This window comes from Hemitrygon akajei, chromosome 14, assembly GCF_048418815.1.
Source record: "Hemitrygon akajei chromosome 14, sHemAka1.3, whole genome shotgun sequence".
NCBI classification, from domain to species: Eukaryota; Metazoa; Chordata; class Chondrichthyes; order Myliobatiformes; family Dasyatidae; genus Hemitrygon; species Hemitrygon akajei.
The window spans coordinates 106,496,928-106,718,400 of record NC_133137.1 but is presented as its reverse complement, the minus strand read 5'-3'; the positions used below and the strand labels follow the sequence as shown (position 1 = coordinate 106,718,400).

Sequence of the window (221,473 nt, the reverse complement as noted above, 5' to 3'; positions counted from 1 at the left end):
ATGTTCTGTCTCCAATTTCATGAACCAATACTCTCCAGACATAACTTCTATTGTAAGAATGGGAATTGGTTCTAGGGATAGATCTGTAAATTCTATAAATCCTAATGGATCCATCATGCATTAGCACTTGCATAATGAATTATGCCTATTCGTGGTACCAAATATTAATCAGTTAATTACCAGTTCCAAATATTTTCTCTCTGAGAAGTCCATTCCAATTTTGAGTTCATTGCATAAAGCATAACTTGAGCTTCACTTGAAGAAAAATGGTGAAACAATAGGCTCAACGTGAATTTCATTTGGACACACTTCATTGTGGCCAGTTCACTTCTTTAAACCTTCTACTGTCCATTTGGTACCTTCTGGGAGGTTCCATTCTTATCCATTTTCACATGATAACTGATTCACCAATTCCAGAGACGATCTGTCAGCCTCTTCTGGAGTCTGGAGCCAGCAGTGCCTGCTCATGGTAATGTTTCAGGGAACTATTTACAAAGTTTAATGACATAGTAGTTAACTTAAGGAAGTGGATGTATCATGAAGGAGAATGCCAGTGCCAATTCAGCTCGACACTGAATACAGTTTTTCACTAATGAACAGGAGTGAAGAGGCAGCTGATGAACTTAAACAGGAAGATGTGCACCAGCAAAATGCTCAGCTAAAGTTTCAGAGTTGCTGATGTAAGATTCAGGATTGTTTATTCAGTACACAAATGTAAAAGAGAAAATAATTGCTGCTCTGGATCTGATGCTATTTTAAAACACAGTAAGCATAAAGAGCACAATAAAGAGAAATCCTGTCAAACACAATGCACAAGTAACTGTTGACTGTGGTTGTAAAGGCACAGGATGAGCTGAACCAGGTGCATGTGTATGTGTGTATATATGGTTGTATTTATGTATTTATTGACATACTGTGTGCAACAGGCCCGTCGGGCCCTTCGAGCCACGACACCCAGTGACCCCATGACTAATCACGGGGCAATTTACAATGACCAGTATGTCTTTGGAGTATGTTCCGCCATTGTAACCATGTAATTCTCTAAATTTATCTGACTACATGTGATTATCGCAACTGAAGTTGTAATAATTTGTTTATTGTTGAATAAGTATAAAACATCATGTTAGGAGAGTGAGATTCTCCTAGACACTTTCCCCCCCACCCCCGGAGGTTGACTGGGTGAATAAAGACTTATACTTCCCACTTGCAGTGTTTGTGTGTCTCTGTTTTAACCACGCACAAATATCCTACTTTTATGACTGCTTATTTTGGTTTTCTCACAAGAGTGAATATCTCTGTTACTCAATCAAACATTAGCACAGGTGGTTCCCACCCTTCTTTCTGCCATGGACCAATACCATTCAGCAAGAGGGATCCCCTGCCCTGGCATAATCTTAAACTTATCCATAATCAGAAACCCTTCCTTTCCTACTTTCTAACAACTAATTCTAGCATTGTGGAATAATATAATTTAAAATCAATTGCAAAGGATTAAAGTCAGATTTATTAGCCTACATCCACAACAGCTAAAATCAGTTCATTTAGTATCAACTCTCAATAAATAACAGCAATCTTCTATCATACCTGCTGATTAGAAATGGAACATACAACAATTAAACTACGTTTGTACATTAAACAAGATGAATCCAATTAAATTTATTTCTACTTTAATACTTTACATAAGCAAAGGGATTAGACAATACAGAACAGTCCTGATTTTTAAAAAACACACAATAACAAGGTTCATGTGTGAATTATTTGCAATTCTTGATTATTTCTTACTGTCCAATGTGATTAAAAAGTAACTTTTTAAGAAGTGAGCTTCCAATGAAAGCAAGGCTCACTAGGTGATCTAGTCTTTAGAAATTTAGTAAGAATTACAGAAATACTCTGTTCTTGTCCCATTTAGTTTATTAAATCAAACATTTTCATTTAATGTCCAGTGCATGACGTTGGATGAAATGAGCCAGTAGCATGGAAGTAGGAGGTCACTATTTTTGTAGAATTGGACCGAGCACTCAAAGGTGTTGTCATTTTAACAAAAGGAATAAATGTGGAAAACATCCTGTATTGTCCCGGTACCGAAGAAACCACAACCAAAGGAGTTGAATGACTTCAGACCTGTTGCCTTGATGTCGCACGTGATGAAGACCATGGAGCAGCTGATAATACAGAATCTGAGGCCACAAACCAGGCACGCCCAGGATCCTCTTCAGTTTGCGTATAAGGAGAAGGTGGGAGTGGAGGATGCTATCACGTATTTGCTGCACAAATCACTCTCTCATCTAGAGGGGGTCAGTTGTGCTGTGAGGATTACATTCCTTGACTTCTCCAGTGCCTTTAACACCATCCAGCCCAAGATCTTAAGGCACAAACTAACGGAGATGGGAGTAGACTCTCACATGGTGGATTGGATAGTGGACTACTTGACAGATAGACCTCAGTATGTGCGGTTGGGAGACTGTAGGTCTGACACGGTGGTCAGCAGCACAGGGGCGCCGCAGGGAACCGTACTCTCTCCGGTCCTGTTCACCCTGTACACATCAGACTTCCAATATAACTCAGAGTCCTGCCATGTGCAGAAGTTCGCTGATGACACGGCCATAGTGGGGTGTGTCAGGAATGGACAGGAGGAGGAGTATAGGAAACTGATACAGGACTTTGTGATATGGTGCAACTCAAACTACCTGCGTCTCAATATCACCAAGACCAAGGAGTTGGTGGTGGACTTTAGGAGATCTAGCCAGTGATCATTAATGGAGAATGTGTGGAGCAGGTTAAGACCTACAAGTATCTGGGAGTACAGTTAGACGAGAAGCTAGACTGGACTGCCAACACAGATGCCTTGTGCAGGAAGGCACAGAGTCGACTGTACTTCCTAAGAAGGTTGGCGTCATTCAATGTCCGTAGTGAGATGCTGAAGATGTTCTATAGGTCAGTTGTGGAGAGCGCCCTCTTCTTTGTGGTGGCGTGTTGGGGAGGAAGCATTAAGAAGAGGGACGCCTCACGTCTTAATAAGCTGGTAAGGAAGGCGGGCTCTGTTGTGGGCAAAGTACTGGAGAGTTTAACATCAGTAGCTGAGCGAAGGGCGCTGAGTAGGCTACGGTCAATTATGGATAACTCTGAACATCCTCTACATAGCACCATCCAGAGACAGAGAAGCAGTTTCAGCGACAGGTTACTATCGATGCAATGCTCCTCAGACAGGATGAAGAGGTCAATACTCCCCAATGCCATTAGGCTTTACAATTCTACCGCCAGGACTTAAGAACTTTTTAAAAGCTATTATTAATGCTTTTTGAGATGGTGATTTAGATGCATATCATATTTTTTTTTTTACTGAGTTAAGTATTGTATGTAATTAGTTCTGCTACAACAAGTGTATGGGACATTGGAAAAAAAGTTGAATTTCCCCATGGGGATGAATAAAGTATCTATCTATCTAAATGGAGATGATCAGCTCACCACCACAACAATTGCTGAACTTTCTACTCAATGTAACCCCACACCACACCATGCTTTCGGTGAAATTGAATAGTGGAACTGAAAGGATTCACCAATAAATGTTTAATGCAACATTTAAAAATGACCCACATGACTGTCAGAACAAAAGAAGTGATGATGAACAATATTTTGTGGTACTTGCAGTATTTACACCAACAATAAAACAGCAGCTTTGACAATTCATCAGTGTTGCCTTCATCACCTCCCTGCTAGCAACTGTACATTTTTAAAATGGGCATCGTGCTTTATTTTGCTGTAAATTGTGCATTTTAGCATGTTCTGTCCATTCCCTCTTTCATCCCTCACCATCCCCCTCCCTACCTCACTCCCTCTTTCAGCCCTCACCATTCCCACTCTCCCTGCTTCACTCCCTCACTCCCTCTTTCAGCCCTCACCATTCTCCCTCTCCCTGTCTCACTCCCTCTTTCAGCCCTCATCATCCTCCCCCCTCATCAGAAAAGACTTCAATTGTGGTTCTGAACAAGGGTGAACTTCCCTTTACAAAAATGCGGAGTATGTAAGTTACAAGGGAGTTGCTCATTAAGTTGGAGAGCAAACCACCCCCCCATTTGGCCCATCTCAGTCATGCTGACCCTTAAGCTGATTGATGCTAGTGCCAATTGCCTGTATTAGGTCCGTATTCCTCAACTCCTTTCCTATCCATTGTAGAGCAGCCGAGTATTTTGTGTTTTTTTTATATTGTACACAAAGGTTTATTAATTGAACATAAATCTGAACATAATGCAAACAATTCTTAGCAGTCTGATTCCACAGAGCAGTAACTCAGCCAATCACTGGAAGGAGTGAAGAGATTTTTATTTATTTTATTTAGAGATACAGTGTGGAACTGGCCTTTCCAGCCCCTTGAGTCACACTGCTCAGCAACTCACCTATAAACTCTAGCCTTATCACTGGACAATTTACATGACTAACCTAGTTTTTGGACTGTGGGAGGAAACCAAAGGACCTGGAGGAAACCCACCCATTGCACAGGGAGAATGTACCAACTCCTTACAGAGGATGCAAGGAATTGAACTTTGAACTCCGAAGCCCTGAGCTGTAATAGCATCGTGATAACTGCTCTGCCACCGCGCCAAGTTTCTGATGCAGATGGTGAAAAGATACTTCTGTTACAAGTTGGGTTATGTCATTGTAGAAATAGATACTGGTCTAAAACACAATAAGGTCAGGCATCTTACGGGATTAACTGATGTGATTAATGTCACACAGGCGGTGATGAAAGTCCTGAATTCTTAAACAGAGTTTTAATTTATTCAGGAAGGCAAGGATTGCTCACAGTGTAATTTTACAGCTTCATTGTTTATTCAATATAATGATTGACTTTGCAAATACGAGGCTGTGAGAGATTTAGTTGTCAGTACAGCTTTAGCATAATTCAGAAAATGAATGCAAAGGAATAATGTAAAATATATAAAATTATATTGAATTCTTTCTTTCAAAAATGCACAAAATAACCAGTGTAAGCTTGTTTCTGTTACTCATATGATGACTTCACTAACTGTAGGAAAGATGAACAGGAGACTACAATTCTATTTTTGTGTGCCATGGTAGTATAGCAGTTGGCTGGAGTGACACTATTACAGCTCAGAGTTGGAGTTCAGGATTCAATCCCGACGTCCTCCCCACAGAATGTGTGGGTTTCCTCCGGGTGCTCCAGTTTCCTCCCACAGCCCAAAGGTGTACCCACTAGGTTAACTGGACATTGTAAATTAGTTTAGGGTTGTTAGGAGTTGCTGGGTAGTGTGGCTAAAGGGCCTGAAGTCCCTATTCCACCCAGTATCTCTAGATAAATATAAAAAATAAATTCTCACTGATTATCTCCTTGCAGTATGAGAAGAATAAAAACTGGGATTAATGCAGGATTCATGTGAATGAGTTGTCAGTGGCTGGTGCATACTTGATGGCTGAAGGTCCTGTTTCTGTGCCACATCTCCAGGTGGAGCAGAGGTTAAACACAGTGTAACTGCTTCAACACCACCCCAACAACCCCAACAACTATTCCGAGGAGTACAGTACGATTCAAATAATGCAAATTCCCTCAACACCACCCCAACAACTATTCCCAGGATGAGTACAGCACAATTGAAATACAATGTAAAGCACAAAGTGACAGACATAATAGATTCCCATGTAATGTTACTCCTTCTTCAAAGCAACCTCAGTCTATGCAATCCTGCTTCACCTATGGCTGTAACTATCCTTATCCAGTCACCACACCAGGGTGGTGAGGAGTAGACATACTGCAAGATATTGGGGTGAGATGTGGCATCATCAATCGCCTGACTCGCTGCTTGCAAACCCAGAATTCAGAGCTGGAGAGGTAATCCCAACTCACTTGAACTACTTGGAAAGGCTTTAAACCCTATACATTCTGATACAGAGGTCCAACTGCTCCCACTAATCCAAAGGCTCACACATTGACAAGGATGTTAGCTTAAAGAAATTTAAAACAAAAATGCCATTGTCATTCCTTATCTATTTCCTTTTGTGAATGGCTTCTACTTGAAGAAGGCATCTGTCCCACTTCACTGCATTACCATTACTCATAACCACCCACCTTGCCTTTTCCTCCACCCTGTAGTCTAACGAAGCGCCAGATATTCCTGTTCTATGTGGCATCAACTGGAAAGGTTTGTAGAATTCAGACGGAGATTTTGTTTTCATTTTCTCTTTGCATGTGAAGATATCTTCACCAAAGTTGTTGTTCTCACTACACCTTTATTGAAGAGATAATGCGAATGTTTCTCCCTGATAATCATTTTCAGCTTTTGCGACAACGCCGTAAATTCTGCTGTGTTCTCTTCTCCACTCTGAAACAATGAAGCAAAGTTAAGAAAGTTTGCCATTTTATTTAATAAACTGTGGTTCACATTGATGGGCACCTCATAATGGAGCATAGTTTCTCACTATGATGCACCAAGCGAAAGGCCAAAGAGCAAAACAGCAAGGTGAAAGGTCAAGGACCACTTGTGAAGGACAGCAGGTATGAATTCAAGCAACACACACAAAACGCTGGTGGAATACAGCAGGCCAGGCAGCATCTACAGGGAGAAGCTCTGTCGACGTTTCAGGCCAAGACCCTTCGTCAGGACTAACTGAAAGGAAAGATAGCAAGAGATCTTTGCATTTTCCCCTCCTACTCCTACTTTCAAATCTCTTGCTATCTTTCCTTTCAGTTAGTCCTGACGAAGGGTCTCGGCCTGAAACGTCAACAGTGCTTCTCCCTATAGATGCTGCCTGGCCTGCTGCATTCCACCAGCATTTTGTGTGTGTTGTTTGAATTTCCAGCATCTGCAGATTTCCTCGTGTTTGCTTTTTAAAGGTATGAATTCAAATGGATTTGGAACTGGGGAGGAAATAGAGCACCAAGAGGAAACCCACATGGTTATGGGGAGAACATACAAACTCCTTACAGATGGTGGTGGGAACTGAACTTGGATCACCAGCACCGTAAAGCATTCCACTAACCAAATGCATAGAAAGGCAAGAGATAAACCAAATATGCTTCTAATTCACTGGTGCAACCCTGGTTCTCTTCTTGGTTATAAGACATAACTTGGTTAATGGCACCTCTGATTACAGGAAAACAAAGCAATCACTTTTATCCCCACAACGATCCCACATACAATGACAGAATAATTGCTTTGGTCCTTTTGGGAGAGGGCAAAATGTTTATCTGGAGATCACAGACTCACAGAACACTACAGCACAGAAACAAGACCTTCAGCCCATCTAGTCCATGCCAAACCATTAATCTGCCTAGTCCCATCGACCTGCACCTGGACCATAGCCCTCCAAACCCCTCCAATCCATGTACCTACCCAAATTTCTCTTAAAAGTTGGAATCAAACCAGCACCCATCAATTCCACAATTTAAACTCTCTAGCTAAAGAAATTCCTCATCTCCATTATAAAAGGGCACCCCTCTATTATGAGGCTGTGTCCTCTGATCTTAGACTCTCCGATCATAGGAAACACCCTCTTAGCACCCACTCTATCAAGGCCTTTCACTATTTGATAGGTTTCAATAAGGTCACCCTCTTCTTCTGAGTTCTAGTGAATACAGGCCAGAACCATCAAAAGCTCTTCCTATGATAAGCCAATCAATCCTAGAATCACTGTCGTGACAACACACACAAAATGCTGGTGGAACACAGCAGGCCAGGCAGCATCTATAAGGAGAAGCACCGTCAACGTTTCGGGCCGAGACCCTTCGTCAGGACTAACCGAAAGGAAAGATAGTTAGAGATTTGAAAGCAGTGAGGGGAGGGGGAAATGCGAAATGATAGGAGACCGGAGGGGGTGGGATGAAGCTAAGAGCTGGAAAGGTGATTGGCGAAAGTGATACCGAGCTGGAGAAGGGAAAGGATCATGGGATGGGAGGCCTCGGGAGAAAGAAAGGAGGGGGGGGAAAGCACCAGAGGGAGATGGAGAACAGGCAAACAACTAAATATGTCAGGGATGGGGTAAGAAGGGGAGGAGGGGCATTAACATAAGTTAGAGAAGTCTATGTTCATGCCATCAGGTTGGAGGCTACCCAACCGGTATATAAAGTGTTGTTCCTCCAACCTTTCATGAACCTCCTTTAAACCCTCTCAGGTTTCAGCACATCTTTTCTAAGATAAGGGGACAAATCTCCTCACAATACTCCAAGTGAGGCCTCACCAGTGCTTTATAAAATCTTAACATTACAAGCTTGCTTTTATATTTTAGACCTCTTGAAATGAATGCTGACATTGCATTGGCCTTCCTCACCACAGACTCAACCTGGAGGTTAATCCATAGGGAATCCTGCCCAAGGACTCCCAAGGCCCTGTGAGCCTCAGATTTTTGTATTTTCTCTCCATTTAGAAAATAGTCAAACTTTTCCTTTCTTCTACCAAATTACATTACTGTACACTTTCCAACACTGTATTCCATCTGCCATTTCTTTGCCCATTCTCCTAAGCTGTCTAAGTCCTTCTGTAGCCTCTCTACTTCGTCAAAACTACCTGCCCCTCCACCTATCTCCATATTGTCTGTAAACTTTGCAACGAAACCATCAATTCCATCATCCAAATCATTAACATTTAATATAGAGTAATCTGTTACAACACAGACCCTCTGTGGAACATAACTAGGCATTGGAAAACAGCCAGAAAAGGCTCCCTTTATTCCACTCCTTGCCTCCTGCCAATCAGCCACTGCTTTATCCATGCTAGAATCTTTCTTATAGTACCATGGTCTCGTAGCTTGTTAAGCAACCTCAAGTGCGGCACCTTGTCAAAAGCCTTCTGAAGATCAAAGTACACAACCTCAACCTATTCTCCATTGTCTATCCTGCTTGTTATTTCTCCATAGAATTCCAACAGATTTATCAGGCAAGATTTTCCCTTGAGAAAACCATGCTGACTGTGGCCTATTTTATCATGTGCCTCCAAGTACCTTGAGATCTCGTCCTGAACAATCCAACATCATCCCAACTACTGAGGTCAGACCAACTGGCCTACAATTCCCTTTCTTCTGCCTCTCTTGAAGAGTGGAGTGACATTTACAATTTTCCAGTTTTCTGGAACCATTGCAGAATCTAGTGATTCTTCAAAGATCATTACTAATGCCTCCACGATCTCTTCAGCCACCTCTTTTAGAACCCTGGGGTGACAACATCTGGTCCAGGTGATTCAGACCTTTCAGTTTCCCAAGAACATTCTCTCTAGATATGGTAACTTCACACACTTCATGCCTCCTGACACCGGGAACTTCCACCATACTGCTAGTGTCTTCCACAGTGAAGTCTGTTGCAAAATACATATTCAGTTTGTCTGCCATGTTATTATCCCCCATTATCCACTCTCACCTCTCTTTTATACTTCATATATCTGAAGAAACTTTTGGTGTCCTCTTTAATATTATTGGCTAGCTTACTTTCATATTCCATCTTTACCTTCTTAATGACTAACTTAGTTGTGTTCTGTTAGTATTTAAAAGCTTCCCAATCCTCTAACTTCCCACTAATTTTTGCTCTATTATCTGCCTTCGCTTTGGCTTTTATGTTGACCTTGACTTGTCTTGTTAGCCACAATTGTGTCATCTTTCCTTTAGAACACTCCTTCCTCTTTGGGATGTGTATATCCTGTGCCTTCCTAATTGCTTCCAGAAATTCCAGCCATTGCTGTTCTGCCATCATCCCTGCCAGTGTCCTTTTCCAATCAATTCTGGCCAACTCCTCTCTCATGCCTCTGTAATTCCCTTTACTCCACTGTAATATTGATACATCAGACGTCAGCTCCTTCTCAAATTTCAGGATGAATTTAATCATACTATGATCGCTTTATGGGTTCTTTTAGCTTAAGCTCTCTAATTAATTCTGGTTATTGCACAACACCCAACCCAGAATAGCTGACCCTCCAGTGGCTTCAACCACAAACGCCCTAAAAAACCATCTCGTAGGCACTCTATAAATTGCCTGACCTATAATCCAGCACCAACCTGACTTTCCCAATCTACCTGCATATTGAAGTACCCGACCACTATTGTAACATTGTCCTTTGGCATGCATTTTCTGTCTCCCATTGTAATTTGTAGGCCACATCCTTACTTTTTGGGAGTCTGTGTACAACTCCCATCAGGGTCTTTTCACTTGGCAGTTTCTTGGCTCTACCACAATGATTCAACATTTTCTGACCCTATGTCATGCTCTGTGCACATGAACAGGACACCCGGATGGCATGTTGCCTCCCAGGTGCCAAGGTCAGGGACATCTTGGATCATGTCCACAACATTCTGGAGAGGGAGGGGGAGCAGCCAGATGTCTTGGTACATTTTGGTACCAATGACATAGGAAGGGAAAGCAATGAGATACTGAAAAGAAATTTAGAGAGTGAAGTAGAGAGCTGAGAAGCAGGGCCTCCCGGGTAGTAATGCCTGGATTTCTGCCAGTACCATGTGCCAGTGAGGGTAGAAACCAGGATGATTCAGCAAACTAATGCATGACTGAGAAGCTGGTGCAGGCGGCAGAGCGTCAGGTTCTTGGATCAATGGGATCTCTTCTGGGGGAGGTATGTGCTGTTCAAAAGTAACAGGTTGCACCTAAACCCCAGAGGGACCAATATTCTCACGGGCAGGGTTGTTAGAGCTTTGGGTGAGGGTTTAAACTAATTTGGTGGGGGGGATGGGAATTGGAGTGAAGGGACTCAGGATAGGATGGATGCTAAAAATTAAAGATAGCATGCAGTCAGATTCTCAAGAAGGGCAGGTAGATGATAGGACGTAATTGCAGGCAGCAAGGTATCGGTGCATTAGGAATGCAGAATCAAAAAGGGTAGCAAATATAATACCCGAAGTGTTATATCTCAATGCATGGAGTATAAGAAATAAGGTGGATGATCATGTTATACTTTTATTGATTGTTGGGTATGATGTGGCCATCACTGAATTGTAGCTGAAGGATGGTTGTAGTTGGGAGCTGAATGTCCAAGGTTACACATTGTATCGGAGGGATAGGAAGGTAGGCTGAGGGGGTGGTGTCGCTCTACTGGTAAAGGATGGCAGCAAATCAGTAGAAAGATGTGACAGAGGATCGAAGATGTCGAATCCATGCGGGTTGAGTTGAGAAATTGCAAGGGTAAAATGACATTGATGGCAGTAATATACAGGCATCCAAACAGTGGCTGGGATGTGGACCACAGATTACAACAGGAAATAGAAAAGGTGTGTCAAAAGGACAATGTTATGGTAGTCATGGAAGATTTCAACATGCTGGTTGATTGGAAAAATCAGGTTGGAAATTGATCTCAAGAGAGTGAGTTTGTTCAATGCCTAAGAGATGGCTTTTTAGAGCAGTTTGTCATTGAGCCTACTAGGGAATCAGGTATATGGATTGGGTGTTATTTAATGAACCAGGGGTGATTATGGAGCTTAAGGTAGAAGAACCCTTAGGAGGCAGTGATCACCATATGATTGAGTTCAACTTGAAAATTGATAGAGAAAAAGTAAAGTCTGACATAGCTGTATTTCAGTTGAGTAGAGGAAATTACAGTGGTATGAGAGAGGAGTGGGCCAAATAAGTTGGAAGGAGATGCTGGCAGGGATGACAGCAGAGCAGCAATGGAGTGAGTTTCTGGGGAAAATGAGGAAGGTGCAGGATCGATGTATTCCAAAAATGAAGAAATACACAAATGGCAAAGTGATACAACTGTGGCTGACAGGGGGAGTCAACACTAATGTAAAAGCATAAGAGAGGGCAACAACAAAGCAAAACTTAGTGGGAAGACAGAAAATTGCAAAGCTTTTAAACCCCGACAAAGAGTAACTAAAAGAATCATTAGAAGGGAAAAGATGAAATATGAAAGGAAGCTAGCAAACAATATCAATGTGGATAGTAAAAGTTTTATCAAGTACGTAAAAAAAATAAGAGAGATGAGAGTGGACATGGGACCGCTAGAAAATGAGGCCAGAGAAATAATAACAGGGGACAAGGAGATGGCAGATGAACTAAATGAGTATTTTGCATCAGTCTTCACTGTGGAAGACACTAGCAATGTGCCAGATTTGAAGGGTGTGAGGGAAGAGAAGTGAGTATAGTTACTATTACAAGGAAGAAGGTGCTCAAAAAGCTGAAAGACCTAAGGGTACATAAGCCACCTGGACCAGATGGACTGCACCCTAGGTTTCTCAAAGAGGTAGCGATAGAGTTTGTGGAGGCATTAGTAATGATCTTTCAAAAATCATTGGACTCTAGCCTAGTGCCTTAGGACTGGAAAATTGCAAATTTCTCTCCACTCTTTAAGAAAGGAGGGAGACAGCAGAAAGGAAATTATAGCCCAGTCAGCCTGACCTCAGTGAACAGAAGATGTTGGAGCCAATTGTTAAGGATCAGATTATGGAATACTTGGTGACACAGATCAAGATAGTACAAAGACAACGTGGCTTCCTTGAGGGAAAATCCTGCCTGACAAAACTGTTGGAATTCTTTGAGGAGATTACAAGTAGGATAGATAAAGGGGATGTAGTGGATGGTGTATATTTGGACTTTCAGAAGGCCTTTGACAAGGTGCCACACATGGGGCTGCTTACCAAGTTAAGAGCCCATGGTATTACAGGAAAGTTACTAACATGGTTAGAGCATTGGCTGATTGGTAGGAGGCAGCATGTGGGAATTAAAGAATCTTCTTTTAATTCCGTTGACTGGTGGTGTTCCGCAGGGGTCGGTGTTGCGACCATTTCTTTAATGCTGTATATCAATGATGGAGGAATTGATGGCTTTGTTGTCAAGTTTGCAGATGATACAATGATTGGTGGAGGGGCAGGTAGTGTTGAGGAAACAGGTAGGGTGCAGAAGGACTTGGAAAGATTAGGAGAATTTGCAAGAGAGAGGCAAATGAAATACAATGTTGGAAAATGCATAGTCATGCATTTTGGTAGAAGCACTAAATGTACAGAATGTTTTCTAAGTGTGGAGAAAATCCAAAAATCTGAGATGCAAAGGGGCTTGGGAGTTCTTGTGCAGAGCATCCTGAAGGTTAATTTGCAGGTAGAGTCAGTGGTGAGGAAGGCAAATGCAATGTTAGCATTCATTTCAAGAGATCGAGAATACAAGAGAAGGGATGTGATGCTGTGGCTTTATAAGGAACTGGTGAGGCCTCACCTTGAGTATTGTGAACAGTTTTGGGCCCTTCATCTTGGAAAAGATGTGCTGACATTGAAGCCGGTTCAGAGGAGGTAAACAAAGATGATTCCAGGAATGAAAGGGTTATCATAAAAGAAACGTTAGATGGCTCTGGGTCTGTTCTCGCTGTTTTTTAGAACGATGAGGGGGATCTCATTGAAACCTTTCGAATGTTGAAAGGCCTAGACAGAATAGATATGGAAAGAATGTTTCCCATAGTGGGGGAATCTAGGGCAAGACAGTACAGCCTCAGGATAGAGGGGCATCCATTTAAAACAGGCATCCATTTAAAACAGGCATCCATTTAAAACAGTGACGCAAGAAATTTCTTTTGCCAGAGCATTGTGAACTTGTGGAATTTGTTATCACAGGCAACAGTGGAGGCCAGGTTGTTGGGGTATTTTTGTCAGAGCTTGATAGGTTCTTGATTAGACACGGTATCAAAGGTTACAGGGAAAAGGACGGGGAGTGGGGCTGAAGAGGGAAAAAAGGATCAGCCATGATTGAGTGACGGAACAGACTCAATGAATGGGCCAATGGTCTAATTCTGCTCCTATGTCTGATGGTCTTGTGCGTCGACTGCCCCGTTTGCTTCTTTTAAACTCTCTTCCTCTTATGCAATCCAATGTCTCCTCAGGACTGTTGTGTGAAAAATATCAGGTAAGATTCTGCACCTCTTCTGTGAAATATAATTACTGGCTATTTAACACAGACGTGAGTGGGCCGGTTAAATCTTCTTCTGAAAGACTGCCCAGCCATGCAGAACAACACCGAAATGAGGCGACCTAATCTGTGGGCTGAAGCTTTTGAATTTGCATTTGAAACTGTGATCCACTGAGCAAAAGATTGCACCCACAGTGAATTAAATTTCAGACCTTTGACAGTCGTCATTGTAAGAGCAAGCAGGCTTTCAATGAGTGGAAACTTGTGTCATTTCCCGTTACCTAAATGGAAATGAAAGACTGCAGAACTGAAACAGGAAGCCTATCCCACTGAGCTCCTGCTCCTTATCTGGCTTGTGATGGGGGTTAAAAGTTCCTACCTGAGTCAGTGCTTGGATCAACCTGCGGATTATGGGATCTTCCAATGCAGAGGGCAATCCAGTAAACTTACTGATGCAATCCAAGATGCAGTTTATTGTTTCTTCCTGGCACTGAGAGATGAAAGAGTTGGGAAAAAGCATGGATCAGTCTGTGATGCAGAACCAATAAGCACTCATATTTCCAGATCTAGGCACAAGAAATGGACCAAAAAAAAGCACGGCAGCAAAATCCCTGACAATTCCAACGTGTTATCGGTTTGTCTTCAAGCCGCTCCCCATGGCCTCACAATGGGTGCAACCTCACCTTCCCCCTGACCTGCCTTTGTGGAGGTGGTCCAATTGGGGGCAAAGACCCCAAGAAGAGACCCAACATCACTTGGACCATAAAGCAGAGTAAGACTAGAAGGTACCAAACAAAAAGTATACTGGACTTTAATTTCTATTCACAGTGCATGGTCCATGGGAGAGCAGGGTCTGCAGAACCCCTGGAGAACAAATTGTTTCATTAACTCAATCATACAACTTAAGCATGTGTAAAGGAATATCCAAATTCATTCATCATCTCTGATTGCTCTGAGAGAAGTACTGGTGGTGAGCAACCTTCTTGAACCTCTGCAGAATAGTAATTTATCAGGCGAGTTTTTAGGATTCCTGATGTTTCCACAATGGATCTGAGATTGTAAAACTTCATGGTTTATGCTGAGGGTTTGCAGGGCCACTCACATTATGGTATTTATGATGTCTCACTATCTCTGTTGGAAAAGACATTGCTGAGGATACCAGACACTGGATGAAGTTTACAAGTAACCCATACTTTGTCTGACCACCATGATTATTCAGGATTTATTCAATGTGCTAAATTCAGATTGATTAGTTGCCATGGTTAAATCTTAATCTGTATGCCTAATCTTAGTGCAGGTCTTTGTCTTACTAGTATAGAAACATAAATACACTTTGTACTTCACAACCATAATTTCCTTCATGGAATCTGCTATTAGAGGGAATCAATTCACACATACACACTCACACACAGTAACACACACACATGCACTCAAACTGTGGTGGGAAAACTGTTGGAAAAAGATTCTTAGAGATAGGATCTATGGGCATTTAGAGAATCATGGTCTGATCAGAGACAGTCAGCATGGCTTTGTGAAGGGCAGATTGTGCCTAACAAGCCTGATAGAGTTCTTTGAGGAGGTGACTAGGCATATAGATGAGGATAGTGCAGTGGTGTGATCTACATGGATTTTAGTAAGGCATTTGACAAGGTTCCACACGGTAGGCTTATTCGGAAAGTCAGATGGCATGGTATCCAGGGACGTTTGGCCAGGTGGATTCATAATTGGCTTGCCTGCAGAAGGCAGAGGGTCGTGGTGGAGGGAGTACATTCAGATTGGAGGGTTGTGACTAGTGGTGTCCCACAAGGATCTGTTCTGGGACCTCTACTTTTTGTGATTTTTATTAACAACCTGGATGTGGGGGTAGAAGGACGGGTTGGCAAGTTTGCAGACGACACAAAGGTTGGTGGTGTTGTAGTTAGTGTAGAGAATTGTCGAAGATTACAGAGGGACATTGATAGGATGCAGAAGTGGGTTGAGAAGTGGCAGATGGAGTTCAACCCGGAGAAGTGTGAGGTGGTACACTTTGGAAGGACAAACTCCAAGGCAGAGTATAAAGTAAATGGCAGGATACTTGGTAGTGTGGAGGAGCAAAGGGATCTGGGGGTACATGTCCACAGATCCCTGAAAGTTGCCTCACAGGTAGATAGGGTAGTTAAGCAAGCTTATGGGATGTTAACTTTCATAAGTCGAGGGATAGAGCTTAAGCGACGTGATGTAATGATGCAGCTCTATAAAACTCTAGTTAGGCCACACTTGGAGTGCTGTGTCCAATTCTGGTCGCCTCACCATAGGAAGGATGTGGAAGCATTGGAAAGGGTACAGAGGAGATTTACCAGGATGTTGCCTGGTTTAGAGAGTATGGATTATGATCAGAGATTAAGGGAGCTAGGGCTTTACTCTTTGGAGAGAAGGAGGATGAGAGGAGACATGATAGAGGTGTACAAGATATTAAGAGGAATAGACAGAGTGGACAGCCAGCGCCTCTTCCCCAGGGCACCACTGCTCAGTACAAGAGGACATGGCTTTAAGGTAAGGGGAGGGAAGTTCAAGGGGGATATTAGAGGAAGGTTTTTCACTCAGAGAGTGGTTGGTGCGTGGAATGCACTGCCTGAGTCAATGGTGGAGGCAGATACACTAGTGAAGTTTAAGAGACTACTAGACAGGTATATGGAGGAATTTAAGGTGGGGGGTTATATGGGAGGCAGGGTTTGAGGGTCGGCACAACATTGTGGGCCGAAGGGCCTGTAATGTGCTGTACTATGCTATGATCTATGTTCAAACTGTGAGATCAATCCTGAGGTTTAAATAATCTCAGACATTTGCACAAAATCAGGGTCACAATGTGCAGCAACCCAACTTTAAGAAGCACCCACCTTTTCCAAACCCCACAGATTACGCTTGTCTGTTGGTTTTGACAACAGTGCCACCACATCGTCTGATCTCAGCACTGGCTCCTGTGAGGGGAATGAAGGTTTGTCAGCAGCAAGTCAAGAGGCCAGTCCAATCCCATTCATTCTCTCACCCTCTCTCCATCTCCCATCCCTTCTCCCCAATTTCCTTTCCTCTTTCCCAATGAAGCAGGCTCCTCCTGTGGATACAATCCTTGCTCTGTACTGCTTCACCCTGTCCGTGTGTGTGAATTGACCTGCACAGACTCCCAACTTGGATGGACCAACGAAACAGGCAGATTCCACCAAGCATGGGCAGTAGGGGGATTTATTTGTTGTGTTACAGGGTGGGAAGTATAGAATCATGAACCAGTAAACAGGAGCTCACATCCCATTAGTACACTTTGACAGCTTGAGTTTAATTAGTTTATTGAGATTCTGTGCAGAGTAGGCCATTCCAGCCCTTTGAGCCACGTCGCTCAGCAACCCCGGATTTAATCCCAACCTAACCATGGGACAATTTACAATGACCAATTAACCAACCAACCGGTACGTCTTAGGGCTGTGGGAGGAAACCGGAGCACCAGGAGGAAACCAGGCGGAACATACAAAAACAGCAGTGGTGATGGAACCCAGGTTGCTGGTACTAGGAAGTGTTGCACTAATCACTACGCTACTGTGCTGCTCTCTGATTTTCAAAAAGCAGGAAATAAAAAAGTAGGGATACGTTACCGGTAAATTTGGGAATTCCTTCTGAACCATGAAGGGTAAAATTTAGGGCGAATGCAGAAATGTTGGTGTGGCAGACTGTAAGGAAGAACCAGAGCAAATCTGCAGCAATTCTAGGCTGTCTTTTACTTCAGCACATTACTGACCCTGAGATGTTCCAGCCAGCACCACATCAGTGCACTGAGAATCCTGGGGTCTTCCTCTGCACCCAGTTGGCCCCAAGCCCCTTCGTTCTCATTCAGCTCCACCTTGAAGAGAAGCAGACAGAACAGAGGCATTACAGTATGGAATGCACTGCCTCGGAAGGCAGTGGAGGCCAATTCTCTGGATGCTTTCAAGAAGGACCTAGATAGGTATCTTATGGATAGGGGAATCAAGGGATATGGGGACAAGGCAGGAACTGGGTATTGATAGTAGATGATCAGCCATGATCTCAAAATGGCAGTGCAGGCTCGAAGGGCCAAATGGTCTACTTCGGCACCTATTGTCTATAAATCTAACACAGGTTAGAACTGGATGACTGAGGGGACGGAGAGAGAGGCAAAGGAGAAGTCTGACACTGAGATAATGAAACAGAGAGAGATGGGGCGAAAAGGAGAGTGCAAATAGAAAGAGGGGCAGGAAGACTGGCAGAATGAGCTTCCCACTCCTGACAAAGGGCTTATGACTGGAAATATTAATCCTGTTTCACACTCCCCAGATACAGCCTGGCCTGCTCTGTGTTCCAGCTATTTTTATTGCCATTGACAGAATGAGAGGCAGAAAGGAAGAGGGAGAGAGGTGGTGAGGGGAGGGGGGCAGAGGGGGGGTAGGAGGTTGAGGAGGAGGGTGGAAAGAGCATGGAGGGGGTGGGGAAAGAACGGAGAGGGGGAAGTGTGTGGTAGAGGCGCACGGGAGGGGGGAATGCATATTCCCTCAGTAATGTGAATTCAATTATATGGGTGGTGTTACTTAATTCCAGGCATTCTATCAGAGTTTAGAATACTTCAGAGAGCATGCTTCGAAAGGGTAACGTGCATTATCGAAAGATGTGAGAGACAGGATTAACTGTAGATCTTTTGCTTCCTGTAGAACAACCTGAGCTGTAGAGTGCTGTTACCAGGGTGGTTTACAGGTTAGAACATATATGTCAAACTCAAGGCCCGCGGGCCAAATCCGGCCCGCGGTGGAATTATCTTTGGCCAGCGAGATAATATCTAATTACTATTAAAGCTGGCCCCAGTAATCGAAGCGCCTATGGTGTATGATATGGCTAATGCTGAGTTTATTCAGGTACCAGGTTTTCAGGGTTTTTAGTGTTTATTCGGCAGTCTTGCTCGGCAGTCTTCTTCATAAGAAACGGAATTTGTAAAGTGAAACACTTTGTAGTTATAGCAGAGACTGAGACACATGAGACCAGGCTGAAAAAACGGAGGCAACGAAAGCTGCGTTCGCACGCGTCCGACTGATCCGGCCCGCATGAAGCTGCATTTTGCTCAATCCGGTCCGTGACCTAAAATGAGTTTGACACCCCTGGGTTAGAACAAGGTATGAAATCTGGGAGCTATGTTGACTAAGCACAACCTATCCACACCACCTATTCCCGACATTACTTTCTTCTGCTTCGTTGAGCCCTTATGGGACAAATTAAAATCCCCACATTGCTGTCAGCTGATATTGAACATTTGCACAAACACAAGGAAATCTGCAGATGCCGGAAAATTCAAGCAAGGGTCTCAGCCCAAAACGTCGAATGTACTTCTCCCTATAGATGCTGCTTGGCCTGCTGTGTTCCACCAGCATTTTGTGTGTGTTGAACATTTGCAGCTGGCTTATTGCGATCTCTGGCGAGGCCAACAGAGGGAGCTATGCCCCGGGAGAAGCATGGATTTCAAGTGGAAAGTAGGAAGCGTTCTTCAAACAGGTGTGGAACACGTTCCTTTCAAACATTAGGCAGTTCAACCGGCTGTCAATCTGGTCCAACTCGAATCTGTCCTTGCCTATTGTTCCACAGATATACAGGGCATCAGCATCCGATGCATTGTTGGTTGGATTGCATTAATTAGTATTTAGTGCTGAGATTCCAGGGTCCTCTTCATCTTCATCCTTAGCTTTAATCTCCATGAATACAAGAGCAACCATGCTTCCTTTCTCGTGCATAATGCTTTACACATCTCTGACTATAAACAATACTGTAGGTGTACTGTATATCAGTCTACAGCAGACCCAGGCAGGCAGAAAAGCTCCAGTGACTGGGAGATTTAGAGCCAAAGTTACTTGATATTACTGAGCCGCGAAATTTAGAACACTTTATGCCCAAAATAACATTATTTTTCCTTTTAAAAAAATCAAGCGGAGTGTAAGTTAAGAGGGATTTCAAGCAGATCTGAAAGTAATTCGGCAAGAGGCAGACGTGCAGGGTGAGGCCCCAGGAGGGCTTTGCACAGTTCACCCCGGTGAATAGAAATGTTCTCGAGAGACGGTAACACGTGCATTAAAAACCGCATCACTACTAGCAAAGGGAAGATTTATAATTATACAGAACCATTTACACCCCACTTCCCACTGCTCTTTCAGGACAGCCCAAAAAGTATTTTTTAGTCAATGAAGTGCACTTGAACTACAATCATGCTTGAACTGTAGGAAATGTGCCAGCCAGTATGGGCACAGGAAATGTCCATAATGTTTTCATGGCCAGAGAAACTATTATAGCTACGATACCTGCTAGAATAAAGTATCGAATCTGTACTCGTCAGCACCCACCAAAAAGGGGAGCTCAAAGAGACGTGGAAGGAATACGGCAAACTGGAGCTGGAAGCGTCAGGCTGCATGAAGCTAATGCAGACTGTGTGGGCGAACTAGGAGCCAGAATAGTCAGAGCTAAGATGCGACTAATGTGCAACTGCAAATGGTCGCAGGGTGATGCGTGGAGAACAGTGATTCAAAGTAGTTCACCAAATGTAGAGAAGGAAGCTGGCACAACAAGATTAGGCAGAACAATGGTGAGACATGGGAGTAGACGGTGAAGGGCTGGCATAGATGTAATGGGCTGATGGGCCTTTCCTGTGCTGTATGACTCTAAAATTCTTTAACAATTCTAGAAAGGGTGAAGCAGCATAGAGTCTAATAGGAGCTAAAACTAATACGGCAGGTTGTATTTCAACTGGATCTGAAAGGGTATAGAGGGAATATAGATCAAGTGGATTTGAAAGGGTATAGAGGGTATATAGATCAAGTGGATTTGAAAGGGTATAGAGGGAATATAGATCAAGCAGGTCTGAGAGGGTATATAGATCAAGTGGATCTGAAAGGGTATAGAGGGAATATAGATCAAGTGGATCTGAGAGGGTATATAGATCAAGCGGATCTGAAAGGGTATACAGATCAAGCAGACCTGAAAGGGTATGGAGGGTATATCGATCAAGCAGACCTGAAAGGGTATGGAGGGTATATAGATCAAGCAGACCTGAAAGGGTATGGAGGGTATATCGATCAAGCAGACCTGAATGGAATACAGCAAGCTGTGGTCAAACGGACCTGAAAATGTGAAGGGAGCAATGACTTCAAGCAGAGATTGATTCTGTACATCATCTGATAATTCTTCACATTATGACTAGAAATCCTTCATCAGCCTGCCATTTTACCACGGTCATTATAACCATCCTTTTACGAGAAAAGGAAAGACTTGCATTTATATGATGCCTTTAACAGCTCCTTCAGGGCAGCCAAAATGAATTACAGCCAATTAAATGCTTTTGAAATACAGTCACTGTTGAAATGTAGGAAATATGCCAGGCAATTTGCACATCAGAATCTTCCAAAATGTGGTCAACACACACAAAATGCTGGAGGAACTCAGCGGGCCAGGCGGTACCAATGGAAAATTTTCCATCAATGCTGCCTGGCCTGCTGAATTCCTCCAGCATTTTGTGTGTGTTGCTCAGATTTCCAGCATCTGCAGATTTTCTCTTGTTCACCATGTGGTAATGGCCAGATAAGCCATTTTAGAATTAATAGCCTTAACACATGGCCGAACTCCTCTGCTGTTCAAAATAGTGCCTGGGAGTCTTTATGAGAGACAGCAAGCAGTCAGAGAGAGAGAGGGCATTTTGATATTTCTCTGTCTGACAAAAAGAGTTCAACACATCCTTTGAACATTGACTGCATCAGCCAGCATCCTCTCCTCATCCACTCTATCAAGGCCTTACAGCATTCGATGGATTTCAATGAGGTCACCCGTCTTTCTTCTGAATTCCAGTGAATACAGGCCCAGAGCCATCAAACACTCTTCATGTGACAAGCCGTTCAATCCTGGAATCACTTCAATGAACCTCCTTTGAACCCTCTCTAGTTTCAGCACATAGGACCCGGAACTGCTCACAGTAGGTTAAGTGAGGCCTCACCAGTGCTTTATAGAGTCTCAACATTACATCATTGATTTTATATTCTAGTCTTCTTGAAATGAATGCTAACATTGCATTTGCCTTCCTCACCACAAAATTAAACTTTAGGAAATCCTGAACAAGGACTCCCAAGTCCCTTTGCACCTCAATTTTTTGTATTTTCTCTCCGTTAGTCAACCCTTTCATTTCTTCTACCAAAGTGCATGACCGTACATTTCCCAACATTGTATTTATCTGCCATTTCTTTGCCCATTCTCCTAATCTGTGCAAGTCCTTCTGTAGCCTCTCTCCTTCCACAGAACTACCTGCCCCTTCACCTATCTTCATATCATCTGCAAACTTTGCTACAAAGCCATTAAACCCATCATCCAAATCATTGACATATAATGTAAAATGAATTGGTCCCAACACAGACCCCTGTGGAACACCACTAGTGACTGGAAGTCAACCAGAAAAGGCTCCCTTTATTCCCACTCTTTGACTCCTGCCAATCAGCCACTGCTTTATCCATGCTAGAATCTTTCTTGTAATACTATAGGCTCATAGCTTGTTAAGCAGCCTCATGTGTGGCACCTTGTCAAAGTCCTTCTGAAAATCCAAGTACACACCATCAATTGATTCTCCTTTATCTATCCTGCTTGTTATTTCTTCAAAGAATTCCATCAGATTTGTTAAGCAAATTTTCCCTGGAGGAAACCATGCTGACTATGGCCTATTTTATCATGTACCTCCAAGTAACCTGAGACCTCATCCTTTATAATCAACTGCAATACCTTCCCAACCACTGAGGTCAGACTAACTGGCCTACAATTTCCTTTCTTCTGCCTCGCTCCCTTCTTGAAGAGTTGATTAATTTTTGCAATTTTCCAGTCTTCTGGAACCATTGCAGAAATCAGTGATTCTTGAAAGATCATTTACTAATGTCTCCATGATTTCTTCAACCACATCTTTCAGAACTCTGGGGTGTAAACCATCTGGTCCAGGTAACCTACCTACCTTCAGACCTTTCAGATTCCCAAGAACCTTCTCTCTAGTTATGGCAACTTCACACACTTCATGCCCCCTGACACCTGGAACTTCCACCTTACTGCTAGTGTCTTCCATAGTGAAAACTGATGCAAAATACTTCTTCAGTTTGTCCACCATTCTGTTGTTCCCCATCACTACCACTCCAGCATCATTTTCCAGTGGTTCAACATCCACTCTCACCTCTCTTTTACACTTCACATATCTGAAGAAACTTTTGTTACCCTCTTTAATATTATTGGCTAGCTTACTTTTGTTTTCCATCTTTACCTTTTTAATGTTTTTTTTAAGTTAACCTGCTGGCTTTTAAAAGCTTCCCAGTCCTCTAACTTCCCACTAATTTTTGCTCTATTATATGCCCCCACTTTGGTTTTTATGTTGGCTTTGACTTCTCTTGTTAGCCATGAATTAAAATATCAGAATGAGAATGGGAAGTGGAATTAAAATGGGTGGCCACCAGGTGATCCTGTTTCTTGTGGCAGACAAAGTGAAGGTTCTCAGTGAAGTGGTCTCCCGATCTGCACCGGGTCTCACCGATGTACAGGAGGCCACACCTGGAGTACCAGATATAGTAGACGACCCCAATAGACTTGCAGGTGGTGTTGTTCCACCTGGAAAGATTGTTTGGGGTCCCAGTCACCACCCATTTCAATTCTACGTCCCATCCCATGGCTTCCTCGACAGCACAATGAGGCCGGACTCAGGGTGGAGGAGCGACACCTTACATTCCAAATGGGTAGCATCCAACCTGATGGCATGAACATCTATTTATTGAACTTACTGTAATTGTGCCCTCTCTCTCGTTTCACCATTCCCCTCTCCTCTTTCCCTCCCTCACCTTATCTCCTTACCCGCCCATCACCTCCCTCTGGTGCCCTTCCCTTTCTTCCATGGTCCTCTATCTTCTCCTGTCAGATTCCTCCTTCTCCAGCCCTTTATCTCTTTCACCAATAAACTTCCCAGCTCTTCACTTCACCCGCCCCCCACTCCTGTATTCACCTGCCACCTTGTACGTCTTCCTCCCCTCCCCCCACCTTTTTACTCTGACTTCTCTCCTTCCTTTCCAGTCCTGACAAAAGGCCTCGGCTCAAAACATCGACTGTTCATTCTTTTCCAGAGATGCTGCATGGCCTGCTGAGCTCCCCCAGGAATACAACAGGTTGCTGCTCGAGCGGACTGGAGGGATTTCCGGCAAACTGGGAAAAGTAATGCCCCAGTGGATCGTGTGTGTGGAATTCAGTGTACAAGGTAGGGGGAAGGATGAGCAGGCTGAGAAAGCACAGCAAAACGACAACCAACTGCAAGGGCGCTGAGGCAGCAGCACAGAGCAAGCAGGATGATCTGAAATGTGTAGAGGCAGGAGCACAGGGGATGAGGCAGATACAAGGCTGATAAATAGGATTAATGTACATAGTGCAAAGACAGCATGGGCGAAAGGCCTGTTTCCACGTTTCAATATGTTGATGAGAAGAGATCATCCAGTGTTCACTACCTGCCAGAGATGGACTTTAGTCGACAAGTCATTGTCTAGTTCTGGTCCCTCAGACATTGCTCTGGCAACCACTTCCAGGAAAGAGCCATAGCCATCTGTTTTTCTGATACGTTCTTTCACTGAGAGGCTCCCATGGACTTTCCCCTAAAGAGTAAAGACAGAACAATAGACATTAAGTGTTGTGAGTGGTTTGTGAACAGACTTTTAGGCCACGCCTCACATCTGTCACAAAAACTCAGCTAGGAACTCATGGACTGGTACTCCCTTATGCCTTCACCCAGTCAGCTCTCAATGTGACACACTGCCACAACTTTTCATAGATAGCTGGAGCATAAATTGAGACAAATATGTGCTCCATTCAAACCTTGAGCCTTAATAGAACCATAGAACGTCACAGCACAGAAACAGGCCTTGTGGCCCTTCTTGGCTGTGCCAAACCATTTTTCTGCCTAGTCCCACTGACCTGCACCTGGACCATATCCCTCCATACACCTCTCATCCATGTACCTGTCCAAATTTTTCTTAAATGTTAAAATTGAGCCCGCATTTACCACTTCAACTGACAGCTCATTCCATACTCCCACCACTCTCTATGTGAAGAAACTCTCCCTAATGTCCCCTTTAAACTTTTCCCTTTTCACCCTTAACCCATGTTCTCTGGGTTGTTTTCTCCCCTAGCCTCAGTGGAAAAAAGCCTGCTTGCATTCACTCTATCTATACCCATCATAATTTTATACACCTCGATCAAATCTCCCCTCATTCTTCTACACTCCAGGGAATAAAGTCCTAACCTATTCAACCTTTCTCTGTAACTCAGTTTCTCAAGTCCCGGCAACATCCTTGTAAATTGTCTCTGCACTCTTTCAACCTTATTAATATCCTTCCTGTAATTTGGTGACCAAAACTGCCCACAATACTCCTAATTCGGCTTCACCAATGTCTTATACAACCTCACCATAACATTCCAACTCTTATACTCAATACTTTGATTTATAAAGGCCAATGTACCAAAAGCTCTCTTTACGACCCTATCTACCTGTGACGCCACTTTTAGGGGAATTTTGTATCTCTATTCCCAGATGCCTCTGTTCTGCTACACTCCTCAGTGTCCTACCATTTACCTTGTATGTTCTACCTTGATTTATCCTTCCAAAGTCAGCCCATTCCTCCAGCTGGTCCAAATCCCTCTGCAAGCTTTGAAAACCTTCCTCACTGATCACTACAGCTCCAATCTTTGTATCATCAGCAAATTTGCTGATCCAATTTACCACATTATCATCCAGATCATTGATATAGATGACAAATGACAATGGACCCAGCACTGATCCCTGTGGCACACCACTAGTCACAGACCTCCACTCAGAGAAGCAATCCTCCACTACCACTAATGAAAGGAAATAGCCCAAAATACCATTGCAAGGAAGTAGGTGAGCTCTTTGGACACATCTTTTGGAAAATACCAGCAAGGGGTTCAGAAATTTATTTGTATATATGGGTAGGAAAACAAGGCATAGCACTGGATTGTCACTCCTTGACAGAGCAGATGTGACTCAGAGCAAGTCTTTCATCTTGAAGTTAGGTGACTGATTCAAATGCCATTGGAGAATTGCATATACACAATCTAGACTACATTCCTGATCAGGCCTGTCTCCCCTCAGGTGAATATAAACTATCCCTTGCATTAATTTGAAGAAGAGCAGTATATTCTCCCCATCTTTCTGCCAAAATTTACCCGTATCCAACATTCCTAAAACAGTTAAAATCATTTATTTTATTAATGTTTATGAGATCAGGCTGTGAGCAATTAATGGTTTCTTTGCAATGTTTCACTGTAATCCACTGGCTGATTGAGGGGAATTCCAAATTTTTATTAAAGGTAAGTCCTTTCCTTCTCATCAGATATTTCTCTCTTGTGCTGCCATTGCGAGTAAGTTCTTCACTGCATCTGAACTTGGACATTGACAATAAACTTGACTTTAACACTTAGTCGGAGATAAATGAAGAGTTTAACCACACTACATTTAACATAAGCATCTGCTGATTGTCTAGGGAATGAGTTGATCTCTGCTCTGTGCTATGTTAGTTGAAAATGAGTGGTGAAGGTACAAGGGGAACTGGAATTCCTGGTGGGGAAGGGAGATATTATCCACTGACCCCTGCTACAAGGACACACCTTATACAGCCATAATGCAAAGACAGGATTCCACTTGCAATCATTTTGTGTGCCTTTCACAACCCCTGGTTATCCCAGTATATGCTCGATGTACTTTCTTACCAGCACCCCAACAATAGCAATTTGAGAAAAGAACAGATAATTTATATGTAATTATATTAGTTGGGGCAACAGTGTTGAAGAGGACATTTTTAAAAATAAGTCCATGGAGCCTTTCCCATTCACCTGAGAGAGCTTAGCAGCCTCTGGCAGAAGGTTAGTCACCCTAAATGAGTAACTAACCTCAGCTAGATCTTCAACTTTCAAGACATTGAATCAACTAGCAAGCATTCAATCTTTCAAAAAGGCATTTGAAGAGGGTTACAGGATTCGGGAGAAAAGAAGGCAGGGTGGGAGTGATTGTACCTTGCTGCCAGTCCATATCTTTTGAGTCGTGGGCATGACGCTGCCGGTGCTCAGTTGGGAGTTGGTTCGTCCAGGGAGGATGAGTTGAGATGCTTGGTCAGTTTGTGCCTGGAGCCCATCTCCTGCAAATTTGCTCCTCCCCTCACAGCTGAAGGAGTACCTCAGTGGATTGTTTGGCCCACCAAAGGCACATTCCAAAGCTTTGGTTTGATTTTGACCCACTGACATAGGCCATTGACCGATGATATCCTGAAAGCAGAATTTATACCACATTGGTCTTTCAACATGATGGAGTGGGTGGTGCTGGGAGCATTAACTAATCTGCACTCTTCACCTCACCACCGCTCTGTACCAGTGTCAAACAGATCACCACTCTTCCATCTGTTGGAGCTGACTATTGCAAACCATGACCAAACTTATTCAGAAAATCTCTGGACAATGCTTGTCACCACACTAGAGGAAGAATATAATGGGTCTAGAACATGGTTTCCCAACCTGGGGTCCATGGACTCCTCACTTAATAGTATTAGTCCATGCATTAAAACTCACTTGGTTACCTTGTATGCCCTTTCTTTGGCTTTTATGCAGTTCTTAGCTTCCTTTGTCAGCCATGGTTGGCTACCCCTGCCACTTGAGAACTTCTTCCTCCATGGCACATATCTAACCTGCCCTTGTGAACTATTACTCTGAGAAAGAGGGAAGTGTTGCACTTTGGAATGTCAAATGAAAGGAGAAAGTATACAGTTAATAGTAGACTCACTAACAGCATTGACGTAGAGACCCAACTCCATAGTTCACTGAAAGTGGCTGCTGTTACGAACCAGCAGCAATAGATCACTCATTAAGTCACGCTTTGATGTTAAAACCACTATCTTTATTAGTATCTACTCATACTATAGAAAATTAAACAAAATAAACAGAAGTTAACAGTCAACGAGGAAATCTGCTGGAAATTCAAGCAACACACACAAAATGCTGGTGGAACACAGCAGGCCAGGCAGCATCTATAGGAAGAAGTACTGTCAACGTTTTGGGCCAAGACCCTTCGTCAGAAGTTAACAGTGTGTGTGCGTGCGTGCACGTGTGCATGTGCGCGTGGCTCCCAAACAGTCAAGCTTAGGAACAGTTCTTAAAGTCTTACGATGGCAAACTAGAAAAGGTCCAGTAATCCATGGAATAAATGAAGGGAGAGATTTATAAATCCACGTTATTGTGTACAGAGGAAATTCACAAAGAATTCCACAGGTTCCACACTGGGAAAATGAAGTAACAGTTGCCAAAGACATTATCCATCGAGTCATTCTGAAATCCACGTAGAAATCCCAAAGGTGACAGTCACGGAATATCCCTTCGCACAAGTGGTTACCACATAGCACACCTGAATCCAGGTAAGAGTTAACAAAAGTGGTGGCCAGGGCATACTCCAACAAAATCCATGTATGGATCATACAAAGTAACAGTCACACATCAAATGTGCACTGTGCCATTAATCAACCTAATCTTGGGCATCGGAAACTATCAGACTTCACCCATATCGTAGCGAGCTGTTCCCGCCCGCAGTCCAAAGCTTCCTCTCTCTCTCTCTCTTCCCCCCCACCCCCCACTACTGAAAGTCCCAGTGGTCTGTCGCAGCTTGTTATACTGACGCCATAGTCCCGCCTCATCCAAGATCCTTCTTCAGGAGGTTAGTCAATGGGAGAGCAACACTAGCAAAGTTCTTACAGAACTTGCAATAATATCTGACCATTCCCAGGATCCTTCTAAGAGTTTATTTACCAGTTAGAATGGGAACCTCAGAAATTGCCTGAATGTTTGTCTGAACAGGAGCCAACCAGACCTGACCTACAACATAACCAAGACAGGTCACAGTGGCATGGCCAAATTCACTAAGTTAACTGTAAGGTTGGCCTTTGAAAGCCTGTCAAATAACTTTTCCACTGCAGAGATATGGGCTTCCCAGGTGTCATTTCACCCCAAGGCATTCTTCAATTATGTGAAGAACAAAAGGATGACAGGAGTGAAGGTAGGACCGATTAGAGATAAAGGTGGGAAGATGTGCCTGGAGGCTGTGGAAGTGAGCAGGTCCTCAATGAATACTTCTCTTCAGTATTCACCAATGAGAGGGAACTTGATGATGGTGAGGACAATATGAGTGAGGTTGATGTTCTGGAGCATGTTGATATTAAGGGAGAGGAGGTGTTGGAGTTGTTAAAATACAATAGGACGGATAAGTCCCCAGGGCCTGATAGAATATTCCCCAGGCTGCTCCACGAGGTGAGGGAAGAGATTGCTGAGCCTCTGGCTAGGATCTTTATGTTCTTGTTGTCCATGGGAATGGTACCGGAGGATTGGAGGGATGCAAATGTTGTCCCCTTGTTCAAAAAGGGTAGCAGGGATAGTCCGGGTAATTATAGACCAGTGAGCCTTACGTCTGTGGTGGGAAAGCTGTTGGAAAAGATTCTTAGAGATAGGATCTATGGGCATTTAGAGAATCATGGTCTGAGCAGGAACAGTCAGCATGGCTTTGTGAAGGGCAGATCGTGTCTAACAAGCCTGACAGAGTTCTTTGAGGAGGTGACCAGGCATATAGATGAGGGTAGTGCAGTGGATGTGATCTACGTGGACTTTAGTAAGGCATTTGACAAGGTTCCACATGGTAGGCTTATTCAGAAAGTCAGAAGGCATGGGATCCAGGGAAGTTTGGCCAGGTGGATTCAGAATTGGCTTGCCTGCAGAAGGCAGAGGGTCGTGGTGGAGGGAGTACATTCAGATTGGAGGGTTGTGACTAGTGGTATCCCACAAGGATCTGTTCTGGGACCTCTACTTTTCGGGATTTTTATTAACGACCTGGATGTGGGGGTAGAAGGTTGAGTTGGCAAGTTTGCAGACAACATGACGGTTGGTGGTGGTGTAGATAGTGTAGAGAATTGTCGAAGATTACAGAGGGACATTGATAGGATGCAGAAGTGGGCTGAGAAGTGGCAGATGGAGAAGTGTGAGGTGGTACACTTTGGAAGGACAAACTCCAAGGCAGAGTATAAAGTAAATGGCAGGATACTTGGTAGTGTGGAGGAGCAAAGGGATCTGGGGGTACATGTCCATAGATCCCTGAAAGGTGCCTCACAGGTAGATAGGGTAGTTAAGAAAGCTTATGGGGTGTTAGCTTTCATAAGTCGAGGGATAGATTTTAAGAGTTGCGATGTAATGATACAGCTCTATATAACTCTGGTTAGGCCACACTTGGAGTGCTGTGTCCAGTTCTGGTCACCTCACTAAAGGAAAGATGTGGAAGCATTGGAAAGGGTACAGAGGAGATTTACCAGGATGCTGCCTGGTTTAGAGAGTATGGATTATGATCAGAGATTAAGGGAGCTAGGGCTTTACTCTTTGGAGAGAAGGAGGATGAGAGGAGACATGATAGAGGTGTACAAGATATTAAGAGGAATAGACAGAGTGGACAGCCAGTGCCTCTTCCCCAGGGCACCAGTGCTCAGTACAAGAGGACATGGCTTTAAGGTAAGGGGAGGGAAGTTCAAGGGGGATATTAGAGGAAGGTTTTTCACTCAGAGAGTGGTTGGTGTGTGGAATGCACTGCCTGGGTCAGTGGTGGAGGCAGATACACTAGTGAAGTTTAAGAGACTACTAGACAGGTATATGGAGGAATTTAAGGTGGAGGGGGTTATATGGGAGGCAGAGTTTGAGGGTTGGCACAACATTGTGGGCTGAAGGGCCTGTAATGTGCTGTACTATTCTATGTTTTATGTTCTATGTTCTATTTCCTGTGACCAAATCATCAGTATAGGCATCTGTGTGTTCTAACCCTTGAACTACAGAATTAATCATTCTGTGGAATGTTCCCAGAGCATTTTTCATTCCAAATGGCAAAACATTGTATTCATTCAACCCAGAAGGTGTTACAAATGCAGAAATTTCTCTACCCCTATCCATCAATGGAACACACCAATACCCTTTTAACAGATCGATCTTTGTAAGAAACTTAGCTTTTCCAACCTTGTCTACACAATCATCCACTATAGGGATGGGATAAGCATCTGTTTTTGATATTACATTCACTCCTCTGTAATCAGTGCAAAACCTGATACCTGGTTTAGGTACTATAACACAGGGTGAGCTCCAATCTGAAGAAGAATGCTTAATGATACCATTTTCCAACATATACTCAATTTCTTGTTCTATCTATCTATCTATCTATCTATCATGTGAGGCTACTGTGGTTCGGAACATCAGGGAACAAATCCTTAAATTTCATGATCAACTGCTTCATCTGTTGCCACTGCTCTGGTTGTAAATGAGCCAATTCTCATCAAGATTTTCTAAAACAGTTGAATTTGTCAATCTGGCTGAAATAATGTTGGATTTAAAATAGGCCTCAGATGGATCAGCTGGTAAATTCCCATAGAGTTCAGATTTGTTGTTATTGACAACAACAGTCACAGCTGCTGTTTGTTTCTCATGATACAACTTAAGCATGTTTACGTGACAAAGCTGCATTGGCCTTTGTCTACCTGGTATTTTGATGACATAATCCACATCATTAACTTCAGACACAACTTCATAAGGACGATGAAATTTTGCTTGCAAAGGGTTTGTTTTCATGGGAAACAAAACAAGGACTTTATCTCCCAGCTTGAATGACCTCATTCTGGCTTTATCATACCAAATTTTCATTCCTTCCTGGCTGATTTTAAATTTTCCCTTGCTAAGTTACAAGCCCTTTGCAATCTGTCCTTGAATTTTAAAACATAATCTAGCAAATTAATATGCAGGTCATTGTTAATCCACTGCTCTTTTAATAATGCCAAAGGTCCTTGGATCTGGAGTCCAAACACAAGTTCATAGGGGCTAAAGCCTAGGGACTCTTGCACTGACTCCCTTACTTCAAATAAAAGCAAGTGAACTCCCTCATCTCAATCCTTCTCATTTTCAATGCAGAACATCCTAATCATGGTTTTGAGGGTAGAATGAAATCCCCTTGGGGTTCTGGATGGTATGCAGATGACGTAATTTGTTTGGCTCACAGTTTGTAAACTATCTGCTGGAAAAATCCTGACATAAAATTACTTCCTTGATCGGACTGGATTTCTTTAGGCAAACCAAATAGGGTGAAAACTTTTATGAGAGCCTTTGACACAGTTTTAGCCTTTATATTCCTGAGAGGTATGGCTTCTGGAAATCTAGTTGCTGTACACATGATGGTTAACAAATACTGATGGCCAGCTTTAGTCTTAGGCAATGGGCCAACACAATCCACAATAACTTTAGAAAAGGGTTCAGCGAATGCAGGAATAGGCTGCAGTGGGGCCACTAGAGTGACCTGATTAGGTTTACCCACAACCTGACAAGTGTGACAAGTTCGGCAAAATGTTGCAACATCTTTCCTCAAACCAGGCCAGAAGAATTGTTTAAAATTCTTGTCCACACTTTTATTCTCACCTAGATGGCCACCCAAGGGCATACTATAAGCCAAAGTTAAAATCTCATTCCTATAGACTTTAGGAACCACAACCTGGTGAACAATTGCCCATTCCTCACTTGCAGGGATCTCAGATGGTCTCCACTTCCTCATTAACACTCCATCCTTAATATAATATCCTACTGGCACTTTCTCGATCTCCTCACCTGAGAGAGTACTTTCTCTCAAGGCTGCAATCTCAGTGTCTCTGCTCTGTTCTGCTATAAACTCCTTCCTGAACAAAGACAAGTCTTTATTGACAGTCCGAACACAAGAATCCTGTTCCAATTTTGAAGGCAGGAAAGTTGCTGACAGGTCATCAAAACCTAAATCCTGATTTGGGCTATCATGGGCAGCAGAATTATGCTGCACAGAACCATCTGTATTGGCAAGCTTCTTTGCCAGAGCTCGAGTTACTACACAGGATGGATACATGTTAGAATCCATCTTTTGATCATCAGTGAGTGGCTTAGTCGTCAGCTACATTACAGGAACAACTTTGCCAGCTGCTAGGTCATTCCCTAACAACAAAGAAACACCCGGCACCGGTAAACTGGGTCGTAGTCCTATCTTTACAGGTCCTGAAACTAACTCTGACTTCAAAATTATCTTGTGCAGAGGCACAGAAACAATGTTGCCCCCAATGCCTTGGGTAAGATTTACCTCACCAGTGGCAGTCTCATCACTAAACTTTAGAACATTGTCTAACAAGAGTGACTGAGAAGCCCCAGTATCTCGAAGAATTTTCACTGGTACCGGGGGTGACCCCTCATTCACTGAAACAAATCACTCTGACACAAAAAGAATGAATTCTTTTCTAACTAAGTCAGACGTCTCAACCTTTGATAGAGCTTCATCAGAAAGGTGGGTTCACAGGTGTTTCAAAGCACTGAATACAGGCATCTGGAACTGCCTCCTTTAAGAGGAAACAGTTAGCCATAACATGACCAGGTTTTCTACAATAATGACAAGTAGGACCAGAAGGTTTCTCCTTTAACTGCTTCCCTTCATCCTTACCTTTATCACTAGTCCCAGACTTAATTTCTGGTTTACCCTGACTATCCATGCTACCCTTTTGGAAGGTCTTACTCGGGGTAAACTTAACCTCGTGGGTTAGAGCAAACTCATCTGCTAATTTAGCAGATTCTTGCAAAGAGGCAGCATCCTTCTCATCTAAATATGTCTTCACGTCATTATGGACGCACCTTTTAAACTTTTCAATTAAAACCAACTCTTTCAGTTTGTCAAAATCACCATCCAACGTTTTTAGATGCACACCACTGTTCAAAAAACAGATTTTGCATAAGCAAATTCCACAAGTCTGGTTCATAGATTTCTTCAAATTCCTAAACTTTTGCCTATAGGCTTCTGGAACCTGCTCATAAGCTTTAAGCACAGCCTGTTTTACTGTACCATAATCAGCTGTATCGTCAACTGACAGGGCAGAATAAGCCTGCTGAGCCTTACTCTTATTTACACTCTGTGACAAAAGTGGCCACCCAACTTTTGGCCACCATAGGCTCTGAGCAACTTTTTCAAAATGCTGAAAGGATTTATCAACTTCAGCTTCATCAAATGGAGGAACCAATTTAACTTCCCGACTGGCAACAAACTTATCACCAGAGTCAGCAGGTTGCCTTTCGAGCTTTACCTTGTCTAGCTCAAACTGCCTCCGTTTTTCTACCTTGGCAGCCTTTAGTGATCTTTGATGTTGTTCAGCCTCAAACTGCCTCCGTTTTTCTACCTCGGCAGCCTCTAGTAATCTTTGTTGTTGTTCAGCCTCGAACTGTCTTTTTTTGTCAGCTTCCACAGCTTCAAACTGCCTTGGTCTTTCATTTTCTCATTCCGCAGCCTCTCGCTGTCCTCGTTGTTTTTCAATCTCTAATCTAAGTCTCTCTAACTTTATTTGTTCCAGCTTCAGCTGGATCTCAGGGTTAACTGGTTTACTTTCAAGAAACCTTTCAAACACCTCCTCTTCAAACTCCTTCTTAGATACATAGTGCTCAGCTATTCTCTGAATCACTGCCTTTGTCATAGACGATTTTACCGTAACAAATCCCAGCTTTTTAGCAATGGCCAACAACTCATCCTTTCTGGCGTCCCCTAATGCCTCAGGGGTTGGAGATGTCAGAAATGCATAAATATCCATTGCTGCTGGTTTCCACACACAAGTCAATCAAAAGGGAGGTAACCAAACAGACTGATAATCGATTGATAAGCTCCCGGACAAGCCCACAATTTATGTTACATACCAGCAGCAATAGATCAGACATTGAGTCAGGTTTTGATGTTAAAACGTGTGTGTCCGTCCCCCAAACAGGCAAGCTTAGGAACAGTTCTTAAAGTCTTAAGATGGCAAACTAGAAAAGGTCCAGTAATCCATGGAATAAATGAAGGGAGAGATTTATAAATCCACGTTATTGTGTACAGAGGAGGATCACAAAGAATTCCACAGGTTCCACACTGGGAAAATGAAGTAACAGTTGCCGAAGAACTTATCCATCGAGTCATTCCGAAATCCACGTAGAAATCCCAAAGGTGACAGTCACGGAATGTCCCTTCGCATAAGTGGTTACCACATAGCACACCCAAATCCAGGTAAAGGTTAACAGAAGTGGTGGCCAGGGCATACCCCAACAAAATCCACGTATGGATCATACGAAGTAACAGTCACACATCAAATGTGCACCGTGCCGTTAACCAACCCAATCTTGGGCATGGGAAAATATCAGACTTCACCCATATCGTAGCAAGCTGTTTCCGCCCGCAGTCCAAAGCTACCCCCCCTCTCCACCCCCCCACTATTGAAAGTCCCAGTGTTATACTGACTTCATAGCAGCTTGTTATACTGACGTCATAGTTCCGCCTCATTCAAGTGTTTTAAAGTGACACCCACAGTATGAAACAGTGGTCACGTAACACTGCACAAGTGGATATGTTGGTAAAGAAGGTGCTTGTTTTCATCACTGAGTATAAAAGTAAATCAGGTGTGCTGCAGTTATACAAGACTTCAGTCAAACTGCACTGTGGAGATTGTGCAGAACAGGTTCAGCAGGATACTGCCTGGTCTCTAGCATATCAGCTACAAGGAAAGGTTGGACAAATACCGTTTCTTCTCCCTAGATTGTTGGAGACTGAAGGGAGACCCAATGCAGGATTTTAAAATCATAAGAGACATGGATTGGATAGCGAGTCAAATCAATCCATTTATTTATTTACAGATATGGTGCAGAATAGGCCCTTTGAGTCACATCCCCCCGCTGCCACAATTTAACCCTAACCTAATCACAGGGCGATTTACAATAACCAATTAACCCACCTGCTCTGACTTTGGACTGTGGGAAGAAACTGGAGGATCCGAGGAAAACCCACACATTCCACTGGGAAGATGTACAGACTCTGTAAAGAGGATGCCGGGACTGAACTCTGACACCATGAGCTGTAACAGTGCCACGCTAAGTACACAGTGTAGGAATGTCTAACACCAGAGGACCTGCATTTAATGTCAGAGGGGAAAATTTAAAGGTGGCATGAAGAGCAAATTTATTTAGGTAGAGAGTGGTAGGCGCCGGGCACCGGCTAGCCGGGGCGACAGCGGCGCCGGGCACCGGCTAGCCGGGGCGACAGTGAAAGTGGGTTGTTTGTTGCTGTTAATGAGGATTTCAGGTAGACAGTGGAATACAGAGTGATATGGACAATAAACAGGAGGTGGATATTTAGTGTAAATTGGCATCAAGATCAGTACAACATCACCATCTGAATGGCCTCTCCTGTGTTGTACCGCTCTATATTCTATGTTTAAGAAAAACAAAAAGCAAAAGATGCTGGAAATAAAAATCAAAGCAGAAAATACTGAAAATACTCAGCAGGTCAGACAGCATCTGTTGTGAGAGAAGGTCTCTTGAAAAAAATTGTTGACCCGAAGTGTTAACTCTGGTCCCCTGTCCACAGACATTGTCTCATCTGTTGAGTAGTTTGACGATTTTCTGACTTTAATCCAGAACTCCAGTGTCCTTTCAGACTTTACCCAGAACTGTATCCTCCTGTTGATCTGTTTGCACAGACTGCATACATGTAACCTGATCACACAAGCATTATACTTTCATTCAAAGCTCATATACACACACACAGTTTCAATCCAATACTCATTTAATCAATCTCCTATTTTCCCTTAGGTACCATAACTGGACTATACTCAGTGATCCCTTCAAGCAGATCCCAGCTTGGACTTGTTCCCAATATGAACGAACTCAGGAACATGGTACAGCACAATGCAGGACCTTCAGCCCATCAAGTTGTGCTGACCCTTTAACCTTCTCCAAGATCAATCTGAGTCTTCCCTCCCATGTTGACCTACAGTTTACTTTCATCCATGTGCTTATCTAAGAGTCTCTTAAATGTCCCTAATGTATCTACCTTTACCACCATCTGTGCAGTACATTCTACACACCTACCACACTCTTTGTAAAAATCCTCCCTCCAACTCCCACTATACTTTCTTCCCAATCTGCCCCCTTTTATTAGCCATGCATGAAATGAATGCCCTCTATTAAATGTTCGCATGCATCTGAACCCATGAAGCAAGTCTCAGTTTGTAAAATACCATCTTGCTTGCTCCTCGATATTTTCTTTGCCACTCAGCACAGGTCCTGGCTCCTAACACTGATCCACCTCTGACATGTCCGTTACCTGTGCTTGATATTTGCATGTGGATCTGCAGAGACTGGAGTCACTGAGGGATCGTGATAACCTGGCAAATCTGCCTGAATAGACCCCTGTGCATCCATCTGAGGAAATGCCCAGTTTAAGGAAGCCGTTCGTGTCGATGGGAGGTCTCAGCACATTGTCTGGGTCCACGGGATCCTTGTTTGTCTGGCAAGACTCTAACAAGGGAATGAAGGAAGCGATGGTCTCCCTGATGCGCAAGGTCATGACACGGTCATTCATCTCCTTTTGCTTCTCCACCTGCACTGCGACACTGTCCGTTCTATCGAATGCCAGCTGCAGAAGCCTCTTGCAGGCATAGTCCACCATTTTGGGCACATACTTGAGGCGCCGCGCTTCATAGCCATGCAGGAGATATTGCTGGCGATAAAGGTGTTGCTGTAGGGTGACGGGGTTGGCATGCGGGTTGGCACTGGTGAACACCGTTCTCTGAGAGTCCACAAACTGGGCAAAATCAAAGACCAGGTCAATCTGAGTGCGTGTCTGGATGGAGAAGGGACGCTTGATCCGGACATACTGGACGGCTTCACAGGGGCTGAGGCGGGTGGCATAGACCAGATAACAGGCAATCAGCACGCCTGCCAGAGAACAAGGAAATGCACAGTGAGCTTCTCTTGTTGTGGGAAAGTATCAACTACAGTGTTCACAACTTCCCATGTTTAGTGCTGCTAGAACTTAAATCAGAATCAGGTTTAATTTCACTGGCATATAGCATGAAATTTGTTGTTTTATGGCAGCAGAACATTGCAAGACATAATAATAAAACATTTATAAATCACAGTAAGAAACATACAACTAAACTGAGTATGTAGTGCAAAAAGAGAGCAAAAATAGTGAGATAGTGTCCCTTTGAATCCTCTTTGTCTACAGAGGAAGTGACAGAGGACTGGAGAATGGCAAATGTAGTTCCCTTGTTTAAAAAAGGTAACAGGGAGAAACCTGGGAACTATAGACTGGTGAGTCTTATGTCGGTGGTCTGCAAACTACTGGAAAGGATCCTTAAGGATAGGATCTATGAGCATTTGGAGAAGTACAGTCTACTCATGGATAGTCAACATGGCTTTGTGAAGGGAAGATAGTGCCTCACGAGCCTGATTGAGTTTTTTGAAGAGGTAACAAAAGAAATTGATGAGGGTAGGGCAATGGATGTGGTCTACATGGACTTTAGCAAAGCATTTGACAGGGTCCCTCATGAGAGACTCATCCAGAAAATCATGAGGCATGGGATAAGTGGAACCTTGGCTGTTTGGATAAAAAATTGGCTTAAAGGAAGAAAGCAGAAGGTAGTTGTGGAAGGAAAGTATTCTGCCTGGAGGTCAGTGAATAGTGGAGTGCTGCAGGGATCTGTCCTGGGACCCCTGCTATTTGTGATTTTTATAAATGATCTGGATCTAGAGGCGGAAGGATGGGTGAGTAAGTTTGCAGATGACACGAAGATTGGAGGAGTTGTGGATGGAGCTGTAGGTGGTCGAAGGTTACAAGAGGATATAGACAGGCTGCAGAGTTGGGCAGAAAAATGGCAGGTGGAGTTCAATCCGGATAAGTATGAGGTGATGCATTTTGGAAGGACAAACCAGATGACTGAGTACAGGATTAATGATCAGTTAAGAGTTACAAAGGGACCTTGGGGTTCAAATCCATACGTCCCTCAAGGTCGCTGCACAGGTTGATAGGGTAATTAAGAAGGCCTATGGGTTGCTAGGCTTCATTAACAGGGAAATTGAGTTCAAGAGTAGAGAGATCATGTTGCAATTCTACAAATCTCTGGTGAGACCACACTTAGAGTATTGTGTTCAATTTTGGTCACCTCATTATAGGAAGGATGTGGAAGGTATGGAGAGGGTGCAGAGGAGATTTACCAGGATGTTGCCTGGATTGGAGAACAAGTCATATGAAGCAAGGTTAGCAGCGCTGGGACTTCTCTCTTTGGAGCGTAGAAGAATGAGAGGGGACTTGATAGAGGTCTACAAGATTATGAGAGGCATAGGTAGGGTGGATAGTCAGTATCTGTTTCCCAGGGCACCAATAGCAAGCACCAGAGGGCATATGTACAAAATTAAGGGAGGGAAGTTTAGGGGAGATATCAGGGGTAAGTTTTTTACACAGAGGGTTGTGAGTGCCTGGAATGACTTGCCAGGGATGGTGGTGGAGGCTAACATTAGGGGTATTTAAGAGCCTCTTGGACAGGCACATGGATGACAAAAAATGAAGGGTTATGGGGTAGTGTGGGTTTAGTACTTTCTTTAAGGATTATATGAGTCAGCACAACATGGAGGGCTGAAGGGCCTGTACTGTGCTGTAGTGTTCTATGGTTCTATGGGTTCATCTGATGGCGGGAAAGGAAGAAGAAGTTCCTGAAATATTGAGTGTGTCTCTTCAGGCTCCTGTACCTGTTCCCTGATTGTAGCATTGAGATGAGGAAATGTCCTGGATGGAGAGGTCTTTCATGAGGCATGTCACCTTCTTGAGACATTATCTTTTAAATAAGTCCGGGCCTGGATGCTGTGGAGGCCAGAGCCTCTGATGGAGCTGACTGAGTTCCATTTGTCTACAGCCTTTTATTGAACAAAATGATCACACAATTTCAAAGGAGATTTATTCAAGGAATATCAAGACCAAGCCACCTAAAAAGAAGGTTGGTCTAAGGTTTAAGATGGGATAAGTAAAAGAGAGGAGTTAGTTTTAGAGAAGAAATCCTCCAAAGGCTATGCCTTTAATTTCTATGTCTTGGCAACCTGTAATGGTGAAATAATATTTAGGCATGAAGAGTGGAACCTGGGGGATAGATGTTCTTCACAACTGGTAAAATACCACAAAACATTCCTGTAAATTGCCTCCACATACTTATTTTTATTTTAATTTAGAGATTCAGCACGGTAACGGGCCATTCCATGCCAATAGGCCCAGTTACACCCGTGTGATCAATTAACCTACTAAATGGTACGTCTGGGATGTGAGAGGAATCCCGTACAGTCATAGAGAGAATGTACAAACTCCCTACAGTGAGAGCACTGAACCTGGTTTGCTGGTGCTGTAATAACATTACACTAACCACTAAGCTACTGTGTCGGCTCCAAATAATGGAAACATGTAATCTGCAGGACTCATACCCGTGTGGAAAACCCAATGGATTTTGTGTCCATTGCCTTAACCACTCTCCACCAGTGCTGGGTTAAAAGCTGTCTTTGTGCATGGGAAGAGTTTGGTGTCAGTTATTGTTTGGGTGTAAACTGATCTGAAAGTCATCTGATATTTATCTAGTTGCTCATATTTCAAAAGACATAAACACAAACTTGTATTTTACAAACCTGTTTGGCTGTCCTCAGTAATGTTACTCTGAATTCTGATTGAATGCTGAATCAATATTAAACCTTGGGGGAAATCGGAGTAGGACGGAGCAGAGTGTAGTTTTGGTGTCAGGACCATAGGGGAGAAGATCAACATTAAACCTTGTGGGGCGGGGGTGGAAATCGAAGTAGGAAGGAGCGGAGTGTGGTTTTGATGCTTGGACCATAGGAGAGACGATTCACATTAAACCTCGGGGGAAATCGGAGTAGGAAGGAGCGGAGTGTGGTTTTGGTGTCAGGACCATAGGAGAGATGATTAACATTAAACCTCGGTGGGGGGGGGGGGGGAAATCGAAGTAGGAAGGAGCGGAGTGGAGGTTTGGTGCTTGGACCATAGGAGAGACGATTCACATTAAACCTCGGGGGAAATCGGAGTAGGACAGAGCAGAGTGTAGTTTTGGTGCCTGGACCATAAGAGGGATGTTAAGGAAAAGGTGAGCATGCTGACACCCAGAACCTCAGAATCAGAATCATGTTTACCATCACCGGCATAGATTAACAAATTTCACGACACATGCCAGTTAACAAATTTCTTGACACGGCAGGAAGAGCAAAAGAAATGGTTTAAAGAATTGGAGGTGTTTCTGTTAAGATGACCATGTTGGGGGGGGGGGGGGGGGAAGCAATTTGAGGTAAAATTATTCAAATGAAGCGACGTAACAGAGTCACAGAGATTTCCTGTGATTGAATGTTGTAGAAAAAATGAAGAAGAATAGGATATTAATTGCAGGATGAAAATCAGAATAATTGTTTTCATTTTAAACAGAGATTTGTGAGGCTGTGAAGTTACTAACTGCAAAGTCCTGGCAGTGTACTCCGGGGTACTGATCATTTCCATCTGAGTTCAAGGCCTTCTATGCTCGCTTTAACCACTTGAACAGGGAGGAACCATTGCATACCCCCAGATCTCTTGATGATCTTTTGGTCTCAGTATCTGAAGATGCCTTCAACAGAGTGAATCCAAGGAAATCAGCTGGTCCAGACAGAGTACCTGGCTGAGTACCGAAGACCTGTGCTGACCAACCAGCTGGTGTACTCACAGCTATCTTCAATCTCTCACTCCGGCAGTGTGTGGTACCCACCTGCTTCAAGCAGGCTTCAATCATACCAATGCCTAAGAAGAGGATGGTAACCTGTCTAAGTGACAATCACCCAGTGGCACTTACATCCATAGTGATGAAGTGTTTTGAGAGGTTGGTGTTGAAGCATCTGCCTAAACGGTGACTTAGATCTGCTCTAATTCCCCTACTGAAGCAACAGGTCCACAGCAGATGCAATCTCATTGGCCCTTCACACAACCCTAGAACATCTGGACAGCAAAGGTGCATACATCAAGATGCTCTTTATCGATCATAGCTCAGCATTTAATACCCTCACCCACTCAAAACTAATCAGTAAACTCCAAGACCTGAGCTTCAAGATCTCCCCCTTTCCTCCCTCACCCCCAGTAGCAATTGGATCCTGGATTTCCTTACTTGTAGACCCCAGTTAGTTCAGATTGGCAAAAACATCTCCACAATCTCCATCCCCACAGGAGCCCTGCAGGTCTGTGTACTTAGCCCCCTGCTCGACTCACTTTACACCTGTGATTGTGTGGCGAAGTACAGCTCAAACACTATATACCAGTTTGCAGATGACACCACTGTTATGGGTTGTATCAAAGGAGGTGATGAATCAGCATAGAGGAGGAAGATTGAAAACTTGGCTGAGTGGTGTAATAACTACAACCTCTCACTGTTTGTCAATAATTTCAGGAGAGGGAAACCAGAGGTCCCTGAGCCAGTAATCATCAGAGGATTAAAGGTGGAGAGTGTTGGTAACTTTAAATTCCTGGATGTCACTATCTCAAAAGGACCTCTGCTGGACCCATCATATAAATGTAACTGTGAAGAAAACACAACAACACCTCTACTTCCTCAGGAATTTGCAGATATTCAGCATGTCATCAAAACCCTTGGCAAACTTCAATAGATGTGTGGTGGAAAGTGTCCCGACTGGCTGCATTATGGCAATGGTATGAAAAATCCTACAAAATGTAATTGATTCAGTCCAATACATTTTTTCAGTCTTTTGTTACTTCATGCCCGTTATTTATTTATTATTTGCATTTGTATGGTTTGTTTACGCTTACAGAACCTGTTTGCAGTTACTGTTCTATAGATTGACCAAGTATACCCACAGAAAAAGAATTTGATAATGTACTGTGATAATAAATTTTACTTTGAACTTTGATCTCTGAGCTGGTGCTGGAGTGGGATGCGGTGTGTGGAATCGAGAAGTCTGACACAAGCAGATGTGCTTGTTAACACATTACAGCAGCAGGTAGAGCAGGGAGCTTGCATCACCAACTGCAGTGCTGACTTGCAGCAAAATATTTGATCAACTTGCATTTTCAGTAACCATATAGGTAACATGAGTAACCCTGCTGTCTCTGTCATGTGAAGCTGTAACGTTTGCTAACAGCACCAGTCAGAACTTGTCGGCTTGATTAGGTGTGAACATTTCTGCTTGACTGTTACACCCTGAGTGTCCCAAAGCAGCAACTCTTTTGAGGTTTAAAAAACACAAAATGCTGGCAGAACTCAGTAGGCCAGACAGCATCTTTTGAGGTTTGCCAGTTTGAGTACAACACGGTTGCACAGATGATATCCGTATCAGCCATGCGTGTAATGTTAAAGAACAAACACTGACTGTGACTTTCTGGATAATTCTTGGACAGGTACCCAGCACTGGGGACAATAGGCCTGAGTTCAATATCTCTTCCACCTCCAACAGTTTAGCACTCCCATGTACTGCAGAGCAGCAGCATCCTAGATTCAATGGTGTCAGTGGAAGTACTTTTAACTCTCGCATGAGAACGTTAACTACCAAACTAGGATTGATGCTGGTCACAGATACACAGGAGACAACCATTCAGCCTTTGAATCAATTATCAATTCCCCAGTTGTATCACAAATCATTCCAGCCACCTTTGCTGCACATCTCACTATAGTCCTACTCTGTAGGAACCTATTTGCTCAATTAGCCATTACCCACGTCCCTCATCCAACATATACAGCATTTTGAAATGGAAAGTTTAAGGAGCTGATTAAACAGCTCTGTGTCTCTCATGGTCTTGCTTAATTACCTCAGCTCATTGCCACTACTGGGGCACTGGCTGCCAACAGAGGCTCCTTTAGAGTCCTCTGACCAAGGTCTGCCTTTCCCCTCCCAGGGATGAGATCTGGGTTTTTTATAGGGAAGGGTTGTTAGCCCTATGCCCAACCTACTTCTTTTCACAAAATAGAATGATTTTTCTGCTGAAAGAAAAATTTCACCATCGAGGCCAAACCATCTTCTCCAGCTACCAGAGCACTTGCCATCTTCTCACGGCTACCATAGAGCAGGAGATGCAGAAGCCTGAAGTCCCACACACCAGGTTCAAAACAGTGACTTCAGTTTTTGAATTACCTGGCACATCCCCATTCAGCACCTCAGTTTAGCAACATTTTGCACTAAACTGGCTACTGTTTCACTTCATTGTAAATTTGTTTTTTCTAGTAAAAGTTGTGTATATTTAATTGATGTTTTTCATGTGAATGCTGCTAATCTGATGCTCCATGTCTGTGATACTGCTGCAAGGAAGTTGTCATTGTACCTGCGCAGATGACAAAACAGCAGACATTAACTTTGACAAACCTGTCCTTCCGAGTCCTGCGTGGCAGTGCACAGCCACCTTTCCCTCCTGTACAGCAAAGGATGTCACCTTCACTGCATCCAGTATACGCACCAGCGAGGAGACTCCAAAATCTGTCATTCCAAAGTTAAAAAAGTAAACTGCAAAGGAGAAAAAGAGGAGAGAAATTAGACACTCTAATCAGAAGTTAAGATCCAGACAGAGTGTAAACTCTCACATCTCAGACTGAACTGGACAGAGTGTAAACTCTCACATCTCAGACTGAACCGGACAGAGTGTAAACTCTCACATCTCAGACTGAACTGGACAGAGTGTAAACTCTCACATCTCAGACTGAACCGGACAGAGTGTAAACTCTCACATCTCAGACTGAACCGGACAGAGTGTAAACTCTCACATCTCAGACTGAACCGGACAGACTGTAAACTCTCACATCTCAGACTGAACCGGACAGACTGTAAACTCTCACATCTCAGACTGAACCGGACAGACTGTAAACTCTCACATCTCAGACTGAACCGGACAGAGTGTAAACTCTCACATCTCAGACTGAACCGGACAGAGTATAAACTCTCACATCTCAGACTGAACCGGACAGACTGTAAACTCTCACATCTCAGACTGAACCGGACAGACTGTAAACTCTCACATCTCAGACTGAACCGGACAGACTGTAAACTCTCACATCTCAGTCTGAACTGGACAGAGTGTAAACTCTCACATCTCAGACTGAACCGGACAGACTGTAAACTCTCACATCTCAGACTGAACCGGACAGACTGTAAACTCTCACATCTCAGACTGAACCGGACAGACTGTAAACTCTCACATCTCAGACTGAACCGGACAGACTGTAAACTCTCACATCTCAGTCTGAACTGGACAGAGTGTAAACTCTCACATCTCAGACTGAACCGGACAGACTGTAAACTCTCACATCTCAGACTGAACCGGACAGACTGTAAACTCTCACATCTCAGACTGAACCGGACAGACTGTAAACTCTCACATCTCAGACTGAACCGGACAGACTGTAAACTCTCACATCTCAGACTGAACCGGACAGACTGTAAACTCTCACATCTCAGACTGAACCGGACAGAGTGTAAACTCTCACATCTCAGTCTGAACTGGACAGAGTGTAAACTCTCACATCTCAGACTGAACCGGACAGAGTGTAAACTCTCACATCTCAGACTGAACCGGACAGACTGTAAACTCTCACATCTCAGACTGAACCGGACAGAGTGTAAACACTCACATCTCAGACTGAACTGGACAGAGTGTAAACACTCACATCTCAGACTGAACCGGACAGAGTGTAAACTCACACATCTCAGACTGAACTGGACAGACTGTAAACTCTCACATCTCAGACTGAACCGGACAAACTGTAAACTCTCACATCTCAGACTGAACCGGACAGACTGTAAACTCTCACATCTCAGACTGAACCGGACAGACTGTAAACTCTCACATCTCAGACTGAACCGGACAGACTGTAAACTCTCACATCTCAGACTGAACCGGACAGACTGTAAACTCTCACATCTCAGACTGAACCGGACAGACTGTAAACTCTCACATCTCAGACTGAACCGGACAGACTGTAAACTCTCACATCTCAGACTGAACCGGACAGACTGTAAACTCTCACATCTCAGACTGAACTGGACAGAGTGTAAACTCTCACATCTCAGACTGAACTGGACAGACTGGAAACTGTAGAGCAGCAATAAAGTAGCAAATTCAGAGTAATTTAATCTGGGAGGCCACCTCTGTTAAATTTCTTGTCTGTCATATTTTATACAGGCCTCAAAATAATCATTTATAAAGCACGTGTTTTACAGTTCTCATAATTAGTGTCAGCAAGAGTCCCCAGACACTAGTCTCACCTCAGTCTCCAAATCCCAGACATGTGGTGAAGTGATTGCCAGCTTTGTGTATTGAAACCCTCCAACAGAGAACCATTCTGCTAAGACCAGTGTAAATAGAAACGGGGATTTTTAATTACAGGCAGGGTGACTGCACAGTGTCAGCCATTCCCTGTAGCCAGCGGAACCTGTTTACATGAGAAGATGTGCATGGAGAGGCTACACTCAGCAAGTTAAACACTTCCCATTCCAGGCATCCAGCTCCCAATGTGACCAGCCCTACATGGGTGAGACCAAACATAAACTGGGGGCTCACTTGGTTGAGCACCTCCACTCCAACTGCCAAAACCATAGTTTCCTGGTGGTTAACCATTGCAATTCCTATCCCCATTCCCATTCCAACATGTTGATCCATGGTCTCCTTTTTTGCCAAGATGAGCCCACTGTCGTGGTGGAGGAGCAACATCTCATATTCCATCTAAGTAGCCTCCGAGCTGACAGCAGGAACATTGATTTCTCCTTCCTTTTAATTTTTTCCCTCCCCTTCCCTCTTCTTCTATTTCCCACTCGGGCCTCCTACCTCTTCTCCTCAACTGCCTATCACATCCCCTTGTTGCCCCTCTTTCTATATTCCACTGTCCTCTCCCAGCAGATTCTTTCCTCTCCAAGCCTTGACCTTTCCCAGCCACCTGGCTTCACCTATCACCTTCTAGCTTGTTCCCCTCCCCTCCCCTTCCCTCCCTCACCTTTTATTCTGGTGTCTTCCCCCTTCCTTTCCAGTTCTGAGAAGGGTCTCAGCCCGACTGTTTATTCATTCCTATAGATACTGACTGACCTGCTGAGTTCCTCCAGCATTTTGTGTGTTTCACCTAGGACAGTTGCTGCATAGGTTGGTAACGATGGTCTGGAAATTCAACAAAATTGTCCCCGTTTTACTGGGACCCCAATATGACTTTGAGATGGGAGTGTGATGTTGCCATTTTAGATTTGTCATCAAAGAGGTGTCCATGGTCCATACCCAAACCACGTATTAAATGCTGTTCCTTGTAAATACAGAGCCCAAGGCCAGTTTGATTTTCCCTTTAACACAATAGGTTCCCTCAAGGCAACCAATGCAAGGCCTGGAACATTCCAGAAATCCCGCCAATGCATGGACTATATGAGGAGCAGGCTTGAAGTGACCCTACCAACTGGACAATGTCAGAGACTGATATCTGTGTACAATATGTGCTTTGTACAAATTTCCAGGCCATTTAACAATACTCCTCTCTTCATGCAAAACTGAACCAGTTTAATAGATAAAAATCAAAAGGTTAATCTGAAATAAAAACAGAAAAGGTTGCTAGTAGCTCAGCCAGCCAGGAAGTATCAAGGATTCTGTGTCGATATATTATGTCTCTGTTAGTGTTCAACAACTAAACTGCAGGACACTAATAATTTAGCACTGATAATAATTAACAGTATATGGTGGCTTCTACCTCCTCAGGGCACTGACTCAGAGCCAATTACTGGTGCCCGCAGTCACTGTTATAATTTGGAAATTATTGTAACCAATTGGTGCCAAAGTCTGAGTTGGATGACCATTCATTTTGTTGCAGTTACACCTGCTGAAGGCTCACACTGACCTGAACCTAAGGCAGAGGTTTGACTTCTGCCAAAGGTTCATAGAAACATAGAAAACCGACAGCACAATACAGGCCCTTCAGTCCACAAAGTTGTGCCGAACATGTCCCTGCCTTAGAAATTACTAGGCTTACCCCCATAGCCCTCTATTTTACTAAGCTCGACGTACCTATCCAAAAGTCTCTTCAAAGGCCCTATTGTATCCGCCTCCACCACCATTGCCGTCAGACCATTCCACGCACTCACCACTCTCTGAGTGAAAAACTTATCCCTGACATCTCCTCTGTACCTACTCCCCAGCACCTTAAACCTGTGTCCTCTTGTGGCAACCATTTTAGCCCTGGGAAAAAGCCTCTGACTATCCACACGATCAATGCCTCTCATCATCTTGTACACCTCTATCAGGTCACCTCTCATCCTCTGTCGCTCCAAGGAGAAAAGGCTGAGATCACTCAACCTATTCTCATAAGGCATGCTCCCCAATCCAGGCAACATCCTTGTAAATCTCCTCTGCACCCTTTCTATGGCTTCCACATCTTTCCTGTAGTGAGGCGACCAGAACTGAGCACAGTACTCCAAGTGGGGTCTGACCAGGGTCCTATATAGCTGCAACATTACCTCTCGGCTCCTAAACTCAATCCCATGATTGATGAAGGCCAATACACCCTACGCTTTCTTAACCACAGAGTCAACCTGCGCAGCTGCTTTGAGCGTCCTATGGACTCGGACCCCAAGATCCTTCTGATCCTCCACACTGCCAAGAGTCTTACTATTAATACTATATTCTGCCATCATATTTGACCTACCAAAATGAAACTCTTCACACTTATCTGGGTTGAACTCCATCTTCACTTCTCAGCTCAGTTTTACATCCTATCAATGTCCCACTGTAACCTCTGACAGCCCTCCATACTATCCACAACACCTCCAACCTTTGTGTCATTAGCAAACTTACTAACCCATCCCTCCACTTCTTCATTCAGGTCATTTATAACAATCACAAAGAGTAGGGGTCCCAGAACAGACCCCTGAGGCACTTTACTGGTGACCGACCTCCATGCAGAATATGACCCGTCTACAACCACTCTTTACCTTCTGTGGGCAAGCCAGTTCTGGATCCACAAAGCAATGTTGCCTTGGATCTCATGCCTCCTTACTTTCTCAATAAGCCTTGCATGGGGTACCTTGTCAAATGCCTTGCTTCATAAAGGCAGAAGTTTGACTGATATGGTAGGTAATAATCTATAGTCTCCATTGCTATACTTGTCCCAATCTGCAAGGTAGAAACATTTTCCAGGTTCAATGTACTGAGAACTATCTGATAAAGTTGTGAGACTAGCCACCACCAAGGTCTCATCACCAAGGCAGCAAGCTGTTTACTGTTTACCTGCGCTGTGCACATTTATTTTGAATTATATTTTACTATGTTATTTATGGTGATATTTTGGTTTATGTGCTGTGTGTGATATTTATTGTGTGGGTGCACCATGGTCCAGAAGAATGTTGTTTCATTTGGTTGTACATATGTACAGTCAGATGGTAACAAACCTGAACTTCGGGAACATTTATTACTCTTCAGCCATCAGGCTCTTGAACCAGAGGGAATAATTTCACTCAAATTCACTCACCCCATCACTGAACAGTTCCCACAAACTGTGGACTCACATTCAAGGACTCGTCATCTCATGTTCTCAATATTTATTGCTTATATTGATATCTATTATCAATAATTATTTTTGTAGTTGCACACTGGTTGTCCGTTTTACTGTGTGATGGGCTTTCATTGATTCTATGATGTCTCTTTGTATTTACTGTGAATGCCGGCAAGAAAATTAATCTCAGGGTTGTATATGTACTTTGATAATAAATTTACTTTGAACTTGAAAACTTACTATCATTCTCCATGAAGATTTCGGGTAGATAGGAGAAGCCACTCTTTAGCTCCAGTGGGTCTCCACAATGCCCATGCTCACCAGGAACCTGTAGATTTATCACAGACCTAATATTCAACCTGTGGGAAGAAAGGAAAAAACAGAAGTTAACCAGAATCAGATCTCTGTGACCACCATTCACCCCAGAAACTTTCAAATAGGAAGAAGGTAATCCAGTAATCTCAATACTCACTGGAATTTAGAAGATTGTGGGGGGGATCTTATTGAAAGATATAAAATTCTAAAGGGATTGGACAGGCTAGATGCAGGAAGATTGTTTGCAATGTTGGGGAAGTCTAGAACGAGGGGTCACAGTTTAAGGATAAAGGGAAAGCCTTTTAGGACCGAGATGAGGAAAAACTTCTTCACACAGAGAGTGGTGAATCTGTGGAATTCTCTGCCACAGGAAACAGTTGAGGCCGGTTCATTGGCTATATTTAAGAGGAAGTTAGATATGGCCCTTGTGACTAAAGGGATCAGGGGGTATGGAGAGAAAGCAGGTACAGGGTTCTGAGTTGGATGATCAGCCATGATCATACTGAATGGCCGAATGGCCTACTCCTGCACCTATTTTCTATGTTTCTATGTTTTTATGTACCAGCAACAAGAACTAGAAGAGTTATTCACAGTAAGGACTGGAATACCATATTATGTTATGAAGAATGTCAACAATGGGAGCCAATTAAAGAGAAGGTATTATCAGAATTTTGAGGAGGATAATTCGATGGGTAAACTGAAGAGGAGCTGGAAACTGGGGAAGGAATAACTATCAGAGGCTGAGGAGAATTAACAGGCACTCTGGTGACAAGATGCCATCTCCCCCTACCTATCAACACCTACCCTTTGAACTGTTTGATGATGCTGAACTTCTTAATGAGTTGCGTGGATGGTCTTGCCATGGCCAGGATGTTGTCAGTGACCCTGGAGAGTGAGAGCGACACATATCAAGTTAGGCTAGAAGATCGGGGTTCAGTTCCCGCCATTGTCTTTAAGGAGTTTATACATTCTTCTGTGACTTCGTGGGTTTCCTTGACACACTCCAGTTTCCTCTCTCATTCCAAAAGACGTACAGGTTAGGTTTTGTAAGTTGTGGGCATGCTACGTTGGTGCTGAAATTATGGCAACACTTGAGCCCCTAGCTGCTCCCTGGTCTGTGTTGTTGACGCAAATGAGGGATTTCATGTACGTTTGAATGCTTTGATGTACAGATGACAAACCAAGCTAATCTTTCTTTTATTATCATCCATTCTCAAAATGTGACTGACGAGAAAAGCATTAATTGCCATTGAGAAAGTGATAATGAGCCACCTAGACCCACTGTCCTATTCAAATTGGGTGTTCCAGGATTTGAGTTCTTTGTAGTGAACAATATGTCCACGTCAGGGTGGTGTGCAACTTAAATCTGCTCTATTTGTTATTGTCCTTCTGGGTGGTCGTGCTGTTGGATGTGGTAGCTGCTACTGATGAAGCCTTGGAGACTTCCAGCATTTTATCATACCAACTCCTGCAAAACAAACTAGAAAAAGAATAAGTGTTCTCTTTACTCTACAAACAAATTAAGAACTTATAAAAGTGAAAGGTTGAAAGACCTTTATACAACATGGTTTAGGCTCTCGCTGAGTAACTGTGGTTAAGTTGGGACCTTTGAATTAAATGATGATGACAAGGTATTGATATTGAATTGAATGAGTGTGGGGGAGATTCACAGGAACGGTTCGATAGATGGAGACAAATTACGAGGGGTGATTGATAAGTTTGTGACCTAAGGTAGAAGGAGTCAATTTTAAAAAACCTAGCACATTTATTTTTCAACATAGTCTCCTCCTACATTTACACACTTAGTCCAGCGGTCATGGAGCATACGGATCTTGGACCTTCAGAAAGTGTCCACAGTAGGGGTGATTGATAAGTTTGTGGCCTAAGGTAGAAGGAGATGAGTGATACAGCTCTCGTTACATGCACATGAGGTCAACTCTGAGTGATTATGCAGAAAGTTTGAAGTTAATAACCGATCTTCTACCTTTCACCCTTAACCCATGACCTCTAGCTGTGGTCTCTCCTAACCTCCGTGGAAAAAGCCTGCTTGCATTTACCCTATCTATACCCCTCACAGTTTTGTATATATCTATAAATTTTATAATCTCCCCTAAATCTTCTACATTCTAGGGAATGAAGTCCTGCCCTATTCAACTATACCATATAACTCAGGTCCTCAAGTCCCAGCAATGTCCTTGTAAATTTTCTCTGTGCTTTTTCCAATCTTATTTGCATTTTTCCTGTAGGTAGACAACCATACTCCAAATTAGGCCTCAGCAATGTTTTATACAATCTCAACGTAACATCCCAACTCCTGTAGTTAGCACATTGATCTATGAAGGCCAATGTGCTGAAAGCTTTCTTTAGGATCCTATCTACCTATGACACCACTTTCAAGGAATTATGGATGTGTATTCCCAGATCCCTTTGTTTTACTGCACTCCTCAGAACCCTACCATTCACCTCGTATGACCTACCCTGGTTGGTCCTCCCAAAGTGCAACTTTCCTTTGTTTCTCCTTCCTCCGCTCCCATACACGGATTATACTCAGCACTTACCATTCCGTCACATTCTAAAAGGTCAGTTTCAATACATATTTATGCTCGGAATCTTTCTCCGGGAAGTTAATGCCAAACAGGGATGCCTCTGGCCACTTCCTACTTCCAGCTGCCTTGCAAACCAACTAATGCTTGCAGGGTTGAACCTACCATGCTGAGAACACGCCCCGGATGGCTTGCTGCTGCAGGGTCCAATCATCAGGTCCCTCGTAGCGACACTGCCTCCCTCCACACACCAGAGAGCAGATCAGGTGGGGTGGTACTGCCTTGATGAGGTTCTCTCGAGCCGTGGAGTAAGTGGGACGTGGCATGGGGATCTGCAGGGTCATCCCAGGCTGAGAGTGACAAGTTCTGAACAATCCCCAACTAGAATGAGCAGAAGAAGGAAAACATTCAGAATAAGAGATGCATAGGAGGACGATGGGATACCAGTGATGTCTGGCAACAGCTTGAAACCCAAAAAGTGTAAGTACTGTAGACAAGATTTACTTACAACAACCCAAGTCTAAACATGGAGAAGACCAAGGAAATGATTGTGGACTTCAGGAAGGTGAGATGAGCAATTTCCCTCTGTGCAATTGTGGTTCCACCATAGAGACAGTTAGGTGCACCAGGTTGCTGGGAGTTCACATCATGGATGACCTCACCTGGTCCTTGAATATCTCCTCCCTGAATAAGAAGCCACAGCATCTTCCACTTCTACTTCCTGAGGAGACTGAGGCATGAGGCTCCCCACATCTCTCCATTTTAACTGAATTTTATAGGAGCATGCTTGGGAGCATCCTGACAAGCTGCATCTCCATCTGATATGGGAGCAGCAGAGCATTGGAATAGAAGTTCCAACAGAGTACTGTGAGAACAGCTGAGAGGATCATAGGGGCCTCCTTACCATCCATCAGGGACATTTATCAGGAGCGCTGCGTAAACAGGGCCCTTAGTATTATCAAGGATCCCACCCATCCATGCAGCATCCTCCTTAACTTTCTACTATCAGGCAGGAGACTCCGATCCAGAGAGACGGGGAACGGTCAGGATGGGAAACAATCTCTACCCTCAGGTCTTTTGGCTCCAGAACTCCCCATCGCATCACATTCAAAGTGTCACCAAATATTGTACTGTACTCTCAGTATTTAATTTAGGCACTTTATTCATCTATGTGAAATCCATTTGCAGATTTAATTCTTACTTTGCTAAGTTATTGTGTTTCTGGGTACTGCTGTGCTTTACACCCTGTTCTGGAGAAACGTTGTTTCATTTGACAGTATACATATGTATAGTTAAATTACAATAAACTTGACTTGATTTAGGTGTACAAGACGATAAGAGGCATAGATTGAGTGGACAGCCAAAAACATTTTTCCTCAGGGCCGAAATGGCTAATACCAGGCAACATAATTTTTAGGTGATTGGAGGAAAGCATGGAATCATGTCAGAGGTAAGGTTTTTAAAAAGAGAGTGGTAGGTGCCCACCACTCCAGCCAGGCGGTAGTGATTGAGGCCGATACATTAGGGACATTTAAAAAGCTCTTAGACAGGCACATGGATGAAAGAAAAATGAAAGGCTATGTAGAAAGAAAAGGTTAAATTGATCTTAGAGTAGGTTTGTAAGGTTGGCACAATATTGTGGGTCAAAGGGCCTGGAATGAGCTGTAATATTCTAAGAGATACACTCGCTGAGTCTGCAATCTAACATTAACCATGGGAAAAGAGAGGAGATGATAAGCTACAAGGAAGGGTAGAAGAAATAGGGGAGGAAAGGCAGAGAGAAACACAAAAGTAGAATGAGTTAAGATTCATATTTTACACTATCTTTGATAGTGTACAAAATATCTGCTTGATTACTGTCAAATAATAGAAGAAGCTGATCATTCAGGTGGAGCACTGATTGTGGTGAAAAGCCCATCAGTCAGGATTAGTTGGTTGCAATAATCCATAAAACCATAGATATAGGAGCAGAAGTAGGCCATTCAGCCCATCGAGTCTGCTCCGCCATTCAATCATGGGCTGATCCAATTCTTCCAGTCATCGCCACTCCCCTGCCTTCTCCCCATACCCTTTGATGCTCTGGCTAATCAAGAACAAATCTATCTCTGCCTTAAATGCAACCAAAGACTTGGCCTCCACAGCCATTCATGGCAACAAATTCCATACCACCCTCTGACTTTTACACTACACACTGCATCAGCAAAGGAAACAGCATTATGAAGGACCCCATACACCCCTCATACAATCTCTTCTCCCTCCTGCCGTCTGGGAAAAGGCTCCGAAGCATTCGGGCTCTCACGACCAGACTATGTAACAGTTTCTTCCCCAAAGCTATCAGACTCCTCAATACCTGAAGCCTGGATTGACTCTTTGCCCTATTGTCCTGTTTATTATTTATTGTAATGCCTGCACTGTTTTTGTGCACTTTATGCAGTCCTGTGTAGGTCTGTAGTCTAGTGTAGCTTTCTCTGTGTTGTTTTTTTTTACATTGTTCAGTCTAGTTTTTGTACTGTGTCATGTAACACCATGGTCCTGAAAAACGTTGTCTCATTTTTACTATGTACTGTACTAGCAGTTATGGTCGAAATGACAATAAAAGTGACTTGACTTGACTAAAGTAATTTCTCTGCATCTCTGTTCTAAATGGACACCCTTCAATCCTGAAGTCATGCCCTCTTGTTCTAGAATCCCCTATCATGGGAAATAACTTTTCCATATCTAGTCTGTTCAGGCCTTTTAACATTTGGAATGTTTCTATGAGATCCCTCCTCATTCTCCTGAGCTCCAGGGAATACAGTCCATGAGCTGCCAGACATTCCTCATATGGCAACCCTTTCATTCCTGGAATCATTCTCGTGAATCTTCTCTGAAACCTCTCCAGTGTCAGTATATCCTTTCTAAAATAAAGAGCCCAAAACTGCACACAATACTCCTCAAGTGTGGTCTCACGAATGCCTTATAGAGGCTCAACATCACATCCCTGCTCTTATATTCTATACCTCTAGAAATGAATGCCAACATTGCATTCACCCTCTTCACAACCAACTCAACCTGGAGGTTAACCTTTAGGGTATCCTGCACAAGGATTCCCAAGTCCCTTTGCATCACTGCATTTTGAATTCTCTTCCCATCTAAATAATTGTCTGTTTATTTCTTCCACCAAAGTGCATGATTATACACTTTCCAACATTGTATTTCATTTGCTACTTCTTTGCCAATTCCCCTAAACTACCCAAATCTCTCTGCAGGCTCTGTTTCCTCAACTATCCGCTCCTCCACCTACGTTTGTATCATCGGAAAATTTAGCCACAAATCCATTAATCCCATAGTCCAAATCATTGACATACATCGTAAAAAGCAGCGATCCCAACACCGACCCCGTGGAACTCCACTGGTAACAGGCAGCCAGCCAGAACAGGATCCCTTTATTCCCACTCTCTGTTTTCTGCCAAACAGCTAATGCTCTCCCCATTCTAGTAACTCCCCTGTAATTCCATGGGCTCCAACTTGTTAAGCAGCCTCATGTGCAGCACCTTGTCAAAGGCCTTCTGAAAATCCAAGTACACCACGTCTACTACATCTCCTTTGTCTACCCTGCTTGTAATTTCCTCAAAAAATTGCAATAGGTTAGTCAGGCAGGAAACCATGCTACCTTTGGGCCTGTCTTGTCATGTACCTTCAGGTACTCTGTAATCTCATCGCTAACAATCGATTCCAACAACTTCCCAACCACTGATGTCAAGCTAAGAGGTCTATAGTTTCCTTTCTGCTGCCTCCCACCTCTCTTAAATAGCGGAGTGTGGCGACCCAATTACTAGCACACTCGAACCAGCTGACAATTAGCCAGAGTGCAGGCACAAAGGAAGAAAGCCTGAGGGGGTTTCAGTACGTGCCTCTCGAGGTATCCGGTGGGGGAGACAGGCTTTAAAGCAAGACTGTGAAGTTGAAATAAACTTAGTCTTTGACTGCAGTTTACCGACTCCGTGTCGTTATTTTAGCGCTGCGTGTAGCACACCGCTACAATTGGTGACCCCGACGGTCCAAACGTTTTTGGACTGGAGGTGACCGACGCCGCATCTGTTAATGCGGTTTCCTTGAAGCTGCCAAGCTTCTGGACGCTACAACCTCACCTATGGTTTCAGCAAGCAGAAGCTCAATTCCACGTTCGGCAGATAACCTCAGAGGACACCCGTTACTACTACGTGGTGAGCTCCCTTGACCAGGACACAGCGGCCCAGGTCGTGGCCCAACTACTAGCACACTCGAACCGGCTGACAATTAGCCAGAGTGCAGGCACAAAGGAAGAAAGCCTGAGGGGGTTTCAGTTCGTGCCTCTCGAGGTATCCAGTGGGGGAGACAGGCTTTAAAGCAAGACTGTGAAGTTGAAATAAACTTAGTCTTTGACTGCAGTTTACCGACTCCGTGTCGTTATTTTAGCGCTGCGTGTAGCACACCGCTACAGGAGTAACATTTGCAATTTTCCAGTCATCTGGTAGGTACAATGCCAGAATCTATCGATTCCTGAAAGGTCATTGTTAATGCCTCAGCAATCTCTCCAGTTACTTCCTTCAGAACCCAAGGGTGTATTCCATCAGGTCCAGGATATTTTTCCATCCTCAGACCATTAAGCTTCATGAGCACCTTCTCAGTCGTAAATTTCACTGCACCTATTTCACTTCCCCAACACTCCTGAACATCCAGTATACCTCAGATGTCTTCCACTGTGAAGACTGATGTAAAATATGCATTCAGTTCCTGTGTCATCTTTGCATCTCTCATTACAATACCTCCAGTGTCATTTTCTATTGGTTCTATATTTACCCTTTATGTAGTTAAAAAAGCTTTAGTATCTTCTTTGATATTAGTTGCCAGCTTCATTTCATAATTCATCTTTTCCTTCCTAATGACCTTCTTAGTTTCCTTCTGCAAGTTTTTAAAAGTTTCCCAATCTTCTATCTTCCCACTAGTTTTGGCTTCCTTGTATGTTCTCTCTTTAGCTTTTACTTTGGCTCTGACTTCATTTGTCAGCCACGGTAGTGTCCTTCTTCCATTCGAAAATTTCTTCTTATTTGGAATAAATCTGTTTGCACTTCCCTCATTTTTCACAGAAACTTCAGCCATTGATGCTCTGCTGTCTTTCCTGCTAGTGTCCCTTTCCAGACAACCTTGGCCAGTTCCCCTCTCATGCCATTGTAATTTCTTTTATTCCACTGAAATACTGACACATTGGAGTTTAGTTTCTCCTTCTCAAATTTCAAAGTGAACTCGATCATATTTTGATCCTTCAAGAAATTCAGTATTCAAGTGATACTTAACAAAAATCTTGCCCAAATACTAATTCGAATTGATGCTGAAAGATGCTGGTTCAATGCCATACATACACCTTGACAATAAGTACTCCTGTTTGAGTACTGTTGGGGGGGAAAGCCTACCTGGCGGAAGCAACAGTGGCCGTGCCTCCAGCACAGAGTTCGGCCCTGTAGCTCAGAAGGGTAGGGAAAGGAAGAGGAAGGCAGTAGTAATAGGGGACTCGATAGGGTGTCAGATAGGCGATTCTGTGGACGCGATCAGGAGACCCGGGATGGTAGTTTGCCTCCCTGGTGCCAGGATCCGGGATGTTTCTGATCATGTCCAAGATATCCTGAAGTGGGAGGGTGAGGAGCCAGAGGTCGTGGTACCAATGACATAGGTAGGAAAAGGGAAGAGGTCCTGAAAGGAGAATATAGAGAGTTAGGAAGGCAGTTGAGAAGAAGGACCGCAAAGGTAGTAATCTCGGGATTACTGCCTGTGCCAAGTGACAGTGAGAGTAGGAATGGAATGAGGTGGAGGATAAATGTGTGGCTGAGGGATTGGAGCAGGGGGCAGGGAGTCAAGTTTCTGGATCATTGGGACCTCTTTTGGGGCAGGTGTGACCTATACAAAAAGGACGGGTTACACTTGAATCCTAGTGGGACCAATATCCTGGTGGGAAGGTTTAATAGGGCTGTTAGGGAGGGTTTAAACTAATTTGGCAGGGGGATGGGAACCGGAATGATGGAGCGGAGGAGAGGGAAAACAGAAATAGATCTAAAGTAGTGAGCAGTAAGGATGTCAGGAAGGACAGGCAGGTGATGGAGCAAATTTGCAGCCATTGGGATGAGTTGCACTGCAATAAAGTAACAGTGCAATCAATGCAAAAAGTACCAAGTACTGGACTTAAGGTGTTATACTTAAGTTATACTTAAATACACGCAGCATAAGGAATAAGGTGGATGATCTTGTTGTACAGTTACAGATTGGCAGGTATGATATTGTGGCTATCACTGAGACGTGGCTAAAGGATGCATGTCTCTGGGAGCTGAATGTCCAAGGATACATGGTGTATTGGAAGGATAGGCAGGTAGGTAGAGGGGGTGGCGTGTCTTTAATGGTAAGAAATGATATTAAATAATTAGAAAGAGTTGACATAGGATCAGAAGGTACAGAATCTTTATGGGTTGAGCTAAGAAATCGCAGGGGTAAAAGAACCCTGGTGGCAGTTATCTACAGGCCTCCAAACAGCTACAGTGATGTGGACTACAAATTACAACAGGAAATAGAAAAGGCTTGCCAGAAAGGCAGTGTTATGATCATTGTAGGGGATTTTAACATGCGAATGGATTGGGAAAATCAGGTCGGCACTGGATCTCAAGAGAGAGAATTTGTAGAATGTCTACGAGATGGCTTTTTAGAACAGCTTGTTGTTGAGCCCACTAGGGGATCGGCTGTACTGGATTGGGTATTGTGTAATGAACCAGAGGTGATTAGAGAGATGGAAGTGAAGGAACCCTTAGGAGGCAGTGATCACAACATGATTGAGTTCACTGTGAAATTTGAGAAAGAGAAGCCGAAATCCGATGTGTCGGTATTTCAGTGGAGTAAAGGAAATTACAGTGGCATGAGAGAGGAACTTGCCAAGGTTGACTGGAAAGGGACACTAGCGGGAAGGACGGCAGAGCAGCAGTGGCTGGAGTTTATGCAAGAAGTGAGGAAGGTGCAAGACAGATATATTCCAAAGAAGAAGAAATTTTCAAATGGAAAAAGGATGCAACCATGGCTGACAAGAGAAGTCAAAGCCAAAGTAAAAGCAAAGCAGAGGGCATACAAGGAAGCAAAAATTAGTGGGAAGACAGAGGATTGGGAAGTTTTTAAAAGCTTACAAAAGGAACTAAGAAGGTCATTAAGAGGGAAAAGATGAACAATGAAAGGAAGCTAGCAAATAATATCAAAGAGGATACTAAAAGCTTTTTCAAGTATATAAAGAGTAAAAGACAGGTGAGAGTAGATATAGGACTGATAGAAAATGATGCTGGAGAAATTGTAATGGGAGATAAGGAGATGGCAGAGGAATTGAATGAGTATTTTGCATCAGTCTTCACTGAAGAAGACATCAGCAATATACTGGACATTCAAAGGTGTCAGGGAAGAGAAATTTGCGCAGTCACAATTACGACAGAGAAAGTACTCAGGAAGCTGAATAGCCTAACGGTAGATAAATCTACTGGACCAGATGGAATGCACCCTCGTGTTCTGCAGGAAGTAGCAGTGGAGACTGCGGAGGCATTAGCAATGATCTTTCAAAAGCTGATAGATTCTGGCCTGGTTACGGAGGACTGGAAGATTGCAAATATCACTCCACTATTTAAGAAGGGGGCAAGGAAGCAAAAAGGAAATTTATAGACCTGTTAGCTTGACATCGGTGGTTGGGATGTTGTTGGAGTCAATTGTCAAGGATGAGGTTACGGAGTACCTGGAGGCATATGACAAGATAGGCAGAACTCAGCATGGTTTCCTTAAAGGAAAATCCTGCTTGAGAAACCTAGTGCAATTTTTTGAGGAAATTACAAGTAGGCTAGACAAGGGAGATGCAGTGGATGTTGTGTATTTGGATTTTCAGAAGACCTTTGACAAGGTGCCGCACATGAGGCTACTAAACAAGATAAGAGCCCATGGAATTACGGGAAAGTTACATACGTGGATAGAGCGTTTGTTGATTGGCAGGAAACAGAGTGGGAATAAAGGGATTCCATTCTGATTGGCTGCCAGTTAACAGTGGTGTTCCACAGGGGTCCGTGTTGGGGCCGCTTCTTTTCACGTTGTATATCAACAATTTGGATTATGGAACAGATGGCTTTATGGCTAAGTTTGCTGATGATACAAAGATAGGTGGAGGGGCCGGTAGTGCTGAGGAAACAGAAAGTCTGCAGAGAGACTTGGATAGATTGGGTGAATGGGCAAAGAAGTGGCAAATGAATTACAATGTCGGAAAGTGTACAGTCATGCACTTTGGTAGAATAAATAAACAGGCAGACTATTATTTAAATGGGGAGAGAATTCAAAGTTCTGAGATAGACAACAGACAATAGGTGCAGAAGTAGACCATTCGGCCCTTCGAGCCTGCACTGCCATTCTGGGATCATGGCTGATCATCTACTATCAATACCTGGTTCCTGCCTTGTCCCCATATCCCTTGATTCCCCTATCCATAAGATACCTATCTAGCTCCTTCTTAAAAGCATCCAGAGAATTGGCCTCCACTGCCTTCTGAGGCAGTGCATTCCACACCCCCACAACTCTCTGGGAGAAGAAGTTTTTCCTTAACTCTGTCCTAAATGACCTACCCCTTATTCTTAAACCATGCCCTCTGGTACTGGACTCTCCCAGCATCTGGAACATAGTTCCTGCCTCTATCTTGTCCTATCCCTTAATAATCTTATATGTTGCAATCAGATCCCCTCTCAATCTCCTCAATTCCAGCGTGTACAAGCCCAGTCTCTCTAACCTCTCTGCGTAAGACAGTCCGGACATCCCAGGAGTTAACCTTGTGAATCTACGCTGCACTTCCTCTACAGCCAGGATGTCCTTCCTTAACCCTGGAGACCAAAACTGTACACAATACTCCAGGTGTGGTCTCACCAGGGCCCTGTATAAATGCAAAAGGATTTCCTTGCTCTTGCACTCAATTCCCTTTGTAATAAAGGCCAACATTCCATTAGCCTTCTTCACTGCCTGCTGCACTTGCTCATTCACCTTCAGTGACTGATGAACGAGGACTCCTAGATCTCTTTGTATTTCTCCCTTACCTAACTCTACACCGTTCAGATAATAATCTGCCTTCCTGTTCTTACTCCCAAAGTGGATAACCTCACACATATTCACATTAAACGTCATCTGCCAAGTATCTGTCCACTCACCCAGCCTATCCAAGTCACCCTGAATTCTCTTAACATCCTCATCACATGTCACACTGCCACCCAGCTTAGTATCATCAGCAAACTTGCTGATGTTATTCTCAATGCCTTCATCTAAATCGTTGATGTAAATCATAAACAGCTGTGGTCCCAATAGCGAGCCCTGTGGCACTCCACTAGTCACCACCTGCCATTCCGAGAAACACCCATTCACCGCTACCCTTTGCTTTCTATCTGCCAACCAGTTTTCTATCCATGTCAATATCTTCCCCCTAATGCCATGAGCTCTGATTTTACCCACCAATCTCCTATGTGGGACCTTATCAAATGCCTTCTGAAAATCGAGGTACACTACATCCACTGGATCTCCCTTGTCTAACTTCCTGGTTACATCCTCGAAAAACTCCAATAGATTAGTCAAGCATGATTTGCCCTTGGTAAATCCATGCTGGCTCGGCCCAATCCTATCACTGCTATCTAGATATGCCACTATTTCATTTTTAATAACGGACTCTAGCATCTTCCCCACTACTGACGTTAGGCTGACAGGACAATAGTTCTCTGTTTTCTCCCTCCCTCCTTTCTTAAAAAGTGGGATAACATTCGCCATTCTCCAATCCTCAAGTACTGATCCTGAATCTAAGGAACATTGGAAAATGATTACCAATGCATCCGCAATTTCCAGCGCCAGACGCAACGGGACATGGGAGTCCTCATGCAGGATACCCTTAAGGTTAACCTCCAGGTTGAGTCGGTGGTGAAGAAGGCGAATGCAATGTTGGCATTCATTTCTAGAGGAATAGAGTATAGGAGCAGGGATGTGATGTTGAGGCTCTATAAGGCACTGGTAAGACTTCACTTGGAATACTGTGTGCAGTTTTGGGCTCCTTATTTAAGAAAGGATGTGCTGACACTGGAGAGGGTTCAGAGAAGATTCACTGGAATGATTCCGGGAATAAGAGGGTTAACATATGAGGAACGTTTGATCGCTCTTGGACTGTACTCCTTGGAGTTTAGAAGAATGAGGGGGGACCTCATAGAAACATTTTGAATGTTGAAAGGCATGGACAGAGTGGATGTGGCAAAGTTGTTTCCCATGGTGGGGGCGTCTACTACGAGAGGACATGATTTAAGGATTGCAGGATGCCCATTCAGAACAGAGATGCAAAAGAAGTTTTTTTTTAGCCAGAGGGTGGTGAATCTGTGGAATTTGTTACTATGGGCAGCAGTGGAGGCCAAGTCATTGGGTGTATTTAAGGCAGAGATTGATAGGTATCTGAGTAGTCAGGGCATCAAAGGTTATGGTGAGAAGGTGGGGGAGTGGGACTAAAGGGGAGATTGGATCAGCTCATGATGAAATGGCGGAGCAGACTCAATGGGCTGAATGGCCAACTTCTGCTCCTTTGTCTTATGGTCTTATGGTTTTATATTTGGGCTCACACTTTGGTAAGATGATCAAACACATCCATTTCATTGCAGAGTACATGTGTGGCTAATGGGACATCTCCAAGAGGTTTCCACATCACTCAGTACTTGGATCCTGGGAGACTACACACCAAGTGCTCTCACACACAGAGTTGAATATATCTGGAGTCCACAACACAGGGTTGCATTCCAAAATAGCTTTATCAGCTGCAGAAAATCCTAAAATGTTTTATGGCCAATGCAACACTTTGAAAGGAGCACCGTCAAGAGTGTCATTCTGACTGCATAATTTTATGGTATGGAAGGTGCAAAGCATCAGACCGCAAGACCCCAGAGAGGTTAGTAAAGACTGCCGAGGATATCGCTGGAGTCTCCCTCCCTCTATTTGTGACATTTACTGGGAGATTGTATACAAAGGGCTCAAAGCATTGTTGAGGATGCCCACCAGCCATCCCACAACCTCTTTTACCTACTCCCGTCAGGAAGGACGTACAGGAGCATCAGGACTGGGACTGTCAGACTGGGTAACAGCTTCTTCCCTCAGGCTGTGAGACTAACCTTACCACCACCAAGGTCTCATCACTAGGACAGTGAGCTGTTTGCTGTGCTTTGCACTACATGCATTATGAAGGATAATTTATTAACTTACTTATGGTAATTGTGGTTTATGACCCGTATGCAATATATGTTTTGTGGGTGCACCATGGTCCAGAGTAACGTTGTTTCATTTTGTTATACATATGTACAGTCAGACAACAATAAACGTGAACATGTATTTACTGTTGTAATACAGAAAATGTAACCAGCATAGCAAAATCCTATAAATAGCAATATGTTAATGACCAATTTGTTTTGATTTCAATAATGTTTATAGAGCAAAGATACTCCCAGGGAATGAAGGATTAATTTTATGATCTTGTTTGTAATAGTGTTGTGGGATCTTCTATGTCCACCGAAGGGGTCAGATATTTGATATAGATTAGTTATTCAAAAGACACTACCTCTAGTTATTACATCAGCTTTGCCAAACCAAGATTCCATCTTCAGTCATTGTCACCGATTCAGGGAACATTTATGTTCCCATCACTTTAAGCAGATAATCTATTCGTTATCACACCTGTCAATGGAATCCTGCTGCATTTAAACTGGCTGTCAGCTTTCCTTAATTAACATTTACTATTCTTCTCTGCCTGTAAGTTGCTTCAGGACATGAAGGGTGAAACGTGTTAAACAATAGCCAAGTTGTTAGCATAGGTTATTGCTGAACTCTTCCTCATAAATCGGTAGTATTGATGAGTTTTCTTTCACTGAAAGACAGTTTAACAAAAAGTTTCATAGAGGTCGTTGGGAGCTGGAGACAGAATACAGTTCTGTGTCCTTTGTCTCTACTAGCTACAAGAAACCCAGTGAGCAGTAGTTCTTACAGGTAACACATAACAATTCAGCGTGATTGGACACCAAGCAGTCTGACAAAGAGCCACATGGAACAGAGATGTTCCTGGTTCAATTCCATCTTAATACTCATCTAATTGCTTGATTGCTTTCCTGTATTTGGGCTGAGGCAGAAAAAGAATCCAGCTGGAGTTCTAGGACCAACCTGAGCATGGTTTAAAATATGATCAGGATTTATCTGAGTGCCGAGGCATTGATCCTTCAGAAGGCAGCTCTTGGATACTCTTCATGTATCCACACGCACCTTTCTCTCAACTCTAGATACCCAACAGCAGCATTCAAACTTGGGTAGGGGATCAGCTGAGTATTTTGGCCAACATTTAGCCTTTTATCAACATCAAAAGCCTACAAAAAAGTGTTGTGTACAGCACATTCCTTCACAGGTGAAGCCCTCCCCATCACTAAGCTCATCGACCAAGCAGTGCTGGATCAAGAAGGCAGCGTACATCATCAGGGACCCCCAGCAACCAGGCCATGCTCTCTTCTCACTGCAGCCATCAGGAAGGATGTACAGGAGCCTCAGGTCCCACACCACCAGATTCAGGAACAGTCACTACCCTACAAACATCATGCTCTTGGATAACTTCACCCGTCTCAACACTGAATTGATTCCACAACCTATGGACTTTTCAACTAATGTCCTCAATAAAACTCATTACATTTATTAATTATTATAATAATTACTTGTTTTTTGTATTTGCACAGTTTGTCTTCTTTTGCACATTGGTTGTTTGTCTGTGTTTGTATGCAGCTTTTCACTGATTCTATTGTGCGTGTTTGTATCTATTGTGATTACCCGCAAGAAAATGAACCTCAGGGCTGCTTATGGTGACATTAACATACTTTGATAATAAATTTACTTTAAACTTTGAAGAACTGCTATGGTGAGGAAGAATGGGCATCTCTGAGATGAAACAGGGGCTTGTGAGAGTTACAACACTTTTGCAGGAGATGTTACATACATGTGCATGGATTAGAACTGTTATGTAAGGTAGAATGGGTGTAGAGATTGATCAGGTGTGTGGGAGACAAATAGAGAAGCTGGATATGAGATAGAAGAGTCACATGGGAGAGGTGGGCCCAGTAAGTGTAGAGATGGAACAGATACAGCAGAGATGGAGCTGGTGTGGTGAAAGACTCAGATGCCTAGGAAACTGAACAAGAGAGGGGAAGATAGAATAGGCTTGTGGGAATATGTATTAATTGGTAGAAGAGTTAGAGCAGCAGTGGGTGTGGGTGAGGGTGAGGGGACAGGTTTGAGGAGGCAAGGTCAAAGATATTCATGAGACATGGTAAGCTCAGAGAGATGAAAAAAACTTTGCAGAATGTCGCAGTTTCAGCGACAGGTTACTATCGATGCAATGCTCCTCAGACAGGATGAAGAGGTCAATACTCCCCAATGCCATTAGGCTTTACAATTCTACCGCCAGGACTTAGAACTTTTTAAAAGCTATTATTAATGCTTTTTGAAATAGTGATTTAGATGCATATCATATTTTTTTTACTGAGTTAAGTATTGTATGTAATTAGTTTTGCTACAACAAGTGTATGGGACATTGGAAAAAAGTTGAATTTCCCCATGGGGATGAATAAAGTATCTATCTATCTATCTATCTATCTATGTGACAGTTGTAGTGTCAGTCTGATAGAGGTGAAACCTTTGTGGGAGAGACAGGCATTGTGTATGGCAGTAGGGCTACTGATGAAGAGAGATGCAGAGGTGTTGGAGAAAGATGGAATGTGGATGAGAAATTGAGCATGTGTACTTGAGAGATGGATCTGGTGTTTGATGGCAAAAATGACACATTGCCATGACGTCTCAGATGTCAGTAGCCATATTTTTAGTGTAGGAATTAGGCTGAGATCCATCTCTGGTGTTTCATTTCTTCTGGTATGTCTCTTGACCCATCATTCCTAGGCTTGTGAATCCAGAACTTATATATTTGCTAATTTATTGAGATATAGCATAGAATAGACCCTTCCAGCCCCTCGAGTTGCCCACCCAGCAACCCCCCACCCCCAATCTAACTCTAGCCTAATTGCAGGACAATTTACAATGACCAATAACTTATGACCAATAATTTACAATGTCTTTAGACACTAGGAGAAAACACACACTTTTCATGGGGAGGATATACAAGCTCCTTACAGATGACGTCAGAACTGAAATCCAATGGGTCAAACTGTAAAAACAGCATGCTAACCACCACTCTGGCACCCACTGCGATACTTATTCATATTTATTACATCTAAACCCAATGCTGAGTTCTTCTCAGTTAGAAGAACTGAGGAGATTTACTCAGTTCTTCTAAAGGAATGAATGGGCTGGTCATTATTTAAAGTAAATAGGCAACAAATTCAAACCAGCTCAGCATTGTTCAAGGCATTAATCATGAGCGAACTGTGATAAATTGCAATTCCAATTAGTGAATTAAAAAAGATACAGACTAAACTGTAGGCCCCACAATTTCAAAGCTCTTTTACTTCAACAGAGATGTAAGCTAATATGCATTAGTTGGCAAAATGATAAGATCAAACATTTTTTTTGTTTATCATATGGGTTATTTCCTTAGTTACTGAATTTTGATTACCTTAATGTACACATGGAGTGAAAGCAAATGTTAGCTATTAATAGCAACACACACAAAATGCTGAGGGAGCTCAGCAGGCCAGGCAGCATCTATGGAAAAGAGTAAACAGTTGATATTTCTGGCCCTTCATCAGGTTAGCTATCAATGTAGTCATTGAGCAAGGAAGAAGAGAAAAGTAAGCTTGTTCCCATGAAGCAATACAAGAGCTAAAGAGCTCACCATAGGATGAAAGGAATTGTAAATAAAACAAAAGCAAAATTCATATTAAATGACCGGTACACAACTAGTAGTAAATCATGCAAAATAAATGAGGGGAATGAAAGAGAAATGAGGGAGGCGGGAGAGATGAGGTGAAAAGCAAATAACGTGAGCTTTTCAGACATACTAATGGTAAAATGATAGACGAAGGATGTGCTGTTGAGGGACCAAGTGGAAGAAGAAAGCCCTCGGGAGCCAAAGGGCATGGTTAGGTTGAATGTTTTTCATCTGCCTTTGCTAGAGATGAGGATACTGCCAAATTACCCAGAAAATAGGAGATAATACAAATGCTGGATTAAATAAACTGGGACTCAAAGATTGTCAAGTTATAAAGACAACAGATGTCAAAGATTGTAAACTCCAAAGCTGCAAGACAACTTCTCTCCTTCCTTTTAGAAGTCGAAGATTATACAGTTGTTTTTGAATAAAGACAATGAGTCTGGATCAGATATATCATAACATTTGAACGGAGAAGGTGGCTGGAATCAGCAATGCATTGACTGAGAGGATGGTGGGGTCAGGTATTTCCTCAGCTTAGAGGTATTCAGACAAGTGCTTGAGTCTCTAAGGCAAAGAAAGCCACGGACCGGTAGATGCCATCAGTGTAGATTGATGCTCAATTGTGGACGTACCTATGTGACTCCATGGCTGTAAATTGCTGAGGGAAGGAAACATGGAAATTCTGGAGCCTCTGGTCAAAATATTTCAAAATCAGAATCAGGTTTAATATCTTCAGCATATGTCATGAACTTTATGGCGGCAATACAATGCAATACATGATAGTAGAGGGAAAAAATATATTTTTTCTTCCCAGAAGATAGGAGAGATACTGAAGAAGGATGTCCACTAACAGAAAAGGGATAAATCTTCTTATTGAGACATTTAACTTAATATTAGCGATTCAGACTATAACCTGGGACGATATTAATTCTCATTTGAGGAACACAAGCCCAAAAATAAAAGCCTGCAGAGACTTCTCAATGACAAATCCAGTCTAATTATTGAGTGGTAATGAAGCTGCATTATGTGCTTTCAAACAAGTTCACGAAATATCATTTAAAAGACAATAAAAGGTATGGCCGTCAGGTTTGGGGAGTGCAGTATAGATAGGAAAGTAAATTGAGTGTGAGTAAGAAAGCCAATAAAAGATATAGGTGGATTAAGTGAGTGTGTAAAGATCTGAGAAATGGAGTATTATGTGGAAAGCATACAAAATTCTCCACTTCAACAGGAAAAATAAAACCGTTTCTTACAAAACTTGCAACGTCGAGTAACCTGGGTGCACGAGTGTATGATTTGCTAAAAGCTAACATGTTGGTTGAGCTAGTAGCAGGAAAAGCTGATAGCCATGTTATAATACAAAAGTGGGAAGATTATGCTTCAGTTGTAGAAGGTGAGATCAGATCTAGAATTCTACATAGGATACTCATCACAGTATTTAAGGGAGGATGAGAATATATTGAAAGCAGTTTGGAGGTTTATTAGTCTGCACTTTGAAATGGGAGTATTGGCTTATGAGGAAAGGCTGGACAGGTTATGCTCATATCCATTGCAACCTAATTGAAATGTACAAATACCTGAAGGGTTTTAGAAGGTTGTAAGCCTTAGAATTTGTTTTTCCAAGTGCAACAGAAGCAAAGGTTTGAAATGTATTTAAGGCAGAGGTAGATACTTATTTTAATTTCTCTACTAAATTAAACCAGTTTGTCAATACTTTGAAGAAAAAGAAAATATTCTTAACAATATGAAATTGAGGTCAGTTGTTTAAAAACAGAGGAATAAAATCAGACGACATTAAAGTATAACATCAGATACCAAGCACTAGTTAGTCAGTGCCTAGTACTAGGAGAAAGTCAGACTCACCTGTTGTAACAGCACACTCCTCTGGGACCAAATTCCCAGATTCCTGATCTTTCAAGATGCTCCCATCAGTATAATTGTACTTCTGGTCTGAAGCAGCTGTGCAGTCTTCCTGTTTGAAAGACTAACAATGAGAGTGCAGCCACACCACCCTTCACAACTCACACAGGGAACAGATCTGTTAACACACCAGCATCAGGTAACTATGTGTCTTTGGTTTACCAGGTACTTGCACCTGATTCATTTATAAGGGCATTATGTCCGCAGGGTCCTAGTGCACATCCTGTCCAACTTTCATTTCTGTTCCACTTCAAAAGGTTTACTGGGATGGGTGATATTTGCATTAGGCTAACACTCAACTTATAAATCTTGCTATCATCCAGTTTATGTAAGGGAGCTTCAACAACACAGACCCTCTCCAACCCACTTCTGTCTCTATCTCTCTGAAATCCTGCAAAAGCTTTTCCAGAGTTCAGATTGCTGAGAGTGTGGGATATGAGATCCAATAAATGGAATGGGGAAAAGGGTGAGGAGGTAAAGGTAGGATAGTACAGGAGGAAGAATAAGGGGAATGAAGTTAATGAGGGGAAGGTTAAAGTGAAAGATAAGGAAATCAGAAGTACGGAATAGGTATCAGAAATGTGTGGATAGGAGAAGGGACATAAACAGAAATTAGATGAAAATAATCAAGTTCCATTTTCATAGAGTTACATAGCTAAGCAACACAGGAGGCTTTTCTTCCCATCAATTATGTGCTATCTCACAAGTGAGACCATTTTTGTTTTCTTTTCCTGCAAGTCTTTTTTTTTTAACTTTTATCAGAATATATCCAATATTCCAGTGATAGTCACTACATAAATGTCTTTCTCCTGGTTCTCCATATAGTGCACTCCTGATGATAACTTGCTAGGTAAAGCATGTCTCCTCCTTACCAATTACCTTAAATCTATGACCCCTAGATACTGAAAGCTTGCCCGTGGAAATAATTTTACCTTATTTTGTAATACTTTTTGTAATCTTGAATCCCTCTACCAATTAGAGCTATAAACTTGGAAATCACTAGTCTGTACAGTTGGGATTGCTAAATGGAGTAACCCCATCACAAGTTAGTTTACGGAAGAGGTAGCCTTGGAGAATTAATCTGGAAGATTTTTTTCAGGTCCCTACAATTTAAAATTGCATGTTTTGGCAGAAAGAACACATTTTTAAAAGAAGTGTTGAGGTTAGAAAAGAATTAGTTAAAAACCAAAGAATGGAATGAGAGGGCACTGCTATGGAAGCAGTTACTCAGGTAGCGATAAGAGACAACCAGACACACTTATTGCACGTTTAAATTCCAGTAACATAAGGTGAAACGTTACTACCACACTGTGTAATTCTGTAACTCTGATTGAGATCCACCGTAACATCTCTCTACATCAATTCAGATTTGACTAGAATCTTTATAACTCAAAGTCTGATTTACTGCAACTTGGCACAGTAACAAATATTAACTTCACTGAGTAAGCAGCTGATCTCTTAAGAAAATACTAGAGCTAACAAACAACAATGAGTACAAATAAATAGATTCTAAGGGCTGTGAAACAGGGAAAAAAAAGTAGGGAAGCAGAAAGTGAACATGAGAAAATCTGCAGATGCTGGAAATCCAAAGCAGCATACACAAGATGCTGGAGGAACTAAAAATAGAAAAGAGTAAATAGTCATCGTTAGGGGCCGAGACCCTTCACCAGGAAAGCAGAAAGGTTCAGTTTCGGGAAATCTGAGTTTAAGGCCTCAACAGCTGAAGATATTGGTTCACCAAGAGCCAGTGCGGATTGGCATGTGGGTGAACAAGACTTATATTTGAATTAAGAGATGGGCAGGGAAGTTTTAGGTGGTCTCAGGTCTTAGGATTATGGAGGCAAAATAAGTGAGGCCAATCATGAAAGAATTAGAATGGCAAAATTCAGAACCAGCAAATATGTCTATGACAAATTCAGCAGCAGATATGCTAAGGCAGGAGCAGAGTTTATTATACTGTAGATGTAGCAAATGTGTCTGACAAATTCAGCAGCAGATATGCTAAGGCAGGAGAAGAGTTGGCTTAAGTTTTAGATATAGAAATCGGTGCTCTTTATGATGGTGCAGAGTATGTGTTTTGAAACGTTATATTAGAAGCATGAACTGAACAAGTAAATGTGGAAACATTTCACTCTCAGGATTAACACTTTCCTCTTTGTCTCTGTGTACAAATCAGAGACCAGATGTTGAAACCGCAGAATCCATTAAAGTAACGTTGTTTGGGTTCATTTTGATTTGATTAATTTTGGGAGTGTCTCTGTACAACAGAGAGGTAATTCTAAGAATTTCCTTACTTTGTTCTTTACCAAGCAGGTCTTTACACTATACATGTGAAACTTGATGTGAAGCGGGGTCTACACCAATTCTCTGTGGCACATCATTCAAACACTGACTGTACTCCAAGAAGAAACAACAGTAGTCCACGTTTCTGTGGAGACACCAGGGGATGGAGGAGCGTGAAGGTTGGGCACAGAGAAATATTAGAGATCCAAGTTACAACACAAATATGATTCAAACTTTCTGAATTACACTTCAAATTTCAAGTGTCATCAGTCATTAGACAAAGAAAATCTCAGAAGTGGTGGTGTCCCTTTGTAGGTTTAACTAGAACAGCTCTCCTTTAAGAAGCGATGACCTGACCTAATTTAAAATAATACGACAAGGGATTAGCTTCAGCCAATACACACCGAGTCAGCAGAGCCACTGATCCAATAGATTGTGCATTTGATAGTGACAGAACAATTGGACAAGTGTCAACCTGATCAAGATTTAAACTCAGACTCTAAACACCCTTCCTTACACAAACAGATTCACACCTACAAGCTCATTAAATACGCATACTATACTGACATACTAACAGGAATGATTTACAATGTTTTGGTTTTCTGATAATATCACTTTATACACTATACTCAATTTCTCTTTGGTAATTATCCCTTTGAAACACCATAGGATGTTTTACCACATTAAGAAAATTACATAAATGAAATTTGTTAATATTCATTGCTTGGCAATAGTCTAGCAGGTAACATCCAATCAATTGAAGATAAATTCTGATGAAGGCTAACTAAGATGTCTATCCTTTATATATTTCTTCGCTAAGTATGTTTGAATTCAGTTTTGTGATTATATACTGATTGTAAACAATATTTTCTATCTGGCGTAACATCCCTGTTAAAAACTGGAGAGTGGAGACTGTTCAAAACCACGGCTTTTGTAATCTCTTGGTGAAATCCAAAAACTTACAGCTTCTCTATCCACTTTCCATTGGTTCAGAAACAAACAATTTGAGTGAGGTTGATTATCGTGAACGTTTATTTATAGCCTTATCCTATGTATTTAAATTGGTAATTTCAAAGGCCATAAAATATCAACAGATAAAGCATTTTATAAGGTTCACAGTTGTCATCTGTGGAGCTGTTTGCATGAGACAGTGGCCACATCCCAGTACACCACTTGAACAGGTGGGCTGAACCGGGGGAGGGTAGCCGATGGCCTCATACTCTGTGAGTCATCTCTGTCAGACTGTGCAGATGAGATTTACAGTGAGATCCAATAGCCAGGGAGGTAGTAGTGCAACACTCTGTGGAGAGGGAATGGTCTGACAAGGCATGCCAAGAACTTCAGAGGAGGTTGTTCTCAAGTTGCAGGGGAAGGCAACCATGGCTGACAAGGGAAGTTAACGACTGCATAAAAGCCAAGCAAAAGGCATATAAGGTAGCAAAAAGTGGGAAGTTAAGATGATTGAGAAGCTTTTAAAATCCAACAAAATGGCAGATGAACTTAATCAGTCTTTACTATGAAAGGCAATAGCTGTATACCAGAGTCCATGAGTGTCAGGGAGCGGGAGTGAGTGTCATTACTACTATAAAGGGAAAAGTGCAAAGCAAACTCAAAGGTCTTAAGGTGGATAAGTCACCTGGACCAGATGGACTACATCCCAGAGTCCTGAGAGAAGTTGCTGAAGAGATATGTATAGGTCATGATCTTTCAAGAATCACTTGATTCTGGCATGGGCCCAGAGGACTAGAAGATTGCAAATGCCATTCCACTCTTTAAGAAGGGAGAATGGCAAAAGAGAGGAATTTATAGGCCAAATACGAGGAAATCTGCAGATGCTGGAAATTCAAACAACAACAACACACAAAATGCTGGTGGAATGCAGCAGGCCAGGCAGCATCTATAGGGAGAAGCGCTGTCGACGTTTCGGGCCAAGACCCTTCGTCAGGACTAACCGAAAGGAAAGATAGTAAGAGATTTGAAAGTAGCGGGGGGGGGGGAGGGGGAAATGCGAAATAATAGGAGAAGACCGGAGGGGGTGGGATGAAGCTAAGAGCTGGAAAGGTGATTGGCGAAAGTGATACAGAGCTGGAGAAGGGAAAGGATCATGGGACGGGAGGCCTCAGGAGAAAGAAAGTGGGGGGGGGGGGGGACACCAGAGGGAGATGGAGAACAGGCAAACAACTAAATATGTCGGGGATGGGGTACGAAGGGGAGGAGGGGCATTAACGGAAGTTAGAGAAGTCAATGTTCATGCCATCAGGTTGGAGGCTACCCAGCCGGTATATAAGGTGTTGTTCCTCCAACCTGAGTTTGGATTCATTTTGACAATAGAGGAGGCCATGGATAGACATATCAGAATGGGAATGGGACGTGGAATTAAAATGTTTGGCCACTGGGAGATCCTGCTTTTTTTGGCGAACCGAGCATAGGTGTTCAGCGAAACGGTCTCCCAGTCTGCGTTGGGTCTCACCAATATATAAAAGGCCACACCGGGAGCACCAGACGCAGTATACCACACCAGCCGACTCACAGGTGAAGTGTCGCCTCACCTGGAAGGACTGTCTGGGGCCCTGAACGGTGGTGAGGGAGGAAGTGTAAGGGCAGGTGTAGCACTTGTTCTGTTTACAAGGATAAGTGCCAGGAGGGAGATTGGTGGGAAGGGATGGGGGGGACGAGTGGACAAGGGAGTCACGTAGGGAGTGATCCCTGCGAAAAGCAGAAAGGGGGGGAGGGAAAAATGTGCTTGGTAGTGGGATCCCGTTGGAGGTGGCGGAAGTTACGGAGAATTATACGTTGGACCTGGAGGCTGGTGGGGTGGTAAGTAAGGACAAGGGGAACCCTATCCCGAGTGGGGTGGCGGGTGGATGGGGTGAGGGCAGATGTGCGGGAAATGGGAGAGATGCGTTTGAGAGCAGAGCTGATGGTGGACGAAGGGAAGCCCCTTTGTTTAAAAAAGGAAGACATCTCCTTCGTCCTGGAATGAAAAGCCTCATCCTGTTTGATAGGAGGCAGCAAGTGGGAATAAAAGGATCCTTTTCTGGTTGGCTGACAGTGACTAATGGTGTTTCACAGGGGTCGGTGTTGGAACCACTTCTTTTTATGCTGTATATAAATGATTTAGATAATGGAATAGATGGCTTTGTTGCCAAGTTTGCAGATGATACGAAGATTGGTGGAGGGGTAGGTAGTGTTGAGGAAACAGTTAGGATGCAGAAGGACTTAAGGCAGATTAGGAGAATGTGCAAGAAGGTGGCAAATGAAATATACTATTGGAAAATGCATAGTCATGCACTTTGGTAGCAGAAATAAATGTGTGGACTATTTTCTGAATGGGGAGAAAATCCAGGAATATGAGATGCAGAGGGACTTAGGAGTCCTTGTGCAGAACACCCTGAAGGTTAACTTGCAGGCTGAGTTGGTGGTGAGGAAGGCAAATGCCATGTTAGCATTCATTTCAAGAGGACTAGAATACACGAGCAAGATGTGATGCTGAGGCTTTATAAGGCACTGGTGAGGCCTCACCTTGAATATTGTGAACAGTTTTGGGCCCCTCATCTTAGAAAAGATGTGCTGGCATTGGAGAGGGTCCAGAGGAGGCTCACAAGGATGATTCCTGGAATGAAAGGGTCGTCGTATGAGGAACGTTTGATGGCTCTGGATCTGTACTCGCTGGAATTCCGAAGGATGAGGTGGGATCCCATTGAAACCTTTTGAATGTTGAAAGGCCTGGACAGAGTAGATGTGGAAAGGACGTTTCCCGTAGTGGGAGAGTCTAGGACAAGAGGGCACAGCCTCAGGATAGAGGGGCGCCCTTACAAAATAGAGATGTGGAGAAATTTCTTTAGCCAAAGGGTGGTGAATTTGTGGAATTTGTTGCCACAAGCAGCTATGGAGGCCAGGTCGTTGGGTGTATTTAAGGAAGAGATTGATAGGTTCTTGACTGGACATGGCATCTAAGGTCACAGGGAGAAGGCCGGGAACTGGGGTTGAGGAGGAGAATAAAAAAAAGGATCAGCCATGATTGAATGGTGGAGCAGGCTCAATGGGCCAAATGGCCTAATTCTGCTCCTATGTCTTGTGGTCTTATGGTCTATTTCAAGGGGAATAGAATATAAAAGCAAGGAGATAATGCTGAGGTTTTATAAGACATTAGTCAGGCTGCACTTGGGAGTATTATCAACAGAAAGGATGTGTTGTCATTGGAGAGAGTTTAGAGGACATTCATGAGGATGATTCTAGGAATGAAGGTGTTAACATTTTAGGAGCGTTTGGCAGCTCTAGGCCTGTACTCACTGGAATTTAGAAGAATGTGTGGTGATCTCATTGAAACCTACTGAATGTTGAAATGATTAGATAGGGTGGATGTGGAGAGGATGTTTTCTTTGATGGACTTGGACTTCTGAGGTCGAGAAAGTGGAATTACCCTGATGCAATAGCTTTTCCCGCTGTCATTGTTGGCCACGACAGACAACCACCACCAATACAAGTGCCAAAAGAGGAGATTATCTTGTTATTTTCCAAACCAAATCTCTTCAGTGGCTGCATTGTGAACTCACAGTTTGCATTTTTAACATAGTGTCAAGGAGTTTTCGGGGAACATTTTTTTAAGACTGGTTGCCATTTTAATTAATTAGTTGATGCCCATATTCCACAACTCTTGAAGATGCTTTCATTTCGGTAACTAACTTTCCATAAGACCATAAGACACAGTCGAGCTTTCTGAGCTTGAAAAGTTCCTTAAAAATTCATGGAAGTATTTACATAAAGTTGGATTTCTATAAGCGCTCTATAACCTGGGGAGAACTTACACGTAGCTTTACTTACCCTTCATGAAGCAAAACAGACCAAAGTGAATTATCATCATCAGCACTTATTCAACAATACACTCAATAATCACTTACGTAAAGGTGCCTTGACAATAGTTAAAATACTTAGCAGTAATCAACTATAAATTCATTTGATGTACAGGTATTCTTAATCTCTGAGATACCTTCAACTTTCAGAAGATGAAGGGTTTATTTTCACCTACTTGGTTTCAGATCTCCTGTCCATCATGAGCCCTGAGGTATAGAGAAATCTGGGAGTCCAAGTGCAGATTCTCAAAAGGCTAGTATACACATACAGCAAGTAGTTAGAAAAACAAAGAGCATTTTATCATTTAGCTCAATTAGAATGGAAGACAGGATTAGGAAGGTATGCTTCAGTCATGTGGGACCCTGGTGAGATTTTCTCAAAGGTACAGTACTGTTCTTATTTGGTTTTGGTCACTTCATTATAGGAAGGATGCAGCTTTAGAAAAGTTGCAGAAGAGATTTAACAGCATACTGCCTGATTAGAAATCATATCTTATGAGGAAAGATTGAGTGATCAAGAGATCTAGGGTTTTTCTCTTTGAAGCGGAGAAGGATGAGAGACAACTTGTACGGGAGTGTGAGGAGATCATCGATTGGAGTTACAGGGAAGTAGTCACCCCTAAGTTGCAGGAGGTGAGCAGCTGGGTGACTGTCAGGAGAAGGAATGGGATGGTGAGTAGGCACCCCTGTGGCCATCCCCCTCAATAACAAGTACACTGTTTTGGATACTGTTGTAGGGGATGGCCACTCAGGGGATTGTCACAGAGACCAGGTTACCAGCACTGAGCATGGGTCCATGATGCAGAAGAGGGAAGTGGTAGTTATAGGGGACTCGATAGTCAGGGGAACAGACAGGAGATTCTGTGGACGTGAGTGGTGAATGAGACACCCGGATGGTATGTTGCCCCCAGGTGCCAGGGTCAGGGACATCTTGGATTGCATCTACAACATTTTGGAGGGGGAGTGGGAACAGCTAGATACCTTGGTTGTAATTGAGAGCTGAGGTTACACAAGGTTGCACATTGGATCGGAGGGATAGGAAGGTAGGCAGAGGGGGTGGGGTGGCTCTGCTGGTAGAGAATGGCAATCAAATCAGTAGAAAGATGTGACATAAGGATCAGAAGATGTTGAATCCTTATGGGTTCAGTTAAGAAGCTGCAAGGGTAAAAGGACCCTGCTAGCAGCTCCATACATGCCTCCTAACAGTAGCTGGGATGTGGACTACAGATTACAATGGAAAATAGAAGAGGTGGGTCAAGGGGCAATAGTTATGGGAGATTTTAACATGCGGATAGATTGGGAAAATCAGGTTGGTAATGGATCTTAAGACAGTGAATTTGCTGAATGCCTACTAATGGCTTTTTAGAGCAGTTTGTCATTGAGCCAACTAGGGGATCAGCTATACTGGATTGGGTGTTATGTAATGAACCAGAGGTAATTAGGAAGGTTATGGTAAAGGAACCTTAAGAGGCAGTGATCACAAAATGATTGAGTTCAACTTGAAATTTGATAGAGAGAAAGTAGTCTGACATAGCAGTATTTCAGTGGAGTAAAGGAAATTACAGTGGAATGACAGAGGACATGGCCAAAGTAAATTGGAAGGAGCTGCTGGCAGGGATGACAGCAGAGCAGCAATGGCGTGGGTTTCTGGGAAAAATGAGGAAGATGCAGGATAGGCTGTGGAGGCCAAGCTTTTATGCATGTTTGAGGCAGAGGTTGATAGACTCTTGATTGGTCAGGGCATGAAGGGATACCGGGGTGGGGGGGTCAGGAGATTGAGGCTGAGAAAAAAATTAAACCAGCCAGGATGGAGAGACTCGATGGGACAAATGGCCTGATTCTGCTCATATAATCTTATGCTCTTAAGTATTCAAAAACAAAGAAATACTCAAATTGCAAAACAGTACAATTGTGGCTGACAAGGTAAGACAAAGCTATGGTTAAAGCAAAAGAGAGGGAATACAACAAAGCAAAAATTAGTGGTAAGACAGGGAATTAGGAAGCTTTGAAAAACCTACAGAAAGCCACTAAAAGAAACATTAGGAAGGAAAAGATGAAATATGAAAGCAAGCTAGCAAACAGTATCAAGGTGGAAAGAAAAAGCTTTTTCAGGTATATAAAAAAATAAAAGCAAGATGAAAGTGGACATAGGGCTGCTAGAAAATGAGGCTGGAGAAATAATAATGGGGGACAAGGAGATGACAGATGAGCTCAATGAGTATTTTGCATCATTCTTCACTGTGGTAGACACTAACAGTGTGCCAGGTGTTGAAGGATATCAGAGAAGAGAGGGGAGTGGAGTTACTATTACAAGTGAGAAGGTGCTCAAAAAGCTGAAAGACCTAAATGTACCTAAGTCAACCAGACCAGATGAATTGCACGCTTGGGTTCTGAAAGAGGGAGCAGTAGAGTTTGTGGAGGCATTAGTAATGATCTTTCAAGAATCATTGGACTCAGGCATGGTGCCAGAGGACTGGAAAATTGCAAATGTCACTCCACTCTTCAAGAAAGGAGGGAAGCAGCAGAACAGAAATTATAGACCAGTTAGCCTGACCTCAGTGGTTGGGAAGATGATGGATCAATTGTTAAGGACAAGTATTTAGTGTCACAGGATGAGATAGGACAAAGTCAGCAAGGTTTCCTTAAGGGTAAATAGAAACATAAAAACCTAGAGCACAATACAGGCCCTTCAGCTCACAATGCCGTGCCGAACAAGTACTTATTTTAGAAATTACCCAGGGTTACCTACAGCTCTCTACTTTTAAGCTCCATGTACCTATCCAGGAGTCTCTTAAAAGACCCTATTGTATCTGACTCCACCACCGTTGCCAGCAGCCCATTCAACACACTAATCTTGCCTGATGAACCTGTTGGAATTCTTTGAGGAGATTACAGGTAGGATAGATAGAAGAGGTATAGTAAATGTTGAATACTTAGATTTACAGAAAGCCTTGACGAGGTGCCACATATGAGGCTGCTTACCAAGTTAAGAACCCATGGTACAACAGAAAAGTTACTAGCATGGTTAGAAAATTGGCTGATTGATAGGAGGCAGTGAGTGGGAATAAAGGGATCCTTTTCTGGTTGGCTGCCAGTCACTATTGGTGTTCCACAGGGGTCGGTGTTGGGATTGCTTCTTTTTATGTTGTGTAACAATGATTTTGATGATGGAATAGATGGCTTTGTTGCCAAGTTACAGATGATACCTATATTGGTGGAGGGGCAGGTATTATTGAGGAAACAGGTAGGATTCAGAAGTATTTAGGCAGATTAGGAGAATGGGCAATAAAGCAAATTAAATACAATGTTGGAAAATGCATGGTCATGCACTTTGGAGAAGAAATAATCGTGTAGACTATTTTCCAAATGGGGAGAAAATCCAAAAATCTGAGATGCAAAGGGACTTGGGAGACCTTGTGCAAAACACCTTAAAGGTTAACTTGCAGGTTGAGTCGGTGGTGAGGAAGGCAAATGCAACATTAACATTCATTTCAAGAGGTCTAGAGTAAAAGAGCAGGGATGTGATGATGTGGCTTCATAAGGCACAGGTAAGACCTCACCTTGAGTATTGTGAACAGTTTTGGGGTCCTTTCACAAGGATGATTCCAGGAATGAAAGGGTTATCATGTGAGGAATGTTTGATAGCTCTAGGCCTGTACTTGCTGGAATTTAGAAGGATTGGGGGGTGGAATCTCATTGAAACTTTTTGAATGTTTAAAGGCCTATACAGAGTAGATGTGGCAAGGATGTTTCCCATAGTGCATATATGTCAAACTCAAGGCCCGTGGGCCAAATCCGGCCCACGGTGGAATTATCTTTGGCCCGCGAGATAATATCTAATTACTATTAAAGCTGGCCCCAGTAATCGAAGCGCCTATGGCGTATGATATGGCTAATGCTGAGTTTATTCAGGTACCAGGTTTTCAAGGTTTTTAGTGTTTATTCGGCAGTCTTCTTCATAAGAAACAGAATTTGTAAAGTGAAACACTTTGTAGTTATAGCAGAGACTGAGACACATGAGAGCAGGCTGAAAAAACGGAGGCAACGAAAGCTGCGTTCGCACTCGTCCGACTGATCCGGCCCGCATGAAGCTGCATTTTTAGGCCCGTGACCTAAAATGAGTTTGACACCCCTGCCATAGTGGGTGAGTCTAAGATAAGAGGTCATAGTCTCAGGATAGAGGGGCGTCTATTGAAAACAGAGATGGGGAGAAATGTCTTTCACAAAAGGGTGGTGAATTTTTGGAATTTGTTACCACAGGCAGCTGTGGAGGCCAGGTCATGGGTGTATTTAAGGCAGCGATTGATAGGTTCTTGATTGGACATGGCATCAAAGGTTACAGTGAGAAGGCCAGGGATTGGTGGGGCTGAGGATGGGGAAAAAAGAATCAGCCATGATGGAATGGTGGAGCAGACTCAATGGGCCGAATGGTCTAGATGATAAGAGGCAGAAATGGAGTGGACAGCCAGAGGCATTCCCAGGAAAGAAATGTTTAATATACGAGGGCATAAATTTTCGGCGAGTGGAAGAAAGTATGGGAGGATTCTTGTTTTTCACAGAGTGTGGAACACACTGTGTGGTGGTAGAATCAGACACATTAGGGGCATTTAAAAGACTGTTAGATAGGCACATGAACGAAAGAAAAATGCAGGATATGTGGGAGGGAACTGTTAAGTTAATCCTGGGGTAGATTAAAAAGTCAGAACAACATCATGGGCAGAATACCCTGTACTGTACTGAAGTGTTCTGTGTGTTATGTACTGCTGTGTAACATTGACCTCCTCATTTAAAGTATGATGTTGAAAACAATAGAGAAAAGGTTTACTAGACTACTGCACACTATGGGTGGGATACCTTATGAGGGGAGGCTGGACACGCTGAGTTTGTATTTGATTCGTAGGTGACTCGATTGAAATTTTGACAAGGTGTATGTGGAGAACTTTATTTCCCCTATATGTGAAAAATTAGCACTATAAATATCAGAGGGTCAACTGAGACAGAACAGATAAATTCCAACAAGCAAAAGGGTGAGTGTTGTTATCATAAACAAGAGAAAATCTGCAGATGCTGGAAATCCAAGTAACACACACAAAATGCTGGTGGAACACAGCAGGCTAGGCAGCAACTATGGAAAAGAGTAGTCAATGTATTGGGCCTAGACCCTTCATCATCTTTTTTCCAGTACTGATGAACGGTTTCGACCTGAAATGTCGAATGTACTCTTTTCCATAGATGCTGCCTGGTCTGTTGAGTTCCTCCAACGTTTTGTGTGTATTGAGTGGCTATCATAGACAGGAATGCAGAGTCCAGGAAGCGTGGAAGGAGCATGAAAATAAAACAGAATGGGTCTATCTTCCTCGTAGATCATGTCATCAATGAGGAACTGACTGTATAGGTGCTAATCGTCTGAAAGGCAACATGATTGCTCGGCACTCTGATCAATGAGGAACGATTGTATAGGTGCTAATGTTGAGTAAATCGTGGAAACAGTCTCTGGAGACTGGTTGACCTAGTGTGATTAGATTTACTATATTAATTTGGATTGTAACCTTCCGTTGGCAGCTGTGCGGAACAGCTCCTATTAATTCGCAAAATAAAGGCGGCAACTAGCTTCAAGGTACACACACAAAATGCTGGTGGAACGCAGCAGGCCAGGCAGCATCTATAGGGAGAAGTACAGTCAACGTTTCGGGCCGAGACCCTTCGTCAGGACTTTGAGATCTTTGCTTACTTTGTGTTTGATCGGTACTAAATTTTGTTTATTAACTTTGCTTGTTAACAGAAGTTTTGTTTATTCTTTCTTACTTCTCTTCTAGTATTTGTACTTCTCGTCTAGTAATTTGTTAATGACCATCGGTTTGGACACAGCACATACTGTTGCAATGACATTGGGGAGCGGAGCCAAGTGCAGGACATCAACACATGGGTAGTATTAACAAAAGTTGTTTATAAATGGTTGCAAGGAAGGGCAGGGAGCGAGGGTTAGATGCTTACGTGGACGTCGACGTTGGACAACAACCTGGAGGAGCCTGGGCCCGAAGCTTGGTCATGGAGCCTGGACTTGGACTTGAACATGGAATCTAGACTTGGACTTGAACTTGGACATGCAGCTGGGACTCGGACACAGAGCTGGGACCCGGACTTGAACATGGAGCTGGGACTCGGACTTGGAACACATAAGCAGGGAATTGGACTCTGACACGGAGCCTGGACTTGGACTTGGACACAGAGTAGTGGCAAATGGCCTGCAATCCTCAGCTCAACACGAAACGACAAAACCAAACAATGACAGACCATTCGTATCTTGACTTGGAGTAGCGGCAAATGGCCAGCAATTCTTAGCTGCCCACGAAAACGACAGAATTCGTATCTTGACTTGGAGTAGCGGCGAACAGCTGGCAAAACTTGGCTGGACACAAAAACAGAATTCCCAAAGCAACCTCGGGCACGTAAGCAACTTAAGAGTCCACCATTCTCAGAGGTCTGGAATGTGCATTGCTGCCCTGTTGAGGTGACGATCCAGCCCCAAGTAGATGTAGCAGAGTCTTTATGCTGCCGTTTCAGATGAAAATCAGGAGCCTTAATCAAAGAGCCCGATAGAACATGGGGAAAGGAAATGAACAGAAAATGAGGAGTCAACGGACCGGACATGTACTGTATATCCCAACCCATTAAAGAACCTTTCACCTAACTAGTATTGACTCGGGCACTTCTGCAATCTTCCGGGGCTTCATTTTGGTAATCTTAGAGAACTTAGTGGTCAGAGCACAGAGTTTTCCTTGTTGAGATCATCTCTTGACTACATCATATGTACACCTTTTCTTCCACCTGGACTGCCTGAGGTTTTGGCATTGTACAGCTTGCCTGGAATAGCCTGTGGTGAAATATTGGAAGGTTCTGTATTATGAGCTGAAACTATGCCAACTGGTGATTCATTGTCCCATTCACCGCCTACACAGAACATTTAGCCTTGCCATTAGATGGCAGATATAGTGAGGATGTTAAGATACATCAAATTCCATTAAAGCAAAGGAATGCTACATATTGAAAATTAAAACACACTGCAGATACTGGAAATCAGGAACAAAAACTGCAGATACTTGAAAGCTCCGAAGGTCAGGTGGCACCTATGAAGAGATCTGTTAACATTTCAGGTCTATAATCCTTTGTCAGAACAAAACATTGGACTTTGTCAGCTAAGACAGTGCATCCAGAGTAGAATTCCAGTTTGACAGTTTGTAGTCTAACTGCATTAAGACAATATCTCCAGACTGGAGTCGTGCATTCACCATTACCAGAATTATTAACTTTCTCCTAAAGGTTGCCAGTAGTTTAGAGTCAATGCCTAAAGTGAAATGTCTGTGGCATGAAATTTATTGAAGTTAGTAACTTCAGAAATGGCCGCCAATATGCCTTTTTCAATCTGGAGACTTCTTCTCTAGAAGAAATTACTGTCTCACTGCCGAATATCTCCATTGTTGAAGGAATTACATGACAACTATTAATCAAAAAATCACTTCTAAGCATTGCTTATATGCCCAGGGTGACAATGATTCAAATCATTCTATCCAGTCGTTTCCTGAGACCATGTGATAGGAAGCAGTGACAAAGGAAGTGACCCTGAAGCTGCCATCATTGTTTTCTTCCTGAAGCCTTCATCCACGCTCCAGAATTATATACCAATTCAATTGCCTTGCATGTTTAAAAGTCATCTCCATTAAAAACAATTCTTCATACCACTTCAAAAGTCTCCCTTATCAAATTCTTTCATCTGAATTCCCTCATCAACCAGCAAACTAATGATCATGTAAGCACATGTTCTAAAAGGGTCTTGAGGTTGCACCTCTTTACCAGTGTCCTTAGTCTGATCATATATCGATCTGGCCATATTTATAAACTCCAAAAGTACATACTAGGAGAATGAACTGCATTCTCCTAATAAATTCATCAAAGTCCTCATGCACTGATTGTAGTCAGGAAGCAGGTTACCTTCTTTTAATGCATGGCTGCATTTCTCTGCTGTTCCCTCTTCCTGGGCCTCAGTGATACTGTTCATTCTCAGAAGCATTGCCACTCACGCCACATACAGAACAAATGGCCTAGATCTCTCCAATACACTAATATATCAACTGCATCTGCTGTCTGACTTCATTGCCATTTTACATGATAAACTCCGAGTCATATCTCATGTTTGATTTCTACCCTGTTACTTCCACAAGGAACAATACCCCAAACTCAATAATAATGTTTCTTTAAACTTGAGGGGGGATCTCATAGAAACATTCCAAATGTTAAAAGGCCTGAACAGATTAGATATGGCAAAGTTATTTCCTCTGGTAGAGGATTCTAGGACAAGAGGACACAATTTCAGGATTGAAGGGCATCCTTTTAGAACTGAGATGCAGAGAAATTAGCCTAGTAATTTCTAAGGTAGGGACATGTTCAGCACAACTTTGTGGGCTGAAGGGCCTGTATTATGCTGTAGGTTTTCTGTGTTTCTAAATTACTTTAGTCAGAGGGTGGTAAAACTGTGTAATTTGTTGCCACGAGTGACTGTGGAAGCCAAGTGATTGGGTGTGTTTAAGGCAAAGATAGATAGGTTCTTGATTAGCCAGGGCATCAAAGGGTATGGGGAGAAAACAGGGGAGTGGGGAATGACTGGATGAAATGGATCAACACATGATTGAATGGCAGAGCAGACTCAATGGGCCGAATGGCCTACTTCTGCTCCTAAATCTTATGGTCTAAGATCTTTGTGTTCTTCTCTAAGGCAATCAGCAAGGACAGAGCTACCAACAAAGCATCCTTTATTGAAAGCAAACAAGAGGAAATCTGTACAACACACACAAAATGCTGAAGGAACTCAGCAGGCCAGGAGAAAAAAAAGATGGAAGATTTTTCTCCAGTCCTGCCGAAGGGTCTCGGCTCAAAACATTCCTCCTGTATTTTGTGTGTTGCATCCTTTATTGAAGATAGCCAACAGTTATGGTAGTGATTGGTGTAACAATGTATCACATGCATGCACCATTTCTAAAGATACCTTCACATTCATATACAGTGCATTACGGTTAATTGGGACTCATTGGAACCAGTAGATTTTGGCTCAATTAAGTGGCTGTCTCAATTAGCCAAATTTTCATGGAAATAGTTAACAGGTATAAGAAAGCAAAACTACCGTTTAACTGAATAACAAATTATGCATGCAAATGAAATACAGGACATATTAAAACACCATCAATACTACTACAGTACTATAAAACTATGGGGATCAATTCCATATGGTTACTGGAAGAATCCAGTGTATGCTGCCACGTTCTTTTGATTGACTGTAAATCGACTGCCTTCATACAATGCCACTGACGATTTCATCCTACAAATCTTCACTTTCATTGTAACATTCAAGATGATTGTCAATACCTTCAGACTCTTTGTAGATCTAACTTGTTGAAGTAGCGAAATCATTTCATTTTCACTCTCAACCATTTCTGGCATTTCCAAGTCTGAAAGTTTGAAACTGCAGTAAGCAAAACAGTTCTAAGTTGTCTTACTGCTTACTTCTCATCAACTACCAGTGACAAAAACACAAACACATATAACTGACACTATTTAAAAACTGTTCACTCTAAGCACAGTGTAGTGTCGAACGGCCACACAAGTGCACATGCCTGCCAGTTAGAATTTGTTCAGTAAGTCTCCAACCCTAATCAAGCGGCAAAGTGCCTCAGATAAATGAAGGGAATCCCAGCTATTTTCTCGATCTGTTTTTGTTCTTTCATATTTGTCCCAAATAAACAGCTGCCCCAATTAACCAGATTCCAATGTACACTAAAACAAGGTTAGAGAAAGATTTAGTGCAAGCACTGTTGGACAAATAAGGGGGAAATGTTTTCATTGACATAGAACATTCCTTCAATAAACACATTCAACAAAATAAGGAGATACTCATTTGCTTTTACAAAAAGTAGCCAGATGTTATATGTTGATGCCACGGCCAAGGTGACTCAGCAATGTCTCTAGTTCCTCAGGAAGTTAAAGAAATGTTGCATGTCATTGTCAACTCTTACCAATGATTATCAATGCACCACAGAAAACATTACCCCGGATGCATAATGGCTTGGTGTGGCAATTGCTTTGCACGTGACACAAAAAACTGCAGAGTTGTGGACACAGCTCAGCACACCACAAGAACCAGCCGCTCTTCTATGGACACTGTCTACATTTCTAACTGTCTCAGTAAAACAGCCTGCATAACCAAAGACCATTCTCCCTTCTGCCCTCTTCCATCAGGCAGAAGATAGCAGAAACCTGAAAGCATCTACCACCAGGTTCAAGGACAGCTTCCATTTCTCTGTTATTAGACTCTTTAGTGGACCTCTTCTATGATCATGGACTCTTGACCTCACAATCCACCTTGTTATGATCTTGCACTTAATTGTTTACCTGCACTGCACTTTTTGGGAATTGTTACACTTCATTCTGCATAGTTATTGTTTCACCTTATTCTAACTCAATCCACTGTAACCACCTGGTCTGTATGAATAGTATGCAAGACAAGCTTTTCACAGTTTCTTGGTACATGTAACAATAATAAACCAATACAACCTAAAATGTACTTCCAGAAAGAGAGGTGGAAGCAAATTAAATAACTGGCACCAAGTTCTTTAATGGCACATTCTGAAGGACTACTGAGAAAATGTAGGGAATGACTCCACAAAGTATTGCTGGGCTGAAATGGCTTGTTCTCCATTAGTCTAAAACTTTGTAAGTTCCACTTAGAAGACAGCTTGATTTGATAGAATCCATTATGCCCCTTGGTTTAGAAATTCACAAGAAATCCCACAAGAAACTCGAACCCATTCCCTGAGTCAACTCATTTCCAATAACCCACAGATTTTAAGATTAATTGCACAGATCACTACTAACATTCTTAGCCATCCTATTAGCTACTTCAATGACCCAATGAAGATGGAAAAGAGATTTGAATATGAAGTCACAGGGAAAGACAAGCTAGCATACCTCAATTGACTTGGGCAATTGCATAATTCATCATATTTTAGTATTAATGTCAAAAATGAGACAATAGGGATTTATAAGTTTACGTCATCCTAGAACTTTGGTGTACAACTCTATACTGGGAAACACAGAAGTAAATATATGCATATCAAACACTGAGATAATACACCAGGCGACCCTTTTGTTTTCAAGATGTTACTTGAATGATAAACATTGGCTAAATCTTCTTTCAAAACAGTGCCTTGACATGTGTTATATCTACCTGGGTATACCTAACTTGCACATTTTGCCAGTCTGCAGGCTTTTGAGGTCTGCTGATAATTTTCTATCTCTTTTAAAACATCCTTCGTATTTAGTGTATGAACACTGCCCCACCTACACATTTCTATCAAAATGGGGCAAGTTTTATACTTTCTTCATCTGTTCTTGATTGTAATATAAACTATTTGGAATCTTATTGTATTACTGCGTTGAAATCCCTCCAAGCCCCCCTCACTTTCTTTCAAACCTATAACTTTCCTATCCCTGCACCTCACCAAATTGGCCTTTATGGAGGATTTTAAGGTGGGGGTTTATATGGGAGGCAGGGTTTAAGGATCAGCAGAACATTGTGGGCCAAAGGGCATGTACTGTGCTGTACTATTCTATGTTCTATAGCCAATGTCTGAATGTAACTTCTTTACAGGCAGCAATGCCATTTGGTTGCCCAACCCTTGAAATTCCTTCAATTAATTTTATCCACCTCCTATAGGACCCATCTTTTGGTCAATCATCACAAAATCAAGTGGTTTGATGTTGAATTTCATCTGGTTACAACCTCTGTGGAGTTTCGATTTATTTTGTTGAGTTAAAGATTTTATACAAAAGGTAAGGAATAGAGATCACTATCTCACAGGCACTAGAATAATTATACCAACTGCTTAATATCAAAAGAGAAGCAACTGGCCAAAGGTACCGACAATTAAAGGGAGCCGGGTATTTTGATCCGGGTAAAAGGTGGACGAACTCATGGTGCAATTAGAGATTGGTTGGTATGACATTGCAGGAGTTACTGAGTTGTGGCTGAAAGAAGGTCATAGTGGGAGCTTAATATCAAAGGATATACATTGTATTAAAAGGACAGGCAGGAAGGCATTGGCAGTGGTGTGGCTCTGTTGGTAAGAGATGGAATTACATCTTTAGAAACACATGACATAGTAGGCCTCCAAACAGTAGTCAAGATGAGGGGTTAAGATTGCAAAGGGAGCTGGAAAAGGGATGTACTGTAATAAGGATAATGACACAATTGCAATGAAGGACTTCAATATGCAAGGGAACTGGGAAAATCAGGTTAAGTGTCGAATCTCAAGACAAGGTTGTTGAATGCCTACAAGATGGCTTTTTAGAGCAGCTTGTGCTTGAGCCTACTAGAGGTAAGGCTATCTTAGATTAGGTGTTGTGTAGTAACCCAGATCTATTAGGGAGCTTAATGTAAATGAACCCTTAGGAGACAGTGATCATAATGACTAAATTCATACAGCAATTTGAGGGAGAAGCAGAACTCACATGTATCAGTATTGTAATGGAATAAAGGGAATTACAGAGGCATGAGAAAGGAGTTTGCCCAGGTGGATTGGAGGAGGATACTGGCAGGGATGACAGCAGAGATGTCCCACAGAGGAAGTTGTTCTCAAATGGCAGGGTTGGCAAAGGAAGTTAAGGACTGCATAAAAGACAAGGAAGGGGCACACAAGGCAAAAACAAGTGGGAAGTTGGATTGGGAAGCTTTTAAATCCAACAACAGGCAACTAAAAAGCAACAAAAAGGGAAAAGATGAAATATGAGGGCAAACTAGCCAATAATATAAAGCAGGACACCAAAAGTTTTTTCAGTTATTTAAAGAGTAAAAGGGAAGTGAGAGATGATATTGGACCACTGGAAAACCATGCGAGGTAGTAATGGGGGACAAAGAAATGACAGATGAACTTAATGGGTACTTGAGAAAATGCCATTGTTATTACAAAGGAAAAAGTGCTTGGCAAACTCAAAGGACTCAGGGTGGATAAGTTACCTGGGCCAGATGGACTACATCCCAGAGTCCTGAGAGAGGTTGCTGAAGAGATAATGGATGCATTGGTTATGATCTTTCAAGAATCACTTGATTCTGGCATGGTCCAAAAGGGCTGGAAGATTGCAAATGTCATTCCACTCTTTAAGGGAGGAAGAAGGCAAAAGAAAAGATATTATAGGCTGGTTAGCCTAACCTCAGTGGTTGGGAAAGTTTTGGAGTTTATTATTAAGCACGAGGTTTCAAGGTACTTGGAGACTAATGATAAGTCAAAGTCAGCATGGTTTCTGTAAAGGGAAATTTTACCTGACGAATCTGTTAGTCTTTCAAGGAAGTAACAAGCAGAGTGGATGAGAAGGTCATTTACAAAGTGTGTACTTGGATTTTCAGAAGGCATTTGATAAGGTGCCAATATGAGGCTGCTTAACAAGATAAAATCTTATGGTGGAATGGCTGACAGGCAGGAGGCAGCAAAGGGCTGCTGGTGACAGGTGGTGGTGTTCCTCAGGGGTCAGTATTGGGACCACTGCTTTTCAGATTGCTTGCCAATGATTTAGATAACACAATTGATGGCTTTGTGGCAGTTTGAGGATCATATGAAAATCAGTGGAGAGGTTGGTAGTGCTAAGGAAGAAGTGCGATGCAGTAGGACTTAGACAAATTAGAAGAATGGGCAAAAAGTAGCAAATGGAGTAGTGTTGGGAAATATATAATGCATTTTGGTAAAAGCAACAATAGTTTGGACTATTATATAATTGGGGAGAAGGTTCAAACATCAGAGTTACAGAGTGACTTAGGAGCTCTGGTTGCCTCATTGCGATAGGGATGTGGGGATCGTGGAGGGGGTGCAGAGGTTTGCAGGGATGTTGCCTGGATTGGGGAGCATGCCTCATGAGAATAGGTTGAGTGAACTTGGCCTTTTCTCCTTGGAGCAACGGAGGATGAGGGGTGACGTGGTGGGGGTGTGTGGGATGATGGAAGGCATTGACTGTGTGGATAGTCGGAGGCTTTTTCCAAGGGTTGAAATGGCTAGCACGAGAGGGCAAGGTTTTGGGGTGCTTGGAGGTAAGTATAGAGGAGATGCCAAGGGTAGGTCTTTTGCGTAGAGTGGTGAGTGTGTGGAATAGGCTGCCGGTGACGGTGGTGGAGGCGGATACCATTTGGTCTTTTAAGAGACTCCTGGATAGGTACACGGAGCTTAGGAAAACAGAGGGCTATGGGTAACCCTAGGCAATTTCTAAGGACACAATCGGCACAACTTTGTGGGCTGAAGGACCTGTATTGTGCTGTAGGTTTTCTATAATGCTGCGCCTTTAGTCAGGCTGCACTTATTGTCAGCAGTTTTGGGCCCTATATCTCAGAAAGGATGTATCGTCATTGGAGAGTCTACAGGAGGTTCATGAGGATGGTTCCGAATTAACATATGAGGTGTGTTTGGCAGCTTTGGACCTGTATTCACTGGAATTTAGAAGAATGCAGGGGCATCGCATTGAAACCTACCGAATGTTGAAAGGACTAGATAGGGTGGATGTGGCGAGGATGTTTCCTATGGTGGTGTTATCCAAAACTAGAGGGGACAGCCTCAAATTTGAGGAGCGAACCTTTAGAACAGAGGTAAGGAGGACTTTTTTTTAGCCAGAGAGAAGTAAATCTGTGGAATGCTCTGCCACAGACTGCAGTGGAGGCCAAGTGACTGTATATATTTAAAGGGGAAGTTTTTAAAGGTGAATCATTCCTTGATTGGTCAGGTCATCAAAGGATATGGTGTGAAGACAGGTGTATGGGGTTGAGTAGGATCCGGGATCAGCCATGATGGAATGGCGGAGCATACTCGATGGGCTGAATAGCCTAAGTCTGCTCCTATCTCTTATGGTCTTAAGGTAACAGGATAGAGTTGTGAAAGAAAACAGCACAATTTCCTTTTACACATTTTAAAGTTTAAGCTTCCTCTACAGTTGCCCAGAATAGTTTTCCTGTTGCTATATTCATGTCCTGCACAAGCTGCCTGTGGCTCCTTGAAGTAAAACTGTTGAGTTAAATGGAATTAGGCTACAATCCAAAAACACTGAATTCCAGAGGACCTGGAAAGATAAGTAATTTCCTATCAAATGTGTTTCACTACATTAACTGCTTTATCACTTCAGATTTCCAGAACTCATGGTTTCTATTTTTGGAGCACTTATTTAGCAGTGCAATGCTGTGAATTGTAATTTCCAGAATATTTTCAGCAACCCAAAGGGATTCTCAACATCTCGCTGTATTTACTGACCATCTAAATGAAAATTTTTTTTAAAAACTGTCAAAATCAAAAGCATTTATTCCATTTTGCTCCACCTCACAGTAAGTGTTTTCTTTTTTTTTTACAGGCATGGAGTTGCAAAATATTTTTCATAAAGCTTTATCCAACAGTAAGCATCAGGAATGGAGTAATTCTGACCCAGAGCTCTTCCTGTTACCCTTTGCCCAGATTGCCAAGCCTAGACTTGGGGCTAATACACCAAAGTATCTTAGTGTTTGGCCTGAGAACTTGTAACTGAGTATCAGATTACTGGATGATAGATAAAGGATGGATAAGTGTAAAGAACTTGAATGAACAAAAACAGGTGAGTCACAAGGTGGCAATTTATTCTGATGGATTTTGCTAGAGTTCAAGTCAATAAAACCGGAACATGCCCCTGAAGCTTAGTCCAAGGTCACCAGAGGAAACATCCACACACCTGTAGCAAAGCCAGTCAATAGCATGCTCTACAAGGTGTAGGGAGTATCCACAACTCCCCTTTTCCATACTTGAATGGTATGATGTGACTTCAAATACATGATGCATTGTATACTGGTAGCTCAGCAAACCTCTGGAAACAATGAACAGTTTCCAAAGCTCACAGTGCCCTTCTTTCCTACCATCCTATGTTTTGTTGTGTAACAGGGAGGAGATTAAAACAAAGTCATTTCCATCAGTTACAGTGATGCATTAACTGCAGGAAGTGACAAGGACAACATATAAAACTGTACAAAGCACATATCTTGAAACAAAAACAGAAAGGATGGAAGGACTTAGTTGACCTTGAGGCAGATGCTTCTAGGCTGGCTGAGTTCTTGCAGCACTTGTCTTTTTTTTTGACAAGGACACAATGTTAACAATTCACTCCATATTTGCCTTTTGACAATTCTGGTCATTTGGACTGAACAAAATCATGCTTTTCCCCACCCAAATTACTTCTTTTTTTTTAAATTAAAGCAGAAACACAAACAATTCTGATGACAAAAATAAACTTATTGTCCAATCTGTTGAGTGAAACCATCAGAGAGAAATCTTGTTGTAAAAGCCGGACACCAGGCTTGGCTTCGGGATTCGGGAAAATAGCAAGCACATAGTGGCCAATTCACTAATAGCTCACAGTCTCATTGGATGAGGCCACCGTTGCATTGATTTTTCTTTTCTCCCAGATTCTACTCTTCACAGCTCAGGTTACAAAAGTCCAAAATAAAGTAAAAAAATTGTGCGTCACAAGCCAGGAGGCGCAAAGCGGGGTAGCTGCCTCAATATCAGAGGCAGAAGATGGCCTAGATGGTCATGGGTGTCTTTGCTGCTTGATGGCCAACGGGGAGGGGACATTGGGAGCCATGGTCTGGTGAGCAACATTCCCATCTTCAGTAAAGTCGCTTCTCGTAACTGGAAGAAAAAAAAAAATCAGCACACTCAATTCCTTTCAGGAAGATCATTCATTCTTCAATCTCCCCTCCACTGTCCAAACCGTTACCCTTCAGTTATTCATCCCTCACTCTAAACATTCGGTCAAACAACTAGTCGCTCAGTGCACTGGCATCTGCAAGTTGATGCTTCTGCCTATACAGTGACTATATGCTAGAAATCCTTTGGTTTTATAACATCTGGAGATGATCTGATGGTATCAAAGGTATCACCTATACAAGTTATTTTTCTTCCTCTTTTCGTCTCCTTAGATCTCCACACAAGTATGATGCTGGGCACCCTTAAAAAGACACATGTCCAGAGTTCAAATGGCACTGATATCAGTGAGTTATACTGGTTTCGTGGTGGGATGTTACTGATCATTTCTGTCACAGGTTCCCATTGCAAGGGTCAGTTACATGGCAGGTAACCAAATGATCACTGCACTTTTTCCTAACAGAAATATACTGTCTCTAAATAGAGAAAGCAGCTGATGTCAGTATGGCCAGTGGCCATAGGATTTTGGTTGCAATTTATGGCCCAGAATCATTGTCAAGAACCCTGGGAGAAGACAGGGCTTGTTGGAAATTCCGGGAGACGCAATGACACTGTACAATAGGGATCAGGGGACATTGGTTGGAGCGCAAAGGCACCACAGGGTGTCTCAGGAACTGAAAGGATGGGACAGGATGGAAGCAGAATCAGGACTTCTGATGAGAATGGGATAGGAAGACCTTGGTCAAAGATCAGGGAGGGAGGGCTCTCCTTATGACAACTGAAGAATAGGAAGATGTTGAGCGAAGTGCTGGGATAGGGTGGAAATGATCAAGGCCTCAACAGCCTTAGTCAATCAGACAGAAATAAGAAGATATGCAATTAAGCAATATTGACAGGGGGACTAGGGTGTGTGCGCGCACGTGCGCATGAGAGAGAATGACAGTGTCTGTAGGAGACAGAGGAGGTGGTGAAGGACGAAAATGGGGGATTGGTATCTTATAGTTGGTGTGTGGTAGAGTTTTTAGTCCTGCATTACAGTAGGAAATTCCATAGCCCCTAGAATAATGAGTGGTCACTGATTTAGTACTTTATTCTAAGCTTTTCCAGATGATCCAAAAGGAGTGTTACGCAAGGAATGAGATTACAGCAGTCACTGAGAGATACAAGAATAGCCTTCACTTCGGGATGATGCTTGCTGGAAAACAACCTTGAAAAGGTGCTACTGGGTTTCGCCAGAGCTCACATGGACATACAATATTGAATCCTCAATAGGTATTCTTATTAACAGCCCAGATTCCCACACCTATAACGTTAAGATACCAGGGTCCTCAGGGCATTGAAGCCAATTGACAGACTACACCAGTGGTGGCAAAGCCACTCTTTGCATGACTATGTAATCCCAGGGTCTTTCATGACACTTGTGTAGGGCTCTCAGTACCATTAACTGTGGTGTTAACTGTTCAGGCTAACAAAATGGCTTCTCTGTAATGTTATTTCATGCTGTAATGGGTTTCTGTATCTAGAATGTTTGGGTTATGACTGCAGATAAGGGGGGGAAACTAACCAATGGAGAATTGTTATGCTATCTTGTATGTGTAAGCTGAGCGGATGTGTGAGGAGTGGACAGCGGTTCCAGGGCAGCGGATACTGGACGTTGGCGGTTTGGCCAAAGACTCAGAAGGTCGTTGTGGATTGAACCGGAGCCGTGAGCTCCAAAGTATTAAAATATTATGTGCGCAAATTGATAAACTTACTGATTTGGTGCCTTAAAGTTATCTGTTTCTACTAACCCATCACTAAGAAATAACTATAAAGTTGCAATTATTTACTCACCTTTGGTGTATTGTCTGATATTTGTGTTGCGAGTGTGTACTGGGGGGGGCATTACACCATATTTACACCGAAGTATTGCACTATTGGTGGGGCGACGGCGGTTCACCCTAAGCGAATGGGGGTAACCTGGGGGCATGGATGCTACACTTGTAAATTTTCCACAGGGCTTTACTGAGTGAGAACTTCACATCCAGAAATTCACAGCATGGACCCAAAATTCAGGCCACAAACATGAATCTGTGATTACCAAACATTCACCAACAGGGCAGATTGTTGAGTAACTTTCTGTGGCAGACATAACTTAGGATGCTATTAATCTATTAAATAACAGTTGATTCCAATGGTTTACTTACATGGCAAAAATGTGTATCTGATACGCGATTCCATGAGCAAAAAAAGAGAAAGAAAAATAAAAATGTGTGGATATAACAGCCATCACGGCAAAATACAGTTTTAGCTTCCCATGTACAGTGAAATACAGTACAGTACATCAAGTGAGAACAGCACGTGCCCCAGCATACAGCAGCTCTTTTCATATTATAGTCAAGGCCCTGAGTTTGTAAGGCTTCTCAAAAGTGGAGACGGCAGTGCCCGATACAGACAAACACAGAATAAATGTTAACTAGTTCAAGAAGCAGGAGAATTTAACCTATTACGTCTCACAAGCCAGTGGCCCTGACTTATTATGTGCATGAGCTGAAGGTGATTGCCAGACTCTATACATGCACTACAGGAGACAGCAGAGATGTCATCTACAGGAAAGGCAAAGGAAGGTGGGTGACCCCAAACAACTTTAATCCTTTCCTTTGTGGACTGAAAGACACACTGCACCTATCAAGACTGCATTCACCACCACAAACCAGAACTGAATCTGGGCACCAACCAGATTGCTCCCCTGTACATATAAACCATTCACCAGCTCAAAATTACATTAGCCCAGGGATATTCAGGCTCTCCAGAACAGTCATGCTTGGCCATCATCCTCGGTTCTGTTTGATAAACCAACACCAATCTGCAAAGTGCTTTCATCAAATGTTCTGACTCAGATCAATAAAGTTTCCAGAAGGTAATTCAGAATGGGGTGGAAAACAAATTATATTTTACTCAGGACTCAGCTAGATGCATTCTTACAGAGACAAACGAGGGAACAAATCACACACTCGGGTGCACACTGAAGCTCTGCATTGGTCAGGGTTGCATCCTTGCTGTCTATGCTAACACCATCTGTTGATACGCACGCCACTGCTGTGTGATATGGAGAGCAGCATGGACCAGGCTCTCCCTCTCCATGCAGCTGATGAATCACAAGGAGCAGCAGAGACCAATACAGTTTGGCACGAGCAGTGGCGCAGGAGTTGCCAGTCAGTGTTGAACTGCCTTTGGGACTCTGGCTCCAGATTTGTCTTCAGGATTCACTCCCAAAGCCTGCCCATGAGTGGATATAGCAGCAAGGCAGAGGAGGTTTGAAATCAGTTTTCCTTCTTCTACATAAGCTATCAACCACGGCTGGCGAGCCCCATCTGCCCAGATAGGGCCCGTCACATCAGAATCAGAATCAGTTTTATTATCACCGGCATATGCCGTGAAATTTGTTAACTTAGTGCAGAAGAGATGTTAAACCAATGCTCCTTATTTCCTGTTACACAGATCTAAACTATTCATAGAGACGTTGAGAAGTACACCAAAGAAACGGGCCTTTCAGCCCATCTAGTCCATGCCAAAACAATTTAGACCACCAACTCCTACTGACCTGCACCAGGACCATAACCCTACTATCCACGTACCTATCCAAACCTCTCTTAAATGGTGAAATCAAACCCACATGGATCACTTGTGCTGGCAGCTCATCCCACACCCTCACAACTGTCTGAGTGAAGAAATTTCTCCACATGTTCCCCTTAAACTTTTCACCTTTCACCCTTAAGCCATGACCTCTGGTTGTTGTCCCACCCAACCTCAGTGGAAAAAGCCTGCTTGCATTTATCCTAACCCCTTAAAATGTTGTATAGCTCTAACAAATCTCCTCTCATTCTTCTCAGTTCTAAAAGAATACAGTCCTAACTTATTCAATCTTTACTTACAACGCAGTAAGATCCTCCAGATCCAGCAACATCCTTGTAAATTTTCCCTGCACTTTTCAACTTTATTTACATCTTTTCTTCAGGTAGGTGATCAAAACTGCACACAATATTCCAAATTAGGCCTCACTAACGTCTTATACAACTTCAACATAACATCCCATTCTTGTTACTAACTTTGATTTATGAAGGCCAATTGCCAAAAGCTTTCTTTATGACGCAATCTACACATGACACCACTTTCAATAAATTACGGACCTGTGTTCCCATATCCCCTAGTTCACAGGTTGACCTACCCTGGTTGGTCCTATCAAAGTGCAAAACCTCACATTTCTCTGCATTAAATTTTATCTGCCATTTTCAGGCCATTTTTCCAGCTGATACAGATCCTTCTACAAGCCATGATTACCTTCCACTACACCCCAAGTCTTGGTGTCATCCACAAATTTGCTGATCCAGTTAACTACATTATCATCCAGATCATTGATATAGGTGACAATTAACAAAGGACCAATCCTTGCGGCAACCCTCTACTGCCTCTCTGGCTTCTCCCACAAAGACAATACCTAATCCAATTTACTTCCTCACCCTGGATGTCGAGCAACTGAACCTTTTTGATCAGCCTCCAGTACAGGACCTTCTCAAATGCCTTACTAAAGTTCATGTTTACCACAACACAATCTGAAGAAGAGCAGGAACATTCCCTCAAGAAAGTTCTGATCAATATTCTTGCCAACCAGCATCACAATGGTTAACATTACAATACACAGGATCCCAGAGTGTTCAAATTGGCGACTGGAATTCACTTATTATTGTATTGAGACACATTTCAAGACAGGGCAGGTAGGGTGACAGTGGGCACCTGCACATCAAGGAACCAGAGTAGGTAGTTGTGCCAGTGACAGCTGAGGCAGGTGAGAACACTAGAGGGCAGGGGACAAGCACCAGGGAGCAGAGAACAAGGCTATGTAGCCTCGGTGGGCAGCAAGCGTGCCAAGGGCTGACAGGCATGCCAGGGAGTAGAGGACAAGGTTGGTAATCATAGGGTGTGCAAAGGGCATGCCAATCAGCAGGGGATGAGGGCACATGGTGAGGGAGCTGAGGGTGAGGTTGTGAAGCCTCAGTGGGTAGCAGTCGCCCGCAAGTACAGAAGGTGTGTGGGTGAAAAGACTATCATAATGAAGAAGGTGGATTGTTGAAGGTTTAGTTCTTCAGTGCCAATGAGTGTTTATGAGACAAGGAGAACAAGGACAAACTGCTGCTTGATAATGAGTTAAACATTTGTACAATTCCCTCAAGTTAATCACAGGGAACCTTCCTCACATATTTAAATCTTGCCTGGGTCAGGGAAATCACTTTTAAAACCCTGCTATTCTATATCAGGTGACATGATGAAATGATCATGAGGATGGGCTGCAACTAATCCACCACTAAAAGCAAAAATGAAGTCTAAGTAGAAAAAAATGGAGACAGGTTGAGAGACTTACGAATGCAGACCATGCACACCACCTTCTACCTGAGCGGAGATTGTTCTCTTCTCAAACTTCAGCTCCCCTGAGTACATCATTGATCTGAAAAATGGGTAACGTGCAAACAGATTATCAAGTATGGTGGAAGAAATGGCTCAGATGGAAGAATGACAGAGAAAACAAAAATGAGAAGTGAAATAGACAAAGTGAATTAAGTAGTCAAGATGTATTCTCCAAAACATTATGATACAATCTAAAACATCAGTGCTGAGAATCCGATAACCAGTCTCTCTTTTTCACATGCTCAATGACCCACTACATTAAATCTTATCCCCATATAATGTAAGATTTATAACAGTAGATTAAGATCCAAAGAGGCCTTTTTAAGGAACAATGTATTGTCCAGACGTGGAGCTACTGGAAATGGTGGTCTTCTGATTTGTACTTATCACGGTGAAGGCAAAAGAAACTAGGAAATTCAAGGAAGAAAACAGTGATGTCCTGAAACAGATCCACATAAGCCACATAAAAGTGGAGAAACCCCAAAGGGTTGATTAAGTCTATACTAGGGCATTGTGGAAGGCAGGAGAAGAAATTGCTGGGATCTTGGCAAAGATATTTATATCACTATTACCTACAGGTAAGGCACTAGAAAACTGGAAAGTGGCTAGCATTGTGCCTTTACGATGGGCTGCATGGACTATTGGCTGGTAAACCTAAAATGAAGGGTGGGTAAGTTACTGGAGGGGATTCTGAGAGACAGAATCTAGCTGCATTTGCAAAGGCAGGGACTTATGAGACAGTCTGCATAGCTTTGTGCAAGGGAAATCATGTTTCACAGATTTGATTTGAGGTTTTTTTTTGAAGAGATGACCAAGAGGATTAACAGGGGATAGATTATAGATATTATCTAGGCCCCTCATGATAGATTGGACTAGAGGGTTAGATCACATGATCCAAGAAGATACTAAACTGGCTTGGTACTATGGCTCACAAGGTTGCTTTTCAGATTGGAGCTCTGTGAGTGACCAGTGGTGCCCCCTCTTATTTGTCATCTATATTAAATATTTGGAAGAGAGTGTAGGCAGCCTGATTAATGAAGTTTTGTTGTTGGTATAAAAATTATTGGTATAGTATACAGTGAAGAAGGCTATCCAAGATTACATTAGGACCAACTGAGAACTAGTCAAAAGATTGGTAAACAGAACATAGAAAACTTACAGCACAATACAGGCCCTTCAGCTTACAATGCTGTAATGAACATGTACTTAATTTAGAGATTTCCCTAGGGTTACCCATAGCCCTCTATTTTTCTAAGCTTCATGTACCTATCCAAGATTCTCTTAAAAGACCCTAACATATCTGCCTCCACCACCGTCGCCAGCAGCCCATTCCACACACTCACCACTCTCTGTGTAAAACACTTACTCCTGATATCTCCTCTGTACCTACTTCCAAGCACCTTAAAACTGTACCCTCTCATGTTAGCCATTTCAGCCTTGGGAAAACGCCTTTGACTATCCGCACAATCAATGCCTCTCATCATCTCATACACCTCTGTTAGGTCACCTCTCATCCTCCGCCACTCCAAGGAGAAAAGGCCGAGTTCACTCAACCTATTCTCATAAATCTCTCCTACACCCTTTCTATGGTTTCCACATCCTTCCTATAGTGAGGCGACCAGAACTGAGCACAGTGCTCCAAGTGGGGTCTGACCAGGGTTATATAAAGCTGCAACTTTACCTCTCGGCTGCTAAACCTAATCCCATGGTTGATGAAGGCCAATGCACCGTATGCCTTCTTAACCACTTAACCACAGAGTCAAACTGCGCAGCATCTTTGAGTGTCCTATGGACTCGGACTCCAAGATCCCTTGGAATGTGAATTCCAAGGATGATCCGAATGGGAATGTGAAGCAGAGATGAAGTGGGTGGCAACTGGGAGATCCTGTCTGTTGTGATGGACGGAGCGGAGGTGCTTGACGAAGCAGTCCCCCAATCTGCATCGGGTCTCGGCGATGTAGAGGAGGCCACACCGGGAGCACCAGATGCAATAGATGACCCCAACAGACTCACAACTGAAGTGTTGCCTCATCTGGAAGGACTGTTTGGGCCCCGAATGGTGGTAAAAGGGGAGGTGTAGGGACAGGTGTAGCACTTACCAGGTGGGAGATATGTGGAGACGGACGTATGGACCACGCAGTCGTGGAGGGAACGATCCCTGTGAAAAGTGGAGAGGGGTAGAGAGGAAAAGATGTGCTTAGTGGTGGGGTCCTGTTGAAGGTGGCGGAAGTTGCGGAGGATAATATGCTGGATCCGGAGGCTAGTGGGGTGGCAGGTGAGGACAAGGGAAACACGGTCCTTGTTGTGGTGACGGGAGGATGGGGTGAAGGCTGAAATGTGGAAAATGGAGGAGATGCAGGTGAGGGCATCATTGATGACCGCAGAAGGGAAACAACGATTCTTAAAGAAAGAGGATGTTTAAGATGTCCTAGAATGGATAGCCTCATCCTGGGAGCAGATGCGGCAGAGACGGAGGAACTGGGAATAGGGAATAGCATTAGGCCTCTCCTCTTGTAGGCTTACCTACACATTGTGTCAAGAAACCTTCCTGAACATACCTAACAAACTCCACCCCATCTAAACCCCTTTCTCTAGGGAGATGCCAATCAATACTGGAGAAATTAAATTTTCCCACCACAACAACCCTGTTATTAGTATACCTTTCCATAATGTCTCCTTATCTGCTCCTGAATGTCCCTGTTACTATTGGGTAATCTATTAAAAAAACACCCAGCAGAGTTATTGACCCCTTCCTTTTCCTAACTTCCACCCATGGAGACTCAGTAGACAATCCCTCCATGACTTACCCCTTTTGTGCAGCCACACACTCTGATCAGCAGTGCCACACTCCCACCTCTTTTGCATCCCTCCCTGTCTTTTCTGAAATATCTAAAGCCTGGCACTCAAAGTAACCATTCCTGCCCCTGAACCATCCAAGTCTCTGTAATGGCCACATCAAAGCTCCAAGTACTGATCCACGCTCTAAGCACATCTACTTTGTTCATAAATCTCCTTGCATTAAAATAGACACATCTCAAACCATTGGTCTGAGCGCGATCCTTCTCTATCACCTGTCTATACTCCCTCTCGCACTGTCTACAAGCTTTCTCTATTTGTGAACCAACCACTCCTTCCTCTGTCTCTTCATTTTAGTTCCCACCCCACTGCAATTCTAGTTTAAACTCTCCCCAATAGCCTTAGTAAACCTCCCTCAGATTCAAGTGCAACCCATCCTTTTTGTACAGGTCACGCCTGCCCCAAAAGAGGTCCCAATGATCCAGAAATCTGAATCCCTGCCCCCTGTTCCAATCCCTCAGCAACACATTTATCCTCCACCTCACTCTACTCCTTTACTCACTGTCACGTGGCACAGGCAGTAATCCCAAGATTACTACCTTTGAGGTCCTGCTTCTCAACTTCCATTCTAACTCCCTGTAGTATGTTTTCAGTACCTCCTTCCTCTTCCTACCTATGTCATTGGTACCAATATGTACCACGACCTCTGCCTGTTCTCCTTCCCACTTCAGGATATCATGGATGCGATCAGAAACATCCCGGACTCTGGCACCCGGGAGGCAAACTACCATCCAAGTTTCTTTCCTGCATCCACAGAATCGCCTTTCTCACCCCCTGACTATAGAGTCCGCTATTACTGCTGCCTTCTTCCTTTCCCTACCCTTCTGAGTCACAGGGCCAGACTCTGTGCCAGAGGAGCGACCACTGTTGCTTCCCCCAGGTAGGTCCCCCCCCCCCCCCCCCAACAGTACTGAAACAGGAGTACTTATTGTCAAAGGGTACAGCCACAGGGGTACTCTCTAGTATCTGACTCCTGCCCTTCCCTCTCCTGACTGCTACCCACTTACCTGTCTCCCAAGGTAGGTGCAATTTAACTCAGGTAAAGTTTGATATATTGCTTTTTGGGATGTTAAATCAGGGCAGGATTTACACAGTAATTGGCAGGGCCCTGTAGTGAGTTGCAGAACAGGAATCTTGTAGTACAAATGCATAGTTCCCTAAAAATGGTGACACTGGTCGATACGATGGTGAGGAAGGCATCTAGAACGCCCAACTTCATTAGTTAGGGCACTTAGTAGAAGAGTTGCCATGTTTCCGCTTTCAGAACACTGGTGAAACCACACCAAGAATACTGTGTGCGGTTTTGGTTGCATAGCCTTAGGAAGGATATCAGTAAAAACGGGCAAGAGTGCAGAAAAGGTTCACAAGGATATTGTGAGCCTGGACAATTGAGTTACAAAGAGAGACTGGATAAGCTAGAGCTCTCTTCCCTGGAGCAGAGAGGTATATAAAATCATGAGGAGAATCAATATGGCAAAATCAAAATGGATAAGTCACCCAGACTGGATGAGATGTACTCCAGGCTACTGCGAGCACGAGGGAGGAGATTGCTGAGCCTCTGGCGATGATCTTTGCATCATCAATGGAGATGGGAGAGGTTCCAGAGGATTGGAGGGTTGCAGATGTTGTTCCTTCATTCAAGAAAGGGAGTAGAGATAGCCCAGGAAATTATAGACCAGAGAATCTTACTTCAGTGTTGGTAAGTTGATGGAGAAGATCCTGAGAGGCAGAATTTATGAACATTTGGAGAGGTGTAATATGATTAGGAATAGTCAGCATGGCTTTGTCAAGGGCAGATCGTGCCTTACGAGCCTGATTGAATTTATAGAGGATGTGACTAAATACGTTGATGAAGGAAGAGTAGTAGATGTAGTGTATATGGATTTCAGCAAGGCATTTGATAAGGTACCCAATGCAAGGCTTATTTAGAAAGTAAGGAGGCATGGGATCCAAGGGGACATTGCTTTGTGGATCCAGAATCAGCTTGCCCACAGAAGGCAAAGAGTGGTTGTAGATGGGTCATATTCTGCAGGAGATCGGTGACCAGTGGTGCGCCTCAGGGATCTGTTCTGGGACCCTTACTCTTCGTGATTTTTATAAATGACCTGGATGAGGAAGTGGAGGGATAGGTTAATAACTTTGCTGATGACACAAAGGTTGGGGATGCTGTGGATAGTGTGGAGGGCTGTCAGAGGTTACAGTGGGGCATTGATTGGATGCATAACTGGGCTGAGAAGTGGCAGATGGAGTTCAACCCAGATAAGTGTGAAGTGGTTAATTTTGGTAGGTCAAATATGATGGCAGAATATGGTATTAATAGTAAGACTCTTGGCAACGTGGAGGAACAGAGGGATCTTGGGGTCCGAGTCCATAGGACACTCAAAGCAGCTGCGCAGGTTGACTCTGGTTATGAAGGCATGTGGTGCATTGGCCTTCGTCAATCATGGAATTGAATTTAGGAGCCAAGAGGTAATGTTGCAGCTATATAGGACCCTGATCAGACCCCCCTTGGAGTACTGTGCTCAGTTCCGGTCGCCTCACTACAGGAAGGCTGTGGAAACTATAGAAAGGGTGCAGAGATTTACAAGGATGTTGCCTGGATTGGGAAGCATGTCTTATGAAGACAGGTTGAGTGAACTCGGCCTTTTCTCCTTGGAGCGATGGAGGATGAGAGGTAACCTGAAAGAGGTGTATAAGATGATGAGAGGCATTGATTGTGTAGATAGTCAGAGGCTTTTTCTCAGGGCTGAAATGGCTGCTACAAGAGCACACAGGTTTAAGGTGCTTGAGAGTAGGTACAGAGGAGATGTCAGGGTAAGTTTTTTACTCAGAGAGTGGTGAGTGCATGGAATGAGCTGCCGGCAACGGTGGTGGAGGCAGATACGATAGGGTCTTTTCAGAGACTTTTGGATAGGTACATGGAGCTTAGAAAAATAGAGAGCTATAGGTAACCCTAGTAATTTCTAAGGTAGAGACATGTTCGGCACAAAACTTTGTGGGCCAAAGGGCCTGTATTGTGCTGTAGCTTTTCTATGTTTCTAAATACATTCTCTTGTGTCCCCGGGTACAGGAGTCTAAAACTAAAGGGCAAAGGGTTAAGCTGAGGGAGGGAAAGTTTTAAAGGGGACAAGCAGGGAGGTTTTCTGCGCAGAGGCTAGTGGGTACGTAGAACAAGTTGCCAGAGGAAGTGGTAGAGGCAAGTACAATTACTATGTTTAAGATATTTGGAGAGTATGTGGATTGGAAGTGTTGAGGTGGATATGAGCCGAAGGCAGACAAATGGGACTGGTTAGGTGGGCACCTTGATGGGCATAAACAAGTTAAGCCAAAGAGTCTGCATAGTTCTACGATTCTCTCTCTGCTCGAGAAAAACAGGGCCATCCATCAAGCTGCCTCACACTCACACTGCTTTATAGTACCATGAGAAAACCTTTGCACACAGCTACGTAAACAATAAGATTCAAATTACTTCAGAGAATATAGGAACAATGAAAAAAAGTACACTGTAGGAAAATTGGTTGGCTTTAATTGGAGCCTTAGAATGACTGTCCCTCCTACAGGGGCTTTTCCCAATTTTAAAACAATTTCTCCTTGGATCCTTCCACATTACCAGTGAAACAATGGTGAATGGAAAATAAACACACTGCAACTTACCGAAGGATGGAGAGACTCTTGGCTCCAATATCCTGGCATCCATGCTGAATTCCTGCTATCAAGTAAGGTGCAAACTTGTGTATTGATCCCTTGTCCTGAATTAATCCTGAAACTCCTTGGGCTACTTTCACCTTATCACCTTCACTGAACAAGACATGACAGGATCAGTACTGAGAACAGGAATCCTCTAAAATGCTCTATGCATTGAGATGAGGGCACAATTCTCCTGCCTACTATAATCAGCCTGTAATCAGCAAGACCAAATGACCATAAAGGGTCTAGAAGGAGGTAATACTATTTGCCTCTGTAACTCAGGGTCAAAGTAAGCACAACATGAGGTAGAATTTTACTAAAAATCACCCAAACCAGGTCATTCTCAAATAAAACTGGCATTCACACAGGGTTAGAGGACCTGGTTGTATTGGAGACAGACAAATTTTGCTTGATATAAGTGTGTCAATTCTTCGGGCTTTTCAACCAATCAGTATTGTATTTTGTTTTATAATTGACCTACACTAGGCAATGAAATTAAAATACATCAGTTCAGACACAAGTTACAGCTTCTTTCAAATAAGGAGGAAGATCCACCTGGCCTCAGAAGATAAGATTTCACACTGCTGAAGCCTTCTGGTCCCAAACTTACCTGAAGTATCGTTTCTGACTGTTTGTGCTTTTCTCCATTGCGTCCAATGACCCCATGCCACGGTATTTCTTCAACCTCACTCCATCAGAGAAAAAATACTCGCCTGGGGCCTCTGTTGTAGCTGCCAGCAATGAACCCATCATCACTGAGAGGGGATGGTGAGAGAGAAGGATTGAAGAATGTGAAAGTGAGGATAAGTGGAAACAGAGAAAAGTACAGAAAGAATTGACATCAACTTGTTAAAGCACTGAGCATTCCTTGGTGAGATTTCTGTTATTATTCCACTTTAGCTTCAATGCACATGAAGGGTAATCGTACAGCCCAAGTTAAGTATAAAGTATTAACACCACCAGAGAGGAATTGAAAGAGGAAAGGCCATTTCACCCCTTGTATCACATGTACCATTTCAGACTGAACTCCATAATGTCATTATTTCCATACATTTCTTTTGTTCTTTGAATAAAATGATTAAAAACGCATTTAAGTATAACACTTGACTTTATCAACAGAAAATTAGGGGTCCAAATCAAACATTCCCACAGACAGGAATTACATAGCAAGACCCAGCTTTTATGCAATCTGCCAAATCCTAATGATAGATCTTGTATCTGTGAGAAATAGAGTCAGGATTCTCTTTATTCAAGTATTGTGCCTTCTTTAAACTCTCCATTATCTCTTTCTGAAAATTCATACTCGGCTTTTATTGCCCAAACTCCAACCTCCTCTTCCTCTTAAAAGACAAACATATTCTCACAAATATTTGAGGTGTTATTTTAATTGGAGAGCTGTCCCACAGGCTAGCCAAGCACCTTCTTGCTGATGATTTTAAGGCCCAATTCTATGGGTATTGGCTATGTAACAGAAACATTCATCATAATCCAACATCAAAACTCACCCACCAGAGGAGCTAGCAGATAGAGAGGCCAAAGGGAGTAACTCTGAACCAATGTTAATTTATTTTATTTAGTACAGAACAGGCCTTTCTGGCCCTTTGAACCAGTGTCACCTGCAACCCACCACCTACAGTCTTCACTGTGGAAGACACTAGCAGTGTGCCACATGTTGTGGTGTGTGTAGGAAGAAAAGTGGGTACAGTTGCTATTACAAAGGAGAAGATGCTCAAAAAGCTGAAAGACCTAAAAGAACATGAGTCACTCTAGGGTCTGAAAGAGGTAGCTTTAGAGATTGTGGTGGCATTAGAAATGATCTTTCAAAAATCATTGGGCGCTGGCATGGTGGAGGACTGGAAAATTGCAAATATCTCTCCACTCTTTAAGAAAGGAGGAAGACAGCAGAAAGGAAATTAAGACCAGTTAGCCTGACCTCAATAGTTGGGAAGATGTTAGAGTCAATTGTTAAGGATGAGGTGATGGAGTACTTGGTGACACAGGACAATATAGGACAAAGTCAGCATGGTTTCCTTAAGGGAAAATCCCAACGGATGAACCTATTGTAATTCTTTGAGGAGATTACAAGTAGGATAGATAAAGGGGATGCAGTGGATGTTGTATATTTGGACAAGGTACCACACATGAGGCTGCTTACCAAGTTAAGAGCCCATGGTATTACAAGAAAGTTACTAATGTGGTTAGAGCATTGGCTGATTGGAAGAAGGCTGTGAGTGGGAATAAAAGGATCCTTGTCTGCCTAGCTGCCAGTGACTAGTGGTGTTCCATAGGGGTCAATGTTGGAATCACTTCTTTTTATGCTATATATAAAAACATGATTTAAATGATGAAATAGATGGCTTTGTTGCCAAGTTTGAAGATGATACGGAAATTGGTGGAGGGGCAGGTAGGTTGCAGAAGGACTCGGACAGATTAGGAGAATGGGCAAGAAAGTTAGCAAATGAAATATAATGTTGGAAAATGCAAGGTCATTCACTTTAGTAGTAGAAATAAATGTGTGGACTATCTTCTAAACGGGGAGAAAATCCAAAAATCTGTGATGCAAAGGGACTTGGGAGTCCTTGTGCAGAACATCCTAAAGATTAACTTACAAGTTAAGCCATTGGTGAGGAAGGCAAATGCAATGTTAGCATTCCTTTCAATAGGTCTAAAATGCAAGAGCAGGGATGTGATGCTGAGGCTTTATAAGGCACTGGTGAGGCCTCACCTTGAGTATTATGTACAATTCTGGGTTCCACATCTTAGAAGAGATGTGCTGGCATTGGAGAGGGTCCAGAGGAGGTTCACAAGGATGACTCCAGGAATGCGAGGAACGTTTAATAGCTCTGGGTTTGTACTCACTGGAATTCAGGAGGGGGGATCTCACTGAAACCTTTTGAATGTTGAAAGGCCTAGACAGAGTAGATGTGAAAAGAACTTTTCCCATGGTGGGAGAGTCTAGGACAAGAGGGCACAGCCTTAGGATAGAGGGGCATCCATTTAAAAAACAGATGCAGAGAAATTTCTTAAGCATGGTGAGTTTGAGGAACTTGCTGCCACGTGCAGCTGCTGAGGCCACTGGGTATATTTAAGGCAGTGATTGACAGGTTCTTGATTGGATAGCTCATCAAAGGTTACGGGGAGAAGGCCGGGAAATGGGGTTGAGGAGGAGAAAATAAAAGGATCGGCCATGATTGAATGATGGAGCAGACTCGATGGGCCAAATGGCCTAATTCTGCTCCTATGTCTTATGGCCTTATTTAGCCCTAGCCTAATTACAGGGCAATTTACAATGACCAATTAACCTACTAACTGGTAGATCTTTGGGGCTGCGGGAGGAAACTGGAGCACCTGGAGGAAACCCATGCGTTCACAGGAAGGGTGTACAGAGACTCCTTACTGATGTCAGAATTGAATTCTGATGCCCCAAACTGTAATAGTGTTGTGCTAACTGCAACGCCACAGTGACACCCCCAACTAACCTGTTAGTTCTCTGGATATCATGGTATCTGGTCAAACCTGGGTAAGGAAACCTCTTCCTCATTATCACTGATCTCTCAGATGATGACACAGTGCAGCTCCATGTTGAACATTTGAAAGAAGCACTGAACAATGGAATGCACAGTGTGTACTTTGGGAAGGGCCCGCAGTTGGCAAAGTGCTAAAGGTACGTTACCAGATTGAATACTTGGCATATACAGCAAGCAAACACAAGGAATAAGCCAATTTAACATTGTCTACATTCATCCAACCTCCAGCAGATGCATCTGTACCGTTACAAGTGTTATCAAGTTTTCACAGTGAGGACATCCTTTGTGACACATCTATGGTGTTACAGTCACCAGTGATCTTAACTAAGACCAAAGACATAGGAGCAGAATGAGGCCATTCAGTCCATCAAATCTGCTCTACCATTTCACCACGGCTGATCTTGGATCACACTCAACCCCATACACCTGCCTTCTTGGCATTTCCTTTGATGACCTGACCGATCAGAAAACGATCAACTTCTGCCTTAAATATACCCACGGACTTGGCCTCTACCAGTCTGTGGTGGAGCATTCCACAGATTCACTAACTCCTGGCTAAAAAAATTCCTCCTTACCCCTGTTCTAAAAGGTCGCCCCTCAATTTTGAGGCTGTGCCATCTAATTCTGGATACCCCCCAGTGGAGGAAACATGCTCTCAACATCCACCCTGTCTCATCCTTTCAACGTTAAGTAGGCTTCAATAACATCACCCACATTCTTCTAAATTCCAGTGAGTACAAGCCCAAAGCTGCCGAACACTCCTCATATGTTAACCCCTTCATTACTGGCACCATCCTCATGAACCTCCTTTGGACACTTCTCAATGACAACACATCCTTTCTGAGATATGAGGCCAAAACTGTTGACAATACTCTAAGTGTGGGCTCATCAGTGTCCTATAAAGCGCCAGTATTATCTCCTTGCTTTTATATTCTATTCTCCTTGAAATAAATACCAACATTGCATTTGCCTTCTTTACCACAAACTCACCCTGAAAATTAACCTTCTGGGAGTCTTGCACGAGGATTCTCAAGTCCCTCTGCATCTCTGCTGTTTGAACCCTCTCCCCACTTTGATAATAGTCCGCACTATTGTTCCTTTTACCAAAATGCATTATCGTACACTTCCCACTTCTGTATTCCATCTGCCATTTTTTTGCCCATTCTTCCAATTGTCCAAATCCTGCTGTAGTTCCACTGCTTCCCCTCCACCTATCGTTGTATCATCTGCAAACTTTGCCACAAAGCCATAATTCCATTATCCAAATCATTGACAAGCAATGAGAGAAGTAGCAGTCCCAATACCAGTAGTCACTGGCAGCCAACCAGAAAAGGCCCCCTTTATTCCTACTCGTTGCCTAATTTCTGTCAGCCATTCCTCTATCCATGTCATTATCTTTCCTGCAACACCACAGGATTTTACCTTGTTAAGCAACCTCATGTGTGACACCTTATCATATGTCTTCTGAAAATCCAAGTAAGTCACATCATCTGCCTCTCCTTGGCCCACCCTGCTTGTCACTTCCTCGAAGAACTCTAACAGATTTGTCAAGCAAGACACTTGAGCCATCATTGGACTATTCACAACCAGAGGACTCACTTCCAATGACTCTTTATCTCATGTTCTTGATATTCATCGCTTATTTATTATTATTTCTTTTTCTTTCTTTTGTGTTTGCAGTTTGTTGTCTTTTTCATTGTTTACATGTCCATCCTATTGGGTGTGATCTTTCATTGATTCTATTATGTTTCTTGGATTTGAGTATGCCCGCAAGGAAATGAATCTCAGGGTGGTACATAGTGACATATATCTACTTTGATAATAAACTTACTTCGAACTTTTGAACATATCTGACAACTCCAAAGTGGGCACTTGAGGCTGACAGCTCAGTCCCACCTAGAACACACATGTGGTTAACAGGCTTGCAACCTCCCTAAAAATCCATTTCTTCGATCACTAGCAACAACGTGTATCATTAACAATATGCGTTGTGGTCATTCACTTGAACTTCCATTGCAACGGCCCAAACCTGTGACTTCTATCAATAAATGGACAAGGGCTTCACACACACTGAAAGCCCATCAGCTGCACTGTTGCACATTATCTCCACTTAGGAGTATGGAACCGCTCCACCATTGCTAAATCTAAACCTTGAAGCTCCTTCCTCAAAAATGATGTGGGAGCCCCTTCACCACAGCAGCTGAAAGTGGCTCACACATTTTCAAGAGCAGATAGAGATGGACAATAAATAACAACCTTGTCAATGGTACTTGCATTCCAAAAATCAATCTTAAATCTTTATAAATCTTATGCATTTATTTTAATTGCAAGCCTTGCCAAAACATGGACAAGTATATAATATTGACATGGTACCTGTTGAAGCACCCAAAGCCAGAGCCTTCACCACATGGCCGACCGTCTGGATTCCACCATCAGCAATAACTGGAACACCAAAGCGACGAGCATATTCTGCCACTTTGTATACTGCTGTACCCTGAGGTCTGCCACATGCCATAACTGTAATGGAAACAAATAATAGGTTATCAGCCAGATCCGATTCTCCCTCCTGTCACCTACCATACACAGACATCAGCACTGCGTCAAAGCTGCTCTCCTGGATCAAGTGCAGCCCAGGTGACACTAGGCACCAGGACAGGTGGATAGAAAGAGTTGTGTCTAACCATACCTAAAAAAAAAAGTATCATTTGATTAGCAGAAGAAGCTGGATCGACACCTGACTCAGGTCACAGTTTGGGATTACCCCCACTTTACATCAATGCAAGTCGATGTTAAACAATTCCAAACCTGACACTAGGTAAAGAGAAACATTCAAGGCTGATTTATACTTGTGCATCGCATCAACGCCGTAGGTAACGCGTACCCTACACCATACCCTACGCTGTAGGGTGACATGCACCTCTCCAGAAAAGTAACTCACGCGTCGCGGCAATGCAGACCGCAACAACTGTGATTGGTCCGCTTGGTAGCATCGCATTTCCTCCTACACATTTCCAGTTGCTTCTTCTCCACCATGTCTGTAGGCTGTGCGTACACCAATGCGAAACAGATGAACCAAATTGTCAATTTGGTTGACATGCCGACATGCGAAAATGTTTGAAATGCATTTCCTCGTCCATGTCTCTCACGAAGAAACTCAACACAGTGGCATAGAAACAAAACTAGCGTTTTGGCGCACACCAACGCGTGCTCGCTACAGTGCAGAGCGACGCGGAAGTGAAAATCAGGGTTACGGCGAAGGCTGCAGAGTAGCCCGTACGCACAAGTATAAATCAGCCTTCAGCTGCTATGCACTCCTGACATGGGATTCGGTTCCCATCATTTCCAGCAATGACTTCAGTGTATGTAATCTAAATTATTTAACAGAAACACAGAAGAGTGGGTGTTAGTCGCTCAATCCACAAGCTGATTTCCCAAATCAATACAATTATGGCTGATCCTTCATCTCAGTAAAAAAATATTCTTACTCCTCCATCTCGTTAGGGCTAAATGTTTATCTAAACTTTAAATATATGTACCTCAGGATTACTTTGAAAGCCTTTCCTTCTCTTGTGACCTTAATTCCTGAGGTTGCTGAACCTCCACAGAACTAGGGATCAACACTAAATGATGACCATGCCAAAGATACCCACATCCTAGGAAGAGTAACTCACAAACTAAATTGAAGGCAAAAGGCTCCAAGTACCTAGATGAGGGGTTTGCACCACAACTGTTCCACTAAGGCCAGCATTCATCACAGTGTGCTAGGTTTTGCCACAAAAAGTACCTCGAGTAGAAAGATGAGAATTCTCAATCACTGCTGCCTGCCTGCAAAATCACCAGAGGGCAGCAGCACACTCAGTATTGCTCTATCGCAGAACTGCAACCACTTCCTTAGGAATTATTCTAACAACTTAAGGATTGAATTATGAGGACAGTTGTCATAAATTTGCCTTGTTTTCCTTTGTACTAAGACGACAAGAAAGTGAAAACACATGCACTGTGATAGGAATAACAAAAAAGTAGTCAATTTAATTTGTGCATGATTAAGTGCTAGTGTTCAGAGGGAGGTTTAAGTATTCTTACAATCTTATATATTTAATGGCATCAAAGAGGCTACTCAGTCCGTGAAGGCCATATCAGATACCAGGGGAGCAATCCTATGAGTCTCATTCCCACTCTCATATTTTCCCTGTATAGTTGCACAAATTTCAATCACAAAGAGATTGATACCTGAGATGAAAATGGTATTTTGTAAGGAAAAACAGAGCAGATTGGCCTGTTTCACAGAGCTTATAGAAATGAGACAGGATCTTATTGAAGCGCAAAGACTACTGAACGCCCAGCCACCACCCAGGTCACATCACCCATGAAGCATTAGTAGTGTAATAGTGTTTACCTTCTAATTTGTGTTGCAAATGCACCTTATTATTTGTTAATTTACTAGAGGCAATATTACTTTATGTGTTATGTGTGAGTTGTATGTACTGTGTTGTGCACCTTGGTCCAAAGGAACGTTGTTTTGTTTAGGGGTATACATGTGTACAGCTGAATGACAATAAACTTGAATTTTGAAAATATTCAAATGCTGGAAGAGGAAGCATTGTCTCAACATCTAAATCAAAGATTAGGAATTTATTTTCACAAACAGCCGTGAATCTCTTAAATTCTCTATCCCAGAGAAATGGACAGATTTTTGCACCAAAGTGGAACCAAGTGTTATGGGGATCAGCCAGGAAAATAGAGTTGGGGCCAACAGATTAATCATAATCCTGCTGAATGTTGAAGTAAGCTTGTATTTATTGCTTACACTCGTAGCTGAGAATTGATCCAATTGACATGTTTTAAGATGGCAAAAGGATTTCACAGAGGTGATAGAGGGCATCTTGTGATTTGATGGAGAAGTCTGGAACAAAAAGACACCAGCCTAAAGATTAGGTCTCACAGCTACACTCACACAAGAACAGCAGTGGAAATCTGGATGGGTCACAGTTTCGAGGGGTCAATGGGAACTTCTTACACTGATGCTGACAGATCTTGTTTGTTTAAGAAATTCAAGTTCAAGATTGTTTAATGTCATTTCCAGTACCCAAGTATAAAGGAAGACAAAATAATTGTTACTCCAGATACAATGCAACACAAAAAACCCACAGTAAGTATAAATACATAAGATAGCTTATTATACATACATTATTGGTACATCCATAAAGTGACACTTGGCACAAGAGATTCTACGTTAAGACTATTCTGACAGGAAATGATAAAGTAATGGTGATTGGAAGTCTGGAGGGGTGGGTTAATGGGTGGAGGTAATGATCAGCCTTATTGCTTGGGGAAAGTAACTGGTTTTGATTCTGATGGTCCCAGCGAGTACACTATGTAACCTCCTCCCTGATGGGAATGGGGCAAACAGAACATGGAGCAAAGATGGAACTCCTTACACTGAGGTCAACAGATCTGCTTGGTAAAGAACAAGGAACGAAGGTAAAAAAAACTAGAGTTGTTACAGATTAGCCGCAATGTAACATGATGGTGAAGCAGGCTGAAGTTTTGCATCATATCCCAGTCACCAACTATCACCACTTTGCTTCTTCTGCATCAGCTATTCTAAATTATATGCAGCTGTTTGCTGTGAAATAAACTACTAAAAACAAGATCCTCAAGCACTGAAGAACCCAATTTGGGCACGCTAGTTTCATTAAGCTTGAAACGCATTTGGATCCCTGTTTAAGGAAAAGCTGGACGCATTCTGCTATCCCAACTAGTCCCTCACCGTGCCTCTCCAAGTGCATGCCCCAGACATACCTTCCTGAGTGATGCAGATTGAACCACACCCCATCCCAACCCGTAGACCATCCACTCCAGCATCAATTAGGTTTTTGGCTTGTGCGGCGGTTACCACTGTAAAGACAAAGAAGAAGCAATGTACTCAACAGTGAATGAAACATCAGGTCTCCTAATGACCTGAGCTTCCCACAGAGTAGGAGACAGTAACCCCCTTCAATGGCAAACACGGTGATGTCCTCATTGGCTTGATAACGAATAGAGTAGGAGAGAGTGAGAGCGATCAGGTCACTTTGCTCATTGAGCTATAGAAGGACAAGAAAAGAATATTTGGCCTAAAGAAACATTTTAGCCGTGTCCATGTACAATCTTCATTAGTACTACAATGAAATGTCATTCTGAATTTATGTATTTATTCTTATTTAGAACATGGTAACAGGCTCTTCCAGCCCCAACAATCCTGTGCCGCCCAATTACACCCATGTGACTAATTAAGCCACTAACGGTACATCTTTAGAATGTGGGAGGGATCAGAAGCACCCGGAGGAACCCCATAAGGTCATGGGGAAAATAACTAGAACAACCTTATGCTTCTTGCAACAGTCTGCAATCTGACAATAGACAAGCTACTTACAGACAGCTGTGGAAACGAACGCAGATTGCTGACACTGTAATAGCATTCTGCTAACTGCTATGTTACCAATTCAGCCATTTGACACTAATGATCTGATGGTGGGTCAGAAGAGGATAAAGTGCTGACTTTCACTTACCATTCCCACCAACCACCTGCAACTCTGGGTATTTCTGCTTTATGTATCGAATCATGCTTATCTGGAACACAGAGTTTCCTTGGGAAGAATCCTGTAAACAATGGCAAATAAACATTACAAAACTCCTTCAAAGAGAAGTAATTAACAGTCACCAGAACATGAAAACAGGATTGTGGTTTTACTATCTTATCTGAATGAGGTCACCTCTATAAGCACAGCACTGTGTCAGTCTTACACTGAAGTGCAGAACTGCACTGAAGTTCATGACTGTGCAGTGGAACTTCACCAATGAATGTTAGATTCAGGGAGCAGAATCTGTTGAGTGAACGCACATGAATGGAGCCTGATCTCAGGGGTTCCAGGCTAGCTGCAGTAGGCATCTGACAAGTTCCCACTTTGCTCTTACCAAGACAACAACATCCACCCCTGCCTGCATCAGCAGGTCCAGCCGATATTTATCATCCTCCCGTGTTCCAATGGCTGCTCCACAGAGAAGCTGCTTCCGTGAATCTTTCGATGCCAGTGGGTAATCTCGGTTCTTTTTCAAGTCTGTCCGTGCAATGATTGAGATGAGCTCATCCATGTCATTAACGATCGGCAACTTCCCTGAAGGAAAGATAGAAGAATAAAAAAAATTCAAGTCGCAAGGCCCGGCTCCATAGCCAAGACAGGAAAACCAAAAGCCATGCTTGTATCCTGCCTCCTACTGCCCGAGGACAGAGCGCCATCATAGTTGCCCCTTTTCCTCCTCCCCGTCCAACACGTCCACAGATCTGTACAGAGTCAGTGCAGGCTCCTTGTGGACTGTGTGGGTCTTCTCCAGGTGTTCTAGCTTCCTCCCACAGTCTAAAGACATACTGGTTAGTAGGTTAATTGGTCACAGCAAATTGTCCCAATAAATAAGCTAGGGTTAAATTGGTAGGTTGCTCGGTAGCATGGCTCAAAGAGATGGACGGGCCTATTCCGCACTGTATCTCAATAAATAAATAAGAGTTCCCATCTCACATATAGTATTCCCCATGGACATCCACCCCTCTCAACCAATCACACGATATCCATGGACCTTCTCCGCTCCTCAGACCCCACATCATTACCGAAGGATCTTCCTCTCTCATACAAGAAGTCAGCCCCACCCACTGTCCATCCCAGAGCAACCTCATCGCCCCAGCCAACTAGTGCAGCAATATAACATTCGAACCTTTCTTGCTACGTTGTAGAATTTCATTGGCTTCCTTGAGGGTCACACCAGCTGGTGCAACAACCAGGTCTTCTCGCTTCGTCATCACCTGAGCATGGAAAAGGCAACACTTTCAGTGACTGCATATACTTTACAGTGCCCCGTATCTCTTACAGATTCCACTTCACCTCTTGTAACAGGCACAGCTACACACGGAATGGCCACTTTATTAGGTACCTCCTCTACCTAACAAAGTGGTCACTTAGTGTATGTTCATGGTCTTCTGCTGCTGTAGCCCATTTACTTCTAGGTTTGACATGTTACGTGTTCAGTGGTGCTCTTCTGCACACCACAGTGGTAACTTGTGCTTATCTGAGTTACTGTGACCTTCCTGTCAACTTGAACCAGTCTGGCCATTCTCCTATGACCACTCTCATTAACAAGGCGTTCTCATCCACAGAACTCCCGCTCACTAGATTTTTTTAAATTGTTTTTCACACCATTGTCTGTAAACTCTAGAAAAACTTGTGTGCGAAAATCACAGATCAACAGTGTCTGAGATACTCAAACCACCCTGTCTGGCACCAACAGTCATTCTGCAGTCAAAGTACAAAGTCCAAAATAAAAATTCATTAACAGAGTACACACACATCACCACATACAACCCTGAGAATCTTTTTCCTCCGGGCATACTTAGCAAATCTACAGAACAGTAACTGTAAACAGGATCAATGAACAACAAAACTATATAAAGATGACCAGATAATTGCATTTTTCAAATTTTTAAATGATATAATCACGTCCACAAAAACAAGTCTTTTGACAATTGGTGACAACCAGCTTTCATTCCCAATAATCCAATTTTATCCCCATCAATTTCCCCTCAGGTTCTACCACTCCCCAGCACTGCTAGGGTGATCTACTGTAGCCAACTAATCTATTGTTATGTGTGATGAGAAAACCAGTTGGAGATGGGGTCCAGAGTTGACCCCCCTGTGAACTATGCTGCTAACGAGAAAGAGAGAGATGAGGGGGGGGGGGGGGGGGAGGCATCCTGTTGCAGACGGGAGAGAGAGAGACAAGGATTAAAATGAATGATTTAGTATTATGGCTTCTTTGCTAATTGTTGACTTTAACGCCAAGAACATTTGGCCTGTTTGTGTCCATCTCTGCTGACATAGCAGAGTGATGTCAGGTGCCTGCTGAGACAGGAGGGAGTGGCCAGTTTGATGGACATGGTCAGTTGATGGATGGCTGATACCCCGTCAGGGGAGATAAAAGACGGGTCTGCTGAGACACACCATGAGACACTGCAAGAGTGTTGTGCACCCACAGGAAGGTGGGGGCTTGGAGGACCAAATCGGGAGATCGGTCACAAAGCTCACAGTGTGATGGCAGGACCGGTGGGGGCTTGTGTGTGTCCACTCACGCCAGAGTGACGAGTCCACCACGGAAGAATGGTCTAGCCGAGAATGGAGGGGTCATATCCGAATTACCACATCAGTACAACGGAACAAGAAGACAATGGAAGGTTTGCCTACTGCAGCTGCTCACATCTCACTCACTCTCTCTCTCCAACGTTACACCAGCAACTACGACCTAAGCTAAACTGAACTGAACTGAACTTTCATCATCTCCTAAGACTATTCATTTACCCCTAGACTTTGGAGGAGCTTGGTTTTTGATCTTTTTTACCACACTTCTCTATCTGTGTGTGTGTGTGTGTGTGTGTGTGTATATATATATATATATAATTGCTAACCTGTAATATATGCATATTTGCATTTTATTTTCGTACTTTATTACTTAGTTTGCTAATAAATTTTATTAGTTACTAGTATTTACAGACTCCAACGTGTATTCCATTTCTGCTGGTTTGTTAACCCAGTTATGGGGTACTGACAAATTGGGGGCTCGTCCAGGATTTGATTACCAATTTGGGGGGGGGGCTGGTGAATTGATTGGGGTACATTCCCTTATCTGCTTTGGTTGTGTGTGAAACCAAAAAGGAAAACAGCAGAAATGGAGTTTGAGATTAATAAGTTTGTGGCGGATCCGACCCCTGAGGGGCTGGAGAAGGCTAAGAGGGAGGTACTGGTGGGGATTGCTCGGAAGTTAAAGATTAAGGTGACCACTCGAATGAGGAAGGCTCAGATACAGCTGTTAATAGCGCATCATTACGTAGCCAAGGGGAAATTCGAAGAGGAGGCGTTGGAGTTGTTTGTTGAGGGTAAACCACTTACTGAGGCTGAGGTTCAGCTTCAGGCAGATAAAATGAAGTACGAACATGAGTTACAAACAAAACAGTTGGAAGTAGAAAGACAGAAGGAAGAAGCAGAAAGACGGAAAGAGGAAAAGGAAAGGAAGTGGGAGGAAAGGAAAAGGGAGCATGAGCTCTGAATAAGGAAGCTGGAGGCAGAGAAGGAAAGAGAAAAAAGGCAGTTTGAGCTAGAAAAGATAAGAATATTGCAGCTGGGAGGTCCAGTGTTTGACACTGATGATGTATATAGCTTGAAAGAGTTGGTTGTAATTGATGAATTTGTGTTCCCGATGATGAAAAGGCGTTCCGAGTTGAAAAGGATGCCGCTACCTTGAGGGAGTCTGCTGGGTTAGCAGACAAGGTTGTTTTAATCCGCAAGGTTGAGTTTACTCCGGATAGGAGTTTCCCAGAGAGTAAATGAGAGGATTGGGGAACCTGGATGGGAGGATCGGGGAACCTGGATTTTGAAATTGGGACTGGTATTGAAAGCCTAGAAGAGGCAGATGTCCCATTTGCCTGTGTTCAGGTTGTTGAAGTACCTGTGGTACTGAACCTTGTGTTGAAACTCAGGAAAGGTCTGAAGTGTCTGATTTGGTTAAAAAGGAATGCAGTCCTTTTGGGTCTGATGGACTTGATTCGGTGAATGAAGGGTTAACCTTAGTGCCAGTGGAAAGTGAGGATTCTCAATCACTTGTGTTAGAAGGTGTTCTAAAAGTTAGTGATGAGATGAAAGATGGTGAAGTGAATTTAATGGACAATGGTGGAAAAGGGGCTGTGTCTGGATTTTTAAATAAAGAACTGGAGAAGTTTGGACTGGTTTCATGACCTTTGACCCTGCTTGCAGGACAATGGTTTGTTGGAAAACTTGTCAGCTTGTTAGATTCTATTTTAGAAGTTGAAAGTAAGCAAGGTCATAGAGCTGTTGGTCAAGATTACAATGGGAGGAGGAAAGATTGTTTTGGTTTTGAGAGGCCACCTGTCTGTGTGACTATGGGGACGAATCGAAGTAAAAGTCGAAGAAACAGATTAGATGGTTTATTTGGGAATTTCCAGAATGTAAACATGGTTTTCATAAGTTTAGTGATGGTGTTGAGCTTGGTAAACATTAAATTGGCAGCTATCCAGGGTGAAATTAAGTCAGCGGAATGGCTAACGAGCAAGCTCGTGGCTGGCAACCCACGCACAGATACTGGCGCAGTTAGCAGAGACAGGAGTTTAATTTATGGAAGTTTGTCAGAGACTTTTCTACCTTTCATGTTACAGCAGGATTTGGAAAGTAAGGAGGATGAGGAAGGCTTGTCTTTGTCAAAGGATGAATTTATAGCGGAGCAAAGTAGAGATTCTGAAGTTACTGCGTTAAAGGAGATAGCTCTCACAAAAGAGGTGGTTCGGAGAGGGTCAGCAGGATATTACTGAAAGATGGGGTATTGATGAAGAGATGGAGACCACCTACTGAGTTGGCAGATGAGGATTGGGCGATTGAACATCAAGTGATGGTCCCAAAAGTTTACAGGGCTGAAATTTTAAACGTGGCTTATAATATGTCTTTAGGTAGACACTTTGAAGTGGAAAAGACAGTAAATGGAAGTGAGAAGGAATTCTACTGGCCAAATTTAAGGATGTTGTGAACTTGCGCAGGGCTTGTCATACCTGTCAGGGTGCAGGAAAAATTAATCAGGTGATCCTTAGCAGTACCATTTAGGCTGATACCTGTTCTTGGTGAACCATCTTCCAGGGTCATAGTGGATTGTGTGGGCCCATTGCCAAAGACTGCAGCTGGCTACGAGTATCTGTTAACCATCATGTGTGCTGTGTCTAGGTTCCATGGAATGGTACCCCTCTGGAACATCAAGGCCAAGACTGTGGTAAAAGCACTTATAAAATTTTCTACACTGGTAGGTCTACCTAAAGGAATCCAATCTGTCCAGGGTAGTAACTTTACATCGAGAACATTCCAGGGGATAGTTAAGAGTTGAGAGCTAAGCATATTGTATCACCTTTGACCTTACTGTCAGAGCAATGGTCAGACCAGAATGAAAATGTGATTAAGGGTTATTATGACTCCTACCCTGCACCAGTGAGCGCTGTTATGACAACAGAGGAGATTGTCGTGTCTAGTACTGGAGTACCCATTCATTCTACTGAACACCCTGTAGTTTTCACAAGACTCAGAAAGTCTGATGCTTTGGAAAATATTGATGGAAAAATTCAACATTTGCAGTCAAAGCAGCAAAAACAACTGAAGAGCTTAATTGACAAGTATAAAGGTTTATTCCCTGATATTCTAAGACTGTGCACGTGTGCAATGCATGACGTCATTGTAAATTCAGGCCAGGCTATTAGGCAGCATCACTACAGAGTGACGTTGGAGGAAAGCAAGCTGGTAGAAAAACTGTTTAAACGAATGTCTGAGGCCAATCTCACAGTGAACCTCACCGAAAGTGAGTTCAGCCACGCTACGGTCACATATCTGGGGCATGTGGTAGGTCTGGGGCAGATGGCTCTGGTACAAGCTAAGGTACAAGGTATTTCTGAAGTTCCCATCCCAACTGATAAGAGGTCACTGAGAAGGTTTCTGGGAATGGTGGGGTACCATCGGAAGTTTTGTAAGAACTTTGCGGATATTGCCCTCCCTCTTACAAAGCTCTTGCAAAAGAATGAAAAGTTTGTGTGGAGCAATCCTTGCCAAAAAGCCTTTAAGAGGCTGAAAACTACACTATGTTACTACCCTGTGTTAAAAGCACCTGACTTTTCAAAACCCTTCTCCCTAGCAACCGACTCAAGTGACGAGGCTGCAGGGGCAGTCCTACTGCAGAGAGCTGATGTCGAAATAGAACACCCAGTGGCTTATTTATCTAGGAGGTTCAATGTGCACCAGAGAAATTATTCCACTGTGGGAAAGGAATTACTGTCACTTATTCTGGCATTACAACATTTTATTCAGACTTACATTTGTCCGGCAGAGAAGCCATTGATAGCTTATACTGATCACAACCCATTGGTATTTTTGACTAACATGAAGAATAAAAATAGACGGTTATTAAGTTGGAGTCTGTTGTTACAAGAATTTGATATTAAAATACAACCTGTAAAGGGGACTGACAATGTAATTGCTGATTGTTTATCTAGGTGTTAGATTTGAAAGTATATCTGTGTTACTCTGTTAGTTAATGACTACTTCTGTATTATATTAGACTCTGTAATGTGGCTTACTATTGAATTTTTCCTCCCGGTAAAAATTCTTTTAAGGGTGGGGGTGTTATGTGTGATGAGAAAACCAGTTGGAGATGGGGTTCAGAGTTGACCCCCATGTGAACTATGCTGCTAACTAGAGAGAGAGATGAAGGGGGGGGGGGAGGCATCCTGTTGCAGACGGGAGAGAGAGACAAGGATTAAAATGGATGATTTAATATTATGGCTTTTTTGCTAATTGTTGACTTTAACGCCAAGGACATTTGGCCTGTTTGTGTCCATCTCTGCTGACATAGCAGAGTGATGCCAAGTGCCTGCTGAGACAAGAGGGAGTGGCCAGTTTGATGGACATGGTCAGTTGATGGATGGCTGATACCCCATCAGGAGAGATAAAAGGCGGTTTTACTGAGACACCAGGAGACACGCCACGAGACACTGCAAGAGTGTTGTGCACCCACAGGAAGGTGGGGGCTTGGAGGACCAAATCGGGAGATCGGTCACAAAGCTCACAGTGTGACAGCAGGACCGGTGGGGGTTTGTGTGTGTGTCCACTTACGCCAGAGTGATGAGTTCACCACGGAAGAACTGTCTAGCCGAGAACGGAGGGGTCATATACGAATGACCACATCAGTACAACGGAACAAGAAGACAATGGAAGGTTTACCTGCTGCAGCTGCTCACATCTCGCTCACTCTCTCTCTCTCTCTCCCCCCTCCCCCAACATTACACCAGCAACTACTTCAACTTAAGCTAAACTGAACTGAACTTCCATCATCTCCTAAGACTATTCATTTACCCCTAGACTTTGGAGGAGCTTGGTTTTTGATTCTTTTTACCACACTTGTGTGTGTGTGTGTGTGTATAAAATTGCTAACCTGTAATACATACATATTTGCATTTTATTTTTGTACTGTATTACTTAGTTTGCTAATAAATTTTATTAGTTACTAGTAATTACAGACTCCAACGTGTATTCAATTTCTGCTGGTTTGTTAACCCAGTTACGGGGTACGTAACAATATTAATTAGCATATTTTTGGATGTGGGATGAACACACTTGTTCAAAGGGAGAACTGGCAAATTCCACCAACAGGTTAGGACTGAACCTAGGTTGCTGTCACTGAGGAAGCAGCTCTACTAGCTGCATCACTGCACTGAGCCAATAACAAACAGACAAAGGACAAATATAGACCTCAACTACAAGAATAATTCATTATGCTCCTTTTATGTCTATCCTTAAGTTTACCTTAGTGATTAAAAGGTGATAATCTTGTTGTGGTAACTATACCCACAGTCTTCTGACTTCAGAGGTAATTAATCCTGCATGTGTAGCAGAGTAAGAAACAGACAATCCTTTCAACCTCATTGGCCTGCTTAATATGCCATTTATAATAATCATTGTAAATTTTATACCTCATTCAAGGCAATGTCATAATCTTTCTCAGAAAGAAAGTCAATGTCCCGCGATGTGACGATCCCCATCAGCTTGCTTCCCATTTTGCCCGTTTCTGTGATTGGAATTCCTGAGAAACCATGCCGTAATTTGGCTTCAAAGACATCTCCGACTGTGTGGTGGAGGCTCATGACCACCGGGTCAGTGATGAAGCCTTGTTCAAATTTCTACAAGAGGCAAGACAAAGACATAAGCTGCACATAGGCAGAAAAGTGGCAAGGTTATGGGATTGAAAACAGCCTCATCTGAAGACATCCTTGCAATGGTACTGGGTTATGGAAAGACAGGTTAATAGGCAAAAAAAGATGGTCCCCACTATGCACCCTGGCACCATATAAATGATCATAAGACAAAGGACAGAAATTAGGCCATTCAGCCCATTGAGTATGCTGCACCATTTAATCATGGCTGATTCATTCTTGCTCTCAACTCCATTCTCTTGACTTCTCCACATAACCTTTAGCATTGATTAATCAAGAACCTAGCAACCTCAACTTTAAATTTATCCAATAATTTGGCCTCCATAGCCGTCTGCGGCAATGAATTCCACAATTTCACCACTCATGGCTAAAGAAATTCCTCATCTCTGTTCTAAAGGGAATTCCTTGTATTCTGAGGCTGTGCCCTTTGGTCCTAGATTCCCACACAATAGGAACATCCTCTCCACATCCACTCTATCTAGGCCTTCAATATCCAATAGGTTTTAATGAGATTCCCTCCTGATTCTTCTAAACTCTTCAGCAAAAAAAAACTACTTGAAGCTGGAAGGTTCCCCCCACCTTCAACTCAAATGGTTTCAAGAAAATAAAAGCTACAATAAAATCAGAAAACAGATTCACAGTAACTATGTAAGAAGAAACAGAGTTAAGTCTGACTACAAACAATATTAACTTTCTCTTCACCTGGATGCTACCTGCTCTGCTGAACGGTTCCTGCAGTTTCCCTGACAGTATATAAGCTAGCAAGAAGAGAAATGGAGCCAAAGCAGGGGGACAAAATGTAATCAGTCGTGTCTATTTAGAATGCAGAGCAAACCCAAGGAGCTAAAAAAAAAACAAAATCATGCCTTAAAAAGAAATACACAAACAAAAGAAAATCTGCAGATGCTGAAAATCCGAGCAACACACAGAAAATGCTGGAGGAGCTCAGCAGGCCAGGTAACATCTAGGAAGAGTACAGTTGACGTTTTGGCCGAAACCCTTTGGCAGGACTGGAGAAAAAAGCTGAGGAGTAGAGGGGGAGGGGAGAGAGAAACACAAGGTGGTAGGTGAAACCAGGAGGGGGAAAGATGAAGTAAAGAGCTGGGAAGTTGATTGGTGAAAGAGACAGAGGGCTATGGAAGAAAGAAAAGGTGGGAGGACCACCAGAGGGAGCCAATGGGCCGGTAAGGAGATAAGGTGAGAGAGGAAAAGGGGGATGAGAAATGGTGAAGGAGGGTGGGAATGGGGACATTACCGGAAGTTTGAGAAATCAATATTCATACCATCAGATTGGAGGCTACCCAAACAGAATACAAGGCGTTGTTCCTTCAAACTAAGTGTGGCCTCATGACGAAAGTGGAGGAGGCCATGGATGGACATATCGGAATGGGAATGGGAAGTCACAACAATAATCTGTGAAAACTGATAGCTTCAAAGTGATTTTATGAACAAAGAATATTTATTTATTTTGAGATACAGAACAGAATAGGTCCTTCTGACCTAACTAGCTGCATTGACCAGCAACCCATCTATTTAGCCCTACCCTAATCACACAACAATTTACAATGACCAATTAACCTACATATTTGGACTGTAGGAGGAAACCAGAGCACCCTAAAGAAACCTACACAACACTGAAAGTATGAACAAACTCCGTGTAGAGCGGGAATTGAATCCAGGTAGCTGGCGCTGTAAAGCATTACACTAACCTCTACGCTACTGTGCCACCCCAATTTGACCACCAATTTCATCACTGATATGTAGAATGATAGGAAAAGGAAATGAGAAAACTCCAGAGAAAAATACAAAAAATCATGGACACGTAGCATTTGTAGACTCTGCAGCTATCCCTTATATTCTTTGGAAATGTCAGCCTGGATTTATGTACACATTCCGGCAAGAAATTGAATCCCTTGTTTCAAACCAAGACACAGAAATGCAATTCAGCAAACTAAAGGTACAGATTTTTTTATGATGGAGTATGATACAGAACATCAGTTATTTTCATAATGGCATGAGCATCATTTTCTCCAGCTTCCAGTAACCACTCCTCTCTGTTCCTTCCCTTCAACCACCTTAGCTTTTCTCTTCCTCTCATTCTGTGGGCTCTCTCAACATTTCTCTCTCCTCCCCGCTCTCATTTTCCTGCCTTCACTGAGTTCCCACCTTCTTCCCTTTATTCCACTGTTCTCGCCTGTCATATTCCTTTTTCTACAGCCCTTTACCTCTTCTAGATTTTATCCCCCAGTTTCTCACAACATCCCCCCGCCCCAGCCACCCACTTTCTCCCTCATCTGTTCTCACCTTTCCCCCACCAGCCTGCACTCCTTCCTCTTCTCACCCACCTTTTTTTCTGGCTTGTGTGCTTCCTTTCCAGGCCTAATGAAGAATACTGGCCTGAAATGTCGACTGTTTATTTCCCTCCGTAGATGCTGCCTGACTTGCTGAGTTCCTCAAGCATTTTGTTATACGTTGCTCAAGATTTCCAGCATCTGCAGAACCCCTTGTGTCAGATATTTTCTGTCACACTAAACTCACTATAAACAATGCAGCAGTAGTACAGCTAAATTTGTTTTGGCAAATCCTCATTTAAATCAATAAAATAAACAAATATTTTACAACTAATTTCAACTCTTCTAAATCTGAAAAGCCAGTCATGACAAAGTGAACCATACAAACACGCACATGGAGCCTACCTTAACTTTGCGGACCTCATTAGCTTGAAACTCCGGGGTGCAATTATGATGGATGAATCCAATTCCACCCATTAACTATAAGGAAAAAGAAAGAATATGAAAACATGTATTTATCATGTGTCTAGTAATCATTGAATGCAACCTGCCATGCTGTGCCTCCATTCAGAGAGGAGTAATGTACAGTTTACATAAGAAATATATCCACTCTAAACTGTCCCATTTGCAAAAACAGCAGATATTGAATGCAGAATAAGCTCCCTCCACTCTGTCCCATCAAACATTCTTGAATGGCTATATAAATTTACAGCTTTTCTTGCACCAACTGAACATGGGAGCCCAGGACAAGTCAGAGTGGAAATCTGGGTTCATTCAGACCCAAACAGCATTGGAACAATTCCTTTGGCCCAGTGAGTTCACTCTGCTCATTAAGCACCCATTCACACTATAGCCACACTCTCACTCTTCTCTCCACATTCCCAAAACTCCCTCCAGATTCTACCACACATCTACATACCGGGGCAATTAACAGTGTACATTTATATTGTAAATCTCCCTAACATCTGTAACTCTGCAAAGCTAGCATTATAAGAAGCAACTGCAGAATGGGAATTGTCAGTACAAGGCAGACAATTACCAAAATATCTCAAACCTTGAGAATAATACTGTGCACGGTTCTGGTCTTCCTAGTACATGCATGATATCACAGCACTGGGAGGTGCTAAAGATACCCAAACAGAGACGATAACTTCTTAAATCCAAACAGACAGGGGATCTTTTCTCTGGATTAAGAATGATTTTAATAGGGTAGAATTTGAATGAATTTCAGTTGTGTTAGAGATCAGTAATATATCCAAGAGAACTCACAAGAAGCTTTTGTTTGTAGCTGTAGTTTGCAGAAACTTATGGCTTTTAATTTTGTCTCATACTGCTATGACTACATAGATTTAGTTTACAATCTATGTAAAGTACTTTGAGCCTGCAAGTTTATGTATGAAAGGTGCTATATAAATAAAGTTATTACTATTACTCAATTAATATCACTCCCCTACTTTGTTCTTGAAGGAGTACAATTTATTTTTAATGATACTGACTCAGATTCCAATACCCATTAAATGTTCACATTCCATTTCGTGCATAAAATTATTTTGCCTTTGGCAACCACTGTTTCTATTGGCTAATATTACACCCACAAAGAAAACAGTGCAGTCTTATTTTCTTGATACTCACCCCCATAGCAATTGCCATACTGGATTCTGTTACAGTATCCATGGGCGAGGAGACAAGGGGAGTCTTCAGGGTAATTTTTTTGGTGAGAGCAGAAGTCAGGTCCTGTTGGTGAGATACAATCCATCTGAATCAGCTCTATTTGTTTCATCATGCAATCCATACCCCATACACTGCTGAATTCAAAACCTGAAATGACTTAGTTATCAGCCAAAGTTTAATTTAGGGATTTAGGAGTTTATGTATAAAATAACACAGGAACATTCAATCAAATCAATGATTTAAGGATTGGGGAAATAATCTGAACCCTGGGAAAAACAAACTATAAGCTGAATCCAATAAAAGGATACCCTAGAGTGAATTACAGACTGGAAGCTAAAGCATTGCGTCTTATCCTAGACTTTCAATTTCTCTAATAGTATTATGCAGATCTAATTTATTTTATTTATTGACATACAGCATGGAACAGGCCCGTCTGGCCCTTCAAGCCATGCTGTTCAGCAATCCCGATTTAACCTGAGCCTAATCACTGGACAATTTACAATGACCAATTAACCTACCAACTGGTATATCTTTGGACTGCGGGAAGAAACCGGAGCACCTAGAGGAAACCCTCAAGGTCATTACACAGATTTCACCCAGACTGTAAAGGGTTAAGTTTGCCGTGTATGTTATGCGTTATGTTGTACGTTATTATGTTTTGGGGGCGGTGATTTTTTTGATATATATGATGTTGCCATTTGTTTGTGGATAATAAAGTGCATTATAAGTAATTACGCTCGTGTCGATTTTTGTCGACGCAGAGGCCCAGTTCGCAGTGCAGAGACTCTCGCAAGATGACATGAAATACATTGCCACAGCGTTAGACAGCTCTATGGTGACCAGGGGTGATGAGCGTCTTACAGTATCCCTGGAAGTTGGCAGGTACAATACTCTTAAGCACCTCTTCTAGAAACTTGCGAACTTTCCAAGTCTGAGCATGCCCGTCAGCTCCTCTCACTGCCTGGCTTAGGCGACTTCAGGTTGTTCAGAGTTGTTGGACCACATGTTGTCCCTCCTTGGCGGACATCAGCCATTTTTCATCTTCAAAGAGCTTTTCCTGTAACAATTACCAGGCGAGATGCAGTCCGCTCTAGCTAGATCTCCCCTCAAAGACTTCTAGGCTCTAGCGAGAGAGGCTGACAAGGTGTCTTCCATCACCACGAGGGCTTGTGCAACCATGCGGCTGGACGACTTCACCACCTCGCCATCACCTGAACATGACACAATTGCCGGGGCTCAATGATAGCCGCTTAACCTTGTGTTTCTACCACAAGAGATTTAGGTTGAGAGCTAAGAAACACCACCCACCCTATGGGTTCAAGGAGTCAGGAAATGGAACGGCCATCAGCAGGTCAGGTGGTTGGTTGCCTGTTACAGACTCTGTTTCCGGGAGCCGTTTCCTCTGTGACACAGGCGTTCAAGTGAGTATCCTGCCTACTTCTAAGTTGGACATACGAACTGGGGAATGTGGACTGTCTTTCGAGGCTGCGAATGGCAGCACCATCAAACCTTTTGGTAAGTGCAAGATGGTGTTGTGCTTCAGCAGGCAGAAGTTCTGCTGGAACTTTGTGTTGCCGGCGGTGTCTACACCCCTGCTGGGGCTGACTTCCTCTGCACCAACAGCCTTCTCGGTGATGTCCAGAGACGCCTCATCAACACAGACGTTCCCTCTCCAGCACACACAGCACCACCAGCACTTCAAAGTTGTCCAGCACCCTTTCCAGCTCCGACAACTTCCTCTACCTCCTCGCTGAGTTCCCAGACCTGACCAAGCCTACCTTCTCTTCTTCCACTGCTAAGCACAGGGTGAAGCACCACATCCTCACCACCAGCACACCCGTTCACACCTCCGCCAAGCACCTTGGAGAAGCTCGCTGTCGCCAAGTCTGAGTTTGATGACGTGGAGCACCTGGGCATCGTTAGGTGGTCCAGCAGTCCACAGGCTTCCTCTCTCCACATCACGTGAAAATCAGGGGACAGGGAGGCATCCATGTGGTGTTTACTGCCACTTCAATGACACCAAGACCCCTGACCTATACCCAATCCTGCACATCAGGATTTCTCTGCCCACCTGGCAGGAAAATTATTTTCTGAAAGGTGGACCTTGTTCACAGTTATCACCAGGTCCCTGTCCAGCCGAGTGGCATTCCTAAAACTGCTGTTATTACACGGTTTGATTTGATTGAGTTCCTTTGAATGCCATTTGGGCTGAAGAACGTGGCTCAGACCTTTCAGTGCCTCAAGGACAAGTGCTTGCAGGGATTTGCCATTCCTGTTTGTTTACCTAGATGACTTTTTGGTAGCCAGCTCTTTTAGGCACAAACATCTCTTACACTTAAGGACTCCTCAAATGTCTTAGTGCGGTCTTATCATCAACCTGGCAAGTGCCAGTTTGGACAGTCCATGGTTGATTTCCTCGGACACCACATCAATGCAGCAGGGACAATTCCCCTGCGGGCTAAGGTTGAGGCCATTAAGCCCTTCCCTTGACCAGTCACCATTAAGGCCCTGCAGGAGTTTTTGGGCATGGTGAACTTTTATCACCATTTAGTCCCCAAAGCAGCTCAACTCATGCTCTACAAGGTCCTTAAGGGCACAGCAGCCAAGCACATTGGATGGTTGGAAGAAAGGTTCAAGGCGTTCTCAGACACTAAGCAGACATTGTCTAATGCAACACTGATGGCGCACCCCTTCCTTGACACGCCGATTGCTCTCACCACGGTTGGCGAAGTACATAAGCAGTCGGTCAGTAGCTTTTGGCAGCCTCTCGCCTTTTTTAGCTGTCCACTTCGCCCCTGCGAGCACAAGTACAGCACTTTCAACTGTGAGTTTCTCAGCCTGTACATGGCAGTGTGGTATGTTCATGTTCTCCTAGAAGGCCGTCCACTTACAGCTTTTGTGGATCATAAGCCCCTAATATTCGCCATGGCTAATGTCTCTGAACCTTGGTCTGCTCGACAGCAGCACCAACTTTCTTTTATTTCAGAGTTCATCACAGACATCCAGCATGTTGTGGGGAAGCGGAACCTTGTGGCTCACTGCCTTTCCTGATCCTTCACTGGTGGACTATGGTCAGATGGCAGCAGATCAGATTTTCGACCAAAGTGTGCAGGTGCCGCATTCAGCAGACACAGGGCTGAAATTGGTGGACGTTGCTTTCGATGACAGCAGCGTTTCATTACTGTGTGATCTATCAATAGGGCGACCCAGGCTAGTTAAGGCGCGTTTTCAATGTGGCCCATGGGCTTTCTCACCCGGGCCGGAGGGCATCACAGAAACTGGTGACAGAAAAGTTTGTGTGACACGGGCTTAAAAAGGATGTCAGGGCTAGCCTAGTGCTTGCGGTACCTGAGCAGAAGTTCGGCCACGTGAATGTAGATTTGGTTAGCTGCTGTCCCCATCCTACGGGTTTACTCACCTCCTCACCATCGCTGATAAGACCACATGTTGACCAGAGACAATGCTGTTGTCATCTAACGCAGGCATTCGTTGGGTCGTGAATCACTCGGTTTGGCATCCCATCAATATCTTTTTAGCAGTTTACATCCAAGTTTTGGTGTGTGGTTGCCTGTGATCTGGGGATCAAAACGCACTGGACCACAGCTTATCACCCTTAGGCCAACGGTCTGCAAGCAGTTCCACTGTTCAATGAAAATCTCTCTGCATGCATACCTCAGCAATTGTGGTTGGATGAACAGACTGTCCTGGGTCACGTTGGGCTTCAGGACAGCCCCTAATGCTGATCTTCAGCCCTCTTCTGCGGAGCTCGTTTTCGGGCAACCCCTGTGGATGCTGGGAGAGTTTCTCCCAATATGTCCCATGGTCCACTTCACAGTGGCGGTCAGCTTTTATGAACACACCAAAACTTTTGTTGCAGTGCCCACAATGCAGTATAGCCTGCTGCAGTCACACCTGTTGCTGGGTCTATGGGAGGCGAAATATGTGCTTGTGCATCATGATGTACTCAGGGGTCCCCTGCGACCACCTTATGACAGCCCATTCCACGTGATGGAAGTGGGGGTTAAGTTTTTACGCTGGACTTTGATAATCTGGACAGTGTTTCAGTGCATCATCTAATCTGCCCATTTGGACCGGACTCTCCAATGGCCTGACATTGTCTGTTAGGGTGAATTTTTTGGGGGGGAGGGTGGGCGGGGTGCATGTGTAGGGGTTCCTTAATTTCATTAGGTAGCATTCACCCAGATTGTTAAGGGTTAAGTTCACCGTGTATGTTACGAGTTACGTTGTACATTATTACATTTTGGGGGTGGGGTTTTTTCTGATATGTCACCATTTGTTTTGTGGGTAACAAGGTCTACATTGGAAGTAACTCACTCGTGTTGATTGTTGTCAACGCTCCAACAATACAAAATTCCTTACAGGCAGTGGTGGGAAATGAACCTGGGTCACGGGTACCGTAAAACATTGCGCTAACCACTACGCTACTGTGCCGCCCCTAATGTTGGCTGACTTCATTATTCAACAATCCTGCTCCTTGCACCTGACTGGAAATGTAGGACTTTAACTCACCACTTCATCTGCAGCGAAGTCAATGAAACCGGGAAGAATCAGGAAGTCACTGCATGGAAAAAATGGGGAAGAATAACAAGGAAAAAAATTAAACCAACCAGACATTATTTGTAGGAAGTATTTGTGAGGACATGTACAAGGACATTGCACCCATAACCTACAGTACAACACAAGCAGAACAAGCTTTGAAGAAGCCTCAAACACAAGAGAAAAATAGTGAATAACGAAATGAAAAGGAAACCTGAAAGAGCTGAAAACATGCTGCCAGACATGGAATAATGAATATCGACATGAGATTCTGCAGATGCTGGAAATCTTATGCAACACACACAAAATGCTGGAGGAACAGCAGGTCAGGCAGCATCTCTGGAGTGGAATGAACAACTGATGTTTCAGGCTGAGACCCTTCATCAGGACTGGAGAGGAAAGGTGCAGTAATCTGAATAAGGGGAATATCAGGAGTACACACTGGCAGGTGATAGATGGCATAATTCCTGTCCTTTGTCTTATGATCATTTATGAGATTTTCAACCCAAATGGGTGATGGTGGTATTAATGCTTCAAGAGGCTTTCCTAACCTCTCTTCATCTAGTCCATGCTATACTGTACCTGTTCTGGGAATAAAACAGAAGAATTTTTTTTTTTTAAACTTTTTTTATTGAGTTTTCAAATAATTACAGAAAGAAAAGAAAATATATAAAAAATATATATATACCCTTCCCCCCTCCCCCCCTAACATCCCTATAGAAAAAAAAGAAAGAAAGAAAGAAAAAAAGAGAGTGCCTGGATGTCGGAAGATCCCCACATGCTCCATGGAGTTCGTAATAACTTTAGTATATATTTTTATTTATTTCCCCAAATAACCAATTATTTCATCTTCGGAGCACCTATATATTTAATCCTGTCTTTTGTAAATAAGGGTGCCAAATTTTCAAAAATGTTTCATATTTATCTCTTAAATTATAAGTAATTTTTTCAAGTGGAATACAGCTATAAATTTCATTCCTCCAACGATCTATACTTAAGTATGCATCCGATTTCCAAGTAAGTGCAATAGCCTTTTTGGCTACTGCCAGTGCAATTTTTTTTATAAATTTTTTCTAATATTTATTCAATTTGGGTTTCGGTTTTATCACTTCAATATCGCCTAGTAAAAATAATATTGGATTATGTGGAAGTTGTGTTCCAATAATTTGTTCCAATAAAACTCTTAAATTTGTCCAAAAAGGTTGAATTTTAGAACAAGACCAAGTAGAATGTAAAAAAGTACCGATTTCTTGGTTACATCGGAAACACTGATCGGATAAAATTGGGTTTAATTTATTTATTTTTTGTGGTGTAATATATAATTGATGTAAAAAATTATATTGCACTAATCTTAACCGGACATTTATTGTATTTGTCATACTAACAAGACATAGTCTTGACCAATTTGTTTCTTCAATTTTAATATTCAAGTCACATTCCCATTTTTGTCTTGACTTATGGACTCCTTGTTTAATTGCCTGTTTTTGAATCAAGCTATACATACAAGAAATAAATTTTTTAATCTTTCCTTTTTGAATTAAAGTTTCTATTTCCTTAGATTTCGGCAATAACATTGTTTGACCTAATTTTTCTCTTAAATAAGCCCTTAATTGGAAGTAACAAAAAAGAGTGCTGTTTGATGCTTTATATTTATTCTTTAATTGATCAAATGACATTAATATACCTCCTTCAAAACAATCTCCTATATATCTAATCCCTTTTTGAAACCAATTATATAAAAGTTGATTATCCATTGTAAAAGGAATAAGTCTATTTTGAATTAAAGATCTCTTTGCTAATAAAGATTTCTTTGTCTCATCATCAACATTTATCTTATTCCATAAGTCAATCAAATGTTTTAATATAGGAGATTCTTTCTTTTCCCATATCCATTTAGATTACCATTTATATATAAAATCTTCTGGTGTATTTTCTCCTATTTTATCTAGTTCTATTCTAATCCATGCCGGTCTATCTTTCTCAAAAAAAGATGCAATAAATCTAAGTTGATTTGCTTTATAATAATTCTTAAAATTTGGAAGTTGTAACCCTCCTAGATCAAATTTCCATGTCAATTTTTCCAACGATATTCTTGACATCTTACCTTTCCAAAGAAACTTCCTCACATATTTATTTAACTCTTGAAAAAACTTCTGGGGTAGTTGTATTGGTAGTGATTGAAATAAGTATTGTAGTCTAGGGAATATATTCATTTTTATGGTATTTACTCTACCTACTAATGTTATTGGTAAAACCATCCATTTATCAAGATTTTCTTGAATTTTTTTCAATAATGGTAAGTAATTTAATTTATATAAGTTCCTTATATCATTATCAACTCTTATACCTAAATATTTTATACCATTTGCCGGCCATCTAAATTGAGTTATTAATCGACATTGACTATAATTTCCTTTAGTAAGAGGTAAAATTTCACTTTTATCCCAATTTATTTTATAACCTGATATTTTCCCATATTCTTCTAATCTATAGGATAATTTACACAACGAGTGCAATGGGTTTGTTAAATAAAGCAGATCATCATCAGCAAATAAGTTAATCTTGTATTCTTCCTGATTAACTCTAAAACCCTTAATATCTGGGTCCATTCTAATTAATTCAGCTAATGGTTCTATCGCCAACACAAATAAAGCAGGTGATAATGGACAACCTTGCCTAGTTGACCTTGTTAACTGAAATGGTGTTGAAATTTGACCATTTGTCACTACTTTAGCTTTGGGATTAGTATTTAAGGTTTTAATCCATTTTATAAAAGATACTCCTAATCCATATTTTTCCAATACCTTAAATAAAAAATCCCATTCCAATCTATCAAATGCTTTTTCTGCATCTAAAGCAACTGCCACACTCATTTCCTCCCTCTTTTGCGCCAAATGAATTATACTAAATAACCGAGTTACATTATCCGCCGATTGTCTATTTTTAATAAATCCTGTTTGATCCATATGTACTAATTTTGGTAAGTATTTAGATAATCTGTTAGATAAGATTTTTGCTATTATTTTATAATCAGTATTTAATAAAGAAATAGGTCTATGTGATGCTAGCTTTAAAAGATCGCTATCTTTTTTTGGCAATACTATTAAAATAGCTGTCGAAAAAGATTTTGGAAGTTTATGCGTTCTTTCCGCTTGATGTATTAACTCCATAAAAGGAGGAATTAATAAATCTTTAAACTTTTTATAAAATTCAGGCGGAAAACCATCTTCTCCTGGAGATTTATTACTTTGAAGTGATCCTAGGGCTTCTTCGACCTCTTTCAATGTAAAAGGCATATCTAATCCCTTCTGTTCTTCCGTATTTAATTTTGGAAGAGTTATTTGTGATAAAAACCTTTCTATCTTGACATTATCATTTTGTGATTCTGATTTATACAACTCAGAATAAAAATTCTTTAAAATTTCATTAATTTCTAAAGGTTTATAAGTAATTTTATTTACTCTTGTTCGAATTGCATTTATTGTTTTAGAAGTCTGGTCTGTTTTTAACTGCCATGCAAGGACCTTATGTGATCTTTCACCTAGTTCATAATATCTCTGTTTAGTTCTCATAATTGCTTTTTCTGTTCGATATGTCTGAAGTGTATTATATTGTAACTTCTTATTAATAAGTTGTCTTCGTTTTTCTTCTGTCATATTTCTTTGAGATTCTTTTTCTAATTTTCTAATTTCTTTTTCCAATTGATCTATTTCTATCATATATTCCTTCTTAATTTTAGAAGTATAACTTATTATCTGACCTCTCAAATATGCCTTCATTGCTTCCCACAATATAAATTTATCATCAACTGAATGTGAATTTGTATCTAAAAAGAACTGAATCTGCTTTTTCATAAAATCACAAAAATCTTGATGTTTTAGTAATATCGAATTAAATCTCCATCTATAAATTGATTCCTCTTTATCTATCATTATCATTGTCATTATCAAAGGAGAATGATCTGACAATATTCTCGCTTTATATTCCATATTTTTCACTCTATCTTGAATATTCGTTGATAATAGGAAAAAATCTATCCTTGAATATGTTTTATGTCTATTTGAATAAAATGAATAACCTCTTTCTTTTGGATTAATTCTTCTCCATATATCAATCAAATTTGTCTTTCATCAATGATAGAGTTAATTTTACTACTTTTGATTTTGTGACAACCTTTGTTGATCTATCTAAAACTGCATCTAGACAAAAGTTAAAATCTCCACTTATTAATATTTTGCCATGTGCGTTAGCCAAATTCAAAAAGACCTCTTGTATAAATGTTACATCATTTTCATTTGGTGCATAAATATTCATAAGAGTCCATAGTTCTGAAAAAATTTGACAATGTATAATTACATATCTCCCCGCCGAATCAATTAATATGTTTTGTATTTTAATTGGTAAATTTTTATTAACAAAAATTGCAACTCCTCTCGCCTTTGAATTAAATGAAGCTGCAATAACATTTCCAACCCAGTCTCTTTTTAATTTCTGATGTTCTATGTCTGTTAAATGTGTTTCTTGTAAAAAAGCTATATCTATTTTCATTTCTTTAATGTATGTTAAAATTCTTTTTCTTTTCACCGGTCCATTAAGCCCATTAACAGTAAAACTTTAAAAATTCAGTAAATTAGTCATTATTTTTAATTATGTTACTCCAATCTATAATAATACCTAATCTTTCAACTTCCGTGGTAGCTTGGGAAATCTTTTTTAAATTCTCCATGTTGCTATGTGTTGTCCCCACCGATCATCCAGGCAGAAAGACAGAAGAAAAATAGAGTATAAAGAAAAAAACAAAATACCCCCCTACTAATGTTGTGAAAAAAAAAGAACACAACATTACCCCCCTCTGTTATACGGGTCATGGCGATCGCCATGATTACACACATGAATCCCGTAGTAATCGATCCAAAGCTCCCCAGCCCCCCCGCAACATAAAAAAGTATATATATAAGAAAAAAAATACTATTCTCAATTAGTATTTCTGAAATTTTGCTTTTCTCCCCTGTATCATCCTTAAATGTCCATCACTTCCATTCACTGTCTCTATCTTCATCTTTAATCCATTACGCTTGGAAATCTCTATGTGTAATTAGTGAGTAGATGGAAGTTTTTGTGCGAACTCCTCCGCTTCTCGATAATCGGTAAAAAATCTTCTTTTTCCCTCCTCCAAAAAAATTATCAGTGTTGCTGGGTGACGCATTATAAATTTATAACCCTTTTCCCATAAGACTTTTTTCGCTGGGTTAAATTCCTTCTTTCTCTTCAAAAGGTTATAACTTATATCAGGATAAAAAAGAACTGCCTTCCCTGCTATCATCAATGGCCCGTTTCTCTTTCTGGCACATTGGGCAGCCGCCTTCAGGATCTTTTCTTTATCTTGGTATCTTAAGCATTTTATCAAAATTGATCGTGGATTTTGATCAGCTTCAGGTCTTGACCTTAAGGCTCTATGAGCCCTTTCAATCTCAATTAGAGTTTCTCCTTCCATTTCCAATTTTTCAGGGATCCATTTTTGAAAAAAATTTATTGGATCTTCTCCTTCTATATCTTCTTTAAGTCCAACAATTTTAATATTGTTTCATCTACTAAAATTTTCAAGCTTATCAATTTTTTCCATAAATTGTTTTCTTTCTGATGTCCAGGCAGTAATATCATCTTCCATTTTATTCATTCTTTCAACCATGTCTTCTGTTGTAGTTTCCAAATCTATAATTCTCTTTTCCATTTTTTCCTGTCTTTTTGTCATTTTATCAAACATAATCTCCATATTTGTCATTTTTCTTTTGATTACTTTTAATGCGTCTAATTTACGCATTATTTGCATCAAAATCTTTTTTATATTTCCAGAAAAACTTTTACCTCCATCTTCGTCTGATTTTTCCAGAGAATCTGACTCTCCCTCAGATTCACTTTCACTTTCAGTTTCAGTCATAACTGGGATTTGTAGTTCTGGTTGCTCTCATTTGCGCATGCTCCTTCCTTCACGTTTGCGCAGTTCTCATTGGTCTTTTTCTTTAGAAATGGTCGATATTGCCGCAGTTTCCTGTTCTGTATCGCCGGAGGTGAAATGTACCTGAGCCCGCGGTTCTTTGGCAGAAGTGGGCCTTGATTCTGTTCCAACTTGCGTTGTCTTCATGGTAGTAGTTTTCTTCATCTTCTGTTTGTGAGGCATAACTTGAAACAATCCGGAGTAGTTTATAAGTAACTCTTAGAAAGTATTGACTAACTTTTCTTCACTTAAACATTAATTTATTGATTTTTTACGGGAGAGCTGGGTTCCAGTGTCTCGATCCTACGTCATCACGTGACGTCCCCCAAAACAGAAGAATATTGACTTGACTGTCTTTAGTATGGCAGTCAATAGTGAAAAGATCAAGGAAAATGAGAACCAGGGCAAGTGATGACATGGTAGAAAAACAGCTGGATACAGAGATTGCTCCTGCTCTGGGGATATGGTAGAAGGACATAATTTAAGCTAGGATTGAACTTGAAGAGATTGTTTCTTCCTCTCGTCAGTGCAGTTATGAGTGCTACAGGTACAGGATGAGGATCTGTGACTCACCTTTGAGAACAACAAAACTTTTGTGGGGTACATGTTATGTGTTGGAACTACAACCTTGCCAGATTGAGCCACACCAATCACTAACCTGACTCTCCAAGAAGGGGAAAAAGAAAGTCAAGCCAGGGTGGAAAGCAGTGTGGACTTGGGTGAAGATTTCCATTTGGAACTTGGAAACAATAAATGTATGGCAAAGAATTAAATTCAACAGATTCAGGAGGCAGAACTGAACTGGTACTTATAAAATCATTTGCATTGTTCAAAACATAAAGAAACTCAGGGACATGGTAATGTAATAATCTTCAATTTACAACATTCTCTAGCCATTTACTGCTATAAAACCAAGATCAAAATAACCACAGAAATCTGTCTTTATCACTATGAGCAGTGCAGTTACAGAGAGGCAAAGAGGATTCAGCATTACCAAGTTCTAATGTTCTGCCAGAGGATGCTGGAAGAAGATTCAAATGCAGCTTCCTAAAGAGATGAGTGTTTTTAAAGAGCAGACTTTGGCAGAGCTATGGGAAACAGCAGAGCAGTAGAACTAATCAGAGACCTTTGTCTTGTTTTCACTAATTGCTACACTCTTCAGCTTTTTAAAACCACAAGTTTGATGCTACCACATCACTACTGTGGGGTTTTCAAAGTGGTGTCCCTTCCCATCTGTTTCTTTTCCCTCACTCTCTTGAAAAATACAGATTACTTTCTAGTTTTAAAAAATCTATGTCTTGCAGAGATTACAGAACACACATCATTCACAACTAAAACTTAAAATCACTTCTGACATAAAATCTCTAGTAAGACCATAAGACATAGGAGAATTAGGTCATTTTTCAGACCATCGAGTCTGTTCCACCATTTCATCATACACTCATTCAATCCCACACACCGGCCCTCTCACCATATCCCTTGATGCCCTGACCAATCAGGAATCCATCAACTTCAGCTTTGAATGTACCCATAGACTTGGCCTCCACCGCAATCTGTGGCAGAGCATTTCAATTGCACCACACTCTGGCTAAAAAAATTCCTCCTCACTTCTGTTCTAAAAGGTTGCCCTATAGAGGCCATGCCCTCTATTTCTGCTTACCCATCCACTCCACAGCCAACTTATCTCGCCCTTTCAACATTCGGTAGGTTTCAACAAGATCTCCACACATTCTTCTAAATTCCAGTGAGTACAGGCCTAAAATGTGTGGCGTGTGGCCAAGTGGTTAAGACGTTGGACTAGCGATCTGAAGGTCGTGAGTTCAAGCCCCAGTCGAGGTAGCGTGTTGTGCCCTTGAGCAAGGCACTTAACCACACATTGCTCCAGTCCACCCAGCTGAAAATGGGTACTGGCAAAATGCTGGTGGTTAACCTCGTGATAGACTGGCATCCTATCCGGGGGGGGGGGGGGGGGGGGGGAGGTCTCGTACCCTCAGTTGCTTCATGCCACAGATGAGTCTATAAGGCTCGGGACAAACTTTAACTAACAAGCCTAAATGTTCCTCTGTGTTAATCTCTGGACTCTCTCCCATGATAATACATACTTTCTGAGATAAAGGGCCTAAAACTGTTGACAATACTCCAAGTATGACCTGAATAGTGTCTAATATAGACTCAGAATTATCAATCAGGAATTTAAGTTGCTAATCCTCTCCACCTTTGATGAGGACTGGTTCATGGACCTCTGATTTCCCTCTCCTGAAGTCTACAATCAGTTTCTTGGTCTTGCTGACACTGAGTTATGACACAACTCAGCCAAATTTTCAATCTCCCTCCTGTATGCTAATTCATCACCATCTTCGATTAGGCCAATACTTCAGATCAATACTTTATCTCAGCACATTGGTGATTAGACAATTTATGACAGATGTAAAAAAAATCTCAAGAACATAACACAAACACAAATTGAGAGCAGAATAATTACAATCTTCAATACTCTGCAGATTATCACCACCTAAAAGAAAAAAGGGAATGAGTACCAGGTATAGTTTCATACTCTATCAGGTTGGACATGCGCAGGCTATTACCTTTAACTCAAATGTCCCACCTGTCTAATCACCTTTACCACAATGAACAGCGCCAGGCCTTTAGGAACACAGAACTCCACACCAACGATCAAGTATCCATTCACATTAATCCCATTTCAGACCCTCCACAATCCCATCAAACCCCCTTATAGTTTACTCCTCAAGTATACAGGAAAAGCATTTCATAGTAGTCAATTTCCCTACCAGCCCACACACCATAGTCAGAGTGGAAAACAAGCCATTTGGCCTACCATCTCCACAATGACCAATGGGCATTTGTCCATATGAATCCCATCTGGCAGTACTTGGCCTAGTCTTCAAGGTGATGACACTTGACGATTCAAGGGTTCATCTAGATACTTCTCAAATGCTATTCACCAGTTGTAATCTATCTCATTTGGCTTGCTCATCTTGTGAACCAGCCAAAGTAGCTAACATTTTACTGTACTTCCACCAGCATGTTGCAAGTTCTCATTAAAGCTTGCCCAACCCTAAATTCAAAGGTTAACCTGCAGATGAGCATAAAACCCAAGTAGACACAGAAACAATATGCCAATTCTACCTAGGTGAGGACTGAGCCTGACAGATGGAGGCAATAGCATTACTAGCTGAGCCACTGGATCACTCATCTTCTCATTGGCAATCTAGTTGGCACAGCCATATCAATGAGAATTACTTCAAACAGTATTTTAAATGGACAAATGGTCCAAATATCATGCCTGTAGATTAAGCAATAAATTTTACAGATTTTAGTCGAAACCTTGTCCCCATTCTCAGAAATCAACTCACAAAATACATCCACTTGCTATCGTCTTAAAGCCTGATTTATAAATAAAACCTGCAAAATTTCCTGCAGATTCATTTGAGGTTCTTGTGGGAAAGGTATGCTGCCAAGGAAAACAACTGTTCTGGAACAATATCGTCAAAGGCCAGGTATGTTTGGATTTAATGCACAAGCTTCTTGCATGTGCTCTCCCCACCATTGAGCACATCTACAGGGAGCACTGCCACAGAAAAGCATTCATTTCAAGAACCACCACCACACAGACCTTGCTCTCTTCTTGCTGCTGCCGTCAGAAAGAAGGTACAGGAGCCTCAGAACTCTCGCCACCAGGTTTAGGAACAGTTATTACCGCCCAACTAAGACTAAGACAATTGTGCTGCTCCAAAGAGTGCAATATGACATCATTCTTACCCTCAGCCATCAGCCTGTATGATGAGTCAACCTATAGCTGGGGAAGTGATGACCCCCCTCCTATTAGACTGTTTGAGGTAACTTATTTTTTCTTCCTTAATTCTCTTCTAATATTTGTATATCTGTGCACTTGTAGTGCTACTGTGACACTGCAATTTCCTTTGGGATCAATAAACTATCTATCCATCAACCAGGAAGCTATTGAACCAGAAGGGATAACTTCATTCGCCCCATCACTGGACTGTTTCCACAACCTATGGACTCACTTTCAAGGATTCTTCATCTCATTTTCTCAATACTTATTGTTTTTTTATGTACTTGCAGTTTGTTCTCTTTTGCACATTGATTGCTTGCCTGTCCTGTTGGATACAATACTCCGTTGATTCTATTGTATTTCTTGGATTTACGGTGTACGTCCACAAAAAATGAATCGCAGGGCTGTATATGGTGACATAAATGTACTTAGATAATAAATTTATTTTGAACTTTTAAAATCATAGATAACAAGGAAGTGTTAATGTGGAATGTTAATTGCTAACTACACTTGCTGGTGCACAAAGTAACCAAGACATAACCTAGACAATGATGTGATCTGCACAAAAGTCTGGAAGGGAACAATAATGACAAAAGCTGATGCTCACATCAATGGAAAGTAATTTGTTCAGATTTTAACACTTTCCAGAGAACAAAGAATTCCATTATTCATCCTTAAGACAGGACTGTGTTGGTTAACATTCGATACCAGGAAGGAATACAAAAATTTAGCCCCATATATCAGCGGGGGAGTGAAGAAGTATCACACTGTTGTGAGGACATCTCACAACGCACCGATGGGCCCAGCACAAGAAGGCATGCCAGTGTCTTTACTCTCTTACATCCCTGGTAGAGTGCTCAGAGGATGTGCAGACCAGCTAGCAGATGTTCTCACTGACATCTTCAACACCTCCCTGAGCAGTGCCACCATTCCAACATGCTTCAAGGCCTGAACTAACACCTTGCCCTACTGTCCTGTTGATTATTTATTGTAATGCCTGCACTGTTTTTGTGCACTTTATGCAGTCCAGTGTAGTCTAGTATAGCTTTCTCTGTTTTTTTTATTAAGTAGTTCAATCTAGTTTTTTGTACTGTGTCATGTAAACCATGGTCCTGAAAAACGTTGTCTCATTTTTACTATGCACTGTACCAGCAGTTATGGTCGAAATGACAATAAAAGTTGACTTGACTTGACTTTTATAAAGTTAAGGAGATCCAGCATATCATCGTAGATGAAGGTACTTCTACAGATGTAGGCAGGAAACTTTCTGACTGATTGCATCATGGCCTGGTATGAAAACTTCCATGCACAGAAACACAAGAGGCTACAGTGAGGGGTGGAGTCAGCAAGCTCCATCTCATTTCAGTTCTTCCCACCATTGAGGACATCTACAAAAGGCAAGGCCTCAGAAAGGCAAGATCCATCATCAAAGATGCCCACCATCCAGGACACAGCCTCTTCTTCAATACTGCCTTTCAGACAGGATGTAACAGCCAAATCTCAAGGTTCAACAACAACTTCCTCTCTGTTACCTAGTTCTAACTACCCATAACACTAACTCAGACTATGCTTTTCCTTCTCTCAACATGCAGTAATGTCATTATGTTTATGTTAAAATAAGTTTATGTTAACTGATATTTGTCACGTTTGTAATGATATTGAACCTCTGCTGCAAAAAACTAATTTTTATGGTATACATTACCTGTGTGTGTATTCTATGACAATAAACTTAAACTTGAAGACAAGGCATTAAAGTGAGGTCTATTCTACTTTCTCAAGTGGATGCAAGAAATCTCAATGTGTCATCATTTGGCCAAAATTCATCCCTCAATAAGCACCAGTAAAAACAAAGCCCTTGCTCACCAACTCTATATTGTTTTTAGTAACTTGTCTTGGATAAGCAAGTTGCCATGCTTATGAAATTATAACTGACTTTGCAAGTCCAAACACATCATGTAATTGTGAAAAATGACATATAAATGCTGGTCGTTTTTACAAAATTGTGAATTACATGACCGACTCGCAGGGAATTCATGACATTCATCAAAGGTTCAGAAGAAAAATTGAAAGTGTGCAGGGAAAGCAAGCTCTGGCTTCAATTTGTGGGAAATTGAGAACATGTCAATGTGCAATTATCAGTAATTGCTCTAATACGATTACTACAAGTTGAGCATTTCTATTTTCTCAGTCTATCTTCCAACTAATACTGTCTCTGAAATCTTTCCCAACCTCTTCTTCAGGCCATGTCCCATACAGGAACAACCCTTCACCACCCCCAGCCCATATCTTTGATCATTAGAAGTTCTTGTGAATCCAATTTATCCAAATACAGCAAATACAATCCTTTATTGAATTACCTCAAATTAACTTAACATCATTCTAGTCAAACTAAAAATGAACCTTTCAACATTAAACATGTGATAAACTTTTAAACAATTATGTCTCTCAATAAAGATGGTTCACAACATAATCAATTAGTGGCACGCGCATCTGGGTCTCAAAGTTATGCATCCAAAGCAGGCTCTGGGTGGGGGTTGGAGTGAGAGGGACAGGGGATTGGGGTCAGGGGTAGAGGGGTGGACGGGGGTCGGAGATCAGATGGGGACAGGCAATGGGGGTTACAGGGGGACGGGACAAGGCAGGGTGGGAGGAGGTAGGGAAATGTGGGACAAAGCGGTGAGAAGGTTGGAGGATGGGGAGAGGGTATCACAGTGAAGGATGATCCCTGGGAGAGGATCATGGGAGAGAGGATCACTTGAGAGGGATATCACTGTGAGGGGTATTATGGGAAGGGGAATCACTGGGAGGGGATCACGTAGTGGGGGTCATGGTAGAGAGGTTCACGGGGAGGAGGTATCAGGGAAGGGGTTCATGGGAAGGGGAATCATGGAGAGGGGCTCACAGGAGAGGGGGGTCATGGGGGAGGGGGATCATGGAGATCACGGGGAAGGGGGTCACTGGAGAGGGTTCACGGGGAGGGGGTCACTGGAGAGGGTTCATGGGGAGGGGGTCACTGGAGAGGGTTCACAGGGGAGGGGTCACGGGATGGGGTCACTGGAGAGGGTTCACGTGGGAAGGGGTCACTGGAGAGGGTTCACGGGGAGGGGATTACTGGAGAGGGTTCACGGGGAGGGGGTCACTGGAGAGGGTTCACAGGGAGGGGGTTACTGGACAGGGTTCACGGGGAGGGGGTCACTGGAGAGGGTTACTGGAGAGGGTTCACGGGGAGGGGGTCACTGGAGAGGGTTCACAGGGGAGAGGATTCACGGGGAGGGGGTCACTGGAGGGGGTTACTGGAGAGGGTTCATGGGGAGGGGGTCACTGGAGAGGGTTCACAGGGGAGAGGATTCACGGGGAGGGGGTCACTGGAGAGGGTTCACAGCGGAGGGGGTCACGGGACGGGGTCACTGGAGAGGGTACACGTGGGAAGGGGTCACTGGAGAGGGTTCACGGGGAGGGGGTCACTGGAGAGGATTCACCGGGAGGGGATTCACGGGGAGGGGATTCACGGGGAGGGGATTCACGGGGAGGGGGTCACGAGAGGGTTCACGGGGGGGTCACTGGAGAGGGTTCATGGGGAGGGGGTCACTGGAGGGGGTTACTGGAGAGGGTTCACAGGGGAGGGGTCACTGGAGAGGGTTCACGGGGAGGGAGTCACGGGACGGGGTCACTGGAGAGGGTTCACATGGGAAGGGGTCACTGGAGAGGGTTTACAGGGAGGGGGTCACTGGAGAGGGTTCACGGGGGGGGTTACAGGACAGGGTTCACGGGGGGGTCACTGGAGGGGGTTACTGGAGAGGGTTCATGGGAAGGGGGTCACGAGAGGGTTCACGGGGAGGGGGTCACGAGTGGGTTCACGGGGAGGGGGTCACTGGAGAGGGTTCACGGGGAGGGGGTCACGAGAGGGTTCACGGGGAGGGGGTCACGAGAGGGTACACGGGGAGGGGGTCACTGGAGAGGGTTCACGGGGAGGGGGTCACGAGAGGGTTCACGGGGAGGGGGTCACGAGAGGGTTCACAGGGAGGGGGTCACTGGAGGGGGTCACTGGAGAGGGTTCACGGGGAGGGGGTCACTGGAGAGGGTTCACAGGGGAGAGGATTCATGGGGAGGGGGGTCACGAGAGGGTTCACGGGGAGGGGGTCACTGGAGGGGTTACTGGAGAGGGTTCACAGGGGAGGGGGTCACTGGAGGGGGTTACTGGAGAGGGTTTACAGGGGAGGGGGTCACTGGAGAGGGTTCACGGGGGAGGGGGTCACGGGACGGGGTCACTGGAGAGGGTTCACGTGGGAAGGGGTCACTGGAGAGGGTTGACGGGGAGGGGGTCACTGGAGGGGGTTACTGGAGAGGGTTCATGGGGAGGGGGTCACTGGAGGGGGTTACTGTTCAGAAGGGAGGGGGTCACTGGAGATTGTTCACGGGGGAGGGGGTCACTGGAGAGGGTTCACGTGGGATGGGGTCACTGGAGGGGGTTACTGGAGAGGGTTCACGGGGAGGGGGTCACTGGAGGGGGTTACTGGAGAGGGTTCACGGGCAGGGGGTCACTGGAGGGGGTTCACGGGGGAGGGGGTCACTGGAGAGAGTTCACGGGGAGGGGGTCACTGGAGAGGGTTCACAGGGGAGAGGATTCACGGGGAGGGGATTCACGGGGAGGGGATTCACGGGGAGGGGATTCACAGGGAGGGGGTCACGAGAGGGTTCACGGGGGGGTCACTGGAGAGGGTTCATGGGAAGGGGTCACTGGAGAGGGTTTACAGGGAGGGGGTCACTGGAGAGGGTTCACGGGAGGGGTTACTGGACAGGGTTCACGGGGGGGTCACTGGAGGGGGTTACTGGAGAGGGTTCATGGGAAGGGGGTCACAAGAGGGTTCACGGGGAGGGGGTCACGAGAGGGTTCACGGGGAGGGAGTCACGGGACGGGGTCACTGGAGAGGGTTCACATGGGAAGGGGTCACTGGAGAGGGTTTACAGGGAGGGGGTCACTGGAGAGGGTTCACGGGGGGGGTTACTGGACAGGGTTCACGGGGGGGTCACTGGAGGGGGTTACTGGAGAGGGTTCACGGGGAGGGGGTCACGAGAGGGTTCACGGGGAGGGGGTCACGAGAGGGTTCACGGGGAGGGGGTCACGAGAGGGTTCACGGGGAGGGGGTCACTGGAGGGGGTTCACGGGGAGGGGGTCACTGGAGGGGGTTCACGGGGAGGGGGTCACTGGAGAGGGTTCACAGGGGAGAGGATTCATGGGGAGGGGGGTCACGAGAGGGTTCACGGGGAGGGGGTCACGAGAGGGTTCACGGGGAGGGGGTCACTGGAGGGGGTTCACGGGGAGGGGGTCACTGGAGGGGGTTCACGGGGAGGGGGTCACTGGAGAGGGTTCACAGGGGAGAGGATTCATGGGGAGGGGGGTCACGAGAGGGTTCACGGGGAGGGGGTCACTGGAGGGGTTACTGGAGAGGGTTCACAGGGGAGGGGGTTACTGGAGAGGGTTTACAGGGGAGGGGGTCACTGCAGTGGGTTCACGGGGGAGGGGGTCACAGGACGGGGTCACTGGAGAGGGTTCACGTGGGAAGGGGTCACTGGAGAGGGTTGACGGGGAGGGGGTCACTGGAGGGGGTTACTGGAGAGGGTTCATGGGGAGGGGGTCACTGGAGGGGGTTACTGGAGAGGGTTCAGAGGGGAGGGGGTCACTGGAGAGGGTTCACGGGGGAGGGGGTCACTGGAGAGGGTTCACGTGGGATGGGGTCACTGGAGGGGGTTACTGGAGAGGGTTCACGGGGAGGGGGTCACTGGAGAGGGTTCACAGGGGAGGGGTCACTGGAGATGGTTCACGGGGAGGGAGTCACGGGACGGGGTCACTGGAGAGGGTTCACATGGGAAGGGGTCACTGGAGAGTGTTTACAGGGAGGGGGTCACTGGAGAGGGTTCACGGGGGGGTTACTGGACAGGGTTCACGGGGGGGTCACTGGAGGGGGTTACTGGAGAGGGTTCACGGGGAGGGGGTCACTGGAGAGGGTTCACGGGGAGGGGGTCACGAGAGGGTTCACGGGGAGGGGGTCACGAGAGGGTTCACGGGGAGGGGGTCACTGGAGGGGGTTACTGGAGAGGGTTCACGGGGAGGGGGTCATGAGAGGGTTCACGGGGAGGGGGTCACTGGAGAGGGTTCACGGGGAGGGGGTCACTGGAGGGGGTTACTGGAGAGGGTTCACGGGGAGGGGGTCACTGGAGAGGGTTCACGGGGAGGGGGTCACTGGAGAGGGTTCACAGGGGAGAGGATTCATGGGGAGGGGGGTCATGAGAGGGTTCATGGGGAGGGGGTCACTGGAGGGGTTACTGGAGAGGGTTCACAGGGGAGGGGGTTACTGGAGAGGGTTTACAGGGGAGGGGGTCACTGGAGAGGGTTCACGGGGGAGGGGGTCACGGGACGGGGTCACTGGAGAGGGTTCACGTGGGAAGGGGTCACTGGAGAGGGTTGACGGGGAGGGGGTCACTGGAGGGGGTTACTGGAGAGGGTTCAGAGGGGAGGGGGTCACTGGAGAGGGTTCACGGGGGAGGGGGTCACTGGAGAGGGTTCACGTGGGATGGGGTCACTGGAGGGGGTCACTGGAGAGGGTTCACGGGGGAGGGGGTCACTGGAGAGGGTTCACGTGGGATGGGGTCACTGGAGGGGGTTACTGGGGAGGGTTCACGGGGAGGGGGTCACTGGAGGGGGTTACTGGAGAGGGTTCACAGGGGAGTGGGTCACTGGAGAGGGTTCACGGGGGAGGGGGTCACGGGACGGGGTCACTGGAGAGGGTTCACGTGGGAAGGGGTCACTGGAGAGGGTTGACGGGGAGGGGGTCACTGGAGGGGGTTACTGTAGAGGGTTCATGGGGAGGGGGTCACTGGAGGGGGTTACTGGAGAGGGTTCAGAGGGGAGGGGGTCACTGGAGAGGGTTCACGTGGGATGGGGTCACTGGAGGGGGTTACTGGGGAGGGTTCACGGGGAGGGGGTCACTGGAGGGGGTTACTGGAGAGGGTTCACAGGGGAGTGGGTCACTGGAGAGGGTTCACGGGGGAGGGGGTCACGGGACGGGGTCACTGGAGAGGGTTCACGTGGGAAGGGGTCACTGGAGAGGGTTCAGAGGAGGGAGATCACAGGAGGGGGATCCGCGGGAAAGCCTGTCGGGGAGAGAGATCACATGTGGGGGGTCACGGGGAGAAATCACAGGATAGGGATCAGGGTGGAGGGGATCACGGTGAGGAGCTGAGGATAAAAATGTTGAGAGGACTGGATGGGTGGCGCAGTCGATAGGTGTGGTCCTGCTCTGCTCGGGCAGAAAGCGAGGTCCAGGCGCTGTGGGGTGGGGACTGACAGCATGGGTCACCGATTGCATCCGCCCGCTCTGCAACGTGTCCCGCCGGGAAGCACCCATGGGCGCTACAACACTTACTTATAAGTGAGTCCGTCAGCGGAAGCGAAGAGAATCTGTGCAGTGAGGCCATCCTCGGGCACGTAGCCGGTGCCGCCGCTGATCAGGTAATCGGCCATGCTGCAGAGAGACGAGAGGAGAGCAGCGGTGAGTGAATGAGCGAAGCCCGGGGCGGGGGTTGCCGAGGGCGAGCGGGCGCCAGGCCACTGGCTCGGGCACGAGCCTCCGCCTGGGGGCGCGCACGCACGCTCCCTGAATGTGCCGCCACACACGGCGTGCTCACGCACCAGCCGCAGGCGGGCACGTATGCGCATGCGCTGGGCCGCCGCCGCCGCCGCTGCTGTGTAAGGTGAGCATGTCGGTTTCGGTGGAGACACGTGGTGGGGCTAGTACAACTCAGCGGGTCGAGTGGCATCTGGAGGAGGAAGGAAATTGTCCTGAGTCACCGCAGGGTTTTGTCTTTTCCTCCCACCGACGCCGGATGGAAATCGGGGTCCTCGGAGATTCCTAGAGATCTTACCTTGCAGAAGGGGATTATGTGCCCACCCTGGAAACCCAACAGCTCCTGTTAATTTCATTTCTTGGGCAATTTATACCCTTTATAGCTAATTAAACATTTTTTGTGGTGTAGCTGATGGATGCGAATTTGACACTGTCGTCAACTTCATTACACTTCAAATAATGTCCAACAGAGTAGCCCTGGTTTAATGTATGTCGGATTGGGTAGTACTTCAAAATAGTGGAGCATTTTACACGATATGCTATACTGAAGCGAACCCTTCGGTTTTTCATTCAAAGAATTAGGTATGTTAGCAGATTAAAATTCATAGACCAATCTCAACCAAGTCTTAACAAAAATAGCCTTTTCCCGAAAATGAAAGAATAAATAGTAGGAAACGAAAATTCACAGGTGAAATGTCATTAATTTTAAAAGAGCAAGTTTTGTTTGACTGACGTGGCATTCCCTGAATTCTGTGAACCGCTAAAATAAAGTACATAGGATTGTATTTATACACTACGTTTACATTTCTAAAGAGCCTTCTATAAATTCAAGCATAACTGACTAATATCTGAATATCAATGTAAAATCAGGCTGAAAACAGATCAGAGATGATGTGCATGATGTTTGGATCTATTTTAACACAATGACTCCCCTTAGCACTAATTATTTACTGATAACTTAGCATTCACATCTCTATCTCTCTCACCCGACCCACCCACACCTCCAAGTTCATGCCTTTATTTATTTGATATGTATTTGTACGGGCACAATAAATAGGCAACAAGTATGAATCCAAATGTCAGTGATTATCACTAACTGCAATGACAGTTACAAGACAACAATTTAGAGGAAGGATGAGAGATAAGTGTAGACTAATACAAAGAAGATGGTCATGGATGCTAGAAAAAGGTTCCTGAGTAACAATGCACTGTACACAGTGAAAGACACACAACAAACAAAACTAACGTAAAAATAATGTGAGGATAGCCTTGGTCAGGAAAGTTGACACATTTTGATAACGCGAATGAGAACTCGTAATCATATATATCAAGAGGGTTGAACTGTATTGTAATGTTAACAACATGGATGAGGTAAAGATGGTCACCACACTTCTTAGCTTAATGAGTGCTAGAACGTACAGTCTCTTACGCAACTTACTAACTCCTGAAAAGCCAGCAAGCAAGACATTCGACAGAATTATCAAAATTTTACAAAATCACTTGAGTGCAAAACTGCTAGTAGTAGCTGAGAGATTTAAATTTCACCAAAGGAACCAGTCAATAACAGCTGAGATATTTAGATTTCACAGAAGGAACCAGTCGAAGGATGAAAGCATTTCTCAATACATTGCAGAACTGCTTGGAGATGGACTTTTTGATGCATTAAGGGACTGGCTTGTATGTGCCACACACAGTCTAAGCGCTGAAAAGAGGCTGCTGTCAGAAAGTGACCTAACCTTCAAACGTACCTTGACCATTGCAATATTGTTAGAGGCTGCAGCAAAGGATGTGGCAGAACTACACAAAAAAAAGTTTAGAATGTGAAATGCAGAAAATGTCCCTGAATGGTGCAGAGAACTAAAAATGTTATTGTGTGGCAAATTCTCCATAATGCAATTGGTTCAAAGAAAAAGATTGTAGAAAGTGCCATAGACAAGGCCATGTAGAGAGAGTGTGCAAGTCAGACAAAAAGCACAAAGAGAAAAATTTCAAATACAAAACCAAACAAATGCAATAAAGGACTGATTGTGAAACTGAATCAAATGACACAGTGTCTGATAAAGGTGAGCTGTCATGCCTAGAACGAAATAGCATTCCTGATTCAGATCGCTAAATCATATGGATCACAACAGATATGTCTGGTGTAGAACTGAAAATTGAGCTGGTACAGGGTCAGCTTTGTCTGTAATTTCAGCGGCTGATTACAACAGACTATTTTCTAAGCTACTGTTAGAAAATACTTTGGTGATGCTAAAGACCTAAACAGGTGAAAAAAATGTCTCCCAAGAGCAAACTGAAAGTGGATGTGACCTACAGAGGCAAAGCACAGCAGTTGGAGTTTTATGTGTTGAAAGGTGGAGGGACAGCACCTTTCGGACCTGAATAGACCATAAGACATAGGAGCAGAGTTAGACCATTCAGCCCATCGAGTCTGCTCCACCATTCCATCGTGGCTGATCCCAGATCCCACTCAACCCCATACACTTGCCTCCTCGTCATATCCTTTGATGCCCTGACCAATCAGGAAATGGTCAACTTCTGGCTTAAGTATCCCCATGGATTTGGCCTCCACCGCAGTCTATGGCAGAGCATTCCACAGATTCACTACTCTTTGGCTTAAAAAATCCTCCTTGCCTCTGTTCTAGAAAGTCGCTCCTCAATTTTGAGGCTATACCCTCTAGTCTGGATACCCCTACCATAGGAAATATCCTCTCCATATCCACTCTATCTAGTCTTTTCAACATTCAATGAGATCTTCTAAATTTTTCTGAGTACAGGCCCAAAACTGCCAAATGCTCCTCATATGTTGACACCTTAATTCCCAGAATCATCCTTGTGAACCTCCTCTGGATTCACCAATGACAACACATCCTTTCTGAGATATGAGGCCCAAAACTGTTGACAATACTCCAAGTGCGGCCTAACTACTGTTTCTAAAGCCTCAGCATTATCTCCTTGCTTTTATATTCTATTCCCCTTGAAATAAATGGCAACATTACATTTGCCTTCTTTACCACAGACTCTACCTGTAAATTAACCTCCCAAGAGTCTTGCATGAGGACTCCTAAGTCCTTCTGAACCTCTGATGTTTGAACCTTCTCCCCATTTAGATAATAGTCCACACTATTGTTCCTTTCATCAAAATGTATTACAGTACATTTCCCAACACTACTCCATCTGCCCACTTTTTTGCCCATCCTTCCAATTTGTTCCTCCATCACTCCACATATCTTTGTATCATCCACAAACTTTGCAACAAAGCCATCAATTCCATTATCTAAATCATTAACAAGCAATTTGAAAAGTAGCAGTCCCTATACTGACCACCGAGAAACACCACTAGTCACCGGCAGCCAACCAGAAAAGGCCCCTTTTATTCCCACTCGCTGCATCCTGCCTGTCAGCCATTCCCCCCATGCCAGTATCTTTCCCTAATGCCACAGGTTTTTAATCTCGTTAAGCAGCCTCATGTTTGGCACCTTATCAAATGCTTTCTAAAAATAAGAATGGTTGAGAAAACTCCCAACTGGACTGGAACCCAATCAAAACTCTCAATGAGTCATCAACAGGCAACTGCACCAACCAGAGACTGCCACAGCTGCTTAATGCTATTGAGAAGGGTATTGGTAAATTCAAAGGCATGAAGGCTAAAATTGAAATGGATGAAGCATCAACACCAAGATTCCATAAAGTGGAATCACAGATCAACCAAGGGGCCCTTAGTCTAGTATTGGGAATAAAGAAGTTCCACCACTACCTCTACAGACAAAAGTTCACTCTAGTAACAGACCACCTGCTCTTTATGTCCATTTTCAGTCCCAGGAAGGGAATCCCAGTGATGTCTGCTACCTGGTTGCAATGTTGGGCAGTTTTCCAAGGAGCCCACACTTATAGTTCAAGGGTACTAAAAAAAAACGCATCAATACTGATGGCTTGTCACGTTCTCCACAGTTGACAACTGAAGAAGAAGTCTTCATTCTGTGACCCAATGGAGCTGTTCCACAAAGCATTGGTGGACCAGCTGCTGGTAATAACTACTGAAATACAAAGAGAAACAAGGAATGGTATGACATTGTCAAAAGTCTATGACATTGCCATGCAATGATGGCCAGCTCATGGTAATCCTATGTTTCCAGAGTTCTCAGGAGATAGCACCAACTTTCTGTATGTCAAAGAATGCTGATGTGAGCATCTGGTGTTGTGGCTCCTTCTAAACTGAGCACCAGAACCCGCATGAAGGACGCCTGAGTACAGTTCAAGATGAAGAGTCTCACCCAGAGCTACGGGAATAGATAGACGCAGGCACGTTAGACCCATGGGAATGACCGCCTTCAGCATGGCAAAGAGGGATATTGACTTTGCTAAGCTATTCATGGGCTCTATGTTTCTGATTGCTGTGGATTCTCATTTGAAGTGGCCAGGAGTCAAACCAATGAAGTCAACCACCTTAAAAAAAAATTGATTTCCACACTAAGGACTATCTTCTCCAGAAATGGCTTAGCAAATCAAATTGTGAGTGACAACAGACCACAATACAAGTCAGAAGAAATCAGACTATTCATGAAGAAAAATAGCATCAAACATTTCAAGTCAGCCCACCACCCAGCAACAAATGGGTTAGCTGAACAGTTTTATCAGAACCTTCAAGAAGTCCATTAAGGCTATCGACAAGGAGGACATTTCTCTACAGCACAAGGTGGACAACTTCCTTTTTGTGCATCAATATACAAGTCAAACCCCTGAAATGCTGTTCACAAGCAGGAATCTGAGATCTCACATAGACCACTGGAAACCAGACCTATGGAGGGAAGTGCAGAACAAACAGTTCAGCTAGTTGCCAAGTGAATCAACAAGGAGTTTTGAGGACAGGCATTCTAGCACGTGATTACCAAGAAGACAAGTGGACACCCAGTAAGATAGCTACCAGTGGACCACTAATGTACACAGTGAATGTTGAAGATGATACATGGAGATGTCATGTGGACCAGGTACTGGGCATTCAGCTGAAGAACACACCTGAGTCAACTGCATCCAACAAGATGGACAAATTATAGCCACCGGACTAAGCCCTCAGTGATGATCATGTCACTAAAAGTAACGTAATATCTACAACAGAGAAATTGTCTTTGACAAGACATCTGCCAAACCTGATGCCACTCCACAGGGCCAGAGGTACTACCCTGAATGAAACAGAGCACCACCAAAAAGACTGAATCTTTAGTATAGCGAAGTTAAGTGTGGACTATTACCGTAGTTAAAAAGAGAAAAATAAAGAAAACACTGTTATTGTGCAAACATGTTTATTTGAATAAGGTTTGCAAAAGGGAAATTGAATATTACATATAGTTCTATATTACATTAATCTAAAGGGAGAGGAAGTGTGATGTATGGATCTATTTCTTATAGCGCAGTGACTCCCCTTAACACAAATTATTGACTGAGAATCTTGCATGTGCATTGATTTGTTGCTCTCTCTCTCTACAAAGTGAATATACATGTTAACTTCTCCAATTGTGTGCCTTTATTTATTTGATGTCTAGTTGTACAGACACACAATGGGCAATATCATCTTTTCAGAGTAAGAGAGATAGGTCATTCCTGGGGCTGTCGTGGTTTCTCGTGCCCCACAAACGACCAGGAGATGCAGAAGATTCTTCAAGAAGTATTAACCTTTAATTTGCAAATCAAAGCTGAGACAGTCATTGAGCTAGTCGCCGATTGCCCACCGATCCTTGTACATAGCATTTTTTATAGCAATCTCCTGGTTTAGTTGCATTAGCATATCCAATCGGTCTACAGTTGCGTATCACAAGTACATCCGCCACTATTGTTTTTACCCATTAACTTAATCATGTTCTAATCTACATCTTTTAGCTACCTCTTATTAACACACCATTATAATCTACATTCTTAAGATTTCATTCTCCTACTAAATTGGATACATGCATAGCAAATAGCAAACTCAAAGCTGACTACATAATCTACATCTCTTAGCTAGCCTCTCATTAACACACCATTATCTTCTACTTTCTTAAGATTTCATTCTCCTACTAAATTGGATACATGCATAGCAAATAGCAAACTCAAAGTTGACTACATAATCTACATCTCTTAGCTAGCCTCTCATTAACACACCATTATCTTCTAGATAGATAGATAGATAGATAGATACTTTATTCATCCCCATGGGGAAATTCAACATTTTTTCCAATGTCCCATACACTTGCAGCAAAACTAATTACATACAATACTTAACTCAGTAAAAATATGATATGCATCTAAATCACTCTCTCAAAAAGCATTAATAATAGCTTTTAAAAAGTTCTTTAGTAGTTTACTTAAATACATTAAATACAATCAACCCCGGCACTTTAACATATCTTACTCCTGGCGGTTGAATTGTAAAGCCTAATGGCATTGGGGAGTATTGACCTCTTCATCCTGTCTGAGGAGCATTGCATCGATAGCAACCTGTCGCTGAAACTGCTTCTCTGTCTCTGGATGGTGCTATGTAGAGGATGTTCAGGGTTTTCCATAATTGACCGTAGCCTACTCAGCGCCCTTCGCTCAGCTACCGATGTTATACTCTCCAGTACTTTGCCCACGACAGAGCCCGCCTTCCTTACCAGCTTATTAAGACGTGAGGCGTCCCTCTTCTTAAGATTTCATTCTCCTACTAAATTGGATACATGCATAGCAAATAGCAAACTCAAAGCTGACTAAATAGTTTTGGTTACACAGCAAACAATGCAACTTTTATACTCCAATAGGGCCAGTGTGGATCCAGATTTGATTTAGTGATTTACACATTGAATGAAACCCCCATTTTCTAAATATGTAAATAATGTCAAATTGGGAGGGTTAAGATTTATGGAGGACTACAGCATATTAAGAGGATATATTGATAAACATGCAGCAAGGGCACCTAAATAGGTGATTAAGTATTTGTTAGATATTATCAAACAGTCAGACCATGAGGTTCATGCCAGCTCTCAGCAGAGCAATCCAAACAATCCCATTCCTTTTCTTATTTCTCTGTAACCCTGCAACCTAGTTCCTTTCACGTGCACAAAAACTCCCCTTAATTCTTTAGAAACATACACAAAATGCTGGCAAAACTCAGCAAGATGGGCTGCATAAATGGAAAGGAATAAAAAGTAGACATTTCAGGCAGAGACCCTTAATCAGGACTGGAAAGAGAGGGCATACAACAATGCAAAAATTAGTGGTAAGACAGAATATTCGGAAGCTTTTAAAAACCTACATACAGCAACAAAAAGAATCATTAGGAGGATAAAATAAAATATGAAAGCAAGCTAGCAAACAATATCAAAGTATATAGTAGAAGCTTTTTCAAATATGTAAAAAGTAAAAGAGATGAAAATGGATATAGGATCATTAGAAAATGAGGCCAGAGAAATAATAACGGGGGCAAAGAGATGGCAGATGAAGTAAATGAGTATTTTGCATCAGTCTTCACCATGGAAGACTCTAGCAGTGTGAAGGAAGAGAAGTGGGTGCAGTTACTGTTACAAGGGAGAAGGTGCTCAAAAAGCTGAAAGACCTAAGGGTACATAAGTCACCTGGACCAGATGAACTGCACCCTAGGGTTCTGAAACAGGTAGCAGTGGAGATTGTGGAGGCATTATTAATGATCTTTTAAAAAAATCGTTGGATTTTGGCATGGTGCCAGAAGACTGGAAAATTGCAAATGTCACTCCACTCTTTAAGGAGGAAGACAGCAGAAAGGAAATTATAGACCAGTTGATCTGAGGTTATGGAGTACTTGGTGACACAGGACGAGATAGGACAAAGTCAGTATGGTTTCCTTAAGGGTAAATCTTGCCAGATGAACTTGTTGGAATTCTTTGAGAAAATTACAAGTAGGAAGTAGGATAGATAAAGGGGATAGAAACATAAAAAACTTACAGCACAATACAGGCCCTTCGGCCCAAAAAGCTGTGCAGGACATGTCCCTACCTCAGACATTACTAGGTTTACCCATAGCCCTCTATTTTTCTAAGCTCCACGTACTTATCCAAAGCTCTCTTAAAAGACCCTATCGTATCCACTTCCCCCACCGTCACCAGCAGCACATTCCATACACTCACCACTCTCTGTGTAAAAAAACTTACCCCTGACATCTCCTCTCTACCTACTTCCAAGTGCCTTAAAACTGTGCCCTCTCATGATAGCCATTTCAGCCCTGGGAAAAAGCCTCTGACTATCCACACAATCAATGCCTCTCATCATCTTATACACCTCTATCAGGTCACCTTTCACCCTCCACCACTCCAAGGAGAAAAGGCCAAGTTCACTCAACCTGTTCTCGTAAGGCATGCTCCCCAATCCAGACAACAATCTTGTAAATCTCCTCTGCACCCTTTCTATGGTTTCCATGTCCTTCCTGTAGTGAGGTGACCAGAACTGAGCACAATACACCAAGTAAGGTCTGACCAGGGTCCTCTATAGCTGCAACATTACCTCTTGGCTCTTAAACTCAATCCCACAATTGTTAAAGGCCAATGCACCGTATGCCTCCTTAACCACAGAGTCAATCTGCGCAGCAGCTTTGAGTGTCCTATGGACTTGGACCCCAAGATCCCTCTGATCCTCCACACTGCCAAGAGTCTTACCATTAATACTATATTCTGCCATCATATTTGACCTACCAAAATGAACCACCTCACACTTATCTAGGTTGAACTCCATCTGCCGCTTCTCAGCCCAGTTTTGCATCCTATCAATGTCCCGCTGTAACATCTGACAGCCCTCCATAGTATTCACAACACCCCCAACCCCCCAAGAGCAAGTTTTGTTTTAATGATGTGGCATTCCCTGAATTGTGTGAATCAGAATATGGTCTTCAGGCAAAGCATTCCAGATTCTAACCATAAGTAAGTTTTCCCCCATCTCATTCTTAATTTCTTTCCCTTTATTTAATATCTGTGATTTCTAGTCCTTGACACCTCTGTCAATGAGAAGGACCTTATACTATCCATTTGCCCAGTCCTGTAATCATTTAAATACTGTCAACTTTCCCCCCCACACCCCAACTTTCTCCTCTCCAAAAAAAGGCATGTCAGTCTTTATAACCTGGCTTTGTTACTGTCGGGCCTCTTCTCATTCAATGTTTATCTTCTATTGAACTGTTGATGAGATAATTGCAGCATATATTCAGCTGTTATTCTGTTCAGCAAGAAGAGTATAGAAGCATGGAAAAAACTATAAAGATAGCTTACCAAATAAAATCAGATCTGTCTGCAAGATCCTACTATTCTGGAAAATATCAACAGACTGAGTTTCTTTTCCTTTAATAAAAAAGGGACCAAATAGAAGACTTGAAATTATGAAAGGCAGTAACAAAATATTCACGGTGAACACTCTTTCACTTTTGGGAAGGAAGAAACTAAGGACCATCCATGTTAGTAAAAAAAAGACTAAAGAAAAAGGAAGAATTCAGAAGAAATATGTTCATTCAGACTGGTGACAATGCAGAATCGTTATCAGAGCAGACAGTGGTGGCATCCGTCGGTCTCGAGAGACCATGGACCTGCGCCTGGAGTTTCCAGGGCACAGGCCTGGGCAGGGTTGTATGGGAGACCGGCAGTTGCCCAAGCTGCAGGCCTTCCCCTCTCCATGCCACCGATGTTGTCCAAGGGAAGGGCACTAGGACCCATGCAGCTTGGCACCAGTGACGTCGCAGAGCAATGTGTTGTTAAGTGCCTTGCTCAAGGACACAAACACGCTGCCTCAGCTGAGGCTCGAACCAGTGACCTTCAGGTTACTAGTCTGATGCCTTGCCCTCTAGGCCACACACCAACACACAGAGCAGATAATTGAAATAGATAATAAGGATGTATTTAAAGAGAAGCTAGAAAATCAGATAAGGGAGAAGAAAACTGTGGTATCAGGTGATAAGGAAGGAGAAGAGAACAATTGAGTGGAACATAAGTGCTCTCATGAACTCTTTGGATGAAATGTTCTTTCCCTGCAATGTCTATTCTAAGTAGTGTAGTTCATGGTAACTCCTAGGATAACCCTCAAAGGCCCCCACAGGAATAGAAGGATGGTCCTGGGAATCTTGAGTTACTGTAGTTTCTTAAAGGGTGTTTCTAGCCAATGCTCAAGGTACAGTCCAATCACCACTCAGTAGAGTATTGAACTATGTGACCCAAATGTGCTTATCTGTGCTTTGTGTACTGTGCGTATAGTTGTGAGATTCTTCATGAACATAATCGCCAAACCAGTTCTCCCTAAAAGGAGGCTGCTACCTAGAAGATAAATTAACTGTTACTTTTCAGAGTTTGCATTGTAACTTCAGAAATACTTGTTTACAAGTGAGAAGTTCATCTTGGGTCCTCTCTTTTTTGTGGATGTGAATAATGACAAAGCACTATTTCAAAGACCACAAGCAAACTCCTTCTTAATGCCCTGGAGGATTGTTATCCTTCAATCGCGACCATAAAACCTGAAGACATAGCAACAGAATTAGGCCATTTGGCCCATTTTGTTTGTTCTGCCATTCGATCGTGGCTGATTTGTTTTCCTCTAAGTCCCACTCTTCTGCCTTCCCCTGTAACTTTTGATGTCCTTACCAAGCAAGAACCTACCAAATTCCACTTTAAATACACCCACTGAATTGGCCTCCAAAGCTGTCTTTGGCAATGATATCCATAGATTAACCACACGCTGGCTAAAGAAATTTCTTCTTCATTTCTGTTCTAAAGAGATGGCTATAAGCAGCACTGGAGCCCCACAGGGGACTGTATCAGTTCCCTTCCGATTTACCCTGTTTACCTCAGACTTTAGATACAACACTAAGTCATGTCATCTGCAGAAATTCTCTGATGACTCAGCAATAGTTGTGTGTGTAAAAGGAGGACAGGAGGATGAATACAGGGCCCTGGTGGAGGATTTAGTCAAATGGTGCAAGCTGAATCATCTGCAGCTCAAAATCAATAAGACAAAGGAGATGGACTTTAGGAAGACAAAGCCTGCACTGCACCCTGTTACTGTTGATGGTGAGGACATGGATGTGGTGAGGACCAACAAGTAGCTGGGGGTGCACCTGGATGACAGACTTGAGTGGAGCACCAACACAGAGGCTGTGTACAAGAAGGTCCAGAGTCACCTCTACTTCCTGAAGAGACTGAGGTCCTTTGGCAGGCCTCTCCTTCACATGTTCTAACAGTCTGCTGTTGCCAGTACAATCTTCTATGCGATGGTGTGCTGGGGCAATGGCATCAACATGGGTGATGCCAACAGGCTCAATACACTTATTAGAATGACTGGCTCTGTTACAGTATTTGGAGTCAAATAGGACATACTGGAGGCTGTGGTAGAACAAAGGACCTACAGAAAATCCTGGCAACTCTAGACAATGTTTTTCACCCTCTGCATGCAACCTTGACTGAACAGAGGAACACTTAGTAATAGACTAAGACAACTGTGCTGTTCCAAAGAGCGCTATATGAGGTTATTTTTACCCTCGGCTATTAGGCTCTATAATGAGTCAACCTACATAGCCGAGGAAGCGATGACCCCTCCTGTTAAGACTGTTTGAGGTAACTTATATTTTTTCTTTCTTACTTCTAATATTTGTATACCTGTGCACTTGTAATGCTATTGTGACACTGCAATTTCCTAGGGGGTCAATAAAGTATTTATTTATCTATCTATCTAAAAGGATGTTCTTCTCTTCTGAAGCTGTGTTCTCTGGTCCTAGACTTTCCCACTATTGGAAACATCCACACGGTTTAGGCCTTTCAATATTTGACAGGTTTCAATGAAAATCCCCCTAATTCTACTAAACTACAGTAAGTACGGGCCAATAGCCATCAAATACTTCACATGTGTTGTTCCTTTTTTTCCTGGGATCATTCTTATAAACCTCTTCTGGACCCTCTCCAATGCTAGCACATCCTTTCATAGATATGTGGCTCAAAACTGCTCACAATATTCCAAATGTAGCCTTATAAAGCCTCAGCATTACATCCTTGCTTTTATATTCTAGTCCTCTTAAAATAAATATTAACATTGTATTTACATTCCTTGCTTCCAATTCAACCTGCAAATTAACCTTTGGTGAAACCTTCATTAAGACTCCAATTTCCTTTGCATCTCCTATTTCTGAATTTGCTTCTCGTTTAGAAGATAGTCTCTGCCTTTATTCCTTATACCAACATAACCATGCAATCCCAAAACTGTATTCCATTTGCCACTTCTTTCCCATTCTCCTAATCTGTCTAGATCTTCTGTAGACTCCCTGTTTCCTCAACACCACATGCCCCACATCCTATCTTTGCATCATTCACAAACTGGGCCACAGAGCCCAATTCCGTATTTGACATACAACATGAAAAGAAGCGGTTCCAACACCGACCCCTGCAGCTCACTACTAGTCTCCAGCAGACAACCTGAAAGGCCTCCTTTATTCCACTCTATTGCCTCCTGCCAATCAGCCAATCTTCTGTCCATAGTTCCTTATATACTGTGGGCTCTTGTTTAGCAGCCTCATGTGTGGCATCTTGTCAAACAGTGTATTTAATAATTGCCCTGCTTGCTTGCTAATTATGGAACTTGGCTGTGTGTAAAGTGTTTGTTGTATTTTTTAGAATGATGAGATACAATTCAGTAGTACTCCATTGGCAGTGAGCATGTAGAAGCACCCTGAGGTCTATATTTCCTGTTTCTGTTGATGTTATTACAAGGTCACTGTAAAGATCATTTGAAGAAATTACTGCTGTGTTGGAAAAGATGACTGCCCATCTGTCATTCAGCATCTTGGAACTGCCCAAGAATAGGAGATCAGCATGACCTGGCTTTAACTGCCTTACAGTGGGATGACAGGCATCATCTGTAGCCAGTCTGCACATAGTGAAGAACTGTCTCTGCTGCTTTTACTCCATGGAAATAAACCCCAAAAAACAAGAATAATGAAGATAAATTCTGGCAGAATTAGATGATTGGAGAGGACAGAATGGAAGAGCAAGGGAATGACAGAGGACAATTTCTCAAAGTTCAAAGTAAATTTATTATCAAAGTACATATATATCACCATATACAACCCTGAGATTAATTTTCTTGTGGGCATACTCAATAAATTCATAATAGAATAATAACCATAATAACATCAATGAAAGACCACACTGTTGGGCATTCAACCAGTGTGCAAATGACCAAAAACCCCACAAATACAAAAAGAAATAAATAATAATAAATAAGTAAGCAATTGATATCAAGACATGAGATGAAGAGTCCTTGAAAGTGAGTCCATAGGTTGTGGAAACATTTCAATGATGGGGCAAATGAAGTTGCATGATGTTCTCCACTACTCACCTAAAGAAGTCTGGCAAAGTTTTATATATCATGCTGAATCTTTACAAACTCCTAAGGAAGTAGAGGCAATGTTGTGCTTTCTTCGCAATTGCCCTTATGTGCTAGGCTCAGGACAGGTCTTCTGAAACGATAACGAGGAATTTAAAAGTACTGAACTGCTCCACCTCAAATTCCAATGAGGACTGGTTCAACGACCTCTGTTTTTTTTCCCTGAAGTCAATATTCAGCTTTGTTCTTGCTGACATTGAGTAAGAAGTTCTTATGGTACCACTCAGCCAGATTTTCAATCTTCCACTTACAAGGGGTGGTTGATAGGTTCGTGGCCTAAGGTAGAAGGAGTCAGTTTTAGAAAACCCTAGTACATTTATTTTTCAAGTAGTCCCCTCCTACATTTACACACTTAGTCCAGTTGTTGTGGAGCAAATGGATCTTGGACCTCCAGAAAGTGACAATAGCACGGGTGATTAATAAGTTCATGGCCCAAGGTAGAAGGAGATGAGTTATACAGCTGTCATTCCATGCACATGCAGGTCAACTTTTTGAGTGATTATGCAGAAAGTTTGAGGTTAATAACTCATCTCCTTCTACATTAGGTCATGAACTTATCAATCATCCCTGATGAGTTATTAACTTCAAACTTTCTGCATAATCACTCAAAGAGTTGAACTGCATGTGCATGTAGCGAGAGCTGTATAATTCATCTCCTTCTACCTCGGGCCACAAACTTATCAATCACCCATTTGTGGACACTTTCTGGAGGTCCAAGATCCATATGCTCCATGACCGCTGGACTGCGTGTAAATGTAGGAAGGAACTATGTTGAAAAATAAAAGTGTTAGGTTTTCTAAAATTGACTCCTTCGACCTTAGGCCACAAACTTATCAATCACCCCTCGTATGTGCTGATTTGTCACCACCTTTGATTCAATCTACAACAGTGGTGTTGTTAGCAAATTTGAATATGGCATTGGAGCTAGCTACACTTAGCCACACAGTCATAAGCATAAAGTGAATAGAGCAGGGGGTCTAAGCACACAGCCTTGTGGTGCACCTTTGCTAATGGAAATCATAAAGTTGGGGACTGCAAGTAAGGAAATCAAGGATCCATTGCATAAGGATGTATTGAGCCCAAGGTCTTGAAGCTTATTGGTTAATTTTGAGGGATGATGGTATTGAATGCTGAGCTGTATTCAATAAAGAGTTTCCTGATGTCTGCTTCTTTGCTGTCCAGATGTTCCAGGGTTGAGTGAAGAGCAAATGAGGTGGTATTTTCAGTGGCCCTGTTGCACCAGTAGGCAAATTGGAGCGGATCCTCAGGCAGGAGCTGATATGTTTCATCACCAACCTCTCAAAACACTTCATCATTGGATGTAATTGTTACTGGATGATAATCATTGAGGCAAGTTACTACATTCTTCTTAGGCACCGGTGTAAGTGAGGTCTGCTTGAAGCAGGTGGATATTTCAGAGTGCTGAAGCAAGAGGTTAAAGATCTGAGTAAACACTCCAGCCAGTTGATCAGCACAGGTCCTTAGTACTCAGCCTCTGAAACTGAATTACAGGATCATCGGAGGCTGTGGGAGTTTGTGATGGTTCTTCCCTGTTTTGACAGTCAAAACAAGCAAAGAAGACATTGAAGTCATCTGGAAGCAAAGCCCTGTTGTCACATATGTCACTTGATTTAACTTTATAAGAGGTGATAGCTCCAGCCCTGCCACCACTGTTGAGCATCCTTCGTTGATTGGAAAGTTTAGTTTGGAATTGTCATTTCGTCTACGAGATGGCTTTCCAGAGATAATACCTGGACATCTTGTAACTTTCTTGGTGACTGGCCTTCAGCAGATCTCATGTTCAGGTTCATCCAGGGCTTCTGGTTGTAGGAAACTGTATAATTTTGTGGAGACACACTTGTCTACAACTATTTTAATGAAGTCCATGACAACCATGCTGTTTTCATTCAGATCCACAGATGAGTCCTTGAACATGGGCCAATCCACTGACTCAAAACAATCCTGTAGCCACTCCTCTGCCTCCCATGACCACTTCTTTGTTGTCCTAACCTTATACATAAACCAAAACCAAGAAAGAGCAAGGAAAAGCAGATAAGAAGCAAGTGAAAGGAAAACTCATTTAATAATCTCAAAAGAGATCACCATCTTCTGGTCAAGATGTCGCCAGCGTACAATGCTGCCTCGGTCGACATAATCCAGATAGTAAACGAAAATATCTTTTTAACTTTTTTTGTGGCTGTTTTTCACCTTAAATGTGTTTCTGAGAGTGTTAGAACCTCTGATTCACAGTTTGAAAATTGTTTGAGTCATCCAGCACTTCGCTGTCTCCCAGAAGATTCCAGAAAGTGAGTCCGTACTCAGACGGCCTTGAAGCAAAGAAACTTCAAAATGGGGCACAAGCCAATGTCCTTTAATCACCAAAGTGTCAAGGAAGATTGAGATATCAAGGTGAATGCAGAGAGTTTCAGCTTGACTGCCTGCCTTTTGTTTGCTGCCGAGAAGGAGTCCGTGAACGGCTATCGCTGCGTGTCTCGCTGTGGCAGGCAGATAGGCCTCTCTGCCTCATGTGGTGTCCCTCTCTTTCAATGAATGTGGATGATATCCATCTTGTTGTTTTAAGGGAAGGTGTTTGGAGGTTGACGTTCTGTTAGTTTTTTTGTGCGGGCAGGGGTTGTCTTTTGGGGGTCAATGTTCCTGTTCCATTTTGTATGGTGGGGGGCATTTGATGTTTCACTCTTTCTTTGTTTCTTTCTTTCTACATTTTTTGTTTCATGTGTAACACCCTGGAAAAGGTTTCATTGCTAACGTAATGGTCTTCTGTAGAAGCTGTATTTAGGTTACGGTTAGTGATAACGGGTGCTATGGAATGTGAGCCGTCCAGTCGGGGGAGTTGGGTTTTTTCTGTGTGTTTGACACCGGTGCGAGCTGGGATCTTGGTTCGGTGGGAGATGAAGAGAGAAGACACTTGAGAGAACCAGTCGTAAGATTCGACATGGTGGGGGACGGTGATTCGAAGGAGCAAGGTGTGGAGATCTACCGAGAAGCTATGAATATGACTTTTGGAAGAGTTTAGATCCAAGTAGTGCACATTTGACTATTTAATTATAATGGGCCCTTTTTTTTCTTTACTAACCCTTTAGTTATGTTAACATTCATAAATGTAATTCCTTTAATCGTATGCAATGTGCTGTCTGTTATTTCTTGGCACCGAGTTGTAACAGGGTAGCAAATTACACAGCATCCACACAAACTGGGGTTTGGGGTGAGAGAGACACCTCAATCTGACTGATTTAGTGGGTCAGGAGTGTGTGTTCCATAGACATATGCAGCCCAAGGAAACCGGGGTTTTACATGGCTAAGTGGAGAATACAGAGTTGTATAGGGATATGTACTTTGATAATATACCTTTGAACATTTGAAACTGAGATACTGTATATGAATAATCAAAAACACATTTGTGTGTGTGTGAGAGAGAGAGAGACAGAGGGAGGGAGGGAGCGATTGGCGTGCATAACTAAAGAAAACCAGAAGACAGAGTTTTGAAAAAAGAGAGATAGCATCAAAAGACAATTAAAGGGAATGTGTTGAAGCTGGCAAACAGAAACAGAGATATTGCCATAAAGTTATAAAAATGAGAGTCTGCACAAGGTGCTAGTAAAAGAAATAAAACATCAGATAAAAAGAGTCCTCAGATGGACAGAAAGTCTTTTGGAAAGGAATTAAAACAGATTGCAGCTCCTCTGTTAATAAGGTCATAAGCAATATCATTCTCCTAATGTAAACATTAATTAAGGACCTGAAAATAAGTCCACAAAAATTTGGAGAGAATGAAATCTCCAAGAACCAGTGAGCAGGATATCAGTGCCAATCCATTCCAGCAGAAACTAGGATATAATATGTATCTCAGTTTCAAAAATCAAACTTCAAAGGAACAAGACAAATTATATATTAAAGTTCCAATTTAATCTCAGCTGAGAAGAAACAATAATCCTGAGTTTACAGAAATAATATACAAAAGAAAAATTAGCAAATGGAGGAATAGGGCATACAAAATGGAAATATCCACATGCATATACATTGTACATTAACAAAAATATTCTAAAAGTTTTAAGTTAAATGAAGTACATCATGCAATTAAAAGATCACAAGATTGCTATCAATGAGAAAAATATAAAAGCACTCTTAGTTTATCTTGACAGAGAGATTACGTCTTCCCAGTACAGTTTCTAACCAGCGTGGTACTCATGCAGTTGTGTGGCTATTAGACACTGCACTATGCTTAGAGCAAACAGGATTTAAATAGCATCAGTTGCGTGTGATTGTGATCAAAAAGCAGTGACTTTTGTCATTGATAGCTGGCGACAAATAACCAATAAGACAACTCAGAACCATTTTGCTCACTGTGATTTTGAACTTCAGGCTTGGTGACACCAAAGAGCCAGGAGTGAAAATGAAACCATTTCACTTCTTCAACAAGTTAGGAACTGTGAAGAATTTGAAGGTATTGACAATCATTCTCAATGTTACATTTTGTCCTCATCAGACAATCTGCACTCATCTGTGGCTCCAAGTAGCTGTTTGCATCTGACAATGGCCGCACTCCTGTACACCGCTTCAACAGGTGGGCTAAACCAGGTGAGGGTGGACGGCAGATCTCATACAGTCGTGAGACAGGGACCAGCCTGTCCGAGCATGTAAAGTCAGCTCCAGCAGACTGGGCAACTGAAGCCCACAGTGAGATCCAATGGCCAGGAAGGTGGTTTTATAAAGCTCTGCAGCGAGAAAAGGGCATGAAAAGTCACAGAAGGAATCACGGTCATCCACTGCGACCAAGGAAGACCCCAGTTGTGACAACTCCTCATACCAATGGACGTGGAGTTCTGAGAGTGAGAGAGTAGAACTGCTGTTTTGTATGCTATTGTGGGGGATGTCCTCCCAGAGGAATGCCACAGAGACTAGGCTACCAGCAGTGAGCATGTGTCCATGGTACAGAGGGAAAGAGGGAGTGATAGTGATAGAGGACTCAATAGTCAGAGGAACAGACAGGAGATTTTATGGACATGAACAAGACACCAGATGGTATGTTGCTTCCCAGGTACCAGGGTCAAAGACATCTCAGATCGCATCCACAGCATTTTAGAGGGGATGGGAAGCAGCCTGATGTCTTAATACACATTGGTACCAATGACATAGGAAGGAAAAGCAAAGAGGTCCTGCAGAGAGAATTTAGAGAGCTATGCAAAAAGCTGAGAAGCAGGACCTCCAGGCTAGTAATTTCTGGATTGCTACCTGTGTCACATGCCAGTGAGGGTAGAATCGGGATGATTTGGCAGATAAATATGTGTTGCAGGGAGCAGGGCTTCAGCTTCATGGATCATTTGGATCTCTTCTAGGAGAGGCATGACCTGTACAAAAGAGACAGGTTGCACCTGAACCCAAGGGGGTCCAATATTCTCATTGTCAGGTTTGTTAAGAGTTCTTGGGAAGGGTTTAAACTCATTTGGCAGGGTGAAGGGAACCAAGATAGGGTGGTGAACTTGTGGAATTTGTTGCCACATGCAGCTGTGGAGGCCAGGTCGTTGGGTGTATTTACAGCAGAGATTGATAGGTTCTTGATTGGACATGACATCAAAGGTTATGGGGAGAAGTACGGGAACTGGGTTTGAGGAGGCGATTTTAAAAAAGGGGTGAGCCATGATTGAATGACGGAGCAGACTTGATGGGTCAGGTGGCTTAATTCTGCTCCTATTTCATGTGGTCTTATGGATGGATGCTAAAAACGCAAAGATAGGTACAGTCAGACTGTCAGGAAGGGCAGGCAGATGAAAGGACAAAATTGCAGCCAACAGGGTGAGTATCAGTGCAATAGGGATGCAGAATCAAAAAGGTAACAAATACAATACTGAATGTGTTATATCTCAATGCATGGAGTATAAAAAATAAGGTGGATATCTTCGCAAACATGAGGAAGTCTGCGGATGTTGGAAATTCAAGCAACATACACAAAATGCTGGTGGAACGCAGCAGGCCAGGCAGCATCTGTAGGAAGAAGTACAGTCGATGTTTCGGGCCGAGACCCTTCGTCAGGACTAACTGAAAGGAAAGATAGTAAGAGATTTGAAAGTAGGAGGGGGAGGGAGAGATCCAAAATGATAGAAGATGACAGGAGGGGGAGGGGTGAAGCTAAGAGCTGGAAAGGTGATTGGCAAAAGGGATACAGAGCTGGAGAAGGGAAAGGATCATGGGAGGGGAGGCCTAGGGAGAAAGAAAGGGGGCGGGGAGGACCAGATGGAGAACAGGCAAAGAGTGATTGTGAGAGGGGCAAAGAGAGAAAAAAAAGGGGAATAAATAAATAAGGGAGGGGCAAGAAGGGGAGGAGGGGCATTAACAGAAGTTAGAGAAATCGATGTTCATGCCAACAGGTTGGAGGCTACACACACGGAATATAAGGTGTTGTTCTTCCAACCTGAGTGTGGCTTCATCTTGACAGTAGAGGAGGCCATGGATAAACATATCAGAACGGGAATTGGACGTGGAATTAAAATGTGTGGCCACTGGGAGATCCTGCTTTCTCTAGTGGACAGAGCATAGGTGTTCAGCGAAACGGTCTCCTAGTCTGCGTTGGGTCTCACCAATATATAAAAGGCCGCACCAGGAGCACCGGACACAGTATACCACACCAGCCGACTCACAGGTGAAGTGCTGTCTCACCTGGAAGGACTGTCTGGGACCCTGAATGGTGGTGAGGGAGGAAGTGTAAGGGGAGGTTAGCACTTGTTCCGCTTACTAGGATAAGTGCCAGGAGGGAGATCAGTGGGAAGGGATGGGGGGAACGAATGGACAAGGGAGTCGCGTAGGGAGTGATCTCTGCAGAAAGCAGAAGGTGGGGGGGGAGAGAGAAAAATGTGCTTGGTAGTTGGATCCCATTGGAGGTGGCGGAAGTTACTGAAAATTATATGTTGGACCCGAAGGCTGGTGGGGTGGTAGGTGAGGACAAGGGGAACCCTATCCCGAGTTGGGTGGTGGGAGGATGGGGTGAGAGCAGATGTGCATGAAATGGGAGAGATGCGTTTGAGAGAGAGTTGATGGTGGAGGAAGGGAAGCCCCTTTATTTAAAAAAGGAAGACATCTTCTTCATTCTGGAATGAAAAGCCTTATCCTGAGAGCAGATGCGGCGGAGATGAAGGAATTTTGAGAAGGGGATGGCATTTTTGCAAGAGACAGGGTGGAAACAGGAATAGTCCAGGTAGCTGTGAGAGTCGTAGACTTATAGTAGATATCAGTAGATAAGCCATCTCCAGAGATGGAGACAGAAAGATCAAGAAAGGGGAGGGAGGTGTCAGAAATGGACCAGGTAAATTTGAGGGCAGAGTGAAAGTTGGAGGCAAAGTTAATGAAGTCAACGAGCTCAGCATGCGTGCAGGAGGCAGTGCCAATGCAGTCATCGATGTAACAAAGGAAAAGTGGGGGACAGATACCCGTATAGGCTTGGAACATAGACTGTTCCACAAAGCCAACAAGGCAGGCAGGCATAGCTGGGACCCATACAGGTGCCCATGGCTACACCTTTGGTTTGGAGGAAGTGGGAGGAGCCAAAGGAGAAATTATTGAGCACAAGGACTAATTCCGCTAGATGGAGGAGAGTGGTAGTAGAGGGGAACTGGTTAGGTCTGGAATCCAAAAAGAAGCGGAGAGCTTTGAGACCTTCCTGGTGGGGTATGTAGGGACTGGACATCCATGGTGAAAATAAGGCAGTGGGGGCTAGGGAACTTAAAATCATTGAAAAAAAATTCAAAGCGTGAGAAGTGTCATGTACATAGGTGGGAAGGGATTGAATGGCGGGGGGGATAAAACAGTGTCAAGGTATGCAGAAATGAGTTCAGTGGGGCAGGAGCAAGCTGAGACAATGGGTCTACCTGGACAGACAGGTTTGTGGATCTTGGGTAGGAGGTAGAAACGGGAAGTGCGGGGTGTGGGAAGTATGAGGTTGGTGGGAGGTAGAAACGGGAAATAGAGGTGGATATCTTGTTGCACTATTACAGATTGCCAGATATGATATTGTGGCCATCACTGAATCGTGGCTGAAGGATGGTTGTAGTTGGGATCTGAATGTCCAAGGTTACACACTGCATCAGAGGGATGGGAAGGTAGGCAGAGGAGTTGGTGTGGCTCTGCAGATAAAGACAGACATCAAATCTTTGACAGACATCAAATCTTTAGAAAGATGTGACAAAGGATTGGAAGATGTTGAATCCTTGTGGGTTGAGTTAAGAAATAGTGGACAAGGAGATGACAGATGAACTAAATGAGTATTTTGCATCAGTCTCACTGTGGAAGACTCTGCAGTGTGCTACTATTACAAGTGAGAAGGTGCTCAAAAAGTTGAAAGACCTAAAAGTACTTAAGTCACCTGGACCAGGTGACTTGCACCCTAGGGTTCTGAAAGAGGTAGTGGTGGAGATTGTGGAGGCATTAGTAATGATCTTTCAAAAATCATTGGATCTGGCATGGTGCCAGAGGACTGGAAAATTGCAAATATCACACCACTCTAAGAAATGAGGGTGGTAGCAGAAAATAAATTATAGACCAGTTAGCCTGACCTCAGTGGTCGGGAAGATGTTGGAGTCAGTTGTTAAGGGTGAAGTTATGGAGTATTTGGTGACACAGAACAAGATAGTACAAAGTCAGCATGGTTTCCTTCAAGGAAAATCTTGCCTTACAAACCTTTTGGAATTCTTTGAGGAGATTACAAGTAGGATAGATAAAGGGGATGTAGTGGATGTGGTATATTTGGACTTTCAGAAGGACTTTGACAAGGTACCTCACATGAGGTGCTTACCAAGCTAAGAGCCCGTGGTATTACAGGGAAGTTACTGGCATGGTTAGACCATTGGCTGCTTGGGTAGGAGGCAGCGAGTGGGAATAAAAGGATTCTTTTCTGGTTGGCTGCTAGTGACTAGTGGTGTTCCACAGAGGTCAATGTTAGACCATAAGACATAGGACCAGAATTAGGCCATTGAGCATGCTCTGCCATACCATCATGGCTGATTTTAGATCCTACTCAACTCCATCAACCTGCCTTCTGGTTGTATCCTTTGATGCCTTGACTAATCAGAAAATGGTCAACTTCTGCCTTAAATATACCCATGGACTTTGCCTCCACAGCTGTCTGTGGCAGACCATTCCATAGATTCACTACTCTCTGACTATAAAAAGTCCCCCTTACCTCTGTCCTAAAGGGTCACCCCTCAGATTTGAGTCTGTGCCCTCCAGTTCTGGATACCCCCACCATAGGAAACATCCTCTCCCCATCCATCCTATCTAGTCCTTTCAACATTGGGACTGCTTTTTTTCATGCTGTATATTGATGATAGAATAGATGGTGTTGTTGCCGAGATTGGTAGAGGGGCAGGTAGTGTTGAGGAAGCAGGAAGGCTGCAGAAGGACCTAGATAGATTAGGAGAATGGCCAAGAAAGTGGCAAATGCTTGTTACATATACCTGTTAGGGTGCATTCTCCAGATAGCTTATGAGGTAACCGTAGCCTTCAGCCAGGAGCAGATGTCATCAGGTGGTTCCCAACCTTCAGAGTGTTTCGACCCTTAACCACGACACTCTCCAGTTGGTGGGCCGGCAGTGATGGCCAAATCACTGCCCATCTGCTCCTGGCTTCCAGCTTCCCTCCTCATGTCTACTCCAAATCCAACAAGAGGCTCATTCTGCCTCTTCCCCATCCTACGAACTGCTTGTTTTTTGCTCCTTTCATCCAGGTCCAGAGCTAACAACCGCCATGCTGATTTGGCTGGGAAACCACTGCAGCCGATCTCCACAGTTAACAACCATGCCTGCCATCCCTTGTCTTTGTACTCCTGCACTAAGGACTAGTACTTCCTTTCGTGGGCCTCTTCCCATCCCTCCTCCCATGGTACTGTCAACTTAACCAGAATTATTTTCCAGTCTTCAGTTAACCACAATACAATGTCCGGGCAGAGGGTTGTGTGCACCACCTCTGGGAACTGCAGCCTCCTTCCCACATAGACCCTCATCTCCCAGGACCTGGCTTTGGTTGTTTTGTTATGAAAGGCCTGGCTCCCTCTTTGATGAAGGTGATGGCCTTCCTCAAATCTGTGCCAGCCGTCCTCTTCTTGCATCTCTCTCGCTCTAGTGTGTCAGCAAGAGCCAGCAGCACCTTATCATGGCACCACCTGTACCGTCCTTGAATTACAGCTGTTTTACACCCGGACAGTACATGAACCAGTGTCCCCTTTTGACCACAGAGCTTACAGTTCGGGTCCTCCCTCATCCCCCATGTGTACAGATGTAATGGCGAAGGGAGGGTGTCATACACAGATCGCAAGAGGCAGGAAATACGGAAGGGCTCCAGTCTCCATAACTCTACCCATGAGATCTTGCGCTTGGGCAGATCCCATTTTGTCCAGGCACCCTGGGACACTTGTTCCACTGCCCTTGACATCCACTTCTCTTCCTCACGGATCCGTACTTCTGCCTGTACCATGTCTCGCGTGTTCCTTATGCTTGCATTTGCCCGCTGCTGGAAGTGAACTGAGCCGAGGCCTTGCCGCCTGACGCAGGGGTTGCCGATGATACCTCGCAGCTTCAGAGAACACGCTGTCTGCTCTACCACTGTTTTGGCTGCCCACATGCGCCCAGATCTAGTTGTAATGCCTGCTTGCTTTACCGGATCGTCATTGGAATCTCTCAAACTTAATAAGACTCTGCATTTAGCCACCTTTAATTCCTCCACAACAGATGATAGGGGAAGCTGCAGCTGCCTGGATTGAATATAGAGGCCCACTGAAGAGAAGCTTGGGAGAACTCCTAACCGTCTCCACAGGTGCTTGTTGGTTTTCCTCTCGATGCCCTCTACAGCGGTCATGGGGAACTCGTAAAGTGTGAAGAGCCAGAGAAGCCTGGGCAGAAGGCCGTATTAGTACAGCCAGGTCTTGAATTTACCGGTAAGTCTGGATTTCTTGATCTTCTTCAGCCATTCGTCTGTCTGCTTCACGGCATTGGTGACATTGGCCCCATCTGTCAGTGATGCATTAAACCACTTCCCCAAGCATTTTATCGGGTTATCTTCGATGGAAGGGATGACCTCACCGTGAATTTGGAGGCTAAACCTGCTAGTTACTTTGCCCTTTCTGATCACCGTACAGCTGGACTTCTTGGCCTTGAAGGACATCCTCGCCCACGTGGCAACATTGTCCAGGGTTTCCAATACCCATCTTGCTTGGGCATGTGACACAGTTGTTATAGTGATGTTGTCCATGAACCCTCATAGAGCCAGCTGGGCAATTCCGGACGCTAGTGTCAGGCCGTGAGTTACGTCTTCTGCTGCTGGTATTAGGAGGATCACTCCCATAATAAATAGGGTGGGGGAGATGGTGCACCTTGTTGGAATCTCCTTCTGGAGATCCTGCAAACTACTTGTGAAATGGGCTGATGTAAATCTGAGTTTGAATCCTCCTAGGTAGCTGGTGATCATGTCTCAAATAGCCACTGGGATGTAGTAGTTAGTGGTCAACTCCTTCTAGGATGAGGTACTGTGGAATAGACCTGTAGGCGTTTGCGAGGTCTAACCAGACAACTGTTAGGTCGCCTTTTTTCTGCTTGGCCTCATGGATCAAATGGCTAATCACTGAGGTGTGTCTCAGACACCCTGAAAAGCCTGGAATGCGGCCTTTCTGAATGGATGTGTTGATATAGCGGTTCTGCGTCATGTAAGAAGTCAGCCTTCTTGCAAGCACAGAAAACAAAATCTTATATTCCACATCCAGGAGATAAACTGTCCTAAACGAGGCAATTGTGGAAGAATCCTCTTCCTTTGGAATAAAACATCCCTCTGCCAATTTCCAACTTAATGGAATAGTATCTTTGGCCCAGATCTTTCTCATGACCTTCCTCAGCCCCCAGAGTTTTGGACATTTCTTATACACCTTATAAGGTATGTCGCTTGGGCCTGGGACAGCTGATGCTTTAGCTTTCCAGATGAAGTCCTGGATTTTCTGCCATGTAGGCTCCTTCACATTCAGTTCAATTGATGGTTTTTCCAGTCTACACACAGCCCGATTGGTTCCTAGTCCCTGACCCCTCCGTGGGCCACTGTGTGCTTCCCACAGGAACTCCTCTACCTCTGGCTTCAAGCTGGATAGTATACCAAATTTTTGTTGGCCGAGAAGAGCCCTGGTGAAGCTGAATGGATCTCTCACAAACTGCGCTCGCCTTTTCTCTTTCTTTGTTCTTTGCTGTCGAAGATGTTCCACCCTCTGGAGTTTAAACAGCTGTTCCTGCAGCATGCTGGTTAAGTCCCTGATACCTTCTTTTTCGGCCGGTGAGCTGGTTTTAAACCACTTGTTGAGCATCTTTAATTTGCCTCTCAAGCAACGATCCTCCCTTTCCCTCCTATTTGGTTGCTATGGTAAATTGGGCTGACTTCTCCGCTCCATTGGGCCAAATCGTTCCTTAGCTAGATTGCACGCTATGGCTATGAGTGAGTCGATCTTTCTGTGTACTGGACCTGCTAGATCATCATCGACCTGCATCCAGGCGATGTCGTCTGACGATCTAGGCCATTTGATCCTGTCCTTCCTTGACGAATGGACTGGGGTAGCTGAAGGGGAACTCACTTGGTCTGTTATTTGGTGCTGAGGGGACTCAGGTGCGGAGAGATCTTCAGCTCTGTGGGGTGCTTCCTGGCTGACCTTCTCCTTTGTCTTACCGGATACTAAGTCCGTGCGCTGCACTTGGGTCACCATTGATCCACATCTAGACCTGCTCTGGTGTATCTTGAGCCCTCTGATGTTTGTGGAGACTTTCCCACAATGACACCTTACTGTGAACTCCTGTCCGGTCAGTGTTGTTTGCTTTAGCTTCCTCGTAGTCGTGTTTCCTGTCCTAGCCGTTGCCAGTATATCCGTCCTGTTGAGTCTCTCATCCTCCCCCCCTCTCGGGAGACTCTGGAGGTATTCTTCGTGTTCAATCGTAGCTTGAGTGCTGCCCACAAGGTTGCCAACCTTGTGAGCCCATGCCAGTCCTTCCTGGATGTCAGCTGTCTCTCCAGCATCACCGACCTCCCTCGGTTGCCATGCAGTCATGCACTTTGGTAGAATAAATAAATAAGAAGAAACCTAATGTTGAAAGGCCTTGACAGAGTAGACGTGGAAAAGATGTTTCCCGTGGTGGGGTTGTCTAGGACAAGCCTCAGAACACAGGGGCATCCATTTAAAACAGAGATGCCAGAGGGTGGTTAATTTGTGGAATTTGTTACTACAGGCAGCTGTGGAGGCCAAGTCATTAGGCAGAGCTTGATAGGTTTTTGATTGGCCATGGCATCAAAGGTTATGGTTGAGCAGGGTGGGTAGTGGTACTGAGGAGGGGTGGAGAAAAAAGATCAGCCATGATTGAATGGTGGACAACACACACAAAATGCTGGTGGAACACAGCAGGCCAGGCAGCATCTATAGGAGAAGCACTGTTTACATTTTGGGCCGAGACCCTTCGTCTGTCCTGACAGTGCTTCTCCTATAGATGCTGCCTGGCCTGCTGTGTTCCACATGCATTTTGTGTGCGTTGTTTGAATTTCCAGCATCTGCAGATTTCCTCGTGTTTGCTCATTGAATGGTGGAGTAGATTTGATGGGCAAAATAGCCTAACTCTGCTCCTATGGTCTTATAATTTGTTACTCAGCTAAATGGTAGTTTGTCTTTTTTATATCTTAAGCTATTTCCATGAAACTTCGGCTAATTGGGGCAGCTGCTTTATTGAGCCAAAATGTTTTGGTCCTGACGTTTCCCAAATAACTGGAATCCACTCTGTTTATATCTCTATTTATATTTACTTCTGTATTTATAATGTTGAAAGGCCTAGATAGAGTGGAGTTGAAAAGGGTGTTTCCTATGGTGGGGAAGTTTAGGACCAGAGGACACTGCCTCAGAATAGGGGGACTTTGCTTTGGAATGAAGATGAGGAGGGATTTCTTTAGCCAGACAGTGGTGAATCTGTAAAATTTGTTGCCACATGTGGCTGTGGACGCTAGGTCATTGGGTGTATTTAAGGTGAAGATTGATAGATTAGTCAAGCCGTGAAAGATTATAGGAAGAAGGCAAGAGAATGGGGTTGAGAGGAAAATAGCTGAGCTGTAATGAAATTATGGAACATTCTCAATGGGCTGAATGGCCTAATTCTGCTGCTGGTATCTCTTATGATCTCTTATATTTTATAGTTTTGCTGTTTTTAAACTCAAGCCATCCAACAGTGCTTTGCAAACAAGGAAGGAATTTGAGCAGAGTTACCTTTGCAAATATGTATGCAAATTGGATATTGAAGGAATCAGTTAATATTGGGTTATTACAGGAAAGTGATAATAAAGGTAAAGTTCAGTCATGATTTTAAAGAAAGATGGAGCAGGAACAATGGACTACTTCTGTTTTCTTATGCCCACAACAAGCTCTTAGGAATATGATAATGATTAGATAATCTGTTTTAGTGATGCTCTCTACAAATAAGTAAAACTCTTTTGATGAGTGATAAGCATTGATATGGCAGAGAAAGGAACTAGTTAATAATTTGATTAAATATTGCCAAAGAGAGCAATGATAAGAGAGGTAATATTCCGCCAGAACAAACTGGTCACTAATTTCAGGCAGGGTCAGTACTTTTGTTAGTTTTCCTGAGATTGAAGTTAAATTGGAATGCAATATTCTCTTGTTACATTTTCCTCAAAATATTTGAAATTGTTGAGCAACAGAATCAGAATCAGGTTTAATATCAATGGCAGATGTGAAATTTGTAGCAGCAGTACATTGCAATTCATAATAATAAAATCTATAAATTATTTAGACCATAAGACAAAGGAGCAGAAGTCGGCCATTCAGCCCATCAAGTCTGCTCTGCCATTTCATCATGAGCTGATCCAACCTCCCATTTGGTCCCATTCCCCCACTTTCTCACCATAACCTTTGATGCCCTGACTACTCAGATACCTATCAATCTCTGCCTTAAATACACCCAATGACTTGGCCTCCACTGCCGCCCGTGGCAACAAATTCCATAGATTCACCACCCTCAGGCTAAAAAAAATTTTTCACATCTCTGTTCTGAATGGGCGCCCTGCAATCCTCAAGTCATGTCCTCTCATACTAGACTCCCCCCACCATGGGAAACAACTTTGCCACATCCACTCTGTCCATGCCTTTCAACATTCGAAATGTTTCTATGAGGTTCCCCCTCATTCTTCTAAACTGCAAGGAGTACAGTCCAAGAACGGTCAAACATTCCTGATATGTTAACCCTCTCATTCCCAGAATCATTCTAGTGAATCTTCTCTGAACCCTCTCCCATATCAGCACATCCTTTCTTAAATAAGGAGCCCAAAACCACACACAGTAGGAGCCCAAAACTACACACAGTGTATATATAAAAAATTAAATTAAGTAGCTGAAAAGAGAGGAAAAATACTGAGGTAGTGTACATGGCTTCAATGTCCATTCAAAAGCTGGTGGCAGAGGGGACGAAGCTGTTCCTGAATTGTTGAGTGTGTGCCTTCTGGCTCCTGTACCTCCTTGATGGTAGCAATGAGAAGAGGGCATGGTAATGGGTTGTCAATAACGGATGCCGCCTTTTTGAGACATCACCTTTTGAAGGTGTATTGAACACTGGAATGACTAGTGCCCATGATGGAGCTGACTGAGTTTACAACTTTATGCAGTTTACTTCAATCCTGATGGAAATGCAAGCAGTTAGAATGCTCTCCATGGTAAATCTGTATAAATTTGTGTGCATCTTTGTTGACATACTAATTCTCCTCAAATGCCTAATGAAATATAACCACTGTCATGCCTTCTTTGTAATTGCATAATATGTTGGGCTCAGGATAGATCTTCAGAGATATTAACACCCAGGAACTTTAAAACTGCTCACCCTTTCCACTTCTGATCCCTTGATGAGTACTGGTGTATACTGTTTCCCTTGATTTCCCCTCCTGAATTAAACTATCAATTCCTTGGTCTTAGTGACATTGAGTGCATGGTTGCTGTTGCAATACCACTCAGCAGTTGATCTATCTCATCCTGTATGCCTCCAAATCACAATCTGAACAACAATAGTTGTGTCATTGACAAATTTATAGATGGCATTTGAGTTGTGGATAGCCACACAAACATGGGTGTAGAGAGAGTAGAACAATGGGCTAAGCATGTATCCTTGAGGTGCACCAGTGATGATTGTCAGTGAGGAGGAAATGTTATTTCTGATCCACACAGACTGTGGTTTCTGGGCAAGGAAGTCAAGGATCCAGTTCCAGAGGGAGGCACAGAAGCCCAGGTGTTGAAGCTTGTTGTTTAGTATAGATGGTATGATTATGTTGAACATTGAGTTGTAATAAATAAGCAGCAGTCTGACATTGGTATTACTTATGTTCAGGTGATCCAAGGCCGAGTGGAGAGCCGGTTAGATTGCATCCACTGTAGACCTATTGTGGCGATAGGCAAATTGCAGTGGGCCCAGGTCCTTGCTTAGGCAGGAGTTGATTCTAGCCATGACCAACTTCACAAAGCACTTCATCACAGTAGATGTGAGTGCTACAGGGCAATAGTCATTGAGGGACTTTCTTGGGCACCTGACTGTCACCCTGTTGAAGTGGATGGGAATGCCTGACTACAGCAGCAAACAATTGAAGATGTCCTTGAACACTCCCTCCAGTTGGTTGGCACAGGTTTTCAGAGCACTACTAGCTCCACAGATCCCTGAAAGTTGCCTCACAGGTACCATAGAACACTACAGCACATCAGCCCTCCATGTTGTGCCAACCCATATAATCCTTATAAAAAGTACTAAACCCACACTACCCCATAACCCTCCATTTTTCTTTCATCCATATGCCTGTCCAAGAGGCTCTTAAATACCACTAATGTTTTAGCCTCCACCACCATCCCTGGCAAGTCATTCCAGGCACTTACAACCCTCTTGTGTAAAAAAAACTTACCCCTTACCCCTAAACTTACCTCCATTAATTTTGTACATATGCCCTCTGGTGTTTGCTGTTGATGCCCTGGGAAACAGGTACTGACTATCCACCCTACCTATGCCTCTCATAATCTTGTAGACCTATGTCAAGTCCCCTCTCATTCTTCTACGCTCCAAAGAGAAAAGTCCCAGCTCTGCTAACCTTGCTTCATATGACTTGTTCTCCAATCCAGGCAACATCCTGGTAAATCTCCTCTGCACCCTCTCCATAGCTTCCACATCCTTCCTATAATGAGGTGACCAGAATTGAACACAATACTCTAAGTGCGGTCTCACCAGAGATTTGTAGAGTTGCAACATGACCTCTCTACTCTTGAACTCAATCCCCCTGTTAATGAAGCCTAGCATCCCATAGGCCTTCTTAACTACCCTATCAACCTGTGCAGCGACCTTGAGGGATGTATGGATTTGAACCCCAAGGTCCCTTTGTTCATCCACACTTTTAAGTAACTGACCATTAATCCTGTACTCAGTCTTCTGGTTTGTCCTTCCAAAATGCATCACCTCACACTTGTCCGGATTGAACTCCATCTGCCATTTTTCTGCCCAACTCTGCAGCCTGTTTATATCCTTTTGTAACCTTCGACTACCTACAGCTCCATCCACAACTCCTCCAATCTTTGTGTCATCCGCAAACTTACTCACCCATCCTTCCGCCTCTACATCCAGGTCATTTATAAAAATCACAAGTGGCAGGGGTCCTAGGACAGATCCCTGCGGCACTCCACTAGTCACCGACCTCCAGGCAGAATACTTTCCTCCCACAACTACCCTCTGCTTTCTTCCTTTAAGCCAATTTTTTATCCAAACAGCCAAGGTTCCACTTATCCCATGCCTCATGACTTTCTGGATGAGTCGCTCATGAGGGACCTTGTCAAATGCTTTGCTAAAGTCCATGTAGACCACATCCACTGCCCTACCCTCATCAATTTCTTTTGTTACCTCTTCAAAAAACTCAATCAGGCTCGAGAGGCACGATCTTCCCTTCACAAAGCCATGTTGACTATCTATGAGTAGACTGTACTTCTCCAAATGCTCATAGATCCTATCCTTAAGAATCCTTTCCAGTAGTTTGCATACCACTGACGTAAGACTCACCGGTCTATAGTTCCCAGGTTTCTCCCTATAACCTTTTTTAAACAAGGGAACTACATTTGTCATTCTCCAGTCCTCCGGCACTTCCCCTGCAGCCTAAGAGGATTCAAAGATCATGGCTAATGCTCTTGCAATCTCTTCTCTCAATTCCCACAACAACCTGGGGTGTATCATATCCGGCCCTGGGGATTTATCAATCTTAATGTTTTTAGGAAGATCCAGCACTTCTTTTTCCTTAATCTCCACACTGTCCAGCAGCACACAGGCCTGCTCTACTTTGACATCCTGATCAAGATCCTTTTCACGTGAATACTGAAGCGAAGTATTCATTTAGGACCTTCCCAACCTCCTCCGCCTCCAGGCACATATTGCCCTCTTTATCCCTTAGCGGTCCCACCTTCGTTTGTGTCATCCTCCTATTCTTCACATATGCATAGAATGCCTTGGGGTTCTCCTTAATCCTATATGCCAAGGCCTTCTCATGCCCCCTTCGAGCTCTCCTAAGTCCTTTCTTTAGATCCTTCCTGGCTACTCTATATTTAGATAGGATAGGTATCCTATCGGGTAGGATAGGGTAGGTATTTAGGTAGATAGGGTAGTTAAGAAAGCTTATGGAGTGTTAGCTTTCATAAGTCGAGGGATAGAGTTTAAGAGTCGCGAGGTAATGATGCAGCTCTATAAAACACTGGTTAGGCCACACTTGGAATACTGTGTCCATTTCTGGTCCCCTCACTATATGAAGGATGTGGAAGTATTGGAAAGGGTACAGAGGAGATTTACCAGGATGCTGCCTGGTTTAGAGAGTATGGATTATGATCAGAGATTAAGGGAGCTAGGGCTTTACTCTTTGGAGAGAAGGAGGATGAGAGGAGACATGATAGAGGTGTACAAGATATTAAGAGGAATAGACAGAGTGGACAGCCAGTGCCTCTTCCCCAGGGCACCACTGCTCAGTACAAGAGGACATGGCTTTAAGGTAAGGGGAGGGAAGTTCAAGGGGGATATTAGAGAAAGGTTTTTTACTCAGAGAGTGGTTGGTGCGTGGAATGCACTGCCTGAGTCAGTGATGGAGGCAGATACACTAGTGAAGTTTAAGAGACTACTAGACAGGTATATGGAGGAATTTAAGGTGGGGGGTTATATGGGAGGGCAGTGTTTGAGGGTCGGCACAACATTTTGGGCCGAAGGGTCTGTAATGTGCTGTGCTATTCTATGTATAGCATCAGGGCCGATGCCTTGCAAGGGTTTACCCTTTTGAAAATGCTCTGGTGTCAGCCTTCAAGACAGATCACAAGGTCACCAGATGCTGCAGGGATTCATGGAGGTGTGGTTTTATTCTTTCTTTCAAAGCATGAATAAAAGGCACAAGCTCATCTGGAAATGCAGCATCATAGCCATTCATAATCTTGGGTTTTGCTTTGTAGGAAGTGATAGCCTTTAAACCTTGTCAGAGCTGATGTGCATCCAATTACATCTCTAACTTCAGTCAGAATTGCTTTTTTGCCTACATCATACCTGGACTTCTTGTACATTTCTGGTTCACTGGTCTTGAATGCCACATATCTAGCCCTCAGCAGACTACGAATCTCCTGGTTCATCCATGGCTTTTGCTATGGATATGTCCTATATGTTCTCGAAGGCACATACTCATCCACACAGGTCTTGATGAAGTTGATAACAACTGTGGCGTATTCATTTAGATCCGAAGATGAATCCCTGAATATCATCCAGTCAACTGAGTCAAAGCTGTCTCGTACATGCTCCTCTGCCTCCCTTAACCACATCTCTGTAGTTCTCTCCACTGGTGCTGCGGTCTTTACTCTCTGCTTGCACACTCAGAGTGGAAGTACAGCCAGGTAAATGGCCTTTACAAAGTGTGGGTATGGGATGGCATGCTAAGCCATCCTGGATGGTGGTATAACAATGGTCACATCTGTTGGCTCCTCTGCTTCCAGAGTGATATATTGGTGGTAGTTGTTCAGAGATTTCTTCAAGCTGGTCTTTAGTCAAAAGCTAAACCTTCCTAAACCTTAAGGTAGTAGGACCATTGGACTATCTCCCAACATCCCCATCCCCACCCGAGACATTCAATACCAGGTAATTTCCAGGGAAAGGAAACACACAGGTCCACACGTATTGTCAATGAACCCTCCAATCTGTCCAACAATCTCTTTGACTTCACCCTTCCCCCACTGTCAGGCAGGAGGTACTGTAGCATTAAGACAAGAACTGTTAGGATGGGAAAAAGCTTCTTCCCTCAGGTCGTAAGGCTACTGAACTCACTGCCACAACCTAGTTCTCATCACACATGAAGCACCAGTGGCATTACATGGTTTACTTTTTAAACTTGTATCACAAAAGCCCTTTATTATTTGTTAATTTACTAGTGGTACTATTACTTTATGTGTTATGTGTGAGTTATATCTACTGTGTTGTGCACCTTGGTCTAGAGGAACGTTGTTTCATTTGGTGGTATACATGTGTACAGTTGAATGACAATAAACTTGAAAACAAGAAATTTTTACAGCATATTGTATGTCAGTGATAATAAAACTGTTTCTGATTTTGATTCTAATGTTGTCAATGATGGAATGTTCTTCCCATTACTCCAGTATGATAATATAGCATAATTGGCTCAGTTGGTTTTTTGCAATAATAAAATGCAACCTGTTACTGACTAAGTGGGACAACACACACAAAATAATGGAGGAACCCAGCAGGCCAGGCAGCATCTATAGAAACAAGTGCAGTCGACATTTCGGCCCGAGATGTCAACTGTACTTTTTTCCATAAATGCTGTCTGGCCTGCTGAGTTCCTCCAGCATTTTGTGTGTTGCTCGGATTACCAACACTTGCAGATTTTCTCTTGTTTGCTGATCAAGTGGAGCTTAGCCACCCAAGTTAGAAACAACCCATAGTTTTGAACACAGAGCGAACTCCATGTCTTCTGTTTCTTTATGAGTAGTCAACATTTTTATTGTTGTCCATAAAGTATCCTGTAGCAGCATACATAGCAACAGAAGTGATTACTATAATCTGTAGGTCTTCACGGGGGCTGCTGGCCATAATTGTGGCATGTGATATTTAATATCAGCTAGACAGCTGTTGCCCTCAATTTTAACCTGTGATTCTGAAGGACCATCCAGTGAGTGGGACAACCCTTGCGATAAATCAGGAAGCAGCTTTCTAGTGGATTTGTGGATGAAGGAAAGTCAATAGTTTTAAACCCATTAGGTGGGAGAAGGGTTCTAATGATGAGGTTTGATAAATCAATAGTGCAGTTTAGAGAGGGGAAAAGGAAAATCAGGCTGTGACATGAAGGGGCAGAAAAGCGCATGACAAAAAAAAAATCTGGAGTTAGTAACAATTATAAAATTATACTTCTTTATAGGAAAGCATGTAGCATTTATAATGATTTAGATTTATTAAATTCACATTTAGTAATAAATTAATTTGATCAATATTTAATTCTGAGACCTAGTTGCAGAGTGGCCAGGATTAGAAACTCAATATTTCAGATTATTTTACTATATGTTTCAAAACAACAGGTAACCAAGAGGAAGAGAGGTGTTCTTGTTAATCACAGAAACTAAGCACACTGCTGAGAAGTAGATAGACAGCGGCACACTCAGATGCAGCAGCTTCTAGGAGGCCAACCAAAGGAGTTATTGTCTTTTTTTTAAAAAACATTTTTTTATGATCGCAAGACCATGCTGGACATTGAGAACTTAAATGTGCAGATCCAGCACATCAATGAGTTGCTAGTTGGCAGAGAAACCGAAGAAGCTGAACTTGGCGTGGATCGTGTTGCTGCCTGCGTCAGAGGCATCAGAGTCAATACGTAAAGGCAGTGTGCATCTGAAAGTGAGTGATCATCTCAGTTGCTATTCTGGTGATCACAAGACCCTGTTAGATATTGATAATGTGGAATGCTGCAAGTCCATTGGTCTCCAGAGGCCATCAAAGCCTTGAAGAGCTGCTTTGAGGTTACAGACTGGAACACGTTTTGTGAACATTAATGGACTTACGGATTGCATCACTGGCTATATCAACTTCTGTGTGGACACTGTAATACCATCAAGGGCTGTTCGCTGCTTCCTTAGCAACAAACCCTGGGTTACCAGTGATCTAAAGGTTCTTATCAACCACAAAAAGAGAGCCTTTAGATCAGGAGACAGGGAGGAATTGAAACATGTGAGAGGGAGCTAAAGGAGAAGATCAAAGTGACTAAAGATGAATACAGGAGAGAGCTGACATTTGGAGATGCAAGAAGAACATCACAGGCTTCAGTCAACTGGCTGTAGAATCTCGGAATACAGCCATGAATGGGCTAATGAGTTAAACCAATTCCTCAATAAGTTTGACAATTGCACTCCTGTTCACACCACCCTCATCACACCAGTCCAGATGCTGAGGCACTCAATGCTCCCTTAGCACCAATGCCTCCCCTCCACCCTCCTCCCCCCCATAGATGAACAACACAGGCTCCCACTGTCTACATCCCCTCCTTGCCCTGCACCTACCATCTACATCCTCACATACCAACATGTGATATGTATTTTATCACATAAAAGAGCAAGTCAGAATAACGAGGTCCTTTTTCAGGCTGGAAATAGCAGCTATAATGTGTGGAGTGCAATAAGGATCAGTTCTTGGTCCGTGGTTATTTATGATTTCTATTAACGACCGTGGGTGGAGACGAGCAAAATCTAAGGCATCCAAGTGTGCTGATGACACAGTAAGTTGAGTGAGTAGGCAAAACCTCATCAAATGGACTTTAATATAGGAAGGTGTGAGATCATGAGTAATCAAGAGGTAGACTGTTATCTAAATGGAGAGAGATCACAAATAAATGAAGTACAGAGTATATACAAGGCATCCTTGTACATGAATCACAGAAAAAGCTAGCAGCCAGCTACAGCAGGTAGTCAGGAAAGTAAATAGCAAAATGGGCTTTGTGGTATTGGGCATTTTGGAGTTTAGAAATAGGGAAGCATTGCTATAATTTTACATGTTAGTGGAAAGGCTGCACCTGTACGACTGTGCACAATTTTGGTCCTCTTATTTAAGAAAGGACATACCAACATTGGCAGTCATCCAAGGAAGATTTACTAGGCTAATTCCTAGGATGAGTCTCAAACAGAGGAGCATAGATAAAGCTTAAGAAGTGGTCACTTAAAACTCACTTGAAGGGTGGCAAATCTTTAGAACTCTTTAACATAGAGGGTTTGGGAGGGTAGATCATCAAATGTGTTTAAAGAGGTAGATCAATTCTTGAAAGGTCAGGGGATTGAAGGCTATGTTGAATTAGCCCAGAAGGGGAGCTGAGACATGGCACAGCTCAGCTACAGATTGAATGATATGGTTGGTCTGAGGGGCCATATGGCTTACCCCGCTCCTGTTTTACTGTGTTCTTCTTGTTTCATTCTTATTTATCCAAATAATTAACTGTAATGGTTTCTCTTCCTTCACCATTATCACACTGTCCCTTCATATTTTCATCCAGGAACAAGGCTTCGGTTTCCACTCATTCCAAATTCTGCATCTTGAAATTTGAACACTAATTCTGTTCCCCAGGCTAAAATTAAACTAGTCTTTTTTGTAATTTTGATCATATATTTCACTCTTAACCAAGCTTTGGAACACCAATCCATGCTATAAAGAAGATCACCTACTTTATTTCTGATCACCCTGCATCAACATATCATCATAGGCTTCATCCAATGTATTATGCTTTTGAGATATGGCTATTCCTCTACACTACAAGAGAGATGATTTCAATATACTGAGAATGTAGGGAATGGGAAGATATTGAGGTTGGTGAACTAATGGAAGTGTGATGAGATAGAATAAGAGTTTGGGGTCACATGGCCTGATTCTGTTCTGTAGAGCTCTGTGACTCTGTGCATTAGGAGTCTGAATAAATAAGGCACTCAGCCCTTAAAGCCTGGTCCACCATTTATTTACCATCACTGTCTGGTATGGTGGGGCTACTGCACAGGACCAAAAGAAGCTGGAGAAGGTTGTAAATCTAGTCAGCTCCATCTTGGACACTAGCCTACGAAGTACCCAGGATACCTTTAGGGAGCAGTGTCTCAGAAAGGCAGCGTCCATTATTAAGGACGTCCAGCATTCATGGCATTGTAGCGATGTGCTACACACAGCGCTGAAATAATGACACGCAGTCGGTAAGTTGTTTCGAGACTAGTTTATTCAAACTTCGCGGTGCTGGTATTTCAATCCCTCGCGCCCGCCCTCTCCGGGCGGAAATGACATCAGAGGTGCATTACCAAAGTCTCTCCCCGCGTGCTGGCTATTTGTGAGCCGGTTCGCCTGCGCAGAAAGTGGGTCGCCACAGCATGTCCTTTTCTCACCGTTACCATCAGGGAGGAGGTACAGAAGCCTGAAGGCACACACTCAGCAATTCAGGAACAGCTTCTTCCCTCAGCCATCGGGTAGGGGGTACAGGAGCCCAAAGGCACAAACTCAGTGATTCAGGAACAGCTTCTTCCCTCAGCCATCAGGGAGGAGGTACAGAAGCCTAAAGGCACACACTCAGCGATTCAGGAACAGCTTCTTCCCTCAGCCATCAGGGAGGGGGTACAGGAGCCTAAAGGCACACACTCAGCGATTCAGGAACAGCTTCTTCCCTCAGCCATCAGGGAGGGGGTACAGGAGCCTAAAGGCACACACTCAGCGATTCAGGAACAGCTTCTTCCCTCAGCCATCAGGGAGGGGGTACAGGAGCCTAAAGGCACACACTCAGTGATTCAGGAACAGCTTCTTCCCTCAGCCATCAGGGAGGAGGTACAGGAGCCTGAAGACACACACTCAGCGATTCAGGAACAGCTTCTTCCCTCAGCCATCAGGGAGGAGTACAGGAGCCCAAAGGCACACACTCAGCGATTCAGGAACAGCTTCTTCCCCTCTGCCATCCGATTCCTAAATGGATATTGAAGCTTTGGACACTACCTCACTTTTTCTTTAATATACATTATTCCTGATTTTGCACGTTTAAAAAATCTATTCAATATACGTAATTGATTTACTTGTTTATTTTATTTATCATTATTATTTTTTCTTGCTCTCTGCTGGATTACATATTGCATTGAACTGCTGCTGCTAAGTTAACAAATTTCACGCCACATGCTGGTGATAATAAACCCGATGCTGATCACACTAAAAAAACTCACACATCAAAGACTGTCAAACACCCAATGTGAGAAAAAAAACAAACTGTGCAAACAGGTCAATAAGTACCACACAACATGAACCGCAGAGTAGCTGAAAGTGAGTCCACACCACAGAACAAGATTAGGGACACCAGGTGACCAGGGAGATCAAGGAAAAAAAACACTTGGTGGCTACAGGCAACTGAACACCTGAGAACATTGAGCAGAATAGAGAGTGTAAGAGAGTACTTAAAGATAAATGAGGACAAAGAGGGGCTATGAAGTTTCACTAGCAGATTAGATTATAGAGAATTACAAAGCAAGTTTATGAAGAAGATGGGATACCATGGAAATACTAAGAGCCCTTCGGGACCTAAGAGGCAATCTTTGCACAGAACCATGGAATGTGAGTGAAGTCCAACAGAATACTTCTCATTTGTATTCACTAAGAAGAAAAGGGTAGTAGATGCAGGGTCCAGTGTGATGGGTGGATACGACCATTAAGAAAGAGAAGGTGAATAAATCCCCAGGGCCTGTGAGTATGTATCCTAGGCAGCTATGGGAAGTAAGGAAGCAAATTAATGGGGCATTGATGGAGATTTTTACATCCTCATTTGCCACAGGTGAGGTATCAGGTAACTGAATGATTATAATGTGGTTCCTTTATTTAAGAAGAGCTGCGGAGATAACAGGTAAGCCAGTAACAACAGGCCTGTGAGTCTTATATCAGTGGTAGGAAGCTAACTGGAAAAATATTCCAAGGAATGGGATTTCTTTAAATTTAGAAAAACAAGAATTGGCCAGCATGCTTTGCTTGTGTAAAAACGGATTTTACCAATTTGATTGAATTTTGAAGATGTAACTAAGTATCTGATGAGAATAGAGTGATAAATCTTGTCAAAAGCCCTAGTTGAGTCCTTGTAAATATTGACTGCATGAACTGGAATTATGCCTACAACAAGGTCCTGCATTGTAGGCTAGTCCAAAAAGTTGAGCACTATGACATCCAAGGTAAGCTGGCAAATTGGATTCAAGATTTACATGGTAATAGAAGGCAAAGGATGGTTGTTCATTACTTGTATGTCATCTCCACGTCACTCTCACAAATGTTACATCTGTCCCGTCTTTTGCATACACGTCTTCCATTTCTCATAGAACATAGGAACATAGAAAATACAACACAATACAGGCCCTTTGTCCCTCAAAGCTGTGCCGAACATGTCCCTACCTTAGAACTACCTGGCTTTATCCATAGCCCTCCATTTTTCTAAGCTCCACGTAGCCATCCAGGAGTGTCTTAAAAGACCCTATCGTTTCTGCCGCCACCGGCAGCCCATTCCACGCACTTACCACTCTCTGTATAAAATAAAAAACTTACCCCTGACATCTCCTCTGTACCTACTTCCAAGCACCTTAAAAATATGCTCTCTCATGCTAGCCATTATTTGGACTAACGGGGACATCTTCCATCTGCTGAGCTCATTGACTAGGCGCCATACTTCTCCAGCCGCTTGTCTTCATTAGCAGCTTCTCCCCCTCTAATCCTCTCAGCTAGTTCCTCTTCCTTCAGTTGGTCGTAGGTGACAAAGAGATTCTTCTTTGCTGACTTGAACTTGTCTCTTAGCTCTTCTGTTTCGCTCCTTCTAAGTTCAGCATGACGAGCATTGGCCACACTCCTTGCTGCGATGTTTCGAGATCTGGCTCTTTTTGATTCGCTCCACAGTAGGCAGACTCTTTGTTGCATCTGTGTGTGCATCTATGGGTTGTTGATAGCAGTCAGTGGCAGTTCGGAGAAGGACACAAAGATACGGAAGGCACTGGCATGGAGGGCTATGAACGACATGAAGGAAATCTGGAGGTCGAACCTGACCAGAGGACTCAAAAAGAGGATCTTCATAGCAGTCAGAGTCCATTCTCACAGACAGATGCAAGACGTGGACACTCACCAAGACCATGCGAAAGTCACTAGATGGTTGCTATACACCAATGCTCTGGATGGCTCTTGACGTGAGTTGGCAACAGCACATGTCGGACGTCGAACTCTATGATGACCTACCGATGCTCACTACTAAAATCGAGGTGAGAAGACTGCAACTAGCGGGGCACTGTCTATGCCACCCTAGTCATCACACGGGAGCCCAGGCATGGGAGGATGAACCCTGGGTGCTCTCCCAAGACTATGGTCAACACGCCTCTAGAAGATAGCGGCGTGGCTAATGTAGATGAACTGAACACACTGATGAGGGAGAGGGAGGAGTGGACAGTCCGTCATCGTGCCCAACGCCGGCCCCCTAGGCCTGAGTCGATGTAGTAGTACTGTAGTGCTAGCCATTTCAGCCCTGGGAAAAAGTCTCTGACTATCCACACAATCAATGCCTCTTATCATCTTATACACCTCTATCAAGTCACCTCTCATCCTCTATCGCTCCAAGGAGAAAAGGCCAAGGTCACTCAACCTATTCTCATAAGGTATGCTCCCCAATCCAGGCAACATCCTTGTAAATCTCCTCTGCACCCTTTCTATGGCTTCCACATCCTTCCTGTAGTGAGGCGACCAGAACTGAGCACAGTACTCCAAGTGGGGTCTGACCAGGGCCCTATATAGCTGCAAAATTACCTCTCGGCTCTTAAACTCAATCCCACGATTGATGAAGGCCAATGCACCGTATGCCTTCTTAACCACAGAGTCAACCTGAATAGCAGCTTTGAGCGTCCTAAGGACACGGACCCCAAGATCCCTCTGATCCTCCACACTGCCAAGAGTCTTACCATTAATGTTATATTCTGCCATCATTTTGACCTACCAAAATAAAACACCTCACATTTATCTGGGTTGAACTCCATCTGCCACTTCTTAGCCCAGTTTTGCATCCTATCAATGTCCCACTGTAACCTCTGACAGCCCTCCACACTATCCACAACACCTCCAACCTTTGTGTCATCAGCAAATTTACTAACCCATCCCTGCACTTCCTCATACAGGTAATTTATAAAAATCACAAAGAGTAGGGGTCCCAGAACAGATCCCTGAGGCACACCACTAGTCACCAGCCTCCATGCAGAATATGACCCATCTACAACCACTCTTTGCTTTCTGTGGGCAAGTCAGTTCTGGATCCACAAAGTAATGTCCCCTTGGATCCCATGTCTCCTTACTTTCTCAATAAGCCTTGCATGGGGTACCTTATCAAATGCCTTGCTAAAATCTATATACACTACATCTATGGCTCTACCTTCATCAATGTGCTTAATCACATCCTCAAAAAAATTAAATCAGGCTCACAAGGCATGACCTGCCTTTAACAAAGCCATGCTGACCATTCCTAATCATATTATGCCTCATAAATCCTGCCTCTCAGGATCTTCTCCATCAACTCACCAACCAATGAAGTAACACTCACTGGTCTATAATTTCCTAGGCTATCCCTACTCACTTTCTTGAAAAAGGGAACAACATCTGCAACCCTCCAATCCTCTGGAACTTCTCCCATCCTCATTGATGATGCAAAGATCATCGCCAGAGGCTCAGCAATCTCCTCCCTCACTTCCCACAGTAGCCTGGGGTACATCCCGTCCGGTCCCGGTGACCTATTCAACGATGCTTTCTAAAAGCTCCAGCACATCTTCTTTCTTAATATCTACGTTCTCAAGTTTTTCAGTCCACTGCAAGTCATCCCTACAATTGCCAAGATCCTTTTCCGTAGTGAACACTGAAGCAAAGTATTCACTAAGTACCTCCGCTATTTCCTTTGATTCTACATACACTTTTCCATTTCTCTTACAAATCTTGTTTCAAATCTTACACACACTTGTTCTGCTCTCAGATATTCCCCTTCAGATAGCAGTTCCATCTCTCTAGTATACTTTCTTCATTTCTCATCCACGTTCCATCTTCCTTCAACACCTCTGGATCTCTCTTGATCACCATCCCTACTGCCATTCACAATGTCTGTCTCTCCCACAAAGGTTTCACCTCTATCAGACTGACACTACAACTGTCACATAAACATTCTGCAAAGTTTTTTTCATCTCTGAGCTTTCCAAATCTGATACATATCCCTTTGACCCGAACCCCCCGTCTCTCACCCTGTCTCCCTGTTCAGTATTTAATGTTTAAGTCATATTTGAGTAATATTATAAATATATTGGTTAATTAAGCATTCTTGTTCATTTAAAATAATTCATTATCAATGGAAAGCAGCCAGTGAGTGAGTGGGCCAGTGAAGGAGTGCAGATTTGAGGCTTTGACTCGAGAGATTCTGGCAGTTTTGCCAGTTGGACCATGCAATCAAGTCAATCAAGATTTGAATAGCTCAGCAGAACGCAGTTGATTACACAATCAAGAGTTGAATAGCTCAGACTCAGCAGAAAGCAGCTGATTGGGCAATCGAGGTCAGGTGAAAGCAGAGTGGGCCAGTGAAGGAGTGGAGCTTTGAGGCTTCGATGAGAAGAAGCGGAGACGAGCTTGCTCCCAGTTAGACTTTACAATGCCTCCTGAGACGGTGATGTGCCTCTCCTGTGAAATGTGGCAGTCTTGGGGGAACTCCCCTCTCCCGCAGAGTCACATCTGCCAGAAGTGCTTGCGGCTGGGCGATCTGGAAGACCGTGTGAGGAATCTGGAGCAGCAGCTGGATGACCTTCGACTCATAAGGGAGAATGAGGCAGTCATAGATGAGAGCTACAGGGAGGTAGTCACACCTAGGCTGCCGGAAGCAGGTCGTTGGGTGACAGTCCAAGGGGGGGAAGCGAAGGAGAGTAGACAGGTAGTGCAGATCACCCCTGTAGCCATTCCCCTGAATAATAAGTTTACCGTCCTGGATGCTGTTGGCGAGGACGACCGACCAGGTGTGAGCCACGGTGGCAGGGCCTCTGGCACTGAGTCTGACCCTGTGGTGCAGAAGGATGGGACGGAGAAGAGGAGAGCTGTCGTCATTGGAGACTCAATAGTCAGGGGAGCAGACAGGAGATTTTGTGGATGTGAGAAGGTCACCCACATGGTTTGTTGCCTCCCGGGTGCCAGGGTCCGGGATGCCTCTGACCGGGTACATGACATCCTGGTACGAGAAGGAAAGCAACCAGAAGTCATGATACATGTTGATACCAATGACATAGAGGGATGAGGTCCTGAAGTGTGAGTTTCGGGAACTAGGCAGAAGGCTGAAGAACAGGACCTCAGAGGTGGCGTTCTCAGGATTGCTGCCAGTGCTACGTGATAGTGATGGTAAGGATTGGAGGAGATGGCAGTTGAATGCGTGGCTGAGGAGTTGGTGCGGGGGCAGGGTTTTAGATTTTTGGATCAATGGGATCTCTTCTGGGGAAGGTGGGACCTGTACGGATTTATGGGTTGCTCCTGAACTCAAGCGGGAGCAATATCCTTGCAGTTAGGTTTGCTAGCCTGGTTCAGGGGGGTTTAAACTAATTTGCAAGGAGAATGGGATCTGGAGCGATAGAGCAGTGGAAGAAGTGCATGGAGTAAAGCCAGCTGTAACATATAGAGAGGCTTTGAGGAAAGAGAAGAGAAGCAGAATAAAGGGTGTAAAGGTAGTAAGGTAGAAGGGCTAAAGTGTGTGTACTTCAATGCAAGAAGCATCAGGAACAAAGGTGATGAACTGAGAGCTTGGATACATACATGGAATTATGATGTAGTGGCCCTTCCCCAATTAATTCCCCAGTTCCCCAGAGACTTGGCTGGCACCAGGGCAGGAATGGATTCTCAATATTCCTGGATTTCAGTGCTTTAAAAGGGAAAGGGGGAAAGGGGAGGGGGTGGCATTACTGGTCAGGGATACTATTACAGCTACAGAAAGGGTGGGTAATGTAGCAGGATCCTCTTTTGAGTCAGTATGGGTGGAAGTTAGGAACAGGAAGGGAGCAGTTACTCTAGGGAGTATTCTATAGGCCCCCTGGTAGCAGCAGAGATACCGAGGAGCAGATTGGGAGGCAGATTTTGGAAAGGTGCAAAAATAACAGGGTTGTTATCATGGGTGACTTTAACTTCCCTAATATTGATTGGCACTTGATTAGTTCCAAGGGTTTGGATGGGGCAGAGTTTGTTAAGTGTGTCCAGGATGGATCCCTGTCACAGTATGTTGACAGGCCGACTAGGGGGAATGCCATACTAGATCTAGTTTTAGGTAATGAACCGGGTCAGGTCACAGATCTGTCAGTGGGTGAGCATCTGGGGGACAGTCATCACCGCTCGCTGACCTTTAGCATTATCATGGAAAAGGATAGGATCAGAGAGGATAGGAACATTTTTAATTGGGGAAGGGCAAATTATGAGGCTATAAGGCTAGAACTTGTGGGTGTGAATTGGGATGATGTTTTTGCAGGGAAATGTACTATGGACATGTGGTCGATGTTTAAGGATATCTTGCAGGACGTTAGGGATAAATTTGTCCCAGTGAGGAAGATAAAGAATGGTAGGGTAAAGGAACCATGGGTGATAAGTGAAGTGGAAAATCTAGTCAGGTGGAAGAAGACAGCATACATGAGGTTTAGGAAGCAAGGATCAGATGGGTCTATTGAGGAATACAGAGTAACAAGAAAGGAGCTTAAGAAGGGGGCATGAGAATGCCTTGGCGAGTAGGGTAAAGGAAAACCCCAAGGCATTCTTCAATTATGTGAAGAACAAAAGGATGACAGGAGTGAAGGTAGGACCGATTAGAGATAAAGGTGGAAAGATGTGCTTGAGGCTGTGGAAGTGAGCGAGGTCCTCAATAAATACTTCTCTTTGGTATTCACCAATGAGAGGGAACTTGATGACAGTGAGGACAATATGAGTGAGGTTGATGTTCTGGAGCATGTTGATATTAAAGGAGAGGAGGTGTTAGAGTTGTTAAAATACATTAGGACAGTTAAGTCCCCGGGGCCTGATGGAATATAGAATCCTTATGTCCTCGTCATCCAGGGGAATGGTACCAAAGGATTGGAGGGAGGCGAATGTTGTCCCCTTGTTCAAAAAAGGTAGTAGGGATGAGTGTAGAAGAATGAGAGGGACTTGATAGAGGCCTACAAGATTATGAGAGGCATAGATAGAGTGGATAGTCAGTACCTGTTTCCCAGGGCACCAATAGCAAACACCAGAGGGCATATATACAAAATTAAGGGAGAGAAGTTTAGGGGAGACATCAGGGGTAAGCTTTTTTTTGCTTTTTTTAAAATTTACACAGAGGGTTGAAAGTGCCTGAAATGACTTGCCAGGGATGGTGGTGGAGGCTAAAACATTAGGGGTATTTAAGAACCTCTTGGACAGGCACATGGATGAAAGAAAAATGGAAGGTTATGGGCTAGTGTGGGTTTAGTACTTTTTTTAAGGATTATATGGGTCGGCACAACATGGAGGGCTGAAGGGCCTGTACTGTGCTGTGGTGTTCTATGGTACTATGGATAGTCCGGGTAATTATAGACCAGTGAGCCTTGCATCTGTGGTGGGAAAGCTGTTGGAAAAGATTCTTAGAGATAGGATCCACAGGCATTCAGAGAATCATGGTTTGATCAGGGATAGTCAACATGGCTTTGTGAAGGGCAGATTGTGTCTAACAGCCTGATAGAGTTCTTTGAGGAGGTGACTAGGCATATAGATGAGGATAGTGCAGTGGATGTGATCTACATGGATTTTACTAAGGCATTTGACAAGGTTCCACATGGTAGGCTTATTCAGAAAGTCAGAAGGCATGGGATCCAGGGAAGTTTGGCCAGGTGGATTCAGAATTGGCTTGCCTACAGAAGGCAGAGGGTTGTGGTGGAGGGAGTACATTCAGACTGGAGGGTTGTGACTAGTGGTGTCCCACAAGGATCTGTTCTGGGACCTCTACTTTTCGTGATTTTTATTAACAACCTGGATGTGGGGTAGAAGGATGTGTTGGCAAGTTTGCAGACGACACAAAGGTTGGTGGTGTTGTAGATAGTGTAGAGGATTGTCGAAGATTGCAGAGAGACATTGATAGGATGCAGAAGTGGGCTGAGAAGTGGCAGATGGAGTTCAACCTGGAGAAGTGTGAGCTGGTACACTTTGGAAGGACAAACTCCAAGGCAGAGTACAAAGTAAATGGCAGAATACTTGGTAGTGTGGAGGAGCAGAGGGATGTGGGGATACATGTCCACAGATCCCTGAAAGTTGCCTCACAGGTAGATGGGGTAGTTAAGAAAGCTTATGGGGTGTTAGCTTTCATAAGTCGAGGGATAGAGTTTAAGAGTCGTGAGGTAATGATGCAGCTCTATAAAACACTGGTTAGGCCACACTTGGAGTACTGTATCCATTTCTGGTCCCCTCACTATAGGAAGGATGTGGAAGTATTGCAAAGGGTACAGAGGAGATTTACCAGGATGCTGCCTGGTTTAGAGAGTATGGATTATGATCAGAGATTAAGGGAGCTAGGGCTTTACTCTTTGGAGAGGAGGAGGATGAGAGGAGACATGATAGAGGTGTACAAGATATTAAGAGGAATAGACAGAGTGGACAGCCAGCACCTCTTCCCCAGGGCACCACTGCACAGTACAAGAGGACATGGCTTTAAGGTAAGGGGAGGGAAGTTCAAGGGGGATATTAGAAGAAGGTTTTTCACTCAGAGAGTGGTTGGTGCGTGGAATGCACTGCCTGAGTCAGTGGTGGAGGCAGATACACTAGTGAAATTTGAGACTACTAGACAAGTATATGGAGGAATTTAAGGTGGAGGGAGAGTATATGGGAGGCAGGGTTTAAGGGTCAGCACAACATTGTGGGCCAAAGGGCCTGTACTGTGCCGTACTATTCTATGTTCTACTTGCTTAAATACTTTGATTGCATATGTCATCACACTTCCATGTGATATGTATGTACATTACTTAAAGTAAAGTCAAATCCGCATTTCGGACTCCTGTCTTCATTTGAATTAGGTTAATGCATTGAAGTTACAAAACATAACATTGGCACCAAAGTATTTTTTAAAATGAACCCGAGAGGACAACCAATATTTCGAAGTGCAGCGAGACATTCAAACTAAAATATAACACAGCGAGGAACATCGAGTTTTAAAAAAGCAGTGCAGCACATGTTCTTTGGAAGGGAAGAAACGATTGAGTTTTTAAAAATGGTGGTAAATGGATGAATTTATGGGTTCATAAAGAATGGGTAACAGGTGATGATCATAAATAAAACAAATGACTAGCTACTTCGGAAAAATTGAACACATTTGATTACACGAATGATAACTGGAATATGTATACTGATCTAATTCAGCAAAAGTTTGAAGTAAATGAAATGGCCAATGAGAAACAAGTACCAATTTTGCTGAGTTCATTGGGTTTAAAGGTATACAGTTTGCTTCGAAGTGTGATGGTTTCAAACAAACTAGCAAAAACGAGCTTTGTTGATATTTTAAAAGTGATGTAGCAGTATGGCTGAAATGAAGAGAGTGTTTGGCTATGACCAGTTCATAATGGGCTGAATGACACACTGAGATCATTTAGACCAGATGGACCTGAGGAACTTGTGGTGAACTAGATATACCTGTCTGACTGCTCCTGTGGCTCCTCCCAAGACCCTGCTGACTACCCCTGTGGCTCCTCCCACAGACCCCTGTATAAAGGCGACTGTGGCCTGCTGCTCTCCCTCATTTTCCCCAGGATGTAGTGTTGTTCTTCAGTCAATAAAAGCCGATATCTCACTTCCTAAGTCTCGGCGTGAGTTATTGATGGTGCATCAGAACTGCATCCTAGGGTTCTGAAAGAGGTAGCCGTAGAGATTGTGGTGGTATTAGAAATGATCTTTCGGAAATCATTAGACTCTGGCATGATGCCCGAGGACTGGAAAATTGCAAATGTCACTCCACTCTTTAAGAAAGGGGAAAGACAGCAGAAAGGAAATTATAGACCAGTTAGCATGACCTTAGTGGTTGGGAAGATGTTAGACTCAATTGTTAAGAATGAGGTGATAGAGTACTTGATGACACAGTACAAGATAATACAAAGTCAGCATGGTTTCCTTCAGGAAAAATCCTGCCTGATGAGCCTGTTGGAAATCTTTGAGGAGATTGCAAGTAGAATAGATAAAAGGGTTGAAGTGGATGTTGTATATTTGGACTTTCAGAAGGCCTTTGACAAGGAGCCACACATGAGGCTGCTGACCAGGTTAAGAGCCCATGGTATTACAGGAAAGTTACTGACATGGTTAGAACATTGGCTGATTGGTAGGAGGCAGCGAGTGGGAATAAAAGATCCTTTTCTGGTTGGATGCCAATGATTAGTGGTGTTCCACAAAGGTCGGTGTTGGGTCTGCTTCTTTTTATGCTGTATATCAATGATTTAGATGATGGAATAGATGGTTTTGTTGCCAAGTTTGCAGATGATACGAAGATTGGTGGAGGGGCAGGTAGTGTTGAGGAAGCAGGTAGGATTCAGAAGGACTTATACAGATTAGGAGAATGAGCAAGAAAGTGGCAAAATAAATACAATGTTTGAAAATGCATAGTCATTCACTTTGGTAATAGAAATACATGTGTGGACTATTTTCTAAATGGGGAGAAAATCCAGGAATCTGAGATGCAGAGGGACTTGGGAGTCCTTGTGCAGAACACCCTGAAGGTTAACTTGCAGGTTGAATCAATGGTGATGAAGGCAAATGCCATGTTAGCATTCATTGCAAGAGTTATAGAATACAAGAGCAAGGATGTAATGCTGAGGCTTTATAAGGCACTGGTGAGGCCTTATCTTGAGTACTGTGAACAGTTTTGGGCCCCACATCCAAGAAAAGATGTGCTGCCATTGGAGAGAGTCTAGAGGAGGTTCACAAGGATGATTCCAGGAATGGAAGAGTTACCATATGAGGAATGTTTGATGGCTCTGGGCCTGTACTCACTGGAATTCAGAAGATGAGGGGGATCTCATTGAAACCTTTCGAATGTTGAAAGGCCTAGACAGATTAGATATAGATAGGATGTTTCCCGTACTGGGAGAGTCTAGGACAAGAGGGCACAGCCTCAGGATAGAGGGGCGCCCTTTCAACACAGATGTGGAGAAATTTCTTTAGCCAAAGGGTGGTGAAGTTGTGGAATTTGTTGCCATGTGCAGCTGTGGAGGCCAGGTTGTTGGGTGTATTTAAGGTAGAGATTGACAGGTTCTTGATTGGACGTGGCATCAAAGGTTATGGAGAGAAGGCCAGGAACTGGGGTTGAGGAGGAGATTTTTAAAAAAAGGATCAGCCATGATTGAATGACAGAGCAGACTTAATGGGCCAGATGGCCTAATTCTGCTCCTATGTCTTTATGGTCTTATCATTTAGTTTGTAGAATCCTGCAAGAAAGCTTTCAAAATTTCTGTCAGAATCACTTCCTGGAGTCTCAGAGTCAATTCCTGCAACCACCGGGGGGTCCCAGAACCTGAGAATTTTCACAGCCACAAGTCTCACCTGCCAAGCAGAGTGATTCCCCTTGTCAGGAAAGGCATTATCCCAAAAGAGTAAGAAATCAATCCACAGTGAAAAAATCTTTAGGACTGAATGGGACAATTTGAAATTTACCATGCTGTGGATGTCTGTATAGTGGCTGAGTTGCATATAGTATTTAAGCTGAGATGCATTCTCTGTTGAGGTGGAGTTTATAGCTAAGCAGGGAGCAGTGTTGTACATTTAATATTTCAGTAGTGAGTGATATTGTAAATGTGTTGTTGATTAAGCATGCCTGTTTAAAATAATTCATTACAGGTTATATGTATAAATATATTGTTTGAATACATCATCATACTACCACATGATAAGTGCATGCCTCGCTTAAACACAAAGTTAGACCCGCTTTTCGACTCCTGGGTTTTCGTTTGATTTAATTAAATATTTTGAAGTTACAAAACATATCCATCTCTCTGTCTTATACATGCACAGCTGCTCAAACTCTTCTACCAATTAATACATATTCCCACAAGCCTATTCTATCTTCCCCTCTCTTGTTCAGTTTCCTAGACACCTGAGTCTTTCACCACACCAGCTCCATCTCTGCTGTATCTGTTCCATCTCTTCACTTACTGGGCCCACCTCTCCCATGTGACTCTTCTATCTCATATCCAGCTTCTCTATTTGTCTCCCGCACACCTGATCAATCTTTACACCCGTTCTACCTTACATAACAGTTCTAACCCATGCATGTGCTTATAACATCTCTAACAAACTTGTTGCAACTCTCACAAGCCCCTGTCCCATCTCAGAGATACCCATTCTTCCTCACCATAGCTGTTCTTCAAAGTACAAGTAAATTTATTATCCAAGTATGTTAACATCGCCATAAGCAGCCCTGAGATTCATTTTCTTGCGGGTAATCACAATAGATACAAACACGCACAATAGAATCAGTGAAAAGCTGCATACAAACACAGACAACCAATGTGCAAAAAAAAACGAACTGTGTAAATACAAAAAACAATTATTCTAATAATGAATAAATAAGTAATGAATTATAGTGAGAAAATGAGTTAAAGAGTCCTTGAAAGTGAGTTCACAAGTTGTGGAATCAGTTCAGTATTGAGGCAAGTTCAGGAGCCTGATGGTTGTCGGGTAAAAACTGTTCCTGAACGTGGTGATGTGGGACCTGGGGCTCCTTGTACGTCCTGCCAGATGGCAGCAGTGAGAGGAGAGCACGACGTGGATGGCAGGTGCCCGCAATGATGGTTGCTGCTTTCTTGAGCCAGCACTCCTTGTAGACATGCTCAATGGTGGGGAGATCTTTTCCCGTGATGGACCAAGTAGTATCCACTACTTTTTTATCTCTCCTCTACACCTGCTCCACCTCAGATCATTTTCCATCTCTCCTACACCTTTCCCACTTCTGGAGCACACTCATTCCATCTCTCCCATGTACTTGTTCTATCTTGCACACTTACATGTTCCAACTTGAACACTTAATTGTTCAACCCTCCTTACAACACTATTAAATTCTTTCACAAACCTATCCTGTATCTCAGAAAAACCAATCCCATCTTCCCACAAAACTGTTCTATCTTCCCATCAACAGGAGCATGTCAACCCACACTCACTTCATCTCTCTTCAGCCTGTTCCAATTTTCCGCACATATCCTATCTCAAATTATGCTCACTCCATGTACCTGTTCCACTTCTCCTACATATCAGTTTCAAGATTCAATTGTCTATTGACATTCTTCAGTACCCAAGTGTAAAGGAAAACAAAATGATTGTTACTCCAGATCTGATGCAACAGAAAAAAAAAACACACAATACACATAAAGCACACTATAATTTAAAAAAACAAAAATGCCAGACACCTCTCCCATTTATCCTACATTATCTGGTTCATTCCACATCTCCTAAACTCCTCTACCTTTTCCAAAATACTACCATATCTCCATCATTCATGCATTGGTTACAACCCTGGCAAAAAAAACCTTCTACAGACACCTGATCACAACATCATCTCACCTCGAACGTTGATTCTTCCCTTTCACAGCTGCTCCAACTCTCAAGGAATAAATCTATTTCTTCCACCTCAATGTATGCCTGTTCTATTTGTCACACTCCTCAACCAAGTCCCACATGTTCTTTCTCAGTTTCCTGCCTTTCCTCACCTCACTCATTCACCTCTGTTGTGAACCTGTTTTCAATTTGGTGTCTAAACCCAGATACCAGCTCTTCACATTATGTCTATCCCTCCTCTGCAGTCTTTCAATCTCTTCCCCCCCCCCACCTATTCCATCCTTCCTGCACACCCATTCCAATTCACATACACTTAATCCTTCTTTCCCCATACACCTGTAGCTGCTCCAGTTCATCTCTCAGACTACCTGGAATCTTCCCATGTACCTGTTCCATCTTACCTGATGACTTGTTACATCTGCTTCATCTCTCTTCCTTTCTGCTTTATCTCTCTTTCTTCTACCCACACCTAATTCAATACTCCTCATGCCTATCCCATCGCCTGATTCATTTCTCTGTTCCTCATCTTCCCAATGTCAACTGATATATGTATTGGTATCAGTTTGGATTCATTATTGTCAAGTACCAAGATACAGTGAAAAGCTTGTCTTGCATATTGTTTATACAGATCAAAGCTACCAAAAAAGTACAGTACAGGTAAGTGAGTTCCCAAGTCTGCTACCGACAGGATAGAAACCGACCTTCAGCCTGTTCCATCTCTCTCACATCTCTTCTATCTCTGATGAAGCACCTGTCCATTTCTCCTGTGGAAATGATTCTGGTCTTCCAAACAATCCTTCCATCTTCCTAAGTATTCTGTTTTGGATCGCTCCTTTCCTGCGTAACTGTTGTATCACTTCAGCATTCATTCCTATCAGTCTCATCTTATCTTGCCTATTCGTTCTAGGTCTACCCTGCCTGTGATCCTTATCTACACACCTATTCCCTCTCTCTTTTATACTTATTTACCTTCTCTCTCTTTATCCTGATCTTAATCACAGCATCCTCACTCACTTCCATCGAATTAGCTCATATATATTTGCTCCCGATGTCCACTGTTTCCACACACTGTGGAGGTGTGTGGCCACAGATTTTTGATCCATCTCGCTCACGACAACACACACTTCCTACCATTCCTGAATGTCTTCTAGTGTACTATTGAATCTCTGCCACTCTCTATTCTTTTCGACAACCAGGTGCATCCTATCCTCACAGTGACCTTCCTTTTCACTACTCCTTTCTCTTAGGAGCTGATAAACACAAGAGACTCAGCAGATACTGGAAATCCAGAATGCATGTAAAATGCTGGATTGTTCATCAGGTCCTGCTAAAGTGTCTCAGTCCGAAACATTGACTATTTATTCCCTTCTATGGATGCTGCCTGACCAGCCGTGTTCTTCCAACATTTTGTATGTGTTACTTAGGAATTGATGGTTCTTATTAAGCCAGCTTTTGGCAATGGTATTAACTGGCATGCCAATATTATTCCATTATCACAGTAACACATGAAAAACTGGATGACCTCTGTGGCCACACACCTCTACAGCATAAACAGTCTGCAGACAGTTTCTACCACGTCAGGGGGAACAGGTTCCATCTAAACAAAGCCACACAAGCAAACTGAAACAAAACATCCAAAGTATTTCTTTGTAGCATGTGGACTGTAGTACATAGAATGGTGTGTATAGATCCTTTGGTAACAATGAGTGGTTGTCAAAATATAGGATATACTGATTCTGCAATAATAATATCTTACTTTCTGATATATACAGAGCAGCTGCGATGCACAAAACAACAAAGCAAATGGTAGTGCTTAATGCAACAGTGTTCATTTTTAATGGAAAGGTTTGTCTCAAAGCACTAAAATTAAAATTAGTCTCTCAATAATAATTGTATAACTGTATTTTGAAACTTGTCTGTTTCTGACCACCCCATGATTTTCATGAAGGGTGAACAGAGAATCTCCTTGAACCTTTAGACACTGATCACATCTTGGATGAAGTGATAAAGCTGTAAGCAGCTTAGGCACACAGACCAGAAATGTCCCAGGTTTGACTGAATTAGCCAGGATGTAAGGGTGTTCTGACTGATTGAAGCCTGGGGTTAGGAATGAGAGATTTTCTGGGGTTACCACTCTTGCAATATTTCCCCAAACAGTCCTTGGAAGTTATTTCTCCTTTTGACTCAACATCTCATTCTCCAAACTCTTAGTCAAATCCTCCTGCCTTTGAAAGACTCCTCAGTTAACATGTCATCTGTTCATTCGTGCTTTGTGCTCCACTAAAAATGCAATATCCGATCTTCCTTACCTGTCAGGCTCAAAGCCAGCCTGAATCCTGGTGGCAGTGTAGCGCTGTGCAGCAGTCTCATGCCCAGGCCTGTGATGATACCCACTTGGAGATCCCACTCCAGGGGGCACCTGATCCCCACTGGGCCGCGGCAGTTCCATTTCCCCCACAATTGTCCGATAGTCGATCTGGTAAAGCTCCCGTTCCAAATTGTTAAATCCACTGTGATTCTGCTCATCCATTCCCTTTCACTCAGGAAAGCGTCGTCCTAAATCTTCCAAGTGTTTAAGTGCAAATCCCTTCTCAAGCACAGGTTACCAGGAACGTGTGGGTGGGGATGGGAGGATTCTTTCTCAGTCTGTGTGCTGGCTGCCAGAGTGAACACACATCCCACCAGGGTTAGCACCAGTCAAAATGTTCGGGTAACATAACCTCCATCACACTGCCCTGAAGACTGCAAAAGACAGCAACAATCTCCAAACATATGTAAGAGAGTTTAAATAATCTTAGAAAATATTGCTTTCCTACTGTAAAATTGGTGCCCAATATTTAAAATAGATTATATTCAATTTGTAATCTAAGGCCATGCATACTTTTGCTCTTTTATCTCTCTCATTCTCTCTCTATCACTATCACTGACTCTCAGCTGATATACATTAGAGAATATTTTTGTTTCAAAGCGTAGCCCTGCAGCTTCAGATTAGCCTTATTCTGACAATGCCAGACGTCACTTTGTAAAGAGGATTTGAGATTCTAGAGAGATACTGGTAGTACCCGCCCTCTTGACAAACACACTCATGTCAACCGTTCCCCTTGGTGCTCCTGCTAGCTCCCCTAGGACTAATATAGCTACAAGTGAGAGTGTTCAGCAAGCACCAGCAGGACAACTGCTGTGAGCAAATTTGTGAACTGTTGTAGACGATAAATATTATCCTCATGCCTTCTACCAGGAAGGAGGTACAGGAACCTCAGGACTCACACCACCAGGTTCAGGAATAGTTACTACCCCCCAACCATCAGGCCCTTGATTCAAAGGGGATCACTTACTCCATCATTGAAATCTTCCCACAACCAATGGACTCATATTCAAGCACTCTTCATCTCATGTTCTCAATATTTATTGCTAATTTATTTATTATTATTATTTTGCTTTTTAATTGTTGTTGTTTCTTTGTATTTGTTTAAGGTGCTGGGGAGTAGGTACAGAGGAGATGTCAGGGTTAAGGTTTTACTCAGAGTGGTGAGTGCGTGGAATGGGCTGCCAGCAACGGTGGTGGAGGCAGATATGATAGGATCTTTTAAGAGGCTTTTGGATGGGTACATGGAGCTTAGTAAAATAGACAGCTATTGGTAAGCCTAATAATTTCTAAGGTAAGGACATGTTCAGCACAACTTTGTGGGCTGAAGGGCCTGTATTGTGCTGTAGGTTTTCTATGTTTCTGTGTTTCTATAGAGAGAGTGTACAAGTCAGACAAAAAGCACAACCAAAGAAAAAAGAGGGAAAAGTTTCAAACAGAAACTAAACAAATTCATAAAGTCACTGAATGTGAAACTTAATCAAACAACAGAGTCTGCCAAAGATGAGTTGTCATGCCTAGAACTGTATAGCATTACTGAATCAGTTTGCAAAATCATATGGATCACAACAGATGAGCCTGGTGTAAAACTGAAAATGGAGCTGCTTACAGAATCAGCTTTGTCTATAATTTCAGAGGCTGACTCCAACAAACTGTTTTCTAAGCTACCTTTGGAAAAGACCTCAGTGATGCAAAATACCTACACAAGTGAAAAAGTGTCTCCCAAGTGAATTTGATGTATGGAGACAAAACACAGCAGTAAGAGCTTTATGGAGCTGAATGGTTGAGAGAAAATCTCAACTCCCTCTCCCTCCCTCCTTGAAGGAATGCAGGAAAAAATTACATGAGTGTTGTGGTGGGTTATAGAGAACAGTTGAATAGATTAGGACTTTATTATCTGAAGTAGAGGGAAACTAAGGGAGATTTTAGAGAAATATACAATATTATGAATGGCATAGATAGAATGAATACATAAAAACTCTTCCCACAGATCTTGGGTGACACTACAGCTAGAGGTCTCAAGTTCAGAGTGGATTGTGTTTGCAGCATTCTTAAGTGGGAGGGTGAACAGCCAGAGGACAGGACCTTCAGGGTTGTGATCTCAGGATTGCCACTGCGCCACGTGCTAGTGAAGCCAGAACTAGAAAAATCATATAGTTTATCATGTGGCTAAGGAGTTGGTGCTGGAGGAAGGGCTGCAAATCTTCGGATAACTTGGCTTTCTTCCAGAGAAGGTGGGACCTGCACAAAAGGGATAGATTGCACCTGAATTGGAGGGAGACTAATATCCTAGCGGGAAGATGCAAGCAGAATAAGTGCTACACATGCCCCTACACTTCCTCCCTCACCACCATTCAGGAATCTAAACAGTCCTTCCAGGTGCGGTGACACTTCGCCTGTGAGTCTGATGGGGTCATGCACTCTGTCCGTTGCTCCTGGTGTGGCCTCCCGTATATCGGTGAGACCTGATGTAGATCGCGGATCGCTTCACTGAGCACCTATGCTCCATCCACCAGAAAAAGCGGGATCTCCCAGTGGCCACCCATTTACCTTTCCATTTCCCACATGTCAGTCCATGGCTTCCTTTACTGTCGTGTTGCGATCACGCTCAAGTTGGAGGAGCAGCAGCTTATATTATGTCTGGGTAGCCTTCAACCTGACCAAAATCTTCAATAAAACTAGCTTTTCCTCTTTTAATAATGTAATACAAGTGTAGATAGGTGACAGAGCAGCCGGGTGGTGTCAGAATAACTGTGTGGACATGGAGCGGACGGGTGGGCGTAGAGCAGGTTTGTGACCAACAAGTCAAAGCCAAATTCAAAACTACCTCTACCAACGTCCATGTTTTCCCAAAAGACGTCACTATTAGGATTAAGAAATCTCGCTGATCAGTTCCCTTGGAGATTTTTACAGGACAGCATGTGATTGGACAATTCTGAAGTCCAGGAACTACTCACCACTTAATAGGAAAGAGAGATTCTGCTATTAATAGAATTCTCTGAATTAAGTATAAGTAAGTGATTGAAATCTTTTTTTGGCACGTCTCATTCTGAGCAAACACTGCACCGTCACATCGACCGCTGGTAAATTCCCTATCTTTCATCTGCTGTTATTCCATCTCTCCCAACTCCCCATCTTGGTGACAGGCTTGTCATCGGGGAACACTCCACACGACCTGCTGCTGGCTTGTTGAACATCTTGTTGATTAGTTTCATCAGCAGCTGACTGACTGCTGTTGAGAGTGCTAGGGATTAAATATAACAAGCTTCTTACAGAGTGCAATGTGAAGGAGTTTCTCTTTCTTCCTTTATCCCACCCCACAGAGAGCACGTCTGGGTGTATTAGTTTATTTATTGACAAACCTGGCCCTTTGAGCCACGCCGTTCGGCAATCCCCTGATTTAACCCTTGCCTAATCATGGACTGATTAACCTAACAATGGTACATCTTTTGTCTGTGGGAGCAAACCAGAGCACCCGGAGGAAACCCACGCGGTCACAGGGCAAACGTACAAACTCCTTACAGGCAGTCGAGGGGAATTGAAGCCGGGTCGCTTGTACTGTAAAGCATTGTGCTAACCACTACACAACCATGCCACCCAGGTTCAGCTACCGGATACAGAAGCCAATTGCACATGTGCATATTTCAAAGTCAAGTCCAAGTCATTATTCAAATATATTCAGAGGATTCACACACCTTCAACATTTGCAAGTCAAAGGTCACCTTCACACAACAATCCTGGAAAATGTGGGAACCACCTCTCAGGAAAGGCAGGCACCAGCGTTGAAATTCACCACCTCCTTCAATACACTAGGACAGCCTTTAAGACCATAAGACATAGGAGCAGAATTAGGCCATTTGCCTTGTCGTCTGCTCCACCATTCTATTATGGCTGATTTATTATCCCTCTCAACCCCATTATCCTGCCTTCTCCCAGTAATCTTTGACTCCCTGATTAATCAAGAAACTATCAGTCTTCACCTTAAATCCCATGCACAGCTATCAATGGCATTGAATTCCACGGATTCACCAGCTCTGGCCAATGCAGATTTTCATCTTCTCTGCTCTAAATGGATGTCCTTCAATTCTGAGGCCAGGCCCTCTGTTTTTAGACTCCCCCAGTACAGGAAGCATTTCTGCGGGCTGGAGGAAACAGTGTACCACATGTACATGGAGTGTGTGAGGCTGCAGCCGCTTTTTGCGTGGGCTACCTCTCACCTTAGCCCCACATTTTAGCCCCACCCTATTTATATATGTCATCCAGTAAGGAGGGGGCATGGAGGGATGAGGATGTCCTTGTCCACTTGCTCCTGGGGCTGGCGAATCAGCCATCCGTGGGTCTTGGAAACGGGTGGCAGGAGGATCTGCCGGGGTAGACTGCCTGGCAATGTTTAGGGGGTATGTTCATGCCTGGGTAAATATTGAAAAGGAATGTGCGCAGTCCATGGAGTCCTTAGAGGTGTCCTGGTACCATTGCGCTCCACGAGGTGTAATTGCCATCATTGATAGAGATGGAAACATTTTGGTTTAACGTGCATTGTCTATTTGTAGTGAAGTAATTGTGTCACTGTTTTGTATATATAGTACTGAATTTGTAATAAATATATTTTGTATGAAAAAAAAGTATAGGAAGCATCCTGTCTACATCACTCTATCTAGGCCTTTCAGTATTTGATAACTTTTAATAAGACCCCTCCCCATTCTTGTAAACAGCAGCGAGTACAGGCTCAGGGCCCTCAATCGCTCCTCATACAGTAACCCTTTCAATCCCAGGATCATTCTTGTAAACATCCTCTAAACCATCTCCAATGCCGGCACATCGTTTCTGAGTAAAGAATCCAAGATTCTTAGACAAGAGATCTTTGCTGGGGGAGATATGACCTGTACAAAAGTGATGGGTTGCACCTCAAACTGAGGGAGGTCAATACTCTAGCAGTCAGTTGTGTTAGAGCTGTTGGGGAGGGTTTAAACTAATTTGGCAGGGGAGTGGGAACAAGAGAGAAGGGACTCAGGATAGGACAGAAGTAAAAAAAAGCAAAGATAGCGTGCAGTTGGACCGTCAGGAAGGGCAGGCAGATGATGGGACAGAATTGCAGCCAGCATGGTGAGTACGTTAGGGATGCAGAATCAAAAAGGGTAACAAATACAACACAAAGCATGGAGTATAGGAAACAAGGTGAATGATCTTGTTCTACTATTACAGATTGTCAGCTATGCTTGTCAGGATGTGGAAGCCATAGAAAGAGTGCAGAGGAGATTTATAAGGATGTTGCCTGGATTGGGGAGCATGCCTTATGAGAATAGGTTGAGTGAACTCAGCCTTTTCTCCTTGGAGTGACGGAGGATGAGAGGTGACGTGATAGAGGTGTATAAGATGATGAGAGGCATTGATCATGTGGATCATCAGAGGCTTTTTCCCCAGGGCTGAAATGGTTGCCACAAGAGGACACAGGTTTAAGGTGCTGGGGAGTACCTGTCAGGGGTAATTCTTTTTACTCAGACTGGTGAGTGCGTGGATTGGACTGCCGGCGACTGTGGTGGAGGCTGATATGATAGGGTCTTTTAAGAGACTCCTGGACAGGTACACGGAGCTTAGAAAAATAGAGGGCTATGGGTAACCCTACGTAATTTCTAAGGTAAGGACATGTTCAGCACAGCTCTGTGGGCCGAAGGGCCTGGATTGTGCTGTAGGTTTTCTATGTTTCTATGATGTTGTGGCCATTGCTAAATTGTGGCTGAAAGATGGTTGTCGTTGGGAGCCAAACGTCCAAGGTTACACGTTGTATTGGAGGGTTAGGAAAGTAGGCAGAAGGGGGTGGCATTGCTGCACTGGTAAAGAATGGCATCAAATCAGTAGAAAGATGAGACGATTGGAAGATATTGAATCCTTGCAGGTTGAGTTAAGAAACTGCAAGGGTAAAAGGACCCTGATGGCAGTTATATACAAGCCTCCCAATAGTAGCTGGGACATGGAGCACAGATTACAATGGGAAATAGAAAAGGCATGTCAAAGGGTAATGTTATGAGAGTCATGGAAGATTTCAACATGCAAGTCGATTGGGATAATCAAGCTGGTAATGGGTCTCAAGAGTGAGTTTGTTGAACACCTATGAGATGGATTTTTAGAGCAGTTTGTCGTTGAGCCTACCAGGGGATCAGCTATATTGGATTGGGTGTTATGTAATGAACCAGAGATGATCAGGGAGCTTAAGGTAAAAGAATCCTTAAGAGGCAGTGATCACAATACGATTGAGTTCCACTTAGTTTTATAAGGAGAAAGTAAAGTCTGATGTAACAGTATTTCAGTAGAGTAAGTCCCCAGGTTAAGAACTCGTACTCATGAATGGACTGCGTATTATATTAAAAATCTTAAAACATTGCACAGCTTCAGCGGTTCATTGGCTTGAGGAAGGAGAAAGCTGTCCACCATTTTAAGCTGGATCACGTTGCGGTTAACACTGTGTTGAGTGTTATTTACTGCTTATTTACTCTTGTAACCATGCCTCCAAAGCATAAATCTGATGCAAGTGCTGGTGATGCATCAAAGAAAAGGAAAACGATCACGATTGAAAGTAAAGTGGAAATAATAAAGAGATCAGAAAGAGGTGAAATGCCATCGGTCATTGGAAAAGCATTAGACTACAGTCGGTCAACAATCAGAACAATTTTAAAGGATAAAGTGAGATTAATGGAGCATGTGAAAGGCCCTCTCCCAATGAAAGCTACAATTATTGCTAAGTAACACAATGGTTTAATTATTGAAATTGAAAGGCTATTGATAATTTGGTTAGACGATCAAAATCAGTGTAATATGCCTGTTAGCCTTACTTTAGTGCAAGAAAAGGCTCAAAGCCTTTTCAAATGATTTAAAAGCTGCACATGCAGCAAGTGAAGGGGATTGTGATGAAGAATTTTTTGTGATCGGGTCGGTTCAATCGTTTCAAAGTGAGGGCAAATTTACATAATATTAAAGTGCAAGGTGAAGCAGCAAGTGCAATGTAAGTGCTGCAAGTGATTTTCCTGAAATGTTGAAAAAAATTGAGGGAGGTTATTTGCCAGACCAAATACTTAATGTAGACAAGACTGGCTTATTTTAGAAAAAATGCCTGAAATGACTTACATTTCAAAAGAGGAAAAAAGGCATAAGGCATGGAAGGATAGGCTAACGTTATTGCTTGGGGGTGACGCATCCGGGGATTTCCAGCTCAAGCCTCTGCTTGTGTATCGCTCCCTAAATCCGAGGGCACTTCGCCGTATCGTTAAGGCATCTCTTCCCGTTATTTGGAAGAGATTACCTATTCCAACTTACCTACAAATTTGACTTAAAGACAGACATAAGAACGGATCTCGTTCGTAACCTGGGGACTGCCTGTATAAATTACAGTGGTATGAGAGAGGAGTTGGCCAAAGTAAATTGGAAGATACCGGCAGGGATGACAGCAGAGCAGCAATGGTGCGAGTTTCTGGGGAAAATGAGGAAGGTACAGGATAGATGTATTCCAAAAATGAAGAAATACACAAATGGCAAAATAGTACAGTTGTGCCTGACAAGAGAAGTCAAAGCTAATATAAAAACAAAAGAGGGCATAAAACAGAGCAAAAATCTGTGGAAAAACAGGATTGCGAAGCTTTTAAACCCTTACAGAGAGCAACTAAAAGAATCATTAGGAGGGAAAAGATGAAATATGAAAGCAAGCTGGCAAACAATGTCAAGGTGGATAGAAAAAACTACAAGTATTTGAAAAATAAGAGGTGAGAATTGATATAGGACCATTAGAAAATTAGGCCGGAGAGATAATAATGGGAGACCAGGAGATGGCAGATGAACTAAATGAGTATTTTGCATCAGTCTTCACTGTGGAAGACACTATCACTGTGCCAGATGTTGAAGGGTGTGAAGGAAGAGAAGTGGGGGCAGTTACTATTACAAGGGAGAAGGTGCTCAAAAAGCTGAAAAACCTAAAGGTACACAAGTCACCCAGACCAGATGATTTGTACCCTAAGGTTCTGAAAGAGATGGCGGTAGATATTGTGGAGGCATTAGAAATGATCTTTCAAAAGTCATTGGACTCTGGTATGGTTCCGGAGGACCAGAAAATTGCAAATGTTACTCCACTTATAGATCAGTTAGCCTGACCTCAGTGGCTGGGAAGATATTTGAGTCAATCGTTAAGGATGTGGTTATGGAGTGCTTGGTGACACAGGACAACATAGGACAAAGCTAACATGGTTTCCCTTAAGGGAAAATCTTGCCTTACAAACCTGTTGGGATTCTTTGAGGCGATTACAAGTAGAATAGATAAAGGAGATGCAGTGGATGTTGTACATTTGGATTTTCAGAAGGCCTTTGACATGGTGCCAAATCTGAAGCTACTTACCAAGTTAAGGGCCAGAGCATTGGCTGATTGGTAGAGGCAGTGAGTGGGAATAAAAGGATCCTTTTTTGGTTGGATGCCAGTGACTAGTTCCACTGGGGTCAGTGTTGAGACGACTTCTTTTTATGCTTTTTATCAATGATTTAGATGATAGAATTGATGGCTTTGTTGCCAAGTTTGCAGATGATATGAAGATAGGTGGAGGGGCAGATAGTGTTAAGAGAACAGGTGGGTTGCAGATGGACTTAGACAGATTAGGAGAATGGGAAAGAAAGTGGCAAATTAAATACAATGTTGGAAAATGCATGGTCATGCACTTTGGTAGTAGAAATAAATGTGCAGTCTATTTTCAAAATGGGGGAAAAAATCAAAAAAACTGAGATGCAGAGGGACTTTGGAGTCCTTGTGCAGGAGTCTCTAAAGGTTAACATGCAGGTAGAGTCTGTGGTGAGAAAGGCAAATGCAATTATAACATTCATTTCAAGAGGTGTAGACTAAAAGAACAGGGATGGGATGCTGAGACTTTATAAGGCACTGATGAGGCCTCACTTTATGTATTATGAACAGTTTTGGGCTCCATTTCTAAGAAAAGATGTGCTGCCATTGGAGAGGGCTCAGGGAGATTTATAGGATGATTCTGGGAATAAAAGGGTTATCATACGAGGAACGTTTGATGGCTCTGGCCGCTGGAATTTAGAAGAATGGTGGGGGGGGGGGGGGAGGGCGGAATCTCATTGAAACTTTTCAAATGTTGAAAGGCCTAGACAGAGTAGATGTGGAAAGGATGTTTCCCATAGTGGGGGGAGTCTAGCACAAGAGGGCACAACCTCAGGACAGAGGGATGTCCATTTAGAGCAGAGGTGCTGAGAAATTTCTTTCACCAGAGGATATTGATTTTGTGAAATTTGTTACTGCAGGCAGTTGTGGAGACCAGGTTTTTGGGTGTATTTAAATCAGAGATTGATGATTCTTGATCAGCCACAGCCAGTGAGAAGGCAGGGGAGTGGGGCTGAGAAGGGGATAAAAAAGGATTAGCCATGATTGAATGACGGAGCTGACTCAATGGGCCAAATGGCCTCATTCTGCTCTTGTAGCTTATGGTCTTTTAGTCCATCTGGTCCAGGTGACTTATCTACCTTCAGATGATCCAGCTTCCCAAGCACTTTCTCCTTAGTAATAGCAATGACACTCATTTCTGCCCCCAACACTCTCATATTTCTAGCATTCTGCTTCCACATAATAAAGGACTTCAGTTCCCAGTGTGCAATGCTGCAGTTCAGCTGGAATCAGAAATGATGTTGGTGAACTGGTCGAACGCACTCGTCTCGAGCTGAAGCCATTGCTGGAGTGTCCCAAATAAAGAGGTGTTAGTTTTTCTCACGCTATGTTTTGTCTTGATTAAGAGCAAACATCACACAATGTCAGAGGTCAGTGTAAGATCTAACATGGAGCTAGTTCCGATGGGGAGAGAGAAAAGGACTCTGTTAGAAGCAAATGAGGTTGGTGGCCAGTGTGGCGGCTTTGCATGTTGTTCTTGATATTCACCAATATATTAAGGTGAGAGATGCCAAAATTCCCTGTAATGGATCATCAAAGTCCTCAACACCTCAGCAGTTTACCGGCAATCTAACCGATAACTGGAAATGCTTCAAACAGCGATTTTATATATTAACAAAAATAGTACAGCCTGAGGCACAGATGAAAAATTGAAAGCATCTATCTTTCTACACATAATTGGCGAAGATGCTTTGGAGATTTACAATGGCTTTCAAATTGATGAGACAGCCTTCACATTGGACACTCTGATGAAAGAAAACTGAGGAGTATTTTGTCCCAAGTAAAAACATTACATTCAAAACATGCAAGTTCTTTACCTGTGGCCGGAGTCCAGGTGTTAGATTTGACCAATATTTAGCTAGGCTACACACACTGAATAAGTTCCTAGAGTTTGGAGGTTTGAGAGATTCACTAGTTAAAGATAAAATAGTTTCTGGAATTCTAGATAATGTTCTCAGAGAAAGATTGCTCCATGAAAAGGATTTAACACTGGAAAAGGCTGTGGGTATGTATCAGGAAGCAGGGGCCACGGGGCAGGAACAACAGTGCATGCTGTGAAAAAGGAAGGGCAGAGTACAAGGTGCTTCCCAGAGCAACAACTTAGCAAAGTGGTAAGGACAGGGACAAACAGGATCTTGGCAAAAAGGATGTGAAAAAAAGGAACATGTTATTCAGAGTTCTCAGAGAATACACTAATATTAACACAACAAGTGAAAGCAATACATCTGTGGAGACAAATAGCAGACCAAAAAGGATCATCAAACCACTTCAGAGTCTGACTGAGAGTTGTTAAGTGAATAAGGCACTGTATTTGCTCATTATAATTGAAGTCAATGTAAATACCTTTGTTGGAAAGCATTATTGTTTCTTTCAGGTTTATGAGGGCAGACTACCATGTTTGTTTTCTTTAAAGGGGGGGAAGATGTGTCATTATGTGTGTACATAATAAAGAACTTCAGTTCCCAGTGTGTAATGAGCGCAGTTCACCCAGAACTGGAAGTGACGTTGGTGAGCTGGTTGCACACGCTCAGTGTGGAACTAGATGCCATGTACTGTGAATAAATATGTGCTAATGTTAAAACCCACACAAAGTTTGTCTTTGTTAAAGAACAAACATAACAAAGGCTGATGCAAAATACTTATTAGGTTCCTATGCCATTTCTTCATCTCCCCATTACTGCCTCTCCAACACCATTTGCCAGCAGTCCAATATCCACTCTCATCTCTTTTTTGCTCTTTACATATCTTAAAAAGTCTTGATTTTTTTGTATATTATTGGCTATCTTACCTTCATATCTCATTATGCCTTTGTCAGTGGCCTTCTGGTGGTTTTTAAAAGCCTTGACCTTCCCACTAATTTTTGCTTTATTATATGGCCTCTCATTTTGCTATCTGGTGTCTTTGACTTCCTTGGTCAGCCACAGTTGCCTCATTCTCCTTTTAGAGTACTTCTTCATCTTTGGTATGTATCTTTCTTACACCTTCTGAACTCCTCCGAAAAACACCAGCCTGAATTTAAGCTATTCTTGCCAGGAACCTCCCAGTCTCCACCCATCTAACAAGAATCATGTGCCACTTGTTTAAATTCATCACCTGCAGCCTATTTAAACTCATCTCTCACCCAGGACATTTGTTTAATCTTTGAACTAGCCAGCCTCAACCAATTACTCTGAGCCTTCAGTTACCTTGTTGACTCTGGTGTTTTACATCTGTTTCCTCTCATTCTGTGGCCCTTTGGGCTTGTTATTTTTGCAATCTATTGTTGGACTCATTGCTCATCACCAAGTCATCTTCCCTGGTCCTCTTTTGGGTCAAGCCTCCTCTACATTTCCTGACAGTTCTCACTGATACATATTTATTTTGTATATTGCAGAAGATTCCCTTAAACCTTAGTAACTGAATCTTGATTGACTGACGCATTACCATAACTGGCTAGTTCACTTTGCCCTTCTTTGTTACCTAGCTTAATGCCTCTTTGCTTTAAATTTAGAATTCTAGCCCTGGGTACCTTTCTCTCCTCAAATGGAAAGCATCCATCATATCGCCATAGTATCGTAGTGTTTAACGCAACACTGTTACAGCTCAGGGTGTCCGAATTTGGAGTTCAATACCAATGTCCTCTGTAAGGAGTCTATACATCCTCCCTGTGTAATCCATAGCTTTTCTCCAGATGCTCTGGTCTCTACCAATGGTCTAAAGTAGTACCCGGTAGGTTAATTGGTCACTGTGAATTGCCCCGTGATTATATTCGGGTTAAATCGTGGTGGTTGGGGGTCAGAGGGTTGGGAGGGCCGACTCTGCTGTAAATTTACTGATACTGTAAGTTGTCCCGTGATTATGTTCGGATTGAATCGTGGTTGTTGGAGGGTTGGGAGGGCTGACCTTGCACTGTAACTCTGGAAAAAAATAAATATGATGAAAACTGCAGAGGAGGCATTCAGAGTAAGGTCATTCATTAACCTTGTAAAAACAACACCACTTGTAGTTTAGTCAAATATCTAATAGGCTTCAGAACGTACTGTTCGAGGAAACGATCCCAAAGCATAGCATGAACTCCTCACCTGGGCCTCCTTTGTCAGCTGATTGTCCTTGTGGCATTGCAGACTCATTTACCTTCGTGTAGATGTTAGGGGCCTGTACATTACTCCCAATGTGACTGACTTCTTACCTGTAATATTTCTTATCTTCAATTGACAAACATTTCAACCTCTCATTCCAAAGCAAAGGTCACACCAATTCCAGTCACTGAACTATTGTGTACAAACATCAGCTGTTTATGTTCATGTTCCCAGTCATAATCACCGAAACACGTGATTATTAACACAGAATACTACAGCACGGAAAGAGGCCCTTGGGCCTTCTAGTGCACGTAAATTAGTTCTGTCTCGTACCACCGACCTGCACCCAGACCATACCCTCTATATTCATCCCATCCATGTGCTTGTGCAAATTTCTCCTAAATATTGAAATCAAGCCTGCATCCGCCACTTTCCCTGGCACCTCAATCCACTCTCTCACAACCCTCTGAGTGAAGAAGCTACCCTTCAACATTTCACATTTCACCCTTAACCCATGACCTCAAGTTCGAGTCTCAGCCAGCATCGGTGGGAAAAGCCTGCTTGCATTTACCCTGTCTACGGCCCTCAGCATTCTATATACCTCTATCCAATTTCCCCTCTTTCTCCTATGCTCCAGGGTATAAGGCATCTGCCAAAGAGAGGTACCCTACCAACCTACCAACGCCATCCTTTGAAAACAGGGCACATGGCAACATATGGAAAACACAAGCCAATTTCGATATTCTGTGAGATACCTCTCGGGCATTCGATTCTCCCTATTGATTATCACTGGAAAAGATGGCTTGAACTACAAGGTTTTGAAACCCATGGTTTATCAAGCAGGATAGTCTCTGCTTCCTACACCCTTCTGTGACGTGGAAAAGCAACAGCAAGGTGCAAAATGCTGTCACCACAATAGCCTCCTGATTTTCCGGTAGAAGATGCAAATCGATGGCCTCTTGGGCCACCATCACCAGGACAAAGGCACCGAGTTCTTGGATGGACAGGCTCATCATTTCAGACTCCCAAGGCAGATGGCTATTCTGAGCTCCTCAACACCAGGTGATCACCAAGCAGGCAGGAAATGACTCAAGGATTTTCTCCAAGACCGCTTTGAAAGATATAACATTCTGTTATATTGCGGGAATCCATGGCTGGGGCTGGAAAAGAAGCATTTAAAATGGTACTGAGCATCTCAATTTCATCTGCCAGGACCAAAGAACTCAGCATGGAGCACACTGCCTTACAACCCACCCACTGCCACCCAGCATGGAGCACACTGCCTTACAACCCACCCACTGCCACCCAGCATGGAGCACAGTGCCTTACAACAGACCCACTGCCACCCAGCATGGAGCACACTGCCTTACAACCCACCCACTGCCACCCAGCATGGAGCACACTGCCTTACAACCCACCCACTGCCACCCAGCATGGAGCACACTGCCTTACAACCCACCCACTGCCACCCAGCATGGAGCACACTGCCTTACAACCCACCCACTGCCACCCAGCAAGGAGCACACTGCCTTACAACAGACCCACTGCCACCCAGCATGGAGCACACTGCCTTACAACCTACCCACTGCCACCCAGCATGGAGCACACTGCCTTACAACCCACCCACAGCCACCCAGCATGGAGCACACTGCCTTACAACAGACCCACTGCCACCCAGCATGGAGCACACTGCCTTACAACAGACCCACTGCCACCCAGCATGGAGCACACTGCCTTACAACAGACCCACTGCCACCCAGCATGGAGCACACTGCCTTACAACCCACCCACTGCCACCCAGCATGGAGCACACTGCCTTACAACAGACCCACTGCCACCCAGCATGGAGCACACTGCCTTACAACCCACCCACTGCCACCCAGCATGGAGCACAGTGCCTTACAACCTACCCACTGCCACCCAGCATGGAGCACACTGCCTTACAACCCACCCACTGCCACCCAGCATGGAGCACAGTGCCTTACAACCTACCCACTGCCACCCAGCATGGAGCACACTGCCTTACAACCCACCCACTGCCACCCAGCATGGAGCACACTGCCTTACAACCCACCCACTGCCACCCAGCATGGAGCACACTGCCTTACAACAGACCCACTGCCACCCAGCATGGAGCACACTGCCTTACAACCCACCCACTGCCACCCAGCATGGAGCACACTGCCTTACAACAGACCCACTGCCACCCAGCATGGAGCACATTGCCTTACAACAGACCCACTGCCACCCAGCATGGAGCACACTGCCTTACAACCTACCCACTGCCACCCAGCATGGAGCACACTGCCTTACAACCTACCCACTGCCACCCAGCATGGAGCACACTGCCTTACAACCCACCCACAGCCACCCAGCATGGAGCACACTGCCTTACAACCCACCCACAGCCACCCAGCATGGAGCACACTGCCTTACAACCTACCCACTGCCACCCAGCATGGAGCACACTGCCTTACAACCCACCCACAGCCACCCAGCATGGAGCACACTGCCTTACAACAGACCCACTGCCACCCAGCATGGAGCACACTGCCTTACAACCCACCCACTGCCACCCAGCATGGAGCACACTGCCTTACAACCTACCCACTGCCACCCAGCATGGAGCACACTGCCTTACAACAGACCCACTGCCACCCAGCATGGAGCACACTGCCTTACAACCCACCCACTGCCACCCAGCATGGAGCACACTGCCTTACAACCCACCCACTGCCACCCAGCATGGAGCACACTGCCTTACAACAGACCCACTGCCACCCAGCATGGAGCACACTGCCTTACAACCCACCCACTGCCACCCAGCATGGAGCACACTGCCTTACAACAGACCCACTGCCACCCAGCATGGAGCACACTGGCTTACAACCTACCCACTGCCACCCAGCATGGAGCACACTGCCTTACAACAGACCCACTGCCACCCAGCATGGAGCACACTGCCTTACAACCCACCCACTGCCACCCAGCATGGAGCACACTGCCTTACAACCCACCCACTGCCACCCAGCATGGAGCACACTGCCTTACAACCTACCCACTGCCACCCAGCATGGAGCACACTGCCTTACAACCTACCCACTGCCACCCAGCATGGAGCACACTGCCTTACAACCCACCCACAGCCACCCAGCATGGAGCACACTGCCTTACAACAGACCCACTGCCACCCAGCATGGAGCACACTGCCTTACAACCCACCCACAGCCACCCAGCATGGAGCACACTGCCTTACAACAGACCCACTGCCACCCAGCATGGAGCACACTGCCTTACAACCCACCCACTGCCACCCAGCATGGAGCACACTGCCTTACAACAGACCCACTGCCACCCAGCATGGAGCACACTGCCTTACAACCTACCCACTGCCACACAGCATGGAGCACACTGCCTTACAACCTACCCACTGCCACCCAGCATGGAGCACACTGCCTTACAACAGACCCACTGCCACCCAGCATGGAGCACACTGCCTTACAACCCACCCACTGCCACCCAGCATGGAGCACACTGCCTTACAACAGACCCACTGCCACCCAGCATGGAGCACACTGCCTTACAACCTACCCACTGCCACACAGCATGGAGCACACTGCCTTACAACCTACCCACTGCCACCCAGCATGGAGCACACTGCCTTACAACAGACCCACTGCCACCCAGCATGGAGCACACTGCCTTACAACCTACCCACTGCCACACAGCATGGAGCACACTGCCTTACAACCTACCCACTGCCACCCAGCATGGAGCACATTGCCTTACAACAGACCCACTGCCACCCAGCATGGAGCACACTGCCTTACAACCCACCCACTGCCACCCAGCATGGAGCACAGTGCCTTACAACAGACCCACTGCCACCCAGCATGGAGCACACTGCCTTACAACCCACCCACAGCCACCCAGCATGGAGCACACTGCCTTACAACCCACCCACTGCCACCCAGCATGGAGCACACTGCCTTACAACAGACCCACTGCCACCCAGCATGGAGCACACTGCCTTACAACAGACCCACTGCCACCCAGCATGGAGCACACTGCCTTACAACCCACCCACTGCCACCCAGCATGGAGCACACTGCCTTACAACCCACCCACAGCCACCCAGCATGGAGCACACTGCCTTACAACCTACCCACTGCCACCCAGCATGGAGCACACTGCCTTACAACCTACCCACTGCCACCCAGCATGGAGCACACTGCCTTACAACCCACCCACTGCCACCCAGCATGGAGCACACTGCCTTACAACCCACCCACTGCCACCCAGCATGGAGCACACTGCCTTACAACCCACCCACTGCCACCCAGCATGGAGCACACTGCCTTACAACCCACCCACTGCCACCCAGCATGGAGCACACTGCCTTACAACAGACCCACTGCCACCCAGCATGGAGCACACTGCCTTACAACCCACCCACTGCCACCCAGCATGGAGCACACTGCCTTACAACAGACCCACTGCCACCCAGCATGGAGCACACTGCCTTACAACAGACCCACTGCCACCCAGCATGGAGCACACTGCCTTACAACAGACCCACTGCCACCCAGCATGGAGCACACTGCCTTACAACCTACCCACTGCCACCCAGCATGGAGCACACTGCCTTACAACCTACCCACTGCCACCCAGCATGGAGCACACTGCCTTACAACAGACCCACTGCCACCCAGCATGGAGCACACTGCCTTACAACCTACCCACTGCCACCCAGCATGGAGCACACTGCCTTACAACCTACCCACTGTCACCCAGCATGGAGCACACTGCCTTACAACAGACCCACTGCCACCCAGCATGGAGCACACTGCCTTACAACAGACCCACTGCCACCCAGCATGGAGCACACTGCCTTATAACCTACCCACTGCCACCCAGCATGGAGCACACTGCCTTACAACAGACCCACTGCCACCCAGCATGGAGCACACTGCCTTACAACCTACCCACTGCCACCCAGCATGGAGCACACTGCCTTACAACAGACCCACTGCCACCCAGCATGGAGCACACTGCCTTACAACCTACCCACAGCCACCCAGCATGGAGCACACTGCCTTACAACCCACCCACTGCCACCCAGCATGGAGCACACTGCCTTACAACAGACCCACTGCCACCCAGCATGGAGCACACTGCCTTACAACCTACCCACTGCCACCCAGCATGGAGCACACTGCCTTACAACAGACCCACTGCCACCCAGCATGGAGCACACTGCCTTACAACAGACCCACTGCCACCCAGCATGGAGCACACTGCCTTACAACCCACCCACTGCCACCCAGCATGGAGCACACTGCCTTACAACCCACCCACTGCCACCCAGCATGG

General features: G+C 43.5%; 2 protein-coding genes across 5 annotated transcripts; both read right to left on the bottom strand.

Moving 5' to 3' along the window:
- Positions 1-1,564: 1,564 nt before the first annotated feature.
- Positions 1,565-76,342, bottom strand: LOC140738891 (protein tyrosine phosphatase domain-containing protein 1). Its single transcript, XM_073066891.1, has 14 exons — positions 76,328-76,342; positions 71,310-71,443; positions 68,959-69,067; positions 52,326-52,541; positions 50,422-50,502; positions 49,543-49,661; positions 44,156-44,293; positions 37,095-37,708; positions 26,933-27,181; positions 24,355-24,498; positions 17,601-17,702; positions 16,711-16,791; positions 14,214-14,324; positions 1,565-6,335 (listed from the first exon to the last, which is right to left on the bottom strand). Exons 4-14 carry the CDS (start codon positions 52,502-52,504, stop codon positions 6,186-6,188), a joined length of 1,968 nt encoding a protein of 655 aa, XP_072922992.1. The 5' UTR covers positions 52,505-52,541; positions 68,959-69,067; positions 71,310-71,443; positions 76,328-76,342; the 3' UTR covers positions 1,565-6,185.
- Positions 76,343-91,815: 15,473 nt separating this feature from the next.
- Positions 91,816-204,182, bottom strand: impdh1a (IMP (inosine 5'-monophosphate) dehydrogenase 1a). Of its 4 annotated transcripts, none has more exons than XM_073066887.1 (16): positions 203,556-204,182; positions 148,994-149,092; positions 131,734-131,782; positions 127,165-127,266; positions 125,938-126,012; positions 123,002-123,208; positions 116,158-116,245; positions 115,366-115,565; positions 114,960-115,050; positions 114,211-114,306; positions 110,782-110,925; positions 105,492-105,636; positions 104,849-104,992; positions 98,295-98,378; positions 95,083-95,099; positions 91,816-92,881 (listed from the first exon to the last, which is right to left on the bottom strand). In XM_073066887.1, the coding sequence occupies exons 1-16, from the start codon at positions 203,774-203,776 to the stop codon at positions 92,781-92,783; spliced, it is 1,863 nt and encodes a 620-aa protein (XP_072922988.1). In that variant the 5' UTR covers positions 203,777-204,182; the 3' UTR covers positions 91,816-92,780. The 4 variants fall into 4 exon arrangements, with proteins under 4 accessions (XP_072922988.1, XP_072922987.1, XP_072922990.1 ...); XM_073066889.1 differs by having other exon boundaries at positions 92,713-92,881; positions 98,324-98,378; XM_073066886.1 differs by lacking the exon at positions 95,083-95,099 and having other exon boundaries at positions 98,324-98,378.
- Between the last annotated feature and the right edge of the window lie 17,291 nt (positions 204,183-221,473).

Excerpts from the sequence above, each read along its gene's own strand:
- impdh1a (XM_073066886.1), bottom strand. The coding sequence starts at position 203,776 with ATGGATGAGCAGAATCACAGTGGATTTAACAATTTGGAACGGGAGCTT. Across the intron at positions 115,566-116,157 it reads TCTACAACGTAGCAAGAAAG|GGAAGTTGCCGATCGTTAAT; the intron begins GTTCGAATGTTA and ends TCTTTCCTTCAG. Across the intron at positions 104,993-105,491 it reads AGTCAGAAACGATACTTCAG|TGAAGGTGATAAGGTGAAAG; the intron begins GTAAGTTTGGGA and ends TGTCTTGTTCAG.
- LOC140738891 (XM_073066891.1), bottom strand. The coding sequence starts at position 52,504 with ATGACCCTGCAGATCCCCATGCCACGTCCCACTTACTCCACGGCTCGA. Across the intron at positions 37,709-44,155 it reads CGCAGGACTCGGAAGGACAG|GCGTGCTGATTGCCTGTTAT; the intron begins GTTTGTCAAAGT and ends GTTCTCTGGCAG. Across the intron at positions 17,703-24,354 it reads CTAAAGTCCATCTCTGGCAG|GTGGAGCTGAATGAGAACGA; the intron begins GTAGTGAACACT and ends CTTCTCTTCAAG.